The sequence below is a fragment of the Carcharodon carcharias genome, chromosome 6 (assembly GCF_017639515.1).
Source record: "Carcharodon carcharias isolate sCarCar2 chromosome 6, sCarCar2.pri, whole genome shotgun sequence".
NCBI lineage: Eukaryota > Metazoa > Chordata > Chondrichthyes > Lamniformes > Lamnidae > Carcharodon > Carcharodon carcharias.
The window spans coordinates 155913448-156193762 of record NC_054472.1 but is presented as its reverse complement, the minus strand read 5'-3'; the positions used below and the strand labels follow the sequence as shown (position 1 = coordinate 156193762).

The 280315-nt window shown below is 44.8% G+C and overlaps 1 protein-coding gene across 7 annotated transcripts; it reads left to right on the top strand.

Moving 5' to 3' along the window:
• Positions 1-68425: 68425 nt before the first annotated feature.
• LOC121278994 (zinc finger protein ZFAT-like) lies at positions 68426-269138 on the top strand. 7 transcript variants are annotated; one of them, XM_041189686.1, is made up of 18 exons: positions 68426-68572; positions 82361-82531; positions 90102-90173; positions 94683-94946; positions 98650-98814; positions 103351-103504; positions 108395-109773; positions 167275-167507; positions 188290-188377; positions 197231-197380; positions 208921-209094; positions 217244-217332; positions 221455-221593; positions 227627-227734; positions 229866-229987; positions 245958-246087; positions 249270-249397; positions 268037-269138. In XM_041189686.1, the coding sequence occupies exons 1-18, from the start codon at positions 68554-68556 to the stop codon at positions 268280-268282; spliced, it is 3831 nt and encodes a 1276-aa protein (XP_041045620.1). In that variant the 5' UTR covers positions 68426-68553; the 3' UTR covers positions 268283-269138. The 7 variants fall into 7 exon arrangements, 6 of the variants coding, with proteins under 6 accessions (XP_041045620.1, XP_041045622.1, XP_041045624.1 ...); XM_041189688.1 differs by lacking the exon at positions 90102-90173; XM_041189690.1 differs by lacking the exon at positions 227627-227734 and having other exon boundaries at positions 245961-246087.
• Positions 269139-280315: the final 11177 nt, after the last annotated feature.

Below are 280315 nucleotides of genomic sequence, written 5' to 3'. Positions count from 1 at the left end.
TGCCACAGAAGGCTGTGGAGGCCAAGTCATTGACTGTATTTAAGACCGAGATAAATAGGTTCTTGATTGGTAAGGAGATCAAAGGTTATGGGGAGAAGGCGGGAGAATGGGGTTGATAAACTTATCGGCCATGATTGAAAGGTGGAGCAGACTCGATGGGCCGAATGGCCTAATTTTCCTCCTATGACTTATGGTCAATTTAAGATTGTCGGTCAGGCTTACAATGTGGTGCATTTGCAGGTACTGAAGCTACATATTAATACACATTGCCCTGTTTTTTGCTTCAGAAAGAACATGTACATATATTGTGCCTGTTCAGCTAAACAAAATAAGTGAGAGCCACTTGTTGACTTATTCCTCAGGGCAATGCCTTGACCAGTTGGGAGTCAAGCTGCCTGGTTTAAATTTCAAACAATGCCTGGCATTTAACTGTCAGTCACCATTAGTTGTGTATTCTCCATGGCAATGCCACTTGCCAACCAATTAGCACTCTCTTCACATACAGTATAAATTGGTGTTTTACCCCTTATGTTAGTATTCTTGTGATTGATGGGTGCAAGACGAAAAACTTGGGCACATCTCTTTTTTCAGCAATACTCAAGTTCTATACTACCAAATAACTATTAGAATCCATTGTGGCCTGAACCACATGTCCATGTCATTCATACGTACCCTTAAATGACTTGCCAATCTTGTCAAAAGTAGATTTGGAAAATGCCAAATAAGATAAGACCTGGTACAAATAATTTAAAATACTTTATTTTATAGTTAAACATACAGAATAATAATTGATTGAGTTTGCTAACTCAACTCTGTTCTAAAATAAAACAGCTATGCTGCCCTGATGGGATTTCATATCAGACTTTAAAAAATACCCCACTAGCCCTCCTGTTCACTAAACCTCTGAGCTTGGAGAAAGCTTGCTCTCACTACTTCCTATTCAAAAATGTAACTAACTGCACAGCCTTTTCTGAACTTGACTGTGTGTATTCCTGTCCTAGGCCTCAATAATGCACAAGTGAGGGTGGAACTGCACCTGCCATTCTTATCTGCCCAATCAAAACCTGATAGTACAGAGAATTCAAGAAAATGCTGGCTTGGTGCTTGAAAACTTGTCCATTTGACAGCCATCTTTAGCTGCTTCATCAATGAGCTGCCCTCCAGCATAAGATCAGAAGTGGAATTGTTCACTGATGATTGCAGTTGCGGCATGATGCATACAACAAGGCCAGGACAATATTCAGGCTGGGACTGCTAAGTAGCAAGTAACATTTGTGCCACACAAGTGCCAGACAATGACCGTCTCTCCTTGACATTCAATGCCATTAGCATCACTACATTCCCATCATCAGCATCCATTAACCAGGAACTTAACTGGAGCAACCACCTGAGGCTGCAAGAGCAGGTCAGAGGCTTGGAATTCTGCAGTGAGTAACTTAACGCCCTAAAGCCCATCCACCATCTACAAGCCTCAAATCAGGAGTATGATGGAATGCTCCCTCCTTGCCTAGTTGAGTGCAGCACCAGCAACTATCAAGAAGCTCAATACCATTCAGAATTTGGAAACCTGCTTGATTGGCACCTGATCCTCCATCTTGAACATTCACACCCGCCACCAGAAGCACACAGTGACCAGGATTTTCTGGCCCCGTTGCGGGCAGGACCTGCTGCAGGTGAGGCAGTGCCCCAGCCAGAGGTCCATTGACTTGTGGCGGGACCAGAAGATCCTGGCGGCGGGCAGGTGTGGAAAATCTCACCCAGTGACAGTAGTGCCAAAATACACTGCAGCAAATTGCCACAGCTCCTTCAACAGCACCTTCCAAATCCACAATTTCTACACCTAGAAGATGATCAGCAGGTAAAAGGGAATGCCACAACCTTCAAGTTCCCCTCCAGGTCAACATGCCATCCTGACTTGCAAATATATCGCCTTTCCCTCACTGTAGCTGGGTCAAAGTTCTGGAACTCCTTCCCTCACAGCACTGTAGGTGTACTTGCGTTACAAGGACTTAAGTAGTTTAAGAAAACGGATAACCACCAGAATTTCAAGGGCAGTTAGGTGATTGACAATAAATGCTAGCCTTGCCATTTTTGCCCACATCCCATGAACAAATAAAAAATTACTGCAGCATTGAAGTGAGAATCATTGACTTTTTTTGACAAAAACTAAAGGTTAAACAATAATACAGTTGTATGAAAGAAGTAATGAGAATTGGTGATTCATTTATTGCCTAGTATTTTATTAAAATGTGCAAGATTTCTGCAAAGCATGCTACCTGGACTATAGAAAAGCAGTCCAATTCATTTGGATAGCCATTTGGGAAAAAAAAAACCTTTGCTTTCAAATATGGATTGTGTTTGGAGGAATTTTGAGCTCATTAATGTAGTGGGTTACTGCTGTTTAGTGTAGGGACAACTTGATCTGATAAATTAATGCTACCTTTATATTGAATTTAATTCTATCAGCTCTTATTGCATGGGTCTTATGCATCCAGAATCTGGAATGGCTGGCACCAATGCCAACTCCATTATTAGAAAATTAGTTTCCAAGCAACTGCCTGAACAAATCTGTTAAGCTATCTTTACAGTTGCCTTTACAGTGCAAGACTTGATACTAAAGCACTGTAAAAGCAGCATGAATGTCACAAGAAACAGATTTGCTCATGTGAATCAAATTTTTGTACCAATATGTTAAAGTAGCCAAACCTGTAACATAGAAATGTTTCAAATGAATTTAAGATCTTGCATCTTCCTGTGCCCCATTTCAATAATATGTGTACTAATCTTAAATTACTATCCCAATATTTTTTCAATACAGTCTTTGGGAGCGTTTGATGTTTGCAATGTTTTCTGTAGCCCAGTGGCATCCTCGTGAGAGTTAACTTTACCTAAGTGTACAAATTTGCATCCCCCGCCACCACCCCCCCCCCCCCGCCCCCATCCCTGCCCACCTTGCAGTAGCACAAATGTTGAGAGCTAACTTCCTAAAGACGATGGTACCAAAATCTGTATTAAAACAGCAACACAACAGCAACTTAACAATAATATTTTAAGCCCCTCCAGTGTTTCAGCTAAATAACTGGTAGGCAATGAACAACTGAGACCAGGTTTAACATATTTTTGTGTTGAGCTGATCTCAGCTAGAATCAGTAAGGGTGCTATAGTCATCAGTGTCCCATGATTAGGAAAAGGAAAATTGGCCAGGGCTCCTGATCCTAGTCTACCCAGCAACCTCCGCTAACCTTTGAAGTTGGTGGGGATGGAAACAGAATCAGGCTCAGTTGTGATTGTGTTTACCCATAAATAATATCCATGTGGTACCAGACGTGTTGCTAGTAATTATACTCTGACATTGAGTTAATGCCTGTCAGCCTTCCCCAAACTTGTCTGCAGCTCCTGTAGGGCTGTCAAATTGCCCCACCCCTACCTTTAAAAAATAATATATGTTTGGACACACATACGGACATAATTACCATATGATAAATTTTAATAAACAAGTAGTGCCCCTTAAAAGTTTATTTCTTATTCAATCATTGATTTGCTATCATAAAAGACCATTTTAAACTGAACTTGAAGCTATAATGAAGGGAGAGCTTGCTATATTTGAGATGAGCAGTAGCCTATTAGCAGAAAACAAATAATTCCAATTGACTGTCGTTAAGTTTAAATCATTTGAAATAAAATACTATTTTCTCCCGATGAAAGACAACCAGTTTAAGATGTTTTGTTCAGTATTAATATAACATGCACTGTTAATCTCAAATTTTGGTTTGGTGGTACCGCCAGAGCTCTCCCATTCGTTGCCATAACTTTGGTAGAAGAGCTGTGGAAACCCTGAAAAAGTTTGAGGACAAGCAGAGGAATCCCTCTTGATATTTACAGCCTCCTGCCCCCACCCCCTTCTCCCCACCAGAAATCTTTCAGTTCATCGCAGGAAGACTGGTGGTGCGTTTCTACTTAGAGGGAGTGAAAACTCTTGATGGACACTGAATTTCTGTTAAATGTGCAAGGTCAGAATATGTAACTGCTATCAACTTTTCTGCTTTGAAAAAAAAAGCTTTGAGACCAGCTAAGTCCCTGAAACAAAAAAGTTATTGAAACTATTATAAGATGCAAAGGAAATGAGTGGTGGGGAGGATGTAAAAAGGCTTCAAGGTGATTTAGACAAGTTGAGTGAGTGAACATGGCAGATGATGTATAACTTTCCTACCACATTGGTAGGAAAAACAGGATGGCAGAATATTATTTAAATGGTGATGGATTGGGAAACGTTGGGCAGAATCATCTCAGATTTGCACTAAGTGCGGTAACAGGATGGGAAATGACGTATTACCCACCAGCCCAAATGGTGGCTTCTCACGACATATTATCCCAAACCCGCCACATTAATTAGGCATTCCAAGGAAATATGCCATTTTGATGGTGGGCGGGTTGTCATTCGCCTTTGCCTCACCACTTCATCATGCCGGGTGCCATATTTAAAGCGCAGCCACGTGTACACCTCTCAGTTCTTCCAGCCCAGGACTGCTGTAGGGAAGTCACGTCCCCGAAAGGCAACAAGACTGTAGCCTCCAGGTTTAACAATGCATCCCTCGAGCGCCTTTTGAACACTGTGGAGGCCACTGTGGTGTCCTGTACCACCCCCTCCCCTCTGGCTGCAAGATGGACAGCTACATCACCAATCTGGCTTGGAAGGCAGTGATAGGTGTAATGCCATGTAAAAGGGGACAGCCATTCAGTGCCACAAGAATGAATGATCTCCCTTCTGCCAAGGTAAGTCAATCTTCTCATCACTCTCAACTCACACACTCACAAACCCATCACACATCCACAGGACCCTCACTCACTGCCAGCTCAAGGAACATCACCATTTGCTCTCTCACTCACACCTTCATGGTCCTCATCCCACCCATGGAACCACTCACCGCCCACACGTTACAGGCATACTTATCATCTGGCCCGGCTGGCGTCCTGCTTACACTTTCCATCTCTATTCATGCAGGACAAGCTGGTACATAGTAAGAGGGAGAAGTGGCAGACTGGTAGAGGAATCCCTGAAATCAAGGTCCTCACGGACTTTGAAAACAGAGCCATCCACCTGGCTGGTGAGGTTCTGGACCATTCCTGTGCTGATGGTGAGGTCAACGGTGCTCTATCAAGTGAGGATCCAGCAGTGCAACATCCATCGGACTACTATGCTGTAAGTGATGTGTCCTCTTTCACAGGCCACTGCAATGCACTAATTATCTCCATTTGCTTTCGCAGGGACATCTGCCAAACAGCTGATGGAGTCAACAACCCAGGGCTTCCAATCAAGCCCCGAACAAACCCCTGAAGAGGAATCTGAAGGCACCCTCCTTGAAGTCCCATTACAGCACTCACTTACGCCCTCCACCAGCACAAAGATATGCACTTCGGTGGCTCCTATCTTTAGAGTAGCCTTGGGATCACAATCTGGTGAGCACATCACACTTTCTGATCCACAGCAGGCAGCGGCAAGGACTTCCAAAGTCCCCAGCACTTGGAGGACTGCTGTAGGTCACATATTTGCTGAGTCAGGTGACGAGCCTTTGGACTCAGTCATGTCACAGTTGCTAGAGCTGCAAAGGAAAGCTCAGGAACGTCGAGAAAGGATGTCCGTTGCACTCCTCAGATTGCAAGGCACAATGGAGGAGTCCATCTGCCTTCAGGCTGAAGTGATAGACCTCGGTGTGTTGGCATGCTGGCGCAACACTGGTAGAATGGTGGCTGCCTTGGAGACCTTAGCCCAGGATGTCGCTCCTGCACTGTTGTGTGGGTTGAACTCCATCGCTGGTGCCATAGTTGGCCTCCAGCAGTGTGTATGCAAGAGGGGTGCGGGGCAGCTCGATCTCATTCCAGCTTCCCTTTCTCCACATGGAGTCAGCCAAGGGCTCTTGGGCACCCATAGGGAGGAAAATCAGCAGATGCACACCCCAGGGCCATCCACCTAGGTGACTCAGCAGAATCCCCTCTTTCTGTGACTCCAGCAGTTCCAGCTCCACAGGCCGAGTAGGGTGCCACTGCCACAGCAAGTCACAGCAAGATTCCGAAAGCAGGGGTCCTGGCCCTCCAGAGGACGTCCGCCAAGTTCATCACAGACATCAGGCTGCCTCCACCTCCACAGTGGATGTCCAGGGAGCAAAACGTAGCAGCAGGGATAGGAAGATTAAAAAGATGTAGTTGCACAGCCTGGGCACAGGTGTTAATCACTTGTACATAATGTTCACTATTGTAAATAAACTCCCAACAATGTCTCTCTGCCTATGCCTCCTTGTTCTGATGAGCAGTATTCATGTCACTCAGATGTGAAACCTTTCTGCAAAGATGAAGGCAGGCCAATAAACCAGAAGAAATTTGGTGGTAAGAAGTTTGCCATTCAAGGAATGAAAAGATGGTGAAACTTGAAAACAAGCTGATGCCTTCTAGTTATAAAATAATAGTGCTTTCCACAACCTCATGATTTCCCAAGGTACTTCACAATGCAGTACACATCAACTTCAGTATCAATATCAAAGACAAAAGTTGTACAATTAAGTTTGATTTTTTTCTCCTTGGAACATGTTGCTCATGCTTCTGACTCCTTCCTCTGTTCCACAACATCACTATGTTTATCTAATTGCTAATAGTCCACCAATTCTTATCATTATGGTTCACATATAAATTAAGAAGATATTCAAGGGTATGAACTCCACCCTAGCAAAGATGCACCATCTTTAGAAGTGGAAAAAATTAACAAGTGATAAACTTCACCCAAACAGCTATTATTCATTTACAAGTTGACAGTGAACACCAGTAGGTTATCACAGCCAAGTCCACTGCTGTCACAGAATGTCTACAGTGCAGAAGGAGGCCATTCAGCCCTTCAAGTCTGCACTGGCTCGCTGAAAGAGCAATCTACCTAATCCCAAACCCCTGCCTTATCCCCGTAACCTTGCACAATCTTTCTTTTCAGATAGAAATCCAATTCCCTTTTGAATACCTCGATCAAACCTGCCTCCATCACCCTTTCAGGAAGTTCATTCCAGATTCCAACCACGCTCTGCGTGAAAAAAATTTTCTTCACATCACATTTACTCCTTTTGGCCATTATTTTGAATCTATACCTTCTACTTCTTGATGTACTCTTGAGAGGGAACCATTTCTCGCTACTTACCCTATCCATACCCCTCAGGATCATGAATACCTCTATCAAGTCTCCCCTCAGCCTTCTATTCTCCAAGGAAAACAGACCCAACCTCTCCAATCTATCCTCATAGTTACAGTTGTTTATCTCTAGAATCATTCTTGTGAATCTTGTATGTATTCCCTTCAATGTCTTCATATCCTTCCTCAAGTATGACGCCCAGAACTGGACACAGTACTCCAGATGAGACCTAACTAGTGTCTTTTACAAGTTTAACATGACCTCCTTACTCTTGTACTCAATGCCTCTATTAATAAAACCTAGGATACCATATGCTTTATTAACTGCTCTCTCAACATTCCTTGTCACCTTCAATGACTTATCTACGTATACACTGAGGTCCCTTTGTTCCTATACCTCCTTTAGAGTTTCTCCCTTTATTTTATACTGTCTCTCCACATTCTTCCTGCCAAAATGAATCACCTCACCACTTCTCTGCATTGAACTTCATCTGCCATTTGTCTGCCCAGTCCACCAATATGCCTATGGCCTTTTGAAGTTCAAAACTATCCTCATCACAGTTGATAATGTTTCCAATCTTTGTATCATCTGCAAATTTTGAAATCGTGCCCTGCACACCACAGTCTAGGTAATTCATAAATATCAAGGAGATCAAGGGTCCCAACACTGACCCCTGGGGAACTCCACTACAGACCTTCCTCTAATTCAAAAAACAACCATTTATCACTACTCTCTGTTTGCTGTCACTCAGCCAATTTCTTATCCAAGTGCCTACTTTCCCCTTTTACCCCATAAGCTAGAATTTTGCTCACAAGTCTGTTGTGTGGCACTGTATCAAATGCCTTTTGAAAATCTATATACACCACAACAACAGCATTGACCTTATCAACCTTCCCTGTAACCACCTCGAAAAACTCCAGCAAGTTAATTAAACATGATTTTCCCTTGATGAATCCATGCTGGCTTTCCTTAATTATCCTGCACCGATCTAAGTGACTATTGATTTTGTCCCAAACTATAGTTTCCAAAAGCTTCCCTACCACTCAAATCAATCTGACTGGTCTGTGGTTGCTGACGTTATCCTTGCACCCCTTTTTGAACAAGGGTGTTACAATCACAATTCTCCAGTCCCCTACCATCCCCCCTGTGTCCAAGGAAGACTGGAAGATTATCACCAGTGGCTCTGAAACTCCCACTCTCACCTCCCTCCGTATCCTTGGATGTATCTCATCCGGTCTTAGTACCTTATCAATTTTAAGTAAAGATAGCCTTTCTAACACCTCCTCCCCCTCAATTGTAAATTCCTCGAGTGTACCAGGTACCTCCTCTCTCACCTCGGCTTGGGTAAAGACAGATGTGAAGTACTCATTTAATATCTCTGCTATTTCTCTTGCCTCTACATGCAAGTCTCTCTTTTAATCCCCAATCGGCCCTTCCCTTTCTTTTACTGCCCTTTTATTATTTACATGCTTATAAGAGACCTTGGGATTCCCTTTTATGCCCTCAAATGTTTATGCATTCATGTTTTTCAAAAGGAATCACTGGGTACTGAGCAGGAACATTATTCAATTTCCCTTTTCTCCTTCAGTATGCTGAGGTCATTTGTAGGTTCCTTTCCACTGCCCCAGGTGAGAATAGTTAAATCACAGGCTAGGTATGAAACCTGGTGCTTTCATAGTCTGAGCTGGATTTAAACTTTGCATGGAAAAAACGCATCATTGCTTTTTACTTCAGTGCCAAAAATAAATTTGAATGTGGCTAATTTAATGAGTTGGAACATTAATATTCCCAACATAGCATTGTTGGCATTCCATCGCCTTCTCTGGAAATCACAAGAATAACCTGTTCTTTTCTAATGTAGATATGCAACTTGTGTACTAGTAATAGTTTTAATCTTTTAATGCTATGTGACTTTTCTACTTTCTAGACCAATAAAAGTAATGATACTTTTATTACTTAAAGAGCAGTTACATGTCCAAACCATTGATTATTACATTTTTCTCTCTTTCTCTGAACTTTCTTCCTATTCTTAAAAATATACACACTCCTCAGATGCATAAGCCATCAATGTGACCTACCAAATACTTTCAATTATGTTCCTTTTTGTACAAAATAGCACAATGGAGGACATGGAAGTTCATTAGAAAAAGCTCATTTGAATACTGACTAGAAAATACATCCTAGCTTAATTTTTCCACTTTTGATGTCATTTATGCTGGAATAACTGTTAGTGTGATACAGAATAAGGACTGTAGTTAGCTCATTAGCAGAGCCACAGGTGCAGATTTTGATGGGATTGGAAATTACATTGTAGTGAAACTTAAAGGAGTAAGGACAATTAAACAGGCATGACAAAAAAAACATAAAACATTTGAAGAGTCCAAAAGGCATCTCAGCCCATGGTCAGCTAGAGTTGAAGAAGTAAGAGTCAAAAGTAGAGGGAAAGGAAACCCAAGAACCATGAGTCTGCAAGCAAGTGATAGAGCAGTCCTGCACTGCCTTCCTGTTTGATGGCTACTGAAGTGCTGCGTTAGTAACTTGTGCCACACCACGGTATCATCCCCTTAAATAATTGCTGCATACCCGCAAGGAAATGGAGCCAGGTTTCAGGCCACAGCTTACCACTATTATCACTGACTTTACCAACCTATCTGTTGTGGCAGCTGCAGGTAGCTTTGGAGCAGATGGTACATCTCTACATCTGCCTCTTTGCTGACCAAGATCCTGAGAAAAATGTTCCCTATGATCATTGTAAGTCTTTCAGGCCCAGAAAAGATGATAGGTGGTATCTTGAAGCATCTAATCAATCAGACTATGTCTATAATTGGTCACCTTGGCATGTATTTTTCTTATAGAGTCATTATGGCACAGAAGGAGGCCATTCAACCCATTGAGTCCATACCAGCTTTCTGTAAAGAAATCCAGTCACTCTAGGGTTGCCAACCCTCCAGGATTGGCCTGGAGTCTCCGGGCGTTGAAGATCAATCTCCAGGACACTGCTGTGTGCAATCCTGGAGAAAAAAAAATCATCGGGTCATTAGAACAGATTAAGTTTTTTTGTTATTTTCTTTGAAAATTTCTCTTTACCAACTATAAAATTATTGAAAATGGGAAATAAAGGCTGTTTGACTGACAGTCAAGCATCGGCCAATTGAGTAATGTGTCTTTTTCCTTTCAATTGGTGTGAGAGGGCAATATGTCACAAGGATGGATGGATGTGTTGGCCAACTAATAGCTGGAGCATGGGGGCAAGTCATGTGATGAAACCTCCAGGAATACATTTATTCACAGTTGGCAACCCTAAGTCAGTCCCATTCCCTACGCTATCCCTATGGCCCTGAAAATTTAGTTCCCTCAAGTGCTTATTGAGTTTCCATTTGAAATCATTGGTTCTCTCCACTTCCACTACCGTCATAGATAGTGAGTTCCAAATCATTACCACTCACCGTGGCGAAAAAAGTTCTTCCTCAAATCCCCCTTGCACCTTTTGCTCAAAACCTTAAATCTCTGTCCCCTAGTCTGTGTACCGTCAGCTAATGGGAACAGCTTTTATTTATTATGTATATCTGTCATGGTCATGTACACTGCTTTTCTTGTGCACCTCATGCCAGCGGGAAAGAAATAGTTGTTTAAGAAATAAGACCATAGAGGTATACAGTGCTGTGGGAGGCCATTTGGACCATTGTGTCACCCTCTGCTCCAAATATTTAACTTGTAATAAATGCAAATGGTTTCGCTCTTAACTCCCTGTGGCAAAGAATTGCATGCTTCATCAAGACTTTGTGTAAAGAAATTCAACTAATCTCTCCTCATTCTCAGTGACAATCTTAAATTAATGACCCTTTGTTAGAGGAAATAGTTTTTTTCCCCTTCCAAAACCTTTTATAATCTTAAAAATCTCTGATAAATCTCTTAGCCATCTTTGCTCCAGTAGATATGGCTAAAATGCACTTACTTTAATATTACTCTGTCCTTTCAGTAACCTCTATGTACTTAACACTGCCTAGCAACCCTGATCATCCATTTCTCGTGGGCGTGATTAAAATCTGAACTCTTGCATGCACCCAAATTAATGTATAAAAAATGAAGCACTCATGCATCTGAGGCATTTCTGATGCAGTGACTGAAAACTATTCTGAGGCATAAAGTGAACAAAGTTCTCTGATGGCAAAAAATTACTTTGCTCCTAGTCACTCATTTTACACCACTATAACAAGCAACCAAGAACAGAACATTTTGGTTTTTTATGACTTCTTAATTTTTGCCACAAAATAGCTTTAAATTCAAATGTATGCTCAAGAATTTATGGTTTAGTTAGTAAGCAAAATGAATGTTGTGAAGTTTCCAGGCTCGACCCTTACTCTGCTAAATTAACTTATCTCAGTTCTGTTGAAGGGTCATGAGGACTCGAAACGTCAACTCTTTTCTTCTCCGCCGATGCTGCCAGACCTGCTGAGTTTTTCCAGGTAATTCTGTTTTTGTTTTGGATTTCCAGCATCCGCAGTTTTTTGTTTTTATCTCAGAGGTGCTGATCTTAACTCATTTGGACAAGTAAAAGGAAAATGACTCTGGTTTCCTAATTGTGCTGGCTATCCTGAGATCCCTGCTGGTAATACTTCAGTGTAGACATACAATAAGGGCAAGATTGTGAGCTCTGCTGTGATGGCCTTCATAATCAAACAGCTTGCCAGCACTCATTGCTTGAAGGATGGCCACTTTGATGAGTTACTTGAGTGCCGCTGTCAGCCGCAGGGCATTATCCTAACTCATGTCAATACCCTTTGAGACCTGTAATGTTTGGGCAATAAATCACTGTTCCATTTATTGGACCTAGTTTCAGTATTAAGCATTCCCGGGACTGGTACTGCATTGATTAGACGTTCGGGAAAAACACCCTCTACTCAATCAATTAGTTAACTTTGATTGAATATTGTCCATTGATCAATCGTAGTTGCTAAATGAAAGCTAGGTTAGTAGAATTTCCCCTTTCCCAATATGCTTTTGAAAGGAAAACAGCTATTAAGAATTCAAACAAACCCAACGGGCAGAGCATAGCCTTTGAGCATATGGGTTATCCAAAGTAGAAAAAGCACCTGGTTTGGTCCTAGATCTGTACTGGGTTAGTTAAACTCAGTGTATATGGAAGTACGGGTACAACAATCACCTCCTTACCCCCTGCATAGAGAGTAGAGATCAGCCAAAGTTTCCTCTTCTGGCTGCTGGCCTGTGACCACAATTGGTAGTTCGTGAGTAACTGTTCAGTACAAAATAAGTCTTGGTTGTAACGTCTAGCATGATGGAATTGCTTAGCTGACACTCATTGTCCAGTTTCCCTTACGAGTAATGGCTGCTTGGGTGAAGTACCAGAAGGTGATGTGGAACCATTCTTTAGAAAGGAGCCAATCACTTTAGGAGAAGAAAAAGAAGATTCTTTAAAAAAACTTTCACATTCAGCTTTTTTTCTTGTGCCCATGTAAGGAGTTTTAGGTGGATGTTCTCATGGAGCTATGGTACAAGATAATTATGAAATAATGTTTATGTTTCCACTTGAAGGTTGGGTTTAAAACTCACTTTGGGGACTACATATAGTATATAGCTCCTGATAACAGTACATTCTGTCTTCTAACATGTGAACTTATGGACTTTAGCCATAATAGTTACAAGCATACTGTATTAACCAAAAGGTTGAATTGTGTGCAGTCGCATCCTCCCCTGGGAGCGTGAGAGAAATGTTAATGTTTCTTTTTCTCACAGAAAGTGTACCCAGAAGCAATACTGAATAAAAGAAGATAGATTAAGAAAAATATCGAGAGGATCGATGCTGAATTTTGCAATTGGGCTCCGAACGTCAGAATTTGTGCTTTTTTAATCTCTGTCAATAAATTTTGTTCCTATTTGTCACTTGCATGTTCACCGTACAAAGCTTAGCTCACCCATTCCCAAGTCTGATGATGACCATCGCCGATTATCGTAAAAATCCATCTGGTTCACTGATGTCCTTTTAGGGAAGGAAATCTGCTGTGCTTAACTGTCTGGCCTACATGTGATTCCAGACCCACAGCAATATGGTTGACTCTTAAATGCCCTCTGAACAAGGGCAATGGGGGATGCACAATAAATGCCGGCTTAACCAGCGATGCTCACATCCCATGAATATATATATATGTGTATATTCAACATGGCTAATTCCTAAAATTTTTAAAACTGGACAAAGACTTTAAAAAGGCTGAAGCTATTTCTGACTGTAACCCTGAACAAAAGGAACTTTATGGCAATATCCGAGAAGCTGTTACCTCGTTACCTCTGAAGAGATGCTAACTACTGTGATTGCAGAGATCAAATTCAAAAGGAATTTTACAAAGGCCATCTATGTTTCCTAAGCCAGGCCTAGCCAATGGAGACTACCAGTCTGCTAAGACAAAGGGCCTTGCAACCTCCTTTGAAATTCTTAATGTTTGGGACATTAAGAATCTCAAGAATCAAGACGAAGTAATATTCTTCCTTTTTCAAAGCCAAAGTGGACAGATGGGAGTAATGTGACATGACCCCCTAGTGGACGAACTTGTAACACTGTCTTGCTCTACTGCCAATAAGTATGCCATTTTCTATGTAGCAAGCAGCTGCTCAGAATATGGGCTGTGTTCAAGTATTTCTACTGGAACTTCTGAACTTCTGTATCAGTACCCACAAGACTAATTCATCTCCACATGCCTATCCCATTGTTGAAGTAAATTCTACTGGAAAAGAGAATGATCCAGCATCAGTCTTAAGCCTGCCAACCTCTGTGAAAGAATACACCACTGGACTTTGATTCTAGACTCTGGACTCATGTGAAACAATAATTCTTTATTCTGTGGTCTTTGCTCTGTAAACCTTCCTTTCTCTAATTCCCCTCTTTTATTGCGTGAGTGAAAAAGGAGGCTATGTTGCAACCCTCCTCTCGTGTTTGAGTGTTTGCAAATAAACCACCCCTCTGAGTTTACCTTATCTCAAATGTGCTGTGGGGTTATTAATAAAAATTGGATCACACCAAAACTGAGGGGTTGGGAAATACACCACCAGCTTTAAAGGGGGATATCAAAATCTAAACACTTTTCTGTTTATGGATGGTTGGTGAGAAGAGAAATCAGGGCTGTTTAAATTAAAACCCCTCCTGTCCATAACAGCAGACGTAATGGATTTTAACCATAATGCTTATAGCCTACTCTATCAACCAGAAGGCTGAATTCTGCAGAGTTACTCCTTAATTCACTGTAATATGGAGCTATTCAGACTAGTGAACTCAACTAGTTCTGTCCTCTTCAGCAACAACAGAGATATATAGCTGGACTGGAAGCTTCTACAATTGTTTCTGGTACATAAATAAGATGTACTATTTTTTCATTGTTTTTCTTCCTAAGTGTGTTAACTGATTGCTTAGGGATTTGGTTCAATTTGCATCAGTTACTATCCAATTGTTTCCCAAGTATACTCTGTTCGTGTGTGAGCTTTGACAGAAAATGCTAACAGATTATTCAACCATATGAGTCACCACGGCCTGATCTTGTGCTTGTTTAACACTCACATGCATTCTTCCATGCCTGGAACCTTTATCTCTTTATCCTGCAGTTTAGTGGTTTAGCTTAGTGTTAATCTTTTCTATTCAGCATCCCCCTGCATTGCCTTAGTGACTAGAACTAAATACAATACTCCAAGGTGCCGCCTCAGTTTCAACCTGAGGACCTCAGATTTTTGGCAATACTGTTAACTCTATGGACTGCTGTTGCGTGATGACCAGACATCCTGGGGGTGAAATTGGTCCAAATGGGCTTCAGCTATTTCTCTGCAAAAAGTAATCAGTTGAGGTATATGTATACTGACTCACTGTCACCTGCCTTGTATTATCAATTACACCTCCCAGACCTCTTTTGTCCTCTCCCTGCCAAGTTTGCCACTATTCATTGAGTCAATACGTCTCTCGTTCTTGCTCATATCCATATTAAATTATGAATTTTTTTGGGAGCATTAACTTACAAGAATACAAGCTGAGCCAGTAGTACTGTATCAACTTAACATTTATACACTATTATCAAAGCTTCATTCAATTCCTCTGCCAGTGAAATGCTCTGCTTGGCATTGTTGCCTGGAAATCCATAATTTTTATTCAAAAGATTAAATGTAGAATTAAAATGAAAAGAAAGAGCTTGAACGTCTGTTATGCCTTATCACACCTCCCAGGATGCTCCAAAGCACTTCATGAACAATGGATTGCTTTGAAATACTGTTGCTGCTGTATGGTTCGCAGTTGAACCAGAATTGCTGGAGCTTTCAATTGCAATAGCCTGTGTGAAACCTGTAACTTCTTTTGGTGCCTAACACAATTTCTTCTAATCTTTTACGTGTCACTAGAGAAAGATTTGTGAAATGCCTGATGTTGTTACTTTTGAGCAACACAAAGAGACAAAAGAAACCTAGGGGCCTATTACTGTGCCTTAATCCATTTCTTACATGATTATTTCCCTGTTTAGGCAGTGTAGCACTTTAAATTCCCACAACAGTTCTCATTGTGGCCTCTAAATTGAAACCAATTTATGGACGATTCTATGCTGGTTGATGTCAGCCGAAACACCTATTGCTTGGGACCCTCACATCCAAGTCTTATGGGTGAAAGAGTATACTCTAATCCACTGAATGCCTCCATGCCATAATGGCATCTGCCCAACTCATTTCACACACGAGCCTTTCAAGATACAGGTAGAGAAGACTCTGTGAGCTGGATTTGAACCCATTAAGAGACACTTGTGGCCATCGGTGTCCCAATCAAAATAGTTGCAAAATATCAACAAGGATTTTTTCATTTTGAATTAAGATTCTTAATAAGAATGGATGACTCTTCGGTTGAAATAATTGTTTCACAATCATTAATCCAAGATAAAAGCAAAAAACTGCAGATGCTGGAAATCCAAAACAAAAACAAAAATACCTAGAAAAACTCTGCAGGTCTGGCAGCATCTGCAGAGAGGAACACAGTGAACATTTCGAGTCCAAATGACCCTTCAACAGAACTAAGTAAAAATAGAAGAGAGGTGAAATATAAGCTGGTTCAAGTTGGGGGGGGGGGGTGGTGGGACAAGTAGAGCTGGATAGAGGGCCAGTGATAGGTGGAGATAACCAAAAGATGTCACAGACAAAAGGACAAAGAGCTGTTGAAGGTGGTGATATTATCTAAGGAATGTGCTAATTAAGGGTAGAAAGCAGGACAAGCAAGGTACAGATAGATTTAGTGGGGGTGGGGTGGGGGGAAGGGATTGAAATCGGCTAAAAGGTAGAGATAAAACAATGGATGGAAATACATTTAAAAATAATGGAAATATGTGGAAAAAGAAAAACTATATAAATTATTGGAAAAAAAGGGGGGGTCGGAAAGGGGGTGGGGATGGAGGAGAGAGTTCATGATCTAAAATTGTTGAACTCAATATTCATTCCGGAAGGCTGTAAAGTGCCTAGTCGGTTTCCTCCACATTGGAGAGACCAAATGCAGACTGGGTGACCACTTTGCAGAACACTTTCGGTCTGTCCGCAAGCATTACCCAGACCTCCCTGTGAATTGCCATTTCAACACTCCACCCTGCTCTCATGCCCACATGTCCGTCCTTGGCCTGCTGCATTGTTCCAGTGAAGCTCAACGCAAACTGAAGGAACAGCACCTCATCTTCCAACTGGGTAATTTACAGCCTTCCGGACTGAATAATCCGAAAACTTTTTGCAAGCCCATGCGACTGCCAGGGCCTCCTTTTCAATGACAATATACCTCTGCTCTGAATCTGCCAGTGTCCTGGAGGCATGATATACCAGTCTGCAAGAGTCATCTCACTGAATTTGGAACAATACAGCCCCTAGGCCAATGGATGATGCGTTAGCCATGACTATGGTGGGTAGGCCTGAGTGGTAATGGGCCAGTGTTTCTGTGGACATGAGCATATGTCTCTGATTGTATAAAATTCCCTCTGCTGGTGTTCATCCCAGTTCTAGGCCTCATCTCATGAGTTATCATAACAATTCATTGATGGTTGCAAGATTGGGCAGGAACTTACCTCTCTGATTAACCATGCCCAAAGAATGTTGAAGTTCTGTAATGTTAAGGCATGGTGGGAAATTCCTGCTGGTTTCGGTTTACTGAAGGTCTGCTTGGATGCCAGGTGTGTGAAAATTATGACCCAAAAAGTTCATTGTGGATCTAGAGAACTCGCATTCATGATTCAGTGTAAGGCCCGTGGCTGTAAGCGTTGTAACCACTGTTTGCACCCTGGCATTGTGCATTATGCACCAAACTGGTGGATCCAAGAATAAGAATATCGTCCATATGACAGATGACTCCATCCAACCCTTCCAAAATACCAGTGATAAAGCATTGAAAGCTCTCAGGCACTGAAGCAAGTCTGAATGGTAGTTGGTTAAAACAGTACCGGCTGAAGGGTGTGATAAACGTGGTTAACAATTTTGACTGCCTGTCTAATGGGAGCTGGCAGGAGCTGCTATTGGCATCAGGTTTAGTGAAAACCGAGCTCCTCAGAAGCTTCACCAAGCTTTCGTCGACAGAAGCCATGGGGTAGACCTCTCTTCCTACAAATGAATGAGGTCCACACAAATGCAAAGTGAGCTGTTAGGCTTAGATACAGGTACCATGCTGGAGCACCATGAAATGGGTTGTGTTATCGATGATATCACTCACTAGTGTCGCATGGAGTCAATCTCTTGCCTCACCTTTTCCAAGAGAGGGTGAGGGACCTTTTGTGGGGTAAACAAACACATCGGCTTGGCATCTGGCTTTTAAGTGATATAATAAGCTGTTTGGAGATTCCCCAGATGTCTGAATAGTTTTGGAATAGTTTCTTGAGCTTATCCTGCTTTTCCTGGTTGTTCAGCTCTTTCATCTTGTAAATAAGTTGCAATCTGAGCCGGCTCGCTGGCTCAGTAATGAGCATTCCTGTTTTGGGATAACATAAAGAATTTCTGTAATTTCTCTCCCCTTAAGATGAAGTGTGACAGTCAACTGCCCTTGCAACTTAAGTAGAATATCCCCTGGACCGTGGAGTCAAATGGTGGATGGTTGGAGAAACTCGGGCTTCAGCCACTGTACTGTCTGAGAAAGAATAGACAATCCTGCCCCATGTCTAATTTAAAATTGGTTTTATGACCATTGACTTTGATATCTGCGCTCAAAAATGTCGTCTTGAATTTTGCAACTTCACCCAAGAAAGGCATTTTGTGTTCCTCTGTATCTTCTATTTACTGGATACTGCTTGAACTGATTGGTCTCCCTTGAAATTTTGGAGTAGGAGGCTTTCTGTTGCTGCATACTGCTTTAAAATGGCCCTGCCCCCTGCAGGAATGACACTCTGCATGTATCTTCACACTTATGGGATTTTTTTCGTGTCATAATGGGAGCACTGGATAATTGCTGCGCTTTGGGTCTGCTTTTTAGTGGGTGTGCTGGTCCTTCTCTGTTGCTCATAAACTGGACTGAGCCAGTAGTTTGACTCCACAAAGATTCAGAGAGCTGCGGCGGTTGGCTTATTGAATATATTCAAGGCTAATTTAAATAGATTCTTGATTAAAAAGGAAGTCAAGGGTTATGGGGGACAGGCAGGAAAGTGGAGCTGAGGCCACAATCAGATCAGCCATGATCTGATCGAATGGCAGGCTTGAGGGGCCAAATGGCCTACTCCTGCTCCTAATTCTTGTGTTCTTGTAGCTGAAGTTTGCTGAACAAGGGTCCTCCTCCATCCCCACCCCCTTTCTGTTTCTTCCCCCTTCCTTTTGTTTATTCCAATAAATTATATAGATTTTTCTTTTCCCACCTATTTCCATTATTTTTAAATATTTTTAAATCTTTTATGCCCTCCCACCCCCACTAGAGCTATACCTTGAGTGCCCTACCATCCATTCTTAATTAGCACATTCGTTTAGATAATATCACCAACTTTAACACCTATGTGTTCTTTTGTTCTGTTGTCTGTGACATCTTTTGATGATCTGCTTCTATCACTGCTTGTTTGTCCCTACAACCATACCAACCCCCTCCACTTCTCTCCCCCCCCCCCAAACCACGCCCCCGCGCAAACCCCCCACCACCCCGCCCCACCCCCCCCCCCCACCCCCCCCCCACCCCCCCTCCCCCCCGCCACACACACACCTTAAGCCAGCTTATATTTCATCTCTTTCTTGGATTCACTCAGTTCGGTCGAAGGGTCATGAGGACTCGAAACGTCAACTCTTTTCTTCTCCGCCGAAGCTGCCAGACCTATTGAGTTTTTCCAGGTAATTCTGTTTTTGTTTTGGATTTCCAGCATTCGCAGTTTTTTTGTTTTCATCTCTGGAACTTTTAGTTGGGAGATGGAGAAAACTGGAGGAAGGTGAAAATATATAATTGCACTATTGTGATGAATTACTAATACCAATAGCAAAATTAGCCATCGCTGAAGGAAAGTCAAAGAAAGTTAGAACCTTTGTAACCTCCGGAATGTCATTCTTACTGCTTTCAAAACATTAAAAACATGTTATGGAAGTTTCCATGTTTAAAATCCTTTTTTATGAGCCCTATAAAATGTTTCACAAGGTACAGTTTACGTACATGTACACGTTGTAAATCAAGACATAGGGTGGAATTTTATAGGCCTTCACAATGGGTGCGAGGCCGTAAAATGTGGCAAACCATTTAAAAGTCCATTGACTTTGGCAGGACCGTAAAATCCAGCCAGCGTAAAATTCCACCCTTACATACATTTGGTGGTAACTTGTTCACACACCTGTCACATATGAACAGAATGTACCTTGTACAGTTCTTTGGGAAATAAAGGCATTTGGCCACACTTTCAGTCTATCTGAGTGTCGAGCAAGGAGAACCGCCAGAGTTTTTTCTTTCTTAAATAATATGGGGGTGAAATTCGACTCAGGTGGTGATGAAAACTGATTGCTGTCTCATTTGCCATCCAATATTCAGTTTCCAATTTTGCTTGTACTGAATATTAGATGGAGAAAATAATAAGCAACGGAGATAATATCACGTTTTGAATCACCAACCAAGAAGAATTCCACCAGCTAAGGATATCCTTCAGGAAATGAAGAAACCAAGAGAGCTGAATTGGACTTGAGGGGCCTGAAGTTTTCTTTTGGTTCCTGAGGTTTATTTCTTTAGTGAATTGTAAATGCTCATAAAGATGAGGTAGAATTATAAGTTCCTGTTTTAAACCAGCCACCCAAGTGGTTAACATGGTAAGTTTATGGTAGGTTTGCACCCAGTGCATTATTGCCCAATGAAATTTTAGCTCATTAAAAATATTATTCAGGAGGCCAGCCCATCCCAGGCAGCTGAGGGTTTAATGTTTAAAAGTCACAACCTGACAATGTCATCAGCACCGAGAGTGAATTTAGCTAAAACATTTGGGAGGTTTGCAAGGCAACAAAGCCAGGAGGAGGCTTTGTGACCAGAAGAGGCCATGGTAAGTTAATATTTCTGTGAGAATTCCTTTATGGAATATGAATAACAGTGAAGTTACTCTGGCTCCTGCAAGGAACCCTTGAATCTTCCTAGCCAGGGGCTTTGTTCCTCCTTGTAATGTCATCTGTCTGATAAATCCCCTTCCCCAGCACCAACTTTACTCCAAGTGACCCCTTCCTTGGGTCCCCAGCTCCCTACAAATGCTCACCTTGTCGTCGTTCCCATCAGCTTTGTGCAGAAAACAGTTCAGAACAATTCAAATGGCTCAACTCTCCAAGACTGCTTTCTGCCCATCCCGAGTTAAAATCAGGCCAATTGAATTTTACATCACTGTAGTAGGCCATGCAGCCTTTCACAGTTGTGTGGGGGTAGATTTTTAACCTGCTATTGTGGATTGGCCATCCACTAGGGGCTTGTGGCATATTTTTTCTTTTATTCTTTCATGTGTGTCACAGGCAAGGCCAGCATTTGTTGCACATCCCTAATTGCCCTTGAATTGAGTGGCTTGCTCTGCCATTTCAGTCAACCACATTGCTGTGGCCCTGGAGTAACATGTAGGCCAGGCCAGTTAAGAATGGCAGATTTCCTTCCCTAGAGGGTATTAGTGAGCCAGATGGCTTTTTACAATGATAGTTTCATGGTCACCATTATTGTGACTAGCATTATATTCTGGGGCTGTATTTTGCCCTCGTCGGGCGGGCTTGGTGGGGGCGAGCAGGAGCGGTAGGGAGCCAACCGCGATTTCACGCTGGCGGGCCAATGAAGGCCCACAGAGTGTGAACGCTGGCTGCTGAATGTCCAAGAAGGGGCAGGCGGGGGTGGGGCCTGTTGTTTGCCGGGTTCAAAAACGGCGCAGGCAGCCCCAGGGCTGCAAGCGAAGATGCAGAGACCAGGCAGGAGGTGAGGTCGGCTTGGCACTCGGTCCCCTGTTTTTCCGATGAGTGCCTTGCAGCCCTCCTGGAGGAGATGGCTGCCAGAAAGGACATCCTTGTTCCCAGAGATAGGAGGAGGAGGCCACCACGTCTCACAAAGAGGGCATGGGAAGAGGTGGTAGCCTGGGTGAGCAGCCACGATGTAGTGCGGTGCACCTGGGTGCAGTGCCAGAAGCGCTTCAATGACTTGCTGCGCTCGGGAAGGGTGAGTACCATGTTGGCATGGGTCAGTGTATTAAATTGTTTTAATACACTGTGGAGCTCAAGAATATTAGAGTCTGAGTGCCAACTGTCAGTCACACCAGAGCTGGCCAAGGGGCTGAGCCCTGGCTGCTTTGACTGAGTGCCTTGCATCTCGAGGGCCACAACTCGGATCGGCCCTGCAAGGTACTCCTCAGCTGGGGTTGGCCAGGCTGCAATAGCTCTGCAGCTGGAGAGTGGACTAATCAATGCTCCTCTGCCCCTTCAGGAGAAGACATCCCATGACAATATTGAGACTGGCGGAGGACCCCCCCACCTCCACATCTTTTCCTGGTATGAGCAGGAGACCGTGGATCTCGAGAGGCGTAATGCACCTCGATTAACCGGCTGCGTTGAAGTTGGGGTGTCAGATGAAGGTAAGAGTGCAGTACATTGAGATGAGAGTTTCAGATACTGCAAATAATCTTGTGCAGTCTCATCATTGATGAGAGCCTCCAGACTGGATTCCTAATTGATCATTGAAAGATGACGGCACCATGATGCCGATCTTCATTGTCTCACCAGTGTGCCTGGCATGCACAGTGACAATGTGATGACTTAAACTAATGACATGCCCTACTTCTCCCTTAGATCTGCCGCCAAGTAGACAAGCGCAGAACCTCCAGGAGCTATCCCTGACACCGAAGAACCACCAAACTTCCCAAGCACCTGTGTCACACCCACTATCTGAACCAGGCACCAGAACAGATACTAGCATCTCGATGGCATTAGTTCGGTGGCTAGTATCTCAATGCATATTGGTGACGGCACTTCACATTTTTTTGAGGTGCAGGCAGAGGCAGAGAGTGCCCACGGCACCGACAGCTGGAGGACTGCTGGAGACCAGGACAATGCTCAGTCGAAGGCTGATGATGGGCCCTGGAGTAGTCCATTAGGCAGCAGATGCTGGATGTCCAGTAGGGCATGCGGGAGGATCTGGCGGATATACATGAGGGTATGCATGCCATGGTCTCCATTTTGAAGGAGTCCCTGCAGAGAGTGAGCACTGTGTTGACCCTCATGGCTAAGCACAATACCTCCTGCATGGAGAGATTGGCGACTCTTATGGAGAGGCTGCTCCTGGAATAGAATCAGGAGTTCCTGGGGATGTGGTCGGACCTGCAAGCCCTCACACAGGCAACGACCAGAGCTGGTTAGTGTCAGTGTGGGAGATGGATGGGACACCCAGTATCCCAGCTAGGTGCCTGTCCATCAGGGAGGTCCACAGCGACCTCATGTTGGCACACGAGCTGCTTGTCGTCTCTGCGGGCTCTTCTCAAGGGGCTCTGGATGATGGCAGCAGCTCCTTCGCCCCTCTGCCAGTGACCTTAACATCTGATGAGGCTGCAGCGACCGGGGAGATGCCAGCCGTGGCACTCCCAGGTGTGGTTAATGCAGGCTCCACTGCCCATAGGACTACTGCTAAGATCATCAAGGCCAACAAGACAGCAAAGTCAGCACACTGTCTCCAATGATGGTGCCAGCGAGGAGGGAGCACCTAGACATAGCACCAGTAAACGTAAGTTTAAAGCACCTTAAGCACAGGAGGGACTGGTCACGGGTGATCTTTTATTTCCCCATTTTGTTCTTCTTCTTTTAATTATGTGACCACCACATCAGATATTGTACTGTTCAATAATATGAGTCCCAACATTAAATTGCATTTGATTTTGTGTTATTGGCCTGAGTATGCTTCATTTGTTTTGTAGGTGCAGGATAGGCCAGTATGTAATGCTGGACATGAGCCGCTCGAACTTTATTGCACAGGCAATGAGTGTATCTTGGGGGCCAAGGAAAGGGTTATTTCTGTGATCCGCGAAGGAGACGGCAGCCCTGGCATTAGGTGGTAGCTCTTGTTTGGTAGTCTAGCTCAAGGATCGTTTGATCAAGGCATCCCTGGTGTTCCTGCCTCCCTGGAGGTTACTGAGGTCTCCCAGCGCTCTCCTCACCGTGTTCCTCTTCTGAAACAATACTGGACTCATCATCTGGGGCCTGTGCAGCTCCATCAACATCCTCTTCCTCCAATGGCTCCCTCCTTGCCATTGCCAGATTGTTGAAAGCGCAGCATGCAACCAAAATCAGTGATACCTGCTCTGGGGGGTATTGTGGTGCCCCCCACCCCCCACCCGAACCGTGCAGGCATCAGAAGCGCATCTTCAGAAGACCTATGGTTCTCTCTACCACCGCCCTTGTGGAGTGATGGCTCCTTTTGTACCACTGCTCTGCCTCTGTTCTTGGGTGGTGGAGAGCTGCTGCCCACCTTTTCAAAGGATTTCCCTTGTCACCCAGCAGCCATCCATCTGGTCAGGCTGGAGTACTGAAGAGCCTCAGCACCTGGGAGTGTCTCAGGATGTACGCGTCATGGGAGTTGCCTAGGTACCTTGCACAGACTTGCAGAATCAGCATCCTGTGATCATACACTATCTACACGTTCATGGAGTAGAATCCCTTCCTGTTAACAAAGGCACCCGGCTGACCCGCTGGCGCCTTGATGGCCACATGTGAGCAGTCGATTACACCTTGGATGTGGGGGAATCCAGCAATGACTGCAAAGCCTCTGGCTCGCTCAAGCTGATTGGCCTCGTCCGTACGGTAAAGAATGAAAGTCATTACCCACCTGAACAGAGTTTCTGTCACCAGCTTGATGCAACTGTGGAGACTCCAGACAGATTCCCCACTGACCAATAGAAAGAGCCAGAGGTATGGAAGTGTTGGACCACTGTGACCTTCAGCCCCACTGGCATGGGGTGTCCACCTACACTGTCAGAGCTGATCTTAGGCCCGATCACCTGACAAATGGAGGCCACAGCCTCTCTAGAGAGACGGAGCCTCCTTCGGCATTGCACGCTGGACATATTGAAGTAGCTGCATTGCCGCCTGTAAACCCTGGCAGCAGGATAGTGGGTTCTTCTGCGGCCCCTTCTGCCTTGGACTTCCTGCTGGCACCGCACCCCTTATGTCTGCGTCTATCCTCCCACAGGTCCCCCCAACCCCCCTCCGCCACACCCCACCCCCGGAAGCTGCATTGGGACATGTGGCCTCCTCTCCCTTCTGTCCCTCTCTTCCTCCTCAGAGGAGGTGCCTCTAGCAGAGACCACAAGCCCCATTACCAAGGTAAGGGAAGGCTACCTGATACCTGGAAGGGTCCACACAGCCCGAATCCTCAGGGGGCCTGGAAGACACCAATGAGTCCTGAAATGATACGTGGACATGCTAAGAATGAAGCCCCAATCAGAGATTAAGCTGGCAAGTACCAATAAGCAACCAGCAGAAAATTATCTCCAAAATTCCTCAATACTCACATTGACGATGCTGCTGACTCTTTTTATCCTGCCCGTGGATGAGGTTTTGCAAATTGTGGGCTGCCCGCCTGCCCAGCGAAAAATTACACAAGAACATTAAATCGCCATCACTTAGGTTGTCAAGGGCCTTAACTGGCCCCTTCATTAATGGCAGATGCCAGCCAACCAAAATATCACACAAGTGCACAATGACATTGGGACACTCGTCCAACATCATCATGCCTCGTTTTACATTTGTTCCAGTCAGACACATGCCTGCTCGACAATTAGAAAATTCTGCCCAGATTTATTTATTAAAGGGGGATTTGAACACATGTCTCCAAATTACTAGTCCAGCAATATTACCACTACACCACTGTCTCCCCATAGCATGCTGGGGACACACCTGTTGTATAAGCAGTTCTGGGCACCAAGCCTTACAAAAGACATATTGGCCTTGGAGGGAATGCAGCATAGATTTACTAGAATGATACCTGGACTCTATGGTTTAAGTTGCAAGGATAGGTTACACAAACTAGTTTTGTATTCACGAACTTAGAACGTTACAAGGTAATGTGATCAAAATTTTCAAGATATGGAGGAGAACAGATAGGGTAGATAGTGAGAAACTATTTCATTGGTTGGGTAGTCCTATGAGGACTAACATAGGGTGGAACCGTCCCAGATTTGTACTAAATGCAGTTTTATCCGCTGGCCATGATGGCGGGTTTTCACACCGTATAACCCCAAACCCGCTGCATTAATTATGCATTCTCAGAATATACGCCGTTTCGGGGGTGGGCGGGCTTCAATTCATCTGCCATGCCTTCACCTCACTGCTCCATACACCGTGCACCACAATGAAAGTACATCCGTGCTCAGTGCTTCCAGCCCAGGATTGCAGCAAAGAAAGGCAAGAAGACTGCAGCCCTTGAGCGCATTTTGGACACCATGGAGGCCCGCTGTGATGTCCTCTACCCCTGCTCTGGCCACAGGAGGGGCAGCAACATTAAAATCCTGGCTTGGTAGGCGATGGCAGTGGGGATCAGTGCCAATGCTACACGGAAGAAGTTGGCCATCCAATGCAGATAGAGGATGAATGCAGCCAGGCTATAGCAACCATCTCATTACCCTAAACTTACACACTCAAGCCCATCACACATTCACTGGCTTCTCACTCACTGCTAGCACAAGAGGCATCACACCCATTCTTACACACATATCCTCACATGCCTATCTGGTCTCATCTCTTCTGGAGACTGCATCCTCAGCCCTTACCATCTTGAGGCCACTTGCACAGATCAACATTTGCCCCCAAACAAACCCTGGGATCCGCTTCCTCCACAGTCCAGCCCTCGCCCTGCAGCCTCTTCGCTTGCCTGAGGCCACTTCTCCCCTTTCCCCAAGCAAGCCCTAGCCCTGCAGCCCTTGAAAGGCTACCCACATATGGCTGTTCTGGTAGGTAGAGACCTGCCGTGAGCCCTCCTAAAAGTGATGTGGTGCTGTCTGTGAAGCCTGGTGCTGATGGGTGCGAGTACTGACCAAAGTCCTGAGCAAAGTGCAGCCCACTAACTGCATGCCTTATAAATGCTGTTGTGAAACACGTTTTCCCACTTGCAGGGGCAGGGGGTGAGGGGCGTGGGGAGGCAGGCACAGGGGATGGCCTTATAATGATATGCTGATGTATTACAATGAGGTTCCCGACGTCCAATGGCAGGAAACCCGGCCCGCCATTGACGGGCTGAGCAGATGATTTCAAACTGGTTTCACGACGTTGTGAAGCCGATTTTTGGCCTTCTCACCATGTCCACTCACGCCACTGATCATGCCCGATGCCAGAGGGCATGAAAAATCCCAGCCACAGCCTAAAAATTAGAGTTAGATCTTTCAGGAGTGAAATCAGGAAACACCTCTGCACACAAAGGGCAAAAGAAGTTAGAACTTTCTCCTGCTAACAGCAATTGATTAACTTTAAGAATATGGGAATAGGACGAGGCTATTTAACTCCTCGACCTTATTCCACCATCAGTGAATTGAATTTTAAATCTGAAATTGATAGATTTTTTTGTTAACCAAAGTTATTAAGAGAGGTAGGGCAAAGTAAGGTCACGGGTCTGTCATAATCTCATTGAAATGTGGACAGGCTTGAGGGCCTTAATTGGTTTCTCCTTTTCCTATAGGTATTGTAGAAAAAATTGTGAAAGTTTAGCAGACCCAGCTATTTGCCAATTTCACCTAAATCTAGGATGTCAGGCCAATCAGTTTAGTCTGAATTTATTAACAATTAAAGCACCACTCTGATCATTCCTTCCTATTTGACATTTGCCAGAAACATTTGGAGAATGTGGAGGTTTTTTGTTATTCCCATGCCAGTTTTAATAGTTGCAGTTCTCAGCATTGGGAGCCACTCAGTCTTATGGCCAATTGGGTATCTACAGAATGTCCACTTTTTAAGTGAGCTTTTCTCTTCCTCCTTGTTATTGTACTTAACATCAAATACATCTAAAAGTGGGATTGCTTGTGCAGTTATTTTGAATATTTTGGTTCCCCTAAGTATGAAGATTTTAGATTAAAATATTTCAAATTTTAATGACACTAGCTCTTAGTTGAGTTATGCATTTCAGATATAAATTGCAAACAGTGCTTACTCATCAATTCTACAAAGAGACTGGATCAGTCAGCCTGTGAAGTTGGTGAAAATAACTCAAGGTTTTTTCAGTAAAATGACTGTTTTCAAAATAGAAAATAATTCAAATTCCTCTTCAAAAGTATAAGAGCCAAAATTAGTAGCTTGAATGTAGGGGAAAGGGCACTACAAAGCAAGGGAAAATCTTGGACAACCACAAGCAAAGGGTTTTTTTAAAAAAGTTGAACATACTAACCCAAAGCATATTCCAGCACATATTCCATCACCTTCAATATGGTTAGTAGTGATCTTAGCATTATTCTTAATTGCAAGTTTTATTTCTGATTTTAAACTATCTTAAAGCAAGCAACAGCTCTGCTAAGAAAAGTTTAAAATGATCAAATGTTGCCAACAAACAAGCAAAGAAACTTGCATTTAAAAAGTACCTTTAATTTGACACCAAGCCACATTAAGAGATATTAGGAGAGGTGACCTTATATTGGTCAAAGATGTAGTTTTTAAGAAGTGTCTTAAAGGAGGAGAGAGATGGAGAGGATTAGGGAGAGAATTCCAGAGTCTAGGGCCTAGAAGCTGAAAGCATAGCTAACAATGGTGGAGTGATTTTAACAGGATATGCAAGAGTCCAGAATTGGAGGAGTGCATTGATCTTAGAGCATTGTAAGGAGCTGGAGGTGTGAGAATGGGTGTTTTTTTTTATATTTTGGGGGAATATTGTGCTATTTTGTAAAGAGGTTGGTTGTCTGTGTGTGTGTAATTTAATTAAACTGGGCAATAGTTTGAGAGGAGTCAGGTTGTCTGGGGGTTTAGAAACGCGAAAAGGATAGAAGTTTTAAGTTGAGGTACAAGTAAAAATGTTGGATCTAACAAATGCATTTTTAGATAAGCTGAGAGGTTGTTTGAATATCAAAGGGGAGTCAGAGGTGAAAAGAAAAATGTTTGCAACTTGCAGTTCATAGGTAAGTAAGTAGTGAGAATATGATATTTTATTGACTCAAAAGCGAAGACAAGATGGAAGCATGAAAGATCTTACATCTGGAAAGGTATAAATTTGAAAGAGGTGTGTGAGAAAAGTTCAGTTTCAGAATACGAAAAGAAAGGTTGTGGCTCATAAGCCAACTTTCCCTCTGGGATTTGCTTTGCGCTGCAATTAACACTGGCTGTGGTCATATCAAAGGTTGTGAGATAGCAGAGGGAAAGGACAGGCAGGGGTTTGAAAACAAGGATGCAAATTTTAAAATTGCGGCATTGCCAGATGAGGAGCCAATGTAAGTCAGCGAGCACTGGAGCAATGTGTGAATGGGACTTGGTGCATGATAGAATATGGACAGTAGACTTTTGGATGAGTTCAAGTTCAGGCCAGCCAGGAGAGCATTAGAATAATCAAGTAATAAGAACATGAGTCCATTAGTATAGAGGTAACAAAGGCCTGGATGAGCATTTCAGCTGAGGTGGGGCTTAGACCAGGTAGTTATAGACCAGTCAGAGTCACATCAATAATCTTCCACAATAAGCTTCCACAAGTCATGGGCTAGATTTTATATGGAGGTGGTGGCCCAATCACCAGCTAAAAAATCGGTACGAGCCCCTCTCCGCTGGGCCAGGAAACATGACCAGATTTTATGGCCGTCAGGCACTTAATTGGTTGAGACTGTGGCTTCTGCCCCTATGCGGGAGGATGTCCCACCTCCAAGAGCTCCAAATCAGAGGGCCAGCAGTTCTCCAGTCGCAGTAGCACCACTGGGAGCTGTGGCCACTGCTGGGACTGCATTCAGTCCGCGATTGGGATTGTTTATGGAGGCCGAACTGGAAAATTAGTGGCATGGCCTTGCCAATACCAATCAGGCAGGCCCCAGAGAGAGGATTAGGTGTCTATGATTGAGAGGCTAGGAGAGATTCAAATGGGGGCAACCCTTACCGCTGGGGGGTAGCCTCTGTTGGGCACACAGTGTCAAAACAGGAGGGACACTCTCCTCACCCCAACAAGCCTGCAGCCAGGCTGCTAGGGTTTACCTGGCAACCTTGTCATGTGGCATGGGTAAAACCCCTGCCACACACTGGTTAAATACCAGCAGTTTCAATTGGCCCAAGGATGGATGGGCTGTCCAACAACTTCCCCACCACTGGTAAAATTCCAGTGGAAGAGAGTAGGCACCTCCCTCCACCATCCCACCTGATTTTACGCTCACCCCCATCTGCCAGGCCGTACCCAAGGAGAGTGTAAAATAATTCTGGCCCATAATGCAGGATGGAATTACTATTCACCCAGAAAAGCATTGGCTAATTAAAGACAACTAGCATAGATTTGGAAATAAAATAGTAAATAGTAGATGTTTACTGGACTTTTCATGGAGCATGCTGATAATGGATATGCTGTGGGTTTTTATTGATAAGGCATTTGGTGCCCATTCCTATGTTCCCTTGAGAAGATGGTGCTGAGTCTTGAACTGCTGTCATCAGTGTGGTGAAGGTGTTCCCACCATGCTATTTGGTCAAGTTTGAGGATTTTGAAAGAAGTGGCAAACTCTGAGGTGAAAACTGAGGCAAAAAATTTCATGTATTATCTCTGCCTTTGATTAGACCCTACTCATTCATTAAGAATTTGTTTACTTTTTGTGAGTTTAGAAATTCCTTCACACTGGCTGATCTTCTTTTGTGTTATTTGCTTAAATTTTAAGTCTCATTATAATTTAAATTACTCTACTCAGTCAAATAATTCCAGGGGCAGAATTTTTCGCTCAGTGTGCAGGCGCGCACCAGACACGCTCGAGTGTAAAATAGCACGCGATGACATCGGATGAGCATCCCGATGTCATCGCGCACTCTCGTAATATTTCGGTTGGCGGGCACGCGCAAGAGTCAGCAGTACGCCTGCCAACAATTAACAGGCCTATTAAGGCCATTAACATTGCAATTAGGGGGTATTTTTCGTTGCCTGTCTAACATTACAGTTGGCAGGCGGGCAAATCGGCCAGGTGACCTTTGCCTTTTTGAGGAAACCTCATCTAAGCGTGGGATGAGATTTCCGAGATTAATTTTAAAAAAAGATTAAAATGTTTCGACAGAATTTTCAGCATCCATATGTTTAGGTGGCTCATTCTGATGTGTGAACATTTTTTTCGGCATTTTAAAATCTTTATTTATGGCTTTTGGATTCTTCGGCTCCCTGAGGCACCTCTCTGCCTTCAGGGAGCTTCCTGTGAGTGCTTCCCGCCACCTCACACACCCCCCCCCCACCCCCCACCCCCGCCCCTCCACCCCCGCCACCCACACTGAATTCGTTCCGCCCCCACCCCAGCAGCGCTGAGCATTTCAGTGCTCCTTTCACCCGAGCTGTCCATTAATTGACCAGCCAGCGTAAAATCCCAGCTGTGGGCCGATCGCGGGCAGCGGTCCATTTCTTGGCCATTCCCAGGCCAGCCGAACACACCCGCATGCCAGACTCAAAATCCTGCCCCAGCTTTTTGCTCTGTTCCTTTCAATCCTATTGGGAATATGTTCTGTTTGAATGTTTCCCCTTGTTTGCCATTGTCTTATCTGAACTTTATTTTTCTTTGCAATTTATCTGCTATAGTTCCGTTATTTTCATGTTAGATTTTTTGGCTTTCTTCCAGTCAAGTACCTTTATCCTTAACTGTTCTCTCTCTTTTAATTTTCTGCTTAAACCTACTTGTCTTATGAGTGCGGCTTTCTAGCTGTTTCCAAACTTTTATCTTGCCCCACTTGATTTCTAACATGGAATCATCACATCGAGACCAGCCAAAGGACAGTTAACTGTATATTTCTTTGATTGTTTATTTTCTTCACAACGGTAAAATAACTTTAAGTCTATCCTCTTATTCTACCATCTGTGCTAGCTTGTGTGCGGGGCCCAATGTGTGTGTGTGTGTGTGTGTGTGTGTGTGTTTGTACATGCGTGTGTGTGTGCGTGTGTGTGTGTATGAATGGTGCACACGGTTTACCTAGTTTTTTTAAAGTCGGGAAGTGGCTTCAATAAACTTATCTCATTCTTTGATTTAACCTGTCTGATTAATTACAATCAGAAGGTGTGCATAGTAGGACTTTGGCAGAATGGGGATCTCCACATGTCTGGATGAGTGCAGCTCTAACAGCACTTGAGAAATATATCCATTGTTTAACCCTTTTTTGTTGGAATAAAGGGTGAGATTTTCCGGCCCCGCTCACCGCCGAAAGTCACTGGACTTTTGACTTGGCTGCTGAATTTCCTGCTGCGGGTGCACAACGGCAGGGCCGGAAAATCCCGGCTATGCTGATCTAGAAATGAGTTCTTGTCAGATTTGTGAGCTACAAGAGCTAATTACTTCTACTAGCTTTTTTTTTTCCAAATATTTGAATTTGTTTGACAATACCTCTCTTTCAAGAACTATTCTCAGGTAATTCTTTTTTAGACCCTGAAACACATGCTAACTACCTCCATGACTGACTGAAATAAAAATTTTCACGGGCTAGAAGAACATTCCTGGCATGAGTCATCCAGGACTACAGCAAAATGCAAGGAAATTGGTCCCAGCTCAGAATACTGATGCGATGGAGCCAGATTGGGCTAGAATCTTCATCCACTGTAAACTGGGGAGGTGCTGGTGTTGAGGTATTGTCACTGGACTGGTAATCCAGAAAAGCCAGGGTAATGCCCTGGGGACATGGGTTCAATTCCACAGCAGATAGATTTTGAATTCAATAAAAACCTGGAATTAAAAAGTCTAATGATGACCATGAAACTATTGTCGATTGTTTTAACACCCCATCTGGTTCACTAATGCCCCTTTAGGGAAGGAAAACTGCCATCCTAACCTGGTCTGGCTTACATGTGGCTCCAGATCATGTTAATGGGGTTGTCTCTGAAATGGCCTAGCAAGCCAAAAAGGAATGAAACTGGACAGACCACCTGGCATCAATCTAGGCACCAGAAACGACAACAGCAAACCCAGCCCTGTCAACGCTTAATAACATCTGGGGGGGTTGTGCCCAAATTGGGAGAGCTGTTCACAGACAAGTTAAGTGACAGCCTGACATAGCCATACTCACGGAACCAAAACTTGCAGATCATGTCCCAGACACCACCATCACCATCCCTGGGTCTGTTATGCCAGTGGGACAGGACAGCAGAGGTGGTGCAGTCAGGAGGGAGTTGCCCTGGGAGTCCTCAACATCAACTCCTGCCCCCATGAAATCTCAAGGCATCAGGTCAAACCTGGGCAAGGAAAACTCCTGCTGATTACTGTGTAGCACCACCCCTGCCCCCCGCGCCCCCCCCCCCCCCCCCACCCCCCCCCCCCCCCCCACCTCAGCTGATGAATCAGTGCTCCTCCACGTTGAACATCACTAGGAGGAAGCACTGAGGGTGCAGGGTGGCAAGGGCACAGAATGTAGTCTGGGTGGGAGACTTCAATGTCCATCACCAGGAGTGGCTCGGTAGCACCGCTACTGACCCAGCTGACCAAGTGCTAAAAGGCATAGCTGCTGGACTAGGTCTGTGGGTAGTGGTATGGGAACCAATAAGAGGGAAAAATATACTTGACCGCATCCTTATCAACCTGCCTGCCGCAGATGCATCTGTCCATGATAGTTTTGGTAGGAATGACCACCACACAGTCATAGTGGAGGCGAAGTCCCGTCTTCACATTCAGGATACCCTCCATCATATTGTGTGGCATTACCACTGTGTTAATATTTTGAACAGATCGAGCAGCTCAAGACTGGGCATCCATGAGGCGCCATCAGCAGCAGTAGAATTGTATTAAACCACAATCTGTCACCCCAAGGCCCATCATATCCCTCACTCGACCATTATGACCAAGTCAGGGAATCAACCCTGGTCCAATGAAGAGTGCAGGAGGACATGCCAGTAGCAGCAATAGGCATATCTAAAATGAGGTGTCAACCTAGTGAAGCTAAAACATAGGACTTGCATGCAAAACAGCATAAGCAGCAAATGATAGACAGAGCTAAGGGATTCCACAGCCATTGGATCAGATCAAAGCTCTGCAGTACTGCCACATCGAGTCTTGAATGGTGGTACACAATTAAACAACTCACTGAAGGAGGAGGAGGCTCCACAAATATCCCTATCCTCAATGATGGAGGAGCCTAGCACATCAGTGCAAAAGATAAGCCTAAAGCATTCACAAAAATCTTCAGCCAGAAGTGTCGAGTGGATGACACATCTCGGCCTCCACCGGAGGTCCCCAGCATCACAGATGCCAATCTTCAGCCAATTCGATTCACTCCACGTGATATCAAGAAATGCCTGACAAAGGCTATGGAACCTGACAATATACTGGCAATAGTACTGAAGACTTGTGCTCCAGAACTTGTTGTGCCCCTAGTCAAGCTGTTCCAGTACAGCTACAATACTGGAATCTACACAGCAATGTAGAAAATTGCCCAGCTATGTCCTGTACATGAAAATTAGGACAAATTCAACCTGGCCAATTACCGCCCCAACAGTCTGCTCTCCTTTGTCAGTAAAGTAATGGAAGGGGTCATCAACAGTGCCATCAAGTGGCACTTGCTTAGCAATAACCTGCTCACTGATGCCCAGTTTGGGTTCCGCCAAGGTGAGCTCCTGACTTTATTACAGCCTTGGTTCAAACATGGATAAAAGAGCTGAACTCGCGAGGTGAGGCAGGAGTGACTGCCTTTGACATCAAGGCAGCATTTGACTGAGTGTGGCATCAAGGAGCCCTAGCAAAACTGGAGTCAATGGGAATCAGGGGGAAAACTCTCCGCTGGTTGGAGTCATACTTAGCAAAAAGGAAGATGGTTGTGGTTGTTGGAGGTCAATCATCTCAGCTCCAGGACATCACGGCAGGAGTTCCTCAGGTTAGTGTCCTTGGCCTAACCATCTTCAGCTGCTTCATCAATGATACTCCTTCCATCATAAGGTCAGAAGTGGGGATGTTCGCTGATGATTGCACAATGTTCAGCACCATTCGCAAATCCTCAGATACTGAAGCATCCCATGTCCAAATGCAGCAAGACCTGGGCAATATCCAGGCTTGGGCTAAAAAGTGGCAAGTACCATTCGTGCTACACAAATATCTGGCAATGACCATCTCCAACAAGAGAGAACCTAACGATTGCTGCTTGACATTCAAAGGTATTACCCTCACTGAATCCCCCACTATCAACATCCTGGGAGTTACCAATGACCAGAAACTGAACTGGACTGTCCATATAAATATTGTGGCTACAAGAGCAGGTCAGAGGCGATGAGTAACTCACCTCCTGACTCCCCAAAGCCTGTCCACCATCTACAAGGCACAAGCCAGGAGTGTGATGCAATACTCCCCACTTGCCTGGATGAATGCGGCTTCCACAGCACTCAAGAAGCTTGTTACCGTCCAGGACAAAGCAGCTCGCTTGATTGTCACATCCAGTGTTCAATGCACTTGACGAGAAAAGCAATGAAAGCAACAGTAAGAAGATGATTTTATTTTTATTAAAAGGAAATTGAGTAATGACTTGAGTTTGAAACCACCATTTAAAACTAGTGACACTGAAAGAAGCAGACTGGAGGTTCCACGTTTACATCCCTGTGTGTACTGTGGTAGTTGAGCTCAGCCAAGTTAAGCCTCTGTGTCCCTAAGATAGTGAGGGGAAGAAAATTAGTTCAGATTCCCATTCATGTGACCTCTGGCAGAAATTCATTTTATGTTAAGATGTGATGGGGCTCAGTTGATGAAAACCAGTTAAATAGTGCATGCACAAATGAAGGATAAGGTTAAGGTACTGTAGGGTGTCAGCAGCCGGAAATCTGCATCCAGAGCAGAAATCACCATGTCCCAGAGAGGAAATTGAGGATGTGGGGAGTTGGCCTTCCGATAGTTGTGGGAAAAAAGGGTCAAGAAGAGGTCAGCTGAAACATAAACATCTGTTTAATGTTTTACAATCTGCAGATGATCCTGCATAAAATGAAACTAACACTAATTTACAGCATCTCAGGCACCCAAAGGCTGGTAGCTGAAAACCAAAATTCTTATTTTGGATAAATGGGTTGCAACCTCATCTCTGCGGTTTTTCCCAGAGGAAATAGATTATGATGAACATGGGATCCATTTGATATTTGTTTGAAATCCACAGGAAGCTTGATATGTGTTAAAAATAAACTCAGAGTAGACTGGTATTTCAAAAATTTTGTCTTGGCAGGGTTCTTTAAAAACTTCATGTTTTTAGTGAAGAATCCAAAATCACTTTGGCAGAATGGGCACCAGGGGTCTCCATTTGTCTGGATGAGCGCAGCTCCAACAGCACTCGAGAATCCAGGACAAAACAGCCCGTTTGATTAGCAGCCCAGCCTGTGCCAGAATGGTTGCATTATGACACGAGGCAATGAGTGGGCATCGTGCAACTTGGAATGACAAATGTTATGACCTTGTGAGGATGGGTAAAAATTGACTCATGTAATTTACCACTCCAAGTCTAACTGTAACATGGTTTTGTTGTGAATTTAGTGAGGATATGCTTTGCCAATACTGCAGCAGTCCCACTATGCACACTTTCAGATTATAAAGAATCAATCAGATGGGTTTTCTCAGTTAAATCAAAGGACGGGATAAGTTTATTGAAGCTACTTCCTAACTTTAAAAAAAACTAGGTAAATTACAAGCACGATTCATACACACACACATTCCCTAGGCCCTACCTGCACATTAGTACAGATGGTAGAATAAAATATTAAAGATACTTTACAGTTCGCGAAGAAAATAAACAATCTAAGAAATACACGTTTAAATGTCCTTTGGCTGGTTCGATGTGGTGATTCCATGCTGCAGCCATTTTGTCCAGTTGTCTTTCTGGGTATAGCTATACAGAACAGATTTCCACGTTTTATTCCCAAAAGATCTTGGTATGAAGTAGATCCCTCTTCTTCAGATGGTTACTATGCAATATCCAAGAATAATACTTCCAAGAGATAGAGAGTGGGAGAAAGAGATAGAGAGAGAAACCCCGTGTAGTAACTAGATGTATTTCTCCTCCCTCCTGGCAATCACTCATCGTGTGATGTGATAACGAGTGCTTCAATCAATAAGCTTATTGTGTGGGTAATCCTTTGAGCGGGGCTTCTGACGGAGAGATCACATCTAGTGTGCAAGCACCTCCACATGCCTCCTAAATGAAGTTTAGCCTTTTCTTCACCAAACCGGAAGCCGCATCGAGTTATTACACCCGGCTTTTGCAGCCTTTCAGTATATCCTTCCAAACTCTCTCCTGACTTCGTAAAATCAGAGGAATTTGATTACCATATCTGCTCTTGATGTTGTGCTGTAGTACAGGTAATTACATTTTTGATGTCTCATCTCAGGAACTTTTGAAGAGTAATAGTGTAAAAGTCAACAGGAAGTTGACTTTCACGGTCTCCGGGTGGGGTGGATGTGGAATATGAGAGTCTGTTCCTTTCATCTCACATGGGGGTGGAATGCAAGTTACACATTTGGCTGGTTGACAGTCTTTCCATCGTCTAAGTGGTATTACGGTTTATTAAAAATCCAGCCACAAAAAAAGACATTAGAAATTGTATCTTTTTCTTTAAAAAAACACACTCGTAACATAAAGCAGATGCTAACAGCAACAAAACTTGCACTTATGCCCTATTTTTAATTTAATATAAATGTGCTGGCAATCAGATAGTATACAACTGTTAATGAGTTAGGAAGAAAGCTAGAATCACAATCAGAAAAAGTAGGGGGAGAAATTTCCTTCTGTCGGGGGGGAGGTGGGGGGTGTGTGGGGGGGATTGGGTCCGCGCCGCCAATTTACGTGGGCGGGCCAATTAAGGCATCCCAACGTGCGCCCGGAAGCGCTGAGCGCTCCCTCTGTGGGCTAAGGGGGGAGGTTCTCTGAGTCAGGATATACTCTCTTTCGTGCATGCGCATGAAGGAGCACAGAAATCTCCCTGAGGCACAGAGGTGCCTCAGTGAGATTAATTTAAGTTTTCAAAATTTAAATAAAGAGAAGAAAATATTTTAAGACATATTCCCTCATGTGACAGTGTCTCACATGAACTGGGACATGCCAATGAATGTTTTTAAAAATTTTTATTTAATTTATTAACACTTCATGAAACCTCATCTGGCCTGTGGATGAGGTTCCATGAAAAATGCAAAGGCAGCCTGGGCTCTTTGCCTGCCCGCCAACCTTAAGGGTGGACGGGCAGCTCAGTTTATTGAAAATTCTGGCCCAGGTTTTTGAGCATTCTTTTGAAGGTGGGGAGAGAATTAGCAAGGCATAAGCTTGAGGGAGAGAATTTCAGAGACTCGGTATCAGCTGGCCATTGGCAGAGGGAGGGGTATGTTCAGGAAAGTAGCATCAAAAGGCATGTATTGGAATGCTGATTTATGGAAGGCTTCGAGAGGTGGTGTTAGGTGAGCTCACACAGGGTTAGATAAATTAGAACAAGGATTTTGAGTTCATTATTGGAGGGACTGGGAGCCAATGGAGGACAGAGAGGATGGCTGAGAGACAGAATGCAGTCAGTTAAGCTGGACTTACGTAAGGGGATGCTGGGGAGGCTGGTGCAGGAGGAACTGAAGAAGCTGAATCTGAAGGTCTTGAAAATGAGGTCGAAATGGTTTCCCTTGACTTTCGGCAGAATGGAGGGAGGGGGCTAACTAAAGGTAGACTTAAGTTTTGGAGATTGGAATAATTTGTATTGGTGATGTAATATGGACTGAAAAAGCCTGAAATTATAATGTAATTGCTTAATTTTCAACTCCATGCTATGACTATAGTTATGCCTGTTACACTATAAGATTACACATAAGTTGGATTGGCCACTATTGAATTTGCTAGCTTGATCTTTGTGGAAACACAAGGCTTAGGAGAGCGAAAATATATTAAGGAAAACCTGTTCAATTCACTTCAACTTGGGATATCTTAAAACAGGATACAGGCAACAAAATGACTGAGAACGTGTAATTCTCCTTACGCTTAGGGCTGAATTTTCTGGTTGGCATGGGGGGAGCAGGCGCAGACCCGATTGGGTCCATGCCACCATTTTACACGGGTGGGCCAATTAAGGCCTGCCCAGCATAATGCGCGACTCCCGAGGATAATGGGAGTGGGCGGGTGGCAGCGGGAGTGCACTGTCCACTGGGTCAAATGGCGACCTGGCGTCCTGTTTATATGAAGTGCTTGCTGCCTTTGCAAGGTTGCTCACAATGGCAAGGGGAAGGGCTCACCAGAGGGCTTTTGGTGAACAGGCCAGTCCAGAGGGTAGGGCAGTGGAGCAGGTCAGGCTGGAGGGTAGGGCAGCGGAGCAGGTCAGGCTGGAGGGTAGGGCAGCGGAGCAGGTCAGGCTGGAGGGTAGGGCAGGGGAGCAGGTCAGGCTGGAGAGTAGGGCAGTGGAGCAGGATGGCTGGAGGGTAGGGCAGCAGAGCAGGTCAGGCTGGAGGGTAGAGCAGCGGAGCAGGTCAGGCTGGAGGGTAGAGCAGCGGGACAGGTCAGGCTAGAGGGTAGAGCAGCGGGACAGGTCAGGCTGGAGGGTAGAGCAGCGGGACAGGTCAGGCTGGAGGGTAGAGCAGCGGAGCAGGTCAGGCTGGAGGGTAGGGCAGTAGAGCAGGTCAGGCTGGAGGGTAGGGCAGCGGAGCAGGTCAGGCTGGAGGGTAGGGCAGCGGAGAATGTCAGGCTGGAGGGTAGAGCAGCGGGACGGGACAGGTCAGGCTGGAGGGTAGGGCAGTGGAGCAGGTCAGGCTGGAGGGTAGGGCAGCGGAGCAGGTAAGGCTGGAGGGTAGGGCAGTGGAGCAGGTCAGGCTGGAGGGTAGGGCAGCGGAGCAGGTCAGGCTGGAGGGTAGGGCAGCGGGACGGGACAGGTCAGGCTGGAGGGTAGGGCAGCGGGACGGGACAGGTCAGGCTGGAGGGTTGAGCAGCGGGACAGGTCAGGCTGGAGGGTAGGGGAGCGGAGCATGTCAGGCTGGAGGGTAGGGCAGCGGAGCAGGTCAGGCTGGAGGGTAGGGCAGCGGAGCAGGTCAGGCTGGAGGGTAGGGCAGCGGAGCAGGTCAGGCTGGAGGGTAGGGCAGCGGAGCAGGTCAGGCTGGAGGGTAGGGCAGCGGAGCAGGTCAGGCTGGAGGGTAGGGCAGGGGAGCAGGTCAGGCTGGAGAGTAGGGCAGTGGAGCAGGATGGCTGGAGGGTAGGTCAGCAGAGCAGGTCAGGCTGGAGGGTAGAGCAGTGGAGCAGGTCAGGCTGGAGGGTAGAGCAGCGGGACAGGTCAGGCTAGAGGGTAGAGCAGCGGGACAGGTCAGGCTGGAGGGTAGAGCAGCGGGACAGGTCAGGCTGGAGGGTAGAGCAGCGGAGCAGGTCAGGCTGGAGGGTAGGGCAGTAGAGCAGGTCAGGCTGGAGGGTAGGGCAGCGGAGCAGGTCAGGCTGGAGGGTAGGGCAGCGGAGAATGTCAGGCTGGAGGGTAGGGCAGCGGGACGGGACAGGTCAGGCTGGAGGGTAGGGCAGTGGAGCAGGTCAGGCTGGAGGGTAGGGCAGCGGAGCAGGTAAGGCTGGAGGGTAGGGCAGTGGAGCAGGTCAGGCTGGAGGGTAGGGCAGCGGAGCAGGTCAGGCTGGAGGGTAGGGCAGCGGGACGGGACAGGTCAGGCTGGAGGGTAGGGCAGCGGGACGGGACAGGTCAGGCTGGAGGGTAGGGGAGCGGAGCATGTCAGGCTGGAGGGTAGGGCAGCGGAGCAGGTCAGGCTGGAGGGTAGGGCAGCGGAGCAGGTCAGGCTGGAGGGTAGGGCAGCGGAGCATGTCAGGCTGGAGGGTAGGGCAGGGGAGCAGGTCAGGGTGGAGGGTAGAGCAGCGGAGCAGGTCAGGCTAGAGGGTAGGGCAGCGGAGCAGGTCAGGCTGGAAGGTAGGGCAGCGGGACGGGACAGGTCAGGCTGGAGGGCAGTGCAGCGGAGCAGGTCAGGCTGGAGGGTAGGGCAGCGGAGCAGGTCAGACTGGAGTGTAGGGCAGCGGGACAGGACAGGTCAGGCTGGAGCGTAGAGCAGCGGAGCAGGTCAGGCTGGAGGGTAGGGCAGGGGGACGGGACAGGTCAGGCTGGAGGGTAGAGCAGTGGAGCAGGTCAGTCTGGAGGGTAGTGCAGCAGGACGGGACAGCTCAGTCTGGAGGGTAGGGCAGCGGAGCAGGTCAGGCTGGAGGGTAGGGCAGCGGAGCAGGTCAGGCTGGAGGGTAGGGCAGCAGAGCAGGTCAGGCTGGAGGGTAGGGCAGCGGAGCAGGTCAGGCTGGAGGCTAGGGCAGCGGAGCAGGTCAGGCTGGAGGGTAGGGCAGGGGAGCAGATCAGTCTGGAGGGTAGAGCAGCGGGACGGGACAGGTCAGGCTGGAGGGTAGGGCAGCGGAGCAGTTCAGGCTGGAGGGTGGGGCAGTAGAGCAGGTCTGTCTGGAGGGTAGGGCAGCGGAGAATGTCAGGCTGGAGGGTAGGGCAGCGGGACTGGACAGGTCAGGCTGGAGGGTAGGGCAGTGGAGCAGGTCAGGCTGGAGGGTAGGGCAGCGGAGCAGGTCAGGCTGGAGGGTAGGGCAGCGGGACGGGACAGATCAGGCTGGAGGGTAGAGCAGCGGAGCAGGTCAGGCTGGAGGGTAGAGCAGCGGAGCAGGTCAGGCTGGAGGGTAGGGCAGTGGAGCAGGTCAGTCTGGAAGGTAGAGCAGTGGGATGGGACAGGTCAGGCTGGAGGATAGGGCAGCGGAGCATGTCAGGCTGGAGGGTTGTGCAGTGGAGCAGGTCAGGCTGGAGGGTAGGGCAGCGGAGCATGTCAGGCTGGAGGGTAGGGCAGCGGAGCAGGTCAGGCTGGAGGGTAGGGCAGTGGAGCAGGTCAGGCTGGAGGGTAGGGCAGTGGAGCATGTCAGGCTGGAGGGTAGGGCAGCGGAGCAGGTCAGGCTGGAGGGTAGGGCAGTGGAGCAGGTCAGGCTGGAGGGTAGGGCAGTGGAGCAGGTCAGGCTGGAGGGTAGGGCAGTGGAGCAGGTCAGGCTGGAGGGTAGAGCAGCGGGACGGGACAAGTCAGTCTGGAGGGTAGGGCAGCGGAGCATGTCAGGCTGGAGGGTAGGGCAGCGGAGCAGGTCAGGCTGGAGGGTAGGGCAGTGGAGCAGGTCAGGCTGGAGGGTAGGGCAGCGGAGCAGGTCAGGCTGGAGGGTAGGGCAGTGGAGCAGGTCAGGCTGGAGTGTAGGGCAGCGGGACGGGACAGGTCAGGCTGAAGGGCAGGGCAGCGGAGCAGGTCAGGCTGGAGGGTAGGGCAGTGGAGCAGGTCAGGCTGGAGGGTAGGGCAGTGGAGCAGGTCAGGCTGGAGGGTAGGGCAGCAGAGCAGGTCAGGCTGGAGGGTACAGCAGTGGGACGGGACAGGTCAGGCTGGAGGGTAGAGCAGCGGGATGGGACAGGTCAGGCTGGAGGATAGGGCAGTGGAGCAGGTCAGTCTGGAAGGTAGAGCAGCGGGATGGGACAGGTCAGGCTGGAGGATAGGGCAGCGGAGCATGTCAGGCTGGAGGGTAGGGCAGCGGAGCATGTCAGGCTGGAGGGTAGGGCAGCGGAGCATGTCAGGCTGGAGGGTAGAGCAGCGGAGCAGGTCAGGCTGGAGGGTAGGGCAGTGGGACGGGACAGGTCAGGCTGGAGGGTAGGGCAGTGGAGCAGGTCAGGCTGGAGGGTAGGGCAGCGGGACGGGACAGGTCAGGCTGGAGGGTAGGGCTGTGGAGCAGGTCAGGCTGGAGGGTAGGGCAGCGGAGCAGGTCAGGCTGGAGGGTAGGGCAGCGGAGCAGGTCAGGCTGGAGGGTAGGGCAGCGGAGCATGTCAGGCTGGAGGGTAGGGCAGCGGAGCAGGTCAGGCTGGAGGGTAGGGCAGTGGAGCAGGTCAGGCTGGAGGGTAGGGCAGCCGGGCAGGTCAGGCTGGAGGGTAGGGCAGCGGAGCAGGTCAGGCTGGAGGGTAGGGCAGGGGAGCATGTCAGACTGGAGGATAGGGCAGCGGAGCAGGTCAGGCTGGAGGGTAGGGCAGTGGAGCAGATCAGGCTGGAAGATAGTGCAGCGGAGCAGGTCAGGCTGGAGGGTAGGGCAGCGGGACGGGACAGGTCTGTCTGGAGGGTAGGGCAGCGGAGCAGGTCAGGCTGGAGGGTAGGGCAGCGGAGCGGGTCAGGCTGGAGGGTAGGGCAGTGGAGCAGGTCAGGCTGGACGGTAGAGCAGCGGAGCAGGTCAGGCTGGAGGGTAGAGCAGCGGGACGGGACAGGTCAGGCTGGAGGGTAGGGCAGGGGAGCAGGTCAGGCTGGAGGGTAGGGCAGTGGAGCAGATCAGGCTGGAAGATAGGGCAGCGGAGCAGGTCAGGCTGGAGGGTAGGGCAGCGGGACGGGACATGTCTGTCTGGAGGGTAGGGCAGCGGAGCAGGTCAGGCTGGAGGGTAGGGCACCGGAGCAGGTCAGGCTGGAGCGTAGGGCAGTGGAGCAGGTCAGGCTGGAGGGTAGGGCAGGGGAGCATGTCAAGCTGGAGGGTAGGGCAGCGGAGCAGGTCAGGCTGGAGGGTAGGGCAGCGGAGCAGGTCAGGCTGGACGCTAGGGCAGCGGGACGGGACAGGTCAGGCTAGAGGGTAGGCCAGTGGGACGGGACAGGTCAGTCTGGAGGGTAGGGCAGCGGAGCAGGTCAGGCTGGAGGGTAGGTCAGTGGAGCATGTCAGTCTGGAGGGTAGAGCAGCGGGACGGGACAGGTCAGGCTGGAGGGTAGGGCAGTGGAGCATGTCAGGCTGGAGGGTAGGGCATTGGAGCAGATCAGGCTGGAAGTTAGGGCAGCGGAGCAGGTCAGGCTGGAGGGTAGGGCAGCGGGACGGGACAGGTCAGGCTGGAGGGTAGGGCAGGGGAGCAGGTCAGGCTGGAGGGTAGGGCAGCGGAGCAGGTCAGGCTGGAGGGCAGGGCAGTGGAGCAGGTCAGGCTGGAGGGTAGGGCAGGGGAGCATGTCAGGCTGGAGGGTAGGGCAGCGGAGCAGGTCAGGCTGGAGGGTAGGGCAGCGGGACGGGACTGGTCAGTCTGGAGGGTAGGGCAGCGGAGCAGGTCAGGCTGGAGGGTACGGCAGTGGAGCAGGTCAGTCTGGAGGGTAGGGCAGCGGAGCAGGTCAGGCTGGAGGGTAGGGCAGCGGAGCGGGTCAGGCTGGAGGGTAGGGCAGTGGAGCAGGTCAGGCTGGAGGGTAGAGCAGCGGGACGGGACAGGTCAGGCTGGAGGGTAGGGCAGGGGAGCAGGTCAGGCTGGAGGGTAGGGCAGTGGAGCAGATCAGGCTGGAAGTTAGGGCAGCGGAGCAGGTCAGGCTGGAGGGTAGGGCAGCGGGACGGGACAGGTCTGTCTGGAGGGTAGGGCAGCGGAGCAGGTCAGGCTGGAGGGTAGGGCAGTGGAGCAGGTCAGGCTGGAGGGTAGGGCAGGGGAGCATGTCAAGCTGGAGGGTAGGGCAGCGGAGCAGGTCAGGCTGGAGGGTAGGGCAGCGGAGCAGGTCAGGCTGGACGCTAGGGCAGCGGGACGGGACAGGTCAGGCTAGAGGGTAGGGCAGTGGGACGGGACAGGTCAGTCTGGAGGGTAGGGCAGCGGAGCAGGTCAGGCTGGAGGGTAAGGCAGTGGAGCATGTCAGTCTGGAGGGTAGAGCAGCGGGACGGGACAGGTCAGGCTGGAGGGTAGGGCAGTGGAGCATGTCAGGCTGGAGGGTAGGGCATTGGAGCAGATCAGGCTGGAAGTTAGGGCAGCGGAGCAGGTCAGGCTGGAGGGTAGGGCAGCGGGACGGGACAGGTCAGGCTGGAGGGTAGGGCAGGGGAGCAGGTCAGGCTGGAGGGTAGGGCAGCGGAGCAGGTCAGGCTGGAGGGCAGGGCAGTGGAGCAGGTCAGGCTGGAGGGTAGGGCAGTGGAGCAGGTCAGGCTGGAGGGTAGGGCAGCGGGACGGGACAGGTCAGGCTGCAGGGCAGGGCAGCCGAGCAGGTCAGGCTGGAGGGTAGGGCAGCGGAGCAGGTCAGGCTGGAGGGTAGGGCAGCGGGACGGGACAGGTCAGGCTGGAGCTTAGAGCAGCGGAGCAGGTCAGTCTGGAGGGTAGGGCAGCGGAGCAGGTCAGGCTGGAGGGTAGGGCAGTGGAGCAGGTCAGGCTGGAGGGTAGAGCAGGGGAGCAGGTCTGTCTGGAGGGTAGGGCAGCGGATCATGTCAGGCTGGAGGGTAGGGCAGCGGAGCAGGTCAGGCTGGAGGGTAGGGCAGTGGAGCAGGTCAGGCTGGAGGGTAGGGCAGCGGAGCAGGTCAGGCTGGAGGGTAGGGCAGCGGAGCATGTCAGACTGGAGGGTAGGGCAGGGGAGCAGGTCAGGCTGGAGGGTAGAGCAGCGGGACGGGACAGGTCAGGCTGGAGGGTAGGGCAGGGGAGCAGGTCAGGCTGGAGGGTAGGGCAGTGGAGCAGATCAGGCTGGAAGATAGGGCAGCGGAGCAGGTCAGGCTGGAGGGTAGGGCAGCGGGACGGGACAGGTCCGTCTGGAGGGTAGGGCAGCGGAGCAGGTCAGGCTGGAGGGTAGGGCAGTGGAGCAGGTCAGGCTGGAGGGTAGGGCAGGGGAGCATGTCAAGCTGGAGGGTAGGGCAGCGGAGCAGGTCAGGCTGGAGGATAGGGCAGCGGAGCAGGTCAGGCTGGACGCTAGGGCAGCGGGACGGGACAGGTCAGGCTAGAGGGTAGGGCAGTGGGACGGGACAGGTCAGTCTGGAGGGTAGGGCAGCGGAGCAGGTCAGGCTGGAGGGTAGGGCAGTGGAGCATGTCAGTCTGGAGGGTAGAGCAGCGGGACGGGACAGGTCAGGCTGGAGGGTAGGGCAGTGGAGCATGTCAGGCTGGAGGGTAGGGCATTGGAGCAGATCAGGCTGGAAGTTAGGGCAGCGGAGCAGGTCAGGCTGGAGGGTAGGGCAGCGGGACGGGACAGGTCAGGCTGGAGGGTAGGGCAGGGGAGCAGGTCAGGCTGGAGGGTAGGGCAGCGGAGCAGGTCAGGCTGGAGGGCAGGACAGTGGAGCAGGTCAGGCTGGAGGGTAGGGCAGGGGAGCATGTCAGGCTGGAGGGTAGGGCAGCGGAGCAGGTCAGGCTGGAGGGTAGGGCAGCGGGACGGGACTGGTCAGTCTGGAGGGTAGGGCAGCGGAGCAGGTCAGGCTGGAGGGTACGGCAGTGGAGCAGGTCAGTCTGGAGGGTAGGGCAGCGGAGCAGGTCAGGCTGGAGGGTAGGGCAGCGGAGCAGGTCACGCTGGAGGGTAGGGCAGTGGAGCAGGTCAGGCTGGAGGGTAGGGCAGCGGGACGGGACAGGTCAGGCTGCAGGGCAGGGCAGCCGAGCAGGTCAGGCTGGAGGGTAGGGCAGCGGAGCAGGTCAGGCTGGAGGGTAGGGCAGCAGGACGGGACAGGTCAGGCTGGAGCTTAGAGCTGCGGAGCAGGTCAGTCTGGAGGGTAGGGCAGCGGAGCAGGTCAGGCTGGAGGGTAGGGCAGTGGAGCAGGTCAGGCTGGAGGGTAGAGCAGGGGAGCAGGTCTGTCTGGAGGGTAGGGCAGCGGATCATGTCAGGCTGGAGGGTAGGGCAGCGGAGCATGTCAGTCTGGAGGGTAGAGCAGCGGGACGGGACAGGTCAGGCTGGAGGGTAGGGCAGTGGAGCATGTCAGGCTGGAGGGTAGGGCATTGGAGCAGATCAGGCTGGAAGTTAGGGCAGCGGAGCAGGTCAGGCTGGAGGGTAGGGCAGCGGGACGGGACAGGTCAGGCTGGAGGGTAGGGCAGGGGAGCAGGTCAGGCTGGAGGGTAGGGCAGCGGAGCAGGTCAGGCTGGAGGGCAGGACAGTGGAGCAGGTCAGGCTGGAGGGTAGGGCAGGGGAGCATGTCAGGCTGGAGGGTAGGGCAGCGGAGCAGGTCAGGCTGGAGGGTAGGGCAGCGGGACGGGACTGGTCAGTCTGGAGGGTAGGGCAGCGGAGCAGGTCAGGCTGGAGGGTACGGCAGTGGAGCAGGTCAGTCTGGAGGGTAGGGCAGCGGAGCAGGTCAGGCTGGAGGGTAGGGCAGCGGAGCAGGTCACGCTGGAGGGTAGGGCAGTGGAGCAGGTCAGGCTGGAGGGTAGGGCAGCGGGACGGGACAGGTCAGGCTGCAGGGCAGGGCAGCCGAGCAGGTCAGGCTGGAGGGTAGGGCAGCGGAGCAGGTCAGGCTGGAGGGTAGGGCAGCAGGACGGGACAGGTCAGGCTGGAGCTTAGAGCTGCGGAGCAGGTCAGTCTGGAGGGTAGGGCAGCGGAGCAGGTCAGGCTGGAGGGTAGGGCAGTGGAGCAGGTCAGGCTGGAGGGTAGAGCAGGGGAGCAGGTCTGTCTGGAGGGTAGGGCAGCGGATCATGTCAGGCTGGAGGGTAGGGCAGCGGAGCAGGTCAGGCTGGAGGGTAGGGCAGTGGAGCAGGTCAGGCTGGAGGGTAGAGCAGCGGGACGGGACAAGTCAGTCTGGAGGGTAGGGCAGCGGAGCAGGTCAGGCTGGAGGGTAGGGCAGTGGAGCAGGTCAGTCTGGAGGGTAGGGCAACGGAACAGGTCAGGCTGGAGGGTAGGGCAACAGAACAGGTCAGGCTGGAGGGTAGAGCAGCGGAGCAGGTCAGTCTGGAGGGTAGGGCAGCAGGACGGGACAGGTCAGGCTGGAGGGTAGGGCAGTGGAGCAGGTCAGGCTGGAGGGTAGAGCTGCGGGACAGGACAGGTCAGGCTGGAGGGTAGGGCAGCGGAGCATGTCAGACTGGAGGGTAGGGCAGCAGAGCAGGTCAGGCTGGAGGGTAGGGCAGCGGGACCGGACAGGTCAGGCTGGAGGGTAGGGCAGCGGAGCAGGTCAGGCTGGATGGTAAATCAGCGGGATGGGACAGGTCAGGCTGGAGGGTAGGGCAGCAGAGCAGGTCAGTCTGGAAGGTAGGGCAGCGGGACGGGACAGACCAGACTGGAGGGTAGGGCTGGGGGCCAGTTTGCCCCTCATTTTTTGGATGACTGCCTTGCTGCCCTCTTCGAGGAAGTGGCAGCACGGCGGGAGGCACTGGTTCCCCAGTTAGGGCGGAGCAGGTCCCCCCCACATGACAAAGCGTGCCTGGGAGGAGGTGGCGGAGGTGGTGAGCCAGGTGAGTACCATGTTGCCATTGGGCATTTAACCCAGCAAGTCGGCTTACCCCACTGCTGCCCCCCCTCTCCGCCCCAAGTCCGAGTGCAGTGACTGCACTGAATCATTGAAGGCATTTGAGCTTTGCTGGGTGGGCCAGCAGATACTGCTCATGCTGAGGTCAGCCTGAGAGGGTGATGAAGAGATGTGTTTTGCCCCCGCAGCATGTGTTACTCTAAGTCCCACATGACTGGTTTGGGGGCAACCTGGAGGAGCTGCATCTAGGCACTGTGTTTGAACTCCAGGGCATGTCCAAGTCAGGGTGATGACATGCTGAAAGGGGAGTTTCAAGGTGGCATGGCAATGAACCATCTGCTGTGCTCTGCATTCCACATGCTTACACCTCCTTGCTATGGAAGGATATTCTGTATGATGCCTAATGTGATGTAGGCAGCATATGTCCAAGGGAGGGTGGGGAGGTGGGGAGCAGGCCTAGCATCTTTGTGTAAGTATTCAGCAGCAGCGGGGTGAGAGGGCACTAGAGCCCTGATACATACCACTCTGGTTGGGGTGGGCCGTGCGTGAAGAGAGTCCTTGTGCAATTTGCACTAATCAATACTCGTTTCTCATTTTCAGGAGAAGAATGCTATAATGCAGCATAGCGTCTGAGGACTGGCAGCAGCCAGGCACAGATCGCCATTCTTAGCCGCTTTGAGCAGGAGGCCCTGCATCTGGAGAGACGCCATGTGCCCAGGTCCACTGCTGTTGGTGAGGCTAGGGTGCCATGGGCAGGTATGTATGCCCAACAGTGAGGTCAGCGTTGTTCTTCCAACAGCCATGGCAGTGCTAAATGTTAATTGATTTAATTTTGCAACATGGCTTGACCATTGGTGATGGAAGGATGAGCTCATAATAATCCAGAGGACGGGGATGCATATTGACATTGTCTCCACTTTAACTGATCCACTGTTCTTGTTCTTCCTTTCAGCATCATTGCAGCAGGGCCAGGAGGAGGAGCAGCAGAGGCCCCCTCTCATACCTGAGGGCCTTGAAGTCTCTCCAGTGTCACACCATTTCTGTGACGCAGGCACCAGCGCTGATACTAGCACCGCGGTGGGAATTAGAACATCGGCTTGTGTCCCAGGGCATGGCAGTGAGGGCACTTCATACTCGCCAGAGGAGCTGGCAGAGACAGAGAGTGCTCATGGCGCCAGCAGCCGGAGGACTGCAGGGGACCAGGCACATGCTCAGTCGGTGCCTGATGATGTGCCTCTGGAGTCATCTGCAATGCAGCAAGCACATGAAATATGGCTGTATGTGTGGGAGCATCTGGGGGAGATACAAGAGGCTATGCTTGTCTTGGTGTCTGTGGTGGAGGAGTCTACGCAGACAATCACCAAAGCAATGAGCCACATGTCAGAGTGCCATGCATCCTCCATGGAGAGAGTGATGACTCTTGTGGAGAGGCTGCTCCAGGAGACCCGTCAGGGCTTCCTGGGGATGCGCTCGGACCAGCAAGCCTTCACATCGGCATTGACCTCAGCTAGTCAGTGCCAATGTGGGAGATGGTTTGGGCACCAACTTTCCCAGCTCGGTGCCCATCCAACCACGGTGAGCAGAGAGGTCCGAAGCAACCTCACGTCGGTGCAGCAGCTGTCTGGCGCGTCAGCAGGCTCCTCTCAAGGCACTTCGGATAAGGGCAGCAGCTCCTTCGCCCCTCTCCCAGTGATGGTAGCATCCGGTGAAGCTACAACGACTAGAGAGATGCCAGCTGTGGAACTGGCAGCTCCCTCCCAGGCGGGGCCAGAGCTGGCTCCATGGGACAGAGGACGCCCGCCAAGGTCATCAAGCCCAACAGGACAGCAGAGCCAGCAGGCTGTCTCAGATGCCACTCCGAGCGATGTGGCAGCACCAAGACATAGCACCCGGAAACGAAAACATAAGGCATCTTAGGCACACCACAGGTTTTTTACTGGTACTTTTGTGTTCACCTGAGATGAGGTCCTTATGATTTGTTTTGATTTGTAACACCATTGTCTTTTTTTTTGGAATGAGTTTGTTTGCTTGACATATTAAATTCATATATGTCACCATGGCTGAGGGTGCCTCTTTTCTTCTGCATGTGTATGGTTTCCAAAACTATAATGAGTGCTTTGTTGGACATTCAGTTTTATTAACAAGGCCCTTAATTACTGTTCCTAACCTGGCAGATTTTGCACTTAGGTGTCAAGTATCGAGCCTATAGCCCAGGCTTGTCCTGGTGGTCCATCTGTGGCATGCTAGCTGAAGGTTCGTTGGATCAAAGCCTCCCAGCTGTCCCTGACTCCCTGGAGTATGCCTGGGTCAGCGTCTACCCCCTCAGCATTTCTCTGTGCGTGATCATCCTCGGACTCACTGCTGGACTCATCGTTTGCAGCAGCAGCTATTGTGTCGACGTCTTCATCGTCCACTGCATCCCCCCTTTCCAGCACAAGATTGTGGGGAGCGCAGCATGCAACCACTATCACTGAGACACGACCTGGGGGGGGGGGTACTGGAGTGCGTCCCCTGAGAGGTCCAGGCATCGGAAACGCATTTTGAGAAGACTGATGGTTCTCTCCACCACAGCCCTTGTAGAAGCATGACTCCTATTATATCGCTGCTCAGCTTCTGTTCTTGGATGGCGTAGAGGCGTCATGAACTACCTTCTGAGGGGATAGCCCTTGTCACCCAGCAGTCATCCATCCAACCAGGCTGGAGCACTGAAGAGTCCCGGCACCTGGCAGTGTCTGAGGATGTAGGCGCTGTGGGAGTTGCCTGGGTACCTTGCACAGACTTGAAAAATCAACATCCTGTGATCACACACTATCTGCACTTTCATGGAGTGGAAGCCCTTCCTGTTGACGAAGGCACCGGGCTCACCTACTGGCGCCTTGGCCACATGTGTGCAGTCTATAGCAACCTGGACGCGGGGGAAGCCAGCAATGGCTGCAAAGCCTCTGGCTCACTCTGTCTGGCTTGCCTGGTCCCAACGGTAGTGGATGAAGGTCAATGCGCGTCTGAACAGAGCATCTTTAACCTGCTTAACACAAGTGTGGACAGCTGATTGGGAGACACAGCAAAGATCACCCACCGGCCCCTGGAAGGAGCCAGAGGCATAGAAGTTGAGGGCAGATGTGACCACTGGCATGGGGTGTCCACTCATACAGTTAGTGGAGATCTCAGGGCCTATCATCTGACAGATATAGTTGACTGTCTCCCTTGAGAGACGGAGCCTCCTTCGGCACTACACCTCAGACATATTGAGGTAGCTGCTTCGCTGCCTGTATACCCTGGCAGCAGGATAGTGGCATCTTCTGCGGCCCCTTCTGCCTTGGACTACCTCTTGGCCCTGCGCCCCTTGTGCCTGTGCCTGTCCTCCCAAAAATGGCCCCCCTGGAGGCTGAATGTCACTCCTGGCCTCCTCCCTCTTCAAGCCCTGCCTTCCTCCTCAGAGAAGCTGCCTCCAGTGGACAGTTCAGCTCCCATTTCCAGGCTAAGAGAAGGCTTCCAGAAATCTGCAGGCCCAGAAAAGATTCTTCACTGCAGAGTGCTGACCTGAGGGTTAAGAGTCCAGACAAAACAGCTGGTATGCATTTTGAAGTATTGCAGATCACACGGGCATGTTTCAAAAACTTTGAAAAATCAATACTTGAGAGAGCACAGTTGTGACCCCAGTAAGCCCTCTTATCTTGCCCGTGGATGAGGTTAAGACAAATGTGTCCCACCTGCCTCCCTGCTGCGCCCGTGTGCCGACCCGAAGATTGCACGGATGTCAAAAAACCTGTGTCGAATGATGAGTCAAGAGCTTTAAGTGGCCCGTTAATTAGTGGCGGTCGCACGTCAGATGTCATTGTGTGCCCGCCCAGCGAAATATCGCGATGGTGCAGAGTGCTTGCCCAATGTCACTGCGTGTCATTTTACACGTGGATGTGCGGGTCCTGCCCCCACAGACCAACAGGAAAATTCTGCCCTTAGAATTAGTTCCTCCTGTCCTGTCCAGGACAATGGACAGCAAGACTCCACCACCAGCCCTGGCCCATTGGAATTTCTTTTGCTCCAGTCCAGATGGTTTCCCAATTTTGAAGGTCCTCTGTACTTCACAAGGTTTTTTTGACTGGCCTCATCTTCTTTTTCCATCTGGTTGTGTCCATTCCACTGCCACTCTTGTGGAGTGTACTTCCAGGAGCTGAAATATGATATTATAAGGGGTCAGGAAACATTCCAATAGTACCAATGCCTACGATTATCAAGACATTAACAGGATGGATCTGATTAATGAAATTTTGAAACTTCTTCTGATTTCATGGGGTTATCATTGTGGTCAAGGGAGCCCTGGAAAGGTGTAAGGAACATACCTTTGTGATGCTCATCAACTATGTGCTTATGCTAGGCCTTTTTGGGGGTCTTGTAACAGTCACAAAGGGCATTTTGAAATAGGCCTTAGGGATTCTGTCCATGAGAAGTAACATCACCCTTTGACTATGCAGGGAGTAACAAATCCCTGATCACCACAGGTTTTGAACACATGTGCAGAGGGGTATAAGAAAGGTCTACCTTTCCTTTGATTTTGCTGTAGAGCTGGGTGTAGGCCAATGCATCAGAAGTGACATCTTTTCCCCTGGACATCTGACTAGTGCTTCAGATGTGAACAGGGACTAGGGTATCGTGTGTACCATTCAGAGAATATGTAACCCTTTAGTCTCCTTTTTTTAAATTTATTCATGAGATGTGGGCATCACTATGCCCATCCCTAATTGCCCTTAAGAAGGTGGTGGAGTGCTGCTTTCTTGAACCACTGCAGTCTAAGTGGTGTAGGTACACTCAGAGTGCTGTTTGGAAGGGAGTTCCAGGATTCCAGTTGAATTAAAGACAGAAGCCCTGGATGAAAGAGACTGGTAGTTTTTCTGTGGGTTAAAGTAATGGGGTTGGGGAACAAAGCTGGGGCCTGTGTGAAAGATTCAGCTTTGTGGATATCATTCAGACAACTAGATGTGTAAACCTTTGATCTCATAATTTAAAGTTAGAGAGGGAGGTGGCTGAAAGAGGTCTGTTGTCCTGTTATCTAAAAAGTAAAACACAAACTGGATTAGGAATATTCAGTTTCTCTGGGGTGTTTATAAAATGAGGACACAACTGAATTGAAATAATTAAGTTTGCAAGTTTTATTTATCATTAATGGGTCCTGTATTATGTTATTTGTCCATTAGCTATCAGTGTGCTATTAATAGCCTTGTGATTTTGAAACACAGTTCAATAAAATTAGTTTAAGAATTTTATAATCCTATACCTTTGCCAGCATCATTTTTTATTCTATTCAAATCTGAACCCTCATAACAGTTCAAGTGTTACAGTGATTAATAGAGGGTGAGGTTGGATATTCAGCTTGGGATCAAATGACCAACAAGGTTGCATTCCTGATTCAGGTTTAGTGAGCCAGGGAGTGGTTGGAGTTGAAGGCAAGGATGCTGAGTTTTTTTAGCAAGCACCTAATAAGGTACTGTCTGTCTACCTGAAGAAACTCCTAGCTCATTCAAACTTAATGTTGGACAAGCAAATCTAACAAGAGGTGGAATTGGGGATAATAGTTTAGCGATAAAAATATGTTCCTTCAGCATATACATAAAACTGATTCCATGCCTGTAGACTACAGCACCAAAAGGAGACACAAATAGAACCTGGAGGTATTCTAAAAGTGATAAGGCTGGGTGGGTTGATAAAGTATTGCTGGACGACACACAGTTTATCCCAAGAATGGAGATAAAATGTTAAACAAATAATGATGTGGCAGACCATGGGACACAGGCACAGAAATGTGTTGGACCCAGACCTAAACTATAGGACAATATTGGACTCTAAACCCCTCCCAAAGGGTGGGATGTATTGTGGGACCAGTATAGGCCTCTGCAGAAATCCAACCAACATCTTTCCTTGGGTGCGCAGTGGTTATTTATTTTTTTATTTATTAGTTCGCCCACATCCCATGGATGAATTAAAAAACAAGTTCATGGGACATGGGTGTCGCTGGCTAGCCCAGCATTTATTGCCAATCACTAGTTGCCCTTGAGAAGCTGCGTGGTGGTGAGCTGCCTTCATGAACCGCTGCAGTCTATTGTTACCAAACCTAATAATCCAGAGGCCGAACATAATAATCTGGGGGAACCTAGTATTTGAATTTAAATGCAATTTATACAAAAATCTGACAGTGTAGAATAAAAAAAGCTGGTATCAGCAAAAGTGAAAATTAAGCTGTCAGATTACCATAAAAACTTAACTGGTTCACTCATATCCTTTACAGAGGAAAGCCTGTCCTGACCTGATCTGGCCTATACTTCACTCCAGCCCCACATCAATGTGGTTAACTTTTAACTGCCCTCTTAAATGGCCCAGCTGTTCACTCAGTTGTATCAAACTGCTACAAAAGGAACGATTGGATGGTGGACTCTAACCTACAAAATGACCATGTGATAAATCTGTTTCATGGTTGGCACATTTCCTGCTGTAACTGTGCTGTAATGTGCTTTACTGGTCTTGCAAAAAGTCACTGTTGAAGCTGAAATGTTGGCAGTGCAAATTAACTATTAATAAGTGAAGCATTTTATATACATAGATGAGAGTGCAGTGTTCCTTCTGAACATTAAAGTTTATTTTGAATATTATTTAATAGGGCACTAAAAACTATTTGCTACAAATGATTTGTGTCACATGTTAAATTAATGCTCAAGAATTAATTAAGCAGACTAGATTATAGCATACTTGTAGCATCAGTCATTAACTCGGTCTGGGATTTTTAGTGTGCCATTATATTGTGATTCTTGGGTCAATAACACAAAAATAGTTACATAGCTTAAGGCTGGGATCCTGATGGAACTCTCAACAGCACAAAAGCCAAGTGGTACGAGACTGCTCTGCACTAGGCCGCTTCACACCAGTAGGCTCACCACCACCTTCTCAAGGGCAAATAGGGAAGGGCAATAAAGGCTGGCCTAGCCAGCAACGCACACATCTCGCAAAAGAATAATTTTAAAAAAGTTTGAGTTGACACCGGGTGCCAAAAACGTCCCTTTTAACTTAAAACTGCAGATGCTGGGAAACTCAATTCAAAACAGAAAATGCTGAAAATCTTGCCAGGACAGGCATCATCTTCGGAGAGAGAAACAGAATTAACAAGTCGGGGGAATATGGGCGAGTGCTTAGGACAGGGAAAAGGGGCATGGAAAGAAGATTAGGGAGGTTAAACCCTTGGAAAAATGGCTACTGAGAACATTAAGTAAAATTAAGATTTATGAATCACAATTATTCACAAGGTCCAGCTGGTGGGACTCAAGATCTCAGGAAATTCTGCCCCTGTGGATCTTACTTTTAAAAGAAAAATCCTCAAGGGAACTTTGGCACATTGTTGGCAGATCTGATATTTTTAGCTTAGCCACATCAGTGCAATCACTGTAAGCAATGAGCATATTGTAGTGTATTCATAGGAACATGAAAGATGGGAGCACAAAACACCATGAATTAGATCATGGCTGATCATCTATTTCAACTGTATCAACTGTGGTTCATACGGTAGCAGACTCACCTCTGAATCACAAAGTTGCCAAGTTCAAGTCCTACTCCAGGGTTTGAGTAGAAAAATTAAACTCACCCTTCTCAAAGAACAGCTAGGGATGGGCAATAAATGCTGGCCCAGCCAGCGAAGCCCACATCTCGTGAATGAATAAAAAAAAAACTTCAGTGCAGTACTTGTCATAATGATAACCAAATGCGTTTGGATACTTGTGTTGTACAGGTGCAGTGTTGCATACTGATAAAGGTCAACCAAGTTCAGATATCATGTGCCTGAAGTTGGCCAACATGGTGGATTAAATGATATGACCCTTGCAGGTTAATCTGTGCCTTTGAATGTTGTTCTTTCAACCTGAGACATGACATTGGTGATGAGGATAAATATGGAAATATTTAGGATTGTGTCATGGCATTTGCTGGAGCTGATAAACCTGGAGTTTAGGGAATTGGGCCATTTGATCTCACGGTTGATGCTAGTACCATCAGCGTGAAATGGAAAGTGTGGCTGGAGGAGTTCAAAGTGTATGCTAACAGTTGCAATCTGTTTTTTGATGGGGATGGTGGTCGCAGAAAGCACAACGATGGGCCTTATCGTTCAATGTGGTGCTTAGGTGAGGGGGACTTTCAGAATATTGCCTGACACAGGAGAAAAAGTGGGCTATGAACCTGCAGTGAAAGAGCTTTGAAGGACCATTATATGGCGATGCCAAATGGCATGTTTTCCATCAGATGAGACAGAAAAAGGGGGAAACAGCAACCCAATTTGTGACCCGTTTGAAGCAGGTGTCGGATGGATGCGATTATGTTGTGATGATGCGAATAACCAGATAATGCACCAGGTGCATTGCAATTCAGATAAGTTGAGGCATAAACTGCTGGAAAGAGGAGGTGGCTTAACGTTGGATGACACTGAAAATAGCAGTTGAATTGGAAGCAATAGATAGACAATTTCACAGCATGAAACTTGGTCCCACATCTGCCACTGGCATGACAAAACTTGAGGTTAACCAAGTGGCACAACAGAATCTAGGTATGTGTAAATGTAAATAGCTAAAGTCTAAGAGACAATGGGCAGAATCATCCCAGATTTGCACTAAGTATGGTAGCGGGCAGATAAAACAATGTTTTACCCAGTGGCCGCGATGGCAGGTTTTTGTGCCATATCGCCCCAAGCCCACCACATTATTTATGCATTCCTGGGAAGCACCCTGTTTCAATGGTGGCTGGGCTCGCATTTGCCCACCCACCGTCACCACACCACTTCATAACTCTGGGTGCCATATTTAAAATGCAGCCGTGCGCGCACATCTCAGTGCTTCCAGGCCATGATTGCTGCAGGGAAGATGTCCACGAAAGGCAAGGATATTGCAGCCCCTGTCCATGGCGCTGCTCACCACAGAAACTTTCCATGCAGTGCCATGTGTCCTGCTCACACGCTCTCCATCTGTCCCCTGCTCACATCAGCAGGGAGAGGCCCCAGACTTGGGGTGGACTGGCCGACAGTAGGCCCCTCACTCACTTTGAGGAGTGTGCCATCATGCTGAGTAGTGAGAATGTGGACCCTACCTGTGGTGATAGTGAGGTCAGTGGCAAACATCCACCTGAGGATCCTGCACATCATCCATCCCTCAACACAACTGTGAGTACTTTCTCTCTCATTCTTTTGACTCTGTTATCATGCACTACTTATCTCTACTTTGGTTCACAGGGAGCTCTGCCAAGGGACCGACACCCTCAGCCAGCCAGTCCCTCAGCTTCATCCATGTCCTCATCTGCAGCCAAGAGGACACCTCCTCAAACAAAGAGGTGGAAATAATCAGCCCGGAAGACTTGTCACCACAGATGGAGCAGCCGGCCCACGAGTGATTCTGGAGGGAAAAGTGTGTGTGTGGGAGGACCTTTCAGAGCCTCATGCAAGCACTCTCCCACACACACAGATCCTTCATGTTTCACACTTATCTCAATATCCTGAGCACTTTGAATGCTGCCTGCTGGGGTTCACTTTCAGTTGTCCATCTGAGCTGACCTGCATCTCCGCTCACCCACTGATCACATTCCCATACAGCACATGATCTCGTCCACCACAACTCTCGTTTCACTTTTGATTTGGACGGCATGGTGCTAATTCAGATTACCTCTCACTCCCTTATCATTTACTCTCCCCCAGTCAGCCATTTCCTTTCCTCTATCACAGTTGACATTGCCCCGGCTTCACATTCCATCTCCCCTCCGTTATCTACCAGTCCCAACCTTTTTCCTTCAGGGATATCCAGGTGCACGTTCCCTTCCTTCCCAAAAATCCCAACCCCATTCCCATTCACCTCCCCAACCTCCTTCTTCCCACCCCCAGGGCCAGTGTCTGCCTTTGGGTCCCCACCACACCCTCGCCATCCCTCCTATCACTACCGTCGAACCCTCACCCTCCCACCCTCTCGCCTCACTCTGCTCTCAATCATTCTCACCCTTCCTTCATACCACACCTATCCTCAGTTTGCTTCCCAGGAGGCAGACATGGACCTATCCGACCCCTCACACGCACATTCACCTGCACATCTCCCTCTCAGCACCCCTTTCACCCTCTGCACACCCTCCCCCATCTGCACCCTTCCCCTTTCCGTGCCCTTCCTCCGTCTGGACACCTTCCTCACTCCGTGCTCCTTCCCTTGCATCTTCCACCCCTCTTTACACCTACCTTCCCAGTTGCCGTCTGCTCCCTCATTACCCCCTCCTCCCCCTGTTCTCCCTCCCCCTTCCCAATCTAACCCCTGACAACTTCATTCCCAACCTCACCCCATCTTGACACCTTCATTCCCCCCATCACAACCTCAACCACCCCCTGATTCCTCTTCAGCTCCCAACCGATCCTAGCCCTTCCTCTCCCACCCCCTTGACCATTATCCATTGTGAGCATCGACGGTGACTTTCCAACTTCCACACGTTGCTTCACAGCAAAGCCACGTCCATGAGAATCCACCCAGCATGCCAAGGATGTTCCTCCATTGCACCATTGGTGTCAGGCTCCAGCATCTTCTGTTCCTTGGATGTCCCGCGATATGATCAAGGCGCCGGCGGGCAAGTCCCGACTTCTGCACTTGTCAAGATGTGTTGTACACCAGCATGTTCTCCCACCAGGGGGCTGGGGGGTGGGCGGAGGGGAGACGATTCTGGTAGACAGGCCTAATAATGGTATGCTCATGTATTACAATGAGGTTCCCGATGTCCAGTGGCAGAGGACACGGCCCGCGGGCTGAGCAGATGATCGCGAACTGGTTTCACACCGTTGTGAAACCAATCGCACCATATTTTTTGCTCATGCCACCAAACACGCCCAGGCTGGCATGCATGGAAAATCCCAGCCAGTGTTTCAGATGTGGCAACTTGGGGCACTGCGGAAATGATGCCTGCTGCCCTGCCAAGGGAGAGATGTGCAAAAAGTGTGGGGGCTGGGGGGGTGGAGGGGGTGGGGCAAAGACCTGCCAAGAAGTTCAGAAACAAAGTTGAACAGAGCAGGAACTGGGCAAACCACATAAAGGAGAGAGAGATGAAAATAGCACAACTGTGAGACGAGTTGAAGAAGATGCAGCATGTGAGGTCACAAATAGGATACGTGTTTTCTGCCAATAGGAGCGACTACGAGAAAGTTTCAATCAGTGTTTGTGTTGTTGAAGTGAGCATTATTGTAGATTCAGGCAGTGACAGTAATGTCATCAACAGAGCACTGTGGGACGAACTGAAGACAAAGAGAATCAGGTGCACATCCTGAAAATGTTTCAAAAAGCTCTATCCTTATACATATAAAACCTGACTTCAAATTGTTCAGTACTTCATTGTGGATGTGAGAGCTGGGGATCAGAATGTAAAGGCAGAGTTTTTAATGATTGCGGAGGATGGTGAGCCTCTTATTAGCAGAGAAACTGCCCAAGCCTTGAGAATGCTACGCATTGGATTGAAAGTGAATTCTTTGAAATCCTGTGTCAAGCTTAGAGAGGGGTTTGGAGCAGTGTTTCAAGGAATTTGGAAGTTACCCAACCTCAGAGTGAGATTAACCATTGACGAGAATGTGAAGCCTGTAGGTCAACCTGTACACAGAATGCTTTTTTGACTGAGAGGGAAAGTTGAGGCAAAAATCAAAGCACTGATCGACCAAGACATCATAGAGCCTGTGGGTGAATCCTACTGTGGTCATGCTTAAAACAGATGGTAACATTAGACTCTGTGTTGATATGCGACATGTGAATGAAGTGGTCATGAGAGAATGTTACCCAATTCCCACTGTGGATGAAGTCTTTCAAGGTAGTTTCCAAATTAAAGTGGGGATATCACCAGCAGGAGTTTCATCCTGATTCAAGGAAAGTGACCACTTTTGTCACTCAGTGTGGATTTTACTGATGCAAGGGATTGCTATTTGGCATCAATGTGGCATCAGAGATTTACCAACAACAAATCCTTAAGGTGATACAAGGGATCCCAGGAACAGCCAATATCTCAGATGACATCATTATGCATGGAGCCAACAGAGAGGGGAACATAACGAAAGGCTGAGATTAGTATTGGCTAGATTGAAGTCAGCAGATTTTATAGTAAATGCAGACAAGTGCTTGCTGGGTATGATGGAACTAATGTTTATGGGGCATAAGCTCACTAGCAGCAGAATAAATCCAGTCAAAGACAAGATAGCAGCAATAGCAGAGGCACATGAGCCACATAATGCCAACGAGGTGAAAAGATTTCTGGGACATGTGAACCATTGAGCGAAATAAATCCCAAACTTCGCTAGCCTGCTGATACATTACGGAAGTTGACCAGAAAGAATGAACAGATCAGATTTGATGAAGAGCAGAATGCTGCCTTCAAAACTTTGAAAATCAGCTTGACACGTGCTTGAACCCTGGGATACTATGATCCAAATGCCCCAACAAAAGTCATAGCAGATGCTAGTCCAGTAGGATCAGAAGCAGTGCTAGTGCAAATGCTTGTTGAAGGCTCATGAATCATTTCTGTGCGAACAGATCTCTGACAGGTGTGGAGAGGAGATATTCTCAGATGGAAAAAAGAGGCCCTGGGATTGGTGTGGGTACAGGAAAGATTCCATGCATACTTGTTCAGCATTGAGTTTGAATTAGTGATGGATCACAAGCCATTAGATATGATTTATTCTTCCAAACCCAAACCATGTGCCAGAATCAAAAGATGAATTTTGAGACTTCAACAGTACAAGTACGTTCATCTTTCCAGTCACATTGCTGGAAAGATGAACATTGCTGACCTGTTGTCACGATTCTGAGGGGGCATCAAACACAAAGATCCTCACTGGAGAAGGAAGCTGAATTGTTCATGTGGTTTGTGGCAGTTCATGCTACACCCAGAGCAATGACAACTAGAGAGATTGAAAGAGAGTCAAACAAATTTGCAGAATTGGATGATATCAGAAAGCAAATCCAAGCTGGAAACTAGGAGAATTTCCCATTCAAGGCATGGGAAATTGATACATGAGAAAAAACTGTGCACAACTTGGAGGTGTGTTCTCAGAGACATCAGACTTGTAGTGCCACAAAAGCTTAGGCCTGGACTGGTGATGGTGGCTCATGAGGATCACTTGGTACTAAGCAAAATTTACAAACCAAAGAATGGTGGCTAGGGATGGAGAAAGGTGTGGAGCAGTTGCTTAAAACATGTCATGGATGTCAACTTGTCAGCAGACCCAATCCATCAGAACCAATACACAGCACACTGTTACCAGCTGGACCATGGGAGGATGTAGCAGTTGACTTCTTAGGCCCACTTCCGTCAGGAGAGTTCATAACAGTGGTGATTGATTACTACAGATGTTACTATGCATATGTTGTGATGAAGTCTACAACAATGGAGAAAACATTGTGTTTGCATTGACTGAATATTTGCCAGGCATTGTCTACCAGTCACTTTGTATTCAGACAACGAGCCAAAATTCATTTCATAGACATTTGCAGATTACACTCAAGTCACAGTCATTCACCAACACAGGGTGACACCTAAATGACTACAGGCAAATCGGGAAGTGGAACAACAAAATCAATCCTTAGAGAAATGGATGAGGATTGCTCAGACTGAGGGCAAAGACTGGAAAGAGGCATTGCTTTCATATGTGGCCATGCATAGAGCAACTCCGCACATTGCAAAAGGGAAGAGCCCAGCTGAGCTGTTATTTGTGTGTAAAATACGCACCAAGATGTCAGAGCTGAACAACATCGCTGTTGATCAGGAGGTTCGAGATCATGATGCTAAGAAGAAAGGTGCTGCAAAGTTTTATGCAGACCACAGCAGGGGAGCTAGACAGTCTGATGTGATGCTAGGTGATGATGTACTGTTGAGGTGGGACAGTCTGAGTTGGATGATACACCCTTTTACCCCAAGTTATACACTGTCATCGGCAAGAAAGAAAACAGTGTGGCTATGCAATTGCCAGGAGGAGGACAGTATGACAGAAATTCTTCATGTGTCAAAAGGTATCATGGTGACAAAGACACAGCAGAGATGAACCAGATGTAGGGCCTGAGGCAACGCTGACATCCAGCATTCCAGAAGTCCAAGTCAGCGATGCTGATGGCAGGCAGGCAGTTTGCCATCCAGAGGGAAAAACATCGGTTCCAGAGGGGACAACGACACGTCCTAACCCTGACATGATGACCAGAGTTCCTGAGACAGCAGGCAGGCCACAGCATGAGAGCAGACCACCAAAGTGGTATGAAGATTTTGTGTGATTTAGTGACAGAACATGAAATTAGAAATCGGTTTTGGAGCAATGATCTGTGATTTAAAACATTGTGATTTTAAGTTGAAAAATAGCAGATCTTGACACAAAGCATGTGCCTAGATGTGAAGTTTTATGTGCTGTGATTACGTTCAAAACAAAACGGTGTACACTGAATGCTGCTCTTATGATTTTGAAGTTCCTATTTGTGATTTTTGTGAGTGCTTGAGAAAGCAATTGGACTGTGATGCACTTAACCTACCTGATTTTTGTAATTAAAGAACTTAGTGAGGTGGGAAGATAATGATTCATTAAGTTTGTTTTCAAAATTTATTGGAGTAAGTTTAATAAAGGATGGAGTCTTAGCTACAAACAGCAAACAGAAAGTGATGAAGGAAAATTTGGCTGACGTAGATATCGCTTAAATTTGGAACGTTGTGAAGGAAGCTTGTCTTCAGTGTTATTGTTGGATTTTGAGAATTCACATCATTGTTTTGAAAGTTGTCATATGGGATAATGACACAAGTTCAGATGAAGGAGGAAAAAAACACAAAACAAGAATGACATGCTTTCAGTTTGGTAAAGCAGGGATGTCATAATGATGACTGAATGTTTTCGGGTTGCACTATATCACATGTTGCTTACTGATGAAGGTCAACCAAGGTCGGATAGCATGTGGTCAGAAGTTAGCCAACTTGGCAGATTAATTGATGTGACTCCTGCAGCTAAATTTGTGACTTAAGAGTGTAGTTCTTTCAGCCTGAGATGTGACAGTACTGAGGGAGAATTGCGCTGTTGGAGGTGCTGTCTGCCGTCTTTCAGGTGAGACATTAAACAGATGCCTTGTATGCCTTGGACTCACTCAACTTCTGTCGAAGGGTCATGAGGACTCGAAACGTCAACTCTTTTCTTCTCCGCTGATGCTGCCAGACCTGCTGAGTTTTTCCAGGTAATTCTGTTTTTGTTTTGGATTTCCAGCATCCGCAGTTTTTTTGTTTTTATATTTTTGCCTTGTATGCCTGCTCAGGTGAATGCAAATGACCCTATGGCACTATTCTGAAGTAGAACAGGGGACTTCTGCTCAGTGTCCCAGCCAACATTTATCCATCAATCAACATCACAAAAAATAGTTTATCGGGTCATTATCACAGTGCTGTTTGTGGGAGTCTGCTGGGTGGAAATTAGCTGCCACGTTTCCTATATTACAACAGTGACTACATGTACGGTACTTCATTAGTTGTAAGGCACTTTGAGACATCTGGTGGTCATGAAGAATGCTACATAAATGCAAGTCTTTCTTTCTTGCAACTCCACTTCCTAACCCCACCCCCCCCATATCCTTCCACTCTCTTAATCAAGATACAGACAGTCGCATTACCCTTCACATTTTGAATTCTTAATCCTCATCATCACTACCTCACCCGACCCTAATTGTGTGACATATGTCCATGTGACAATGGAATATTTGGGTTCAGAAATTAGACGAATGAAATTCTCCATCAGTGCTCCCCTCACAACTAGTTATTCACTGCCACAAAGGCAATACTTTACAAGACTGGGGTTGCGAAGGAGGATGATGAGGAGGAAGAAAAATCAGCAACTTAGATTTATAGAGTGCCTTTACTGAGCATTATATAATCAAGTACGACACAGAGCCATATAGGGAGATATTAGGTCAGATGACCAAAAGCTTGGTCAAAGAAATAGGTTTTAAAGAGTGTTTCAAAGGAAGCAAGTGAGGTAGATGTTCTGCTCAGTATAGGAGACCTAAGCAGTTTCAGGGAAACATTACAGGCAAGAAAAATAGTTTTTTCTTTCTGCATTCCATAGCCCCATGATGCCCCAAAGTATTTTACTGAATTGTATTCATTGTCATAATATAAGAAATGCAGCAGCCATTTGACCACAGCGAACTCCATCAAACAGCAATAAGATAATGGGCTGGGTTTTCACATGGTCAGGGAGTCTCCTCAGACCTTTAAAAATGGTGGCTGAGACCCAATTCCAGGATTACCAGCCCAATTCTCGTCTCCCCCAATTTTCGTTTGTGTGGGATGAGGGTGCAGGCTGGTGTGGATTGCGAGCCTGCACCCTACAATTCTGACCTGGATAGCTCCATTGCAGAGATAGGCATCCCCTAGCTCTCCGCAATGTTCGTGGAGTTGGGCCAACTTATCAATGAGTCCTGGTTCAGCCTCAGATGTCGTGAACCATTGCCTGGATGAGAGAACCTTTGGAAATTTAAGCTCATAAGTTTATACTCATGCTCCCCCTGCTACCCTATGCTCCTCCACACACCCCCAATGGCAACTTCTGCCCTCCATGTCAACTTATGCCCCTTGACACAACCCCAAAGGACCCTCATACACTCCATGCCAAAATATGCCCTTCACCCACCCCCAATGGCCACTCATACCCTCCATACTAACCTATGGCACTTTAATGCCTATTTACCCAATATACACCCTGTAGAGAACCAATGGCCTCTATAGTAACTGTCATGTGTGAAAAAAGCTTTCAAAAAGTAATTAATTCATAACTTTCTTACAAAAAACTCCTTTTACTACACCCCTATACAGGTATCATTTAACCAACCCAAGAAAGAAAGCTGTCAATCAAGTTATGTTTTCTCTTGGGTGCAGCTGTTTCAATGGATGAATGGATGTCTGGGCTCCTAGTCACGAATGCATAACATGACCCCATTTTAATGCTTAAAAATTGGTGCCACCCCAGATCAAGAGTGAGATTGGGGGTGTTGGTGGGGGGGGGGGGGGGTGCGGTGTTGTTGGAAGGGTAGGGAGAGTTGTTGAGCTGGGGTGGGAAGAGTTGTTGAGCAGGTTATGGTTCCTAAGTGGGAAGCGAAGGTTGAGTAGGGAGGGGGAGGGGTTATTAGTGAACAGACTCCAATGGTTTTGTCCACAATCCTTTTGAAGGCTTTGATGGGGCCTCGGAGCTAGTAATCCTGCACACAGATGTAATGACAATCTCAGGGCTATCCCAATGGAGTCTCCACTCAAGTCGCCATTGCTGCCTCAGATCTTGTGATCCCAAATAATCGGCCCATGATCCCTAATGCCATGAACCGTGGTTTGGGAAGCCCTGCCTAATAGGGCAGAACTGGCCTCAGTTTAACATTTGATCTGAAAGAGGTCACCTCTGACAGCACAGTACTCCTGCAATGCTACACAGAAATGTCAACCTAATTTATGTGCTGAAATCTGTGGAGTGGAGTTTGAACCCAAAGCTTTCTGACTCAAAAGTGCTACCACTGAGCCAAGGATGAATCAGAACTGTCAAAATCAGAGAACTCTTGGTAGTGACTATGCTCATGAAAAAAGGGAGCAATCACGTACACAAACAGCCTTTCCAAGCAAGATGCTTCCTCCAAGTGACCAGGAGGAAGTAAGACAACAACTCGCTGGTGCACAGGTGTTACGACTAGGTGAGGAGGGATCGACTGGTTTTCTTCTTCTCCCACTCTTTGTTTGGTTATAGCAGAGGTTTTGACTTTTAAAAAGGATACCATATTGCCAATTCAGTATGTACTTGACTTTGTGAAGTTTGTAAGAATTAAGCTAGAAAGGCATTCTTGAGTTAAAACCCACCCACGTAAACATATTAATAATGCTAAAAATGTACAAATGCATCCTACTTCCCAATAACACATGCAAACACACACTCAAATCCCAAGCATGCTGAAAAATAAAACACAACTTTACAGAGTATCAGATGTTAAACTTGGCCAAGTTAAAATACAGTTTAAAAAAAAGGAAAATCAATAAAGATTCACTGATTGTATCTGGGGGGTTGGTTCTTCAGCTGAGACAGTTTATTTAAAGTTGTGGCTGATATGTCTCTTTGATCCTGAAAACACTGTTGTAGAAATCCAATGTTGAGAGAGTGTCTACTGTAGGAATGTAGACACATTTTTAACTCAGCAAAGCAGGGTTCAAAGCTTAGATGGAATACTGTACAGTGGGGGGCAAAAGACAACCGCCCTATCCAGCAGCTAGAATATCTGTACCAAATCCCAAATTCAACCAGCTCCATAAAGAGATGACTTCTCTCCATAATATAAAAACAAAAAAACTGCCGATGCTGGAAATCCTAAACAAAAACACAATTACCTGGAAAAACTCAGCAGGTCTGGCAGCATCGGGGAAGTTCTGTCGAAGGGTCATGAGGACTCGAAACGTCAACTCTTTTCTTCTCCGCCGATGCTGCCAGACCGGCTGAGTTTTTCCAGGTAATTCTGTTTTTGTTTTTGACTTCTCTCCATGTTGGTTCTATTTTCCAAAAGGAAGTTGATCAGCTCTTGTCTAGCATAGTTTAGCCATTCTGATTGCTGAGGTGCTTAATTTTTAATGTTCCAGCAATTAACTCCTGAATGGTTCATTCTTCCATTTGGATGAGATAAGAAGAAAGCTTCTCACACCTCCAGGGAGGTCATTGCCTGCTGGGGCCTCCATAGACCCTACGTCGCCATGAAATGGACTGTGGCTACGGGATGCAATTTAGCAGCCATTTTAAGTGAGTGTCTATGTTTTTCAGTGAAATGTCCCTTTTAGAAATTTAATATGTGAAACCAGCCAATGAGATAGCCAATTAATGCCATATAGCTCATCTTCGTGACAGAGGTCAAAATTGCAACAAACATACCAAACCCCTGCCTGAATTGCTGGAAGGTCAAATTGTACATGCACAGGATCTAAGCCTGTAAACATAGAACCCAGCAAAAGTTGTTGGTGATGCTGAGACTCCAAGGTCATACATCATTGACACTGAATATGTTAAGCAAATGAGAAGGAACAGAGTCCATATTCGACCTACAGCTGAGCTGAAAAAGCAGAAAAGATCATCAGTGACACAAGCAACATCACTAACCAGGCAGACAACATCAACGGCAGCACGAACAAGCAGTGCAATATCAATGCCACCAGCAAGCGATACAACATTAACAGCATCAAGCACGATTCCTACAACACCAGGAGCAATATGCATAACGTTGCCTGTGCAGTGTGCCAACTGATAACTGAGGGCTTCGAATGTCACATCTACGTGATGTAGGCACAACATCCTACCACCTAAGCAACATCATGAATAATATTTTGAGAAAAGTAAACAAGCTATAACAGATTTTAAAGGTGTTTAGTTTAATCATAAAAGTCAATTGTTAAGACCATAAGACCAGAAGACGTAGGAGCAGAAGTTAGGCCATTCGGCCCATCGAGTCTGCTCCGCCATTCAATCATGGCTGATAAGTTTCTCAACACCATTCTCCCATCTTCTCCCCGTAACCTTTGATCCCCTTACCAGTCAAGAACCTATCTATCTCGGTCTTAAATACACTCAATGACCTGGCCTCCACATCCTTCCGTGGCAATGAATTCCATAGATTCACCACTCTCTGGCTAAAGAAGTTTCTCCTCAACTCTGTTCTAAAAGGTTTTCCCTTTACTCTGAGGCTGTGCCCTCAGGTCCTAGTCTCTCCTACTAATGGAAACATCTTCCCCATGTCCACTCTATCCAGGCCTTTCAGTATTCTGTGAGTTTCAATCAGATCTCCCCTCATCCTTCGAAAATCCATCGAGTATAGACCCAGAGTCCTCAAATGTTTCTCATATGTTAAGCCTTTCATTCCTGGGATCACCTTTTAGATATAATAAAAAAGTTAATGACGGAATATTATATTGATACAAAGGAATTACATTTTTTTAAGAGGGCTATTATATTGTTATTTATAAAGTGCAAGGAACTAATTGTTATGCGGATGTACATCAGGGGTGCCAGCCACATTTACCACTGCACTGAACAATATATCAGTCTAGCAGCCACGTGGAGAGCTGTACGAAATACTCACTCATCCAGCATTTTTAAGTGTGATTATTTTTGAGCTGCTGAGAACCAGAAGACAAACCAAAATGCATGGTTTTCTTCTGCTTTAGGTATCAGAGTTATGTGGTTTAGGACCAGAGGGTGTATTCATGATTGTCATTTTTTTTTGTATTGCTAATTCTAAAAATAAATGGTGTTGGAATGTGGCACAGTCACATCTTCCCCAGTAGTTTCCCCGTTCGTCTCAAGCGTGTTTAAACATATAGAACTGGGATTATTTTTAACCTTTAAATCAAAACGATTACAATTCTGTCCAACACAGCTTCACTTGTCAGACCTTGCATTATATGTAGGTCTGGAAGATCAAGCTGGTCCTCCAGCTCAGCGCAGTGTGGGAGCTGGGAGGACTGGAGGGGTCGAACGTCAGGCGGCACTTCTTGCCACTTCCCGCCCCCCACAGCTCCTCGGCTCCCGTGGTGCACGCCGGGTAAGGGGAGCCGCCATATTTCTTCCGCAGATTCGTCAGAAAGTGAAAAAATATATATATTTTAAATTTTAACACAATGATAACCCTTCGGGTAATATCTAAATATAATTAAAATTATAACCACATGCATTTATATGGGAACTCATGGATCAGCGAACTCCAGGTGAGAATTGGCGACCGAGCCATTTTCCTTTTCGTCTCTTGTTTTTTTGAAAGGTAAAAGTAGCGCGAGGTGCCAGCTGAGGCCAGTTCCAAACAAAAAACTCTTTCTCAGCCGTTTCAAAAAAAAGTTGTTCGTTAATTGTGCAAACTGGCTCGCGATAAATAGAGATAAAAATCGTTAAAAAAAAGTTCGGGCGAATTTTTTTTTCAAAAGTCACAGGTCGCCTGTCAACCGTCGGCCGTGGTTTGATTGGCACCTCAGCCCTAGTGCTGATTGGCTGGAACGACGCTGAGTCCCGCCCTCCCCGTGCCTGCTCCTGGGATTTGTCAATGTTGCTTCATTCAGATTGTGTCCATCTGCAGGAGTGGTGGAGCACTGAGAATGTTAGGAATAAATATCCAAAAATTGAAAGCGAATGCTGGATATCTGAAATTAAAAACAGGAATCTGTAGGAGAATATGATGCCTGGTGACCTACACGCAGCATCATGCATTTACATTGCACCTTTAACATTGCCAAATATCCCCATGCCTTTAGGGGGAATGTATTTTTTTTATTCTTTCATGGGATGTGGGCATAGCCTCCCATCCCTAATTGCCCTTGAGGTGGTGTTGGTGAGCTGTCTTCTTGAACTGCTGTAGGTGCACCCACAGTGCTGTTAGGAAGGGAGTTCCAGGATTTTGACCCAATGACACTGAAGGAACAGCAATATATTTCCAAATCAGGATGGCATGTGACTTGGAGGAAAACTTGCAGGTGGTGGTGTTCCTATGCATCTGCTGCCCTTGTCCTTCTAGGTGGTAGACATTATCGGTCTGGAGGGTGTTGTCAAAGGAGCCTTGGCAAGGTGCTGCAATGCATCTTGTAGATTGTACACACTGCTGCCACTACCCAGTGGTGGAGGGCTTAAACGTTTGTTGTGAATGGGGGCGCCAATCAAGTAGGCTGCTATGTCCTGGATGGTTTTGAGATTCTTCAGTGCTGTTGGAGTTGCATTTAGCCAGGCACACTCCTGACTTGTGTCTTGTAGTTGGTGGACTGGCTTTGCGGAGTTGGGAGGTGAGATAGTTGCCTCAGAGTTCCCAGTCGCTGACCTGCTCTTGTAGCCACAGTATTATATAGTTGCTCCTGTTCAGTTTCTGGTCAGTGGTAACCCCAAGATGTTGATAGTGGGAGAATCAACAATGGTAATTCCATTGAATGTCAATGGAGATAGTTAGCTTCTCTCTTGTTGGAGATGGTCATTTTCTTGCACTTCTTTGGCATGAATATTACTAGCCATTTCTCAGCCCAAGCCTGAATGTTGTGCAGGTCTAGCTGCAGATGGACATGGATTGCATCAGCATCTGAATAGTCACGAATTATACTGAACATTGTAATCTTCAGTGAACATCCCCGCTTCCAACTTTATGATGGAGGAAAGGTGAAGGAACTGGAGGTGGTTGGGTCCAGAACACTACCTGAGGAATTCCTGCAGCAATAATCTGGGACTGAAATGATTGACCTCCAACAACCACAGCCATCTTCCTTTGTGTTAGGTATGACTCCAACCAGTGGAGACTTTTCCCTGATTCCTGTTGACTTCAATTTTTCTATGGCTCCTTGTTTGCCACACTTGGTCAAAAGCTGCCTTGATATCAAGGGCAGTCACTCTCTCCTCATCTCGAGTTCAGCTCTTTGTCCATGTTTGGACCAAGGCTGTCGAGGTCAGGTACTGAGTGGCCCTAGCGGAACTGAAACTGAGAATTAGTGAGCAGGTTATTGTATAATTGCCAATGGATTGCATTGTCGATGATGCCTTTCATCACTTTGCTGAGAGTAGACTAATGGGGTGGTAATTGGTTGGAATTGCCCTGCTTTTTTTGGAGAGGATGTACCAGGGCAGTTTTCTTCATTGTCAGGTAGATGCCAGTATTGTAGCTGTACTGGAACAGCTTGGCTAGGGCGTAGCTATTTCTGGAGCACACGTCTTCAATACCATTGCTGGAATGTTGTTAGGCCCCATACTCTTTGCAGTATCCAGTGCCTTCAGCTCTTTCTTAATGTCACGTGGACTGAATCAGATTGGCTGAAGACCGACATCTTGGGGAGCTGAGATGGATCATCTACTTGGTACTTCTGGCTGCCCTTTTTCTTTTTGCACTGAATTCCTGGGCTCTCCCATCATTGATGATGGGGATATTTGTGGAGCCTCCTGCTCCTGTTAGTTGTTTAATTGTTCACCACCATCCACAACTGGACGTGGCAGGACTGCAGAGCCTAGATTTGATCCATTCATTGTAGGACTCTGTAGCTCTGTCTATCACTTGCTGTTCATGCTGTTTGGCACACAGGTGGTCCTGTTTTGTAGCTTCACCAGGTTGACACCTCATTTTTAGGGATGCCTAGTACTACTTCTGGCAGGATCTCCTGCACTCTTCATTGAACCAGGGTTGATCCCCCGTCTTGATGGTAATGGTAGAGTGGGGGATATTGCGGGTCATGAGGTTACAGATTTGTGGCTGAGGACAATTCTGCTGCTGCTAATGGCCCTCAGGACCCCATGTATTCAGACAAAAAAATAAATGTGACACCCAGCCACATGGGAATTTAAGGCAGGTGTGACCAGAAGCTCATTCAAAGTGGTAAGTTGGAAGGATCCTATTAAAGGAGAACAAAGAAGCAAAGAGGTTTTAGGGAGGGAATTCTCAACTTGTTAGATGTTTTTGAAGGTGGTCAGAATATTTATTGAGGGTCGTCAGAATATTTATTGAGGGTATTTCAGATTCGGGTTTTGAGTTCCTCCATTACAGTAATTGACAGTTCTTCCAGGAGTTTGGAAAGGGCAGAGGAGTTGGCTTGTAGTAGTTAGGATCTGTCATACAAAAACACCCCATGGGAGGTGCGCTGACTATTTCTTGGGCTTTTGTCCCTTTAAAGTCACTTGCACCTCTCCAGCCACATGACCAGGCTGAAAGTCTGTTCTCTGCCTTCCCCATGCCTGGTGTCTCCTGAATATCTCACTGTAACAACCTGGCTGATACTAAGAGTTTGTGAGGAAAGACACTAATTAAAACTGATCTAAGAAATCAAAGTCCCTAATCACTGATATACTTCACTACTACCCTCTCTCCTGGAGGTTTTGATTGTTGTTGTATTCTTACTTCCATTACCTCACCTGAGCGGCCACTATTGTGTGAGGTTTCTCAGCAAGTGTATATGGGCTGATGAGCCATGCGTACATTACAGTCTCTACAAGGGTGCACTTCAGTCTGGGCCTGGCAGACTTGCCATCCCTAACCCAGGGAGGCAGTGGTGTTGTGGTATCCAGTGACCCAGGATAATGGTTTGGGGGCCCGGATTCGAATACCTGGAATCAAAAGTCTCATGATTACCTGCCTCACCTGGTCTGGCCTACATGTGACACCAGATCCACAGTAATATGGTTGACTCTTAAATGCCCCCTGAAATGGCCTATCAAACCATTAAAAGGCCAATAAAAAGGAATGAAACTGGATGGACCACCCGGCATCGACCTAGGCACCGGAAATGACAATGACAAACCTAGCCCTGTCGACCCTGCAAAGTCCTCCTCACTAACTAACTTCTGGGAGCTTGTGCCAAAATTGGGAGAGATGTCTCATAGACGAGTCAAGCAACAGCCTGACATTGTCATACACACGGAATCATACCTTATAGATCATGTCCCAGATGCCACCCCTGGATATGTCCTGTCCCCCCGGCAGGACAGACCCAGCAGAGGTGGCGGCACACTGGTATACAGTCAGGAGGGAGTTGCCCTAGGAATGCTCAACGTCGACTCCAGTGCCCATGAAGCCTCATGGCATCACGTCAAACATGGGTAAGGAAAACTGCTGATTACCTATACCTTCCTCCATCAGCTGATGAATCAGCACTCCTCTATGTTGAACACCAATTGGAGGAAGCACTGAGGGCGACAAGGATGCAGAATGTACCCTGGGTGGCAGACTTCAATGTCCATCACCAGGAGTGGCATGGCAGCACCACCACAGACTGAACTGGCCAAGTCCCAAAGGACATAGCTGCTATACTGGGTCTACCTACCTGTTGTTGATGCATCTATCTATGATATTATCAGTTGGAGTGACCACCGCACAGTCCTTGTGGAGACGTAACCTCATCTTCACACTGAGGATACTCTCCATCATGTTGTATGGCACTACCACCGTGCTAAATGGGCTAGATTCTGAACAGACTTAGCAACTCAAGACTGGACATCCATGAGGCACTGTGGGCCATCAGGAGCAGCAGAATTGTACTGAACCACAATCTGTAACCTCATGGCCCAGAATATTCTCAACTCTACCATTACCACCAAGCCAGAAAATCAACCCTGGTTCAATGAAGAGTGCAGGAGGACATGCCTGGAGGAGCACCAGGCATACCTAAAAATGAGGCGTCAACCTGGTGAAGCTACAACAGAGGACTATTTGCATACCAGACAGCATAAGCACCAAGTGATAGAGCTAAGCCATTCCACAAGCAATGGATCAGATCTAAGCTCTGTAGTTCTGCCACATCCAGTCGTGAATGGTGGTTAACAATTAACTCACTGAAGGAGGAGGCTTCACAAATATCCCTATCCTCAATGATGGAGGAGCCCAGCACATTAGTGCAGTTGCACCAATCTTCAGTCGGAGCAGGCTCAAAGGGCCGAATGACCTACTCTTGTTCCTATTTTCTACGTTTCTATGTTAAAATGCCGAGTGGATGATCCATCTCGGCCTCCTCCGGAGGTGCCCAGCATCACAGATGCCATTCTTCAGCCAATGCGATTCGCTCCATGTGATATCAAGATACATCTGAAGGCACTGGATACTGCATAGGCTATGGGCCCTGACAATATTTCGGCAACTGTGCTGAAGACTTGTGCTCCAGAACTTCACATGCCCCTTGCCAAGTTGTTCCAGTACAGCTATAACACTGGCATCTACCCAGCTATGTGGAAAAATGCTTAGGTACGTCCTGTCCACAAAAAGCAGGACAAAGTCAATCCGACCAATTACCACCCATCAGCCTACTCTTGATCTTCAGTAAAGTGATAGAAGGTGTCATCAACAGTGCTGTCAAGCGGCATTTGTTTAGCAATAACCTGCTCACTGACGCCCAGTTTGGGTTCCGCCAGGGTCACATAGTTTTTGACCTCATTACAGCCTTGGTTGAAATATGGACAAAACAGCTGAACTCACGAGGTGAGGTGAGAGTGACTGCTCTTGACGTCAAGGCAGTATTTTACTGAGTGTGGCATCAAGGAACCCTAGCAAAACTGGAGTCAATGGAATCGGCAGGAGGAAAACTCCACTGCTTGGAGTCATACCTAACACAAAGGAAGATGGTTGTGGTTGTTGGAGGTCAATCATCTCAGTTCCAGGACCTCACTGCAAGAATTCCTCAGGGTATTGTCCTAGGTCCAACCATCTTCAGCTGCTTCGTGAATGACTTTCCTTCCATCATTAGGTCAGAAGTGGGGATGTTTGCTGATGATTGCACAATGTTCAGCACCATTCGCCACTCAGGTACTGAAGCAGTCCATTTCCAAATGCATCAAGACCTGGACAGTATCCAGTCTTGGGCTGAGAAGTGGCAAGTAACATTCGAGCCACACAACTGCCAGGTAATGACCATCTCAACGAGAGAATCTAACCATCGCCCCATGATGTTCAGTGGCATTACCATCACTGAATCCCCCACTATCAACATCCTGGGGGGGTTACCATTGACCAGAAACTGAACTGGACTAGCCACATAAATACTGCGGCTACAAGAGCAGGTCAGAGGGTAGGAATCCTGCGGTGAGTAACTCTATAAAGCCTATTGACCACCTAAAAGGCACAAGCCAGGAGTGTGATCGAATATTCTCTACTGGCCTAGATTAGTGTAGCTCCAACACTCGAAGCAGTGCAAAGCAGCTGGCTTGATTGGCACCTCTTCCACAAACATCCATTCCCTCCACCACCGACGAACAGTGGCAGCAGTGTGTGCCATCTACAGGTTGCACTGCAGAAACTCACCAAGGCTCCTTGTCAGCACCTTCCAAACCCATGACAGCTGCCATCTAGAAGGACAAAGGCAGCAGATACATGGGAACACCACCACCTGGAAGTTCATTTCCAAGCCACTCACCATCCTGACTTGGAACTTTCTTCATAGTCGGTGGGTCAAAATCCTGGAACTCCCTAGCAGCACTGTGGATACCTACACCACAAGGACTGCAGTGGTTCAAGAAGGCAGCTCACCATCACCTTGTCAAGATCAATTAGTGGTGGACGATAAATGCTGGCCTAGCCAGCGATGCCCACATCCCATAAATTAATAAAAAAAAATAAGCTAAGGTCAGGTAACTTGGACGAAGATTTGGATTTTTTTTCTTTACTCTTCCATGGAGTGTGGGCGTCACTTGCAAGGTCAGCATTCGCTTTCCATCCCTAATTATCCTCAAACTGAGTGGCTTGCTAGGCCATTTCAGTGGGCAGCTTAGAGTCAACCACATTGCTGTTGGTCTGGTGTCACATGTAGGCCAGACCAGGTAAGGATGGCAGATTTCCTTTCCTAAAGGGCATTAGTGAACCAGATGAGTTTTTGCAATAATCGATCAAAGTTCTATGCTCTCCATTACTGAAATTAACTTCATATTCTACCAGCTGTCATGGTGGGATTTGAACCTGTGTCCCCAGAGCAATGGCCTGGGCTTCTGGATGACTAGTCCAGTGACATTAGCACTACCTCATCATTTCCCCGTTTTGGGCTGTTTCGCTCATCTGTCTTCTGGCTGCACTATGCAGGGAGCTCCCAGAATTGTTTTTATAATCTACCCATCTAGAGTTAAGGATTACTGTTTCCTGCAATGGTTTGCCTAGTTTCTGCCCTGGTTCAACAGCTTCTGCTTTACTGGGCACTACTTGTGATACGGGTTCAACTCTGAGTACATCTCCAATTTTACTCTGGATCTGAACTTTATTGATGTTCATTCATCTTTGTTAGCTTTAGATTTGACTATTCCAATGCACTCCTGTCTGATCTCCCACATTCTACCCTCTGTAAACTTGAAGTGATCCAAAGCTCTGCCCATGTCTTAACTCTAATCAAATCCCTTTCACACATGATCCCTATGCTTTCTATCCTAGATTGGTTCTCAGTCAAGCAACAACTTGATTTTAAAATTCTCATCCTTGTTTTCACATTCCTCCATAGCCACCCCTCCCTAACTCTGGTAATCTTCTCAAGTCCACAAAATATCCGAGATATCTGTCCTCCTATAATTCTGGCGTTTTGAACATCCCTGATTTTAATCGTTCCACTATTAATGGCTACGCTTTCAGTTATCTTGGCCCCAAGCTCTGGAATTCCTTCTCCATATGTCGTTCTTCTCCTTTAAGACAGTCCTTAAAACCTACCTCTTTAACGAAGCTTTAGGTCATTTGACCTGATATCTCCATATGTGATGGTTTCCTCTACATTGGAGAGACTAAACACAAACCGCTTTGCAGAACACCTTCGGTCTGTCCGCAAGCATGACCCAGACCTGCCTGTCACTTGCCATTTCAACACTCCACACTGCTCTCATGCCCACATGTCCGAACCTTGGCCTGCTGCATTGTTCCAGTGAAGGTCAACGCAAACTGGAGGAACAGCACCTCATCTTCTGACTAGGCACTTTACAGCCTTCCGGACTGAATATCGAGCTCAACAATTTTAAATCATGAACTCTCTCCTCCATCCCCACCCCCTTTCCGATTTCCACCCCCCCTTTTTTTCCAATAATTTATATGGATTTTTCTTTTCTCACCTATTTCCATTATTTTTAAATATATTTCCATCCATTGTTTTATCTCTACCTTTTAGCCTATTTCAATCCCTTCACCCCACCCCACCCCCACTAGGGCTATCTGTACCTTTTTTGTCCTGCTTTCTACCCTTAGCACATTCCTTAGATAATATCACCACCTTCAACACCTCTTTGTCCTTTTGTCTCTGGTGTCTTTTGGCTGTCTCCACTTATCACTAGCCCTCTATCCAGCTCTACCACACCCCCCCCCCCAAACCAGCTTATATTTCACCTCTTTTCTATTTTTACTTACTTCTGTTGAAGAGTCATACAGACTCGAAATGTTAACTGTGTTCCTTTCTGCAGATGCTGCCAGACCTGCTGAGTTTTTCCAGGTATTTTTATTTTTGTTTTGTGACTTCATGTCATATTTTATTTAATGATACTCCCTTGAAGCACCTTGGAACGTGATATTACATTAAGGACACTGTATAAGTTATTGTTGTTGGAATTCCAGAGTTAGGGTCTTGGCAGCTGAAGACACGACTGTCAATGCAGGAGTGATTAAAATTGGGGATGCTCAAGACTCCTGAATTGGAGAAATGTGGATATCTCGGAGGATTGTAGGGCTGGAGAAGGTGACAGAGAAGAGAACTGTAAGACTATGGAGGAATTTGAAAGTGAGAGAGAATAAAAATGATGAATATTAAAATTGAGGTATTGCTTTTCTGGGACCCAAAGTAAGTTGCTGAGCTCAAGAGTGATGGGTGAGTAGGACTTGGTGCAATTAGTATATGGGCAGGAAAGCTTTGGACTACCTCAAGCTTATGGAGAATAGAATATTGGAGGTCAGCTAGGAGAACGTTGGAATAGTTAACACCAAAGGTAACAAACTTGAAGGGTGGAATCATCCCAGATTTGCGCTAAGTGCAGTAGAGGGCGGGTTTTCATTCTGTATCATCCCAAACTGGCCACATTATTTATACAATCCCAAGAAACATGCTATTTCCATGGTGAGGATCTAGAACGGCCCTGTGTTGATGGTGAGATCGGCAGTGCTCTACCAAGTGAGGATCCAGTAGTGCAACATCCATCAGATAACCATGCCAAACAGCCGATGGAGTCCATGACCCAGGGCCTCCAATCAAGCCCTGAAGAAACCTCTAAGGAGGAATCAGGAGGCATCCTACCTGAAGTCCCATCACAGCTCTCACCCACACCCTCCACCAGCACAGAGGCACGTACCTCAGTGGGACCCAGCTTTAGAATAGCCCCGGGATCACAATCTGGTGAGCCCATCGCACCGTCCCATCCACAGCAGGTGGAGGCAGGGACTTCCCAGGTTTCTGGCTTTTGGAGGACTGCTGGAGCTCAGAACTTTACTGAGCCCGAGTCAGATGAGAGCCTCTGGACTCAGTCATGTCAAAGTTGCTGGAGCTGCAAAGGAAGGCTTGGGAACATCAGGAAAGGCTGTTCGCTGCACTCCCCAGATTGCAAGGCACAATGGAAGAGTCAGTCTGCCTTCACTTTGAGGTAACAGCTCTGGCATGCCAACGTGCCGAGGTCAACGCTGGTAGGATGACAGCCGCCATGGAGACCTTGGTCCAGGACTTCGGTCATGCACTGTTGCGTGAGCTGAACTACATTGCTGATGCCACAGTTAGCCTCCACTGTGTATGCGAGAGGGGTAGGGGGAAGCCCGATCTCTCTCCAGCTACCCCTGATTCTCAAGGAGTTGGCCAGGGGCTCCCTGGCACCCATAGGGAGGAGGATCAGTAGGTGAACACTCCAGGCCCATCCATCCAGGTGACTCCGAGAGTGTCATGCCCATCTGACTCCCCTCTTTCTGTGACCTTGGCAGCTCCAGCTTCACAGGCCAAGGAGGATGCCACTGCCACATAGCAGGACCCCAAAAGTAGACCCGGGCCCTCCAGGACTCTACCTTCCATAGGACTCCTGCCAAGGCCATCACAGACAGTGCATTGCAGTCAGCAGGCTGCCTCTACCTCCCCTGTGGATGTCCAGGGAGCACCAAGATGTAGCAGCAGGGTTAGGACCATTAAGGAGAATTAAAATTTTGAACTCTTGATCTTGGGGTTACAAACCCAGTACCATAACCACTTGGCTATTTAGGCCAAGCCCATTAAGGAGAATTAGTTGCACAGCCTGGGGATGGGTGTTAATCACTTGTACACACTGTACACTATTGTCAATAAACTCCCAAGAATTTCACCCTGCCTATGGCTCCTTGTTCTGATGAGTAGTGTTCTTGTTGCTCAGATGTGGAAACCTTTCTGCACAAGATAAAGGCAGGTGCCTCAGTCCAGAGCCTCTTTCCTGTTCTCTGTGCAGCCTTCAGATCACACTGATGGTCCAGCCTGACACTCTCTGGAAACATTACTGATGCCTGCATCTCAATGGTGCTTGTTATTGCTGCCAGAATATAGTGGGCAGGCGCAACAGAGCTCTCTCATTCTCTTGGTGTGCTCTAAGCACCTTTAAGGAGGGTCTGGCCCAGCATCTGTGACCACTGATGCTGTGCTCCAGCTCCTGAAGATGTCAGGCGCTGAAGGCAGAAAAGGGATCAGATGCTTCTAAAATTTCATGGCTGCTTCTCTATGATATGACCCTGGTCACAGAGCGCAAGCGAACTGCCTTCGGCCAGACAGCAGTCAGGCATTCTCAGAGGCTATGTGAAGATTTATGGAGTGTCCTCATTGCATGTTGTCGTTGTCATCATCATCCTCCTGCAATCGAATGACTATTAGTGCCTCCACTGTGTCTCCATGGCAGGAGCAATCTAACAGAGGGTATTTGCGCTACCATAAGCCAAACTGGAGTCAGATGTTCACAGATACGATGTGAGGATCTATCGTGCCTCCTCACTGCATGTCATCATCATCCTCCACAAACCTAGCAGCTATGAGGGCCTCCCAAGTGTGCCTGCCTCGTCTAGCCAGTGAGAGGGCTTCATCCCCGTGATTGCCAGCCCCGAGGACCTCCTCACACTCACGTCGGCAATGTCCTCATTGGAGAAGGTGTGCAGCTCCTCCATCTCCTCCTCGGCCATCTCGTCTCCCTGTTGGAGCCAAACTGGAGTCAGATGTTCACAGATACGATGCAGACAATGATGATGCGTGACACCCTCTGTGAACTGTATTGCAAGTCTCCATCAGACTGTCCAGGCATTGGAACCTCATCTTCAGCATCCTGATGGTCTGCTCCACGAAGTTGCGAGCTGCAGCGTGAGCTATGCTGCGGCCTAAGGCCGCCACATGGGTGTCATCAGCCACGGCCTCTTGTCCCTGAGGAGCTATCCCTGCAGCTTCTGTGGACCCTGGAAGATTTCAGGGATCTGTGACTGACTGAGGATGTAGGCATCGTGCACACTCCCTGGAAACTGTGTGCACACTTGCAGGATGTGTTTGTGGTGGTTGCATACCAGCTGCACATTCAGGGAATGGAACTCCATGTGGTTGATGTAGTCCACCCTGTGTTGTGACGGAGATCTGGGCACCAGATGAGTGCAGCTGATCACACCCTGCATCCGCGGGAAACACGAGATCTGGGCGTATCCAATCAGTCTTGCATCCTGGCTGTCCTGGTCCCTGGCTAGATGCACAAAGTTGTGTGCCCTGGCAAAGATGGCAACTGTGACCTCATGGATGCACTTGTGGTTGGAGACTTCTGAGATCCCACATCTGAAAGGAGCCACTGGCGTAGAAATTGAGCACTGGCAGTGGATGCACTCCATGTTCGCATGGCACCAAATCCTGCAGTAGCTGGCAGATATGAGCAACCAATTCCCTAGATACACCAATCTTTGGCGACACTGGCTCTCGGTCATCTGCAGGAATGAATGGCAGTGTCTATAGACCTTGGGTGTCGTAGGCGCCAGCTTGCGACAGCTCACTGTGGATCTTGGGGCAGTCTGTGCGGGAGCCCCAGCTGCCCCTTTTTGAGGCTGTTGCTCCTGCCTCTGCACAGCCAGGAGTTGCTTCCTCCTCCATCGTCTTTGCACTCTGTAGGCTATCAAGCATATAGCTAGTTTGCCAGGCTCCATGACCCTGATGTACTCTTTCTGCAGGATGAAAGAGAGAGAGATACATGTGGTTAGCCTGGATGTACTAAGAACCTGTCCTGGTTAAGTGTGACAGCCCCTTAACGCTTCCTGGCAAGTGCTGGCCACCACTTAGATGGTCAGAGATTAGTGCGCTGTATGGCTGCCCAGTTAGCTTGAACCATGGGAGAGACTGGTCCAAAGTGGGATGCTGACATTGCAGGGGACTGTGAGTGCCTCCAGCAGTGACTGCTCCATGGTCAGCTTTGACAAAGAGATTGTACAGCATGTACAGTCATCCAACTGTTCTGCAGTCCACTAAAATGTTCACGAATCTGCAGTCTGAGCCGGCGGTGGGTTGGGGGGGTGGTGGGATCTGGAGAACTTGGTGACACCTTGATGCCTCTGCATTGCTTGAGTGGGCAGATAAGCTAGGAGCCCAGCTCCAAGCATATCAATGTGGCTGCGTCTGAATTGCAGAGGAATGGTCACTTTATACAGGTTTCCCTAATGCGTGGCCGCTTCCCTCACCCACCCTACCCAACCCCCCCATTCCCTCCATCTCCCCACTAAATGCTTGTGCGTTTTATTCAACAGCAGGATGGCCCTTAACCCCAACACCACCACCGCCGCCTTCCCCCCCCCCCCCCCCCCCCCCCCCCCATGCCCCTGAAGCTTGAAGTCCAACAGGTGACCTTGGCGAGAGCTGCACAATGTTTGTGTACTCGCCTCCGAGTTCCTCTCAAATTGCAGGCCGCCAAGTGCATGCCTTTTATGTGCTGTTGTCAAATGCGTCAGCGTGCTTTCTGCCTGACATGGATGGACTATCTGGTGGGGGTGGACAGGGAGGAGAATGATTCTGGCGGGCTGGCCTGATAATGATATGTTGGTGTATTACAATAAGGTTCCTGCAAACTGGTTTCCTGCCGTTGTAAAACCGATTGCGCCATATTGTTTGCTCGGGCCACTGATCACACCCGATGCCAGCGGGCACGGAAAATTCCACCCAAAGTGTTCAGTAGCAGATGAGCTGAGGCAAATGTGGACCATGCAACTTTACTGGGGTGGAAGTAAGACAGAGGTATCAAATAATTTATTGATTAGACAAGGTTCAGAGATTCAACCAGCTGTCGGAAACCATTTATTTTTATTTACTAAATAACTTAACCCTTCATGAATTTAAACACCTCTATCAAATCTCTTAGTCTTCCCTGGTCTAATGAAAACAAGTTAATTTCTCCAGTTTGCCCATGTAACTGTGACCCCTTATATATGGAACCATTCTAGCAAACGTCTTCTGTACTCCCTCCAAGCCTTCATGGCCTTCCTAAAGTGGTGATCTGAGCACAATATTCCAACTGAGGCTGAACTGTGTTCCATACAGGCCTAGCATAACTTTCTGGCTTTTTACTTAATGAATTTATTGATAAAGCCCAGGATTCCGTATAGCTTATTAACTGTTTTGTTAACCTCTCCTACTACCTTCAAAGATTTATGCACAAAAATCCCTAGGTTTCTGTTCTTGTATTGCCAAATGCTGCAAATTTAAAGGCTTGTACTGTCTCTCCTCATTCTTCCTACCAAAATGTCTCTGCCTATGTGAACGTTGGGCCTCGTAGAAGTGACAACAGGCAGACAAGTGGGCTCCACTCATGCACTGTCTATTTTGCACCAAATGTTAAAATTGGTTTCTGTGTCCTCAGGAAAGGTGGGGAAAGTTGATCCTGAAACTAATTTTCTTTTCTTTTTTGGCCCTGAAGTTTATGGTCTGCAAGTTCAGAGCGGGAGGTTGGAGTTATGAACTTCAAATTAGGGAATTCCCAGATGTCCATTTTTTAAGTTGACAGTCAGTCAGCCTGGATTTCCAGAGAAAATATTATTTCACTAAAGCTGAGCTTTTCTTCTGTAGTAACCTTTTTCCTTTTGCACACCCCATTAACAGAGCTGGTTTCCATCTTCATGTGCAAACTCTGTAACCTGTTTTCCCCAAGCCGAGATGAACTACTAACTCATGTCTCTGAAAAGCATGCAGAGGAAGGTCTGGCTCCGGATGAACTTATTGTCCCATTACGGCCTCTTCCTGGACCTGAAAAGAGTGAGAGAAATGAAGAAGGTAGGAACCTAAAATAATCCTGACTTGCTGCATCCACTCTTGTCTCTAATCCTGAATAATAATTTTTCTTTCTTTTTGTTGAGGTAGTGAATTGCAGCACTGTTAGATCTTAGAGCCAGTTTGATTCATCCATCAACCCTTTTCAGAGTCCATTGCTGGCTTAAAGAATTAAAGTAGAGTAAAAATTAATATTGAGAATCTGCTACCAGATGCCTCTGGCATGTTTTATAATCAAGGGATAATGAAACATTGTAAATTTTCATATAATGCTGTTCTATAGAAAACCCTGCTCACATATTTGTCTTTTGGAAATTCCTAAAATATTTAGTATTGTGTCAATGCAAGAGCCAAAGTTTGAATTATTTATAGTGAGCTGACTTGTTTGACCATATTTGATCAGTCTTATTGTATCAGACAAGTAGGTCAGCCTTCTTTGGAACAAAAACAAAAATAAAAATACCTGGAAAAACTCAGCAGGTCTGACAGCATCTGTGAAGAGGAATACAGTTAACATTTCGAGTCCATATGACTCTTCAACAGAACTAAGGAAAAATAGAAGAGAGGTGAAATATAAGCTGGTTTAAGTTGGGGGGGGGGGGGGCGGTGGGTGGGGCGGGGGTTGGTGGTGGGGTGTGTGTGTGTGGTGGGACAAGTAGAGCTGGATAGAGGGCCAGTGATAGGTGGAGATTGCCAAAAGTGTCATAGACAAAAGGACAAAGAGGTGTTGACGGTGGTGATATTAACTAAGAAATGTGCTAATAGATGACATTAAGGGTAGAAAGCAGGACGAGCAAGGTACAGATAGCCCTAGTGGGGGTTGGGTGGGGGAAGGGATCAAAATAGGCTAAAAGGCAGAGATAAAACAATGGATGGAAATACATTTAAAAATAATGGAAATAGTTGGGAAAAGAAAAATCTATATAAATTATTGGAAAAAAGGGGGTGTGGATGGAGGAGAGAGTTCATGATCTAAAGTTGTTGAACTCAATATTCAGTCCGGAAGGCTGTAAAGTACCTAGTCGCAAGATGAGTTGCTGTTCCTCCAGTTTGCATTAAGTTACACTGGAACATTACAGCAGGCAAAGGATGGACATGTGGGCATGAGAGCAGGATGGAGTGTTGAAATGGCAAGCGATAGGGAGGTCTGGGTCATGCTTGCGGACAGATGGAAGGTGTTCTGCAAAGCGGTCACCCAGTCTGCGTTTGGTCTCTCCAATGTAGAGGAAACCGCATTGGGAGCAGTGAATGCAGTAGACTAAATTGAGGGAAGTGCAAGTGAAATGCTGCTTCACTTGAAAGGAGTGTTTGGGCCCTTGGATGGTGAGGAGAGGGCAAGTAAAGGGTCAGGTGTTGCACCTTCTGCGATTGCATGGAAAAGTGCTGCGGCAGGGGGTTGAGGTGTAGGCGGTGATGGAGGTGTGGACCAGGGTGTCCCGGAGGGAATGATCCCTGTGGAATGCAGCCGGGGGTGGGGCGGGGGGGTGAAGGGAAGATGTGTTTGGTGGTGGCATCATGCTGGAGTTGGCGGAAATGGCAGAGGATGATCCTTTGAATGCGGAGGCTGGTGGGGTGATAATTGAGGACAGGGGGGACCCAATCATGGGTCTGGGGAGGGAAAGGAAGGTGTGAGGTGAGGGCGGATGCGCGGGAGATGGGCCGGACATGGTTGAGGGCCCTGTCAACCACCATGGGTGGAAAACCTCGGTTAAGGAAGAAGGAGGACATGTCAGAGGGACTGTTTTTGAAAGTGGCATCATCAGAACAGATGCAACGGAAGCGAAGGTACTGAGAGAATGGGATGGAGTCCTTACAGGAAGCGGGGTGTGAGGAGCTGTAGTTGAGGTAGCTGTGGGAGTCAGTAGGCTTGTAATGAATATTGATGGACAGTCTATCACCAGACAGAGAGGTCAAGGAAGGGGAGGGAAGTGTCAGAGATGGACCATGTGAAAATGATGGGGGGTGGAAATTGGAAGCAAAATTAATAAATTTTTCCAGGTCCAGACGAGAGCATGAAGCAGCACCGAAGTAGTCATCGATGTACTAGAGAAAGAGTTGTGGGAGGGGGCCGGAGTAGGACTGGAACAAAGAATGTTCCACATACCCCATAAAGAGGCAGGCATAACTGGGGCCCATGTGGGTACCCATAGTCAAACTTTTTATTTGGAGGAAGAGAGAGGATTTTAAGGAGAAATTATTCAGTGAGAGAACAAGTTCAGCCAGACGGAGGAGAGTAGTGGTGGATGGAGATTGTTTTGGCCTCTGTTCGATGAAGAAGTGGAGAGCCCTCAGACCATCCCAGTGAAGAGGAGGCGGTTGGGGCCAGGGAACTGGAAATTGTTGATATGATGTAGGGTGTCAGAGGAATCACGGGTTTGGGTGGGAAGGGGAGAAAGAATGGAGTTAAGATAGCAAGAAATGAGTTCCGTGGGGCAGGAACAGGCTGACACGATTGGTCTGCTGGGACAGTCCTGTTTGTGGATTTTGGGTAGGAGGTAGAAGCGGGCAGTCCGATGTTGGGAGACTATGAGGTTGGAAGCTGTGGAAGGAAGATCTCCAGAGGAGATGAGGTCAGTGACAGTCCTGGAAACAATGGCTTGATGTTCAGTGGTGGGGTCATGGTCCAGGGGGAGGTAGCAGGCAGTGTCTGTGAGTTGACGCTCAGCCTCTGCGAGGTAGAGGTCAGTGCACCAGACAGCAACAGCACCAACCTTGTCAGCAGGTTTGATGACAATGTCAGAGTTGGACCTGAGAGAATGGAGTGCAGCAAGTTCAGAGAGATTCAGGTTAGAGTGGGTGAGAAGAGCAGAGAAATTGAGACGACTGATGTCACGCTGACAGTTCTCAATGAAAAGATCAAGCGAAGGTAAGAATCCAGAGGGAGGAGTCCAGGTGGAGGGAGAATATTGGAGGCGGGTAAAAGGATCCGTTGAATGGGGAGAGGACTCCTGCCCAAAGAAGTGAGCACGGAGACGAAGGCGGTGGAAGAAGATTTCAGCATTGTACTGAGCCTGAAATTCATTGAGATGAGGGCGTAAGAGTATGAAACTGAGTCCTTTGCTGAGCACTGAACGTTCAGCATCAGAGAGGGGAAGGTCAGGGAGTATGGTGAATACATGGCCAGGACTGGTATTGGAAGACGGGATGGGGACAGAGGGACGGGCAGGGGTGGAGGGTCCTGGATGGGCGTTGGTGTTGATGAGTTGTTGGATCTTGCGTTCCTTTGTACCTGAAAGAAAGAGACAAAGTTTCTTGTTGAGGTGTCGGATGAGACGAAGCCTTCTTTGGAATTGAATATTGCATGCAACCTTTATTTCCAATTGGATTAAACGATTGGGGTGCACTGCATGTCAAGCAGTACATTTCAATGCTGATTGCAATTTTCCAAAACTGGGAATTTTCCAAGGGGGAAAAGAAAGAATTGGATAAATATATACTTGGGATTTAGTTGGTGATCAGAACATTATGTAGGTAAATGCTTACTACAAATTTGATTGAATTTTTTGAGGAGGTGACCAGGTGTGTAGATGAGGGTAGTGTAGTTGATGTAGTTTATATGGATTTCAGCAAAGCCTTTGACAAGGTCCCACATGGGAGACTTATAGAGAAGGCAAATGCACATGGGATGCAAGGTAATTTGGTAAGGTGGATTCAAAATTGGCTTGGTTGTAGGAGACAGAGGATGAAGCTAGTGTCCAGTGGCGTACCACAGGGATCTGTGCTGGGTCCCCCACTATTTGTCATTTATATAAACAACATAGGTGACTATGCGGGGGCTAGGATTAGGAAGTTTGTGGATGGAACAAAGATTGGCCAGGTGGTTAACAGTGAGGTTGAGTGTCTTGGGCGACTGGAAGATATAGACGGGATGGTCAAATGGGCAGATAAGTGGCAGATGGAATTTAACCCTGAAAAATGTGAGATGGTACACTTTGGCAGGAGTGATTTGACAAAGAAGTATTCAATGAACGGCATGACACTAGGAAGTTCTGAGGAACAAAGGGACCTTGGTGTGTGTGTCCATAGATCTCTGAAGGCAGAGGGGCATGTTAGTGGGGTGGTGAAAAAGGCATATGGGACAGTTGCCTTTATTAATCGAGGCATAGATTACAAAACTAGGGAGGTCATGTTGGAGTTGTATAGAACCTTGGTGAAGCCAAAGCTGGAGTAGTGTGTGCAGTTCTGGTTGCCACATTATAGGAAGGATGAGATTGCACTGGAGGGGGTGCAGAGGAGATTCACCAGGATGTTGCCTGGGATGAAACATTTAAGTTATGAAGAGAGGTTGGATAGACTTGGGTTGTTTTTGTTGGAGCAGAGAAGACTGAGGGTGTGACCTGATCAATGTGTACAAGATTATGAGGGGCATGGACAGGGTGGATAGGGAGCAGCTGTTCCCCTTAGTTGAGGGGTCAGTCACATGGGGACATAAGTTCAAGGTGAGGGGCAGGAGGTTTAGGGGGGAAGTGAGGAAAAACTTTTTTACCCAGAGAGTGGTGACGGCCTGGAATGCACTGCCTGGGAGGGTGGTGGAGGCGGGTTGCCTCACATCCTTTAAAAAGTACCTAGATGAGCACTTAGCATGTCAAAACATTCAATGCTATGGGCCAGTGCTGGTAAATGGTAAGTCAAGTGTTTCTCACGTGTCATTGCAGACTCGATGGGCCGAAGGGCCTCTTCTGCACTGTGTGATTCTGTGAGAGAATGCAGAGCTGCTTAGAACATCAAAATGTCATGTGTCCAACAGATAGTGGAGATTAAAAAGTGAAATACCTCCTGCAGTTTCCTTTGACTGCTATTGGGATCTTAGAATATTTATATTGCACTTTCATGCACCATGAATGGTGGAGTCTATGGTAGAGGAGGTTGCATGTAGATCGGGTGGCTCTTCTTATTCTACACTTTACTAGGTCTTTACAAATATTAGACTGGTGTAAGTATTAAGCATTTTCAAATGGATTAACTCTCCCACTATGCCGCACAACAGCTGATGGTCCTTACTTTTCTGCTCAGTGGAGTAAAGGAGGAACTCTCCCATGCTGCCTCCATGGACACTATCATGCTTGAACCTTGAAGGTGATAGAATGCCACAGCTGTGCGGTAGGGCCATCTCCATCAGTTGCCATGAGGTCTGCCAACAGTGCCCTCACCTACAAAGCAAATTTATTAAATTTTCTGCTGGTTTATGCTCTCTTTCATGCATCTCTTTCAAAGCAGATGAAAAGAAAGGTGGGAAGGAGTAATATAAGACTCATTTTCCGAGGTATCTATTTTGACAGCACCTGGAAATGGACTCTTTCTTGAATTTGGATTTTTTAGACAAGAGCCAGAATGCAGAATGAGTTTGGTAGACATTTGTACTGCTGCAGCCAGCAAGTCAGTGGCTGTGCATTTGCTGGGGCGTTTCTGCATTTGAAGGGAAAGTAGGACATGAAAATGAAGTGAACCCAAACCCATGGCTATGGAATTCTGAAAGAAAAGCTGGAGTGAAGGAGGGTGGAAGAAAGCTTGCCTCCCCAGTAGTCATGGTAACGAACAGGTAAGTGTTTAATTTTGGCTGGAATTATATAATCTGGACAGAAATATGTAACATTTCAGTGGCTACTGTGGTTCTTAAATAGCATCTTAAAAATGGATCAACTAGCAGAGAAGGCATTCAATTGCAATCAGTCATTGCTTTGAAGGTGAAGGCACTATTGGCTGATCTCATGGCAGCTGATGGAGATGGCCCTACTGCACAGCTGTGGCATTCTATCACCTTCGAGGTTCAAGCATGATGGTGTCCATGGAGGCAGTAAGGGAGAGTTCCTTCTTTCCTCTACTGAATAGAAAAGTGAGAACCATCGGCTGTTGTGAGGCACAGTGCAATTTGGGAGAGTTAATCCATTTGTTCACTGACCAGACAAGCAAATGCCATCAGATTCCATGAAGCTCAGTAAATGAATGAACTCTTCACATAAGCTGTACAGTATAGAAAAAGCTTGCATTTATATAGCACTAAGCACACTTCAGGACTTCTACAAATTCCCAACAGTCAATTAGATACTTTTTGAAGTGTAATCACTGTTTCAATGCAGGGAAACACAATAGTCAATTTTGCACATGGCTAACCCCCACAAAAACAATGAAAGAAGTGACAGAATCATCCGTTTTAGTCATGTATTGATCTATCCATAGCCATTTTTGTTTCTGGGTGGGATTCCAGAATATTGAACAGTAAGTTGTTCATTTTTATTTTTAATGAGACTGCTTATGTTCTTCATGATTTGCTCAACAAGATAGCAGTAAGAGGAAATTTGTTCATTTACGGTTAATTTCAGCATAGTAATTTTGCCATGCACTGCTGATGAGGACCCTCACTCAAAGGGAACATGGGTTAGAGAATTGGGTTCACTGAGCTTGCTGGATTAACTTGAGCATTTTCTGTGTGTGAAAGGGAACACTGTGGTTGCAAGTGACAACATCTGATTGGCAGCCAAAACTTAGGCAGAAGATCATTTACACATCTCTCTCTGGGGGTTTTGTTGATCTTCCATCAAAGTTATGGTGACTGATCGGACAAGCGCTCAAAAAATAAATGCTTTCATTGACAAGTAACTGCAGTTGGATGTATATTAAAATTAATTCTTGAAATTTTCATTTAAGCCAAGTGAGCTGAAGGTTTTTAGCTTGTATTTGCTGTTAAACGGAGATACATTAGGGAACTTTCGGCCCAAGACTAACCTCAATTAAAACCCCATCCGATCTGCCATTTTTGTTTGACCATCCAGGAAATTTGAAAGCTTTAATAGGTACAAATTGGGTTCGTTGCATTTATATTATAAAGGAAAAAAGATAAATGCAATTAATGTGCTGATTGCAATTTCAAATTTCTGTAAACTTACATGGGTACAGTGTCTTATTTGGGGCCTTGCCAGCGTAATAGCATGCTTATGTGGTTTCCTCCTCTTTTTCTACTGACTTTAAATTTATCTAATAGAAATTTCACAAATTAGGAGATAGGTAATGATGAGCACTCGCGCCTAATAAGCCAGCAGGATCACACTGATGTCATAATCAGTGCCAAATATTTTCTAAAACACTCCATATTTGGGCCTCAAATATGTGCTGTGCTAGTGAGCTAAACCAACATCACAATGGTGTTGACATTGTGAAGGAAGGCCAGCTTGTATTGTAAACTATATAAATATGTAGTGTACCTCAAGGTAGGTACACACCTTGGACCATCAAGCTCAGACACAGCGATGGGTTGCAAGCGAGAGAGAGTGCGAAAGCGCCCAAAATGTAAACGGAAAGCGCGACGTCGCAAGGTCTCCAAAAAGAAAGGTGGCTGCAAATGATAAAATGGTCAAATAGTAACAAGGCCTTGCCAAGAAATATGAACAAGAAACAGAACTGACTGTTATAGTAGGCATCCACTGGCCTGGAAGATAACCTGCCTCATCACTTAAATTTTTACTGTACTCCATCATTGTACAGCAAAATAAAATTCTCAAGGAGCTTGAGTGTTCAACATGAATTCTAATGTGCAGTATCTTCTTCATTTATGCTTATCCTCTTCTCTCCTCCTTAGGCAGTCCCTCGGGATTGAAGATGACTTGCTTCCACTCTGGTTCGATGGGTTCTGAGATGGCTGATAAGTCAGGCAGGTGGCGCTTGAAGGGTTGCATAAACGGGTTGTCTGAAAATTTGTACGCTCCTCCAATGCCTCGACTTCATCTTGGCACATACCCAACAAAATCTCTTGCCTTCTGGCTTTGGAGAATCTTGCATAGGCACCATTGGTGGTACTCCTCCAGTGCTTTGAGTTGCACTGACACCACTGACAGTAACTTGAGGTAGTAGCATTATAAGTTTGAGGTTTCATCATTGAGGAATGCAGAAAGCATATCTCAGGGCAATTTCCCAAGACGACTCCTCATCCGATACGAAGGCCTGGAATTTTTACGGGGTAATGGACACTCCTCATCCTGTCCAAAATGGGCACTGGGATCCTGGATGTCGACGTCGCAGTCCATGTGGTATAGGTGCATCTACATGTTAGGGAGTTTCAGGATTTTGTTGATCTAGCAACAGTGAAGGAGCGGCAATCTTCCATGCCAGGGTGGTTGATGGCTTGAAGGGGAACTTGCAGATGGTGGTATTGACATGCAGCTGCCCTTGTCCTAGTGGTAGAGGTAGTGTATTTGGACGATGCTGTCGAAAACCTTGGTATGTTGCTGCAGTGTATCTTGTAGGTGACGCACACTGCTGCCACTGTGCGTCATTGGTGGGAGGGAGTGAATGTTTAAGGTGGTGGATAGGGTGCCAGTCAAGTGGGAGGCTGTGTCCTGGATGGTATGGAGCTTGTATTGTTGGAGCTGTACTCATCCAGGCAAACAGAGTATTTCTTCACACTCCTGACTTGTGCCTTGTTGATGGTGGACAGAGTCGGGAAGTGAATTACTTTCCGCAGAATTCCCAGTCTCTGATCTGCAATTGTAGCCACAGTACTGGAACATAGGTTGGCATGGAGGGTGTGAGGGATCAATGGGGGTGGGTTTAGGGACATAGATTGGCATGCAGGGTATGAGAGGCTATCAGCTGTCGACATGAGTTGGCATGGATGGTGCAAGGGTAGTGGGTGGGGGATGAGAACGAGAGGGCCTAATATTCAAGAACACAGCTGGGACAAAGGCCCAGAGCACTGAGCTGAGCCTTTTAACCAGCCTGTCTCTCTGGCTACCTTTGAACTGTTTCCGGGGATGGCAGGCCTGATTCCAGTTGGGAAATTTCCCAACTCTGTGCACCTGCCTTGTGAATGAAAATTTGGACAAAGAGTTCATCGAATTCATTCTAAGTCAATTTGATTGCAACATCATTGTAAGGATCCCACTCTGGATCAGAAGGGCACTTTCAATTTCAGAATCACCCCTCCACAACAAATGATCTTCCTCTCTATTCATGATATTCATATCATGAATATTCCAATAAAATGATGGCAAGAGAGGAGGACATGGAGACAGAGTAGCACCTACAAGAGAGGGAAAGAAGAGGACCCAGACAGACAGTTGGACCTGAAAGAGTAAGGGAGAGAAGGACCTGAGAGACAAAGGTTCACCAGACTGATCCTGGGGCTGGTGGGGTTGTCCTATGAGGAGTGAGGAGACTGGGCCTGTATTCTCTAGCATTTAGAAGGAGGGCTGTGGAAGCTCAGCCATTGAGTGTATTCAAGACAGAGGTTGATAGATTTCTAGGTATTAAAGATAGCAAGGGATATGGCAATAGTGAGAGAAAATGGCATTGAAGTAGAAGATCAGCCATTATCTTGCTGAATGGTAAAGCAGGCTCGAGGGACTAAGTGGCCTATTCCTGCTCCTATTTCCTATTTCCTATGTTCCTATTTTGCATTTTTGAACAATCTGATGATGCTATGCATTAATAGCATCCCACGATTTGATGACATACCCACACAAAACATTAAGTGGTGCAGTATTTCTACCATGAAGGTTTTTTCTCTGTCAACCATCCACCTATTCCATTCAGCAAGAACATGATCCTTGAATGGCTTGTTGATGCACACATACAAAAGTTAAACAACAGACATTAGACCCTCTGGTATAACTGCAATGCGGATGTTATTTCCTCGCAGGTGCTTGGTGATCTCATTGGTTATATGGGATCTGAACATGTCCAACACTAATAGGAGACGTTCTTTGTGTAGGTCAGTGGGACAACTATTCCACACATCATCGATCCACAACTTCACTCAATCCTCAGTTATCCAGCCATTGTCATCCACAAAGACTCTTGAAAATTACCATAGGCTTTAATTTTGTTCTGCCAGCCATGCAGGCTAGTACCAGAATGAATCTTTTCATTTCATGTCTTTGGTTTTTGCTAGGAGTATTTTTGAACTTTTTACTCAGTTTGGTTCTTGAGCATATCGAAATGACATAATGGGTACTCAAGTTTTTTCTTCTGTCTTTTCTGTATTTTCTGTTTTCTTGTGTTTTTTTCTGCTGCTGATGAATCACTGGCAACTGATAATTTTGGCATTGAGAAATTTTGGTAGTCCCTGAGTAATCTTGGTGCCTCAAGATCAGGCCAGTGGCTTTTCTCTCCTCATGATGCATTTAGTCCTCGGCATCTTCTTCAGGGTGGATTCCTCCTTTTCCCATTCTCGTACCCAATTCCCTCACTGCAGCACAGTTATTTGGCATGTTGGCTTGAAACTGTAGAGTCATGGAGGTCTACAGCACAGAGTCGGGAAGTGAATTACTTTCCGCAGAATTCCCAGTCTCTGATCTGCAATTGTAGCCACAGTACTGGAACATAGGTTGGCATGGAGGGTGTGAGGGATCAATGGGGGTGGGTTTAGGGACATAGATTGGCATGCAGGGTATGAGAGGCTATCAGCTGTCGACATGAGTTGGCATGGATGGTGCAAGGGTAGTGGGTGGGGGATGAGAACGAGAGGGCCTAAAGAGCCTGTGCTGATCAAACAAGTTCCTAACTATTCTAATCCTATTTTCCAGCACTAGGCCTTGTATGTCACGGCATCACAAGTGTACATCCAAATACTTAAGTGTTATGGGGGTTTCTGCCTCTACCACCCTTTCAGGCAGTGAGTTCCAGATTCCCACCGCCCTCTGGGTAAAAAAAAATCTTCCTCACATCCCCACTAAACACCCTGCCCCTTACCTTAAATATATGCAGCATGGCTATTGATCCCTCCACCAAGGGGAAAAGTTCCTTCCTGTCTACCCTATCTATGCCCCTCATAATTTTATACACCTCAATCATGTCCCCCCTCAATCTCCTCTGCTCCGGGGAAAATAATCCCAGTCTATTCAATCTCTCCTCATAACTAAAACTCTCCAGCCCAGGCAACATCCTGGTAAATCTCCTCTGCACTTTCTCCAGTACAATCACATCCTTCCTATAATGAGGATTCCAGAACTGCACGCAATACTCTAGCTGTGGCCTAAGCAGTGTTTTATATAGTTCCAGCATAACCTCCCTGCTCTTATATTCTATGTCTTGGCTAATGAAGGCAAGTATCCCATATGCTTTCTTAACCACCTTATCTACCTGTTCCGCTACCTTAAGGGACTGGTGGTCATGCACACCAAGGTCCCTCTTACCCTCATGTCAGTATTGTACTTCATAGTTTTTGCTGGAGGATCCATTTCTATTTGTCGTTCACCATGTACGGACTGCACTGTGTGGGCGTGCCTTAAACTCTTGTGCATCTTGGCAAAATGGCCCATAGCCTGCTTGATATCATGCGCCAATTTATAAGGTGAGTAAAACAAGAGTTTCTGAGGTGAAAATTTGAGGCTGGCTTCTATTGCGAATGTAGCATTTCTCAGCAGAAAAGGGCATTGACTTATATGCCAAGTATAGACCTAAATATGAATTTTGATGTCAGAAAAATGGGGTTGACTTACATACTGGGTTGGTTTATAGGCCATAATCTACAATATATTCCTATAAGCCCGAAAGGGTCAATGCATGAAATTCTGTGGATAAATAGACTAAAACTAAACTGAAACTTTAAAGGAAGAGCTAACAATGCTGAAGATAATCATGAGGAATATAGGAAGTGTGAAAAGGGAGGGAATTAGAAGAGTTAAAGCGGAAAATGGAAAAAAAATCTAGCAGATAGAAGAAAATTGAAGGATTTTTACAAGCATTTAGAACATAGTTAAAGAGAGTAGGGAGTCTAATTTAGGAGAATGAAGGTGCCTTGCTTCCATATTTGTAGTGACTAGATTAAAACTGAAAACATGTTGTCATATCAGCAGTTTATACTCCTAAAATATTTTCATTTATAATTTCCCTTCATTCTCAATGGGCTGAATAGCATCCTTTGGTTTTGTACTATTACATTGTGAAGCAGGTAAATAAGGTTCAGTAGACCTAAATTTTGGGTGATGATCAAATATAAGCACATTGTGTTTGCAAATGAGGTATTAGGGGGCCAAATGCTTCCACACCTGCAGTGGCCATTGCCCTCCCAATTTTCACCCTAAGTTGGAATGGGGACTTTTAAGGTTAACTGTGTACCTCTGACGTTTCATCCCTGTTCACTATGGTACAGAAATGCTGGTACATCCATCTAAGTAAATGTGGGCAATTCTGACTGTCTTGTAACTCTATTTTAATTTAGCGACAGTAGCTGTGAAGAGGAAGAGAGGAAGACCCAAAGGTTCAAAGAAAAAATTCTACGCTGAAGCAGAGGAGTCGGGAGATGCTGGCAGTTGCAATCTGAGTGCAGAAAATAAACTTGACCAAGAAGAGGAGGAATTGGAGGAGTTGGATAGCTTGGACTGCAGAAAATGCAGTCGTAAATTCTCGAACAGGAGACAGCTGCAGAAACATCGCTGCTTTGTTGTACTGAAAGACGACGGGGAAGAAGAAGAAGCAGAAGATGGTAATACCTATTTATCACCAAACATCACACTGGGTCTAATACAAAAACAGAATTACCTGGAAAAACTCAGCAGGTCTGGCAGCATCGGCGGAGAATAAAAGAGTTGACGTTTCGAGTCCTCATGACCCTTCAGCAGAATTGAGTTCTGTTGAAGGGTCATGAGGACTCGAAACGTCAACTCTTTTCTTCTCCGCCAATGCTGCCAGACCAGCTGAGTTTTTCTAGGTAATTCTGTTTTTGTTTTGGATTTCCAGCATTCTCAATTTTTTGTTTTTAACACTGGGTCTAAAGTTGTACTTCTAAAGATAGGGATGCAGTTTTATTTTTCGGATTTGATTTTGCACGTTTATGTATAGAGTGTGGAGGGAGGAACAGTATGGGAATCGATTAGCTCAGTTAGCTAGATGGCAAGTATGCAGTGCAGAATGACACGAACAACGTGTGTTCAATCCCTGTACTGGCTGTAATAGTTCATGAGGGCTGCCTCCTTGCCCTGCATATTCTTGATGTTAAGTGGTGCCCCTCAAGCTACATAACCACTTGTCCCTATCTATGGGTAATTACCTTATCTGAAAGGTGGAACAGAAGTCTCCACTATTTCGCATCACCCTTGGATGACATGCATGAGACAGCGGACTAGAATTTTGGACCTCATGGTGCAGTTTACCAGGTATGAAATGGGTGCCACGAGGCCTAATTTCAGAGGGCAGCTTCTTTCCCCCAAGGGAGCTGGCAAGACAAGTCCGACTTGAAATTGTGTCAGGTCATTGTACCACCTAAAAGAGGTGCTAAATTTAAAATATGTAAATCAGGGCCTAATACCAGTTTTGGGTTCTATCAAAGAAATGTGGTTATGATCAGCAAGGCAGGCAGTCGTTGTGATTGCCCCTACATTTTCATATCTTTTTTGAGACATACCTTCGGATTGCTGTTGGCATGGTAAGCTGATATCCGTGCTACTCAAATGGACGAGCTGCCTATGGAGGCTCGACAGGCAGTGGTGGTCACATGAGTGACTATTACTGTGTGAGCTCACAAACTATGTTTGACTGCAGAGGCATCAAAGATAGCCCATTACTATCCCGGCCCCAATACGCAAACAAAAGCACATACAATCATTTTACAACAATGAAAAACATAGCATGAGTCTGGCTGATTTTCTTTTTCTCTCCTTATGGCAGGGGTGCTGGGGTCACTTGTAACATCAATATTTTTGCCTTATCTGAAATTATCTAATTCGGCATCCTCTATAATTGCAACTAAGACATTTATGCACTGAGTGCATTTGTTGTCATATATCAGTGGAGCCCTTGATGGAAATATTTAACTTAGTATGAGAGAGTTCACATCATTTCTAATGTGCTATTGGTTAAAAAATACAACATAAGCAAAGCCATATAGACAGGATGGTAACCAGCTTTGAACAGGTCTCAGTTGAATTAGCTGATTTCTGCTGGGATGAGAATAGGTAATTGACCTGTTTTGAGGCAGGCAAAATTCCACCCTGTTTAAGTAAATTCCCAATGTTCTGAAAGTCCTGGTTTGTGGATATTCAGTGAGAATATGATCAGACTTGGCTGTGGCGCCACCTCTAGTCAAATATTACATAGTTACATTGAATTTACAGCACAGAAACAGGCCATTTGGCCCAACTGGCCAATGCTAGTGTTTATACTCCACGCATGCTTCCTCCCACTCCTGTTCATTGCACCTGATCAGCGTAACTCTCTATTTCTTTCTCTCTTGTATTTGTCTAGCTTTTCCTGAAATGCATCTATGCTATTCGGCTCAACTGCACCCTGTGGTAGTGTGTTCAACATACTAACCACTCTTTAAGTACATGACAGATAATATAATTATTTTTAAAGTGGAAAGTTCAACATAAATTCTAACAGCTTTAAAGAAAGGTGCCAGAAGCATGCTAGCTACGCAAATCAGATATATATCGCACAAAGTTCATTCAGAGTACTGATGTTAGAACAAGGGATATAGGTTAAAACTGGTGAAAGGAAGGTTTAGGAGCAAGGTAAGGAATAACATCTTTACAGGAAGAGGCATTAACAGTTTGAAGGGTTCATTGGGTAGAATAGTGGGGACAAAACTTGGTAATTCAAGGATCGGTTAGATGCAATGGGGGAGTATAGACTTCTGTCTTAGTAGCTGAGCTAAGGTGACTTCAGTGGCTTCCCTCATCTTTATCTATTTTGTGACCTTGTTAGCTATTTTACAGAGCATAGTACTGCAAGTGTGCAGATTATTTGAAACCTGCTGCAGGTGCAAATTACTAACGTGATAACATTCGTAATATGAATAGTAAGCACTTGCTGCAGTTTACCTGCACACAGTGAGTTGGTGCAAAGTGGCATTGACAGCACCAACATAACTGCAGCTTGTACTCACTCTGCCTAAGAGCTGTTCCTGTATCCCACCCATACCAACAGCATAACTGTCTTAACTCAACTCACCTGGGCATCAATTGCTTAGGGTTCTAAAGTCTAAAACTGGTTACTCAGATTATTATCATGTATCTAAATAAATCATTGTATACCGTTTACATTCTTCATGGTGAGAAAACCTATTGAGAGGAGGTATTTAGTGGACTCAAGGTCACACAAGGTGCCAAACATGGTTTGCTTCAAGGACAAAAGATTACAAGGGATAATCCGTCACAAAATGTGTGGACTTTTTTAACTTTAACAGCCTTTTATGGAGGAGCGGGTTGGCATTAATCTAAAGAGCCAGTGGTAAATGAGCTGAGCAAAGGGCCTGAATTACACTGCTGAAATGATAAAATAACTTCTAAATCCAAGGGTACATTTTAAAATGATCAGTAACTCCTCCCAATCGGTTGCTTTCTAGCTTTACATAAGAGCAAAGAGATGTTCAGAAACTCAGTAAGTGGCCAGGACTTTCAGGAGAAGAGTAAAGGAAGTGAGAAAAAAATCACCAAAAAGGGAGAGGAGAAAAAAAATAACCAAGTGAAGAGAACACTCGGTAGAGTGCTTACCTCCACCACGCAGTGTTAATTCAAAGTTATAACAATTAGTCAGCTCTTCCTTGAGGCTTTTCCCTGCCTGGTTGAGGCTGTGTAACTATAAACCTGAAAAAATATGTATATTTATTAGGAGCTTCCATCTTACTGAGAAAGTTTCAGGCCAATCGACATTCAGCAACCTGCTCTGAAAACTCTTCACATTTTAACAGCTGTGACAATCCACCACATTCTAAATAAAACAACCCACACATTCATAAAAAAAAAATCAATTTGCCTTATCTCCAAATGTTAATGGATCCTTTAAAAAAAATTATAGGATCCAAATCTAGATCTGCCAAAAAATAATCTGTTCTTCCTTGGATCATCTGTGTACCAAGTTTGAGATATATTGTTTACAGGCAAACAGAGGTGTAAACATTATGTATGTGGAGGTAAGCTCAAAAACAAAGGCAGGAAGGGAACGGCACAGAGGCAACTAGGAATGCAAAGAGGAACTGTACCTCTGTCTGCTAAGGTAGTAGTGTGAGGGAGCTTCTGATGACATGGCCAAGATTTGGAATTTGATGTGTTGGCTTGTACTCCTCCATGGCACAATATCCTTTTATAGTACTAATTGATTTCTGCAGTCAAAATTAATTGTATTAGGATTGGAACAAGATTAGGATAAATTATGGTAGGTCATGCTTTGAATGATCTCTCTTCCTCTAGACAAAACTGACCCTGAAGTAGAGTTGGATGAAGAAAGAGATAGGGCTGCCAAAAGAGCACGCTTACAAAAGAACGAAAATTTGATTTTTAAGGATGCTGATCAAAATGCAGGAGGGAAGAAGCCAATTATCAGTGTGGTTCTTGCGGCACATGAAGCTATTCCAGGTGAGTAGTAATGAACTTCCTTTTATTTAGCACTTTATCTTATCTCAAAGTACTTGACTTTCAATGAACGAGCTTGAAGTGCAGTCACTATTACCATTTGACAGCGTTTCAGAGCTAACCCATGATATAGCCAAACAAGGAAAGCTTTATTCTACTGGTGGTTGCAGAAATGTTCCATTCCTCCTCCTCTTTTCTCTGTTGAAGGCAAATCTTGTTTAATTACCTTGCGTTTTTAATGAGTTAACAGAGGTAGTTGATGAGGTTAATGCAGGTGATGTGTTATTGATGAATTGCCTCATAATAAAATTAACAACAAAATTGAAATCCATGGAATAAAAGGGACAGTGGCAGCATGGATATGAAATTGACTGAGTGACAAGAAACAGTAGTAGTGGACATTTATTTTTCGGTTTGGGGGTTCTAAGGGATTTGTACTAGGAAAATTGTTTTACTAGATCTATATCAGTGACTTTGATTTAAGTATGCAGGTGACAATTTCAAAATCTGAAGATGGCACAGAACTTGGAAATGTTGTGAACTGAGAAGAGGCTGGTGATAAACTTCAAGAAGACGTAGACAGGCTGGTGAAATGGACAGGCAGATGAAAATGATTGCAGAGTTGTGTGAAGTGATGTATTTTGGTAGGAATCACAAACAGATGCAATATGAAATAAAAGACACAATTCTAAATATGCTGCAGGAACCAAGAGATGTGGGGATATATGTGAAATTATTGAAGGTGACAGGGCAGGTTGGGAAAGAGGCTTGAAGGGCATATGGAATCCTGGGGTTTATAAATAGAGGCATAGAATACAAAAACAAGGAAATATGATTAACTATTATAAAACTCTGATTCACCTTAACTGGAGTATTGTGTCCAATCTGGGCACCGGGCTTCAGGAATAAAATAAAGGCATTAGTAAGGGTTTATATAAGATTTACAAGAATAGTTCCAGGGATGAGGGACTTCAGTTACATGGATAGCTTGGGGAAGCTGATGTTTTTCTCCTTAGAGAAGAGAAGGTTGAGAGGAGATTTGATAGATCTGTTCAAAATCATGAGTGGTCTGGACAGAGCAGATAGAAAGAGACTGTTCCCATCGAGAACCCTAGGACACTGGTTTAAGGTGATTGGTTCCTTTGCCTATGGCGGCATGAGGAAAAACTTATAAGCAGCGAGTGGTTAAGATCTGGAATGCACTGGTCGAGGCAGATACATTTGGGGCTTTCAAAAGGTGATTGGATAAGCACTGAAGAAAATAAACATTTGCAGGGCTGTGAATAAAGAGTAGGGAGTGGCATTAGCTGAGTTGCTCTTGCAGAGAGCTGGCACAGGCACAATGGACATCGTTCTGTATTGTAACCATTCTATAATTCTACCTACAAGATAAATGGGTATGAGAACTGTTTGATAAAGTAGGCTTGAGAAAGCAGAATGAGAGGGGTAGGGTGATGTGGACAGCAGAAAGTAGGTGAATGTACCACTATGCTCACCTTTCCTGACCTGCTTAAGTCATTAAAGTGCTTTCTTCACTGAATCCAGGAGCATGGCAACATGACCCTGCTGCTGACCTCCTCCGCTACTTTCAACCATGCCCTCTTGCTCATGTTGCTGGGGAAGAGCACCTCCCTTCAATTCCTCACAGGCTCAAAGCTGCATACAAGAAAATGTCAATGAAAAGGGATATACCTTTGCCCATCTGAACTCCATTCTGACACTTTCAGTTCCCTTTCGGCCAGTCCCAACTCCTTCAACTTGCATGCTTAAATACTAGAGTTGTATGCCCAAGTCAAGTACTTCCAAATAATGCATGCTGCAGCTGATTGGACAGGAAATCAGGAAGCTGAATGGTAAGGAAGTGGCTGAGTTTTAAAAGATACTGACAGATGCATTGAACTTACCCCCCCTCCCCCCACCATAGATTGGGCAAATCAAATTAGTAACAATACCGTAGAGGAGGAATTCCTGGAGTGTATACAGGATGTTTTTCTGGACGAATACATTGAGGAACCAACTAGAGAATGGGCCATCCAAGAGTGGGTATTGTGTAATGAGAAAGGAATAATTGGCTATCTAGTTGTGCAACACCCCTTGGGGATGAGCGACCCTAATATGATAGAATTTTTCATCAAGATGGAGAATGATGTAGTTGATTCTGAGACTAAGGCCCTGAATCTTAATAAAGGAATCTACGATGGTATGAGGCGCGAGTTGGCTATGATGGATTGGGAAACGTTATTTAAAGGGATGATGGAGGATAGGCAATGGCAAACATTCAAAGAGTGCATGGGTGAACTGCAACAATTGTTTATTCCTGTCTGGCGCAAAAGTAAAACAGGAAAGGTGGCCAAACCATGGCTTGCAAGGGAAATTAGATATAGTATTAGATCCAAGGAAGAGACATACAATTTGGCCAGAAAAAACAACAGACCTGAGGATTGGGAGCAGTTTAGAATTCAGCAAAGGAGGACCAAGGGATTAAGAAGGGGAAAATAGAGTACGAGAGTAAGCTTGCAGGGAACATAAAAACTGACTGTAAAAGTTTCTGTAGGTATGTGAAGAGAACAAGATTGGTGAAGACAAATGTAGGTCCCTTACAGTCTGAAACAGGGGAATTTATAATGGGAACAAAGAAATGGCTGACCAACTAAATACATACTTTGGTTCTGTCTTCACAAAGAAGGACACTTAATAACATACCAGAAATGTTGGGGAACACGGTTTAATGAGAGGGAGGAACTGAAAGAAATCAGTATTAGTAGGGAAATGGTGTTGGGGAAATTAATGGGATTGAAGGCTGATAAATCCCCAGGGCCTGATAATCTACATCCCAGGATACTTAAGGAAGTGGCCCTAGAAATAGTGGGTGCATTGGTGGTCATCTTCCGAGATTCTATAGACTCTGGAACAGTTCCTACAGATTGGAGGGTAGCTAATGTAACCCCACTATTTAAAAAGGGTGGTAGAGAGAAAACAAGGAATTATAGACCAGTCAGCCTGACGTCGGTAGTGGGGAAAGTTCTAGAGTCCATTATAAAAGATTTAATAGCTGAGCATTTGGAAAACAGTGGCAGAATTGGACAGAGTCAGCATAGATTTACGAAATGGTTGACAAATCTACTGGAATTTTTTGAGGATGTAACTAGTAGAGTTGATGAGGGGGAGCCAGTGGATGTGGTTTATTTGGACTTTCAGAAGGTTTTCGACAAAGTCCCACATAAGAGATTAGCGTGTAAAATTAAAGCGCATAGGATTGGGGATAGTGTATTGAGATGGATAGAAAGCTTGTTGGCAGACAGGAAACAAAGAGTAGGAATAAACGGGTCTTTTTCCGAATAGCAGGCAGTGACTAGTGGGGTACCGCAGGGATCGGCGCTGGGACCCCAGTTATTCACAATATATATTAATGATTTAGATGAGGGAACTAAATGTAAGCTCTTCAAATTTGCAGATGACACAAAGCTGGGTGGGAGGGTGAGCTGTGAGGAGGATGCAAAAACGTTTCAGTGTGATTGGTCAAGCTGAGTGAGTGGACAAATGCATGGCAGATGCAGTATAATGTGGATAAATGTGAGGTTATCCATTTTGGTAGCAAAATCAGAAAGGCAGATTATTATCTGAATGGCTATAAATTGAGAGAGGGGAATGTGCAATGAGACCTGGGTGTCCTCGTACACCAGTCGCTAAAGGTAAGCATGCAGGTGCAGCAGGCGGTAAAGAAGGCAAATGGTATGTTGGCCTTCATAGCCAGAGGATTTAAGTATAGGAGCAGGGCTGTCTTGCTGCAATTATACAGGGCCTTGGTGAGACCACACTTGCAATATTGTGTGCAGTTTTGGCCTCCTTATCTGAGGAAGGATATTCTTGCTATAGAGGGAGTGCAGTGAAGGTTTACCAGACTGATTCCTGGGATGGCGGGGCTGACATATGAGGAGAGATTGAGTTGATTAGGATTATATTCGTTGGGGTTCAGAAGAATGAGGGGGATCTCATAGAAACCTATAAAATTCTAACAGGACTAGATAGGGTCGATGCAGGAAGGATGTTCCTGATGGTGGGGGAGTCCAGAACCAGGGGTCACAGTCTGAGGATATGGGGTAGTCCATTTATGACTGAGATGAGGAGAATTTTCTTCACCCAGAGAGTGGTGAGCCTGTGGAATTCACTACCACAGAAAGTAGTTGAGGCCAAAATATTGCATGTTTTCAAGAAGGAGTTAGAGTTAGGGCGAAAGGGATCAAAGGAAATGGGGAGAAAGCGGGAGCAGGTCATTGAGTTGGATGATCAGCCATGATCATGATGAATGGCGGAGCAGGCTTGAAGGGCTGAATGGCCTACTTCTCCTATTTTCTGTGTTTCTATTCTGGCAGCTTCTCAAACTTAAAATCATAACCACTCTCAGACCTGCTTAATTTCAGGTGTTGATCAGTGTGTCTGAAGGAGTGCTACATGTTGAAGTCTAAATAAAATATTATCTTTGTCAAACCTTGAACCTGCTAAGTTGTGCGACCATGTAATGTTCTATTTGTATTCTAGGTGCCACAAAGATTATCCCTGTTGAGGCCTCCCCAGCTGAGGAAACCCCAGCAGCTGAGCCAGAAAGTATTAGCCAAGAATCGGCTTTGCGCAAGGGTTACCAGGAATATGCTATACAGCAGGCACCTTTGGAACTGGCTCAGAATTCTTTCAGGTGTGTTTGCATTTCAGAAAAATTAGCATTAGTTGGCACAGACCCATTTACTTTAACTAACTTCATTCCTTGTTATCTCCACCTGAACGTGGGTGGGGATAATGCTCCATTTTTCATGTATTATCTATGTTGGAGACAGACAAGACAGCTGTATATGCAATCTATAATTGGTTTTCCTGACTCGTTTTTGGCATCTAGGCTTGGGGAAGGATCATTGGGATTCTGCTGATCTCATTTGTGGTTCAGTTGGTAGCATTGTCACTTCTGAGTCGCAGGGTTCTGACTCGAGCAAAAAAATTGAGGCTGACACTCCAGTACAGTACTGAGGAGGGTATGCTGCACTGTTAGAGGGACCTTCCTTTGGATGAGATATTAAACCAAGGCCGCATCTGCTACTCTGCTGCATGAAAAATACCCCATCCCACTATTTTGAAGAAGAGTTAACCCTGGTATCTTGGCCAATATTTATCTCTCAATCATTATGATATTGCTATTTGTGGGAGTTTGCTGTGCACAAGGTTGGCTGCCTTGTTTCTAGAATTATAGAAGTGACTACACTTTAAAACTGACTATATAGCGCTTTGAAATATCTGGTGGTCATGAAAAGCACTACATAGATGCTCTTTCTTTGATTACTTGAAGCTGTAGTCAGCTTAGCAAATAGGTCTCCAAAATAGATTCCCTAAGGTGACAATGGGAACAGTTTGTATTGATGCAAGTTAAATAGGTTTCGTTTAGAAATTAGTCTTTTTATATTTTGAGACATAACATGTGGTAAGTGTAGCATGCTTGTGAGGAACAGGTGACTTTGGACTCATGGTTCCCAAAGCTGTTTTCACTGGGGTTTTCCTCATTTTTCATGTCTGAGCCTGTTGTACACTAATTGCTAAAGATAGATTGCTATGATTAATCAAGAACTCCATTATCAATGTGTAATACAATACTAGGTAGAAGGCATACAGTGCATAGATCTCTAAAGATTCATGACCAATTGATGAAGATGTAGCTAGATCAACTAGGGTGCTAGTGTATGTACAGGACAATAAACAAAGCATGGCATTTTTACCTTGTATTCTTGGTTAAGCCTTTGTTAGAATACAGTATTTAGTTTTGACCTCCTCACAAGGTTGATAATTGATGCTTTGGAAAAGGTGCAAAAGAGCACCGCAAAATTAATTCCCAACTGAAAGCTCTTTAGTCACCCAAATATGTTCAAAGAACTGGGATAAATAGTTTGAGAGACTTGGGGGATGATTTGAGCAAGATTTTATAAGATGAGAAACTCTGCTTTCAGTAAAGGAAGTAGACAAAATATAAGGGAACCTAAAAATAAGTCAATGGGAGGAACCTAGTGGATTTAATAGGAGAAAATGGTAATGTGGAAAATAATAGGACTTTTTAAAAAAAGTTGGAAGATGCACTAGTCATAATTTCCTAAAGTGCTATAGATTTGGGAATTGTATTTTATTGGAAAATTGCAAATGTCACTCCATTAGTTACAAGGGGTGGGGGTTGCAGAGTGGTGGAGAAAGTACAGACCTGTCAGTTATGGGGAAGTTTCTAGGATCTAATAAGGCCAGAGTATTTTGATTAGTGTGTGCTGAACATGGAGAATCATGCATTTATAAAAGATAGGTCATGTCTGACTAATCAAGTTCAATTTTTTGAACTTGTCACTAATATAGTGTACAGAGGAGTGAGTCTGTATATTGACTATATGGACTTCTAGGAAGTTTTTGATCAGGTTATGCATGAAATTGGAGGAATTTTAGATCATCACCATGTATATAACTGAATTGGATGAAGGAATAGAGTTGTATATCCAAGTTTGTATGGGGCACAGTAGGTTGTATAGATAGAAGCAGGAAGTTACAAAGGGGCACAGATAACCTAATGAGCTGGGCAGGAATCCCATGGAGATTCCATGGGGATTCCATGAGAATTGGGTGGAATGCTGATTTTGCACCTCACTCTTTTTTAAAATCCTTTCTGGCAAGGTCATCATTTGTTGTCCATTCCTAATTGCCCTTGATAAGGTGGTGGGGAGTCACCTCCTTGAACTGCTGCAGTCAATGTGGTGTAGGTACATCCAAGGTGCTGTTAGGGAGGGAATTCCATTGCCTTTAAAATGAGTAGGATTGGCAGTGTGTAAAACCAGTGTTCTGAACATCAGTTTCTCATTGGATTAGTTAAAATTGTTCCTATTAATTCAAAACTGTGTTACATGGTGATTACTGAAGAAGGATGAAGTTGTTCACTTTGGAATAAAGTACAAATCTGAACATAGAATAACATTGCACAGAAAGAGGCCAATTGGTCCATCATGTGTGCAGTGCTCTTTAAAGAACTATCCAGTTGGCGCCACTCTCCTGCTCTTTTAATTTTTAACTCTGAAAATTTGCTCTTTTTAAATATATTCTTTCCTGAAGGTTGCATTTGAATCCGAAGGTTGCTTTTGACTCATTCCTCAGGTGTTTCCCTGAGGAACGAGTCAGCGAATGGCTGTCACTTATTTTGTTTAGCTGAAACAGGCACAGTGTATGTACATTTCTTTCTGTCTGCAAAGAACAGGGCCCTGTGTATTAACATGCAAATGTGTCACACTGTGAGACTGACTGACCATCTTACATTGGTTGTCAGTATAATTCTTAGCACATTGAAGATTATTTAGCAAATGTTGTCCAATCGTGGAATCACATCTAATGTTGGACACAGTGTTTTGAGTTTTGCAAGCACGGGCTGGTTGGGTACAGTCTGTACCTTCTCTGTTGCGAACCACAGCTGGGACATGCTGTTTGACATGATACGCCAGTCTTTGGGCTCTACGACCTACATACCCAGCATCACACTGGCACTGAAATTCATATAGTATGTACGTACATTGCGCCAGTTTTAGCTAAACAAAATAAGTGACAATAATTCGCTGACTCATTCTTCAGGGCAATACTTTGACCAATCAGGGTCAAGCTGCCTGGATTAAATTTCAAACAATGCTTGGCAGTTAACTGTCAGTCAACATCACTGGTGCATTCTCCATGGCAGAGCTACTTGCCAACCAATCAGCACATTCTTCACGTACAGTATAAATTGTTGTTTTCCCCTTATATTGATATTCTTTGAGTGCCCTGATGAGTGCAAGACGAAAAGCTTAGACATATTTGTCCTCTTTTCAGCAATACTCAAGTTCTGTACTACTAAACGACAATTTTATGTAGCTGGACTTTGGTAATTCCTACTTTCTGGGGTGGTGAAGAAATAGGCTAATACTAAGGATTATCTCTTGTGGGGTTCAAGATGCTGACTCTAATGGGACTTTCATACTGAAAGTAACTGCCCGCAGCAATCCCTCTTCGTACAGCATTGCTCAATGCTGTAATAATCAAACAATGAGGCATTTAACTCTCCTTCCTTTCTGGGAAGCTGACTGGTCTGTCAGACACTTCTACCAGCTTCCAACAACTCGTCCAAAACTCAAACATCCGAGATATCATGTCCTATTTGCAACAGAACCTTCTGGGCGTAGACTGGTCTTAGCAGGAACCTCCGTACCCACCCGTACCCTATGAAACACCCTAGATGATTAACATGTTCATTTTTGCCTTGAAGGACGAACGAGATCAGTTTCTAATTTAACCTTGAGTTTCCAGCATTTGTTGTTTTTGTTTTACTGCTTGGATTTTTAATTTCTATTCACAACATGATCTCTCAGCTAAAGTGCAATTTGACTAGTGATTTTGAGTCAGTTTTCTTGCTTGTCCAATATCTAGAGTGTTTGCTTAGAAACAGGACAGTAGGACGAATTGTTCGTCCATTTGCTTATAGCTGTTAACTGTAATTAACAATTGTAGTTATTAACAACAATTTACTGTGTGATGGTTCTGTCAACAGACGTAGAAATCATGACCATGTCTGAAACTTTCTGACATCTACCGTATGAACGAAGTCAGAAATTGTAGGCCTAGATTTTCTGATTGAAAATAAATTATTGTTGACATTACAATTGGAAAATATAGGCTGTGCTGTCTAATGTCTGCTGCTAACAGAAATTTGCTGATTAATTTGGTAAGTAGTTTCCATAATTTCTTAACATTGTTCTATATACAAGCAATTTTTTTGTTATCCCATCTGAGAGAATAGTTTATCAAGTATTTATCAGATAGCAACAGTGTTTATAGCAATTTTTAAAATTTTTACATCCATAGTGCATCTAAAAAAGCATTAGTTAAAATCGGAGCATTATGTGCCAATTTGGTTGACTTAATTTGGAGCAGTAACTAGGCATCACTTTTGAGCTTCATGTTCTTGGTTAAGGGAGGGTAATAATTAGCCAGGTTCCTGCTCCAGGATTCTGTGGAAGGAGAGCCATGACATGGATGAGGAGTTCCTTGAGGTGCACATGTGGAGACAGGTTGCTTTACTGTAAAGTACTTTTGAAGTGTAGTCACTGTTGTAATGTAGGAAATGTGACAGCTGATTTGTACGTAGTAAGGTCCCAGACACTGCATTGAGATAATGGCCAGATAGTCTGGATTTGGTATCTATTGAGGGATAAATTTTGGCGAGCATACTGGTGAGGACATCTCTGCTGTACTTTGAATAGTGTCATTCAATCTTTTAAGTCCATCTGAGAAGGTAGACAGGGCCTCAGTTTAATGTCTCATCTGCAACAAGGCAGCACTCTCTCAGCACTGCACTAGAGTATCAACCTAAGATTGTGTGCACAGGTCTCTGGAGTGTGATTTGAATCCACAGACTTCTGGAATTGGACAAAGAAATGACTTTTTAAAAAAACCCAAAGGGAATCATTAACGAGGTTTCTGCTATACATGACAATAGAAAGGTCCTACATATAGGCTGAAAACTTACAAGAGAATCTTTCTGTTCTTTCAGACAAGGGACCACGCAGCTGAAGATTTTTACATGTGAATATTGCAATAAAGTATTTAAATTTAAGCACTCACTTCAAGCTCACCTCAGAATTCATACCAATGAGAAACCTTACAAATGTTCGCAATGTGACTATGCCAGCACAATCAAGGCCAACCTTATCGTCCATATGCGTAAGCACACGGGGGAAAAATTCAGCTGTGACTACTGTGTCTTCACCTGCCTCAGCAAAGGGCATCTGAAAGTGCACATTGAACGTGTGCACAAAAAGATCAAGCAACATTGCCGCTTTTGCAAAAAGAAATACTCAGATGTCAAGAACCTGCTCAAGCACATCCAGGAGAGCCACGACATGGATGAGGAGAAAGTCAAAGAGGTCTACGACGAGCTGCGCCTGCTGACGAGGGAGGGCAAACGGCAGCTGCTGTATGACTGCCATGTGTGCGAACGCAAGTTTAAAAATGAATCAGACCGCGATCGGCACATGCTGGTCCATGGTGATGACCGCCCATTTGCTTGCGAGCTTTGCGATCATGGAGCCACAAAATATCATTCACTAGAGGCGCATGTCCGCAAACATAAATTTATCTACATTTGCTCGGTATGTGCCAAGAAGTTTGTTAGCTCGGTCAAGTTAAAGTGTCACGTCAAGGAGGCTCATAGTGACTTGGGGGAGGATTCAGTATTCAATAACTCCATTAATCAGAGCTTCTACCTTCTAGAGTCGGGAGGGGACATTCAACCGGAGGCCTTGGAGGACTCTGCTGATAGCGCTGGTTTCAATGGCTGTGACCAAGATGCAAATGGGCACCAGGTTCTTGTAGAACTTGACAATGAAGAAGCTAACATTCCCATGCAGAGTCTTACTCAACAAGAGGAGGTTATGCAGGTCCATTCGAAAGACTTGGACAATCCTTCAGATGGTCCTGGGGCCATCCAACATGAAGAAGTATCTTTGGATGAAAGTAACATATCTTCGAAAAATGAGCAACAGTCTATGGATGAGTGTCAGGGTGAAATCTTGCCAGCTCTCCCTGTTAGCAGTGACACTGTGGTAGACTCTGAAAGCACAGGAACAAACCATCAGTCTAGCTGCACTGACCAGGATGGTGCTGATTCCCTCAAGGAGTATGAATCTTGTGTGGCCCAAAATGAAGACTCATTTGAAATGGTTCAGCTTGATGGTGCTAAAGATTTGTGCAATTCAACAGCTTCACACTTGACTTTTGAGAAAATTCCATTGAGAACAGAAGCTCAAAAGGATGGAATGGACCTTGGAGCCTTCCAGCAAGTTCTTGACAGCTTACAGAAAAGACAACTGAATGTCAGTCTTTATGAGAAGATTAGGAAGGTCTATGGTGATCTGGAATGTGGATACTGTGGTAAGAAATAGTCTAAATGACATTGTTAAATTTATGTGTTGAAACTTTACCTTTCGCATGCCAAAATGAATTTAAATCTTTTGATTTTGCAACTGTTGCACAATTTTCCATTTTCTTAGGAAGGAACTGTAACTATCTGGGCTGTGGTGTTCTCTACATCTTTCATCCAATGTACAAGTAGAAACAAAGCTGTCCTATTTTAGTATGGGGTGAACCTTCTGGGGTTCTTTGAGGTTTGAGGGTTTTTTGTACGGTTTTGGACTGAATAACCTTTTTGAGTCCCGAAATTTCTAGCAAGGTAAATGGGCACCAAAAGTCCTCCTTGTCACTTTTTTGGGTTTTGGGCAAGCCCAATTGGAAAAATGCACTGTTTGAATGCCCATAACTGCACGAAAAGGACTGCAGTTGAGGCGCTTGTCTCATTAACATCAGACTGATAACTTGCAGGCCAACGTATTGAGGCCCGTCAACATTGAGCCAAACCAACTGCTTCTCTGGGCCCCTTGAAAATAATTCCAAAGTTACCTTGGCTGATTCCTTCTTCTCCATTGCCTGTGTAACTGGTCAGACTGCTCACAAAGCAGACTGTTCAAAACAGATGGTTGTTTCGAGCATCCAACAAGGTCCCTTTCAAAATGTCACTGACTTTGTCGTCAGTGTTAACAGGGTGGTATCATTACTAACCCTGTTTTGAGGCCATTATAACTACCGTGTTAACATCAGGGGACATGGAAACTGCCCCCTTGTTTTGTCTTCATCCACTTGATGTAGAGATTTTAGTTGTTAAAATTTCCAAATCATCTTCAGTAGCAAAGTAAACATTGGTGCTCAAACCATGATCTTTCCCTGCCACTTGATCCATTTTGAATTTCACAAAAGGCTTCACCCCATCAAGGTGAGATATTTTCAGTGTACCCAGTTTCAGCATCAACCACTCTTGAGTCAGATGTAGCTCAATTTAGGTGCAAACTTCTGATATCCCAGCATGGAACTGCCTTCAAGACTGCTAACAATCCATGATTCTTTTCCAAATTTATTTTCCAGGGGTAATTGTAAATGGAAACTCAGACAACAGTGCTTTACTGAACAGCTGCATACATCCTATAGAGATGCTCTGCATTTGAACACTTGGATTTAACTAATTGGGAACATTTAAAAAATGTAAGCATCAGTCTTGACACAGTATAATGCACAAGGCAGGAATTTGGACAGAAAATAATTGATGCTTAAACTTGATTTGACTCCAATTGTTACAATCTTCCTTTTCCCATACAATCTATACATGCTTGCCATCACCTAATTACAGTTTTTTGGTTTATCTTAACCTTTGGTAGTGTGCTGTATGATGGGCCTTGGACCTTCACCTTGTTTTTATTTAATTTATTTAATTAGACCTTCACCTTGTTTTTATTTAATTTAAAGCAAGTATGCAGACTTGCATTGAAAATATTGCTGAGGAGGCTCACAGATTGTTTTGAATAGCAGTAAGTTTATTAATTACTGAAGGCAGTATCAGCTTACCACATTTGGAAAACATTCTTCATACTTATATTTTAACAGATCCATAAACTTATTAGAAAAATATGGGTTACCACCAGTTAAAAATGCAGCTGGAGTAATCTCACAGCAATATCATCAATGTTAATTCTAGAGTTTAAACTGTTATAAAGATAATTTAAATGCTGTCCTGTGTACTGAAGCTGCTGTACTACTTTGTTGTGCTTGCTAAAGTTGTAAACCTTTCTCTAATGTAGTTGTTGGGTCGTAACTTTATGAACTCAGTCATGCTTTGATACACTGGAAACATTAAAAATGCTTGACTGACAAAATGAATTTCAGTAAGATAAAATATTACTAAGAGCTTATGAAGAAAGACTGACAGATAAGATAGTAGATAAGATTGTGAAAGATGTTATAAACACAAAGTAGTTAAAGAATAGGTAGGATCAATTAGAAATGGCAAAGAAAGTGCAATGGAGGGTGAGGAATGGTGGTTTTCATAAATGGTATGAGCAAAAGAGGAAGAGCTGGGCAATTAGATGAAGATACTTTGGCTGACACTGCTGAAAAAATTGTTGAATTGTTAAAAGTCCTGACAGCATGCAGTGTGGGTAATGTTGTGAGGAATAATGTCCTTCAGTATGTAAGTTGAACAAGTAGAATAGAACATAGCCAACGTAATAGCTCTACTGAAACAAGAAGAAAGGGTGATAACTTGGGCAGCTATAGGTTAGTTACCTAACATCAGAAGTGGATGTGCTTCTAGGGGATAATACAACATAAAATTAATAATTAGTGAAAAAAAATCATGAGTTCATTAAGGACAGGGGCTTTGGTTTGTAAAAATCAAGAATGTCGGCCAAATTTAATTGCACTTTTTGAAGAAAGAGAAATGGGATGAATTTGAATGAGGCATGAAAATGTGGTCCCAGATACGTGTGCTGATGGGAGATGCCCAGGCCACCATCTTAGTAAAGGTTTTTCCTTGCACACACACCAAACAGTTGCTGGCAGCATGCAGAACAGTGAGTTGATGATGTGAATCAATGTGCAGTGCTGATTTGAAGCTACTGCAGCTGACTTTCAGCCCATGCTAAAGCCAATGTCCAGTTTTAACATCATAGAGCTGAGCACAGCATTGAACATAATGAAGGATTCCCCCACCAGTGCTATTTAAAGGGATCATGATGTATCTACAGGTTAGTTGCTGGATTATTTCTATTGGCTGTTGGTGCAGTTGTGCACATTTTGGAAGGTTTCCTATACTCCGCTAAAGTTTGAATAGTCTAAAAGGAGTAGTTTGGTACTGATATATTATTTTGTTCATTTAAAAATGTGTTCAAAGAAATTGATTCTAGACGTGGGTGGTCTGACAGGGTTTCATCTGGAAACCGAACATGAATGGCAGAATGAAGAGGTCACGCAGAGCAGGACAAGCTGATAAAGTGGGAGGAGGGGTCTCAGCAGGAAGCCATATTGGCCAGTGTCTTCAGAATACAATCTTTTACTTGAACTTCAGAACGGGCCAATGCATGAGACAGCTTTGCTTCACAAAGGTAGTTGTGAGTGAAATCTGTCAACTGATGTAGCTATAACTGCAGTCACAAAGCAGAGCAAGGACAACATTGTGGCTTTGAAGGTGAAAGTGGCTGTTAATTTTTATGCTCCTGGCTCTTTTCAGGCTGCTGCTGCAGATATAAGCTGCATTTGGCAGTTTGCAATGAACTGCTGATTGAGGGATGTCACTGAGTCTTGATAGGAAGAGAGAAGCATTCATTCATACCACACAAATGCCAGGCAATTGTCATTTCCAACAAGGGAGAAACTGATTATCTCCCCTTGACTTTCAATGGCATTATCATCAGTGAATCCCATACCATCAGCATCCTGGGGTCTCCATTGCCCAGAAACCTAACTGGACAGCCACATAAACACTGTGGATCAGGTCAGAGGCTCAGAATTTTATAACAAGTAACTCACCCCCTGACTTTTCAAAGACTGTGCAACATCTACAAGGCACAGATCAGCAGTGTGATCGCACATTCTCCATTTACCTGGATGAGTCCTGCTCCAACAACACTCGAGAAGCTCAGCACCATCCAGGCCAAAGCAACCTGCTTAATTAGCACCCGATCCACCAACTTATTTATTCCCTTCACCCTTATTGTATTGTGGCAGCAGTATGTACCTTCTACAGGATGCACTGCTGTATGTCACCAAGGCTCCTTCTATAGCATTTTCCAAATCTATAACATCTACCACCTAGCATGGGAACACCACCTCCATCTGCAAGTTTCCCAGTCACACACCATCCTGACTAGGAAATATATCACATTCTTCCATTGTCGCTGGCTAAAAATTCCACAACTTCTTCCTTTAGAGCACTGTGTGTGTGCCTACACCACATGGATAGCAGCAGTTCAAGAAGGCAGCTCACCACCACATTCTCAAGAGCAATTGGGGATGGGCAATAAATGCTGGCCTAACCAGCACCACCCACATCCAAAGAATGAATAACTTCATTTCGTCTTGCTAGAGACAAGCAAGCAAAGCAAATACAAGGTTTTGGATAGATTGCAAGCTTCTCCATTGCTCAGGATGCCATTGACTTGCCTCGCCTCACCTGAACTCAGCCACAAGGTATTTCACTCCCTCAGCGTATAGCTGGTATGTGTGTGACCACAAATAAGAGGTGGAGTATAACATGATGAGGTTTTCCACTTTGGCAGGAGGGATAGAAAAGCAGAATATTACTTAAATGGAGAAAGCCTGCAGAATGCTGCGGTACAGAGGGATTTGGGTGTCCCCTTGTGCATAAATCACAAACAATTAGCATATAGACATAACAAGTAATTAGGAAGGCAAATGGAATGTTGGTCCTAATTGCAAGGGGGATGGAGTATAAAACTAGGGAAGTCTTGTTATACTGTATAGGGCATTGGTGACACCACACCTGGAGTATGTGTACAGTTTTGGTCACCTTACTTGAGGTATATATTTGTATTGGAAGCTGTTCAGAGAAGATTCACCAGGCTGATTCATGAGATGAAGGGGTTGTCTTATGAGCAAAGGTTGAGCAGGTTGGGCCTATACTCATTGTATTTTAGAAGAATGACAGGTGATCTTACTGAAATATATAAGATTCTGAGTGGGCTTGACAGGGTTAGATGCTGAAAGCAGATTTCACCTTGTGGGGGAATCTTGAAATGGGGGGCATAGTTTCAAATTAAGACAGATGAGGAGAAATTCCTTCTCAGAATGTCATTGCTCTTTGGAATTCTCTTCCACAGAGAACAATGAAGGCTGGGTCAGTGAATATGTTCAAGACTGAGTTAGACAGATTTTTGATCAACAAAGGAGTCAGGATTATTGGGGGCAGGCAGGACAGTGGAATTAAGGCCACATCAGATCAGCCATGATCTTATTGAATGGTGGAGCAGGCTCAAGGGGCAGAATGGCCTACTTCTCTTTGATATGATTGTAAGGGTGTCTTATCCTAGAAGCACCATGTCTCCTTCATTTTGCGGCAGTCCTTTGTTCTACCTGTATTTGAACCACCGCCTCAAGGCAAAGGCTGGCTGCTTGGGTTATTCCCTCATGGCTTAATTCTTTACCCTAGTCAGGAACCTATGCCCAACTTCACAGCCAGCCCAGAATGAGAGACATGCTGCCACAAGAAGCATTATAGAACACATCATCGCCATCCTCAAGACAATGCTACCACTGCTTGGCCTGCTGTGGAGGAGCCCTACACCACTCAACTGATTGGAGATCAAGATTTGTGATGGTATGTTTCATGCTGGACAACCTCGCCATTATGAAGTCACAGCTCTTGCCATCAGGTGAGAAGCTGAGGAACAGGAGCATAAAGAGAAAGGAGTTTACAATGTAAACCAACCCTTTCTGGAAGGACTCTACCATATCAGATTATTCATGTGTGATACCAGCAACCTCAACTACAACTCCAAATTCACCAACAACTCCACATTTCTTACCTTTCCCCTATCACTGACCATCATATAATTTTTTTCTGACAATATAAAAAAGCCCATGGAAAATGTAAATTCAAATTCAGTTTTATAAATTCATTTGTTAAATAATGCATACAAAATTGATCATCATTGAGCATCCTCTTAGAGCCTGACGCCTTTGTGCTTTTGCCTATCTTGGTGCTCCTACAAGATATTTCCCCAGTGGCTACAGCTTGGGTGATAGAAAGCTACTGACGTTCAGTTGAGAAGATTATTGATAGCCTTCGAGGAAAACCTCTAAACAGCCCCAGACTACACCTTCTTGACCTAAGTTACAACAATCTGGGCTAGCTAGCTGGCTGACTGACAGGCAACAGCAAGGACACTAACAAAATAGCAGGGATGGGAACTATCATTCTGACGGATAACAGCCAGGTTATGTTCCACGGATCCACCGCCATTCTCTTGGGGTGGTGCTCAGTAGCCTTACTGATCTGTTAACTGATCGATGTCCTGGAATCCTCTTTGTATAGTGGTATCAGAAACACCATGGCAACCTTCTGAGCTTACAAAGCCATATTCTGAGATTTCATTGCAGCACTCTTTGGAAGCTCTTTGTGCTGCACTGCAAGCCATCAGACTCTGTAGCATGTTATTTTCCACAGATGTGCTGATGGAGGTGACCACCTGTTTCACGTTGGAAAAGATGAACTCCAAGGTCTCTGCAAAGCCTAATACACTTACCTTCATTCCAAGGTCTCTTGGCTGGCAGTGATATCAGCAATAGCCACTGCTCTCAGTGGCACAACTGGAACTGAAGAGCTGCTGGCCCTTTGATTGGCTGGCAACTTTTGGGAGTTGGATTGCTGCCCTTAAAGGAACTGGATGCCAGGCAGTTAACTGCCTGAAGTGCATAGAATTGTGTTGGGGCTTCTGGAAATGGCTGCGGTGGAGTTGTCCCTAGCTTTCCGACCTGCCACTGGCCCTTTGTGTGCAACTTGGTCCTTTGGCGAGATGTCACTTCTTAATATCTTTTCCACTGCCCTGAGTCTGGTTCACTTACATCTAGTGTCTCAACAGTTGCAGATTCCTTTCCTATCCTTGTCTCTATATGCAGTGTCATTCTCTCTCGATGTAAGAACAAGTGATGGTGCCTTTTCATTTTCACTGTCATCCTCCACTTCCTCCTTTGATTGGGAGGATTCTAGTTCTTGAGTATCTGAAATGAAAAAGGGACAAGGTCTCAGTTGTAAAGTGTGAATTGGAGAAGGTAAGATGCCTGTGCTTATGCCATCTGCTCAGCTCCCCATCTTTGAGGATGTGGATATTTGTGGAAACTCCTCCTCCAATTAGTTGTTTAATTGTCCACCACCATTCATGACTGGATGTGGCAGGACTGCAGCTTAGATTTGATCCATTAGTTGTAGGATCATTTAGCTCTGTCTATTGCATACTGCTTACACTGTTTGACATGCAAGTATTTCTGTGATGTAACTCCAGTTTGACACCTCATTCTTAGTTATGCCTGGTGCTGCTCCTGGCATGCCTTCTTGCACTCTTCGTCGAACCAGAGTTCAATGGTTTGATGGTGATGGTAGAGTGGGGGATATGCCGGGACGTGAGGTTACAGATTTTTTATTTTATTCATTCATGGGGTTTGGGTGTTGCTGGCTAGGCCAGCATTTATTGCCCATCCCTAATTGCCATCTGTCACCAGTAGGTGGTGGTGAGCTGCCTTTTTGAATTGCTGCAGCTCATGTGGTGTAAAGGAGGGAGTTCCTGGATTTTGACTCAGTGGCAATGAAGGAACTTGGTATATTTCCAAGTCAGGATGGTAAGCAGCTTGGAGAAGAACCTGCAGGTGGTGGTCTTCCCATCTGTCTGAAGCCCTTGTCCGTCAGATGGTAGCAGTTGTGGGTTTGGAAGGTGCTGTCTAACGAGGTGAGTTCCTGCGGTGCATGTGTGGTTGTATACAGTTCTGCTGCTAATGGCTCATTGTGCTTTGTGGATGCTAGCTTTGAGTTGCTTGATCTGTTTGAAACCTATCCCATTTAGCACGATGGTGGAAATGATCAATGTGAAGACGGGACTTCATCTCCACAAGGCCTGTGATGTTGTCATTCCTACAAATACAGCCATGCACAGATGCACCGGTGGCAGTTAGATTAGTGAGGAAGAGGTCAAGTAATTTTTTTCGCTCTTGTTGGTTCCCTCACTAAAATGGGGTTTGTGTGAACTCAGCACTAAGTTCAGATGGTCCTGCTGAGTTTGGGTTTACCAAGTGTGAGTATATGTCTCCATGCCCGCCCCCCATCCCCCGCCCCGCCTTTCCCTTAATGGCGAAAATGGGATCTGTTGGAATTAGGGACACAACTTTTGGATCGGGGTCCATCTGTCATTTTGGAGTCTCCATGGACTTTCCATACTCTGCAATAGTCTGGGCCTACGTGAACAGCCATTGGACAGTGCGGATGGTGCTAGCTGCATGTAGCAATCAAGTAAAAGAGTAGGAAGGGGCCACGGTGGATTAGTGACAATGTCACTGGATTAGTAATCCAGTAGCCCATGCTAATGCTTGGGGACATGGGTTCAAATCCCACCATGGTAATTTAAATTCAATTAATAAAATCTGTAATTCAAAGCTAGACTTAGTAATGACAACCATGAAGCAATCATCAATTGTTGTAAAAACTCATCTGGTTCATCGATGCCTCTTAAGGAAGGAAATTTGCTGTCCTTACCTGGCCTGGCCTCCATGAGACTCCCGATCCACAGTTATGTGGTTGATTCTCAATTGTCCTCTGAAATGGCTTAGCAAGCCACTTAGTTCAAGGGCAATTAGGGATGGGCAACAAATGTCAGTAATGCCCACATCCCATGAAAGAGTTTAAAAAAAAAACAGGAAGCCTGAATTTAATGTACTTCCTACCATGCAATGCATGAACACAGGTTTATTGCATACTACGATCCTCATACTCATTTTTTGGGGTTAGCCAATTTAACCCCCAGAGTGTGTTAAAAGAAGAATACATTGAACTCTGTGTATATGCCTTTTCACATTAATTTATATGATGCTGCAAAAGAGGCTTTTGATAATATTAAAATGTAGTAATAAAGAGAGTATGGCAGCATGGGTAGGAAAGTTGCTTAAAAAACAGAAAACAGAGCAATGGCTGATTAATGGTGTGTTGGATAGAAAGACTTGTAAACAGCATTGTTCTTTAAGGATCAGTGTTAGGATGACTAGTCTTCCCAATATGTCAATGGCATCCGTCTGTCTTGAGAGACGATGGACTGCACCTGTCTGTGTGTCACTTCTGGATTGAACATCATTTGTTGTGGCTGTGGAAGCTTCTAAATAGAAGCACAATATCAAAGTAAGGAACATGGTTAACTGAAAAGAACTGTGAACAACTTCCAGAAGATATGTTGAGTGAAATTTAATGCAGAAAAATGTAAGTTGATATATTTTAGCGAGGACAAGGGGATGAACCGTTATGTGGTGAAACTTTAAAGGATTGAAGGAACAGAGGGACATATAGTGGTTTAGATTACAGATTTTTAAAAGTGGAAGTAAAAGTTGTTTAAGCTGTTTTATAGAAATATACTTAGGTTTCATAAATTTGGATATAGAGTGCAAGGTAAAGATAAGAAACCTATACAAGTTATTACTTACGCTGAGTATACAACACAGAAACAGGCTATTCAGCCCAGCAAATCCAAGCCAAGGTTTATGATCCACATGAGCCTTCTTCATATAATCCTATTTATCTTTCCCTTAATTCCAGCCTCAGCTACTCCCTGTGGTAATGAGTTTCACATTTTAATCACTCTTTGGGTATAAGAGATTCTCCTACATTCCTTATTGAATTTATTAATGACTACCTTATATTTCTGGCCCTGGTTTTGATCTCCTCCACAAGTTAGATTTCAGTTAGAATATTGCATTTTGTTTTTGGGCACCTAACTTGAGGCAGAATGTCAAAGCCAGGAGAGAGTGCAGAAGAGATTGAGTAACATGATATGAAAACAAAAAAATGCTGGAAATACTCAGCACATCAGGCAACATCTGTAGGGAGAAACAGAGCAGGTCATTTTGACCTAAAACATTAACTCTGTTTCTCTCCACAGAAGCTGCCTGACCTGCTATGGATTTCCAGCACTTTTTGTTTTTATTTCAGATTTCCAGCATTTGCAGTATTTTGCTTTTGTGTTGAGTAAAATGATACTAGGGATCAGAGCATAAGAACATATGAATTAGGAGCAGGAGTAGGCCACTTGACCCTTCAAGCCTGCCCCGCTATTGAATAAGATCATGGCTGATCTGATTGTAACCTCAACCCCACATTCCTGCTTACCCCCAATAACCTTTCACCCCCTTGTTAATCAAGAATCTATCTAGCTCTTCCTTAAAAATATTCAAAGGCTATGGGTAGAATTTTTCAAGCCTTCTGGTGGCGGACATGATAGATGGCGTGTGCGGAAAGTATGGCGGGACCCACTCCACGATGGGGGTAAAAGCAGGTTGGGATCTTCCGCTCAGCCCACTAATGGCAGGCTGCATTTCCCGCCATTGCTTGGCAGGGAGCTAATTGTAATAGATTAGCACATAATTAAAAGACCATCCCACCAGGCTCTTGGAACCTGCCGCATTGTCCGTCAATGTCGGTGGGAAAGCACGCTGACGTGTTTCACAACAGCACGCAGGTGATGTGCAGTCGGCGGTCTTCACTTTGGGGGAACTGAAGTGAATAAGCAGCAGCATTCTCCACAGCTCACCAGTTGTTTACAGGCTTTAGGGGCGCTGGGGGGGGCGGTGCCAGGGGAAACTGATGCCTGGCCCCGCAGGCGACTGCAGAGGAGTTGGGGGTGTCTGGGAGCAAGTGCTGGCTAGCCTCGGAGGTGACTGCCAAGGGTGGGGGAGGTCAAGTGCTGTCCTGCACATGGGCAATCGAGGTGCGGGGCAGGGTAACCGAGGAAATGGCCACGCATTAGGGACATCTGTATAAACTGACCATGCCTCTGCAACTAAGACAGATCAGGCACAGCCACAGTGAAAAGATTGGGGTCAGGCTCCTAGCCTGCCCACCTATGCAAGCATCGTGGAGGCACCAAAGGGCCACTGAATGCTCCATACCTTACCCACCCGCACCCCCCCCCATCCTCCCGGCACAGACTGAGTCCGCCACCACTTTATTGGACCACAGAGCAGTTGGACTTCACACATTGTACAATCTCCTCGCCAACGCTGGCCACGTAGCACTCACTGCTGGAGTCGCTCACAGCCCCTCACAGTCTCAGCATCCTGGTTTGGACCAGTGTCCCCCATGGCGCAGGTTGACAGGACAGCCATGCAGCACACTCATTTCTGGCCATCCAAGGGGTGACCAGTACTCTCTAGGAAGCGTTAAGGAATGGTCACTCAGGGTCAGGAAAGGTGCTAAGGACAGCCTTGATTACCACGTCTCTCTCTCTCTCTTTCCTGTTGCAGGAGGACCACATCAGGACCATGGATCCTGGTGACCTAGCTGTATGCCTGATGGCCTACAGAGACTGTAGAAGACGAAGGAGATAGAGTGACTGAGGCACCTGGCCACGCAAAGGCAGGAGCAGCAACCTCATGAAGAAGGGGCAGCAGGGGCTCCTGCGCGCGCTGCCCTGGAGCCACAGCGAGCCGTGGCTGGTTGGTGCCTAGCGACACCCAGAGTCTGTAGACGCTGCCTGCCATTCCTGCAGATGACTGAGAACCAGTGTTGCCAACGACTGCGCATGTCTAGTGACCTGGTGGCTCACATCTGCCACTTACTGCAGGACTTGGCGCCAAGGGGACATGGAGGGCATCCACTGTCAGTGGCTGTGAAAATGACCGTGGTGCTCAATTTCTGTACCAGTGGCTCCTTTCAGGGCTCCACAGGTGACCTCTGTGGGATTTCACAATCCGCCACCCACAAATGCATCCATGAGGTCACGGATGCCATCTTCTCCATGGCACACACAACTTTGTGCATTTCAGCCGGGACCGGGACAGCCGGGATGCAAGAGCCATTGCATTCTTCCTGATCTTGGGATTCCCACAGGTGCAGGGTGTGATTGACTGCACTCATGTGGCGCTCAGGTCTCCATCGCTACACTCAGTGGACTTCATCAACCGCAAGGGCTTCCACTCACTGAACGTGCAGCTGGTATGCGATCACCAGAAACGCATCCTGCAGGTATGCGCACGGTTTTCAGGGAGTGTGCATGACGCCAACATTCTGAGTCGCTTGCAGATCCTTGCAGTCCTCCAGGGTCCATAGAGGCTGCACGGTTGGCTCCTTGGGGACAAGGGCTACACACAGAGGCTGTGGCTGATGGCACCTGTGCAGCAGCCTCAGGCTGCACCAGAGCAACGCTATAATGAGGCTCATGCTGCAGCTTGCAATTTGATGGAGCAGGCCTTTGGGATGCTAAAGATGCAGCTCCGGTGCCTGGACCAGTCTAATGGAGCCCTGCAATACAGCCCGCAGAGGGTGTCATGCATCGTCGTCGTCTGCTGCGCCTTTTACAACCTGGCCCTGTAATGGTGTGAGGAGCTGGCTGAGGAGGAGATGGAGGAGTGCGTGTCTCCTCCGATGAGGAGGACGCTGACTGAGATGAGGTCCTCGATGGTGACGACACCGGGATTCGGCTCTCACACTGGCTAGATGAGGCAGGCGCACTCAGGAGGCCCTCATAGCTGCCAGATTTGTGGAGGATGATGATGACATGCAGTGAGGTGTCCCCATGGATCCTCGCATTGCAGTTGTGAACGTTTGACTCCAGTCTGGCTTATCTCGGTGCCAATACTCTCTGAGAGAATGCTCATGCCACGGAGATGCAGTGGAGGCCCTAATAGCTGCTTGATTACGGGAGGATGATGACAACATGCAGTGAGGACACTCCATAGATTTTCACATGGCCCCTGAGAGTGTCTGCTTCCTGTCTGGCCAAGGGTATCTTGCTTGCACTCCATGATCAGGGCCAGAGACAGAGCCATGAAACTTTAGATGCACCTGATGCTGCGTCTGCCTTCAGCACCTGAGCCCTTCAGAAGCTGGTGCACAGCATCACTGTTGCAGATGCTGGTGTGATGGGGGCCAGCCTCACCTTAAAGGTGCCGAGAGCACACAGTATGACCGCCACGGTACCCAGCACCCCACGCTCGGTGTGAGTAAGTTGCGGGACCTGGTCGAGTCCTTCGACTTGGGCGTCTGGCGACATCTGCATCCTGACTTCAGGGTTTTCACTTTCTTGCCACCTGGAGTTGGAGCATCCAGACTTGACCGCCTTTACATTTCTAAGACGTACATGTCCTGCATTCCATTGGCTTCTGTGCGGCAGGTGCTGTGTGTGGACCACCGTCTGATGTGGGCGGAGCTCGTTCTGTTCTGCGCTCGGACAGGGTCAGGCACTTTAACAACCTGCTGGAGGATGTGCGGTTCCTGGGCTCGTTCCATCGTTTCTGGACTGGCTGGAGAAGGAAGCAGGGAGGCTTCCTCTCCTCGAGGTTATAGTGGGATGTGGGCAAGGCTCATGTCTGCGTCTTCTGACAGGAGTACGCGAGGGGGTTGACAAAGATGCAGAAATCCAGGGTTGAGCAGTTGGAGAAGGAGGTGCTCGACCTGGAGGCAGGTCTCTGTCAGCCCGATGCGAACCCGGTCCTGCGGCTGGTGTACAATGAGAAGAAGGGTGCACTGGGGGACCTGCAACTCGTCGGGTCCTGGGGCGCATACGTGAGGTCGGGGATCCGGTTCCTCAAGGACCTGGACCTGGACCGTGGCTCCCCTTTCTTCTACTCACTGGAGAAAAGGCATGGGATCCATCAGCAGCTCCTTACGCTGCTGGCCAACGGTAGTGTGTGTGTTTTTCTGGGTGTGTGTGTGTTTCTGGGTGTACTTTTGAGTCTGTGATTCTCGCTGTCTGTGTATGTGTTTGTCTGTGTATGTGTATTTCTGTGTGTGTGTGTGTGTGTTTGTGTGTGTGTGTTTGTGTGTGTGTGTTTGTGTGTGTGTGTTTGTGTGTGTGTCTGTGTGTGTGTTTGTGTGTGTCTGTCTGTGTGTCTGTCTGTGTGTCTGTGTGTGCTATGGGTTAAAAGGAGAGAGGCGGCACCCATCCGGCCGCACTCCAGACCAGCAGATGCTGGATCCGGAGGGCATCAGGGCCATTGCCCATGACTATTACACTGCCCTGTTCTCTCCGGATCTGTCCAGCAAGGATGCTCGCAGAGTTTTACGGGAGGACCTGCTGCAGGTCGGCCCGGAGGAGTCCCCTATAAGTCTGGGGGAGCTGACTGGCGCCCTCGACAGCCTCACCAGGGGCAAGTTCCCGGTTCTGGATGGGCTGACCGTGGAGTTCTTCAGGGCATTCTGGGATGTCCTGGGGAGCGACTACGCGGGGAGTTCTGGGGGAGAGTATCACAACCGGGGAGATGCCCCTTTTGTGGCTCAGGGTGGTTATTGCCCTGCTGCCGAAGAAGGGGGATCCCTGCCTTCTTAAATACTGACGCCCAGTCTTTCTCCTCAGCACTGATTATAAGATCTTTGTTGGGCAATGTCTTCTCGCCTTGGCACCGTGCTGGACCACATGATCCACCCTGACTAGTCCTACACCATCCCAGGCTGAACTATTTATGACAACATCCATCTGGTGTGGACATTATCCATTTTTCCCAGAGGGCTGGTCTGTCGAGCGCCTTCCTGTCTCTTGACCAGAAGAAGGCTTTCGACAGGGTGGATCACAAATATTTATTCAGGACTCTGAAAGCATTTGGGTTTGGGACATATTTCGTTACCCAGATCCGACTTCTGTACGCTGCCGCAGAGTGTCTAGTTAAGGTTAGCGGGTCCCTGACGACGCCCCTTCGCTTTGAGAGAGGAGTGAGTCAGGGCCCTGTCTGCACAGTGTGTCCCCTGTCTGGCCAATTGTATTCCATCTACGTGGAGCCTTTCCTGCGCCCCTTGTGGAGGAGGTTGTCGGGGTTGGTTCTCCGCATTCCAGGCATTGGGGTGGTCCTCTCGGCTTACTCCAATGACGTGCTCCTCATGTTCACTAACCTGGCTGACCTGCGCAGGATGCGCGAGTGCCAGGCGGTCTACTCAGCCGCGTTCTCTGCCAGGATCAACTGGGGCAAATGTTCTGGACTCCTGGTCGGTCAGTGGCAGATGGATCCCCTACCCAAGGAGCTCAGGCCTTCCACCAGGTGCAGGACCAGCCTCCTCTACCTATGGGCCCACCTCTGCCCTGCTGAGGAATCCTAGCTGGCGAACTGGCAGGAGCTGGAGACCAAAGCCACCACTCACCTGTGGCGCTGGACAGGACTGCTCCAAGTGCTATCTTACCGGGGTAGAGTTCTGGTCATAAACCAGTTGATCGCTGCCACGGTACCGGCTGGGCACTTTGACCCTTCCTCCGGACTTTGTCACAAAAATCCAGAGAATGCTCAACGAATTCCTCTGGGACAAAAGGCTGCACTGGGTCGCTGCTGAGGTTCTGAATCTCCCACTTAGGGAGAGCGGTCAGGTGCTGGTGTGCCTATGCACCCAGGTGGCGACTTTCCACCTTCAGGCCCTGCAGCGATATCTTTTACGTCGAGCCTCCTCCAGGATGGTGTACCCTGGTGATGTATTTTTTCCGTCAGGTGCACGGCCTGAGTTATGACATGCAGCTCCTGTTTGTAGACCTGAGCGGCCTTTGTGGCTCCTTGCAGGCGTTGCCCATCTTTTACCAGGACCTGATCAAAGTCTGGAACATGGTCACCTTGCGAGTCAGCTCTCCCCCGTCAGGAGTAGTGGCTATCATCAGAGAGGCGCTGCTCATGAATATGCCCTTCCAACCTTTTCAGTGGCTGGCGGAGAGAAGGGCTGTGGCTGCTGGGGTGACCAGGAACGGGGACGTGCTGGCTGGTGGAGGAGTGGGCTGGATGCTTCCACAGGAGTTGGCGCATCGTGCTTCTGTCTGGCTCGTGGCCAATGTCATTCATGACCTTAGGACAGCCATTCTCGGTCCTGACGTCACACTGGGCCTTGAGGTGGTGCAGGTGCATGATGGTCTTCCGTTTGAGCGTACCCCTGTTCAGACAGAAGTGCACATTGGCCCCAAGCCTTGAACCCTCCCGTGGGAGCCGTTGCCCTGCAACCTGAGTCACCTCGCGGAAATGCCGTCCGTGTCCTTTAGCACGCAGCGGAGGGTTTTCCTGTATGGGCTGCTGCTGCACATCCTTCATTTCCTTGCCCTCACCCGCTGCCTGGACACGCCCTATTGACATCCAGCGGCAGAGATCCCAAGTGGGGGGGTCTCTACGGTGATGTCCTCCCACTTTCCATTGGGGACCTGGGTTGGAGGGTGTTGCACGCAGCAGTCCCATACAACTGTAGGATGTGTCGGTTGATGGACTACCAAAATACCTACATCTTTTGCGGCCTTGTGGAGTCCGTGGACCACATATATATAGGGTGTTGTAGGCTGCACTCCCTTTTCAGTTACTTAAAAAACCTTTTAGTGATGTTTTGTTTGCACTTCGGTCCCATGCTCCTGATTTACGGTACCCGGTACGGTGGGTGGGAGGAGGACCTCCTTGTAAACCTGCTCCTGGACCTGGTCAAGTTGGCCATTAACAGGTCCAGCGGGTAATCGAGGGGGTCATCCGACCTGACTGCCTGCCCCTCTTCCGCAGCTACATTCGTGGCTGGGTGTCCCTGGAGAGGGAGCACGTGGTGTCTGCCGGCACTCTCGAGGCCTTCCATGCTCGGTGGGCACCAAGGGGACTGGAGTGTTTTATTGACCCTCTTAATCACATTTTGGTTTAATGTTTGTAAGTTTCCTTTAAATTTTATCTTTGTTTTTGCAGTCTCCCTAATTTAGGGGCTGCTTTTGTTTGTCCCTCATTTTGTTAATTTAGTCTATTTGGTTGACTCAAAAGAGTTAATTCTCCTGAACTGTCTTAACTCTGTCTGGGGAGCTTGGTGCTCCTTGGACATCCACAGCGGAGGTGAATACAACCTGCTGACTGTGATGCTCTGTCTGTGATGACTTTGGTGGGAGTCCTCTGGAGGGCCTGTGAAACTGGATCTGCGGAGGTCACAGGAAAAGGGGAGTCAGATGGGCCGGTCACTCCCAGAGACACCTGGGTGGATGGCCCAGGAACATGCATCCGCTGATCCTCCTCCCTATGGGTACCCAAGAGCCCCTTGCTGACGCCATGAGCGGAAGGGTAGCTGGAGTGTGATCGAGCTGCGCTGCACCCCTCTCACGTACACAATGTTGGAGGCCAACTATGACATCAGCGATGGAGTTAAGCCGGTGCAACAGTGCAGGAGTGACGTCCTGGACCAAGGTCTCCATGGTTGTAACCATCCTGCCAGTGTTGACCTCAGCGCGTTGCAATGCCGGCGTTATCACCTCAGCCTGAAGATGGATGGACTCCTCCATTATGCCTTGCAATCTGAGGAGTGCAGCGGCCATCCCTTCCTGATGTTCCCGAGCTTGCCTTTGCAGCTTCAGCAACTGTGCCATGATCGAGTCCAAAGGCTCATCATCTGACTTGGACTCAGCAAAGTTCTGGCCTCCAGCAGTCCTCTGAGTGCCGTGGACCTGGGAAGTCCCTGCCTCTGCCTGCAGTAGATCAGAAAGTGCGATGTGCTCACCAGATTGTGGTCCCGAGGCTTCCCTAAAGCTAGGTCCCACCGAGGTGTGTGTCTCTGTGCTGGTGGAGGGTGTGGGTGAGCGCTGTGATGGGACTTCAAGGAGCGTGCCTTCAGATTCCTCTTTGGAGGTTTCTTCGGAGCTTGCTTGGAGGCACTGGGTCATGGACTCCGTCGGCTGCTTCCCAGATGTGCCTGCAAAAGCAAGGAGGGATAATGAGCGCATGACAATGGCCTGTGAAAGAGGATACATCACTCATGGCATGGTTGTATGACGGACGTTGCACTGCTGGATCCTCACTTGGTAGAGCAACGCCGACCTCACCATCTCTTTGGGAGAAAAAAAATTCTTCTCATCTCTGTCTTAAATGAGTGACTCCTTATTTTTGAACAGTGACCCTGAGTTCTAAATTCTCCCACAAGAGGAAACGTTCTCTTCGCATCCACCCTGTCAAAACCCCGCAGGGTCTTTAAGGTTTCAATCAAGTCGTCTCTTACTCTTCTAAATACCGGTGGTTACAACCTAACCTGTCCAACCATTCCTCATAGGACAACTTTAGTTATGAGAAAAGTGGGGCTGATTTTATGAGCCAGGAGAATATTAACAGGTGACCTGTTAGAAGTTTCCAAAATTATGAATGATTTTTGAGAAGATACATGGCGATTACATTTTTCAAGGGTTGGGAGCTGGAATGGAGCGAGCATAAAGTTAAAGTGCTCGCCAAGAAAACAAAGGGAAAGGTTAAGAAAAAAAAATACTCCAAGGGTTGCAGATGAACATAGCAATAAAAATACAAATAAATTATTGTATGAAGTTGAAGGACAGGCCAGCTAGTCCATAAAGTCTGCCCTGTAGATTAATTGTGTGACTTTGCAAACTGTAATCCTGTCCTTTTGCCCTTGTCCTATTCCTGGGAGAGGAAAGGAAAAAATGAAAATGTTAGATTTTTAGAACATTGGAGAATATTCTAGCAGAACCAGGGCTGGAAGCAGAATCATTAAAACTTTCAAAGCAAAGTAGATAAAAATCTATCGAGAACAGCCAAAAGTTTGTTCTTTCAAAGAGCTGGCACAGACTTGGTGGGCTAGATGGCTTCCCTTCTGTAGTAAAATTCCATAATTTCTATGAATTCTATCTTGAATCAAACGTTTTCTTGCTGAGGCACTTGGTGATAGATGGCTACAGGTTTCATTGGATGAGTGGGGATTGGGGTCTTTTACTACAATAAGAAAGGACAGCACAGCTGGTATTTCACTGATTAACATCTTTTGCCAATTCCAGACTTCTGATTCACTGTGGATTTATTTTCCCTGTCATAGGCTTTTCTGTGCTCCCTCTCTCTCTCTCTGTCCCTCCCTCTCATTCCTCTATATCACAGCCTTTCTTGCTCTTTTCATTCCTTCTTCTAGGCTGCATGCTTTGCTGTCTGAATTTCAGCATCTTCTGACTTCAGTTTCTTGGCTTTCCATCTCCAAGGATGGAAATATGAAAACTGCATCAGTCCAAAAGAATTATGACAAATGATGTAACATCACAAGCTTGCCCTAAACACTGTTTCAAAAATTGGCATTGCTGTTAATCATGATGATATTTATGAATATGTTGTAGTCAGATGCTTGATGGTCAGATGTGTCTGACCATATGACCTGCAGCTAGAATATGATCATATTTTGTTATTATGAAATGAAGTCTGCTAATAGTCCAGCTAATTATTTATTTATATACTTAAAAATAATGAGTGCTCATTTTGAGAGCAACGATTCTTGCGTGCCTTATGAATATTAAAGTCATGATTCAAAATTGGTTTTGCTCATTTTCCTGAAAGAGGTTTTCATCAAGTCCTATTTATAAAGGATGAAAAGTAGGCCATTTAGCCCCTCAAGTCCATTCTGAAATTCCGTGTTATCATAATTGTTTTCCAACCTAACTGCACATACCCACCTGTTCCCATATCCCTTACTATCTTTGGCTGACAAAAAATGATCAATCTCAGATTTGGAGTCATAGAGTTATAATGACACGGAAGGAGGCCATTCAACCCATTGAGCCCACCCTGGCTCTCAAAAGAGCAATCCATTAAATCCAGTTTCCCTCATTCTATCCCATAGCCCTGTAAATATATTCCTTGAAGTGGCCATTGTAATGTCCTTTTTCGATCATTCATTGTCTAGACTTCCAGCACCCTCTTGGGCAGTGCACTCAGAATCACTGCGAAATAAAAGTCCTTGTATCTCTTGCCCAAAATCTTAAATCTGTGTCCCCTTGTCCTTGTACCATTAGCTTTTTCCCTTGTTTACCTTATCCAAACCTGTCAAAGTTGAACTGTAGGGGAGATGGTAGCGTAGTATTCATGTCATTGGACTAGTAGTCCAGGGCACCAGGCTAATGCTCTGGGGGCATGAGTTCAATTCCCACTACAGCAGCTGCTGGAATTCAAATTCAATTAGTAAATTTGGAATAGAAAGCTAGCATCAGGAACGGTGACCATGGCGGCTATCATCAATTGTTGGAAAAACCTATCTGGCTCATTAATGTCCTTTAGGGAAGGAATTCTGCCATCCTTACTTGACCTGACCTACAAGTAACTCCCAAACCACAGCAATTAGCTGAGTCTGACCTCTGAAATTCAAGGACAATTTGGGATGGGCAACAAATGCTGACCCTGCTAGCAATGTCCACATCCCATCTTGTTTGCTTCAAAGAGAACAACCTCAGCTACTCCAACCTAACCTTGTAGCTAAAATCTGTCATGCCTGGAACTATTCTGGTACATTTGGACACCCCCCTCAAGTATAATCACATTCTTCCTAAAGTGCGGTGACCAAAACTGGATGCAATACTCCAGTTATGGACTAGCCAGAGCTTTATAAATGATCCACCTAATTTCCCTGCTTTTGTACTCAATACCTCTATATATGAAGCCCAACATCCCATATGCTTTGCTAACTGCTTTCTCAATATGTCCTTTCACCTTCAAAGATCTGTTCACGTGAACCCCAGGTCCGTCTGTCCCTGGAAACTCTTTAGAACTGTGCCATCGAGTCTATGTTGCCTCTCCCTACACCTTTTTCCAAAATGCATCACAGCACATTATTCTGTATTAAATTCCAACTACTGCTTGTCTTCCCATTCTGCTAACCTATCCATTATTGCCATTACATCATATTCCCAGGTCATCATGTGTCGCGCATGGTGTGTTGCCTCCCTGGTGCCAGAGTAAAGGACAACATGGAAAGGGTACGGAATATTCTTCAGGGGGAAGGGCGAGCTGTCCAACATGTTGGCACCAACAACATATAGATAGCAGGTGTTGAGGCCCTATGGTCAGACTTTCAGATTTTGGGGAGGGAGTTAAAATGTAGGACCCCAAAGACATGTGCTCACGAGAGTAGAAGTACGAAGATTGGAAGGATCAATGTGTGGTTTGAGGCATAGTGCAGAAGAGAGAGTTTTAGAGTTTTGGGGCAATGGGACCACAACTGAAGCGAGAGACACCTAACCAAAGGCTATTTATGCTTTTAGCTCACCAGTCTTTTCTACATTTTTTGCCAATATGTACATGCATTGTAATCCAGTCTTTCTTTCTAGTAGTCCTTATTCCACTCCTATTTAATATGGTACTACATCTTTCTCTAGTACTGTCCAACAATGTCACTTTATGCATCTCATTTCTCTTTTCTACTTCTATATGCTGGTGCCTGTCCCCCTGCTAATTTGGTTTAAATCCTCCCCCACCACACTTGTGAACCCCATCGCAATGACATTGGTCCCAGACCTATTTTTTTTTTCTACGTGTAACTCCAAAACCACAGCAATTGGCTCAGTCTGACTTCTGAAATTCAAGGACAATTTGGGATGGGCAACAAATGCTGGCCCTGCTAGCAATGCCCACATCCCATCTTGTTTGCTTCAAAGAGAACAACCTTAGCTACTCCAACCTAACCTTGTAGCTAAAATCTGTCATGCCTGGAACTATTCTGGTACATTTGGACACCCCCTCAAGTACCATCACTTCCTTCCTAAAGTGTGGTGACCAAAATTGGATGCAATACTCCCAGTTATGGACTAGCCAGAGCTTTATAAATGATCCACCTAGCTTCCCTGCTTTTGTACTCAATACCTCTATATATGAAGCCCAACATCCCATATGCTTTGCTAACTGCTTTCTCAATATGTCGTTTCACCTTCAAAGAGATGTTCACATGAACCCCAGGTCCCTCTGTCCCTGGAAACTCTTTAGAACTGTGCCATCGAGTCTATGTTGTCTCTCCCTACACCTTTTTCCAAAATGCATAACAGCACATTATTCTGTATTAAATTCCAACTACTGCTTGTCTTCCCATTCTGCTAACCTATTCATTATTGCCATTACACTATATCCCCAGGTCATCATGGTCGCGCATGGGTGTCTCCTGCTCTAGTAGTGGTCCCAATGCCCCAAAAATCTAAAACCCTCTCTTCTGCACCATGCCTCAAGCCACACATTGGAAGGGTCAATCTTCCTACTTCTATTCTCATGAGTACATGTCTACGGGGTCCTACTTTTAACTTCCTCCCTAATGTCTGAATGTCTGACCATAGGATCTCAACACCTGCTATCTATATGTTTTTTTAATCACAGAAAAAACATGTTGGACAATGCGCGCTTTCCCCTGAAGAATATTCCATACCTTTTTCATGTTGTCCTTTACCCTGCACAAGGGAGGCAACACACCACGCGCGACTCATGATGACATTTACGAAATGCCTGTCTGCACCCCTCACTAGGAATCTTCTATAATGATGGTATTTCCACTCTTTGTTGTTCCTTCCTGTGAAGTCCTTGCCCATTGATACCATTTTCTACACCAGAACTGATAAAAGGTCCAAGCACGCCTCACCTGCCTCTGGGGAAAAAGTACTTCAAATGGTGAGATCTTCATTATGGGGGTGTGGATACGGTTGCTTTGCCTGGGCCTGCCATCCCTGAGCAAAGATGGGCACCAGCTACAGGAGATGCCAAATGCTGAGGCAGGCCTTTTAACCAGCCAGCCTTGGTTGTTTGGGACACTGTCCCAGTTGTTTTCTTAAACATTAGGCCCTCTTCTCCTCGCCCCATGTCCATACATGCCAACTCATACCAACCCCTATGGTCCATTATGGACCTTATGCCAACTTAGTGTCAATTCATGCCAACTTATGACCCCCACCCACCACCCTTTGACCTTACACCCTCCATGCGAACTCACCCAGTATCCACCATGGGAAGATCTCAGGAAATATGCTGAGATGAAATAATATAAAATTCGAATAATCTATTACAGTTCACCACACAAAAAACAGTGCCACTCATGAAAATAATACATTTAATTCCCTCAAATACTTAATCTCTGATAAAAGCCATTTAAATAACTTGACAGTTTGACAGTTCTCCAGATCTTAACTGCACTCTTCAAGAACATTTAGGTCGACTCTGAAAATTCATAACTGTTACACTGTGGGATAAGATCCTGTTCCAGCTAAAATGATGAACTCAGCCCTGAGTTTGGGTTTCCTTCACATGGCAACCATGCCCTGCCTCCATCTCCCCATGGCGAAAATGATTTCTGCAGGATATGGGGCTGGACTTCCGGACTCAGGGACTGTCTGCCATTTTGGATACGCTGCAGAGTCTCCATGACTTAATGAAAATCAAGGCCGTCAGCTGTTTCCCTCCACACAAATGCTGCATTTGTAAATGCTCAGTATTTCCAGCATTTTCCTTCTTTATTTCAGATTTACAGCTTATGCAGTATTTTGCTTTTGCTGCATTCTGATTTGAGCCCACAACCTCTAGTTCGCCCAGTGCCATCATGCTACACTGTGACATCATAATAGCACGTTACATCAGGCATGTGGTAACCTCAATATGGTATCAACTAGACAGGATTTGGTGACAGTACAATCTTTACCAAGTTACAGCAAGATCATTTATAGATTAATTATAAAGTTACACTGGCCTGTACAGAAAGGAGAGAGAAAGAATGAGAAAATGTCTGAGACAAAGGGATATAGTGATCACAATAAGAGAGCAGGTGAACCTCGGAGAAATAGAGAGACTTTCAGAAAGCATAGTAGGCAAACTGAAGGAAAGAAATTGGTAATGGAAGAAAAGCAGAAATACAATTACAAGGAAGCAAAAGTTTTTTGTTTACTGTTGTCTGTGGGAGATGAGCTAGTCTCGGTTGACATCTGAAGTGAAAATGCAATGTTTTGGATGGAGATCCTGCATCAAAGTTGGAAGAAGCAGAATGAGAGCACCATAATATTCAGCACTCTTTTACCACTGCTCCCCACCAGGCACCATTGCATGTAGTCTCTCAACCTCATTCTTTATAATCATTGAGTCAACCAACTGCATAAATGCTTGGGGGACTTGATTTCACATTATCTTTGGTCTTATCTGTAGGTTTAGTAAATTACTTATCTCCTTTCTTTCACTTATCTGGTACTGCAAGGCCTGGTGATACTTAGATGCAATTTAATCCTCTTCCACTTTTTTTTGACCCCAGTGTTCTATAGATTTTCCAGTTTTTCTCAGCAACCTCCTCGTTCCGGATCAAATAATCTATCCTTAGCTTCAACTTTGATCCCATCCACATTGGTCTCAAAAATTTCCAGACCTGACATAATGCTGAAGTCTTTCTTTTGTCTCCATGCATTTTTCTTTATGCAAGGCTGTTCATTTCAATTTTGTCTTTCTCACCTTTGTTTCCCTGGGCCTTGATGTAGCCTTAATGTAATGGCATACATTGCAAATACATCTGTGCATTCATGGCACATTAGTCATCATTTTATTCATTTTGTAGTTTTGCATGAGCCAAAGGAGCCAGTGCAGGGCCGTTTAGGGAAAAAAAAAATGCCAGGTACCTCGTCCTCTGGTATGTTGTTTAGAAACCTGAGTTGCTGGATTTTTAACAGTAAACGCATGTCATAGAGAGTCATAGAGTAATTTACATTAGAGATGTAGGCCTTTCAGCTCATGGAGTCCATGCTGTGAACAATCACGTCTAACCAACTCTCTTGCTCAATCCCTGTAGCCCTGCAGGTTTATTTTTTTCAAGTACCCATCCAATTTCCTTTTGAAATCATTGAATGTTTCTGTTTCCACCACCCTCATGGACAGTGAGTTCCTGTCATTGCCAGTCACTCCATAAAAAAAGTTCTTCCTCGCATTCCCCCTGCATCTTTTTCCGAAAATTTCAAACCTGTGTCCCCTAGTTCTTCTATCATTAGCTAATGGAAAGAGTTAATGGGAAAGAAAACCCCTGACCCCTGGAGCCATCCTCTGCACTGTCTCAACGACCTTCACATCTTGCCTAAAGTATGCTGACCAAAACTGAAGTTTGGCCCAACCAGACCTTTATAAAGTCTCAGCATAACTTTCCTGCTTTTGTAATCAATACCCCTATTCAGATGCTGCGGAACCCATATACTTTGTTAACCAGTCCCTCATTATTTCCTGCGATCTTCAAAGATTGACACAAATGTACCCGTGGGTCCCTCTGTTCCAGCACACTCTAGAATTGTGCCATTAAGGCTACATTGCCCCTCCCTAACCTTTCTGCCAAGTGTATTACCTCATACTCTCTATTGAATTCCATCTGCTATTTGACTGCCCATTCTGCTAGCCTATCTATGTCATGTTGCAGGCGATTGACCACAGAATCACAGAATTATTACAGTGCAAAAATAGGCCATTTGGCCAATCACGTCTGCACCGGATCTCTGAGCATTTTAACTTAGTGCCAATCTCCTGCCTTTTTCCTAATATCCTGCACCTTGATTCTATTTAAATAGTCATCCAATGTCCTCTTGAATGCCTCAATTGAACTTGTCTCCACCACATTTGCAGGCAGTACATTCCAAACCCTAACTACTCGCTATGTGAAAAAGTATTTTTTCACCTCGCATTTGCTTCTTTTGCAAAATACTTTAAAACTGTGCCCTGTGGTTCTCGATCCGTTTACGAGCGGGAACAGTTTCTCCCTATCTACTCTGTCCAGACCCCTCATGATTTTGAAAACTTCTATCAACTCTCCTCTTAGCCTTCTCCTCTCCAAGGAAAACAGTCCCAACTTCTCCAATCTTTCCTCATAACTGAAATGTCTTATCTCTGGAACCATTCACGTAAACCTCTTCTGCACCTCTCCAATGCGTTCACATCCTTCCTACAGCGTGGCACCCAGAATTGTACACATTACTCCAGCTGAGGTCTGACCAGTGTCTTATATAAGTCCATCATAACCTCCTTGCCCTTGCACCCTATGCCCCTATTAATGAAGACTAGAACACTGTTTGCTTTAGAAACAGCTCTATCTGTCCTGCCACCTTTAATGACTTATGTACATGTACAGCCAGGTCTCGCTGCTCCTGCACGAGCTTTAGATTGGTATCCTTTATTTTATACTGTCTCTCCATGTTCTTTGTACCAAAGTGTATCACCTCACATTCCTCTGCATTGAAGTTCATCTGCCACCTATCTGCCCACTCCAGCAATGTGTCAATGTCCTTTTGAAGTTCTACACTGTCCTCCTCACAATTTACAATTCTCTCAAGTTTTGTAAAATCCACCAACTTTGAAATTGTCCTCTGCACACCTAACCAAAAGCCTATTTGTGCTTATAGCTCACCAGTCTTTTCCACACTTTATGCCAATATGTACACGCATTGTAATCCTGTCTTTCTTTCTAATAGTCCTTATTCCACTCCTATTTAATATGGTACTACATCTTTCTCTAGTACTGTCCAACAATGTCACTTTATGCATCTCATTTCTCTTTTCTACTTCTATATGCTGGTGCCTGTCCCCCTGCTAATTTGGTTTAAATCCTCCCCAACCACACTTGTGAACCCCATCGCAATGACATTGGTCCCAGTCGTATTGACATGAAACTGCCCCTTTGGTTAGGTATCTCCTGCTCTGGTAGTGGTCCCAATGTCCCAGAAATCTAAAACTCTCTCTTCTGCACCGTGCCTCAAGCCACACCTTGGATGGGTCAATCTTCCTTCTTCTATTCTCATGAGCACATGTCTACGGGGTCCTTTTAACTTCCTCCCTAATGTCTGAAAGTCTGACCATAGGACCTCAGCACCTGCTATCTATATGTTTTTTTATCACAGATAAAACATGTTGGACAATGTACCCTTTCCCCGAAGAATATTCTGTACCTTTTTCATGTTGTCATTTACCCTGCACAAGGGAGACAACACACCACGCGCGACTCACGATGACATTTACGAAATACCTGGCTGCATCCCTAGCTAGGAATCTTCTATGATGATGGTATTTCCACTCTTTGTTGTTCCTTCCTGTGAAGTCCTTGCCCATTGATACCATTTTCTACATCAGAACTGATAAAAGGCACGCCTCACCTACCTCTGGGGAAAAAGTACTTCAAATGGTGAGATCTTCGTTATGGGGGTGTGGATTCGGGAGGCTTTGCCTGGGCCTGCTGTCTCTGAGCAAAAATGGGTGCCAGCCACAGGAGATGCCAAATGCTGAGGTAGGCCTTTTAACCAGCCAGCCTCGATTGTTTGGGACACTGTCCCAGCTGTTTTATTAAACATTAGGCCCTCTTGTCCTTGCCCATCACACCTCCTCACCCTGTGTCCATACATGCCAAATCATACCAACCCCTATGGTCCCTTATGCCAACTTAGTGTCAATTCATGCCAACTCATGACCCCACCCATCACCCTTTGAGTTACACCCTCCATGCCAACTCACCCTGTATCCACCATGGGCAGATCTCAGGAACTATGCTGAGATGAAGTAATATAAAATTCCAAATATCTATTACAGTTCACTATATAAAAAACAGTGCCATTCATGAAAATCATGAAAATAATACATTTAAATTCCCTCAAGTACTTAATCTCTGATAAAAGCCAATTAAATTACTTGACAGTTTGACAGTTCTCCAGATCTTAGCTGCTCTTCAAGAACATTTAGGTCAACTCTGAAAATTCATGACTGTTACACTGTGGGATAAGATCCTGTTCCAGCTAAAATGATGAACTCAGCACTGAGTTTGGGTTTCCTTCACATGGCAACCATGCCCTGCTTCCATCTCCCCATGTCGACAATGATTTCTGCAGGGTATGGGGCCGGACTTCTGGACTCGGACTGTCTGCCATTTTGGATACGCTGCAGAGTCTCCACGACTTAATGATAATCAAGTCCGTCAGCTGTCTCTCTCCACACAAATGCTGCATTTGTAAATGCTCAGTATTTCCAGCATTTCCCTTCTTTACTTCAGATTTACAGCATCCGCAGTATTTTGCTTTTGCTGCATTCTAATTTGAGCCCACAACCTCTAGGTCGCCCAGTGCCATCATGCTACACTGTGACATCATAATAGCACGTTACATCAGGCACGTGGTAACCTGAATATGGTATCAACTAGACAGGGTTTGGTGACAGTACAATCTTTACCAAGTTACAGCAAGATCATTTATAGATTAATTATAAAGTTACACTGGCCTGTACAGAAAGGAGAGAGGAAGAATGAGAAAATGTCTGAGACAAAGGGATACAGTGAGCACAATAAGAGAGCAGTTGAACCTCGGAGAAATAGAGAGACTTTCAGAAAGGATAGTAGGCAAACTGAAAGAAAGAAATAGGTAATGGAAGAAAAGCAGAAATACAATTACAAGGAAGAAATTGTCTGCGGGAGATGAGCTAGTCTCGGTCGACATCTGAAGTGAAAATGCAATGTTTTGGATGGAGACCCTGCATCAAAGTTGGAAGAAGGAGAATGAGAGCACCATAATATTCAGCACTCTTTTACCACTGCTCCCCACCAGGCACCATTGCATGTAACTCTTTCGAGTACAAACACGTTTCCATCTGTTCCTATTCAGATGAAGTTACATTGTTTCATAATTTGCCATTGTGAGATTTGAACTCTTGATCTTGGGGTTACAAGCCCAGTACCATAACCACTTGGCTATTTAGGCCATGCCCCACCATTGCATGTATTCTCTCAACCTCATTCTTTATAATCATTGAGTCAATCAACCGCATAAATGCTTGGGGGACTTCATTTCACATTATCTTTGGTTTATCTGTAGGTTTAGTAAATTACTTATCTCCTTTCTTTCACTTATCTAGTAGTGCAAGGCCAGGTGACTCTTAGATGCAATTTAATCCTCTTCCACTTTTTTTTGACCCCAGTGTTCACTAGATTTTCCAGTTTTTCTCAGCAACCTCCTCGTTCTGGATCAAATAGTCTATCCTTAGCTTCAACTTTGATCCCCTCCACATTGGTCTCAAAAATTTCCAAACTTGACATAATGCTGAAGTCTTTCTTTTGTCTCCATGCATTTTTCTTTATGCAAGGCTGTTCATTTCAATTTTGTCTTTCTCACCTTTGTTTCCCTGGACCTTAATGTAGCCTTAATGTAATGGCATACATTGCAAATACATCTGTGCATTCATGGGACATTAGTCATCACTTTATTCATTTTGTAGTTTTGCATGAGCCAAAGCAGCTAGTGCAGGGCCAATTAGGGAAAAAAAATGCCAGGTACCTCGTCCTCTGGTATGTTGTTTAGAAACCTGAGTTGCTGGATTTGTAGCAGTAAACGCATGTCATAGAGAGTCATAGAGTAATTTACATTAGAGAAGTAGGCCTTTTGGCTTATGGTGTCCATGCTGTGAACAATCACGTCTAACCAACTCCCTTGCTCAATCCCTGTAGCCCTGCAGGTTTATTTTTTTCAAGTACCCATCCAATTTCCTTTTGAAATCATTGATTGTTTCTGTTTCCACCACCCTCATGGACAGTGAGTTCCTGTCATTGCCAGTCACTCCATTAAAAAAGTTCTTCCTCGCATTACCCCTGCATCTTTTCCCCAAAATTTTAAACCTGTGTCCCCTAGTTCTTCTATCATTAGCTAATGGAAAGAGTTAATGGGAAAGAAAACCCCTGACCCCTGGAGCCATCCTCTGCACTGTCTCAACGACCTTCACATCTTGCCTAAAGTATGCTGACCAAAACTGAAGTTTGTCCCAACCAGACCTTTATAAAGTCTCAGCATAACTTTCCTGCTTTTGTAATCATTGGCCCTATTTAGATGCTGCGGAACTCATATACTTTGTTAACCAGTCCCTCATTATTTCCTGCGATCTTCAAAGATTGACGCAAATGTACCCGTGGGTCCCTCTGTTCCTGCACACTCTAGAATTGTGCCATTAAGCCTACATTGCCTCTCCCTAACCTTTCTGCCAAGTGTATTACCTCATACTCTCTCTATTGAATTCCTTCTGCCATTTGACTGCCCATTCTGCTAGCCTATCTATGTCATGTTGCAGGCGATTGACCACAGAATCACAGAATTGTTACAGTGCAAAAGGAGGCCATTTGGCCAATCACGTCTGCACCGGCTCTCTGAGCATTTTAACTTAGTGCCAATCTCCTGTCTTTTCCCCATTATCCTGCACCTTGATTCTATTTAAATTGTCTTCCAACGTCCTCTTGAATGCCTCAATTGAACTTGTCTCCACCACATTTCCAGGCATTACATTCCAAACCCTAACTACTCGCTATGTAAAAAAGTATTTTTTCACTTCGCATTTGCTTCTTTTGCAAAATACTTTAAAACTGTGCCCTCTGGTTCTTGATCCGTTTACGAGCGGGAACAGTTTCTCCCTATTTACTCTGTCCAGACCCCTCCTGATTTTGAAAACTTCTATCAACTCTCCTCTTAACCTTCTCCTCTCCAAGGAAAACAGTCCCAACTTCTCCAATCTTTCCTCATAACTGACATTTCTCATCTCTGGAACCATTCACGTAAACCTCATTTGCACTTCTCCAATGCGTTCACATCCTTCCTATAGTGTGGCACCCAGAATTGTACACAATACTCTAGCTGAGGTCTGACCAGTGTCTTATATAAGTCCATCATAACCTCCCTGCCCTTGTACTCTATGCCCCTATTAATGAAGACTAGAACACTGTTTGCTTTAGAAACAGCTCTCTCTATCTGTCCTGCCACCTTTAATGACTTATGTACATGTACACCCAGGTCTTGCTGCCCCTGCACACCCTTTAGATTGGTATCCTTTATTTTATACTGTCTCTCCATGTTCTTTGTACCAAAGTGTATTACCTCACATATCTGTCACATAAATGCCCACTCCACCAATGTGTCAATGTCCTTTTGAAGTTCAACATGTCCTCCTCACAGTTTACAATTCTCTCAAGTTTTGTGTCATCCACAAGCTTTGAAATTGTCCCCTGTACACCTAAGCAAAAGCCTATTTGTGCTTGTAGCTCACCAGTCTTTTCCACACTTTATGCCAATATGTACATGCATTGTAATCCTGTCTTTCTTTCTAATAGTCCTTATTCCACTCCTATTTAAAATGGTACTACATCTTTCTTTAGTACTGTCCAACAATGTCACTTTATGCATCTCATTTCTCTTTTCTACTTCTATATGCTGGTGCCTGTCCCCCTGCTAATTTGGTTTAAATCCTCCCCAACTACACTTGTGAACCCCATCACAATGACATTGGTCCCAGTCATATTGATATGAAACTGCCCCTTTGGTTAGGTATCTCCTGCTCTGTTAGTGATCCCAATGCCCCAAAAATCTAAAACTCTCTCTTCTGCACCGTGCCTCAAACCACACATTGGAAGTGTCAATCTTTCTTCTTCTATTCTTATGAGCACATGTCTACTGGGTCCTACTTTTAACTTCCTCCCTAATGTCTGAAAGTCTGACCATAGGACCTCAACACCTGCTATCTATATGTTTTTTTTTGTCACAGATAAAACATGTTGGACAATGTGCCCTTTCCCCGAAGAATATTCTGTACCTTTCTCATGTTGCCCTTTACCCTGCACAAGGGAGGCAACACAGCTCAATGACATTTATGAAATGCCTGTCTGCACCTCTAGCTAGGAACATTCTATAATGATGGTATTTCCACTCTTTGTTGTTCCTTCCTGTGAAGTCCTTGCCCATTGATACCATTTTCTACATCAGAACTGATAAAAGGCACGCCTCACCTGCCTCTGGTGAAAAAGTACTTCAAATGGTGAGACCTTCGTTATGGGGGTGTGGATACGGGATGCTTTGCCTGGGCCTGCTGTCCCTGAGCAAAGATGGGCACCAGCCACAGGAGATGCCAAATGCTGAGGTAGGCCTTTTAACCAGCCAGTCTCGATTGTTTGGGACACTGTCCCAGTTGTTTTCTTAAACATTGGCCCTCTTGTCCTCACCCATCACGCCATTTCCATACATGCCAACTTATACCAACCCCTATGGTCCTTATGGACCTTATGCCAGCTTAGCGTCAATTCATGCTAACACATAACCCCCACCTATCATCATTTGACCTTACACCCTCCATACCAACTCACCCTGTATCCACCATGGGCAGATATCAAGAACTATGCTGAGATGAAATAATATAAAATTCCAAATATCTATTACAGTTCACTATATAAAAAACAGTGCCATTCATGAAAATAATACATTTAAATTCCCTCAAGTACTTAATCTCTGATAAAAGCCATTTAAATTACTTGACAGTTTGACAGTTCTCCAGATCTTAGCTGCTCTTCAAGAACATTTAGGTCGACTCTGAAAATTCATAACTGTTACACTGTGGGATAAGATCCTGTTCCAGCTAAAATGATGAACTCAGCCCTGAGTTTGGGTTTCCTTCACATGGCAACCATGCCCTGCCTCCATCACCCCATGGCGAAAATGATTTCTGCAGGATATGGGGCTGGACTTCTGGACTCAGGGACTGTCTGCCATTTTGGATACGTTGCAGAGTCTCCACGACTTAATGAAAATCAAAGCCATCAGCTGTTTCCCTCTACACAAATGCTGCATTTGTAAATGCTCAGTATTTCCAGCATTTTCCTTCTTTATTTCAGATTTACAGCTTATGCAGTATTTGGCTTTTGCTGCATTCTGAATTGAGCCCACAAGGTCGTCCAGTGCCATCATGCTACACTGTGACATCATAATAGCACGTTACATCATAATAGCACGTTACATCAGGCATGTGGTAACATGAATATGGTATCAACTAGACAGGGTTTGGTGACGGTACAATCTTTACCAAGTTACAGCAAGATCATTTATAGATTAATTATAAAGGAACACTGGCCTGTACAGAAAGGAGAGAGAAAGAATGAGAAAATGTCTGAGACAAAGGGATATAGTGATCACAATAAGAGAGCAGTTGAACCTCGGAGAAATAGAGAGACTTTCAGAAAGGATAGTAGGCAAACTGAAAGAAAGAAATAGGTAATGGAAGAAAAGCAGAAATACAATTACAAGGAAGCAAAAGTTTTTTGTTTACTATTGTCTGTGGGAGATGAGCTAATCTCGGTTGACATCTGAAGTGAAAATGCAATGTTTTGGATGGAGATCCTGCATCAAAGTTGGAAGAAGCAGAATGAGAGCACCATAATATTCAGCACTCTTTTACCACTGCTCCCCACCAGGCACCATTGCATGTAGTCTCTCAACCTCATTCTTTATAATCATTGAGTCAATCAACCGCATAAATGCTCAGGGGACTTCATTTCACATCGTCTTTGGTCTTATCTGTAGGTTTAGTAAATTACTTATCTCCTTTCTTTCACTTATCTAGTATTGCAAGGCCAAGTGACTCTTAGATGCAATTTAATCCTCTTCCACTTTCTTTTGACCCCAGTGTTCTATAGATTTTCCAGTTTTTCTCAGCAACCTCCTCGTTCCGGATCAAATAATCTATCCTTAGCTTCAACTTTGATCCCCTCCACATTGTTCTCAAAAATTTCCAGACTTGACATAATGCTGAAGTCTTTCTTTTGTCTCCATGCATTTTTCTTTATGCAAGGCTGTTCATTTCAATTTTGTCTTTCTCACCTTTGTTTCCCTGGACCTTAATGTAGCCTTAATGTAATGGCATACATTGCAAATACATCTGTGCATTCATGGGACATTAGTCATCACTTTATTCATTTTGTAGTTTTGCATGAGCCAAAGCAGCCAGTGCAGGGCCATTTAGGGAAAAAAAAATGCCAGGTACCTCGTCCTCTGGTATGATGTTTAGACTGCCCATTCTGCTAGCCTATCTATGTCATGTTGCAGGCGATTGATCACAGAATCACAGAATTGTTACAGTTGAAAAGGAGGCCATTTGGCCAATCACGTCTGCACCGGCTCTCTGAGCATTTTAACTTAGTGCCAATCTCCTGCCTTTTTCCTAATATCCTGCACCTTGATTCTATTTAAATAGTCATCCAATGTCCTCTTGAATGCCTCAATTGAACTTGTCTCCACCACATTTGCAGGCAGTACATTCCAAACCCTAACTACTCGCTATGTGAAAAAGTATTTTTTCACCTCGCATTTGCTTCTTTTGCAAAATAATTTAAAACTGTGCCCTGTGGTTCTTGATCCGTTTACGAGCGGGAACAGTTTCTCCCTATCTACTCTGTCCAGACCCCTCCTGATTTTGAAAACTTCTATCAACTCTCCTCTTAGCCTTCTCCTCTCCAAGGAAAACAGTCCCAAATTCTCCAATCTTTCCTCATAACTGAAATGTCTCATTTCTGGAACTATTTAAATAAGCCTCTTTTGCACTTCTCCAATGCGTTCACATCCTTCCTATAGTGTGGCACCCAGAATTGTACACAATACTCTAGCTGAGGTCTGACCAATGTCTTATATAAGTACATCATAACCTCCCTGCCCTTGCACTCTATGCCCCTATTAATGAAGACTAGAACACTGTTTGCTTTAGAAACAGCTCTCTCTATCTGTCCTGCCACCTTTAGTGACTTATGTACATGTACACCCAGGTGTCTCTGCTCCTGCACACCCTTTAGAATAGTATCCTTTATTTTGTGCTGTCTCTCCATGTTCTTTGTACCAAAGTGTATCATCTCACACTCCTCTGCATTGAAGTTCATCAGCCACCACCTGCCCACTCCACCAATGTGTCTATGTCCTTTTGAAGTTCAACATGTCCTCCTCACAGTTTACAATTCTCTCAAGTTTTGTGTCATCCACAAGCTTTGAAATTGTCCCCTGCACACCTAACCAAAAGCTTATTTGTGCTTGTAGCTCACCAGTCTTTTCCACACTTTATGCCAATATGTACATGCATTGTAATCCTGTCTTTCTTTCTAATAGTCCTTATTCCATTCCTATTTAATATGGTACTACATCTTTCTCTAGTACTGTCCAACAATGTCACTTTATGCATCTCATTTCTCTTTTCTACTTCTATACGCTGGTGCCTGTCCCCCTGCTAATTTGGTTTAAATCCTCCCCAACTACACTTGTGAACCCCATCACAATGATATTGGTCCCAGTCATATTGACATGAAATTGCCCCTTTGATTAGGTATCTCCTGCTCTGGTAGTGGTCCCAATGTCCCAAAAATCTAAAACTCTCTCTTCTGCACCGTGCCTCAAGACACACATTGGAAGGGTCAATCTTCCTTCTTCTATTCTCATGAGCACATGTCTACAGGGTCCTAATTTTAACTTCCTCCCTAATGTCTGAAGGTCTGACCATAGGACCTCAACCCTAGCTATCTATATGTTTTTTTTATCACAGATAATACATGTTGGACAATGCGTCCTTTCCCCTGAAGAATATTCCATACCTTTCTCATGTTGTCCTTTACCCTGCACAAAGGAGGGAACGCACCACGCGCGACTCACGATGACATTTACGAAATGCCTGTCTGCACCCCTAGCTAGGAATCTTCTAAAATGATGGTATTTCCACTCTTTGTTGTTCCTTCCTGTGAAGTCCTTGCCCATTGATACCATTTTCTACATCAGAACTGATAAAAGGCACGCCTCACCTACCTCTGGGGAAAAAGTACTTCAAATGGTGAGATCTTCGTTATGGGGGTGTGGATACGGGAGGCTTTGCCTGGGCCTGCTGTCTCTGAGCAAAAATGGGTGCCAGCCACAGGAGATGCCAAATGCTGAGGCAGGCCTTTTAACCATCCAGCCTTGGTTGTTTGGGACACTGTCCCAGTTGTTTTCTTAAACATTGGCCCTCTTGTCCTCGCCCATCACACATCCTCATGCCATGTCCATACGTGCCAACTCATACCAACCCCTATGGTCCCTTATGGACCTTATGCCAACTTAGTGTCAATTCATGCCAACTCATGACCTCCACCCACCATCCTTTGACCTTACACCCTCCATGCCAACTCACCCTGTATCCACCATGGGCAGATCTCAGGAGCTATGCTGAGATGCAATAATATATAATTCCAGATATCCATTACAGTTCACTATATAAAAAACAGTGCCATTCATGAAAATCATGAAAATAATACATTTAAATTCCCTCAAGTACTTAATCTCTGATAAAAGCCATTTAAATAACTTGACAGTTCTCCAGATCTTAGCTGCTCTTCAAGAACATTTAGGTCAACTCTGAAACTTCATAACTGTTACACTGTGGGATAAGATCCTGTTCCAGCTAAAATGATGAACTCAGCACTGAGTTTGGGTTTCCTTCACATGGCAACCATGCCCTGCCTCCATCTCCCCACGGCGAAAATGGTTTCTGCAGGATATGGGGCTGGACTTCCGGACTCAGGGACTGTCTGCCATTTTGAATACACTGCAGAGTCTCCACGAATTAATGAAAATCAAGGCCGTCAGCTGTTTCCCTCTACACAAATGCTGCATTTGTAAATGCTCAGTATTTCCAGCAATTTCCTTCTTTATTTCAGATTTACAGCATCCGCAGTATTTTGCTTTTGCTGCATTCTGTTTTGAGCCCACAACCTCTAGGTCGTCCAGTGCCATCATGCTACACTGTGACATCATAATAGCACGTTACATCAGGCATGTGGTATCCTGAATATGATATCAACTAGACAGGGTTTGGTGACAGTACAATCTTTACCAAGTTACAGCAAGATCATTTATAGATTAATTATAAAGGAACACTGGCCTGTACAGAAAGGAGAGAGAAAGAATGAGAGAATATCTGAGATAAGGGATACAGTGATCACAATAAGAGAGCAGGTGAACCTCAGAGAAATGGAGAGACTTTCAGAAAGGATAGTAGGCAAACTGATAGAAAGAAATAGATAATGGAAGAAAAGCAGGAATTCAATTACAAGGAAGAAAAAGTTTTTTGTTTACTATTGTCAGTGGGAGATGAGCTAGTCTCTGAGCTTTGGTCGGTCCACCTCTGAAGTGAAAATGCAATGTTTTGGATGGAGACCCTGCATCAAAGTTGGAAGATGGAGAATGAGAGCACCATAATATTCAGCCCTCTTTTACCACTGCTCCCCACCAGGCACCATTGCATGTATTCTCTCAACCTCATTCTTTATAATCATTGAGTCAACCAACTGCATAAATGCTTGGGGGACTTGATTTCACATTATCTTTGGTCTTATCTGTAGGTTTAGTAAATTACTTATCTCCTTTCTTTCACTTATCTGGTACTGCAAGGCCAGGTGACTCTTAGATGCAATTTAATCCTCTTCCACTTTTTTATTGACCCCAGTGTTCTATAGATTTGCCAGATTTTCTCAGCAACCTCAGACAGGTTCCGGATCAAATAATCTATCCTTTGCTTCAACTTTGCACCCTTACACACTAGTCTCAAAAATTTCCAGACTTGACATAATGCTGAAGTCTTTAGTTTGCCGCCATACATTTTTCTTTATGCAAGGCTGTTCATTTCAATTTTGTCTTTCTCACCTTTGTTTCCCTGGACCTTAATGTAGCCTTAATGTAATGGCATACATTGCAAATACATCTGTGCATTCATGGGACATTAGTCATCACTTTATTCATTTTGTAGTTTTGCATAAGCCAAAGGAGCCAGTGCAGGGCCATTTAAGGAAAAAAAATGCCAGGTACCTCATCCTCTGGTATGTTGTTTAGAAACCTGAGTTGCTGGATTTGTAGCAGTAAACTTATGTCATAGAGAGTCATAGGTTAATTTACATTAGATAAGTAGGCCTTTCGGCTCATGGAGTCCATGCTGTGAACAATCACGTCTAACCAACTCCCTTGCTCAATCCCTGTAGCCCTGCAGGTTTAGTTTTTTCACGTCCCCATCCAATTTCCTTTTGAAATCATTGATTGTTTCTGTTTCCACCACCCTCATGGACAGTGAGTTCCTGTCATTGCCAGTCACTCCATAAAAAAAGTTCTTCCTCGCATTCCCCCTGCATCTTTTTCCCAAAATTTTAAACCTGTGTCCCCTAGTTCTTCTATCATTAGCTAATGGAAAGAGTTAATGGGAAAGAAAACCCCTGACCCCTGGAGCCATCCTCTGCACTGTCTCAATGACCTTCACATCTTGCCTAAAGTATGCTGACCAAAACTGAAGTTTGTCCCAACCAGACCTTTATAAAGTCTCAGCATAACTTTCCTGCTTTTGTAATCAATACCCCTTTTCAGATGCTGCGGAATCCATATACTTTGTTAACCAGTCCCTCATTATTTCCTGCGATCTTCAAAGATTGACGCAAATGTACCCGTGGGTCCCTCTGTTCCAGCACACTCTAGAATTGTGCCATTAAGCCTACATTGCCCCTCCCTAACCTTTCTGCCAAGTGTATTACCTCATACTCTCTATTGAATTCCATCTGCTATTTGACTGCCCATTCTGCTAGCCTATCTATGTCATGTTGCAGGCGATTGACCACAGAATCACAGAGTTGTTACAGTGCAAAAGGAGGCCATTTGGCCAATCACGTCTGCACCGGCTCTCTGAGCATTTTAACTAAGTGCCAATCTCCCGTCTTTTCCCCATTATCCTGCACCTTGATTCTATTTAAATAGTCATCCAATGTCCTCTTGAATGCCTCAATTGAACTTGTCTCCACCACATTTGTAGGCAGTACATTCCAAACCCGAACTACTCGCTATGTGAAAATGTATTTTTTCACCTCGCATTTGCTTCTTTTGCAAAATACTTTAAAACTGTACCCTGTGGTTCTCGATCCGTATACGAGCGGGAACAGTTTCTCCCTATCTACTCTGTCCAGACCCCTCATGATTTTATAAACTTCTATCAACTCTCCTCTTAACCTTCTCCTCTCCAAGGAAAACAGTCCCAACTTCTCCAATCTTTCCTCATAACTGAAATGTCTCATCTCTGGAACCATTCTCGTAAACCTCTTTTGCACTTCTCCAATGCGTTCACATCCTTCCTATAGTGTGGCAACCAGAATTGTCACAATACTCCAGCTGAGATCTGACCAGTGTCTTATATAAGTCCATCATAACCTCCCTGTCCTGGCACTCTATGCCCCTATTAATGAAGTCTAGAATACTGTTTGATTTAGAAACAGCTTTCTCTATCTGTCCTGCCACCTTTAATGACTTATGTATATGTACACCCAGGTCTCGATGCTCCTGCATTCCCTTTAGAATAGTATCCTTTACTTTATACTGTCTCTCCATGTTCTTTGTACCAAAGTGTATCACCTCACACTCCTCTGCATTGAACTTCATCTGCCACCTATCTGCCCACTCCACCAATGTGTCAATATCCTTTTGAAGTTCTGTACTGTCTCCTCACAGTTTACAATTCTCCCAAGTTTTGTGTCATCCACAAGCTTTGAAATTGTCCCCTGCACACCAAGATCTAGATCCTTTGTATCCATCCGAAAATGCAAGGGTCCCAACACCGACCCCAGGGGGAACTCCACTGCAAACTCTTTCAGCCCGCAAAATGCCCATTAACCATTACTCTCTGTTTCCTATCCCCCAGCCAATTTCGTATGCATGTATTATTCCTTGACCTATAACTTTTCTCACAAATCTGTTGTGTGGCAATGTATTGAATGCTTTTTTGATGTCCATTTACATCACATCAACGGCCTTGCCCTCATGAACCATCTCTGTTACTTCTTCAAAAACTCCAGCAAGTTAGTTACACACGATTTTCCTTTAACAAATCCATGCTGACTCTTCCGGAACAATCCACATTTTTCCATGTGACTATTAATTCTATCCTGAGTAATTGTTTCTAGAAGTTTCCTTCCAGCGAAGTTTAACTGATTGGTTTGTAATTGCAGGGCAATTCTTTACAACCTCTTTTGAGTAAGGGCGCAATATTTGCAATTCTCTAGTCCTCTGGCACATCTCCCGAATCCAGGGAACATTGAAAGGTTATTGCCAGTGCTCTGCAATTTCCACTCTCACTTCCTTCAATATTCTTGGATGCATCTCATCCAGTCCTGGTGCCTTATCAACTTTAAGTACCAACAGCTTTTCCAATACCACCTCCTCATCAATTTTAAACCCTTCTAGCAACTGAGTTTCCTCCTCAATCACCATGGCAAAATATTCATTTAACACCTCAGCCATGCCTCTTACCTCTATGTGTAAATCCCTTTTTGGTCCCTAATCGGCCCTGCTCCTCCTTTTACCACCTTTTACTATTGATGTGCTTATAAAATACTTTGGGATTCCCTGTTATGTTACCTGCCAGTCATTTTTCATAATCCCTCTTTGCTTTTCGTATTTGTTTTCTCACCTCCTTTCTGAACCTCTGTATTCAGCTTGGGTTCTCAATTGTATTTTCTACCTGACACCTGTCGTAAGCACACTTTTTGTTCTTTAACTTAATTTCTATCTTTAGGGAGCTCTGGATTTGTTTGTCCTACCTTTCCCTTTTGAGGGAACATACCTTGACCATGCCCAAACTGTCTCCTCTTTGAAGGTAGCCCATTGTTAAGCTACTGTATTTCCCGCCAACCTTGTGGTTCCAGTCTCTCCGGCCCAGCTCTGTTCTTGCCCCATCGAAGTTTGCACTCTGCCAGTTGATTATTCTTGCTCTGAATTGACCAATGTCATTTTCCTATTCCATCCTAAGCCTTATGATACAATGTCACTTCATCTACTTGGCCCATCTCATTCCCAAGAACCAGGTCTAGCAGTGCCCCAATTCTTGTTGGACTGGGCACATACTGTTGTAGGAAATTCTCCTGAACACAATCTAGGAACACTTGTCACTCAGTGCCCCTTACACTACCACTATCCCAGTCTATATACAGGTAATTAAAGTTCCTCATTATAGCTACTCGATGATGTTTCCGCCTTTCTGTAATTTCCTTGCAGATTTGTCCCTCTATATTCTCCCCACTAGCTGGTGGTTTATGTATTACACTGAGCGATGCAATTGCACCCTTCTTATTCCTGAGCTCCAGCCAAATTGATTCTGTCCTTGAATCCTCTGACACATTCTCTTTCTCCAAGTAATGCAATAATCTCCTTAATCAAAGTTCCACCACTCCTTTTTTCCCTTTCCTGTCTTTTCTGAATGCTTTGTAACCAGGAATATTTAACACCCAGATCTGCCCTTCCTTAAGCCAGGTCTTCAATATCGCCACAACATCATAATCCCAGAAGGCAATCTGTGTCTGTAACTCCCCAATTTTATTCACTATACTCTGTGCATTCACATACATGCAGTGTAACCCTGATTTAGATTTCATTACTTGCTCCCTTACTCCAACTCCATCTATTAACTTACTATTCTCTATTGTCCTGCTACCTGCCTCTTCCAACATTCCGTGCACCCTGGTATCACTTTCTAGTATTCTCTCCTGGTTCCCACATCTCTGCTGAATTAGTTTAAACCCTCCCCAACAGCACTAGCAAAATGACCCGCAAGGAACTCAGTCCCAGCTCTATTCAGATGCAACCCGTCTGGCTTGTTACAGGTGCCATCTCCCCCAGAGCCAGCCCCAGTGTCCCAGGAATCTAAACCTCTCCCTCCTGCACCATCTTCCCAGCCATGCATTCGTCTGTCTTATCTTCCTCTTCCTGTACTCACTTGCATGTGGCACTGGGAGTAATCCGGAGATTACTACTTTAGAAGTCCTGCTTGCTAATTTTCTACCTAGCTCCCTAAATTCTGATTGCAGGACCTATGTCAATAGTACCAATGTGAACCAAGGCCTCTGGCTGTTCGCCTTGCCCCATAAGAATGTCCTGCAGCCGTTCTGTGACATCCTAGACCCTAGCACCAGGGAGGCAACAAACCATCCTGGAGTCACGTTGACGGCCGCAGAAACGTCTGTCTGCCCCCCTAACTAAAGCATCCCCTATCAGTACTGACCTTCTGCTCCTCCCCTCCTATATAGCTGGGCCACACATTGTGCCACGGGCTTGGCTGTTGCTGCTCTCCTCCAAGGATCCACTGCCCTTACTGATATCCAGAATGGAAAATCGGTTAGCGAGCGGGACCTCTGGGGACTCCTGCACTACTTGCCTGTTTCTCTTGGACTGCCTGCCGGTCATCCATTCCCTATCTGCCTGCTTTCCCCTAACTTACGGTGTGATCACCCCTCTGAATGTGCTATCTACGTAGTTCTCTGCCTCAAGAATGCACCTCAGCCGCTGCTCAAGCTCTGAAACACTTCCTGCACATGGGCTTGTCTGGGTCACGAGCAGTGTGGATGACTCTCCACATGCCACAAGCCAGGCATTCCGCTTGGCTGAGCTGTCCTGCATGCATTAACCTTAAATTTTTAAATCGCTTTTTTTGCTTTAACTTTACTTACTTTTACTTACTTTAGCCTTACTCTTGTACTATTAACTATAAACTAGAGATTAGTAGGAAGTAGAAATTCTTTGCCCTTACTCACAAATCAGCTCCCCCTCCTGTGCCTATAAATTCTTACTTTCCCTGTGCTTGTTTGGAAATTTATGTTTCTGTACTCGTACTGTTTTCAATTCCCAACTTTTTCTCCACTCAGCTGTTTTATCTCCTGAACTCTCGCTGTTTTATCTCCTGAACTCTCGTCTTATCCCCCGAACTCTCACTGCCTTATCCCCCGCACTCTCGCTGTCTTATCCCCCGAACTCTCGCTGTCTTATCCCCCGAACTCTCGCTGTCTTATCCCCCAAACTCTTGCTGTTTTATCCAAATAGAAAATTATTTTAGTTGGCCCTACTGAAATAACCTTACCATAAAGTACATTTCCTACTTTATTTTAAACCTTAGGAATTGAATAAACTTTAAACACTCACTAGATATTCACCAAACAGCTAGATTCTTCTCCAACCAATCAAATTGCTTCTTTCCTGTGAGTTACAATTTGTTTTTTTTCACTCTCCTTTCGAACTCAGCTGATAGGTCTGCCTCTTTGACTGCTCCCTCTGCGGGCCCGTCTCTCCAGCTGCTCTTCCTGAAGGTGTGTGATGTAGGCTACGTTCCCCAGATTGATATTGTCTTTACAGTTTGCCACTCCTCCAAGTTTGATATCATCAGCAAATTTTGAAATTTTACTCTGTATCCAAGTCATTTATATATAGCAAAAAAAAAGGGCTCCTAGCATTGACCCTTGGGAATCACCACTGTCTGCCGCCCTCCAGTTTGAAAAACACCACTGCTGCTTCCTGTCATTAAGCCAACTTTTTTTTATCCAATTTGATACTGACCTCCCTATTCCATAAGTCTCAATTTTGTTCACTAGCCTTTTATATGGTACCGTGTCCAGCACTTTCTTAAAATCCATACAGATAACATCCACTACCCTTTCATCAACCTTCTCTGTTACTTCATCAAAAAAAAAATCAAGCAGATTAGTCAAACTTGATCTGCCTTTTACAAATCCACGTTGGCTCTCCTTGATAAACCCAAATCTCTCCAGGCTGATTTTTTCCCCCCCTGATATGGACTATGTGAAATGGCCTGTAGTTGCTAGGCCTGTTGTTAATACCTTTTTTATTTATAAGGGTGTCACATTTGCCATTTTTCAATCCTCTGGAACCTTCCCCATATCTTGGGATGTTTGAAAGATGGAGGCAAGCCCTTCTGCTATCTCCACCTCCACTGCCTGTAGCAATCTTGGATGCAAGCCATCCAGACCAGTTGACTTGCCTATGCTAAGCATAGCCAGCCTTTTAAAGCATCTCGTCTTTTTCAATTTTCACACTATCCATTGCTTCCATTTTCTTCGCTTCTACCGATATTTTGTCAGATTCCTCTTCATTAGTAAGCTACAATATGAAGAACTCATTAACTATTCTAGCCTTGCTCTGGGCCTCTATGCATACAACAGCCTGTGTCCTTAATAGGACTCACTCCACCTTTTACTGCCTGTTTACTATTTATATACTGGTAAAAGATTTTTGGGTTCCCCTTTTATGTTGACTGCCATTCTATTCCCATACTCTCTCTTTGCCAGCCTTATTTTCCTCTTCAACTTCCATCTCAACCTATTGTATTTAACTTGTTTTTCACTTGAAGAATTCACCTGACATGCACCAGCCGCCCTCTTTTTCTTCTTTCATCATAATTTCTATTTTCCTCATCATCCATGAGCCCTGTTTTTGGTTCCCTTATCTTTTGCCTTTTTTTTGGAATGTACCTAGGCTGAAGTTGAAGGATCTCTTCTTTAAAAATTACCCATTATTTCATTGCAGTTTTTCCTGTAAGTCTCTGGGTCCATTTTATCTTGACTAGATCCTTTCTCATCGCATTGAAATTAGCCCCCTACCAATTCCGAAGTTCTATGTTAGATTGTTCCTTGCTCTTCTCCAATAGTAATTTAACTCTTATGACACAATGATCACTCTTACCCAAATGTTCTCCCACAGATACTTGGTCCATTTAGCCCACTTCCTTTCCAAGCATGAGATCCAGTAATGCCTCCTTTCTAGTTGGGCTGAGAACATATTGATCAAGGAAATTCTCCTGAACGCAGTTCAGAAATACCTCTACAAAAACAGAATTACCTGGAAAAACTCAGCAGGTCTGGCAGCATCGGCGGAGAAGAAAAGAGTTGACGTTTCGAGTCCTCATGACCCTTCGACAGAACTTGCGTTCGAGTCCAAGAAAGAGTTGAAATATAAGCTGGTTTAAGGTGTGTGTGTGGGGGGCGGAGAGATAGAGAGACAAAGAGGTGGGGGGTCGGGGGGGGTGTGGTTGTAGGGACAAACAAGCAGTGATAGAAGCAGATCATCAAAAGATGTCAACGACAATAGTACAATAGAACACATAGGTATTAAAATTAAAGTTGGTGATATTATCTAAACGAATGTGCTAATTAAGAATGGATGGTAGGGCACTCAAGGTATAGCTCTAGTGGGTTTTTTTTTATATAATGGAAATAGGTGGGAAAAGGAAAATCTTTATAACTTATTGGAAAAAAAAGGGAAGAGGGAAACAGAAAGGGGGTGGGGATGGGGGAGGGAGCTTACGACCTAAAGTTGTTGAATTCAATATTCAGTCCGGAAGGCTGTAAAGTCCCTAGTCGGAAGATGAGGTGTTGTTCCTCCAGTTTGCGTTGAGCTTCACTGGAACAATGCAGCAAGCCAAGGACAGACATGTGGGCAAGAGAGCAGGGTGGAGTGTTGAAATGGCAAGCGACGGGGAGGTTTGGGTCATTCTTGCGGACAGACCACAGGTGTTCTGCAAAGCGGTCGCCCAGTTTACGTTTGGTCTCTCCAATGTAGAGGAGACCACATTGGGAGCAACGAATGCAGTAGACTAAGTTGGGGGAAATGCAAGTGAAATGCTGCTTCACTTGAAAGGAGTGTTTGGGTCCTTGGACGGTGAGGAGAGAGGAAGTGAAGGGGCAGGTGTTGCATCTTTTGCGTGGGCATGGGGTGGTGCCATAGGAGGGGGTTGAGGAGTAGGGGGTGATGGAGGAGTGGACCAGGGTGTCCCGGAGGGAGCGATCCCTACGGAATGCCGATAAGGGGGGTGAAGGGAAGATGTGTTTGGTGGTGGCATCATGCTGGAGTTGGCGGAAATGGCGGAGGATGATCCTTTGAATGCGGAGGCTGGTGGGGTGATAAGTGAGGACAAGGGGGACCCTATCATGTTTCTGGGAGGGAGGAGAAGGCGTGAGGGCGGATGCGCGGGAGATGGGCCGGACACGGTTGAGGGCCCTGTCAACGACCGTGGGTGGAAAACCTCGGTTAAGGAAGAAGGAGGACATGTCAGAGGAACTGTTTTTGAATGTAGCATCATCGGAACAGATGCGACGGAGGCGAAGGAACTGAGAAAATGGGATGGAGTCCTTACAGGAAGCGGGGTGTGAGGAGCTGTAGTCGAGATAGCTGTGGGAGTCGGTGGGTTTGTAATGGATATTGGTGGACAGTCTATCACCAGAGATTGAGACAGAGAGGTCAAGGAAGGGAAGGGAAGTGTCAGAGATGGACCACGTGAAAATGATGGAGGGGTGGAGATTGGAAGCAAAATTAATAAATTTTTCCAAGTCCTGACGAGAGCATGAAGCGGCACCGAAGTAATCATCGATGTACCGGAGAAAGAGTTGTGGAAGGGGGCCGGAGTAGGACTGCAACAAGGAATGTTCCACATACCCCATAAAGAGACAGGCATAGCTGGGGCCCATGCGGGTACCCATAGCCACACCTTTTATTTGGAGGAAGTGAGAGGAGTTGAAGGAGAAATTGTTCAGTGTGAGAACAAGTTCAGCCAGACGGAGGAGAGTAGTGGTGGATGGGGATTGTTCGGGCCTCTGTTCGAGGAAGAAGCTAAGGGCCCTCAGACCATCCTGGTGGGGGATGGAGGTGTAGAGGGATTGGACGTCCATGGTGAAGAGGAAGCGGTTGGGGCCAGGGAACTGGAAATTGTTGATGTGACGTAAGGTGTCAGAGGAATCACGGATGTAGGTGGGAAGGGACTGGACAAGGGGAGAGAGAAGGGAGTCAAGATAACGAGAAATGAGTTCTGTGGGGCAGGAACAAGCTGAGACGATCGGTCTACCGGGGCAGTTCTGTTTGTGGATTTTGGGTAGGAGATAGAAGCGGGCCGTCCGAGGTTGGGAGACTATCAGGTTGGAAGCTGTGGGAGGGAGATCCCCAGAGGAGATGAGGTCAGTGACAGTCCTGGAAACAATGGCTTGATGTTCAGTGGTGGGGTCATGGTCCAGGGAGAGGTAGGAGGAAGTGTCTGCGAGTTGACGCTCAGCCTCCGCGAGGTAGAGGTCAGTGCGCCAGACAACAACAACACCACCCTTGTCAGCGGGTTTGATGACAATGTCAGGGTTGGACCTGAGAGAATGGAGTGCAGTAAGTTCAGAGAGAGACAGGTTAGAATGGGTGAACCCATTGTCTGGCGCACTGACCTCTACCTCGCGGAGGCTGAGCGTCAACTCGCAGACACTTCCTCCTACCTCTCCCTGGACCATGACCCCACCACTGAACATCAAGCCATTGTTTCCAGGACTGTCACTGACCTCATCTCCTCTGGGGATCTCCCTCCCACAGCTTCCAACCTGATAGTCTCCCAACCTCGGACGGCCCGCTTCTATCTCCTACCCAAAATCCACAAACAGAACTGCCCCGGTAGACCGATCGTCTCAGCTTGTTCCTGCCCCACAGAACTCATTTCTCGTTATCTTGACTCCCTTCTCTCTCCCCTTGTCCAGTCCCTTCCCACCTACATCCGTGATTCCTCTGACACCTTAAGTCACATCAACAATTTCCAGTTCCCTGGCCCCAACCGCTTCCTCTTCACCATGGACGTCCAATCCCTCTACACCTCCATCCCCCACCAGGATGGTCTGAGGGCCCTTAGCTTCTTCCTCGAACAGAGGCCCGAACAATCCCCATCCACCACTACTCTCCTCCGTCTGGCTGAACTTGTTCTCACACTGAACAATTTCTCCTTCAACTCCTCTCACTTCCTCCAAATAAAAGGTGTGGCTATGGGTACCCGCATGGGCCCCAGCTATGCCTGTCTCTTTATGGGGTATGTGGAACATTCCTTGTTGCAGTCCTACTCCGGCCCCCTTCCACAACTCTTTCTCCGGTACATCGATGATTACTTCGGTGCCGCTTCATGCTCTCGTCAGGACTTGGAAAAATTTATTAATTTTGCTTCCAATCTCCACCCCTCCATCATTTTCACGTGGTCCATCTCTGACACTTCCCTTCCCTTCCTTGACCTCTCTGTCTCAATCTCTGGTGATAGACTGTCCACCAATATCCATTACAAACCCACCGACTCCCACAGCTATCTCGACTACAGCTCCTCACACCCCGCTTCCTGTAAGGACTCCATCCCATTTTCTCAGTTCCTTCGCCTCCGTCGCATCTGTTCCGATGATGCTACATTCAAAAACAGTTCCTCTGACATGTCCTCCTTCTTCCTTAACCGAGGTTTTCCACCCACGGTCGTTGACAGGGCCCTCAACCGTGTCCGGCCCATCTCCCGCGCATCCGCCCTCACGCCTTCTCCTCCCTCCCAGAAACATGATAGGGTCCCCCTTGTCCTCACTTATCACCCCACCAGCCTCCGCATTCAAAGGATCATCCTCCGCCATTTCCGCCAACTCCAGCATGATGCCACCACCAAACACATCTTCCCTTCACCCCCCTTATCGGCATTCCGTAGGGATCGCTCCCTCCGGGACACCCTGGTCCACTCCTCCATCACCCCCTACTCCTCAACCCCCTCCTATGGCACCACCCCATGCCCACGCAAAAGATGCAACACCTGCCCCTTCACTTCCTCTCTCCTCACCGTCCAAGGACCCAAACACTCCTTTCAAGTGAAGCAGCATTTCACTTGCATTTCCCCCAACTTAGTCTACTGCATTCGTTGCTCCCAATGTGGTCTCCTCTACATTGGAGAGACCAAACGTAAACTGGGCGACCGCTTTGCAGAACACCTGCGGTCTGTCCGCAAGAATGACCCAAACCTCCCCGTCGCTTGCCATTTCAACACTCCACCCTGCTCTCTTGCCCACATGTCTGTCCTTGGCTTGCTGCATTGTTCCAGTGAAGCTCAACGCAAACTGGAGGAACAACACCTCATCTTCCGACTAGGGACTTTACAGCCTTCCGGACTGAATATTGAATTCAACAACTTTAGGTCGTAAGCTCCCTCCCCCATCCCCACCCCCTTTCTGTTTCCCCCTTCCCTTTTTTTTCCAATAAGTTATAAAGATTTTCCTTTTCCCACCTATTTCCATTATATAAAAAAAAAACCCACTAGAGCTATACCTTGAGTGCCCTACCATCCATTCTTAATTAGCACATTCGTTTAGATAATATCACCAACTTTAATTTTAACACCTATGTGTTCCATTGTACTATTGTCGTTGACATCTTTTGATGATCTGCTTCTATCACTGCTTGTTTGTCCCTACAACCACACCCCCCCCCCCCCACCTCTTTGTCTCTCTATCTCTCCGCCCCCCACACACACACCTTAAACCAGCTTATATTTCAACTCTTTCTTGGACTCGAACGCAAGTTCTGTCGAAGGGTCATGAGGACTCGAAACGTCAACTCTTTTCTTCTCCGCCGATGCTGCCAGACCTGCTGAGTTTTTCCAGGTAATTCTGTTTTTGTTTTGGATTTCCAGCATCCGCAGTTTTTTTGTTTTTATCAGAAATACCTCTGCCTCCTTATCCTTCACTCTAACATTATCCCAATTGATAACTCGGTGAGTAATTCACTTCCTGACTCCCCGAAGTGTTTCACCATCTACAAGGCACAAGGCAGGATCATGATGGAATACTCTCCGCTTGCCTGGATAAATACAGCTCCAACAACACTCAAGAAGCTTGACACCATCCAGGACAAATCAGTCCGCTTGACTGCACTCCATGCACCACCTTCAATATTCACTCCCTCCACCACCGATGCATAATAGCAGCAGTGTGTACCACCTACAAGGTGCACTGCAGCTACTCACCAAGGCTGTTTTGATAGCACCTTCCAAACCCATGATCTCTGCCACCTAGAAGGACAAGGGCAGCATTTGCATGGAACACTACCACCTGCAAGTTCTCCTCAAAGCCGCACATCATCCTGACTTGGAACTACATTATCATTCCTTCACTGTCCGCTGGATCAAAATCCTGGAATGCCTTCCTAACAGCACTGTGGGTGTACCTACACCATGTGGACTGCACCATATCGATTGGGATAATGTTAGAGTGAAGGATAAGGAGGGAGAGGTATTTCTGAACTGTGTTCAGGAGAATTTCCTTGATCAATATGTTCTCGACCCAACTAAAAAGGAGGCATTACTGGATCTCATGCTTGGAAAGGAAATGGACTAAATGGACCAAGTGTCTGTGGGAGAGCATTTGATTCAACAAGGTGGCTCACCAGCAGCTTCTTCAAGGATAATTACCAATGAGCAATAAATGCTGGCCTAGCCAGAAATACCCACATCCCATGAAAGAATAAAGAAGTATTTGGGTAATTAAAATCCCCCAGAATCATCGCTCTATAGTTCTTGCATATCTCTAGATTTCCCTCCAGATTTGTTCCTCTATCTCTCTCTTGCTATTTGGAGGCTACAGATCATGATCTGTACCATGACTTTATCTTCTTTGCTTCTTAACTCTAATCAAATGGACATTTTCCTTGCCCTTTCAAACACGTCCCCTCTTTCGAGCACTGCAGTGTCTTCCCTAATTATTACTGCCATCCTATGTCCTTTTTCTTCTCCATCATTTCTGAACACTTCATACCCTTGTTTATTAAGCACCCAGTACTCACTATTTTTAAGCCACGTTTCCATTATTACCACAACATAATAATCCCACATAGCGATTTGTGCTTGTAGGTCACCAACTTTCACCACGCTTTGTGCCTTTATGTATGTGATGTAATCCTGCATTTGCACATCTCTTATGTTCACTATGGGGAGATTACTCATTTTTCTGATTCTGCTTCATATGCACCTGCTTTTCGCTGTTTGCTGTGGAAATATGCGGTTTTGTTTCTCCCAAATTCAGTTGTGTATAAAGTACAGTAACAAATCTGCAACGCCATCAGTTACCTCCTTGTCAGCTGATCCAGCAAAATGTGCAACCACCTTTCATTTCTGACAAAATTAAGTAAAATATGCAAACACCTTTCGTTTCTGCTGAAATTAATTCCATTAGCAAATACACACCTCAAACAGAAAGAAAAAGGAAATCGCTTACATTTATAGCCTTTGATGGCTTCGGAATTTCCCGAAGTGCTTTGCAACCAATAACTTTAGAAATGTAGGGACAGATGTAATGTAGGAAATGTGACAATGAGCAAGGTCTCAGAAACAGCAATGTGATAATGGCCGCATAATCTGCTTGCGGTGTTGACTGAGGAATAAATATTGACCAGGACACCAAGAATAACTCCTCTGTTATTCTTCAAAATAGTGACATTTATATGCACCTGAGCAGGCAAATGGGCCTTGATTTAACTGTTCATCCAAAAGATAGCACCTCCAACAGTGCAGCATTCCTTCAATACTGCACTAAAGTAGTCAGCCTAGATTTTGTGTTCCGGTCTCTGGAAAAGGACTTCAACCCATAACCTTGACTAGATTTTATGGGGCACTGGAGTCCCTGTGCCACCCCCGCCCCCATCCCGCCTGTTTAAAAGGTCAGTGGGAGGAGCCCACCCACAATCCCAGGAGTTGGGAGCTGAGTTACTTTCATTAAGGCAAGACTTCTGCCCCTTTCTCAGGAGGAAGTCCAGTCTTAGAGAGCTGCCAGCCAATTGGATTGCCTGGCAGTTCTATAGTCCCAGCAGTTCCACCAGCAACCACTCCTGGGACTACAGCAGCCCCCAATGATGAGGATCCTGGGCTGACAGGTAATTTCGGGGTTGAATATTGTTATGAGGAGGGGTGACTGGACTTAGGAGGGCCTGGTTCAGGAGGCCAAGGGGGAGGGTTAAAGGAAGGGGTGCCCACCACACCACACCCGCGCCCCCCCCCCCCCCCCCCCCCCCCCCCCCCCCCCCCCGCCCTTGCCCGACACTGTGCAGCTAAAGCTTCCGGGCTTCCTGCATGGCGCGCAATTCTCCCCGCTGTGGGTAAAATACTGGGGGGCTCTTGATGAGGCCCTTATGGGCCATGAATTGGCCATGTTAGGGCCTCAATAAGTCTGATCCTGTAAACTTTCAGACAAATTGGGGGTAGGTGATGGGAAGGCCACCCATTGGATTTTCCATGATCCCCTGCCATCAAAGCCACTGGCGGGGGAGCATAAAATCCAACCCCATGAATCAGAGGCAGGAGCGCAACCAATTCAAAAATTTTATTTAACCTATTTTAAATGCCTAAAACCAGTGCCTGTGAGAGTGGTGGAAATGGATACAGTCAACGATTTCAAAAGGAAATTGAATAGGCACTTGCAGGGCTACCGGGAGCAGGGGAATGGGACTGACTGGATTTCTCTACAAAGAACGGGCATGGGACTTATAGGTCAAATGGCCTTCTGTGCTATAATAACTGTAACACTAATCACTGCTTTCAGTTCCTCTCAGCAAATTCTCTGTCACTATTTAACTACATCAGGATACCACGCATCTGATGTTATGATCGAAGAGGAAATTATTGAGAGGGTGGCTATGTCCAATAATGCTGTTTAGACAGCGAGAAATTGGTTGGAAATAAGTTTGAGAAACAAAAATGCTTTAAATGCTCAGCAGGTCAGGCAGCGATTGTGGAGCGAGAAACAGTTAGCTATTTAGCTTGATGACCTTTCATCAGAACAAGATGTAATGATTGTGAACTCTGCTGAAGTTTAAATAAATAACATGAATCAAGATCCTCCACAAAGTTTGTTAGCTCTTCAAAGAGCTCTAAAGTATTTGTCAGGTACCCATAAGGCCATACTGGCTCCCTCTGTTGTTCTGCATTTCATCATTCATTACTTCTCAATATTCTCCAACACTTCCCTGCACCAGAGTAAGAGAGGTTGGCTTCAGAACAATAGTGGAGAACTGTGCTGGGAGGTATTGGGATTGGAGAATTGAGGTGACAATGTTGTTACCTCTAATTTTGATTGGCCTTGTTGTAAACATACAGCTGTCTGTTGAGATTATCCGTACAATGATTGAACTCTGTAAAAGGGATTGGCTTGTTGGATGAAGCAACTTTTATTTCATTTCTAAAAGTTTCAATACCGGTCTAGCATTTTGCAGTGAACCAATGCTTTAAATGTATAACTTATCCTGTGATTTCAAGGTTCAGTGAGACACGAAGGGGCAGAATCTATCCAGATCGGTAGAATCAGTTTTGGCCAGAACAAGAAGGACTAGAAAACTGCTAATGTTGTACCGTTTTTTAAAAAGATAAAAAGGGATAGACCAAGTAAATTACAGACTAATCAGTTTAAATTCAGTAGCAGACAAATTATTAGAAAATCTTCTGAGGAACAGTATAAATTGTCACTTAGACAGCCACAGTTTAATGAAGGACAGTCGGCATGGATTTGTTAACAGAAGGTTGCGCCTGACTAAAATGATTGAATGTTTTGAGCCTCTAGCAAAGGGGGTCAATGAGACTAGCATATATGATATGATATACATGGATTTTAGCAAGGTTTTGGACAAAGTCTCAAATGACATACTGGTCAGAAAAGTATAAGCCCAGGAGATGCAAGAGTAAGTGGCAAGTTGGATCCAAAATTGGCTCGGTGGCAGAAAACAAAGAGTAATGGTTGATGGAAATTTTTGAGACTGGAATCTGCATCCAGTGAAGTTCTGCAGGGCTAGTACTAGGTTTCTTGCTTTTGTTGGTATACATCAATGATTTAGACTTAAATGTTAGAGGAATGATTAAGAAGTTTGCAGTTGAGACAAAAAATTGTCATTACATAGTGAGGAGAATGGTCTTCCTGCAGCGTACAGCCTATGAACAGTCAATTGGGAAGAAAAGTAGCAGAATGGAATTCAGTCTGGAGAATTGTGAGGGATGGGGTTGGGGTGCAAACAAGGCAAAGAAATACACAATAAATGGTAGGAAAATGAGAAGTGAAGGGGAACTGAAGAATCCCGGAGGACATGCTCACAGATCCCTGAAGGTAACAGGGCAGGTTGGAGAGGTGATTAAGAAAGCTTGCAGAATTATTTATTAGCCAAGACATAAAATATAAGAGTAGGGAGATTACAATACAACTGTATAAAAAACTATTTAGGCTATGGCTATAGTATTGTGTTTAGCTCTGGTCACCACATTACAGGAAGGATGTGAGAGTACTAGAGAGGGTATAGAGAAAGTTGCCAGGACTAGAGGATTTTAGCTATGAGGAAATATTGGATAGGCTGGGATTGTTTTCTTTGGAGCATTGCAAGCTTGGGGGAGATTTAATTGAGGTGTACAAGGTTATGATGGGTCTAGATATTGCAGATAGGAAGCACCTATTTCCCTTAGCAAAGAGATCAATAACTAGAGACAATTGATAAGGGATTAGAGGGGAGTTGAGAATTTTTTTTCACCAGGAGGACAGTGGGGTCTGGAACTTACTGCCTGAAATGGAGAGGCAGTGGTAAAGGCAGAAACCCTCAACACATTTAAAAATTACTTAGGTATGCACTTGAAGTGCAATAAACGACATGGATACAGACAGAGAGCTGGAAAGTGGGATTAGGCTATTGGCTAATCCAGCAAAAACCTTAGAAATACAGAAACAAAGAAAATAGGAGCAGGAGTAGTCATTCGACCCTTTGAGCCTGCTCTGCCATTCAATATGATCATGGCTGATCCGCTATCTCAACATTGCATTCTTGCGCTCTTCCCATACCGTTTGATGCCTTTAGAGTCCAGAAATCTATTAATTTCCTTCTTAAATATATTCAGTGACTTGGCCTCCACAGCCTTCTATGGTAGAGAATTCCATAGGTTCACCACCCTCTGAGTGAAGAAGTTTCTGCTCATCTCAGTCCTAAATGGCCTACCCCATATCCTGAGACTGTGACCCCTTGTTCTAGACCCCCAGCCAGAGGAACTAGCATCCCTGCATCCAGTCTGTCCGTCCCTGCCAGAATTTTATATTTTTCAATGCGATTCCCTCTTATTCTTCTAAACTCCAGTGAATACAGGCTGGTCAGCCCAATCTCTCCTCATATGACAATCCTGCTATCCCACGAATCAGTCTGGTGAACCTTCGCTGCCCTCCCTCTATGGCAAGTATATCCTTTCTTAGGTAAGGAGACCAAAACTGCACAAAATACTCCAGGGGCAGAATATTGCCCTTGGCGGGGGTGCTCGGCGAGGGTGGTCGGGAAGCCGCCCGTGATCGACACCTCAATGCAACTTTACACAGGCGGGCCAATTAAGGCCTGCCCAATGTGGAACGCAAGTGGCAGCGCTCAATGCTGCCTGTGTGGGCGGAGGGAGGGCGAGCAGGCCTAGCATGAACTTCATGCTTGTGTGCGAAAGAGTGCTTCAGTCTCCCTGAGGCACGGAGCTACCTCAGGGAGATGAAGCACTGTTTAAAAAATGAAGAGAATAAAAATGTCATAAAACATTTCCCCTCATGTGACTCTGTCACATGTTTTTAAGTCAAGTGTGAAATTTTTATTTTATTTTTATTTGCTTTATCTTGCCCGTGGATGAGGTTTCCAAAAAAGTGCAAAGGCCACTTGGCGTTTTTGCCTGCCTGCTAACTGGAAGGTTGGACGGGCAGTGTAAATTTGTAATTGATTACCTTTTTAATGGCCTTAATAGGCCTTTTAATTGTTGGCAGGCGTGCTGCTGACTCCGGTGCGTGCCCGCCGAACAAAATATCGCCGGACTATGGGATGACATTGGTACGCCCGCTTGACGTCATCGTGCATCATTTTACGCTCAGCCAGGTCATGTGCACACCCGCCCGCTGAGCTCAATAATCTGCCCCAGGTGTGGTCTCAGCTGCAGTAAGACATCCTTGTCCCTGTACTCAGGTCCTCTCACAATGAAGGCCAACATATCATTTGCCTTCTTAACTGCTTGCTGCCCCTGCATGCTTGCTTTCAGTGATTGGTGTACAAGGACACCCAGGTCCCTTTGTACATCAACATTCCTCAATCTATCACCGTTTAAGTAATGCTCTGCCATTCTGTTTTTCCTTCCAGAGTGGAAAACTTCACACATCCATGTTATACTGCATCTGCCATGAATTTGCCCATTCACTCAACCTGTCTAAATTGCCTTGAAGCCTCTTAACATCCTCCTCATTGCTCACATTCCCACCAAGTTTTGTACCATCAGCAAACTTGGAAATATTACATTTGGTTCTCTCACCCAAATCATTGATATATATTGTGAATAGCTGGGGCCCAAGCACAGATCCCTGCAGTACCCCACTAGTCACTGCCTGCCATTCTGAGAAAAACCCATTTATTCCTGCTCTGTTTCCTGTCTGCTAACCAATTCTCAATCCATGCCAATATATTACCCCCAATCCCATGTGCTTTAATTTTACACACTAACCTCTTAAGTGGGACTTTATCAAAAGTTTTCTGGTAATCCAAATACACCACATCCCTTATCTTTTCTACTTGTTACGCCCTCAGAAATCTCCAGTAGGTTTGTCAGACATGATTTCCCTTTCATAAATCCATGTTGAGCTTGTCTAAACCCATTGATATTTTCTAAATGTCCTATTATCGCACCCTTTATAATGTACTCTAGCATTTTCCCTGCTACTGAAATTAGGCTAACTGGTTTGTAATTTGCTGTTTTCTACTTGCCTCCTTTTTTAAATGGTGGGATTACATTTGCCATTCTCCAATCTACTGGGACTGTTCCAGAATCTACAGAATTTTGAAGATGACAACCAACGCAACCACTATTTCCATGGCCACCACCTTTAATACCATGTTGATGTTTACTCCCGATTTCATAAAATCAGTTAGCATTGGAGGAGGTATTTGGCTCATTACTTCCATACTGGCTCCCAACAGAGCACTCCATTCAGTTCTACTCCCCTGCTTAATCCCCATAGCCTTCAAGTGTGCCCATCCAATTTCCTTTTGAAATCATTGATTGTTTCCATTTCCACCACTCCCATGGGCAGCGAGTTCTGGATCATAATCATTCACTGGGTAATAATGATCTTTATCACATTCCCCCTGCATCTCTTGCCCTTAAATCTGAGTCCCCTCATCCTAATGAGACTAATTTTCCTTGCCTATCCTATCTAAACCTGTCATAATCTTGCACACCTTTATCAAACCTCCCCTCAATCTCCTTTTCTCCAAGGAGAACAACCCAGTCTTTCAAACCTACCATTGTAACTAAACCTCCAATCTCTGTAACCATTCTGGTAAATCTCCTCAGCACCCTTTCAAGGACCTTTACATCTTTCCTAAAGTGTGAGCAAACAGCCAAATCATATGTACCCTTCTTTTCCTTCATACATCTATCCAATCTAACCTTGAAGATCACTAACTCTAGAAACAAATCATTATGCAACACAAGTAATACTTTACTTAAATTTGATTCAATTAAAAATGCAGTTGCTCTACCAACTTTTTTTCACTGAAATTTCTTGAAATATTAATTTCCTGCCATCCTCCCTATCCCAAGAAATTCATGGAAAATGCATAAACCGTTTGCTCACCGAGACTTTTTTTCGTAGAAACAGGCGGAGGCTACTCAGCTGCTCCATCCTGCTGCACTGTTAAGTTAAATCATGGCGGATCTGTGCCACTGTCTCATTTACTTGCTTTAATGGATTAAAGGCTGTGTCAAAAGAAAGGAGAAAGTAATTTGGTATGAGTGTGTTTTGTGTTTGCAATAATAACCTAACCAACTGTCATTTCATTGCATTAGCAGGGATAAGCAAGTAAAAAAAAGCACTGCCCTCTCTATCATTATTACCTGCCAAAAATATTTTGCTGGTAATTTTTAAATATTTTTCTGTGTCAGCTGTGGCTCAGTCAGTAGCACATTTGCATCTGGGACAAATGATTGTGGATTCAAGTCCCAGTCAAGAAACTGAAATGCAACCTTTAGGATGACACTATCAGTTGCTGTCCTTCGTATGAGATGGGGAATTGAGACCCTCTCAGGTGGACCAAAAAAATCCCATGTCACTATTTTGAAGAAGAGGAGGGGAATTCTCCTGATGAGCTGGCCAATATTTATCTCTCAACCAATGTCACTAAAGACGGATCATTTGGTTATATTATTGCTGTTTGTGGGACCATGCCATGAGCAAGTCAACTAGTACATTTCTTACAATAGTCCAAAAGTAATTAATTGATGTAAAACTCTTCGGGGTTGTGAAAGCAAAATATTTATTTATATTTTTGACAAGTAAAAATAAACCAGTACAAATTTCACTGTGTATTGAGCTCTCTTGTGTTGACTTGGTTACCATAGCTTTTAAGCATATATTTGGAAAGCTAGCAGTGAAATACATATATTGATTAATGATATGAATGACTGAAAAATTTGAGCACTTTAAACTGATGCTTTTGAAATTATTACATGCTTGTCCTTTGCAATCTCCCATTTTACAACCAGGTTGCTTTGGCCATGATGCAGGTTCCCTCACACATAAGAAAATTGGCCAGTATTTTCATCCTAATTATATTTTACGGTGCTTTTTCCTCCCCAACCCTCCTCTCCCCGCTTCCTTTTTTCCCCCTCTTCCCATCCCGCTCCTTATTAAAGGAAAATTATACTGGTACCAAGTCCACTATGACATGCACATTCGGACGCACACCCGGGAGCACCTGTATTACTGCTCTCAGTGCAGCTACTCCTCCATCACCAAGAACTGTTTAAAACGCCACGTCGTGCAGAAACACAGCAACATCCAGCTGAGGTGCCCATCTGAGGGATGCAGTTACACCACTGCGGACAAGTACAAGCTGCAGGCGCACCAGAGAAACCATGGTGAACTGGTAAGTTCTTCACCCCCAATACAATTCTCTGTGCCAACAAGTGACACAGCCAAGGAGAGCTGCTTCCAAAATAATATTGGTTCCAGGCAGCCAGTCTTATCAACTCTTGAGTGGGCTATCTGGAAATTTTTATGTTTAAACCAGCCATTAAATAAAACCTGTTTTTCCTCAACCTCGCTTACGTATGTGCCTCACAATCTGGAGGCAATAAGCTTTAAAAATGTGTCAACAACTTGGTTTAGTTGCAGCAGCTCTGTTGTCTCTCAGGTAGAAAGTTGTGGGTTCAAGCTCCATTCTAGGACTTGAGCACATAATTTAGGCTGACAAGTCAGTAGAATAACCGAGTTAGTGCTGAACTATCAGAGGTCTAGCCTAGAACAAGACTTTTTCCAGCTGTTGAGGTAGATGTAAACGTTTCCACAGCACTATTTGAAGAAGAGTACTTCCCAGTGTCATGGCTAATATATATCCCTAACAAATATCACTAAAACTCGATTAATTGTTACATCTTATCGATGTTAACAGTGTGAAAATTTGGTTGCTGCATTTGTCTATGTAACAATAGTGACTTTGCTTCATTGATTGTGCAACACTTTAGAATGTCTTGAGTATGTAAAAGGCAACAAATAAATGCAAGTTTTTTTTCTTCACTGGCTCTTCATCACCAGGAAAGTAATGCTCAGAATGCAATCATCTTATCACCATTCCAATCACCTATGAAGTGTTGGACTTCAGGAAAAAGGAGGGATTGAGCAATCAGGCTAGATGGCCTAATGATCTTTGCGCTGGGAAATGCCTTCTTTGTTTTTAATACCTAGAATTATCTTCTGTGACTTCATTGATCAAATAATATTTTTTTAACCACTGATTAGAATTGCACACAATATTTTGAACTTTTGGAGTAAAAATACAATCATAGCTAAATCATGTAGTGCTCTAACTTAGGGAATGATTTCCACTCCATTTGAAAGCATGACTGATAATATAACTACCTGTAATTCGCCAGACTGCTTGTCCAACTCCAGTACTTGAGCAGAAATTTTCTCCAACTAGATGGGAGTACTGATGCAGTTGTTTTCATCTTCAGCATAAATTCTAATTCCTTAGCCACAGACTCCATCCCTTTCCCTGGGAATTGACGGCGGCTAAATCAGACTGCACACAACCTTGGTGTATTTGACTCTTGAAATAAGCTTCCAATCGCGTATCTGCTTTATCAGCAAGACTTCCTACTTCCACACCTGTAAAATCGTCCGCCTCTGCCCTTGTTTCATGTCACCTATACTGAAGGCCTGATCCTTGCTTTAGTTACCTCTAGATTTGACTATTCCAACATCCTCTTGGTGGCCTTCTGTTTTCCACCCCTCCGTAAACTTGAGTTCATCCAAAATATACTCTCCAGATCCTAACTTGCAACAAGTTCTGTTTATTTCATTACTTCTGTCCTAGCTGATCTATACTGGTAATGCCTCAATTTTAAAATTTTCATTTTTTCAAATCCCTCCCCTGACTTGCTGCATCCTAACCTACTCCATCTCATTAGCCTGTGCTGCTTCAGTTCTGGCCTCCTGCAAGAACCCTATTTCAATCAATCTACCATTGATGGCTGTGTTTCAGTTGCCTAGGCATTAAGCTCTGGACGTTGGAATAGTTGATGACTCGGTGTTAAATTTTTATTTGAAAATGCTGCTGTGAAGTGCCTTGGATTGTTTTGCTCTGTTAAAAATGCTATATAAATGCAAATTATTGTTGTTATAATTCTGGATTCAGCTACTGATCCTATGCTTAGGAATGCCCAGTTCACTCTTCTTGGGCTACAGTGATGTTTAACAATACTCAAAGGGTTCACTGAAAGCTGAGTTTAAAAAAAATTGAAAAGCAGATATTCCCACCTGCACAATGGAAAATGTTGAACATTCCAACCACCAATGGAGCTCTTTCTTAGGCACAAATGTCACCAATTCACAACCCTTGGTATAAGTATGGTGCCACAATATGGGAGTTGTTCACTACAGCTATTTCTGTCAGACTACTAATACACTATAAATGGAGAATTAATTATTGGCAACTACACTGACACTTTTATGATGTTGATAATTTATATGTAGCAGGTAAGTGTTCAAAGGCATTGATTAGATGAGCTGGTAGGTGAGATTGGTTGGTGAGTTTTAAGACTTTATCCCTCTAAATATGGGTACTAGTTTAAACCAGCACTGGGGAAATATAAGCATTGCATTAAATTTATAGCTTAATTGGTCAAATTACTTAATATAACTACAGATGATAGTTGATGATATTTCTAAACTTGAAGCCTTGAAGTAGTTAAATAATTAAGTAAAGATGGCAGGGCAGGTGATATGTTGCAGCTCACACATATGGAGCTGGTGCACACACCGATGTGATCCACGGCAACCACATCTGTAGTAAGTATCTGCAAGTCAAGGAACTTGGGCTCAGAGTTGAAGAACTGGAGTCTGACCTTTGGACATTGCAATGAATTAGGGAGGGGGTAGCTTGCCTTGACACTTTGCTGCAGGAGGCAGTCACATCCCTTAGCCTAGCTACTTCTGATTTGGTGCGTGGTCAGGGACAAGGTGGGTGTAACTGCAAGTGAGGCACATATGGAAACCCAGAAGATAGAAGTGGAGGAGCCTCAGCCCCTGCCATTGCCCAACAAGTTTGGGGTTCTTGCAGCTTCTGTGGACAAGAACTGAAGACTGCAGGGTGGATGAGAAAATTGACCACAACACTATGAAAATTGGAGCCATTCAAGTTGGGGAAGTGAAAAGAAATGTAGTTATAGAAGAGGACAGAATAGTTAGTGGGTTAGATAATGTTTCCTCCAATGAAGGCTGCGTTGCCTGTCCAGTCGTAGGGTTAAGGACATCTCCTCTGGGCTGGAGAGGAACTTGGAGTGGGAGCGGAAGTATCTAGTTGTCGTGGTATACGTGGGTGCCAAGGACATAGGCAGGACTAAGGAAGTTGTTCTGTTGAGAGAGTATGAGCATAGGGATTAAATTAAAAACACAGAACCACACGGGCAATAATCTCTAGATTATTACTTAAGCCATGAGTGAATGGGCACAGAATGAATAAAATCAGAGAGTTGGATGCATGGCTCCAAGATTGGTGTGGGAGAAATGGGTTTCAATTCATGGCAGAGTACACAAGATTTTGAAAAGACAGGCAGAGTGGAAGAGGAGGAGGAGTAGCCCTTAGGGTAGGATGTAAGACCATAAGACATAGGAGCAGAAGTAGGCCATTTGGCCCATCTAGTCTCCTCTGCCAGTCAATAAGATCCTGGCCGATCTGATAATCCTCAACTCCACTTTCTTGCCTTTTCCCCATAACCCTTGATTCCTTTACTGATTAAAAATCTGACTATCTCAGCCTTGACTATACTTAATGACCCAGCCCTCTGCAGTAAAGAATTCCACAGATTTGCTACCCTCAGAGAGAAGAAATTCCTCCTCTGTCTTAAATGGATGATCCTGTATTCTGAGATTATGCCCTATGGTGCTAGACTGTCCCACATGGGGAAACAACCTCTCAGCATCTATCCTGTCAAGCCTCCTAAGAACCTTATATCTTTCAATAAGGTCACTTCTCATTCTTCTAAACAAAAATGACAGGCCCAACCTATTCGACCTCTCCTCATAAGAAAATCCCTCCATACCTGGGATCAACCTAGTGAACCTTCTCTCGACTGCCTCCAATGCCAGTGTATCTCCCATTAGATAAGGGGACCAAAACTTGGGAAAATGTTGGTGTCTATTATAAAGGATGTAATAGCAGAGCATTTAGAAATACATAATCTAATCAAGCAGAGTCAGCATGGCTTCATGGAGGGGAAATCGTGCTTAACAAATTTATTAGAATTCTTTGAGGAGGCAACAAACAGGATAGATAAAGGGGAACCAGTAGATGTAATATATTTGGATTTTCAAAAGGCGTTCAACAAGGTGCCGCACATAAGGCTACTTAATAAGATAAGAGCCCATGGTATTGGGGATAGTATATTAGCATGGATAGAAGATTGGCTAACTAATAGAAGACAGAGACTTGGGATAAGGGGGTCGCAACCTGTAACTAATGGAAAGCCACAGGGATCAGTGCTGGGGCCTCAATTATTTACAATATATTAATGACTTAGATGAGGAAAGTGAATTTACTATCGCCAAGTTTGCGGATGACACAAAAATAGATGGGAAGGCAAGTGGTGAGGATGACACAAAGAATTCACAGAGGGATATACACAGGTTGAATGAGTGGGCAAGAACTTGGCAGATGGAATATAGGATGGAAATTTCCCAGAATTGAGCTAACTGTGGTAGTGGGTGGGTAAAATGGATTCCAACCTGCTGATGAAAATGGCGGGTTTTCATGCCGTATCATCCCGAGCCTACCTCATTATTTACTCACTCCCGAGAAACACGCCGTTTCCATGGCAGTTGGGCTCTCATTCGCCCACCTGCCATGATCCCACTGTTGCATCATGTTGGCTGCCGTCTTTAAAAGGCTGCTGCCAGCAAAGCACTCATCACCACCAGCTCACCACTGCTGCCCAGGAGACATGGTTAGCAAAGGAGAAAAGACTTCAGCCCCTCCCGCTTTAATGATGGATCCCTCAAGCAACCGCTGGATCCCATGGCAGCCTGCTGGGATGTGCTCTACCCCCGCTTTGCCCATAGAATGGGCATCAAAATCACCAACCTGGCTTGGGAGGCAGTGGTCAGCGCAAATGCCTTGCAGAGGAAGTTGACAGACACCCATTGCCAGAAAAGGATGCATGATCTGTTCTGTTCCACCGGGTAAGTCATTCTTTTCATCACTCCCAACTCACACACTCACAAACCCATCACACATCCACTGGCCCTTGCTCACTCCCAGTGCAAGGGACATCACATTCATCCTTTCACACATTCCGTCATTGTCCTTATCCTGTCCAAGGGACCACTCACCACACACACAGGCCAGGCATACTTATCATTTGGCCTGGCTGGCATCTTGATACACTCTCCCCATCTCTATCCACGCAGGACAAATTGGCACACAACAGGATGGAAAGGCCGCAGATGGGTGGAGGGGTGCTGGAGATCAAAGTTCTGACAGAATTCGAAAACAGAGCCATCCAGCTGGCCGGTGATGCCTGGGACCAGTCCTGAGCTGACTGAGGTCGGCCCTGCTCTACCAAGTGAGGATCCAGCAGTGCAACATCCATCAGACAACCATGCTGTGAGTGATGTGTCCTCTTTCACGGGCCACTGCCATGCACTAATTATCGCCCCTTGCTTTCGCAGCACATCCGCCAAACAGCCGACAAAGTCCACGACCCAGGACCTCTAATCAAACCCTGAAGACACGTCTGAAGAGGAATCTGGAGGCATCATCCCTGAAGTCCCATCACAGTGTTCACCCACAATCTCCGCCAGTGCAGAGACACACACCTCAGTGGGACCTAGCTTTAGAGTAGCCCTGGGATCACAATCTGGTGAGCACTTCACACTTTCTGATCCACAGCAGGCGGAGGCGAGGACTTTCCACATCCCCAGCATTCGGGGGACTGCTGGAGGCCAGAACCGTACTGAGTCTGAGTTAGTTGACGAGCCTCTGGACTCGGTCATGTCACAGTTGCTGGAGCTGCAAAGGCAAGCTAGGGAACATCAGGAAGGGATGTCCGCTGCACTCTTCAGATTGCAAGGCACGATGGCGGAGTCTGTCAGTCTTCAGGCTGAGGTGATAGCTCAGGCATTGCAACGCACCAAGGTCATCACTGGCAGGATGGTGACTGTCATGGAGACCTTGGTCCAGGACATCACTCCTGCACTGCTGCGTGGGCTTAACTCCATTGTTGATGCCATAGTTGACCTCCAACAATGTGTATGTGAGCGGAGTGCTGAGCAGCTTGATCTCACTCCAGCAACCTCTTCCATTCACGGAGTCAACCAGGAGCCCTCGGGCACCCATGGGGAGGAGGATCAGCAGGTACACCTTCCGGGGCCATCCACTCAGGTGACTCTAGGAGTGACCGACCCATCCGAATCCCCTCTCCTCTGACCTCCACAGCTCCAGCTTTACAGGCCGAGGAGGGTGCCACTGCCGTACAGCAGGACCCCAAAAGCAGGCCAGGACCCAACAAGTCTTGGCCCTCCAGAGGACGCCCTCCATAGTCATCACAGACAGGGTGTCACAGTCAGCAGACTGGCTCCATCTCTGATGTGGATGTCTGGGGAGCACCAAGATGTAGTGATAGGTCAGGAAAATTAAGAAGATGTAACTCTTGTAGAGTTAAAACAATTAAACTAAATTAACAAAATTAGGGATAAATCAGGCACAGCCCCTAATTTAGGTCAGCTGTAAAACCAAGAACAAAGTTTAAAGGAAACGTACAACTTTAAACCAAAATATGATTAAAGGGGTCAACAAAACACTCCAGTCCCCGCGGTGCCCACTGGGCATGGAATTAAGAAGATGTAACTCTTTCGAGTACAAACACGTTTCCATCTGTTTCAGATGAAGTTACGTTGTTTCATTGTTTGCCATTGTGAGATTTGAACTCTTGATCTTGGGGTTCCAAACCCAGTACCATAACCACTTGGCTATTTAGGCCAAGCGTTAATAAGAAGTAGTTGCACAGCCTGGGCACAGGAGTTAATCACCTGTACACACTACTCACTATTGTCAATAAACTCCCAACAAAGCGTCCCTGCCTATGGCTCCTTGTTCTGATGAGCAGTGTTCTTGTCACTCAGATGTGAAACCTTTCTGCACAAGATAAAGGCAGGTGTCTCAGACCAGGACGTCTTCCCTGTGGTCTGTGCAGCCTTCAGACCACAGTGATGGTCCAGCCTGTCACTGGAAACATTACTGATGCCTGCACCTCGGCGGTGCTGGTCATTGCTACCAGAATGACGTGAGCAGGCACCACAGAATTCTCTCATTTTTACTGTGTACTCTCAGCACCTTTAAGGTGAGGCTGGCCCCCGTCACACCAGCATCTGTAACCAGTGAGGCTGTGCACCAGCTCCTGAAGGGCTAAAGGCGGACACAGTGTCAGATGTATCTAAAGTTTCATGTCTGCGTCTCTGAGATGGCCCTGATCATGGAGCGCAAGCGAGCTGCCCTCGGCCAGACAGGAGCCAGACATACTTAGAGGCTATATGAAGATTCATGGAGTGTCCTCCCTGCGTGTTGTCATCATCCTCCCACAATCGAGTGACTCTTAGGGCCTCCACTGCATCTGCATGACAGGAGCATTTTCACAGAGGGTATTGGTGCTGCGATAAGCAAGACTGGAGTCAAACCTTCACAACTGTGATGTGAGGATCTACGGGAACACCTCATTGCATGTCGTCATCATCCTCCACAAATCGGGCAACTATGAGGGCCTACCGAGCACACCTGCCTCGTCTAACCAGTGCGAGATCCTCATCCCCATCATCGTCATCACCGAGGACTCCCTCCCCCTCATCCCCATCGGCGTTCTCCTCATCAGAGGAGACCTCCAGCTCCTCCATGTCCTCGGCCATCTCATTTTTCCATTGGAGTGCCAGGTTGTAAAGAGCGCAACAGACGACAACGATGCATGACACCCTCTGCGGACTATATTGCAGGACCAGAACTGCACCTTTAGTATCACAATGGTCTGCTCCACCAGTCGCGTGCTGCTGCATGAGCCTCATTATAGTGTCACTCTGCTGCAGTCTGAGGCCGCCGAATGGGTATCATCAGCCACGGCGTCTGTTGGTAGCCATTGTCCCCAAGGAGCCAACCCTGCAGCCTCTGTGGACCCTGGAAAACATTAGGGATCTGTGAGCGGTTCAAAATGTAGGTGTCGTGCACACTGCCTGGAAACCATGCTCACACCTGCAGGATGCATTTCTGGTGGTCGCATGCTAGCTGCAATGAGTGGAAGCCCTTGCAGTTGTTGAAGTCCACTGAGTGTAGCGATGGAGACCTGAGCACCACATGAGTGTAGTCAATCGCACCCTGCACCTATGAGTATCCTGAAATCAGGGTGAATCCAATGGCCCTTTCATCCTGGCTGTCCCGGTCCTGGACGAAATGCAAAAGATTGTTGTCATGGAGAAGATGGCATCCGTGACCTCATGGATACATTTGTGGATGGCGGATTGTGAAATCCTACAGAGGTCACCTGTAGATTCCTGAAAGGAGCCACAGGCATAGAAATTGCGCACCGCACCGCGGTCACTTTCACAGCCGCTGGCAGTGGATGTTCTCCATGTCCCCTTGGCGCCAAGTCCTGCAGTAAGTGGCAGATGTGAGCCACAAGGTCCCTGGACATGTGCAGTCGTCGGCGACACTGGTTCTCAGTCATCTGCAGGAATGGCAGGCGGTGTCTATAGACCTGAGTGTTGCTAGGCGCTGACCAGCCACGGCTCGCTGGTCCATACCAGGATGCTGAGATTGGAAGGCACTGTGAGCGCCTCCAGCAGTGATTGCTACATGGCCAACATTAGCGAGGAGATTGTACAATGTGTGCAGTCCAACTGCTCCACGGTCCAATAAAGTGGTGGTGGACTCGAGGCCTGTGCCGGGGAGGTGGGGGTAGTCGCGAGGGTAAGGTATGGAGGCTTGGTGGCCCTTTGGTGCCACCGCATTGCTTGCATGGGAGGGTAGCATAGGAGCCCAACCCCAATCATATCACTGTGGCTGCTCCTGATCTGTCTCAGCTACGGAGGCGTGGTCAGTTTATACAGGTGTCCCTAAAGTATGGCCACTTCCCTTGCTTACCATGACCCGTACCTCGATTGCCTGTGCGCAGGATGCAGCGCCAGGGCAGCACTTGACCCCTCCCCCCAGCCGACAACGGATGCCTCCAAGGCCGGCCAGCACTTGCCCCTGAACACCCCCCTGTCCCTCCTCAGCAGTCGCCTCCGAGGCTGGCCAGCACTTTCCCCCGGACACCCCTGCTCCCTCAGCAGTCACCTCCAGGGCCAGGCATCAGTTGCCCCTGGTGCTCGTGAGGCCTGTAAACAACAGATGAGCTATGGAGAACGCTGCTGCTCAATCATCTCAGTTCCCCCAAAGTGAAGGCCGGCAAGTGTACATCACCTGCATGCTGCTGTGAGCACGCCAGCGTGCTTTCCCACCGATGCAGACGGACGATATGGCAGGGTTCCAAGAGCCTGGTGGGATGGCCTTTGAATTATATACTGATGTATTATAATTAGCTCCCCGCCGACTGATGGTGGGAAATGCAACCCGCCATTGGTGGGCTGAGCAGATGATTGCGACCTGCCTTCACGCTGTTGTGAAGCAAGTTGTGTCATATTTTCCATGCATGCCACCTATCTTGCACACCGCCAGCGGGCTCAGAAAGTTCTGTGCATAATGTGGGAAAATGTGAGGTTTTGCACTTTGGCAGTAAGAATAGAGGAGCTGAATATGAATTAAATGGGGGAAGACTGTAGAAGGCAGCAGCACAGTGGGATTTGGGAGTCCTTGTGCATAAATTCCAAAAAGCTAACATGCATATTCAGCAGGCAATAGGGAAGGCAGATGGAATGCTGGCCTTTATTTCAAAGGGATAAAAATAGGGAAGTCTTGCAAAAACTATATAAGGCACTAGTTAGACCACACCTAGAATACTGTGAACAATTTTGGTCCCCTTATCTAAGGAAAGATATACTGGCATTGGAGGCAGTCCAAAGAAGGTTCACTAGGTTGATCCTGGTTTATGAAGAGATTTTCTTATGATGAGAGGCTAAGTTGGTTGGGCCTGTACTCATTGGAGTTTAGACCAATGAGAGGCAATCTTGAAACATGTAAGACTCTTAGGGGCTTGACAGGGTAGACGCTGAGAGGTTCTTTTCCCTTGAGCGAGAGTCTAGGACCAGAGGACCCCCAAATCCCTGTGTGCTGCTGCTTTCTGCAGCCTTTCTCCACTTAAATCATATTCAGCTCCTCTATTCTTCCTGCCAAAGAGCATAACCTCACATTTTCCCACATTATATTCCATCTGCCAAGTTTTTGCCCACTCACTTAACCTATCTGTAATCTCTTTGCGTTATCCTCACCTATTTTCCCACCTATTTTTGTGCCATCCGCAAACTTGGCGAAATTACATTCACTTCCCTCATCCAAGTCATTAATACATATTGTAAATAATTGTGGCCCCAGCACTGATCCCTGTGGCACTCTACGATTTACAGGTTGCCATCCCGAAAATGGGCTCCTTGTCCCAACTCTCTGTCTTCTATCACTTAGCTAAAACTCTCAATGCTAATATACTACCTCCAACACCATGGGCTCTTATATTATTAAGTAGCCTTATTTGTGGTACCTTATCGAATGCCTTTTGTAAATCCAAATATATTACATCTACTGGATCCCCGTTTTCTATCCAGCATGTTACCTCCTCAAAGAATTCTAATAAACTTGTGCGGCATGATTTCCCCTTCACGAAGACATGCTGACTCTGCTTGATTGGGAAAATCAAATTGGCAGAGGTAGCCACGAGCAAGAAATCATAGAGCATATTCAGGACAATTTCCTAAAACTGTATGTTGTGGATCCAACCAGGGATCAGACTATTTTGGATCTGGAAAGTCTAATGAAGCAGGTTTAATAAATCATCTCAGAGTAAAAGATCACTTAGGAAACAGTGACCATAACATGGTAGAATTTAACATTCAGTTTCAGAGTGAGAAACTTGGGTCAGAAACAACTGTGTTAAACTTAAATAAGGGTAATTACAAAGGAATGAGGGCAGGGTTGGCTGAATTGGACTTGGAAAGGAGTTTAGCAGAAAAGATAGCTGATGAACAATGGTAGACGTTTAAGAAAATAGTTAATGGCTCACAGCAAAAATCTGTCACTGTGAGGAAAAAGGATTCTAAGAAGGGAATAAACCAACCAAGGATAACAAAGGAAGTTGAGGATTTTATCAAGTTGAAAAAAAAACATACAATGTGGCAAAGACTTGTGGTAAGCCAAAGGATTGGGAAAGTTTTAAAAAGCAAGACAAGATGACCAAAAAATAATAGAGGGAGAAAATAAACTTTGAGGGTAAACTAGCAAGTAATATAAAAAAATGATAGTAAGAGTTTCTTTAAATATGTAAACAGGAAGAGAGAGGCCAAAGTGAACATAGGCCCCTCAGAGAACAAGGCTGGGTAAATAATAATGGGGAAACATGCTCTGCTATTACATCCTTTATAATAGACTCCAATATTTTCCCAATGACAGATGTTAAGCTACCTGGCCTATAGTTACCCATTATTTGTCTCCCTCCCTTTTTGAATAAGGGTGTTACATTGGCAGTTTTCCAATCCTATGGGACTTTCCAAGAATCTAATAATTCTTGGTAGATTACTACCAGTGCATCCACTATCTCTATAACTACTTCCTTTAATATCCTAGGATGCAATACATTAAGTCTGGGGGACTTATTGGCCTTTAGCCCCATTAGTTTCCTTAGTACTCTATCTATGATTGTTATTATATTTATTTCCTCCCCCGCTTTTGCCCCTTTATTATTTAGTAATTTTGGAATGCTATTTGTGTCTTTTACCATGAAGACTGATGCAAAGTATTTATTCAACTCCTCTGCCATCTCCTGTTTCCCCATTATTATTTACCCAGCCTTGTTCTCTAAGGGGCCTATGTTCATTTTGGCCTCTCTCTTCCTGTTTACATATTTAAAGAAACTCTTACTATCATTTTTTTATATTACTTGCTAGTTTACACTCAAAGTTTATTTTCTCCCTCTATTATTTTTTGGTCATCTTGTCTTGCTTTTTAAAACTTTCCCAATCCTTTGGCTTACCACAAGTCTTTGCCACATTGTATGTTTTTTTTTTCAACTTGATAATATCCTCAACTTCCTTTGTTATCCATGGTTGGTTTATTCCCTTCTTAGAATCCTTTTTCCTCACAGTGACAGATTTTTGCTGTGAGCCATTAACTATTTTCTTAAACGTCTACCATTGTTCATCAGCTATCTTTTTTGCTAAACTCCTTTCCAAGTCCACTCCAGCCAACTCTGCCCTCATTCCTTTGTAATTACCCTTATTTAAGTTTAACACAGTTGTTTCTGACCCAAGTTTCTCACTCTGAAACTGAATGTTAAATTCTACCATTTTATGGTCACTGTTTCCTAAGGGATCTTTTACTCTGAGATGATTTATTAAACCTGCTTCATTAGACTTTCCAGATCCAAAATAGCCTGATCCCTGGTTGGATCCACAACATACAGTTTTAGGAAATTGTCCTGAATATGCTCTATGATTTCTTGCTCGTGGCTACCTCTGCCAATTTGATTTTCCCAATCAACATGAAGAATAAAGTCATCCATGATCAATGTCCTGCCTTTTTTACATGCTTTCATTATCCCTGATTTTTGTTTTTACTCGTTCATGGGATGTGGGCTTCGCTGGATGGGCCAGTATTTATTGCTCATCCCTAATTGACCTTGAGAATGTGATGGTGAGTTACCTTCTTGAACTGCTGCAGTCCATGTGGTGTAGGTACAATATCACTGTCCTACAGTATAGCTACTATTAGAGGGCCTATAGACTGCTCCCACCAGAGTCATCTTCTCCTTGTTAATTCTTATTCCACATCTACATGGATTCTACATCTTTCGATCCAAGATCATTTCTTGCAATTGTACTTATTCTAACAACTAACAAAGCTACCCTGCCATCCATTCTTTCCTGCCTGTCCTTTCAAAAAGTCATATAGCCTGAATAATTAGTTCCCAACTTTGATCTCCTTGTAACCATATTTCCGTAATGCCTATAGGATCATACCCATTAACCTCTATTTGTGCTGTTAATTCATTTATTTTGTTACGCATACTACATGCATTCAAGTAAAGAGCCATTAATTTTGCCTTTTTACCATTTTTACTCCCTTTGACCCTATTTGCTGCTCTTTATTACGTTTGTACACTCTGTCCCTTCCTGTCACACCCTGGGTATCATTACCTAAATAGCTGCCCAGCAATGCTGCCATATCCTTTTGATTTGTAAGCCTATGTATCTCCTTTCCAGAGCCAGCCCCCCATCTCCCCGCCCCCCCAACTCTATTTAGTTTAAAGCCTTCTCTATAGATTCGATTCGCCAGGACACTGGTCCCAGCACGGTTCAAGTGAAGCCTGTCCCTCGGGAACAGCTCCCTTCTACCCCAGTACTAGTGCCAGTGCCCCATGAACTGAAACCCATTCCTCCCACACCAATCTTTGTTCCACACATTTATCTCCTTGACTTATTTGCCCTATGCCAGTTTGCCCGTGGTATTGGTAGTAATCCTGAGATTATTACCTTGGAGGTTCTGCTTTTTAATTTAGTTCCTAACTGTTCAAATTCTTTCAGCACAACCTCCTTTCTAGTCCTACCAATGTCGTTGGTACAAACATGAACAACGACAACTGGATCCCTCCCCTCCCACACCAAGTTCCTCTCCAGTCCTGAGGTGATGTCCTTAATCCTGGCACCGGACAGGCAACTTAGCCTTCCAGACTATTGCTCACGGCTGCAGAGAACAGTAACTACCCCCCTTAATTATACTGTTCCCTACCACGACTATTTCCTCCCCCCACTTGAATGGCTCCCTGTACCACAGTGCAGTGGTCAGTTCACTCATCCCCCCTGCAGTCCCCACTCTTGTCCACAGAGCTTGCAAGAACCTCATAACTGTTGGGCAATTGCAGGGGCCAAGGCTCCTTGAACGCTACTCCCCTGTGCCCCCATACCTGCCTCACCTGCAGTCACACCCTCATATCCCTGATCACAGACCAAAATTAAATTGCCTCATCTGAGGTGACCGCTTCCTGGAGCAAAGTGTCCAGGTAACTCCCCCCCCCCCCCCCCCCCCCCCGCCCCCGCCAATGTGGCACAATGTCTGCAGCTCAGACTCCAGCTCCTCAACTCAGATCCAAAGTTCCTCAAGCAAACACTTACTATAGATGTGTTGGCTCTGGATCACCTTGGTGTCCAGCAGAACCCACATACTGCAGCAGCAACACATCACCCATCCTGCCATCACTTTCATATTTTATTTAATTGATTAATTAATTACTCTAGTATCCCTGCTCTTTAAACTTGAAGAATCCCCTGACTTTTACACTTTATTATAATTTATTTCTTTACATCCCAGTGTTGATCTTATACTAAACAAGATATGTTTAAAAAGGAGAGTGAAAAAAATACTTGAGACCTAAACAAACTCTGCCCTCTTTTTTAAATGAAATCTCCCCATTCCCCTCATTTTTTTTAAATCAAGTCTCCCTGCTCTTTTTAAATGAAGTCTCCCTGCTCTTTTTAAATGACTTCTCCTCGCTCTCTACGCTTTTTAAAGGATGACATAAGGATAACAGTAAAAAAAATCTTGGTCCAGAAGATTAGGAATTAGAATGAGTGGAGATTAGGAATAAAAAGGATCAGATATAGTTTATAGAAACATAGAAACTAGGAGCAGGAGTAGGCCATTCAGCCCTTCGAGCCTGCTCCGCCATTCATTACGATCATGGCTGATTATCCAACTCAATAGCTTGCTCCCGCTTTCTCCCCATACCCTTTTGATCCCTTCCACCCCAAGAGCTATATCTAACTCCTTCTTGAAAGCATACAATGTTTCAGTCTCAACTACTTTCTGTGCTAACAAATTCCACAGATTCACCACTCTCTGGGTGAAGAAATTTCTCCTCATCTCAGTCCTAAATGGTCTCCCCCATATCCTCAGACTGTGACCCCTGGTTCTCGACTCCCCCACCATCGGGAGCATCCTTCCTGCATCTACGCTGTCTAGTCTTGTTAGAATTTTATAGGTTTCTATGAGATCCTCCCTCATTCTTCTGAATTCCAGCGAATATAATCCTAATCGATTCAATCTCTCCTCATATGTCAGTCCCGCCATCCCAGGAATCAGTCAGATAAACATTCGCTGCACTTCCTCTACAGCAAGTACATCCTTCCTCAGATAAGGAGACCAAAACTACACACAATATTCCAGGTGTGGTCTCACCAAGGCTCTGTATAATTGAAGCGAGGCATCCCTGTTCCTGTACTCGAATCCTCTCGCTATGAAGGCCAACATACCATTTGCCTTCTTTATCGCCTGCTGCACCTGCATGCTTACCTTCAGCGACTGGTGTACAAGGCCACCCAGGTCTCGTTGCACATTCCCCTCTCTCAATTTATAGCCATTCAGATAATAATCTGCCTTCCTGTTTTTGCTACCACATTTATCCACATTATACTGCCTCTGCCATGCATTTGCCCACTCACTCAGCTTATCCAAATCACACTGAAGCATCTCTGCATCCTCCTCACAGCTCACCCTCCCACCCAGCTTTGTGGCATCTGCAAATTTGGAGATATTACATTTAATTCCTTCATCTAAATCATTAATATATATTGTGAATAAATGGGGACCCAGCACCAATCCCTGCGGTACCCCACTAGTCACTGCATGCCATTCGGAAAAGGACCCATTTATTCCTACTCTTTGTTTCCTGTCTGCCAACCAGTTTTCTATCCATCTCAATACACTACCCCCAATCCCATGCACTTTAATTTTACACGCCAGTCTCTTATGTGGGACTTTGTCAAAAGCCTTCTGAAAGTCCAAATAAACCACATCCACTGGCTCCCCCTCATCGACCCTACTAGTTACATCCTGGAAAGATTCCAGTAGATTTGCCAAGCATGATTTCCCTTTCATAAATCCATGCTGACTCTGTCCAGTTCTGCCACTGTATAAGTACAAGAATAAAGAAGTATTACTGAAAACACAGACATGCTGTCAAAGCTTTTCATCTTGCACTCATCAAGACAGACGTAAGAATGCCAAATTTCAAAGTGAGCAACAATTTATACTGTATCCTTTTCTTAAAATCCTAACATTCCATTAGCCTTTTTTAATGTACCTGACTACTATGTTTTAATGATCAATGTACGTGGATCCCTAAATCTTTTTGTCCTGCTCTGTTCCTAGCTTTTTACCATTGAAATAACATTCAGATCTATTCCTTCTCCCAGTAATTTTATACTTCCATCTGCAGTACTTACCACCAATTCTTTATGTCATCAGCAAACTTGGATATGTGGCCTGCTGTGTTTTTCCAGCATTTTGTTTTTTATCTCAGTCTCTTAAGTGGAACATTATCGAATGCCTCCTGGAAGTCCAGATAAACTACGTTCATAGACAATCCCCCGTTGACTACTTTAAATATTTCTTCAAAAAATGCAGTCAGGTTTATTGGACATGACTTGCCCTCTAAAAATCTGTGTTTGCTGTCTTTCATCAGCTCAAATTTCTTTGACCTTAATTAGAGATTCCAATAATCATCTTTCAGATGAGATGTTAAACCAAAGCCGCATTTGCTTCCTTGAGTGGATAAAAGATCCCATGCCACTATTTGAAGAATAGCAGGGTAGTGTCCCGACTAGTGTTTATCCCTCAATCAACAACACAAAAAACAGGTTATCTGGTCATTATAACATTGCTGTTTGTGGGAATTTTCTGAGCAATAATTGGTTGCCCCATTTGCTACATTACAACAGTGAATATACCTCAAAAAGTCCTTCATTTTCTGTAAAGTACGTTGAGATGTCTGGTGGTCATGAAAAGCGCTATATAAATGCAAATCTTTCTTTCTTTTTAACTGTCCTGCAGCTAACGTTAGATTTATATCAGAATAGGAATCCTATGTATCTGAATAAAGAACATCTTCATCAAACACACTTATAACCTGCTTTAACAGGGGCCTTGTTATTACATGTATTCCAAGAGTCTGCCATTCATGTGTGAGTTGCCACCATTGTGGGAATACTGTACTGACAGGGATTGGAGCAGTTCAAGAAGAAGGCCTACCACTACTGTCTCTAAAGAAACTGTGGATAGGCAATAAATGTAAGCTTTGCCAGTAATATCGGTATCCAGCAAATGAATAATAATTTTTAAATCAGGCTAATAGAGCAGCAGAGCGTTACAGTCCTCTTCTGCACCAACACCCAAAGCTGATTTTTGTCTCCCCCTGGGATAAGGGAGGTGTTGTTATTCAAAAGTGTGTTTGCGTGCAATCCCATGCCATGAGATAAATTGAACAAAAGCAATATAAAGAAGCTGGCCGCTGGATTCGGGGCTAGCGTTAGCAAATGATTATGTGTTCCAAATGAAACAATTGAATTAGAGTTTAATCCCTCACCTTGGAAAGTGGGTGAAAGATAAACAGCTGTGAAAAGTGTGTAAGAGATTCGTTTCATTCTGGCAATGAAGTGGAGCATGTCTGTGTCCCTTCTGCTTTCAGAAATTACACATTGCTTTTCCATAACATTGCAAAATCATTTTTGTCCAGAATTCTTTTACATTAGGACATTCAGTGGGAAGATGGACAAGAGTGCAGCAAAGTTGGAGTACTACCTTTGTCCACTGGACAGTTGGCAGGGAATATTACGATTTAGGTTGGACGTCCCAGATACCTTGGTGGCAGCACACTCACCTCTGAGTTAGAACGTCATGGGTTTAAGCCTCCGACCTTCGAGCACTTAAACTAGCTGCCACTTCATTGTCACTGAGGGATTGCAGCACTGCCAGAAATGCTGTTATTTTAGATGTGACATTAAAGCAAGGCCAGATCTATCCTTTTAAGTGGCAGAAAAAGATCTCACATCTTGCAAAAGTGTGGGAGAGTTTACCTGATGTATTGGCAAACATTTTTCTCTCAATCACCAGCACCATAAAATAGACTATCTGTTCAGTTATCGCATTATTTGCAGGGCCTTCCTGTGGTGTGTTTCTTTCATTACAGCTGTGCCTATATTCAAAAGTACTTCACTGTAAAGTGCTTTGGGACGTCTTGACTTCGTGAAAGAAGCTATATGAAAGTCCTTTCTTTTCATACCAAGATTGTTTCAAAAAATGAGCTTCCAGTTGCAGCTGGAACTTTATATACACCCCTAGTGGTCCTCCCTGGTAATTTGGTTCACAACTCTTTCGTTTTGACTGAAAACATTCTACCTAACTCTCCTCCTTACTCCCAATTTCCACGTTTTTAACATGAGCTTCACTGGGGTGCACAATTTGGCTGGATAATTAGTCAATTCCCTTCTTAATCTTCAAAATATTTAAATCATCTCTAAACATAATCCCATGAGGATATGGTGAACCTGTTGCACCAGATAGTAACATTTCTGTTAAAAGCTGCCCTTACCACACCTTTCTCAGCAACTCAGTCGACCCTTTACTAAATAATTTCCAGGATCTTCTTGGAACTCAAATTAATATCCCCCCAGAGAAAAAAAAAATAATTGATGAGGAGAGAACTCGGAAAATGCTATTGTATAATGTCACATCTTTAGCTCGGCCTAGGACTGGAAAATACCAACAGATTGGATTTTACAGCTAGAATGTGTACAGTGATGTCTTTCTGTGAACATACAAAGTTACTGTGAGAAATTTAACAATGGCAGGGTCTCTTTGATCCCAACAGGGCATGTTATAGTGAAATGTGGTGAAATCTTGCCTTTCTGTGCCATGTTCTGCTTTGAGGCTTGGCTCATCAAAGTCGCTAAGGTCCCTTCTGCCTATGGAGAGGCCAAGGCATCCTCTGTTTCTGGAAGCGGTCATTAACACTAAATGAGAATACAACAGAGTAGTTATTCAGAATGAATGAATGCAGTCAGATAAAGAACCTTTTTCATCTGATGCTGTCCAATAATATTTCAAACATTTTATATGTCTGTTAATAGTTGGGAACGAACATGGACTTATTTTGTTTAAATGACATCATCAGTTGCAGTACAAGGTTTAAGTGGTGAATATATAATCTGACATTAAATTACAGCCTTATACTCACTGTTTTCCAACTAATAATTTTTTAGTCAATGATTCAATACATAATCATTCAGTTAGCTGGGCCCAATTAGATGCTGATAGAGATATATATAAAATGTCAGAGGCAACTTAGCGATTTGTAGTTTCTGGTTTGTATGGAGTATGGTAGCATTGTGATTATGTTACTGGACTAGTAATCCAGAGGCGTTGGCTAACGATCCCAGGTTATGAGTCCAATCTCACCTTGGCAGCTGAGGAATTTAGATTTGGTCAATTAAATCTCGAATTAAAAGATAAGCTTATATCAGCAATGGCTGTCATGAAACTACTGAATTGTCGTAAAACCCCATCTGCTTCATTAACATCCTTTAGCGGAAGAAATCTGATCTTACTTGGTCGGACTCTAGCCCCACAGCAATGTGGTTGACTCTTAACTGCCTTCTAAAATGGCTGGCAGTTATATTGGGATGTGCAATAAATGTTCACCTTACCAGGAACATTCATACCCCATGAATGAATAAAAGAACAACTTGTGCTGGAAGGTAGACTTGATTTGTAATGTTGCTATTCATCCTCCACATCCCATATTTTACATGATGGCCTGGATTTTCACTCCCAAGTCAAGTAGTAGGAGTTGGGAAATTTCCCGACTCACCTCACCCGCCTTGGGAAAACGTGCCCCAAATGGTGATAGCATTGTTCCAGGGGTGTGGGTATAGGATGGAGTCATCCACAGACGGAAATTGGAGGTGGCCGCAGGGGCTGCCGAGTGCTCAAGCGGGCTGTTTAAAAGGCCTGTTTTGGCTCTCTGGGACTTCTTCCTAGTTGTTTTCTTAAACATTAGGCCCGCTAGCCCTCAACGTCCCCTACCCTCTCCCATACTCACTCATGCTAACCGAAGCCCTCCCACCCACCGCCATGGCCCCTTGTAGTCCCCATGTTAGCTTAGTGCCAACTCATGACCCCTTCCACCCTTTGCCCTTACGCAGTCCATGCCAAATCACTCAGCATTCAACATGAGCAGAACTCAGAAGACGTGCTGAAATGAAATGAAATAGTTCTAAATATTGATTATAGACTTCACTGTATAAAAAAAATTACTCTTATTCATGAACACCCATTCAAAACATTTTAAATCATCTCAGGTACTTCATCCGTTTTGAAAACAAGCAGAGTTGTATTCATAATCCCACCTCAAAGACAGCAAGTCCTTTAATAACCTGTTTGAGCTGTCAATCAAACTGTGAATTTACAACCCCCTCCCCTCTGTGATAATTGTATGTTGTGGAAAGCAACCAGCTATCAATAATGCTGTAATCATAACTCCAAGACTGCGGGACAAGTCTCTTGCTGCAATGAAAATGGGTCCAGTTGAAATCAGCACTGAATTCAAATGGCCTAGCTAAATTTGAGTTTCCCACAAGTGGGAGTCATATCCCTCCCACCCACCCATTCCCCCTGGCAAAAATGGTGTCTAACGGATATGGGGTGGGGCTTCCGGATCCAGGACCCGTCCACCATTTTGGATGCACCACGGCGTTTCCACACCTCCGCAAAAATCAAGGTCGATGGTTTTATTATTTATTCTCAAGATGTGGGCATTGCTAGCAAGGCTGTCTGGCATTTGTTGGTAATCCCTAGTTTCCCTTAAGAAGGTGATGGTGGACCTTCTCCTTGAACTGTTGCAGTTTTTTTTTCGAAGGTGCTCACACAATGCTGTTAGGAAGTTCCAGAATTGTGACCTTGTGATGAAGAAGCAACAGTGATATATTTCCAAGTTAGGATGGTTTATGGTTTTCCATACTGATGGCATGAGAGATATCAGAGTCATGTAGTTGACAAAGATGAAACGGATCAACAGGACACAAAATATAGGCACAATTCTTTATACAGATGGTTATATGTATATATGTACATGCAAAATAAAATTCTTGTGCTGAGAATTTCTGATTCTTTATTTCACAATGTTTCCATTCAGGATAAGAAGACTTATACTTGCCCTGTCTGTGAAAAATCTTTTTCTGATGATCGTCTGATCAAGTCTCACATCACAACATATCATCCAGGTAAGTTATCAGACCTGCACCACCAATAAGTCTTGTTACTTAAGTGATGATTAAAGGTAGTCCCTGAACTGAAATGGGTTACACTGTTTTGTCTGATATTTCGCACTTTTAAGTTCAGGTTAATAACTCGAGAAAAGTCTTGTATTTTGATTTAAATATGTATAAGTCCAAGACTGAAAGCTGAGTAACAGTTGCTAAGTTCAGAGATCCATTGTTCATCAGTAACTGTCAGGTTCTTCATGGAACACTATCATAGTTCATTAATGTCATTGGTAAAGCCCATAAACCATAATTGTTATTTAAAGAGGAAATATCCTTGCTTTGTCATGAGTTAACTAATTATCTTATCTAATGCAACAGTTAAGATGCTGGATTTATCTTCAGTATTCATAAGCTAAAGAAGGAAAATAATTCAAGCTTACTATACCTGATTGCCATATGATAACATCTGCTGGTATGTGTGGGTATTGTGAGGAAAAACCAGGTTTGTCTGTAAAGTCAAATAATTGGGTTCCCTCACGAAGGATGGCCACTTGAGGTGGCAGCGGATTGCTAGCACCTTCAAACTGTACCGCTACATGGGGCATATTCTTCAAGAGATTGTGGGGGTACAAATGTTCCAGTGACTCAAGGACCTGGACAATAGCCAGCCAAAGAAAATTACACTAACTATGTTAATTAATCGAAGTTACTTCTAATGAGTTAACATTGCATACAGTGCTACAACAGAGTACACAAGCAAAAAGACAGTTTCAAACAATACAGATGACATTTAACCAAGGAATCTGTGTCATGGGAGCAGAGTTATCAGTGCTCATGTGACCCTTGATTATTTTTCTATTGGGATATCCTCTTGGTGGAGTTTGTTTTTGGCTGCCTTCAATTTCAGTGCCTGATCTGTTACAATATCCTATTTTAATATGTTTCTTGCTATGTGGGATTTGAGTAAAAGTTTGTGAAAGCCCCATTTGTTTGATTGGATCTGATCCATTGGTTGTGAAATTGCTTAGCTCTGTCTATCACTTGGTGCTTATGCTCTTTGGCACACAAGTAGGAGTCCTGTGTTATAGTTTCACCAGGTTGACATTTCAGTTTTAGATATGTCTGGTGCTGCACCTGGCATGCCCTCCTGCACTCTTCATTGAACCAGGGTTGACCCCCTGGTTTGGGGGTAATGGTAGACTGAGGTATATGCTGGGCTTACAGATTGTGGTTGAGTACAATTCTGTTGTTGCTGATGACCCACATCACCTCATGGTTGCCCAGCCCTGAGTTGTAGATCTGTTCGAAAGCTATCCCATTTAGCACGGTGGTAGTATCACACAACACAATGGAGGATATCCTCAATGTGAGGACGTTACCTTGCCTCCACATGGACTGTGGTGGTCCTATCGATTAATGTCATGGACAAATGCATCTGCGACAAGCAGGTTGGTAAAGGTGAGAGCAAATATATTTTTCCCTCTTGCTGGTTCCCTCACTACCTTCTGCAGACCCGGTCTAGCAGCTAATGAATCAGTACTCCGCCATGTTGAGCAAGGTGCAGAACGTACACTGGGTGGGAGACTTCAGGGTGGTGGGAGCTGGTAGTATGTAGTAATCAGCAGGAGGTTTCATTGCCTGTGTTTGACCTGATGTCATGAGACTTCATGTGGTCCAGAGTCGATGTGGAGGACTCCCAGGCCAACTCCCTCCGGACTGTTCCACCACCTCTCCTGGGCCTGTCCTTAGGTGGGATGGTGATGGTGGTGTCTGGGACATTGTCTGGAAGGTATGATTTCATGAGTATGACTGTGTCAGGCTGTTGCTTAATTATTCTGTGAGACAGCTCTCCCAATTTTGGCACTAGCCCCCAGATGTTATTAAGGAGCTCTTTGCAGGGTCGACATGGCTTAGTTTGTCATTGTCATTTCAGCTGCTGAGGTTGGTGCCGGGTGGTCCGTTCAGTTCCATTCCTTTCAGACTTTATTTTAGTGGTTTAATTCAATTGAGTGGCTTGCTAGGCCATTTCAGTGGGCTTTAAGAGTCAACCACATTGCTGTGTATCTGGAGTCATATGTAGGTCGGACCAAGTAAGGATGGCAGATTTCCTTTCTTGAAGGACATTAATGGACCAGATGGATTTTTATGATAATTGGCAATAGTTTCATGGTCATCATCAGACTTATAATTCCAGATATTTATTGAATTCAAATTTCACCATCTGCTGTGTGGCATTCCTTGTCCCTGGGGCATTACCCTGGGTCTCTGGATTACTCGTCCAGTGACAATACCACGCCGCCAGCGCCTCCCCCGAAAGGTACTTCTCAAAGGTGTTTCAATGATTTCTGCATATTGCTGTCGTTTTGTTTCAAGTTCACAATGTACATGTTTGTTAAATATCTTCCCTTCAAAAGGATAGAAAATGGCAAAAGTGTGGGGGAAAATCGCAAACGATGAAAGAATGGCAGGTGCTCTACCTCACTTTTCACAAAATACAGCATAGAAATGGCATACTTCAAATAAAATGATCAATAGCATCCATTTAAAAGATGAACTCATGCTCTCTGATTCAACAGTGCCAAAGTATTGACAGGGAAAATTAAACTTTCCCAAACTTGTGGCCATTCTTTGGGGAAGGAGAGGATGAATATGAATTCAATTCTCATCTTTGTCCATGAAGTATCTCCCAAGCAAAAAAAGTGAACCCAGATGCAACATTTCCAAGTTTGTTGACAGTACAAAACTGGGCGGGGTTGTGAGGAGGATGCAAGGAAGTTTCAGGGCAACTTAGATAAGTTGCATGTGTGTGGGCAAACGCATGGCAGATGCAGTATAACGTGGCTAAATGTGAGGTTATACACTACGGTGTGAAAAACAGAAAGGCAGATTATTATTTAAATGGTGATATATTGGGAAATGTGGATATACAAAGGGATCTGGGTGTCCTTGTACACCAGTCAGTGAAAGTAAACAGGCAGGTGCAGCAAGCAATTAGGAAGGCAAATGGCATGTTGGCCTTCATTGCAAGAGGATTTGAGTTGAGAAGTAGGGATGTCTTACTGACGCTATACAGGACCTTCGTGAGACCACGCCTGGAGTATTGCGTGCAGTTATGGTCTCCCTACATACTTGCCTTAGAGGGAGTGCAGTGAAGGTTCACTAGACTGATACTGGGGTTGGCAGGACTGTGGTATGAGGAGAGATTGGTTTCACTGGGCCTGTATTCACTAGAGTTTAGAAGAATGAGAGGGGATTTGATTGAAACATATAAAATTCTAATAGGGCTAGACAGACTAGACGCAGGGAAGATGTTTCCCCTGGCTGGGGAGTCTAGAACCAGGGGCCACAGCCTCAGGACACAGGACAGGCCATTTAGGACTGAGATGAGGAAAAACTTCTTCACTCAGAGGGTGGTCAACCTGTGGAATTCTCTGCCACAGAAGGGTGTGGAGGTCAGGTCACTGAGTATGCGGAGTGGCTCTGGACTATGTGCAATACTTCCCTTATCTCAGAGGCCACCTTTTCCAAGTGGCTCCCATCGATAAGGAAGTCCAACACTGAGTCAACTGTGCCAGTGCTGCCTTCTTCAAGCTGCACCAACATGTCTTTGGCAACAGGGACCTTTGCAAGTCAACAAAGGTTCTGGTTTATAAGGCCGTTGTTTCGACCACCCTCCTGTACTGAAGCAAAACATGGACTGCCTACGGACGCCACATTAAGATCCTTGAGAACTCCAATCAGCGCTGCTTGCGTCGAATCCAGGGGATTAAATGGGAGGACCGCTGGACTAATACGAACGTTCTCCATGAAGGTGCGATGAAGCTCTGCTCCTGCGGAACCAACTCCGATGGATGGGCCATTGCATCCGGATGCCCAAAAACTGCCTCCTTTGGCATGTTCTCTTCTCACACCTCTCCATTGGTCAACGCTCAAAGGGCGGCCAAAGAGAAAGGTATAAGGATATGCTCAAATGTCGCCCTAAAGCATGGAGCATTAACACCACTGACTGGGAGGAGAATGTTGCCAGTTGCTCAGCATGGCACCACCTAGTCCATCAAGGCGCAAGCTACTTTGAGGCTCAGCGACTTGACAGTGACATGGAACGGCAGTGGCAAAGGAAAGAGAAGGAAGCCAACCTAGGGCTGTGATTTCCACTCCCCTGTGCAACAACATGCCTTCACTGCGGAAGAACATGTGGATTCAAAATTAGGCTTCTCAGTGATCTGAAGTCTCACCAAGCCTGATGGTTGTCAGTTCGATTCTAAGGGACCACCAATGATCCATCAAACATCCATGCTGTGAGTAACGTGTCCTGTTTTACAGGCCATTGCCATGCACTAATTATCCTTCCTTGCTTTCACAGACACATCTGCCAAACAGCCGACCCAGGGCCTCCAATCAAGCCCTGAAGAAAGCTCTGAAGAGGAATCTGAAGCATCCTCCTTGAAGTTCCACCACAGTGCTCACTCACACCCTCTACCTGCGCAGAGACACACCTTGCTGGCACCTAGCCTTAGAGTAGCCTCGCGATCACAATCTCGTGAGCACATTGCACTTTCTGATCCACAGTAGGCAGCAGCAGGGACTCCCCAGGTTTATAGCTTTGTGGACCACTGGAGGCCAGAAATTTGCTGAGCCCGAGTTAGATGATGAGTCTCTGGACACGGTCATATCACAGTTGGTGGAGTTGCAAAGGCAAGCTCAGGAACATCAGGAAGGGTTGTCCGTTGCATGCCTCAGATTGCAAGGCACGATGGAGGAGTCAGTCCACCTTCAGGTTGAGGTAAAAGCACTGGCATGCCAGCACACCAAGGTCAACACTGGTAGGATAGCAGCCTCCATGGAAGCCTTGGTCCAGGACGTCAATCCTGCACTGCTGTGTGGGTTGAACTCCATCACTAACACAACAGCATGTACATGAGAGTCGTGCGGAGCAGCTCTATCTCACTCCAGCTACCCCTTCTCTGAAGGAGTCAGCCAGGGGCCCTTAAGCACCCATACTGAGGAGGATCAACAGGTGCACACCCTGGGGACATCCACCAAGGTGACTCTGGGAGTGTCCACCCATTCGAATCCTGATTACCAAGCAGTTGCTCTCCGCGCTCTTTTCCCTCTCGCGCTCTTTAATGGTCTCTCATCTCTCTCTTTCCGCCGCCTTTAATGGCCTCTTGCCTCTCTTCGTGCTCCTTAATGAACTCTTATCTCTCTCTGTGCTCCTTAATTGCCTCTCATCTCTCCCGCCGCACTCTTTAATGGCCTCTAGTGTCTCCCTCTGCGCACTTTAATGGTCTCTCACCTCTCTCTCCAGCCTGTTCATGGTCTCCCTCCTCTCTCTCCATGCTCTTTAATGGCTTGTCGCCTCACTCTCGCCACGCTCCTTAATGGCCTTTCGCCTCTCTCTCTCCGCACTCTTTAGAGGTCTCTCATCTCTCTCTCTCTCTTGCCACGTTCTTTAGAGGGTGGCGTTCCTCCCTCTATACAGCCAGGCACCTCAGTTGCTCTCTTCTTCGTTGTCTTTGCTCTCTGCACGCCTCGAAACATATATCTAGTTCACCAGGCTCTGTGATCCTGATGTACTCCTGCATGGGTGTAATGCTCTCTTGGTTAAATCTGAGGGCCTCTTAATGCACCCTGGAGTGAGCCGGCCACCACTTGGATGGCCAGAGATTAATGTACTGCATGGCTGCCCGAAACCTCACCTTCCTCTGCCCCACTCCACCTGACCGATTGGCAGCAGCTTTGCCCACTGAACTGCATGCTGTGCTCTTAGATCTGGTGCAGGCATTCTCCTAACCTGCACTGCAAAGCTGCACTGTTAGTTTGAACCATAGGGGAGACTAATCCAAACTGGGATGATGACATGGCAAGGGGCTGTGAGCGCCTCCACCAGTGACTGCTCCATGGCCACCTTTAGCAAGCAGATTGTACAAATGCCCAGTTGTCCAACTGTTCTGCAGTCCACTAAAATGCTCATTAATTTGTTGTCTGTGCCTGAGGGGTGGAAAGCTCTGGAACACTTGGTGGCATCTTCATGCCTCTGCATTGCTGAGTGGGCAGATAAGCTAGAGACCCTACTCCAGTCATATAAATGTGGTTGTGCCTGAATTGTCTGAGCTGCAGAGGAATGGTCACTTTATACAAGGTGCCTCTAACGCATGGCCGCTTCCCTCACCCACCCACCTCACCCCTATGTGCTTGTGTGCTACCTTCAACCACAGGGCAGCCTTTGCCAACCCCAACAAAGATGCCTCAACCGCAGGGCAGTCGTTGCCTCCCTCCACTGCATCTCAATCTTGAAGCCCAACAGGTGCCCATTGCACCTCGTGAGCCCTTTGCAACATTACTGTGCACTCACCTCCGAGTTCCCCTCAAAGTGCAGTCGCCAAGTGCACGCCTTTTATATGCTGTCGTGAAACATGTCAACGTGCAATCACGCCGATGTGGGCAGATGATCCAGTGGGGGGGATGTTGAGTCCTGCAGGCTAGCCTTATAATGATATGCTGATGTATTACAATGAGGTTCCCAGCATCCGATGGCAGGAACCACGGCCCACCATCGAAGGGCTGAGCGGATGATCGCAAACTGGTTTCTGGACTTCGTGAAACTGATTTTTGACCTTCTTGTTATACTGGCTGCTTACACCACCAAACACGCCTGATGCCAGTGGGCACGGACAATTCCGCCCAATATAAAATAAAGGGTACAAATCTAAAAGGGGTGCAGAAGCAGAGAAACCTGGGTGTATATGTTGAAAAGTGATTGAAGGTGGCAGGACAGGTTGAGAACAGGTTAACAAAGCATACGGTACCCTAGGCTTTATTAATCGTGGCATAGACTACAAGAGCAAGGAGGCTATGTTGAACTTGTTTACGACGTTAGATGGCCTCAGCTTGAGCATTGCATCCAGTTCTGGCCACCACACTTTATGAAAGATATGAAAGCATTAGAGAGAGTGCAGAAAAGATTTATGAGAATGGTTCCAGGGATGAAGAACTTCAGTTTTGAAGATAGATTGCAGAAGTTGGAACTGTATTCCTTGGAGAAGAGAAGGCTAAGCGAGAGGAGATTTGATAGAGATATTCAAAGAGCAGAATTTTGTCTTCGTTGGGCAGGCTCGGCCGCTGCCCATGATTGGGGCCCGACCGTGATTTCACACTAGTGGGCCAGTTAAGGCACACCCAGCGTGAAATGCGTGCTGCAGCGCTCGGCGCTGCCTGTGTGTGGGGAGGAGGGTGAGCGCATAAGTTCATGGATGCTCATGAGCTGCCTCAGAGAGATGAAGATTTTGAACAATGAATATAAAGAGTTTAAAAACGTTTATAACATGTCCTCTCATGTGACTCTGTCACATGAACAGAGGCATGTTAGAAATTAGTTTGAAAATTTTTAATTTTTTTTGAAAATCACTGAATGAAACCTCATCCCGCCCGTGGATGAGGTTTTGCAAAAAATCCAAAGGCCGCTTGGCCTTTTTGCCTGCCCGCTAATCATAAGGTTGGACGGGCAGCGAAAAATATAATTCAGTTCGAGCTTTAACGGCCTTAATAGGCCTGTTAATTGTCGGCGGGCATGCTGCTGACTCCCATGCATGCCTGCTGACTGAAATATCATGCGAGTGCACAATGACGTCGGGATGCTCACCTGACATTATCGCGCGTAATTTTGCGTTCGTTCAGGTTGGTCATGTGCCCGCCCAACAAGCGAAATACTCTGGCCAAAATCATGAGGGGCCTGGACAGAGTAGATAGGGAGGAACTCGTGAAAAGATCGACAACGAGAAGATGCAGATTTAAAGTAATTAATAAAAGAAGCAAAAGTGACATGAGGAAAAACTTTTTCACGCAGTGAGTGATTAAGGTCTGGAAAGCACTGCCTGAGAGTGTGGTGGAGGTAGTTTCATTTGAACAATTCAAAAGGGGATTCAGACTGTTATGTGAAAAGGAAGAATGTGCAGGGTTACAGGGAGAAGGTGGGGAAATGGCATGAGGTGAATTGCTCATTAGGACAGTCGGTGAAGACATAATAGACCAAATGGCCTCCTTCTGCACCGTAACAGTTTTGTGTGATACAAAAATTACTGCCCTGCATTTTTAATTTTCAAATGCTGGAGTGCTTTGTTTACCACTTTCACAGCAAAATATGATCACCACTGGCAGGAAGGCCCGCATACGTGTGAATGTGGAGCATGGAGACGAATGTAGCCCACTCACCCTCACTACCCTGCCCGTTGGCCCTGCCTCTTGCCAGCCACCAATCGCTCCAACCCAGGCACTATCACCCCAGGCCAGCCACTGCTTTCCATGGCCCAGCCACTAATTTTTTCCTACGCCTTCCCCGTCGACCTAGCTACCAATCTCTCCCCTTTACCAGAAATTCCAGTCCCATCCCACCACTAATACCAAGGATGCCTCAGGCATTTAGGTGCAGAGATTATACCTTCATACCGTGTACCTGAATTTCTAAGCCCTAGTGTTACAAGGTCAGCTACAAGAGTTCCAATGGTCTGCATAGTATTTTAAATTCTAACAGCCTTTATCTTTAAAATACGTTTATGTGAAATAAAAGATATCTATTTGGTACATTTTCATTTTAAATCTAATTTGCTAACAACTTCTGAGTATTTGTTTGGATAAAATACACTTTTTAAAAAATCCTCTGCCAATTTAGAATATTCTGCTTCATCCCATTTGAAACCTTTCCTGACTGAGAGCAGTCACCCACCATAAATATTCAACAATTCTCCATTAAATGTATTTCTCATTTTGTACGCATCTGCCCCTTGTCATATAGCATTTTAGTTTGAAGGGTTGCTGTTACCCAACATGCCACAAAGTCACTCTCATTTAAATCTCCTTAACTTCTATTTACAGAGGTCCCTATGAGCACTATCTCAGAGATTCTGGGGAAACGAGTACAGCTAAAAGGGTTGATTGGAAAACGAGCGGTGAAATGCCCTTACTGTGACTGCTATTTCCGGAAGAATGGTACCGATCTGCAGCGTCATATCTGGGCACATGAAGGTATGAATGCACTGGCACACTGAGCATATTTCTTACTTTGTTTACTCTTTCTCCCAAAACCAAATGTGCTGCTGGTATACATTGCCACAAGTTCTGACACGGCTCCCCTATCTCACCAAGTAGGGTTAGACAGTGAACAACACCAAACTATGGAGGGGTGTTGGATAATGATTAAAATATAATAACCACACAAAATTATATAAATATTGCTAAAAAAAATGCGGTTGAAGCTTTTCGTCTTGCACTCATCAGGACAGATACAAGAAATACCAAATTTTAAAGAGAGCAGCAATTTATACTGCATGAGAAAAAGGTGCTGATTGGTTTGCAAGTGGGCTTTGATTGGTTGAGGCATTGTCATGGAGATTAACCAGGAAACAGTTATGCCCCATCCATAAGAGACTCAATGCCTGAACATGTTATTTCTGTTTGCAGAGGACAGGGCTCCAAATATAAATATACGTAGTTTTTAGCAAACGTAAGTGAGCCACATTGCAAGCCCAGCTGATCATCTTAATTTGGTTGTTTGTTTAATTCCTAGCACACTTGGGATTGTTCAGTAAGTGATGTCCAATCTCGGCATCACGCCTCATATTGGACACCATGTTCTGAGCCCTGCAAGCACAGGCTGGTTGAGTATGGTCAATACTCTGCCTATTGTGAACATTTGAAGGGACATAGGGTTTGATACATTTCATCAACTATTGGGATGTAAAGCCTACATACCTGGCATCACACCAGCACTGAAATTTATATACCAGATTGCTTATTTCTATGGTAGGCAAAAAATTTTCTTGGCTTGATGGCAGCATCCTGTTAATGGAGAATACCACTTGTGTTGCGATTGCATAGTAACAGCATGAAATGGCTAGCTTCATCTGTTGCTCAAATTTTTGAGACACCTTACCTTTCCAGGATAATTTGAGGTAGACTGGATAACACCTCGACCAATCACGTCCATTTGCCAACCAATCAGCACCCTTTTCTCATGCAATAAAAATTGTTCCTTTGAAATTTGGTATTTTTGGGTCTCTGCTGATGAGTGAAAGACAAAAAGCTTTGACAGCATGTCTTTTTTTTCAGCAATAGCATCAGGTAGGAAATTCCAGGAATTTGCCCAACAACATTGAAGGAATGGTGGTATAAGTCCAAGTCAGGATTCTGCGCTTTTTAAATTCGTTTTTGGGATCTGAGCGTCTCTGGCAAGGCCTGCATTTATTGCTCAATCCTAATTGCCCTTGAGACTGAGTCACTTCAATCCATATGGTGAAGGTACACCCACAGTGCTTGTTTTGTAGGGTTTAGTATAACTGAGTGGCTTGCTGCATCACTTCAGAAGGCAGTTAAGAGTTAACCACATTTCTGTGGATCTGGAGTCACCTGTAGGCAGCAGTTAGTCCTGGATAACAAATCCTCAGCACTACAGATGGGATGTTATGGCCCATAGCCTTTGTTGTCTGCAGTGCACTCAGCTGTTATGTGACATTACATGGAGTGAATTGAACTGGCTGAAGACTGACACCTGTGATAGAAACATAGAAACTAGGAGCAGAAGTAGGTCGCTCGGCCTTTCAACTTGCTGTGCCATTCATTATGATCATGACTGATCATCCAACTCAATAGCCTGCCACTGCTTTCCCTCTATACCCTTTGATCCCTTTTGCCCCAGGAGCTATATCTAATTCCTTCTTGAAAGCATACAATGTTTTGGTCTCAACTACTTTCTGTGGTAACGAACTCCGCAGGCTCACCACTTTCTGGGTGAAGAAATTTCTCCTCATCTCAGTCCTAAATGGTCGACCCCATATTTTCAGACTGTGACCCCTGGTTCTGGACTGCCCCACCATTGGGAACATCCTTCCTGCATCTACCCTGTCTAGTCCTGTTAGAATTTTATAGGTTTCTATGAGATCCCCCCTTATTCTTCTGCACTCCAGCGAATTTAATCCTAATCGATTCAATCTCTCCTCATATGTCAGTCCTGCCATCCCAGGAATCAGTCTGGTAAACCTTCACTGCACTCCCTCTATAGCAAGTACATCCTTCCTCAGATAAGGAGACCAAAACTGCACACAATATTCCAGATGTGGTCTCACCAAGGCCCTATACAATTGCAGCAAGACATCCCTATTCCTGTATTCGGATCCCTTGGCTATGAAGGCCAACATACCATTTGCTTTCTTTACCGCCTTCTGCACCTGCATGCTTACCTTCAGCGACTGGTGTACAAGGATACCCCAGGTCTCATTGCACATTCCCCTCTCTCAATTTATAGCCATTCAGATAATAATCTGCCTTACTGTTTTTGCTACCAAAATGGATAACCTCACATTTATCCACATTATACTGCATCTGCCATGCATTTGCCCACTCACTCAGCTTATCCAAATCACACTGAAGCATCTCTGCATCCTCCTCACAGCTCACCCTCCCACCCAGCTTTGTGTCATCTGCAAATTTGGAGATATTACATTTAATTCTCTCATTTAAATCATTAATATATATTGTGAATAACTGGGATCCCAACACCGATCCCTGTGGTACCCCACTAGTCACTGCCTGCCGTTCGGAAAAAGACCCATTTATTCCTACTCTTTGTTTCCTGTCAGCCAACCAGTTTTCTATCCATCTCAATACACTACCCCCAATCCCATGCACTTTAATTTTACACGCCAGTCTCTTATGTGGGACTTTGTCGAAAGCCTTCTGAAAGTCCAAATAAACCACATCCACTGGCTCCTCCTCATCAACTCTACTAGTTACATCCTGGAAAAATTCCAGTAGATTGATCAAGCATGATTTCCATTTCATAAATCCATGCTGACTCTGTCCGATTCTGCCACTGTTTTCCATGTGCTCGGCTGTTAAATTTTTTATAATGGACTTTAGAATTTTCCCTACTACTGATGTCAGGCTGACTGCCTCCCTTTTTAAATAGTGGGGTTATATTAGCTACCCTTCAACCTGTTGGAACTATTCCAGAGTCTATAGAATCTCGGAAGATGACCACCAATGCATCTACTATTTCTAGGACCACTTCCTTCAGTACCCTGGGATGTAGATTATCAGTCTCTGGGGATTTATCGGCCTTCAATCCTATCAATTTCCCTACTAATACTGATTTCTTTCAGTTCCTCCCTCTCACTAAACCCTGTGTTCCACAACATTTCTGGTATGTTATTAGTGTCCTCCTTTGTGAAGACAGAACCAAAGTATGTATTTAGTTGGTCAGCCATTTCTTTTTTCCCCATTATAAATTCCCCTGTTTCAGACTGTAAGGGACCCACATTTGTCTTCACCAATCTTTTTCGCTTCACATACCTATTGAAACTTTTACAGTCAGTTTTTATGCTCCCTGCAAGTTTACTCTCGTACTCTATTTTCCCCTTCTTAATCAATCCCTTGGCCCTCCTTTGCTGAATTCTAAACTTCTCCCAATCCTCAGGTCTGTTGTTTTTTCTGGCCAATTTGTATGCCTCTTCCTTGCATCTAATACTGTCATCGCTAATTTCCCTGTAAGCCATGGTTTGGCCACCTTTCCTGTTTTACTTTTGCGCCAGACAGGAATAAACAATTGTTGCAGTTCACCCATGCGGTCTTTGAATGTTTGCCATTGCCTATCCACTGTCATCCGTTTAAGTAACGTTTCCCAATCCATCATAGCCAACTCACGCCTCATACCATCGTAATTTCCTTTATTAAGATTCAGGACCCAAGTCTCAGAATCAACTTTGTCACTCTCCATCTTGATGAAGAATTCTATCATATTATCCCCAAGGGGCCTCGCACAACTAGATTGCCAATTATTCCTTTCTCATTACACAATACCCAGTCGAGGATGGCCTGTTCTCTCGTTGGTTCCTCAATGTATTGGTCCAGAAAAACATCCTGTATACACTCCAGGAATTCCTCCTCTAGGGTATTGTTATTAATTTGATTTGCCCAATCGATATGCATATTAAAGTCACCCATAATTACAGATATTCCTTTATTACATGCATCTCTAATTTCCTGTTTAATGCCATTCTCAACATCACCACTACAATTTGGGGGTCTATATACAACCCTCACTAACGTTTTTTGCCCCTTAGTGTTTCTCAGCTCTACCCATACAGATTCCACATCATCGGAGCTAATATCTTTCCTCACTATTGCATTAATTTCCTATTTAATCAGCAATGCAACTCCACCGCCTTTTCCTTTTTGTTTGTCCTTCCTAAATACTGAATACCCCTGAATGTTCAGTTCCCATCCCTGGTCACCCTGCAGCCATGTCTCCGTAATCACGACAATATCATACCTGTTTGTATCTATTTGCGTGGTTAATTCATCCACTTTATTGTGAATGCTCCTCGCGTTAAGGCACAAAACCTTAAGGCTTGTCTTTTTAACATTACTTTTCCTGTTCCTACTATTTTTCACTGAGGCCCTGTTTGATTCTTACCCTTGATTTGTCAGGCTATAACTTTTCTTATTCCACTTCCTGTTTTTTGTTCTTGTCTTTGATTCCCCTTCCTCTGACTCCTTGCATAGGTTCCTATCCCCCTGCCATTTTAGTTTAAACCCTCCCCAACCACTTTAACAAACGTTCCCCCTCGGACATCAGTCCCGGTCCTGCCCAGGTGTAACCCGTCCAGTTTGTACTTGTCTCACCTTCCCCCAGAACCGTTCCCAATGCCCCAGGAAGCTGAAACCCTCCCCTTCACACCGTCTCTTCAGCCACGTATGCTTTGAACCTCAGTAAGAGTCTGAGATGGAGCATTCAATTGCCACCCTCATTTACGACTTGATATTGCAGCACTACAGTGCTTTGATTCAGCCCCTTGGTTGTCAGATTGCTTAGCTTCATATGCTTCTGCTTCTGCTGTTCACAATGATTGTAGTCCTGTGTTGTAGCTTCACCAGCTAGGTACCTCATTTTTAGGTATGCCTGGTGCTGCTTTTGGCATGCTCCCTTGGACTCCTCATTGAACCAGGGTTGGTCCCTTGACTTGATGGTAATGGTGGAGTAAGGGATATGCTGGGCCATGAAATTACTGATTGTTGAGGAGCACAATTCTGCTGCTGATGATGTGTTCAGATCTTACCTAGCTTAGTCAGTAGTTATGCTACCAAACTACTCTTGGTGTTGGACATTGAAGTCTCCAGACAGACTACATTCTGTGCTATTATTACCTTCATTGCCTCTTCCAAGTGGTATTCAACATGGAAGAGTACGATTCATCACTTGAGGGAGGCTGACAGATGGTAACGAGCAAGAGGTTTCCTGGCCTATGTTTGACCTGATGCCATGAGACTTGAATTATCTGAAAAGAAAAGATTTGCAGGGCTATGAGGAAAAGATGGGGATGTGTGACGAGCTGAGTTGCTCTGCTAAAGAGCCGACAGGGGCTGAATGGCCTTCTTTTGTGCTGTAACCATTTTATGATACTTCATAGAATCCAGAGTCAAGGTCAATGTTGAGGACTTCCATGGCCACTCCCTCCAGACTGCAAATCACCCTGTTGCCAGCTCTGGTCATTAAGTCATGCCAGTGGGATGGGACATACCCAGGGATGAGGATGGAGGAGTCTGTGATTTTGGCTGCAAGGTAACAGGCTCTTGCTTGCAAGTGACATTCTTGCCACACAAGTGTCAAGCAATGACCATATCCAGCAAAAGACAATCTAATCATCTCTCATTGACATTCATTGTCATTACCATTGCTGAATCTCACCCATGATCAACATCCTGGGACTACCATTGACCAGAAACTGAAATGGACCCAGTCATATAAAAACTGTGGCCGAAATTTTCCAGTCCCATTGGCGTTGGGCATCATGGCGGGCAGTGGGGGGCAATATGGCAAGAAGGCCAAAAATTGGTTTATGCTGTCGTGAAACCAGTTTGCTATCGTCTGCTCCTGCCGTCAATGGCGGGCCGTGTTTCCCGCTGCCGCACGTCATGAATGTCATTTTAATATATTTGCATCCTGCTTATCGAAATCACCCCCCCATGTCAAATTTACTGCCCATGTCGGCATGACTTCAAAACGGTGTGCTTCACGACTGCCTCTAAAAAGTGTGGACCTGGCAATCTGAACTTCGAGGGGAACTCATGAGTGAATGCACACAACCTTGCGCAGTGCCTGTGAGCATCGCCTGTCGGACATCAAGAAAGAGACGCTGCGCATTCACGGGGTGCACAGGCAAGTCACTTTTTCCCGCTAGCTTTCAATGCGGTGCCAGGGCAAGGGCTACAGTATGGGTCAACCCAGGGTGGGGTGTGGGAGTGGCGGGGGGCGGGGGGTGCGGGGGTGGCAAGGCAGCACAGACCGAAGGAAATGGGGAGGCGGTGGCGTAGTGGTATTGACACTGGACTGGTAATCCAGAGGCCCTGGGGACCTGGATTCAAATCCCACCATGGCAGATGGTGGAATTTGAACTCAACAAAACTAGAATTAAAAGTCCAATGATGACCATGACCATCGTTGATTGTCATAAAACCCATCTGGTTCATTAATATCCTTCAGGGAAGGAAATTTGCCATCCTCAACTGGTCTGGCCCCCATGTGACTCCAGATCTGCAATAATGTGGTTGATTTTTAGATAGCTAGCAAGCCACTCAGTAGTGTCAAACTGCTAAAAAGTAAATAAAAAGGAATGAAACTGGAAGGACCACCAGGCATCGACCTAGGCATTGGAAACGGCAGCTGCAAACCCAGCCCTGCTGACCCTGCCAAGTCCTCCTTACCAACATCTGGGGGCTAGTGCCAAAATTGGGAGAGCTGTCTCACAGACTAGTCAAGCAACAACCCGACATAGTCATACTCACAGAATCATACCTTACAGGCACCACCATCACCATCCCTCGGTATGTTCTGCCCCATCGTTCTCTTCTTCTTTGTAGACAAATAGGTGCCTGGTTAGCAAAGGTTACTAAGAACCTCTTTTGGTTCAGTCTGAAGGCCCCTTCCACAAGCAGAAGAGCGCTGGCCACAACATGGGTGGCCAGTGTGTAATGGCTGAAAGAAACTCCATTTACCTCCGCCCCACTCCACTTGACTGATTTGTGGCAGTTTCAGTCACTTGACTGCATGCTGTGCTCTCAGCTCAGGCTCTGGCATTCTCCTAACCCACATTGCAAGGCTATGCTGTTAGCTTGAAGCATAATGGATACTGGTCCAAACTTTAATTTAACCAGCATGTGCTTGCATATTTCCTTCAGTGTGTGTTTCCTTGCCTCCCCACCCATCCAGCATGTACCTGACTATTTTTTAAAAATTAGTTTCAGGAATGTGGGCTTCGTTGGCTAGGCTGGCATTTATTGCCCATCCCTAAGTGCTCTTGCGAAGGTAGTGGTGAACTGCCTTCTTGAACTGCTGTAGTCCATGTGGTGTAGATACACCTAAAGTGCTGTTACGGAGGGAGTTCCAGGATTTTTACCCAGCGACAGTGAAGGAACGGCCATATATTTACAAGGCAAGATGGTGAGTGACTTAGAGGGGATGTCCAGGTGGTGGTATTCCCATGTATCTGCTGCCCTTGTCCTTCCAGATGGTAGCGGTCATAGGTTTGGAAGGTGCTGCCTAAGGAGGCTTGATGAGTTTCTGCAGTGCATCTTGTAGATGGGTATACACTGTTCCCAATGTTTGTCAGTGGTCGAGGGTGTGAATGTATGTGGAAGGGGTGTCAATCAAATGGGCTGCTTTGTCCTGGATGGTATCAAGCTTCTTGAATATTGTTGGAGCTGACATCCTCTCCTTGCATCTGTGAATGTTTGACTCCTGTGTGGCTGATGGCAGCGCACATACCCTCAGTGCTCAGGTTCATGTCATGGAGATGCAGCAGAGGCCCTAATAATCACTAAATTCCAGGATGATGATGACGACATGCAGTGAGGACACGCAATAGACCTTTGTATTGGCTCTGTGAATGTCTGACACCTGCCTGGTTGAGGGCAGCTTGCTTGAGCACTGTGATCAGGGTCATATCATGGAAACACAGCCGTGAAACTTTAAATGTCAGCATTCAGCATCAGCAGTTACAGATGCTGAAGATATGGAGGGCCAGCCCCACATCAAAGGTGCTGAGAGCACACAGAGGAACTCGGTGTTCACAGCATTCTGATAGCAATAATAAGCACTACTGAGGTGAGGCATCACTAATGTGCCCATTGGGTGTGAAGCTGGAGCATCACTTTGATCTGAAAGTTACACATTGCACAGGGAAGAGGCCCTGGACTGAGACACCTGACCTTATCTTGTGCAGGAACTAAGGTTTCACATCTGAGTGACATGAGCATTGCTTATTATAACAAGGAGCCATAGGCAAAGACTCATTCTTGGGAGTTTATTTACAATGGTGAACATTGTGTACAAGTGATTAACACTGTGACTAGTCTGCACAAGTAACAAAAGAGTTACATCTTCTTAACCTTCCTAACCCTGCCACTAAGGCTTGGTGCTCCCTGGGCATCCACAGCGGAGGTGGAGGCAGCCTGCTGACTGCTACGCCCTGCCTGTGATGACCTTGGCGGGTGTCCTATGGAGGGCCAAGACCTAAAGGTCCCCAGCCTGCTTTCGAGGCCCTGCTGTGTGGCAATGGCCTGTGGACATGGAGCTGCTGGGGTCACAGGAAGAGGAAATTTGGATGGGCTGGATGTGTGCACCTGCTCAACCTCCTCCTTAAGGTGCCCAAGTGCGCCTGGCTGACTCCTTGAGCAGATAGGGACGTTGGTGTGAGATCGAGCTTCACTGCACCCCTCTTATGTTGACACTGTTGGAGGCCAACTGTGGAGTCACTGATGGAGTTCAGTCTGTGCAGCCGTGCAGGCTAGATGTCCTGAACCAAGGTCTCCATGGCGGCCGCCATCCTACAAGGGTTGATCTTGGTGCGTTGACATGCTGAAGGCAAATGGACTCCTCCATCATGCCTTGCAATCTGAAGAGTGCAGCGGACATCCCTTTCTGATGTTCCCCGAGCTTGCCTTTGCAGCTCCAGCAACTGAGGAATGACCGAGAACAGATGCTCCTCATCTGACTCGGACTCAGCAGATTTCTGGCCTTCAGCAGTCTTCCAAGTGCCGGAAACTTGGGAAGTCCTTGCCTGCACCTACTGTGGATCAGAAAGTGCGATGTGCTCACCAGATTGTGACCCCGACGCTACTGTAGAACTAGGGCCCACCAAGGCGGGTGTATCTGCGCTGGTGGAGGCTGTGGGGAACGCTGTGATGGGTCTTCAATTAGGGTGCCATCAGAATCTTCTTCTGATGTGTATTTGGGACTTGTGTCGAGGACCTGGCTCGTGGACCCCTCGGCTGCTTCACAGAAGATGCGAAAGCAAGGAAAGATAATTAGTGCATGGCAGGGGACTGCGGAACAGAGGAACTCACTCACAGCATGGTTGTCTGATGGATGTTGCAGTTCTGCATCCCCACTTGGCTGAGCACCGCTGACCTTGCCGTCAGCTCAGGAATGGTCCAGTTCATTGCCAGCCAGCTGGATGATTCTATTTTCAAAGTCTTTGAGGACATTGATTGCAGGCATTCCTCCACCAGCCTGCAACCTCACTGTTTTGTTGTGTGCCAGCTTGCCCTGCATGAATACAGATGGAGACAGTGTAAGCAGGACGTTGACAGGCCAGATGAGAAGAATGCCTGGCCTGTGTAGATGGTGAATGATGCCATGGATGGGATGAGGACACAATCAGGCAGGTGAAGGTGTGTGAGAGAGTGAATGGTGATGTCCCTTGAACTGGCAGTGAGTAAGATCCCTGTGGATGTGTGATGGGTTTGTGAGTGTATGGGTTGAGAATGATGAGAAGAGGAACCCACGCTGGCGGAACAGAGATCATTCATCCTCTTTCGGCACTGGGTGGCTGACCTCTTTTGTAGGCACTGACCACCACTGCCACAGCCCCCCATGCTGGATTGGTGACCTTGCTTGCTTCCTCGCCCACTGCGGGGGTAGAGGACTTCATGGCGGGCCTCCACTGCATCCAGTAGGCACCTGATGGAGGCATGGCTGAATTTTGCAGGCAGAACATTTCCTCCTTTTGGCAGCCATGAGTTTGCAGCAGCTTCCAATCCCTTAAAGAGTGCTAACTCTGTGCAGGGGCGCCCTTTAAATATGGCGGCCGAATTACTGAAGGCCTGAGATGATGGCGGAGCAGGCGAATCAAAGGCCGACCCACCAGCAATCCAGCGTGTTTCCTGGGAATGCATTATTAATGAGACTGGATGCGCCGGCAATACTGCGTGAAAACCCGCCATTGCGGCGGTGGGTAAAACGTCCTTTTTCCTGCCCGCTACCGCACTTTGTACAAATCTGGGACCATTCTGCCCTGTGGCTACACAGCTGATCAGAGCCTGGAAATTCTGTGATGGTAACTCGCCGCCTGACTCTGCAAAGTCTGTCCAGCATTTACAAGGTGTAACTCAGGAGTGTGATGGATTACTCCTTACTTACCTGGATGAGTACAGCTCCAACACTCAAGAAGTTCGACATCATCCAAGGCAAAGCAGCCTGCTTGATCGGCACAATGTCCACCACTTTAAACATTCACTGCCTCCACCAATGTTGTACTGTGGCAACAGTGTGCACCATCTCCAAGATGCACTGCAGTAATTCACCAGGGCTCCTTTGACAACATTAACAGTGTTGAGGTCCTGAAACACTCTACCTAACTGCACTGTGGGTATACTTACACCTCAAGGACTGCAATGGTTCAAGAAGGTGAGAAGGTGGCTACCACCACCACCTCATTGGCAATTAAGGGATGAGCAATAAATATTAGCCTTGCCAGTGATGGAGGCGTTCCAAGAAAGAATGGGAAAAAAAGACATAAGAACACACCCTCACAGAATTCTTTTGTCCATTGAAATTGGAAGGAAATAGTGATTTTGCTGCAGAAAGCATGGTTCTTATTACAGTTAGCCCCCGCTTAGTGTCGACTCACTTAACATTCACATTAATAAATAGTGACAGTGTATCCATTTGCCATTGCCAGTTTCACTTTAACGTCGTTCACCACAGATTTTCTCTTCTGTGCACTATCTGCTCACATGACTTTTCCTGCAGTGCTTCCGCCCTTGCCCTCAGTCCCTCTTCCTCCCGTTCCCCTTACCGACTCTCAGCCTTGCCGACTCCTGCACCCACCAACTTCTGCCAATAGGTGGAGCCTGGTCAATCTGAAAGTACTGCACTAAGGTGAGTACTATAATTTTTTAAAAGACTTTAATTGTATTTCTTTTATATTTAGTGATGTAATTTAGTTTGCAAGTTATTTCAGTTAGAAATGCACAGTGCTGCATACAAATGGTACAGCATTTCAACTTGTACATTGGTTTTTCTGGGTGAGAAGTGTCCGAAGGAACCTAATCCTGGTTTTAACATTGATTCCTCTGGGAACCTGTGATTCACTTAAAGTCACAATTTTCAGGAACCCAACCACAACTTTAAGTGAGGGTTTACTGTGGTAATGTGGTGTGCACGTGAATAAATATAGAAAATCTGAATTATATATTTCTCTTTGCGTGGCAAATGTTCCTCTTGTTTCCAGGAGTAAAGCCGTTCAAGTGTTCAGTTTGTGAGTATGCCACACGCAGCAAGAGCAACCTTAGAGCCCACATGAATCGTCACAGCACTGAGAAGACACACCTCTGTGACTTGTGTGGAAAGAAGTTCAAATCGAAAGGCAGCCTCAAGAGTCATAAGCTGTTGCACACCGCTGATGGTAAGTAATGTCATACAGTAGAATCCGATATTCTCTATCTTTCTCCAATTCAGCAATGACCCTTCCAAGTTGTCTTGAGTGCTCAAACGCAACATTGTTCGGCAACCAAAAGTTCCTTGATTTGGATATTATGCCCTCCAATGAACCGAGAGGCCAGGGGAGAGATGGAAATTGGTCTTTTGGCTTGGTTAGTATACTTAATGTGAGTTGCCAGCGATGGTTGTGCCAGCACAGGCAGCTCCTCCAAGCTAAGACATCAATGTTGGACTTCAAAACTGGCCCTCAGTATGACCAAAGAGGAGGGATTTTTGTTTTTAAACTCACCTGGAGTTGAGACCCATGGGTCTGCTGACGAATCCTTATGCCTGCTCCTCTTACCAGCGACTAATTTCTCATTGAGATCCTTCAACAGGTGTTAGGCCCTTAATTTAAATGTAAACAGTTTACTGCATGTTTTAGGCATCCAACCAGGATGATTGAAAAAAATCACTGGGGAAGATTAGACACAAGCCATCAACACTGCTAGATTGGCAGTCTACACCTTTTAAAGAGTGAATGATGGGTTCAGTGCATATCAATTTCTAACCCTACTACTTGTGCCTCATGCATGTGTTCTTGAAACTGAAAAGTGTTCTTCAGCACCTCTGTTGAATAGGCGGACATAGGTTGCTTCCCCTGGCTAGGGAATCTAAAACACATAGTCTCAGGATAAAGGGTCAAGTACTTAGGACTGAGATGAGGAGAAACTCTTCACTCAAAGGGTTATGAATCTGGAATTGTCTGCCCCAAGGTTGTGGATGCCCCATCATTGAATATATTTAGAACTTAGTGAGAGAGATATTTTGTCTCTTGGGAAATCAAGGGATATGGGCAGTAGATGGGAAATTGGCGCTGAAGCAGGAGATCAGCCATGATTACATTGAATGACTGAGCTATTGAGGAGCTGTATGGTCCCCTCCTGTTCCTATTTCTTATGTTGTTAGATGACTTCACAGTAGAAGACACAAGAAACACCCCAGAAATACTTAGGAACCAAGCGTGGACTTCAACAGAATAAATACAGACAACCTATTTCCTCTGGTGGGGGCTGAATGGTCTACTTGTGTTCCTAACGTTTATAAAGTACACTCGCTAGCTTCATTTCTGGATCTTTTTTAGACTAAATGATAAAGATTAATTGCTGTTATTAGTCAGCAACTTCATTGTCATTGTACCTCACAACTACCAGAATGATAGAAGGTGAACTGGAATCTTCAGAATCTTGAATGCTTCAATGAGATCACGTCTCATCCTTCTAAACTCCAGAGATTATAGGCTCAATTTGCTCAGCCTCTCATTATAGGACAATCCTCTCATTCCAGGAACCAATCTAGTGAACCTTCATTGTACTGTTTCCAAATAGTACATCCTACCTTAGATATGAATACCAATACTGCATACAGTAGTCTTGATATGATCTCACCAAAGTCCTGTGCAATTGTAGCAAGATTTCCTTATCATTGTACTTCCATCCCTTGTAATAAAGGCCAACATGTCATTTGCTGCCTTAATTACTTGCTGCACCTGCACGCTAGTTTTCTGCGTTCCTTGTAAGAATGCACCCAAGTCTCTCTGAACAGCAACATTTAGAAGTTTCGCACCTTTTAAAAAATGCTCTGCTTTTCTGCTCTGAAGAAGTCATACAGACTCGAAACGTTAACTCTGTTTCTCTCTCCACAGATGCTATCAGACCTGCTGAGTGTTCCAGCATTTTCTGTTTTTAGCTATGCTTTTCTGCTCTTACTACCAAAGTGAATAACCTCACATTTCTTCACATTATACTCTACCTTTCACTTTGTTGCTCACTCTCTTAATTTGTCTGTATCTCTTCAGCCTCTTTGTGTTCTCCTCACAGCTTAATTCCACTTGAGTTTGTATCACTAACAAGCTTGAATATATTACTCTCAGTCTCTTCATCTAAGTCATATCTGTTTAACACCACTGCCATTTCCTTATTCCTCATTGTAATTTCTTTATCATATCCTCTAAGGGACCCGTATTTATTTTCAAAAGCTCTTACATAATTTTTAAATTGCTTGCTGTCATGGTTTTTCATTATTGGTTAGTTTGTTCTTTTTTTTAGTAGAATATATTTCTTTTCAAATATTTCCCAGAGCTCTATTTCTTTAATATTTTTTGTGGTTAGTCTTCCCTAGTCCCTGGTTCCACCCTGATTCCCTCAAAATTATTTTTTTTTTTTGCCGATCCATTGCCAGTCTATTGCTTTGGTCTTTCCTGAACCATTATTTTAAACCTTATTATGTTGTGCTCACTAGATGGTTTCCTAAGCTCATTTCTCTTATCTGTTCTAGTTCATTTCCCATTACTAGATCTGACAGTGATTACTCCTTTACTGGACTTCTTTCTTACTGGGTAAGAAAGAAGTCCAGGATGTAATGTAAAATCGCCATTCCCTTTTCCCCTTTACACACCTCTTCTTACCAGTTTTCTTAGGGGTAGTTGAAATCTCCCGTAATTATTATTCATAGATTTGGTTACATATTTATTCCTTCACTTCAATTCCACCATTAGGTAGTATGTAGAATATCCTGATTAACCTAATCAATCTCTTCTTAGTCTTTACTCAATCCATATAATTGCTTCAGATTCCTAAATATGTTTCTATTTTGCAACTTAGTGGGAGTGCAGGATGTGGGCGTAAAACTGGGCTCTAAGAGCAACTTGTCTGTCAGTGGCTTTTTAACTCAGCCACCTCATCATCGTTTTACTTCCTGATTTTCCAGTTCAATAAACAGCAGCGGTCATGATGTAGACCCACGTGACACAATCTCAGCTCTGGTGTTTGAAAGGACACTCCAAGCATACAAACTAAAGGAGTTTGGAATTGGGAGAAAAATAAAATGAAGTGGCTGAATAAATTCCAAAGTCTGTGCCATGTTTAGGTGATGCCACTCTGGATGTGCTGCTGGGAGCTTAGAGAAATCAGAAATGGGTACTATTCCCAATCTTCATGAGGAAGAACCCCACCGCTGACACAAAGAAGATGTAGTTGGAGGTAGCAGAGGAGGGCAACAGCAGGATTGTGGTGCCACACTCCTAGATTCAGTGCAGAAAGCACAATGAAAACAGGGATTTGAGTAGCCTTCCTCTTATCTCTGCTGAAGTCACACAGGTTGCACCATGTAGGATAGCAGAATAAAAAGGACTAAGGGTTAGTAGTTGCGCAAGGGTGTGTACATGGATGGCTGAGAAAATGCTGTGTTGTTAAGTTTTTGTTCTTTATTTAGCTCAGGCAAATATTATTCTTTTGCATAACTTTTCTCTCTTGCCTTGGAAACCAACAACTTTTAAAAATAAATAAGAAATTCCCAGCGACCAACGGAAAGAATCGCGCAACAGGATTCCACGATTAAGACTTGCTGTAACAAACAAACTAAAACCAACATTGACTAAACATTACTTAGTAGGCAAATACTACACTAAAATACAAAAAAAATGTCTCCCATTAACACAACCAAAAAATATTTTACGCCACATTTATACATTAAGCCGATCTCTAAGCAGATATTTAGGCTTGCAGATAAATGTCCAAACTACTCCTGGCTAATCAACAGTCTCTCTTCCCCCTGCCATACCAGTGTCCCTTTTAAAGTTCCTTTACTCAGTATCATCAGCAGCAAGGCACCTCCTGACAACTCCTTGGTCTTCAAATCTCTACAAGTTCCATCTCTTCAAACAGAGAATCCATTCTCACCATTCTGTTTGGTGACTAACACAAAAAAATCCCGTCATAGTGCTTCTTACTTTCTGGATTCAACGATTTTTTTTGTTCCTCTTTAAAGTCAGACACTATAGCGTTGTCAGGGTTTCACTTTTTAAAACAGACTCTGAATGACTCTGTTCAGGTTTTAATTCTTGATTTTCCTTTTCGTACATGTCTGCATGTTTTTGAATATCAAAATCTATAAAGGAAGTCTCAACCAGCCACAGATCCAAATGATGATGCAGGACAATTGAATTCACCTCATCCTGTTTGAATTCACTTTTATCTTGAAATTTGTTCTCATGATTTAATCCTTCATTGTTCTTTTCCAGGAGATTTCCTTTTGGGGAAACAGTTTTTTTTTGTCAAGTAAAATTCTCTTTAGCTGCTTTAAGAACTTGTTAAAGTTATGTCAATCATCAGCCAAAAAGGTTTCATACTCCTTTCTAGCTAGTTCACAAAATCTTTTAATTTCTTTTTGCTTTCATCTTCTCATTCAGTTCAAGCTTTGTCTAGTTCTTTTCTAGCAAGAAGAACTATTTCATCATTTTGTAGTTTTAATTTACATTCAAGAACACGTATCTTTCTCAAAGCTCTATGGTGTTGTCATGGGATGCAACTGAGCCATTCTATTTCAAAGCATTTCTCTTCTTTGTTTCATCATTAGCTTTGAGTATTGCTATTAGATGTTCTGTAACACCTTGTTCACATTTGGTCTGCATGTTTAATTCAGACAGCTCTATCTTGGGCGGATTCTTGTGGAGATGACAGGGGTCTCGGCCGCCATCTGGAGAGCCAGCGAGACTCTCGTGCTGACTCTTCTCAGGAAGGCACACCACATCTTGTGCCACTCAGACACTTGACAGGCCAGATGTGCACCTTTCCCTGGGATTAAGGGGGTGGAAATTCCATCTATTGAGAACTGCTACCAATTAGCACCTGCACTTAGCAGGGCCACCAGGGTGGCAATGGCTGTAGGTGGTACAACATCCATTCAATTGGATTGAGGAGGGACCCAGGCACAGGTGAGTGATGGGGAGGAGGGAGGAAGTGGCTTTCAGCAAGCCCCCTTTATCAATGCCAAGTCCCGCGATTAAGCCTGTCACTGGTATGTCCAGCATTGTTGCCCATCCCTAATTGCCCTTGAATTGAGTGGCTTGCAAGGCCATTTCAAAGGGCAGTTAAGAGTGAACCATATTGCTGTGTGTCTGGAGTCACATGTAGGCCGGAGGAGGTAAGGATGGCAGATTACTTATGCTAAAGAGCGTTAGACTGGGCCTCTGGATTACTAGCCCAGTGACATTACCTTTACAGCACCATGTCACTATTGAGTGCCTTTGAAGGATGGACCACCTTGGGAGTCTGTAAGCAAATAAGCTATCCCAGCCTTGTGAGCCTCCCCATCCTCCACTGGGTTAATACCAGCGGTGGAAGAATGAAGCCCTTAAGTAGGCATTAATTACACACTTAAGGGCCTCAATTAGTGGCAGGGTGGAAAGGCCATCCTCAAGCCTTCCCACCACGGACTTAATCGGGGTGGAGACGGGAAGACGGCAGTTTCTCCAACCCATTAACCGCGCCTCTTCCAACAAACTCGCCACAGAGGAGGGCAAAGATTCCGCCCCTGGACTCCGACTGCATTAACTCTTTGTTTTCATTCTAATGCTCCACTGTCTTTTCAACATTAGCAGTTTGGGTTTCTGATCCTTTAGACACAGCTTTAGTTGAAACAGTAATTTTCCAGCAGGTTTAGAGGAGACAATTGATTCTTTTATTCGATTTCCCTGCACAGCTTCAGTTTCCACAGCTTCAACAGAATATGCCAAAACCACTGGAAATGGCAATCCTTTATCCCTGGCTAGTTAGTTTCGTAATAAAAAAAAATTATACTATCAAAGGTAACTTACAGGACTGAAAAGTAAACCACACTTGAAACTAACATACAAAGGAACTGGTTAAGCAACTTCCATCAATACCCTATATTAATATATTTTTCTTACGACCACGTGAGGAGGGGTGAAGTAACTCACCTATTCTGCCACTCCAGGCCTGACCATAACAGGATTATTTTCTGAATTTATAAGGATGAAGGTATTGATTCAATGTCTGTGTTTAACCGTTTATGTGCTGATTGTAAAGAAACCAGCCTGACAGGCGTTCTTGAGTTAGTTTTATTTTCTTGAGCTGCCAAGTCACCCAAGTAAAGATGTAAAGATATTTAAAAAGATAAACCCACATCCCAACCTTTGCAACGTGTGCACATGCATGCAGAATAACAAGTTATACAATAGGAGATTACTTTTTAGCCAAACTAAAATTCAATGATAAAAAGCAAAAATAGAGAATTCGCTGTTTGAACCCTTTGCTGGTATATGTGGCTGTGGCAGAATATTTCCACAATGATCTTGAAATTTCAGTAGAGTTGAAGCCAATATAAACTTCAATTTCTGGAAACAGTCTCTTTTTTAAAAAATTGATGACTTTTGCCTCTGATGTTCCTTTCATTTGAAAATTCCCTATCTCTGTGCTGGATTTCAAACTGTAATAGAGATAGGGTCTTGAACTTGAGAGGGAGAAGGGAGAGAGAAATGGTTAATGCTCCATTGGCAGATTTCTTCCAGACTCCTCCTTAGTGGCTTGGATGTTGTAATAAAGGATGTTACAAAATGGTTATTCTAGTCACATGATCTCTTCCCATAATGATTTCAGAAGGTAATTGATTAGCTTGTGCCTGGATAGACCGTGGCTATTATTTTATGGCCTAGGTGACTAGATTCTGTAATGTCCCAGCTATTAACTCCTGAATGATCCATCCTTCATCTTGATGATATAGCAAGGACACCTTCCCTATAGCTATTGTCGCAGTAGGCTTCCTGTCTCTGCCTGAAAAGTAGCTTTATAGATGCAAATGGTAAGAGCCCTACAGTTTCAGTTCATCTTTTGAAGCAGTTCTTGACATCAGCAGATATGAAATTCCCTAGGAGGATGCCTTGGCATGCCTTAATTGTAACTCACGTTGGAAATTTCCAGAAACTGGCCAATTCGGAATACCAGGTGATCTGTAGCAGCCATCTTATGTCAGTGCCTGTACTTGCTTTTAAAAGTTCTTTTAAAGCAGTTCAATATATATTTGATCAGCTGATGAAATTAGAGATTAATATCACATATGCACACACCACATCATTGTGACAATTTAGTGAATTTACTGCAGGGAAAGTCCCGTCACCTGCCAACGTCAGTGATTGTGCTGACTTCTGTGTCTCTAAGAATAATAACTTGCCCACCTGTCTCACCAGACAAGCATGAGGACACTTCACCTTTAAACAGAAATCTTCCATAATTTCCTGCACCCTGCCTCCCCTAGTGGTGAATACAGGAAAAGCTATAGGTTTGCAATCAGCCTTGCCCACTGGAACAGTAACTTCTGGAGGAATACTTTGCAATCTTACAAATGCTACAGTCTTAACTTTTCATTTCCAGCATTCCACCTTTAGGTGACTTCTTTATGACAAAAATAAGATGTCAGTACCCTTGAATCAACCTTAGTCTCCAGACTGTCTCTGTTATTATTCTGAGGAGAGTCTGTTTACTCCCTCAGAGCATTCTTTTCACTTTGATTCAATCTCTTATCCCTCCACATTCCGTGAAATAATTCAAAATAGGTTGAACAAGATTTTGAAAACTTCAGAGAGTTGATGGTATCAGAAGAATTTAAAAATAATGTCCTTTTGAGAGTAAGGTCCACCTGGAAGACCGTAAAGATTTTAAGGTAAGAGAAGCTGCTGTAATGGCTGATGACAATGAGCTGACTTATAAGCATGTTAGCAACAGCTCGTAGTTTGTGAACTCCCACAGAAACTGGAGAGATAAGAGAGAGAGAATCCAAATGAACCTACCAATGATTAGGGCTTTCCAGGCAACAATGTGAGCAGCTGGGGATTCATTTCCCTCATTATCACTCTCTCCTTTTTCCTCTTCCTTCTTCAAATCGTTGGAGGAGGACCTGAGCTCTTTGCCTTGTTCCTCCTTCAGGTCCAAGCATCGCTTTTGTTATTGCAGTTATGCAGAACCAACAACCCACGACCATTGTGGAGAAGTTGACTGGTGCACACTGAAGAGCACTTTCAGATCTGTCAAAGCATCTAAATGTCAATGGCCTGTTATATGGCATTTATTGTAGTGCTGTTAAGCTTCATTGTTGGGGCGTCTGATGGGTTTCAGTAACCAAGTTTGTAGTGGCCTAGAAGCCACCCCTCAAATTGCTTTCATTTCATTGATGAGAAAATGAGCATCAATTACAAGAAATTTTACAAGAGGCACCTTCACTACATAAATTATTGATGATATTATTTCCTTCCTCACACAAGTTGTTTTCTTGTCCTGCAGGTAAACAATATAAATGTACAGTGTGTGACTACACCGCCGCGCAAAAGCCAAACCTCCTTCGGCATATGGAGCAGCATGCTGCATTCAAGGCAAGAATTATTTGCCTGGAATAAAATCTCATAAGACACTTATATAAACATTGATGGTTTGGCATTACTTCCAGTGAAGGCTGTTATCAGGAATCTAACTAAGGTTATCAGTCAGGTTGTAGAATCATGACTCTTATGCCCAGTGGTTAATGGGCAGCATTATTGGTGACTGATAAGGAAATTGTGAAAGAAGTTATATCATGATTTTAAGTTGGGAAATCTCACTTGTTATGAAGTGTTGACTGAGCTGAACTGGGATTGGGTGTTCCGCTCTCTGAAAAAGAATGCTTTTCAGTTTCCAAGAAGCAAGTCGAGGAGGGCTAAATGGTCCTGTTAGTGTGCTTTCTCTTCTCATGGGGAAGCCCATGAGTCCTCAGCAACAACTCACTATAGCATGATTAAAATCAGGAGCTTGCTATGCCACAGACCTCTGTTCAATTGCTCCTCAGAACAGTGTCATTCCTGACAATAGCGCTGAAGCAAGATATTGGTTTATGGCCCTCAACTAAAGGGGAGTGACACTAGGATGTGGGGCATACCTCCTATGAAGATGACACAGTACAGTCTATAATGTTGCACTTGTTGCTGCAACCCTTGATGTAATGATTGCTGTTACAGTTAGCAGAAATGAGGGCTGGAATTTTACCATCTCAAATCGGGAAGGAACGGAGGCAGGACTGCAAAAAAAATTGGCACAGGCCACATGCCAATCTGCTACCTCCGTTCCCAACTGATTTTTCTGAGGACGGCGTGAGGGGAGAGCAGGGGGACCAGGCAAGAAAGTGAAGTCACCTGCCTTGTTAATTGGGTGGCTTGAGATCATTAGAGAGCTCATTGGGAGATCATCTTCTGACTGCAAGGTCATTAGCCAAAGAAGCCTGATTGGATATAATGTCTGAACTCTGCCCTGTGTTGGACCAGCATTGCATTGTAACTCTTTTGAGTACAAACCCGTTTCCATCTGTTTCAGATGAAGTTACATTGTTTCATAGTTTGCCAGTGTGAGATTTGAACTCTTGATAGTTTTGCCATTGTGAGATATGAACTCTTGATCTTAGGGTTACAAACCCAGTACCATAACCACTTGGCTATTTAGGCCAAGCCAGCATTGCATTGTATATGAATTAATAAAATTTCAGATTAAGCAAAGCCATTATTAAGACTAAAAAATATATTTATATTCGTGGTGGTGGCCATCCCCTAGGATTTCTCTGAAGCTGTCCAGCTGCAACAGGTGTGAACAGGGGCAGCAGCACTGAAACCGTTTCATTTAATGCAAAAGCTGATGATTTGATCAAAAAAGTACTGAGCAGTAATGAAATCTTAGTAATCAACCTTTCCCTATCCTATCCTGGGTCCCAGCTCTCCATTTGCCCTGACCACTGAAGATCTTCTCATTTGTTTATCGCCACACACAAACAGCATGCACAGCAATGGCTACTGATTCAGCCAGAACATGGCCCACTTCCCTGGTGTCCTGCCTCCATTCCCACCATGCAGGCCACTAATTGTGTAGCACACCATCTCTGGGATCAAAAAGACCCTGACCTGATAAAATCCCACCTCCTGACAGGATAGCAGCAGCTGCGGGAACGTGACGTGGATCACTTCTGGTGGGAAAACACAGCCCCAGGCAATCAAGTCTCATAATGCAAGAAACACTAAAGGTTGAAAAGAGTAAGAGACAAAATATGATAAATCAGGAAGCAATAGTTCGGTGATGCCATACCTCAGTTAAAATAGAACCAAAGGATAACGGAGAGATTGAAGGTTGTAAGGACTTTAATGATTTTGCACTTTTAGGAAAATATGAATTAGAATAGAGGATAGAAATTGTACATTAGTACAAGTGTAAATTGGAATGCAACAAAACCCAATTTTGGAACCACTTATCTGAGGGTCATTGTTGATGAGACAAGTGAACCAAAATATGCTTTGTGAGATGAGCGAGTTAGCCTGTGGAGAAAAAACTGGCACCAGCAGCACAACAAACTTATTGCACTGAGACCTGAGGCACAATTTTGAGCCAGACTCATGCTTCCCCCTTGAGGTTACCCCACCTGTGCAGCACCAGTTCTTGGCCCAGATGGTCTTTTACATTTTGATGTCAAACAGCAAGATTCTAGGAAGAGGAACAGCTTGTAGCATGCCATAATTGGAATGTAAAAGGAACAAAGTTCAGCAGAGTGCCACTATTAATAAAATAGTGTTTCAATTGGGAGGGAGGGAGATGCAGAGAATTAGAACAGGCCAGATATTTATAGAGTCGGGAAGACTCTGCAGGCCTTTAAAAATGGTGTGTGGGATCCGGATGCAGAAGTCTTGCCCCCATTTCTGACAGATCTAATTTTTGCTGGCAGGGGAAAGGGCATAATTCACACAGGAAGGAAACTTGAACTCATCAGGGCCATTTGAACTCTGCAAAGTTCAAGCAGACCCCATTTTCGCTGTTGCAAGTGTCTTAACCCACAGTTTAGGAGTCATTAATTGATGGAATAAACTTAAACAATCTTGAAGGGCAGATAAGATATGTATGACTGTCATGATCTGAAGTTTTTTTAAATAACCTGCTCTTTAAACTTAAAGAAAAACATACTGCAGCTGTCAATGAGATTTTATAAAACCCTCTGCTGGAATGCTTTGATTGACAGGCATAGGTTAGAAAAAAATCATTAGGTTTACTCGTGCACTTTCAACAGAGCTCTTCATTGACATTTCCAAAGGGCTATTATTACATAATTATAAATGCTTGGCTGAATTTCAAAAGCTACAATCAACTCAACAGGAAATTCTGAGTTAAGTTTGATTGGCAGATTAAAGATTAAGGATTACTTGCCTTTGATGTGGGGTCTGAATAGAAGTTTGTTTTTATAAGATATTAACCACTTGAAATTTAAAAGCTTTGAATGGGTTTTGTGAATGTTTTTTTTTGGCTATCAAATGTGTAGGAGTGAGACCTGTATTAAATTGTTAAAAAAAAAATTTCATTTCCACATGGCTACTGAGATCTGCCCATGGTGGATACTGGGAGAGTGGAGGTGGCATGAAGTGTATGAGGAGCTGGATGGGAGGTCTGATTTGGCATGAAGGGTTTGAGGGGCCTTGAGGGTTGGGTGGGGGGGGGGGGGTGGTGTGAGTTGGCATTGAGTTAGTTTTGAGGATATGAGGCGTCATGGGAGGTAGGTGAGGGACGAGGCTAGAATGTCTTAACAACTTCTAAAACAACTAGGATAAAGTCACAGATAACCGAGGCAGGCTTCCTAACCAGCCTGCCTTGGCACTCGCCCATCCCCCTTGGTTGCCTAGACTCTGTTTCCAGGGTCTGCAGGCCTGACACTATCCACAGCTTTTCCTACCCACATCCCCAATGCAAATCACGTTTTAGGGCGCTTTTTACCGAGGCAGGTCCAGTGAGTCAGAAAACTTTCCCAACCTACCTCAGTAGCCAAAATCCAGCCCAGTGAGTGAGTTTGAAGACTAGGGGCCTGATTTTCTTCCCTCTGCTGTATCCAGGCAATGGATAGATGCAGTATTAAGTATGCTACATTAAGCTACAGAGTACCCATATTTGGTAGACTAGGCCATTTACCTTATTGCTTGATGCTGTTGCTGATTTGGCCACCATTGGTCTGGTTAGATTGCAGTATTGTTTAGTTGCTGTTAGTGTTTTGTTTTCTAGCCTGATAGTTTTCTCCATCAAATTTTTTGATGATTTCTTGGTTCCTGTTGGACATGGATGGGTGGCTGTTTCTGTTGTGGATACTACTTGATTATCATGGTTGCTAGTTGTTGTGGTTAGCTTGTGATTGCTTTCTGATTGTTGCAACCTTTGGGATTCCTGATGCAGTTTTTGTTTTTTTGCGGTTGCTACTGCCATCACTGCTATTGTTGTGTATGTTGCTGCTAGTCCTATTGTTGGTGTAGCTGTTGCTATCCGTATTGTCAGCGTAGATGTTGCTGCTATCCCTGTTCTTGGTGCAGATCTTACTAATATCTCTATTGTTGGTGTAGATGTTGCTGCTATCCTTGTTGTTGATTTGGATGCTGCTGCTATCCTATTTGTTGTTTCTGTGTTATTGGTCTGGTTGCTGTTACTAGTTATATTCTCCTTATTCACTTCAGCCTTTCCGATGTGCGCTGTGCCACTATTCCTGTAACATGGCTGGATCACTGAAGAGACATTACCACAAGAAACACCCCAATGATGAATATGTCAATGCTGGGACTGGTGTGCTAGCTCAGGAAAGTGTGACGCAACAAGGTATTAAGAGCTTTGCTTTGAAATACTGCATGCAGTTTACAGTAAAGTTGATTACTGAATCACCTTTCTTAGTAAAATTGAAGTTCCACATAGAGTGCCAATTCGTCCTCACTTTCATTTCTCTATTAAGTCCTGGCTGCGCTAACATCCAAGGATTTTTCAGCTTCTGTTTGGTTCTTCTAGCCATTCTGGTCATTTTCCATTTTCTTATGGTCTCTATTTGCATTTCCTAGTCTCTATATTTCTCCATCTGATAGTATCCTTCAATATTGATGGAGAAATTTGGCTTGCCTGGTAGCATTAAGAAGGTGGAGTCATTTCAACTCAATATCAATTGAATGTATAACAGCAAGATGTATTTTTGCCATTGTCTCTTCATGATCTATTGCTTGGGTCTTTGCGCTGGCATCAGTTTTTAGCTTTGCTACCTCTGAGTTGGATGATTGTGGACTCCATTTTCTTTCTCTCACTCTCTTGATTTAGTGTCCTTGGTTGTCCAAGAGTTGCTAATCAAAGCTCGCCACACATCTCCTGTGATCTCTCTGAATGAACTCAGCTAGTACAGGGATTGAACCAACACTGGCAGTGTTATGAAGCACCACACTCTTAACCAACTAAGCCAGCCTGCTCTACAGACTCCATTATTTGGACTAATACACCAGTACAGTATTGAAGGATTGCTGGATTGGTCAGCATGCTGTCCTTTAATTGAGATGTTAAACCAAAGCCTCAGTTTGGGCAGGTATTAAATTCTTTACTAATTTTTCAGCAACAGGGAATTCTCCTGGTATTCCAGCCATGTTTCTCCCTCAACCAGCATAATCAAAAACGTTGATCTCATTGCTATTGATGGCATCTTGCTATGTTGAAAAACAGCTGCCACATTTACACTCCAGAAATAATTTACTATCTGAAACATTTCTGTGGTGCCTTAGCAGTTTTCTCAGATGCACATTGCTATTTAGAAGGTTCAGCTGACTAGCATGATACACATTGTATTTTCATAAAAGAATAAAAAAACTACAGATGCTGGAAATCCAAATCTAAATAGAAAATGCTAGAAATGCTCAGCAGGTCAGTCATTTTCTGTGGAGAAAGTAGACATGTAATTATTTTATATATGGAACCTGCATCAAAATACTTCCACCTGACAAATTATCCCTACCTCAAATATTATTTTGTCTGCAATCTCCATCCCTGGAAAGTTGACTTCATCCACACTTTAAAGTCCCTTGACAGCTTCCCCTATGCACTCTTCATTCCTCTGACATCAGGCTTCCCTCACTCCCTCTTGCTCTACCGTCGACAGCCACATACTCCTTGTAATTCCCTGCTCAGTTCTTTCCTCTTTTTATCAGCATCATCAGGACCCCTCATTTCACTTGTATTTAATGTTTCTCTTTTCCTGGTCTTCTCAGCATTCACAGCTTTGCCCTCCTAATGTTAAATGCACATGTAAAGAGCCATGCAAATGTAAACTGTTACTGTAGATGGGACTGTGGGGAAGGTGGCAATAGATGCCAGATGTATCACTCCGCCATTTGTTTCTACCTGTCCATTGCCTCAGCATTGTCTGATTGATTCTCTGGCGTTCAATCTTGGATGAACTACAGTTTTCTCCAGCTAAACATTGGTAAGACCAAAGCCATCATCTTTAGCCCATGCCATGAACTCAGCACCCTTCATTCTAACCCCGTCCTCTACTAGTGACTCAGGATGAACATTGGTGTCACACTTGTGTTCAAAATGAGCTTCTGACCTCACATTCGTGCCATCACCAAGTCCACCTATTTCCCCTCAGTAATATTGACCGACTTTGCCCCGGTTTTCGCTTATCTGCTGTTGAAGCCCAGATTCATATCTCTGTTACCTCTAGACTTGATTATTCCAATGCATTCCAAGCTGGTCGCCCACGTTCTACCCTTTGTAAACTTGAGGTCATCCAAAATTCTGCTGCTTATGTCTTAATTCAAACCAAGTCCATTCCACACTCACCACTATGCTCGTTGACCTGTATAGGCTTCCAATCAAGCAACATCTTGATTTTAAAATTCTCATATTTGTTTTCAAATCCCTTTGGCCTTAACCCATCCTACTTATGTAATCTCTTCCTCACCCATAACCCTCTGAGATATCTACATTCCTCTTATTCTGACCTCTTGTGCATTCCTGATTTTAATCACTCCATCATTGGTGACCAAGCCTTCAGTTAAGCAGGCTAAGCTCTGGAATACCTTCCCTACACTCCCGGCCTCTCTACCTTGCTTTCCTCCTTTACAACGCTCATTAAGACCTATCTCTTGGACCAATTTTTAGTCACCTGACATAATACCTCTTTAGGTGGCTCAGAGTCATAATTTTATAACATTCCTGTGAAGGACCTTGGGATATTTTATTATGTTAAAGGCACTAAACAAATATATGCTGTTGATGTTGTTGAATGAAACCATTCACAATTGTGACATTCTGTTCCATGCTGAGCTGACTTTCTGACCTATATCCTCTCAACTGAAGAGATTGTTATGTCCACCTTTGTAACATCACCCGTGTCCAACTTGCCGGACCTCATCCACTGTTTGAACTCGCATCCATGCTTTTGTCACTTCCAGACTCAACTATTTCAGTGCTTACCTGGACTCTGGTCTCCCATCCTCCACTCTCCATAAACTTGAACTCATCGAAAACTCTATTGCCCTTATTCCGTCCCACACCAAGGCCTAAATCTTCACTCCCAGGTCAGGAGCACAGATTTGGGACAATTCCCAACTCCGCAAACCCAACCTGTGGAAAACTGCCTTGGATGGTAGGGTTTTTTTTCCAGGGATGGGGCGGGGTGAAATGGGAATTGGGCTCAATGCCCCTTGGAAACATTTCAGAGGCAGCACAGGGGCTGCCATGTACAGAAAAAGCTCAGTGCTCCAGCATTGTGGGGGGAAAAATCAAAGGAAGCCCTCCAGCCCTTGCCCTTCACCCCTCATCCCCCCTACTCTCCCTGCCACATCCATGACAACCCATGCCACCTCATGCCCCTCACCCACTCCCATGACCCATCACACCCTTCAGGTCAACCTATGCCCCTCTGTCCATCCCCATTGCCCTTTATAGCCCCTATGTCAACTTGGTGTCAACCCATACTGACCTATACCCCCATCTACCCAACCTTCTCCCTTACACCTACCATACCAATTCACCTAATATCCACCATAGCAGGCCTCAGGACCCATGCTGAGATTAAAATGTTCTTAAATGTCTATTGAAACAACTATTTAAAAAAAACCTGCATTGATAAAAAACCTATTTGCTACATCTAACTCCTTTAATCTCTTATAAAAACAAGCATTTGTACTCATAATCCCACTTCAAAGATTTTATAAGCACTTAGAGTTTGCATCAAACTGTGAACTGACATGAACCCCACTGTGAGAATGATAGGTTGTGAAATCAGTCATGCGGCACTAATCCTGTAATGGCTATTTGGTAGTACAGAACTCGAGTATTGTTGAGAAAAGAAACATGTCTAAGCTTTTCATCTTGCACTCTTCAGGATACTCACAAGAATACCAATATAAGGGGGGGAAACAACAATTTATACTGTATGTGAAGTGAGTGGCGATTGGTTGGCAAGTGGCATTGCCATGGAAAATGCACCCCTGATGGTGACTGACAATTAACTGCCAAGCATTGTTTGTTTGAATTTAGACCAGGTAGCTTGACCCTGATTGGTCAAGGCTTTGCCCTGAGGAATGAGTCAGTGAATGGCTGTCACTTATTTTGTTTAGCTCCAACATGTCTCTTTTTTCAGTAATCCTATAATGGGGGCCCTCAGGCTTATGTCAACAGACAGTGAAATATCAAGCAGTGACTTTTTTTAACACTGCGGACAGTTTTTTATTCAAATACTTAAAGGGCAGGAGATTTAAATTCCTTGACAGCTGCCTTTGACAGTTCCCTTTAACAGCTCTCTTTGACATTTGCAATAAGCTTGACAGTTATGAGTTTAAGCACTTTTTACCACATTCATGTCTGATTTTAACAATTCCAAAGAGCACCTTACCTCTCCCAAAGGGCACCTGACCTGACTAAAGGCGTCCCTGACTATATCTAAAAGAATATCTTACCTCTCCAAAAGGGTAGCCTACCACTGTAAAGAATTCTGGTAAGTTTAGACCTCCTGCTGGGTCTAAAGTGCACAAATCATGTTTTAGACACCCCGCTAATGAAAATCAGATTCCCCTAAAGGCAGCTGCCTCCATGAAGCATGGATGTGCAAATCACAACCCGCCTCTGTTCCCCCCACTGTCCCTTGGGAAAATAGTGAATACCAAGTTCATGGGCGGGGCTTCCGGATTCAGGCCTGCGGCCTCATTTTTGCTACAGTAGAGAGCTTCTCAGCCTGCGCCAAAATTTCCACTGAATTCTCAATCATTACAACAATCTACATTGGTCCACAATCCCTCCAGTGTCTTTAAAATTCCCTATTATGACCGCCCCTCCTGATTTTTTGGACCTCTTTCAATCCTATATCCCTCCAGAACTCTCTGTTCCTCTGACTCTGGCTTCTTATACTGTTTCCCCACCATTGGTTAATATGCCATCCTAACTTCTCTCCCTTTCCTCCTGCTCGTCCCCTTTCTGCTTCTTGAGGAGCTTCCTTAATCCAGCTCCTTGATCAAGGGTTTAGTTACCCTTCCAATATTGCTTTCTTAGACTATGCCTGTCATGGACAGGACCTACTGCGGACGAGGCGGTGCCCCAGCCAGAAACCCGTTGACTTGCAGTGGGACGAGAAGATGCGGAAAATCCCGCCCTATGTGTGTGAAGCTTCTTTTTCTATATTTAAGGCACTGTTTCCAATTAATATCGAATCAAGTGCCATCTGGTCAAGGCAGGATCAGACACAGCTGGAATACCTTCCACCTACAAGTGGTCTAATAGCCTACAAACATTCATTACCTAAGCTCACACATGAATAACAACCACTTGGCATGGAAAACTGCTAGAAATACCAGCAAAAGCTGCTGTAGTGCTTGGATCTGCTGAGCTCTGGAGAAAGGGTTCTATCTGGAGTGCTAATGGTTTCTCTTGATCAGACTGTTTTGCTGTGCATTTGAAATACTAATAAGTTTCTTTTTAAAATATGAGCCCCTGCAGTACTTTTCTGTCCATTTGTTTTTATTCAGATTTGCAGCATTTGCTGTTGCTGCCACAGACACAATGGACTACCTCCCTCCTCTTGTACTGTATACGTCTCTCTGCCTCTTTTACAGTAAGAAGTGATAGATAAAAACTTCATTAAATCTCCCATTATAAAACATATTTTACAAATTAGAAGAGGTGAATTGTCTATTAATACTATTAGTGCTCATCTGGAATGCTGTCATACTACCCTGTGAAAGATTTTATTACTTTTCAGTGGTTGCAACATAGGGATAATGCCAGAAATCCAGGTTGAGGCATATTTAAGGAAGTTAGGATATTCCTCTTGGTACTGAGGACACTCAGAGATCCTAGAACAAGAATGATGGGAACAGCTGCATGGCTCAATATCACACAGGGTAGACCATTTATCCACTGAAATTTCATAGAAGCTTTTATAATGGATTTAGAAAGTTTGCTTTGATATTTAAAAATGATTTAAAAAAAAATAATGTTCAGCTTGTTCAATTATAAGTACGACTCACAAAGATGTTTCTCCAATAACCTCCTTCCATTGAAACATTGGGAATTTGGAGGCTTCACAAAAGTCAGTCCACGGAGCTCCTAATGTTTCAACAGGTTTATCAAGTGAATAGTGAAGCCATACAGCCTAGAAAGATCCCAGGTTTGATTCCCTGATCTGTATAGAATTTGAATTCAGTTAAAAACTTGGTAAAGGAAAAGCTGGTATCAGTAGAAGTGACTGTAAAGCTATTGGATTGCCATAAAAGCCCAACTGGTCCTTCAAAATAGGAAAAATAGCACCCTTACTAGGCCTGGCCTATGTGTGACTCCAGACCCATACCAATGTCTTTGACTCTTAACTTTTCCCTGAAGTAGCCCAGCAACCCATTCAGTTTCAAGTCTGGCTTTTCATGGCAACTGAAGATGGACAACAAATGGCGGCCATGCCTTCTCTGAATGTCTACTCAACCTCATTCTTTTGTGAGTTATCTTGGAACATAAAAACACTGAATAGGGAATAAAACATGAGGCTGTGCTGCCATGAATAAACTTACTAGATGTGAACACTGAGCACAAGATCAGGGTTTTTACTCCTGAAGTCAGCAGGTGATCTCAGACTGAAACTGTTGATAATCAAACAGTTCATCAGTTGGAAAATAAATAGACCACTGTAAACGCCAATGAAGTAGCATGCTAGTTGACAATAGAGACTGTTGTAAGGAGGACGTGTGAGGGAAAATCCCATGAGCTTGGTAAAGATGTTTTATTTTCCTTTCTATCTTAATAATTCTACCCAATGGTAATTGTGGGAAATCAACAGTGAAATAGATTGTTATGAATAATAAAGCATATAGACCATTTTACGGACTCAAAGGTGGCTCAATTCTCAGTAGTTCTGAGCAGGAATATCGAAAGTAATGGGAAATGAACATTGAGTTCAGGATAGAAAAAACTGATGAATGCCATTTTACGGTACCACCAGTATCATCATTATATAATCAAAAAGCCATAAGAGGATTTCAGATAAGGTTATTACCATATTTTCTTATAAAAGGTATGTTATGTTCCTTTTTGCTGAAAAAAAGAGACATGTTTTTCATCTTACACTCATCAGGACAAATGCAAGAATATCAAATTTCAAAGGGAACAATAATTTATTTTGCGTGAGTAAAGGTGTGCTAATTGGTTGGCAAAATGGCTTTGATTGGTCGAGACGTTGTCATGGTGAATGCACCATGGAGCTATTGTCCCCCGTGTTTTTGTTTATTCAAAAAAAGGTGCAATGTCTGGACATATTCCTTTTGTCTACAGAGGAAGGTTAATTGTGTATGAATATATGTAGCTTCTAACAAGCGTGCGTGAGCTACATTGCAAGCCTGAATTAAAATTTTTAATTGGTTGTTGCTGCAATTCCTCGCACACTCGTGATTGTTTCCGCAAATGCTGCCCAATCACGGCATCACATCTAACATTAGACATACTCTGAGTTTTGCAAGCATAGGTTGGTTGAGTACAGTCAGTACTCTGCCAATTGTGAACTGCTAAAGGGACGTACTATTTGATATGATTCACTAGTCGTTGGGACGTGTGACCTATATACTTAGCATCGCACTGGCACTGAAATTCATATACCACATTACTCATTTGTGTGGTAGTTATTTATCGTGCATACCCACAAATGGGCCAAAGCCTACAATCTACAGCCTAAAAAGTGCCTAGTCTTCTCAAATTACCATGGAAGGGTAAAGTATCACCTGTTTGAGCTGTTTCATGCTGCTGTTATGCAGTGGCAACACAACTGATGTTTTCCACTAACAGAATGCTGACATCAAGCCAAAAAGATGTTCTGCCTATCAAATAAATGAGTAATATGGTTTTTGAATTTCAGTTTTGGTGCGATACCAGGTGTGTAGGCTGCACGTTCCAATAACTGGCACTGGCGGATCGTATCAGACAGCTTGTCCTTGTCCACAGTTGGCAGAATATTCGCTATACTCAACATGAGTATAACCTGAGCTCTAAAGAAGGATCATACGGACTCGAAACATTAACTCTGTTTCTCTCTCCACAGATGCTGCTAGACCTGCTGAGTTTTTCCAGCATTTTATGTTTTTGCACTCAACCAGCCTGTGCCTGCAAAACTCAGAACGTAATGTCTAACGTTAGATGTAATTTTGCGATTGAGCAGCACTTGCTGAACAATCCCAAGTACGCTAAGAACGACACCAACAACTAATTTAAGATTATCAATCAGGCTCGTAATGTAGCTCACATACGCTTCCTTGAAGCTACATATATTCATTTGCAGGGACCTGTCGTCTGCAGGCAAAAGGAATATTTCTAAACATTGCACCTTCTTGAATAAACAAAAGCATGTGGGACAATAGCTCTCTGACGCACTCGCCAAGGAAATGTCTTGACCAATCAGGGCTGATTTGCCTACCAATCAGCACCCCTTTTCACATGCAGTATTAAGTTTTGCTGCCTTTGAAATTTTGCATTCTTGCATCTCTCCTGATGAGTGCAAGATGAAAAGCTTCAACAACATTTATTTTTTTAGCAATTCTGAAGTCTGTACAACCAAGCGACTATTTTCTTTTTTATTTTAAAGGTGGTGTAAAATGTCCAGTGTGCAGTTTTGTATACGGTACTAAGTGGGAACTGAACAGACACTTGAAAAACAAGCATGGACTGAAGATTGTGGGCAGCATAGAAGGGGAAGCCATAGAGCAGGTACTTATTTCTTCTTCTAAAGGTAATCAATCTTACAAGGTTGCAGTTCTGGGAGATTCCAGCTGAACTCTGCATCTAAATCCAACTAACTCAGCAGCAATTTTCCTCACAACTTTGTGAATAGCCTTGAGACAATTTTAATGTTAAAGGCACTATATAAATGCAAGTTGTTGTTCCGTGATCAGCTCACTAATCTTCTATTCATGTAATCTCAAAAGAGTAGCTTGCATTCCTTTCTAAAGACAAGGTGTGCTGACACAATTTTAGTGCAACTATGATTTAATCAAAAAAATATTGGTCCGAAAAACTTTGTGGGTGTACTCCTGCTGTAACTTCATCTGACCACTTTCTGATCAGGAATAGTGGCCACTGCTGAGGCAGGCAGGGGCCTTGCAGCCTACAGCCGGTAAGATAAAAAAAAATTAAAATTTCAGAGATCAAGTGCTGAAGAGGAAACTCTTCAGGGGATAATTTGGGGCCACAGGTGCTGCCTTCCCTGCCTGCCATCCCTTTTTGATAAAACTATCCGCCCCTCCAACCAGTTAGCTGACGGCCTCCCCACATGGTGGGGTGGTGGGGGTGGGGTGGGGGGGGGGGGGGTGGCGGGGGGGGGGGTGGGGGCCGTTGATCCATCTTCGGCAAAATGCTGATGGCTTGATAAAGTGGCCCGTAATAGGGCCTTTACATACTTAAGTTGACCGCCCACCTCTTCCTGGCCCCACCATCAGTAAAATTCTCTATGGGTGGGACATGGTCAGAGACCAGTTCCCCATCACTTTACCCTCCCCTTCCTCCATTCCCGCCTTCTCAGGGCTGGTAAAATTCTTCCCCTTATCTCTGAAGTATCAGTCCAGGCTTCTGGATTACTAGTTCAGTAGCATTACTGCTATTCTACTGTTCCTCAACTTGTTCAAATGACATGGACTAGTAGGACCGAGTGGGCTGTTTACATATTGCAAATACATGTGTCTATCCTTTTCCTATTTTGACTCTTTTTAAATAAAATACGTAAGCTGAACTTTGCAAGAATACAAATCATAACTGAGGAAGTGGATAGGAGGGGAAGATATAAGTGGAGCAGTATCAGAAGGAAACAGGCTGAGGGTTGGGCAGCTATTAAATCAAACCACTTACCCTCAGGAGAGTGATTATGGGTGAGGAAAAGTGGATTGTGTGTTAACAATGAGGAGTTCTAAAGAGGAGAGGAAGGGGTCACAGTGGGAGTCAGGAATGAAAAGAAGGTGAAAGGACAGTGGAAAGATAAAACAATAAGATATGTGCTGGGAGTGAAGGAGTGGGAAAGCACAAGTATTGAGGGAGGGGATAGAAAAAGGCTACCAACAACAACAGGTGAGCAAAATAGAAGAGAAAGATAACAACAGAAGCTGAAGAACATAGGAATAAGAGTAGGTTATTTGGCCCCTCAAGCATATTCCACCATTCAACATGGTCATGGCCCATTTAACTGATTTTGATCAATACTCTTTGATGTCCTTACCAACAAAAAATATCAATTTTACTTTTAAATATTAAATATTTAAATTAACTCAGTAATCCAGCTTTATCAGGGAGCAATTTCTAGATTTCCACTGCCCTTCATGTGAAAAAGTGCTTCCAATTTTTGTCCTAAATGGCCTAGCTCTATATTTAAGATAATGTCCCCTTGTCCTGAATTCTCCCACCAGAGGGAATAGTTCTGCATTTACCCTATTGACACCCTTTATCATTTTTGGACCTTTATGATCAACCTTCAACCTTCTAAACTCAAGGAACCACAACATAAATTCATGCAATCTGTTCTCACACTTAACTCATTTTTATTAGCTGAGGCATAGAATATAAGAGCAAAGAGGTTATGCTGGAACTGTATAAAATGCTGGTTAGACGACAGCTAGAGTATTGCGTGCAGTTCTGGAATCCGCATTATAGGAAAGATGTGATTGCACTAGAGAGAGTGCAGAGGAGATTTACCAGGATGTTGCCTGGGCTGGAAGTTATAGTTATGAGGAGAGATTGGATAGAATGGGGTTATTTTCCCTGGAGCAGAGGAGATTGAGGGGGGACATGAGGTGTATAAAATTATGAGGGGCATCCATAGGGTAAACAGGAAGGAAATTTTCCCCTTGGTGGAAGGATCAATAACCAGGGGGCATAGATTTAAGGTAAGGGGCAGGAGGTTTAGAGGGGATGTGAGGAAGAATTTTTTCACTCAGAGTGTGGTGGGAACCTAGAACTCACTGCCTGAAAGGGTGGTAGAGGCAGAAACCCTCATAACATTTAAGAAGTATTTGGATGTGCACTTTCAATGCCATGGCATACAAGGCTATGGGCCTAGCACTGGAAAATGGGATTAGAATAGTTAGGCACTTGTTTGACCGGTGCAGACTCGATGGGCTGAAGGGCCTTTTCTGCGCTATAGACCTCTATGTCTCTATGACTCTAAACCTGTGGCTCTTCATATGTATTTTAACAGCAAGAGACATTAGGTGGTAAATAGTAGTCATCAAAAATCAACGTCCAGTTTTCCTCACCTAACATCCACAAACATGTTCAATCCTTTGGGGGTCACCAGATAGCAATCAACAGAGAGCACTTGTAGCCATTTGCAGCACTTCTACTATTGATCTTGGTGAAATTAAATAATTTAGTGCTGATTGGGGACCAAACATGGTAAGCATAACTCAGTACCACGCCATCCATATAACAATTGAACCATTACATGTGCAGCAGGTGCTCCTTTAATGGGACTTATTGTAAGACACCTATGTTATCTATATTGGATTTAGAATTGTCAGTTTTTTTCTCAATGAAGTTGCTACAATTATACCATGTATTGCAAGAAATTCTGTGTAAATTATCTTTCACATCAAAGATATACACAGCACAGATCACCAGTTTTCTTTTCCATTAGGAGTTGAATACTGACATTTCTTTGTACTTTCCCTTCTGTAAAAAAATGCTTTGACTCTAGCTTATCCATTCACTGTTAACTAAATCTGTTAAAGAAAAACTTGCATACCTAGCACTTTTCAAGACCACTGGTTGTCTCAAAGTGCTATACAACCAATTATGTATTTTTGAAATGTCACTGTTGTAATGTAGGATGCAGAGTAGCCGATTTTGCATACAGTAAGCACTCATGAACTGCCGTGTGATAACAACCTGTTTTTGTGATATTGATTGAGGAATAAATATTGGCCAGAAGTGGTAAATTGAAATATAGTGACCAGCGTTTTCTGTTCAGCCATGAGGTCCCTACATATTACTTACATATTCACTAGGTAAAGGCAAGGATGTGCTCTGAATGGTCTGAGACACTGAACATGAGAAGAGTATCTGAAATTAAAACCTTGAAGCATAGCACATATTTACAAAGCCAAGTGGGTCACAGCTTTTCATTTCAACATTGACGTAACGATAACAAAATAATTGAAATAATGCAAAGCTGGAGTAAAAAATAGTATATAACTCTTATAGGGTTTGTCTACCTGATTCAAACACTGGCCCTTACCTGTGTCCAAAGGGTTGGTGTGAACTCTGGACATTAACTTTAGAAAAACACTACATGAACAAATAGTTTTAAGGTTAAACAGCTTTATTTAAATAGTTGTCACACTTTCATATAAAATTTCTAAAGTAGAGAGTGGTCTTTGGAGTTCTAATGGGTGACCACACTCAAGGTTGTCACAACTTCCAAGTTGTTCAACTCCTTCAAGCAAGTGCCTGTTGTCCTAACTGTAGTGCTTTTCCCTTCCTCTGATATGTTCTTCTCAGTTGAAGTGTGAGTACCAGTTGTTAGGCCTCAATGCTTAGTAGTTCATGCTTCGATGATGTGTTTGCCTTAAATGTCAGGAAAGTCAGTTGAGGCCAGGTGGATTGATCTCATGTTGGGAATTTGGTTCAGGTGGTAAGTTCTGGTAAGCTTTTCTTAAGTTTGAATTTAGATTAAGAGTTAGATTCTTACGTTTAAACATTGTTAGTTTAATAGCCTAGTTAAACAGGAAGCTGCCTGAGGTGGCAGTTATCTGTCAATCAGCTGAAAGTAATTTCACCAATAGGTGATAATCACTGTAGCAGAAAGCTGAGCTAGCTAATGAGTTATCAGAGGCTCTATATGTACATATATATATATATATATATATATATATATATATAGTAGAGAGGTTTTAACCCACATGGAGAAAGGGGCCTGCGGACATGAGATTACACTGAGTGAGACGTAGATTGAATGAGGAAAATTTGTTTCAGGTGGGAATTCAGTGCGCAGGGGAAAGAACTGCTCCATCTTGTACCTTTTTTTTATCAGTCTCCAGTAGTTGGTGAGTTTCCTTCCTTGTCTCCAAGCTAGGTGAATGCATTATTCTATTACTTTATCTACATAAATTATTACTTAACTGACCAATTAAATAAATAAATTTATTGGGGTATATTAGTATTAATAAGGTGTATTACTATTGGTAGGTTTTTTAGAAGTAGCAGGGCTAACTAGTAAACAAGTGGTGGGGCTACTCCAATCTCGAGAATGCAATGATTGAACTCCAGGACGCTTCTCGTTTCGTGGATAACCATTTGTGCAGCAAGTGATATCAGTTGCAGCAGCTAGAGCTCCCTGTTTCAGAACCTGAGCAGCAGCTGGCATCACTACAGTGTACCCGTGAGGCTGAGAGCTTCATGGTTAGCATGTTTATCAATGCCATCACTCCGCAGATTAAGAGTATGCAAGGAGAGAGGGAATGAGTGACCACCAGGCAGTCAAAAATGTCCAGTCCCCTGAGTGCATCCCACTCCCCAACAAGTATTCAGTTCTGTATCATGATGAAAGTGATGGTTCATCTGGGGAGTGCAGCCTGAGCCAAGTCCATGGCATCAAGGGTGGCTCAGCTACTCAGGGGGGTACAAGGAAGACTGGAACAGCCATAGTGGTAGATAATTCGATAGTTAGGGAAGCAGAAAGGTGTTTCTGTGGCTGCAAATGTGATTCCAGGATAGTGTGTTACCTCTCTGTTGCCAGGGTCAAGGATCTCACTGAGTGACTACAGAGCATCATGAGGAGAGAGAGTGAACAGCTAGAAGCCGTGGTCCACATTGGAATCAATGACAGAGATAGAAAGAGGGATGTGACGCTGCAGTCTGAATTCAGGGAGCTAGGTAGAAAATTAGCAAGCAGGACCTCCAAAGTAGTAATCTCTGGTTGTATGGTGTATGTACAGGTGAGTACAGGAATAGGAGGATAAGAGAGATGAAGGCGTGGCTAGAAAGTTGGTGCAGGAGTTGGGGGACTTTCGATTCTTGGACCATTGGGACTGACTCTGAGGTTGATCTGATCTGTACAGGCAGGATGGGTTGCACCTGAACAGAGCTGTGACTGAGTTCCTTGTGGGATATTTTGCTGGGGCTGTTGGGGAGGGTTTAAACTAGCTAGGCAGGGGCAATGGGGACCCAAGGATAGATTCAGTTGGGACAAAATCAGAAATGAAAATGGAAGGCAGTAAATTAGTGGATGAGCCTGGAAGGCAGAGGAAACTAATGTTAGAAAATAAAGAAGAGAATTTGGTGGTGCTCAAGGCTATCTACTTCAATGCAAGGAATATAGCAAATAAAGGAGATGAGATGAGAGCAGACAGATAGAAACGTGGCAGTACGATATCATAGCTATTACAGAAATGTGTCTTAGGAAGGGACAGGAATGACAGCTCAATGTTCCAACACAACAAGGTTTTCAGATAAGATTAAGACGGTAAAAGCAAAAAAACTGCGGATGCTGGAAATCCAAAACAAAAACAAAAATACCTGGAAAAACTCAGCAGGACTGGCAGCATCTGTGGAGAGGAACACAGTTAACATTTCAACAGAACTAAGGAAAAATTAAAAAGCGGTGAAATATAAGCTGGTTTAAGGGGGGGTGTGGGTGGGACAAGTAGAGCTGGGTAGAGGGCTAGTGATAGGTGGAGATAACCAAAAGATGTTATAGACAAAAGGACAAAGAGGTGTTGAAGTTGGTGATATTATCTAAGGAATGTGATAATAAAGGTACAGATAGCCTTAGCGGGGGTGGGGAGGGGGGAAGGGATCGAAACAGGCTAAAAGGCAAAGATAAAACAATGGATGGAAATACATTTAAAAATAATGGAAATAGGTGGGAAAAGAAAAATCTATATAAATTATTGGAAAAAAAGGGGTTCAGAAAGGGGGTGGGGATGGAGGAGAGAGTTCATGATCTAAAATTGTTGAACTCAATATTCAGTCCAGAAGGCTGTAAAGTGCCTAGTCGGAAGATGAGGTGCTGTTCCTCCAGTTTGCGTTGACTTCACCGGGACAATGCAGCAAGCCAAGGACGGACATGTGGGCATGAGAGCAGGGTGGAGTGTTGAAATGGCAAGCGACAGGGAGGTCTGGGTCATGCTTGCAGACAGACCGAAGGTGTTCTGCAAAGCGGTCACCCAGTCCGCGTTTGGTCTCTCCAATGTAGAGGAAATCACATTGGGAGCAGCGAATGCAGTAGACTAAATTGAAGGAAGTGCAAGTGAAATGCTGCTTCACTTGAAAGGAGTGTTTGAGCCCTTGGACAGTGAGGAGAGGGGAAGTAAAGGGGCAGGTGTTGCATCTTCTGCAATTGCATGGGAAGGTGCTGTGGGAGGGGGTTGAGGTGTAGGGGGTGATGGAGGAGTGGACCAGGGTGTCCTGGAGGGAACAATCCCTGCGGAATGCCGCCGGTGGGGGGGTGGAGGGAAGATGTGTTTGGTGGTGGCATCATGCTGGAGTTGGCGGAAATGGCGGAGGATGATCCTTTGAATGTGGAGGCTGGTGGAGTGATAAATGAGGACAAGGGGGACCCTATCATGGTTCTAGGAGGGAGAGGAAGATGTGGGGGCGGATGCGCGGAAGATGGGCTGGACATGGTTGAGGGCCCTGTCAACCTCTGTGGGTGGAAAACCTCGGTTAAGGAAGAAGGAAGACATGCCAGAGGAACTGTTTTTGAAAGTGGCATCATCAGAACAGATGCAACGGAAGCGAAGAAACTGAGAAAATGGGATGGACTCCTTACAGGAAGCTGGGTGTGAGGAGCTGTAGTTGAGGTAGCTGTGGGAGTCAGTAGGCTTGTAATGAATATTGGTGGACAGTCTATCACCAGAAATTGAGACAGAGTGGTGAAGGAAGGGAAGGGAAATGTCAGAGATGAACCATGTGAAAATGATGGGGGGGTGGAAATTGGAAGCAAAATGAATAAATTTTTCCAGGTCCAGACGAGAGCATGAAGCAGCACCGAAGCAATCATCGATGTACCGGAGAAAGAGTTGTGGGAGGGGGCCGGAGTAGGACTGGAACAAGGAATGTTCCACATACCTCATAAAGAGACAGGCATAACTGGGGCCCATGTGGGTACCCATAGCCACACCTTTTATTTGGAGCAAGTGAGAGGAGTTTAAGGAGAAGTTGTTCAGTGTGAGAACAAGTTCACCCAGACGAAGGAGAGTAGTGGTGGATGGGGATTGTTCGGGCCTCTGTTCGAGGAAGAAGCAGAGAGCGATCAGACCATCCCGGTGGGGGATGGAGGTATAGAGGGATTGTACGTCCATGGTGAAGAGGAGGCGGTTGGGGCCAGGGAACTGGAAATTGTTGATATGATGTAGGGTGTTAGAGGAAACATGGATGTAGGTGGGAAGGGACTGGACAAGGGGAGAGAGAATGGAGTTAAGATAGCAAGAAATTAGTTCCTTAGGGCAGGAACAGGCTAACACGATCGGTCTGCTGGACAGTCCTGTTTGTGGATTTTGGGTAGGAGGTAGAAGCGGGCCGTCCGAGGTTGGGAGACTATGAGGTTGGAAGCTGTGGAAGGAAGATCTCCAGAGGAGATGAGGTCGGTAACAGTCCTGGAAACAATGGCTTGATGTTCAATGGTGGGGTCATGGTCCAGGGGGAGGTTGGAGGAAGTGTCAGCGAGTTGACGTTCAGCCTCTGCGAGGTAGAGGTCAGTGCGCCAAACAACAACAGCACCACCCTTGTCAGCAGGTTTGATGACAATGTCAAGGTTGGACCTGAGAGAACGGAGTCCTGCAAGTTCAGAGAGAGACAGGTTAGAGTTGGTGAGAGGAGCAGAGAAATTGAGACGACTGATGTCACGCTTTCAGTACTCAATGAAAAGATCAAGAGGAGGTAAGAATCCAGAGGGAGGGGTCCAGGTGGAGGGAGAATATTGGAGGCGGGTAAAAGGATCCGTTGAACAGGGAGAGGACTGCTGCCCAAAGAAGTGAGCACGGAGATGAAGGCGGCAGAAGAAGAGTTCAGCATCGTGCCGAGCCCGAAATTCATTGAAATGAGGGTGCAAGGGTATGAAACTAAGTCCTTTGCTGAGCACTGAACGCTCAGCATCAGAGAGGGGAATGTCAGGGGGTATGGTGAATACATGGCCAGGGCTGGGATTGGAAGATGGGATGGGGACAGAGGGACAGGCAGGAGTGGAGGGTCCTGGACGGGTGCTGGTGTTGATGAGTTGTTGGAGCTTGAGTTCCTTTGCACCTGAAAGAAAGAGACAAAGTTTCTTGTTGAGGCATCGGATGAGACGAGGAATAAAATGAAACTGGGGGTAGATTAAGTGGGTGGTGCTTTTGGTCATAGAAGCAATTACAGCTGTGAGAGGGGTGATATTTTAGAAGGATTATCAAATGAGGCCATATGGCAGATGTGGTCAACATGTGGCTCTTTGATATTTAAAGTGCAACTCGCAGAAAAATATTGACTGAGCACCTTTTTGTGTCACAGTTTAATATAAACTGTTCTAAGAAACCCAAACTTGTCTGCTTGTCAGGAATAGAGGTCAGGAACTCCAAGTCCTGATAGTCTTCAGACTTCACACGCAGGTCAGGAATAGGCTGCACATGCGCACTTTGGCAACTTTTTATTTTTCAGGCCCTGGACAGGCCCTCTGCGCCTGCACATAGGGAAGAAAGAAGGGCATGAAAATCCTGGACAGGTGACTAGGTGCGGAGCACCGTAGCCAGCAATTGTACCAGAGAGATGGACAAAGAAAGGGGACAGGGAGAAGTCCCAAGAAGCCCAGAGGCAGGGACAGGAACAGGTCCCAGTTGAGTTAAGTAAACGAGAAACAGTCTCCAATTAAAGAAACTGCTGCAGGGAGCAGTCTTACACTTAGTGGCACTAAAAGAAGCAACTTGTGGTGTTGACATAAAAATGCACTTGGTGGAGCATTGACAAATGCCGATGTACCACTGGATAAACTTGTCAGTGTTGCAATGGATGGAGTACCTGCAATGGTGGTGGAACATGTAGGCCTAATTGCACTCTTGAAGAGAGTGATCCCAGATTTCCAGTGTTTCTCCCTATTTATTGCATCATGTAGCAGCCAGATACTTCAAATATGAAAATGGTCCTTGAAATTGTCAATTTCATCCTCTCAAATGGGAAGACTCATCGACAATTCAGAAACTTTATTGAAGAGCTGGATCTTGAGGACAAGCCTGACAGTGTCTCTTTCTACTGAATTATGAGGTGTCTATCAACCAGCAATGTCTTGAATACGTTTGAGGAATGGTTGGAGCCTATCATTGCTTTTGTTGAAGAAAGGAAAAGATCCTAATCAAAGCTGGAAGATGAGGAACGGCTGCAGGATCTGATGTTTCTTACTGGTATAATGAAACATCTACAAACTGTCAACTTGACACTCCGTGGGAAAGATAAGGTTATCTCTCACCTTACTCAGACAGTTTTCTGTCAGTTTTCAAAGTGACATACTCTCAAGAAACTTCAACCACTTTCCCCATCTCTGAAGGAGGATAAACACATTCCCTGATATTGAAGTACAAGATCACAAACTCGAAGAATACAGGGATAAATTACAAGGTCTGCTTGATAATTTTTGATGACTTGCAGAAGTTGAGATCCTTCTTCGCCTTTCTTGTAAAACTATTTGCGATTGATGTGGCCAACGATGGTTGTCCGATTCATCTGCTGTATAAATGGAACAATTGAACTTCCGGGAAGACCAGGGTCTAAAGGTAATGCATAAATTGCAATCTACAATTGAGTTCTGGAAGCAAGTGTCAGGAACAAAATATCCTCAACTCAACAAAACTATTGTGCGACTCATTTCAATTTTCGGCGCAACATACTGCTGTGAATTGATGTACTCTGAGGTTTGTAAAGTTGGAGCATGATGCAGTCCATATAAATAAACACATGACGGAGCCCCTTTGTACATACTTGACAACATATCAGCTGGATTTTCAAAGACTCAGGGACAGGGTGGAGACCCACAAGACCTCTACTAGCAGTAATTAGCCTGGATAAAGTTTGTTTGTGTCTTGTGGCTCTCAAACATCTGGAGATTATCATATGTGGCTTTTAGGTTCAGTAAGTCTGGCCACCCCTGCCGTATGGATTGAGCTAAGGAACAAAAAAGGGGCAGTCACACTGCTGGGAGTGTACTATAGACTCTCAAATAGTAAGTGGCAGATAGAAGAGGAAATATGTAGGCAAATATCTGAGAAGTGCACAAACAGTAGGGCAGCAATAGTAGGGGATTTTAACTACCCCAATAATAACTGGGATCATTTTAGTGTGAAAGGAATTAAGCAGAATTCTTGAGGTGCATTCAGGAGAACTTTTTTAGCTAGTATGTAGCAAGTCCAACAAGAGAGAGTGCAGTTCTGGACTTAGTTTTAGGAAATGAAGCTGGGCAGGTAGAAGGATACAAAATTGGCTGAAAAGTGGGAAGCAGAGAGTACTGGTCAATGGAGGTTTTTCAGGTTGGAGAAAGGCTTGTAGCGGAGCTCCGCAAGGGTCAGTATTGGGACCCTTGCTTTTCCTGACATATGTTAATGATCTAGATCTTGATGTGCAGGGGATAATTTCAAAATTTGCAGATGATATGAAGCTTTGGAGAGTTGTGAACTGCGAGTAGGAACTTCAAGAGGACATAGACAAGTTGGTGGAGCGTGCAGATAGGTGGCAGTTGAAGTTCAATGCGGAGAAGTGTGCGGTGATGCATTTTGGTAGAAAGAACATGGACAGTCAATATAAAATAAGGGGTGGAATTTTGAAGGGGGTGCAGGAGCAGAAAGACTTGGGTGTTTATGTACATAGATCATTGGCAGGACAGGTGGAGAGAGCAGTTAATAGACCATCTAGTATCCTGGGCTTTATTAATAGGGACATAAAGTACAAGAGCAGGGAGGTTGTGCTGAATTTACATAAGACCCTCGTTAGACCTCAGCTGGAATATTGTGTACAGTTCTGGGCACCATATTATAGGATGGATGTGAACACATTGGAGAGAGTGCAGAAGAGGTTTACAAAAATGGTCCCAGGAATGAGAAACTTTAGCTATGAGGATAGTTTGGAGAAGTTGGGACTGTTTTCCTTGGAGAGGAGAAGGCTGAGAGGAGACTTGATAGAAGTTTTCAAAATCATGAGGGGGCTGGACAGAGTAGATAGAGAGAAGCTGTTCCCACTCGTAAAAGGATTAAGAACTAGAGAGCACAGATTTAAAGTGATTTACAAAAGAAGCAAATGTGACATGAAAAAAGACTTTTTCACATAACAAGTACACTGCCTGGAAGTGTGGTGGGGGCAGGTTCAATCAGGGCATTCAAGATGGCATTAGATAACTATTTGAATAGAAGTGCAGGGGTACGGGGAAAAGGCATCTATGATAGTCTGTGGGGATCTGTTTGAGTGTGCCACAATGCTGGAGAATTCCAGCACAGTCTGCCTCTTACATATTTTATTCTTTAATATACCAACTAACATACCTGGAGCATGAGTATCAAAATAGCCATCCCAGAGAATGTTTTGGATGACATCTTACCAGCTCCAAAATAACCCACCTTGATTTGTTAGCGCATAATATGCACCCTAACTTCTATATCAATTTTTTGGGGAAAAATGTGTACACTATTCAGAAAATTATGATAGCAAGGATTATCCACAAAATGGATCAAGGTAAAGGGAAAGTTTGAGAATCTTTAAAGTCTATAATTTCTTGACAATATGATGCACTGACTCTTTCTCTACAATATACCAAGCTCACAGCTGTCAAGTCAAAGTTGAGTGTGGACCAACAGCAAACTAACCAAAAATACAAAGCTTCGTATGTACCAGGTTTGTGTTCTCAGCACTCTCCTTTACAGTAGCAAGGCATGGACGATTAATGCAAGCCAAGAAAAGCGGTTGAAAATTTTCCACCTCCTCTGCCTCAGACGAATATTGGGTATCTCCTGCCAAGACAGAATACCAAAAATGGAAGTACACCAGCATGCAGGGATCTCAGCATGTTTGCCATCTTGAGTCAACAGTGACTTCATTGGCTTGGTCATGTGAGCCGAATGAATGAAGGCTGCACCTCCAAAGACATGCTCCATTGCGAGCTTGCTATCGGCACGAGACCAGCAGGTTGCCCATTTCTGTGATGTAAGCAAGACTTCAAGTTGACCAAGATCAAAGTCAATGATTGGGAACTCCTCGCTGCTGATCTGAGTGACTGAAGACACTGTGAGGAAGGGCGTGGAAAAAGCATAATACAAAAGGAATGACCAGATGGTGGAAAAGAGAGCGCACCCAAAGGAAAAGACAAAAGTCTACCTCGGGCCAAGCTATTCATCAATGCCAGCTGAGGAAGGAACTGCCACTCATGAATTGGCCTCTACAGCCACAACAGACAATGTTCAGTACAGAAGTAGGGAGCAGTCCATCATCCCCTGAGACAGATGGATGTCAATACATTATGCCCAGGATTTTCCCTTCGGCGATTTGGGGGCAGGGCCCGCTTGCCGAGGGGAAAATGACACGGAAAGACGCCGGGAGGAACCCCCAACATCATCCTAGTCCATTTAAATCTTCAGGAAGGCAGGCGGACAGTGAAATCAGCGGTCCGCCCGCCGACTTGTCAATGGCCAATTAAGGCCATTGACAGGCTAATTAACCTTGTTAAGGACCCTGCCCGTCCAAGCTTAAGGCTGGCGGACAGGTCAGGAGCCCCAGTGGGCTCCAGATTATTCATGTAACTTCATCCACTGGTAGGATGAAGTTTCATGTCCATTTTTTAAAAATTTAATAAATTTTCTGTGTTTGTTATTACCTTGTCCCATCTTGTGTGACATTGTCACATGAGGGGAACATGTTAATAATTTTAATATTTCTCTATTTTTTTACTTTTCATACCTGTCAGTAAATTCCCTGAGACAGCACTTTGCCTTAGGGAGCAGTGCGCTCTTTTGCACGCATGCATGAAAGAGCGTACTCTGACAGTTGGGGAATCCCTCCCCTCCCCTGCACAGGAAGCACATAGCGCTTCCTGTCGGGCAGCCCGCTGGGAGGGCCTTCATTGGCCTGCCCACTGAAAATGGCGGCCGGCCCCGTTTCGGCAGCGGAGTTCTGCTGCCCACCCACCACCACGGTGGGGCCCACCCGCCAGCCATCTGAGGGCAAAATTCTGCCTTATGATTTTCTCTATGTATCATTATGTATTGACCAAAGGAAAGTTAGACTAGTAGTCATGTACTTATTGCTTACATAAGGCCTTACAAAATTAAAGAACAAAATAAAGAATGGGGTCGGCAGAGAGCCCTCCCAACTGTGGATTTCAAAGATAATTATCAAGAAATAAAATAAGATCAACTAAACCATTGAAGCAATACATATATGTCTATACATGTTTACAAAACTTAATGTTAACAAAATGTAAATTTAATGTGATCTGAGATGAGACCAGAAAGAAACTTAAAGGATAAAGGATAAAATTTGACTCACATTGGTTCAACTCAGTTCAAAGAGAGGCAGTCTTAGAATATTGAGTATTCCCAGTTGACTATCTTCCCTTCAGACCTTATCTTATATAGAGCAAGTTAAAATGTCCGTATGACGTGTTAGCTGATCTTATCAATAACAGATTTTGTTTTGGAACGAACTATAAAGAACCAGACGCTTACAGTTAAGAGGAGAGGACAATAACATTCCTGTAAGGCAGTGATAGAGATTGAGGATATTAGTCGTTGGTCGCATGGTGGGATAATAAGATCAGAGGTGTGTAGATTTTGCCCAAAGTAACCTAACAGTATAAAGGTAAAGCCTGTTCTGTCTAAAAGTTAGATTCTTGGGACAGTCATAAGTCTATTTGCCTTAAATGTAATCCACAAAAGACTGATCATTTTGAACTTCGTAGAGGAAGCAGGTTGTATTAATTACTTGTAATTAAATGCAATAATGTTGAAACATTGTATAAGAAAAATACTGTTATGTATATTAAAGCTTGCTGTTTAAAAGCACTCAGGCTGATTCATTTGGAAGTTATTGTTACAGGGTGAACAATCCTTTGTTATAACTGTAACCACAAGATATTAGCTAACAAGATGTAAATATTTTGAATAATCTGCTGAGTAAAGTAATATGGGTGAAAACATTGGGCCATTCAAATCTTGAAACAAGAACAGTTTCACTCACGGTAATGAGTTCTCACTTTAATTGATAACAAACCACACAATAGGGAACAGTGGGATTTATCATTCTACATTCTAAATGATGTCAAGCAAGTAATAGAGATTTTCTCTCAACAGCAAGCTAAGGCACTTCTCACAAGCAGGTTAAGGAGTAGAGAGTCAAGGCATGGAATGCAAAGGCATGACTAAAAGAAAGGATTTTAAGGAGAGAGATCTTTAGAAAGACTGCAGGAAATTAAGTAGAAACTTCAGAGAACAAAAGCATGGAGAATTGATGAATGAACAGGAGACAGGATAGTAGCCAAGCATGAGGAGCAGAGATATAGAAAGGAGATCCTATATTGTTGATGATGTAGGTGACCAAGGAGTAGCATTTTTAATTCATTCACGGTATGTGGTTGTCACTGGTAAGGTCAGCATTTATCTCTAATTGCCTTAAGTGAGTGGCCTGCTAGGCCATTTCAAAGGGCAGTTGAGAGTTAACCACATTACTGACAGTCTGGAGACATATATAGGCCAAACCAGGTAAGGATAGCAGATTTCATTCCCAAAAGGGCATTAGTGAACCAGAGGGTTTTCACAGCAATCTAGTACTTACATGGTCACTAATACTGACGCTAGCTTTTTGTTTCTGCTGCTGTTATTGTTTGAATTTTTGAATTTCCAATTATTATGCTGGGATTGAGGTGATTTCAGTTGTGAGTTGAAATGAGGAGTTGGTTAAAATGTTATTCATTCTCCTGGGACCTGGATTGATATCTGTCACATGTTGATGTGCTAGGCCTCCACTCAACCCAGGCCCTAGTGGATGCAAGAACATTGAACTTTGCACGAGTTTACAGTTTGATATGCACATGAACAATTGGGACTATGAATGGAAGCATCAGATTGAGGAATAAAGCATTATTTTCTGAGTTACATCTTTGTAATAGAGTGAAGGAGGATGTGGCCGTGTGGTACCTGCATTGATAGAAGTTTATGCCAATAACAAGAACTTGCAGAGTGCCCTTCATGGATCCAGTAGATGACATTTTCAGCCTGAAAGTAAAACCAGGACAGGGGTAGAATTGTTTAATACGTTGAAAAGTCTCAATCAGTAGCCAGAGTATCTTCAGTATGCAAGGTTTATTGTGGAGGGAAAAAAAAAGAAGAGTCTTTATCAGCTACTGCCCTTTAGAGTACTTGATGCCAGCACTGAGTAATAAAATGTGCAGAAATGGTTCCTTCACTTTCGGTGAGTCAAAATCCTGGAACTCCCTCCCTAACAGTGTTGTAAGTGTACCTGCACCACATGGACTGCAGCGGTTCAAGGAGGCAGCTTACCAACACCTTCTCAAGGACAATAAGGGATTGGAACAAATGCTGCCGTTGCCAGCAATACTTGCATCTCAGACACGAATAATAGAAAAAAAACACTTGCCTTATTAATCACAAGAAATTCACATTGTTTTTACTTGGGAGGAAAAAGAGCAATACATTTTAAAGTAAGTGATTTTGGATATATTTGTACTTGTGTGCAGCAGGTTCTTGAAGCTTCTCCAGAGCAGACTCAAACACAGTACTTTCACATAACAGAGAGTGAAGAGGACGTCCAGGGTACTCAGGCAGCTGTGGCAGCTCTTCAGGACCTGCGGTACAACACAGAAAATGGTATGTGAAGGAGTCCAACTTCCTGTATTAACTTTTACCCTATTCATATTAGAGAAGCAGAGTGGTGCGTTATTTGTGAATTAGTTTGCTTTGCTTCAATTTTGAACCCACCCAAGCATTAGGATAATGCATAATTAGAAGCATGCTAATAAAGTAATTACATGCTGATGGCTTCAGGACATATTATTAAAGCTGGAGTAACTTAATGGTGATGCCTAGATCTTTTTTATGACTTTATCCTAGCTCGCATGCACATTCAGGGCATTATGTATTTGAGTTCATAAACGTAATTTCCTGGTCAAATTTTTCTGTCTACACTTACCATTGTAACTTGCAATAGTAATATTTCCCATTCAGTTTTGTCATGGTATAATTGTAGATGGCAGCGCGGATTGACTTTCTAAAGTCTTTGTCCAAGATCATCATTGTTAGCAAAAACTGCATTCAACAGGTTTCTGCAAATCCACGAATAGTTTATCAATTTTATGCAATAGCATAAAATGCTAGAAATATACAGCATTTAGAAGCATAAAGTTTTGGTATAGCATTATAACTTCATTACTGAAGTTCGGCTGTATGGGTGCTGGTGTTGTGGTGATTCTGTAAGTAAAATCCTTCCAGTTGCAGTTAAAAGGCATTGATTTAGCCTCCAAGTGTATCATTGAACAGAGGAATCGGCCAAACACCAGAAGTCCCCAAGTTTGATTGCTTATTTCAGCTGTAGGCAGCTGGAATGTTAATTATTGGGCTGAGGCATAGAGACATAGAGGTCTATAGCGCAGAAAAGGCCCTTCGGCCCATCGAGTCTGCGCCAGTCAAACAAGGGCCTAACTATTCTAATCCCATTTTCCAGCGCTAAGCCCATAGCCTTGTATGCCATGGCATTGAAAGTGCACATCCAAATACTTCTTAAATGTTATGAGGGTTTCTGCCTCTACCACCCTTTCAGGCAGTGAATTCTAGGTTCCCACCACACTCTGGGTGAAAAAATTCTTCCTCACGTCCCCTCTAAACCTCCTGCCCCTTACCTTAAATCTATGCCCCCTGGTTATTGATCCTTCCACCAAGGGGAAAATTTCCTTCCTGTCTACCCTATGGATGCCCCTCATAATTTTATACACCTCATGTCCCCCCTCAATCTCCTCTGCTGCAGGGAAAATAACCCCATTCTATCCAATCTCTCCTCATAACTAAAACTCTCCAGCCCAGGCAACATCCTGGTAAATCTCCTCTGCACTCTCTGTAGTGTAATCACATCCTTCCTATAATGCAGATTCCAGAACTGCATGCAATACTCTAGCTGTGGTCTAACCAGCGTTTTATACAGTTTCAGCATAACCTCCTTGCTCTTATATTCTATGCCTCAGCTAATAAAAAAGAATTAAATGTGAGAACAGATTGCATGAATTTATGTTGTGGTTCCTTGAGTTTAGAAAGTTGAAGGTTGATCATAAAGGTCCAAAAATGATAAAGGGTGTCAATAGGGTAAATGCAGAACTATTCCCTCTGGTGGGAGAATTCAGGACAAGGGGGCATTATCTTAAATATAGAGCTAGGCCATTTAGGACAAAAATTGGAAGCACTTTTTCACATGAAGGGCAGTGGAAATCTAGAAATTGTTCCCTGATAAAGCTGGATTACTGAGTTAATTTAAATATTTAATATTTAAAACTAAAATTGATGTTTTTTGTTGGTAAGGACATCAAAGTGTATTGATCAAAATCAGTTAAATGGGCCATGACCATGTTGAATGGTGGAATATGCTTGAGGGGCCAAAAGACCTATTCCTATTCAAAAACAGAAACAGAAATACCTGGAAAAACTCAGCAGGTCTGACAGGTCTTCTGTTGAAGGGTCATGAGGACTTGAAACGTCAACTGTGCTCTTCTCTGCCGATGCTGCCAGACCTGCTGAGTTTTTCCAGCTATTTCTGTTTCTGTTTTTGTTTTGGATTTCCAGCATCCGCAGTTCTTTGCTTTAACCTATTCTTATTACTATGTTTTTCAGCTTCTGTTGTTATCTTTCTCTTCTATTTTGCTCTTCCTAGCTCAACCTGTTGTTGTTGGTAGCCTTTTTCTATCCCCTCCCTCAGTGTGCTTTCCCACACCTTCACTCCCAGCACATATCTTATCTCTTTATCCTTCCACTGTCCTTTCACCTTATTTTCATTCCTGACTCTCACTGTGTCCCCTTTCTTTCCTCTTTAGAACTCCTCATTGTTAACACACAATCCACTTTTCCTCACCCATAATCACTCTCCTGAGAGTAAGTGGTTTGATTTAAGAGCTGCCCAACCCTCAGCCTGTTTCCTTCTGATACTGTGCCACTCATATCTTCCCCTCCTATCCATTTCCGCACTTATGATTTGTATTCTTGCAAAATTCAGCTTACATATTTTATTTAAAAAGAGTCAAAATAGGAAAAGGATAGACACACGTATTTGCAATATGTAAACAACCCACTCGGTCCTACTAGTCCATGTCATTTGAACAAGTTGAGGAACAGTAGAATAGCAGTAATGCTGCTGAACTAGTAATCCAGAAGCCTGGACTGATACTTCAGAAATAAGGGGCAGAATTTTACCAGCCCTGAGAAGGCGGGAATGGAGGAAGGGGAGGACAAAGTGATGGGAACTGTGGCAGATCTGGTCTCTGACCATGTCCCATCCATAGAGAATTTTACTGATGGTGGGACCAGGAAGAGGTGGGCGGTCAACTTAAGTATGTAAAGGCCCTGTTACGGGCCACTTTATCAAGCCATCAGCATTTTGCCGAAGATGGATCAACGCCCCCCACCCCACCCCCACCACCCCACCATGTGGGGAGGCCGTCAGCTAAATAGAGGTAGCCTCCAGCATCAACGTGGTTGTTGTGGGGCAGATAGTTTTATCAAAAGGGAGTGCCATAGAACTAGGGAAGGGAATCAGAGTTCCAGTTTCTGATCACTATCCAAAGCATATATGCACTTATGTCAGTGCATGTGTGTGGATGCTGGATGAGGACAGAGGCAGGCTTAGCTATGATTAAATGCCCCAGGTTGCATTCAGTGTTTGGGTTCACACTTGCAGAATAGTATTGGAACTGTGGAATTGTGAAATAACTCCAAGCTTTCTGGAGTTGAAGGAGAAGAAATTAGGAAAAAAACATATTATTGATTTTATATCTGTTGTTTCTTATTCCTAGGGGATAGAATGGATTCGACAGCTGTAAACATTCTTCAGCAAATCATCGGTTTAGCGCCAGAGCACCATGACGGTGCTGTTGCTTCTGTGGTTACCATGGCACCAGGCACATTAACGGTTGTGGAACAAGTAAGATTTTTGTCCTCTTTTAGCTGGAATTAATTCTTGCAGCTTTTTAATGTCAAATGTAAATTCAAACTCAGAAGAGTACTTCTTACTGCATAAATGTAGCAGTTCTATTCACGCTTATGCTTCTAATCGTTCTTCAGTTAATCTTGTAGATTTATGTCATGGACTTGCACTGACTGGAAACTAAGATGCAATTTTCCAGCTCATTAGCTAACAGAGAGAGAAGAGATTGTCTTTTCATCAGTCTTGACTGGGTTGAAACCCTTGTTCCAGGGGTGACTGTTCTACCTCACTGTACCACCCAGTCATAGGGCTGAATTTTACAGGGTCTTTGGGGATGGGCTCAGAGTCTGGAAGACAGGCAAAATGGCTTGGGAAAGCATTTTGGAGGGATGCCCGTGTCATCTCACTGCTATGCTGTTTTGCCAGTGACAGGAAATGTCACAGATGGCTTGCTCACCTGAAGCCCAATTGAGCCACTTAAGTAGCTAATTAAGGGCTTCTTCCTGCCTCTGCTGACATTTTGCCAGTGGCAGGCAGACCCTTAGCTGCGAAAAGAGATCACCAGTTATCCCGGACGGCCTCCCAGTGGCTTTTGTGGGGATGGGGGTGGCATTCTTTTTGGGCTTCCTTTGGTTTACAAAGGGCCTCCCTGGTGGCTCATTAAATTGTTTTTAGCCAAAGATTCTGGCTTTAATAGCCAGCTGAACTATATTTCTCAAGCTGTGTGGAGTTCGCTGGGGTCACCAAGATGTTTGCATAATAAAGGTTGCTACTTCATTGAACCTGACAAGCTGGGAAGACCTTGATCAATGAAACTGAAGAACAGCAACCAGGTGAGAGACTGCTGTTCACAGCACTCCTTCTCAATGCACACTTTCACTGCTTGACAGGTGATTGCCAACTTCATAGGAGTCGCTTCACCTTTCTTGCACTTCACTCACCTTCAGCTTTCATCACGGCATATGAGCAGCTGAGACAGCTTTACCTTGGAAGGGCAAGTGGAGCATCACCATCTTAAGCTCCAGCTAGAGTAACGTCAGCACCAGCTTCTTCCCCTCAACCACATACCATTCTACAGGACAGAGAGAATAGACACAGTGATTCATTTCCAAGGAAGCAAAACTCTTAACACAGGGTTTGCAGGCAGAGGATCAGCTTTCTCAACATATCTGAGCAGCAGTATCTCAGGAGGCTCAGGTTTTCAGTTTTTTTAAATTCTTTCATAAAATGTGGGCATTGCGGCTAAGCATTTGTTGCCCATTCCTATTTGCGGTGATCCACCTTCTTGAACTACTGCGGTCCGCCTAATGCAGGTACACCTAGAGTGCTGTTACAGAGGGAATTCCAGGATTTTGATGCAGCAACAATGAAAAACTGGCAATATAATCCTAAGTAAGGATGATGTGCAGCTTGGAGGGGAACTTGAAGCTGTTCCCATGCAACTGCTGCCCTTGTCCTCCTAGATGGTAGAGGTCACAGGTTTGGAAGGTACTGTTGAAGGAGAGTCACTGCAGTGCATCTTATATATAGTACACACTGCTGCCACTGTGCATTGATGGCGGAGGGATTTAATGCATAAGGTGGCAGATGGGATGCCATTTCAAGCATGTTGCTTTGTTCTAAATGATATGGAGCTTCTTGAGTGCTGTTGGATCTGCACTCATCCAGTCAAATGGAGAGTATTCCATCACAATCCTGGCTTATACCTTGTAAATGTGTGGACAGGCTTTGGGTAGTCCTTAACCTCAATTCTCTGTTTTCTGTTTTGATGCCAGCTTGGTATCATTCTCCTACCTGACACCTGACTCCACGTGCTCCGACCTTAGTCATATGTCTACCGTGATACCTTATTTATGCTCTTCTGAAAATTCAAATATATTACATCTACTATATTTACTTATTTATTCTTTCTGTAACTTCTGTAACTGTGCAGAGATCAGTGCTGGGACCTTTGCTGTTTGTAGTAAACATAAATGATTTGGAGGAAAATGTAACTGGGCTAATTAGTAAGTTGCAGACGACACTAAGATTGGAGGAGTTGCAGATAGTGAAGAGGATTGTCAAAGGATACAACAGGATATAGATCAATTGGAGACTTGGGCGGAGAAATGGCAGATGGAGTTTAATCTGGACAAATGCGAGGTAATGCATTTTGGAAGGTCTAATACCGGCAGGAATTATACAGTAAATGGCAGAACCCTTAAGTGCATTGATGGGCAGAGGGATCTGGGTGTACAGATCCACAGGTCGCTGAAAGTGGCAACACAGGTGGATAAGGTAGTCAGGAAGGCATATGGCATGCTTTCCTTCATTGGCAGGGGTACTGAGTATGAAAGCTGGGAAGTCATGCTGCAGCTGTATAGAACCTTGGTTAGGCCACATTTGGAATATTGCGTGCAATTCTGGTCGCCACATTACCAGAAGTATATGGAGGCGTTGGAGAGGGTGCAAAGGAGGTTTACCAGGATGCTGCCTGGTCTGGAGGTTATTAGCTATGAAGAGAGATTGGAGAAACTTGGATTGTTCTCACTAGAGCGACGGAGATTGAGGGGCGACTCGATAGAAGTTTACAAAATTATGAGTGGCTTGGACAGAGTAGATAGTCAGAAGCTTTTTCCCAGGGTGGAAGAGTCAATTACCAGGGGACATAGATTTAAGGTGAGAGGATAAAACTATAGAGGAGATGTGCAAGTTTTTTATGCAGAGAGTAGTGAGTGTCTGGAATTCATTGCCAGGGGAGGTGGTGGAAGCAGGTACGATAGAGATGTTTAAGAGGCAGCTTGACAAATATGTGAATAGGATGGGAATAGAGGGATATGAACCCCGGAAGTGCAAAATGTTTCAGTTGACGGGTATTATGATCAACGCAGGCTTGGAGGGTCAAGGGCCTGTTCCTGTGCTGTACTTTTCTTTGTTCATTGTTCTTTGTTCTAACTTCTTCAATGGATTCATCAATATTGGTCCGGCATGCTCTTCCCATTTTCAAATTTGTGGTGACTTCTATTCTTAATATTTTTGGTTTCTAGCTGTTTTTCTATTACATTTTTGAGTAAGGATTCTTTCCCACTACCAATGTTAAGCTAATTGGTCTGTAGTTTCTGAGGCTTGTTCTACCTCCTTTTTAAATCCAGGAATAACATCAGCTGCCCACCAGTCTCCTGGCACTATTTCATTTTCTAAAGAATTGCTACATATTTGTAATAGTCTCTTGTGGTTTCCATTAGATTGTGCTTTTTTGGGGGTCTTAAGTTGAGGAACAGTGGAGAGAAGCTGTTACGTTTTTGGGAGGATTTTTTATGTAGAGCTCCAAACGGTGTGAAGGAGATAAATGAACTGATTTGTTGGCAAATTTCAAAAGCATGTAACAAAAATATAGTAATATTAGTCTTTATTAAACAAATAAAATAGAAAAATCATAGTGCTAAAAGTAAGAAAGGATAAGAATTTCTGATATTTTCATTGGAGAACTGTCTTGATCTTCTGTCCAGCAGGGAAGAAGGCAGTGTTAGACTGCTTCTGCAAAATGAAGCAGGGCAAGTGGAGTCTGTTACAGCAAGAGATCATCTAACTAACAGTGACAGCATAATTCGGTTTAATCCGGAAAAGGACCATATGAATATCAATGGGAAAATTGCTGAACTGGGAAAGAACTAATTTCAGTGATTTAAAAAGGTGTATCACAGGTAGATTGGAAAAACCAACAGTAGAGTAAATTGGTGATGGAGAACACCTAGAGAAGAGATATTTCAGGTGTAAACTAGGCATATTCCTTTGAAGGAAAATGGTAGACTATCTGAAGCTAATGCACTCTAGATGGTAAAATAAATAAAAGTCAAAATTAAAAGAAGGGGCTTATGACAAATTTCAGGAGCAAGATTCAGTTAATAACAAGAAAATTATGAAAATATTGGAGGAAATTGAAAGGGTTAATAACAGCAGCTAGAGCAAGATTGCCAGAGAAGATTAGCAGGCAAAGTTAAATTGTACCAAAAACATTTTACAAACATATAAAATGTAAATGGTTAGCTAGGGAATAGGTTAAGGATCTGAAGGGAAATCTTCATCTAGAGGCAGATGACATGACTAAAATATTAAGTGAGTACTTTGCATCAACCGTCACAAAGGAAGCAGACAATATACAGGTTACACTGGAAGGAAAGGGGGAAACAATGGAAACGATAGAGAAGATGTACTAAATAGATTAGCATTACTGAATGTCGGTATGGCACATGTTGCAAATGGAATGCATCCTATGTTGCTGAAGGAAACAAAGGAAGAAATAGGAGAGATATTGGTCACACTCTTTCAATCTTCATTTGGATACAGGAGTAGTGCTGGAAGACCGGAGGGTTAATAGGGCTACAACACTATTTGAGAAAGGGGAAAGGGATAAACCAGGAGAACTTTAATTAAGATAGTACCATAGTTGTTGAATTTAGAGCCATCGAGTCACAGGGCAAAATTTTTACCTCGGCAGGTGGGTGAACACCCAATGCGCTCGAGCATAAAATGACGCACGTAGATGTTGGGCAAGTATCCCAACATCAATGCGCAGTCATGCAATATTTCGGTTGGCTTGCGCGTGCAGAAACCGGCAGCACGCCCGCCGACCATTAAAAGGCCTGTTAAGGCCATTAAAGTCTCAATTAACTTACATTTCTCGCTGCAAAATGTGAGTGGCCTTTGCACTTTTTAGGAAACTTCATCCACGGGCGGGATGAGCTTTCCAAAAGCTAATAAGAATAAAATAAAAAATTTAAAATTTAATTAATAATATGTCCCAGCTCATGTGACAGTTTCACATGAGGAGATATGTTTTATAACATTTTTCAATTCTTTATTTTTTGTTTTGAAAACTCTTCATCTCCCTGAGGCAGCTCTGTGCCTCAGGGGGATTCTTAAACACACACGCAAAGTTCGTGCTTGCCCTCCTCCCCTGCCCTGACAGGCAGTGCTGAGCCATGCCACTCACGATTCATGCTGACCACCCCTGCCTGCCCCTGCCAAGCCCACCCAACAAGGGCTAAATTCTGCCCAAATGATAGTTACAACCTAGAAGAAGGCCATTCGACCTGTCATATCTGTGCCACCTCTCCATAAGAGCAACTCAGCGAGTCCACTTTTCCTCCTAGTTCTACAAATGTTTTCTCTTCAGATAATTATTCAATTCTCTTTTGAAAATTACGATTGAATCTCTCAGGCAATGCATTCCAGGTCCTAACCACTTACTGCATAAAAAGTGTTTTTCCTCTTGTCGTCTTGATAAAATCAAGTGTTAGACTGGAGTATCAGACTGGATATTTTTTGCTTAACCCACAATCTTCTAACTCAAGAGGTGAGAATGCTACTACTGAGTCATGACTGTCACATGAACTTTCTGAAGGCATTCGACAAAGTGAAAGCCCACCAAATTAAGGGGAAATAGAAAATAGAATAGTATAAATAGAAAATTAGCTTAGCAATAGGAAGCAAAGGATGGTAGGGGATGGATTTTTTTTTCTGACTGCGAGGTGGTTTGCATTGCTTTCCCAAGGATCAGTTTTGAGTCCATTAATCTTTGCAATTTTTTAAGCAAACTTAATGGTGTGGGGAGCAACATTGTAAAGTTTGCAGATGATCCAAAACTTGGGAAAGTAGTAGATAGCAAAGAGTATAGTTATAGACTTCAGATGGTAAGATGGGCAAACTCATGGCAGATGGAGTTCAATGCATACAAGAATGAAGTGGTGCACTTTGGGAGGGCTAATATGGAAAGACAGTATACTATAAGCAGTATAATTTTGAAAAGTGTAGATAAACAGAGACACCTTAGTGTGCAAATACATAAGACCATAAAGGTGCTAGGGCAAGTTTAAAAGGTGGTTAAAAGAACATATGGATTACAAAATAGAATAGAATATCAAAGCAAAGAGATCATGCTAGAACTTTGTAAATCACTAGTTAGGCCTCACCTGGAATATTTTGGACAAATCTAGGCACCACACCAGGAAAGATGTAAAGGCCTTTGAAAGGATGTGGAGTAGGTTTACCAGTTGTTACCAGGAATGATGGACCTCAGTTACGTGAATGGTTGGAAAAATTAGGACGCTTCTGTTTGAAAAAGAGATAGTTAAGTTGTGCCTAAAAGAGGTTTTCAAGATAAAGGGCTTTGATCGAATAGGGTTTTTTATTATTTTTTCATGGGATGTGGCCATCACTGGCAAGGTCAGCATTTATTGCCATTCTTAATAGCCCTTGAACTGAGTGGCTTGCTAGGCCATTTCAGAGGGCGGTTAAAAGTCAACCATGTTGCTGTGGATCTGGATTCGCATGTAGGCCAGACCAGGTAAGAATGGCAGATTTCCTTCCCTAAAGAGCATTGGCGAATCAGATGGATTTTTGCAATAATTGATAGTTTCATGGCCATCATTACTGAGAATAGCTTTTATATTCCAATTTATTAATTGAATTCAAATTCCATCAGCTGCGATTGCGGGATGTGAACCCATGTCCCCAGAGCATTAGCCTGGTCCTCTGGATTACTAACCCGGTGACCTATCCACTACGTCACCATCTACCCTAAAATTATTCTCTCTGTGAGTGGGCCAATAACCAATGTCCATAGACTTAAAAATCATTGACTAAAAATCTACAGGGCAGATGAGATTATTTTCACTTAGACTGTTGGTGGAAGCAAATTCCATACGTAATTTCATAAGGGTGTTGGACAGATATGTGAAGATGAGGAATTTACAAGGTTGTGGATATAATAATGTAATATAATAATCTAAGCGCGAAGGCTCTTAAAAGAGTCAGCATAGGCATGGTGTGCTCAATTGCCTCCTCCTAAATTTCCAATCCTGCAAAGATTAGTAAATGGAGAAGAGAAACAAGTTAAAAATGAACTTTTAAAGAAAGATTACTGACCATAGTTTAAAATTGAGAAGGATAGTGCCCGAACAGAGGGAGCTGTTAAATCAGTTGGTATCAGAAATAGTAGCTGAATAGTAAGGGCTTGGATGTGAAGAAGATTATCAGGTAAAATTAAATTGTAACCAAAAACATTTTACAAACATATATTAAATGAGTACTTTGCATCAACCTTCACAAAGGATGTAGATGATATGCAGGTTACACTGAAAGGAAAGAGGGAAACTATGGACACGATAGGGAAGATATATTAAAAAGAGGGTAGTTTGGAATGGGCAGCCAAGAAAAGGGAGAGAAACTCAGGTTTGCTAGAGACTTGCTGGGATGAGTGAAAGGTTTGGCTGTTGGGGGGAGAAGTGGGAAGTGGAAGCTGATATTTTGTTAGCTAATGTCTTGTGGTTACAGTTATAACAATCTACAATTGTGAAAACTCCAGTTTGTTGGTGACAAATGTCACTTCTTGATTTAGTTTGTTTTAAGAAGATAGCAAAACCCTCCTACACCAGGGGTTAGGATTTTTAGGTTTTATTCCAGCAGACTAAAATGGTAAATGGCCTGGAGATCTGTAGGACTGGGTCCTTGCCAAATTTTTCACCTGCCCAAATTTTTACAGCTAGCACTGGAATGCATGCCCTAAAGTCGTTGGTGTATTCAAACAGGGCAGGTTAGTGCCAGAACTAATTTCTGTCATTATTGCCTTCTTATATAGAGCATCTGTCGCGTACATAAAAAACAAACATCTGGTGTTGTTAGGTGGAAATCTGTTTATAGGGCATTTTTCAAAATTGGCTACTTCACAGCCAATAGATTACATTTAAAGTGTTGTTTTATGTCAGGCAGATATGGTAGTCAATTTATATACAGCAAGGTCCTACACACAGCAGTCCAGGACAGAATTTTCCAAATCCATCTTTAATAGTGCCATGGGATCTATAACATTCATCTCAATAGGCAAGATGGTTTAACATCTCACACAAAAGATGTCAACTTCCATAATGCAGCACTCAGTCAACAATGCACTGAAGTGTCATCCTGAATTACGTGCTTAAGCCTGCAGTGAGACTTGAATCAAGACCTTTTGAGGAATGTGTGCAATTGCTGATGTAACTGGTACTTCAATAGATTTGAAGGGCCCAGCACTTGAGAAATCATAGAAATCTTGTCCTGCAACCAATTTTTATTTTACTTTTGTATTTATATTGACAACTGCTTGGTGCTTTCTGCTGTTGTGCCAATATTACACACCCTCCCCCATTCCAAGAGGCCGCAATAGGGTTTCCATTAAGAATAAAAGCTAAAAACTGCGGGTTCTGGAAATCCAAAACAAAAACAAAAATACCTGGAAAAACTCAGCAGGTCTGGCAGCATCTGCGGAGAGGAGCACAGTTAACGTTTTGAGTCTGAATGACCCTTCAACAGAACTAAGTAAAAATAGAAGAGAGGTGAAATATAAGCTGGTTAAGTTGGGGGGGGGGGTGGTGGACTGGGGGGACAAGAAGACCTGGATAGAAGGCCAGTGATAGGTGGAGATAACCAAAAGATGTCACAGACAAAAGGACAAAGAGGTGTTGAAGGTGGTGATATTATCTAAAGGAATGTGCTAATTAAGGGTAGAAAGCAGGACAAGCAAGGTACAGATAGCCCTAATGGGGGTGGGGTGGGGGGAAGGGATCGAAATAGGCTAAAAGGTAGAGATAAAACAATGGATGGAAATACACTTAAAAATAATGGAAGTAGGTGGGAAAAGAAAAATCTATATAAACTATTGGAAAAAACAAAAAGGAGGGGGAAAATTGGAAAAGCGGTGGCTTTGGAGGAGAGAGTTCATGATCTAAAATTGTTGAACTCAATATTCAGTCCAGAAGGCTGTAAAGTGCCTAGTCGGAAGATGAGGTGCTGTTCCTCCAGTTTGCATTGAGCTTCACTAGAACAATGCAGCAAGCTAAGGATGGACATGTGGGCATGAGAGCAGGGTGGAGTGTTGAAATGGCAAGCGACAGGGAGGTCTGGGTCATGCTTGCAGATAGACCGAAGGTGTTCTGCAAAGCGGTCACCCAGTCCGTGTTTGGTCTCTCCAATGTAGAGGAAACCGCATTGGGAGCAACAAATGTAGTAGACTAAGTTGAGGGAAGTGCAAGTGAAATGCTGCTTCACTTGAAAGGAGTGTTTCGGCCCTTGGACGGTGAGGAGAAGGGAAGTAAAGGGGTAGGTGTTACAGCTTCTACGATTGCATGGGAAGGTGCCATGGGAGGGGGTTGAGGTGTAGGGGGTGATGGAGGAGTGGACCAGGGTGTCCCGGAGGGAACGATCCCTGCGGAATGCTGCCAGAGGGGTTGAAGGGAAGATGTGTTTGGTGGTGGCATCATGCTGGAGTTGGCGGAAATGGCGGAGGATGATCCTTTGAATGCGGAGGCTGGTGGGGTGATAAGTGAGGACAAGGGGGACCCTATCATGTCTCTGGGAGGGAGAAGAAGGTGTGAGTGCGGATGTGCGGGAGATGGGACGGACACAGTTGAGAGCCCTGTCAACCACCGTGGTTGGAAAACCTCGGTTAAAGAAGAGGGAGGACATGTCAGAGGAACTGTTTTTGAAAGTGGCATCATCAGAACAGATGCGACAGAGGCAAAGGAACTAGGAGAAGGGGATGGAGTCCTTACAGGAAGCGGGGTGTGAGGTGCTGTAGTTGAGGTAGCTGTGGGAGTCGGTACGCTTGTAATGAATATTGGTGGACAGTCTATCACCAGAAATTGAGACAGAGAGGTCAAGGAAGGGGAGGGAAGTGTCAGAGATGGACCATGTGAAAATGATGGAGGGGTGGAAATTGGAAGCAAAATTAATAAATCTTTCCAGGTCCAGACGAGAGCATGAAGCAGCGCTGAAGAAATCATCGATGTACCGGAGAAAGAGTTGTGGGAGGGAGCCGGAATAGGACTGGAACAAGGAATGTTCCACATACCCCATAAAGAGACAGGCATAGCTGGAGCCCATGCGGGTAGCCATAGCCATACCTTTTATTTGGAGGAAGTGAGATTCTTCCTTAACCGATGTTTTCCACCCACGGTGGTTGACAGGGCCCTCAACTGTGTCCGGCCCATCTCCCGCGCATCCGCCCCCACACCTTCTTCTCCCTCCCAGAGACATGTTAGGGTCCCCCTTATCCTCACTTATCACCCCACCAGCCTCCGCATTCAAAGGATCATCCTCTGCCATTTCCGCCAACTCCAGCATGATGCCACCACCAAACACATCTTCCCTTCACCCCCCAGGCAGCTTTCCACAGGGATCGTTCCCTCTGGGACACCCTGGTCCACTCCTCCATCACTCCCTACACCTCAAACCCCTCCCACCGCAACTTCCCATGCAACCGCAGAAGCTGCAACACCTGCCCCTTTTCTTCCCCCCTCCTCACCGTCCAAGGGCTCAAACACTCCTTTCAAGTGAAGCAGCATTTCACTTGCACTTTCCTCAACTTAGTCTACTGCATTCGTTGCTCCCAATGCGGTTTCCTCTACATTAGAGAGACCAAATGCAGGTTGGGTGACCGCTTTGCAGAACACCTTTGGTCTGTCCGCAAGCATTACCCAGACCTCCCTGTCGCTTGCCATTTCAACACTCCACCCTGCTCTCATGCCCACATGTCCATCCTTGGCTTGCTGCATTGTTCCAGTGAAGCTCAATGCAAACTGGAGGAACAGCATCTCATCATTCGACTAGGCACTTTACAGCCTTCCGGACTGAATATTGAGTTCAACAATTTTAGATCATGAACTCTCTCCTCCATCCCCACCCCCTTTCCGATTTTCCCCCTCCTTTTTGTTTTTTCCAATAATTTATATAGATTTTTCTTTTCCCACCTACTTCCATTATTTTTAAGTGTACTTCCATCCATTGTTTTATCTCTACCTTTTAGCCTATTTCGATCCCTTCCCCCCACCCCACCCCCACTAGGGCTATCTGTACCTTGCTTGTCCTGCTTTCTACCTTTAATTAGCACATTCCTTTAGATAATTTCACCACCTTCAACACTTCTTTGTCCTTTTGTCTGTGACATCTTTTGGTTATCTCCACCTATCACTGGCTCTCTATCCAGCTCTACTTGTCCCCCCACCCCGCCTTAAACCAGCTTATATTTCACCTCTCCTATTTTTACTTAGTTCTGTTGAAGGATCATTTGGACGCGAAACGTTAACTGTGCTCCTCTCCGCAGATGCTGCTAGACCTGCTGAGTTTTTCCAGGTACTTTTGTTTTTGTTTTCCATTAAGAATGTTTATTTTAAAAAGTCAAAGGCCAGGATTTACCGTGCCCGCTGGCGTCGGGCACGTTAGGTGGCATGAGCAGACAATATGGTGAGAGAGCCAAAAATTGGTTTCACAATGTTGCGAAAGCAGTTTGCAATCGTCCGGTCCGCCTGCCGATAGCGGGCCATGTTTCCCGCCACCGACATCGGGAACCTCTTTGTAATATATCTGCAAATCATTATAAGCCTAGCCCACCAGAATTGTCTCATCCTCCCCCGCTTTATCATCTGCCCACGTCGGTGGGAAAACACACTGACATGTTTCACGTGGTTCAGGAATGGTGGGGGGGCAAGGGCTACTCTGCAATTGAGGCGACTTGGGGGGAGCGGGCAAGGGCTGCCCTGTGGTTCAGGGGTGGTGGGGAGGAGGCAAGGGCTGCCCTGTGGTTCAGGGGTGGTGGGGAGGAGGCAAGGGCTGCCCTGCGGTTCAGGGGTGGTGGGGAGGAGGCAAGGGCTGCCCTGTGGTTCAGGGGTGGTGGGGAGGAGGCAAGGGCTGCCCTGCAGTTGAGGCGATGGGATGGGGGTGGTGCAAGGGCTGCCCTGCAGTTGAGGCGACGGGACGGGGGTGGTGCAAGGGCTGCACTATGGTTGAAGGTAGTGCACAAGCATGAGGTTGTGGCAGGGGCGGCGGTGGACAAGGGAAGTGGACAGACATCGGTGAAACCTTGTAAAAGATGACCATTCCTCTGCAGCTGAGCCGTTCAAGCACTAAAACATTGAAATGATTGGAGTCGGCTCTCTAGCTTCTCTGCTCAAGCAACACAGGGGCATCAAAGTGACACTAAGTGCCACAGAGCTTTTCACCCCTCGGGCACAGACTGCAAAGTAATGAGCGTTTTAGTGGACTGCAGAACAGTTGGACGATTGGGCACGTTGTACAATCTCATTGCTGAAGCTGGCCATGACACAGCTAATAGTGGAGACACTCACAGCCCCTTACATTGTCATCATCCTGGTTTGGACCAGCCTTCCCCATGGTTCAAGCTAACAGTCTAGCCTTACAGCGCAGGTTAGGAGAATGCCTGCACGTAAGCTGAGAGCACAACATGCAGTCCAGTGGGTGGAGTGTGGCGGAGGTGGGCGGGATTTCAGGCAGTCATGCAATGCACTGATCTCTGACCATCCAAATGGTGGTCAGCACTCTCAAGGTTGTGCAAGGGGCCTTCAGACTTAACCAAGACAGGTTCCTAGGACACCCATGTTAATCCACTTCTCTGTCTCTTTCATACTGCAGGAGGAGTTCATCAGGACCATGGAGCCTGGTGACCTAGCTGTATGCCTCGTGGCTTACAGAGAGCAAAGGTGGCGGAGATGTGAGTGAGTGAGGCACCTGGCTGTGCAGAGGGGGGAGCAGTACCCAGTGGAAAGAGGGGCGGCTGGGGCTCCCGCCCACACCACAGAAGAGCTCAGCAAGCCATCATTGGGTGGCGCCTAGTTAAACCCAGGGTCGATAGATGCTGCCTTTCATTCCAGCAGAAGACCGAGAACCAGTGTCGCTAAAGACGCGCATGTCTAGGGAACTGGTCGATCACATCTGCCAACTGCTGCAGGATTTGGCGCAACAAGGACATGGAGGGCATCCGTAGCCATGAAAGTGATACTGGGGCTCAAATTCTACGCCAGTGGCTCCTTTCAGGGCTCCACAGGTGACCTCTGTGAGATATCACAAGCCTCCACCCATGAGATCACAAATGCCATCTTTGTTAGGGCACACAACCTTGTACGTTGCACCCGGGACCAGGAGAGCCAGGATGCAAGGGCAATTGGATTTGCCCAGATCTCGGGTTTCCCGCAGGTGCAGGGTGCCATCAGTTGCACTCATGTTGTGCTCAGATCTCCATCGCAACATGTAGCCAACTATGTCAACTGCAAGAGACTCCATTTGCTGAATGTGCAGCTGATTTGCGACCACCACAAACCCATCCTGCAGGTCTGCACATGGTATGCAGGGAGTGTGCATGCCTCCTACATTCTCAATCTATCACAGATCCCTGAGGTCTTCCAGAGTCCAAGAAACTACAGGGACGATTCCTCAGGGACAAGGGCTACCTGCAGAGGACGTGGGTGATGACACCTGTGCGGCAGCCTCAGACTACAGCAGAGCGAAGGTATAATGAAGCTCATGCTTCAACTCGCAACTTGGTGGAGCAAACTATCGGGATGCTGAAATTGAGGTTCCGGTCCCTGGACCGGTCTGGTGGAGCCCTGCAATATACTCTAGAGAGGGTGCCATACATCGTCGTCTGCTGCATCCTTTACAACCTGGCGCTGCAATGGGGAAAGAAGCTGGCTGAAAAGATGATGGAGGAGCAGGAGGTCTCCTCCAATGAGGAGGAAGCCAATAGGGATGAGGGTGAGGTCCTTGAAGGCAACGATCATTGGGATAAGGCCCTCTGCTGGCAAGATGAGGCAGGAGTCCCTCATAGCTGTTAGATTTGTGAGGATGATGATGACATGCAGTGAGGAGACACCATAGATCCTCACTTTGCACTTATGAAGGTTTGACTCCAGTCTGGCTTATGGCAACACATAATGTGATAATGCTCCTGTCATGGGGACGCAGTGGAGGCCCCAATAGCCACTCGATTGCAGGAGGATGATGACGACACTTCATGGATCTTCACATAGCCTCTGAGAATTTCTGACTCTTGTCTGGCCGAGGGCAGCTTGCTTGCGCTGTGTGATCAGGGTCATAGCATAGAGAGGTAGCCATGAAACTTTAAAAGCATATGAGCCTTTGTCCACCTTCAGCACTGATCCCTTCAGGAGCACAGCATCACTGGTCACAGATGCTAAGGAGATGGGGACCAGCCCCAGCTCAAAGGTGCTGAGAGCACACAGAAAGAATGACGGAACTCTGTGACGCCTGTCCACAACATTCTGGCAGCAATGACAAGCATCGTCGAAGCGCAGGCTTCAGTAATGTGTCCAAAGAGTGAGGCTGGACCATTGATTTGGTTTGAAGGCTGCACAAAGCACAGGGAGGAGGCCCTGGACTAAGACACCTGCCTTTATTTTGTGCAGAAAGGTTTCACATCTGACTGACTGGAACACTGCTCATCAGAACAAGGAGCCATCGTCAAGTAGACATTCTTAGGAGTTTATTGACAATAGTGAACAGTATGTACAAGTGGTTCCCAGGCTGTACAACTACTTAACTTTCATAACCCTGCCTCTATGTTTTGGTGCTCCCCGGATATCCACAGCGGAGATGGAGGCAGCCTGCCGACTGTGACACCCTTGGCGGGTGTCCTCTGGAGGGTCGAGACTTGGAGGGCCCTGGCCTGTTTTGGGGGCCCTATTGTGTGGCAGCGTCACCCTCCTCAGCCTGTGGAACTGGAGCTGCTGAGATTTCAGGAAGTGGGGTTTCAGATGGATGTTCCTGGAGTCACCTGGGTGGATGGCCCTGGTGTATGCATATGCTGATTCTCTTCCATATGGGTTTCTGAGGGCCCCTGGCTAACTCCTTGAGGAGAAGTGGTAGCTGGAGATCAAGCTGCCGCACACCCCTCTCACATACACACCGTTGGAGGCCAACTATGGCGTCAACGATGGTGTTGAACCTGCATAGCAGTGAAGGAGCGATGTCCTGGACCAAGGCCTCCACGGCGGCCGCCATCCTACAAGTGTTGACCTCGGTGCATTGGCATGCTGGCGCTATCATCTCAGTCTGAAGGCAGATGGATTCCTCCATCATGCCTTGCAATCTGAGGAGTGCAGTGGACATCCTTTCCTGATGTTCCTGAGCTTGCCTTTGCATCTCCAGCCGCTGTGACATGACCAAGTCCGGAGGCTCACCATCTGACTTAGACTCAGCAAATATCAGACCTGAGCAGTCCTCCAAGTGCCTGATATTTGCTCACTAGGTTGTGATTCTGAGGCTACTGTAAAGGTAGGTCCCACTGAGGTGTGTGTCTCTGTGCTGGTGGAGCCTGTGGGTGAGCGCTGTGACGGGACTTCAAAGAAGGTGCCTCAAGATTCCTCTTCAGAGGTTTCTTTGGAGCTTGATTGGAGGCCCTGGGTCATGGACTCCGACGGCTGTTTCCCAGATGTGCCTGAGGAAGCAGAAGGAGATAATTAGTGCATGGCGGTGGCCTGTGAAACAGGATACATCAGTCACAGCATGTCTGATGGATGTTACACTGCTGGATCCTCACTTGGTAGAGCACCACCGACCTCACCGTCTGCATGGGAACAGCCCAGACCCTCACCAGCCAGCTGGATGGCTCTGTTTTCAAAGTCCGTGAGGACCTTTATTTCAGGCAATCCTCCACTGGTCTTCGACCACTTCCTCTTATTTTGTGCCAGCTTGTCCTGCATGAATAGAGATGGAGAGAGTGTAAGCAGGACACCTGCCAGGCCCGATGATAAGTATGCCTCGCCTGTGTGGGTGGTGAGTGGTTCCCATGGACAGGATGAGGACAATTAAGGTGTGTGAGAGAGAATGAATAGTGATGTCTTTTGAACTGGCAGTGACTGAGAGTTCTGTGGATGTGTGATGGGTTTGTGAGCGAGTGAGTTGATAGTGATCAGAAGAGTGAATTGCCCTGGCAGAACGGAGGAGATCATTCATCCTCTTGCGGCACAGGGTGGCTTCTTTTGCAGGGCGTTGGCACTGACAACCACTGTCACTGCCTCCCAAACCAGATAAGTGAGGTTGCTGCCCATCCAGTGGCCAGAGGGGGGGTGGTGGAAATCACGATGAATCCCCACTGCATCCAAAAGGCACTCGAGGGATGCGTCATCGAACCTGAGGACCGCTATGTCTTCTTTGCAGCAGTCGTGGGCTGGAAGCTCTGAGATGTGTGTGCACAATTGGGCGTTAAAAATGGTGCCCAGCATGCTGAAGTAGCGAGACAATGGCGTGGTGGTTGAATAAGAGCCCACCTGCCTTGGAAATGGCATGTTTCCCGGGAATGCATAATTAATACAGTGGGTTTGGGATGATACAGTGCAAAAAATGTACTTAGTGCAAACCGCCCATAGGTTGAGTAATTGGCCTTATTTGCTCCTTTAATTATCCATCACCTATATCATTGGGAAAGGACTTCATTCTCTTAATGTCCTACTTATTTTGAACAAAGTGAGTATGGATGCTACAGTGTTAGTCCATGATTTGCACTGTATTAGCCAATGAGTTTAAGGAGGGACAGGATTTACACAAAGTTTATTTACTTAGCAAATGGAGTCTCTTTAAAAAGATCCACAGCAAATTGATTTGTGTCTAAAAGTATTGCTTCTGCTTCTGATAAAATGAGAATTACATTTCCAGCAAAATGCAGTGAATGGAGGATAGCTGCATAATACAAATTATATGTGTACAATCAATATCTTTCATTTAGAGCAGCCTCCAGGCTTAATTAGCAGTGGAATTACCCAATCATATCCACCTGGCGAGAAATAGTGGTGCCACTGTACGCAGTCACAAATTGAAGGACTTGCTGAAAGAGATGCAACAAAGCAGGCTAACCCTGTTTTGGGGCTGATGGTGAGTCTCCAGGAAATATCAAATGTAAGTCTTCTATTCAAGAAAGGAGGGAGACTGAAAGCAAGAAACTACAGACCAGTTAGCCTAATATTTGTCATAGGGAAAATGCTGGAATCTAAGGAGGCTATAGCAGGGTATTTAGAAAATCTCAATGCAATCAGGCAGAGTCGGAGTTTTATGAGTTCTTTTGAGGAAAGAGTAAGCAACATGGATAAAGAGGAACCTGTAGATGAGGCATAGTTGAATTTCCAGAAATCATTTGACAAATGCCACATTAAAGGTTACTACACAACATAAAAGTAAGGTGTAACGTATTAGCATGGATTAGGGATTGATTAGCTAACAGGAAACAGAGAGTAGACATAAATGCATAATTTTTAGGTTGGCAAAATGTAACAGGAGGATTGCCACTGGGATCAGTGCTGGGGCCTCAACTATTTACAATGACTTGGGTGAAGGGACCGAATGTGTGATTGCTAAATTCGCTGATGAAATATAAATAGGAGAATAAGTTGTGAAGAGGACATAAAGAGCCTGAAAAGGGAATTAAATAAATTTACTGAGTAGGTAAAAAATTGGCAGATGGAGTATAGAATGGGAAAATGTGAACTTGTCCACTTTGGCAGGAAGAATGCAAAAGCAGCATGTAATTTAAATTGAGAGAGATTGCAGAACTCTGCAGTACGGAGGGATTGGGGTGTCCTGGTATATGAATCACAACAAGTTAATGTGCAGGTACAGCAATTCATTAGAAAGGCAAATGAAATGTTGTTGCCTATTACAAGGCAAATGGAATATAGAAGTAGGGAAGTTTTGCTACTGTTATACAGAGTGTTGGTGAGACCATATCTGGTGCTGTCTACAGTTTTGGGTCTCCTTATTTAAGAAAGGATATAATTGCATTAGAAACTGTGCAATCATAGTTCACTTGACTGGTTCCTGGGCTGAAGGAACAGAGTGTCTTATGAGGAAGGGCTAGACAGGCTGGGCCTGTACCCATTAGATTTTGGAAGAATGAGAGGTGATCTTATTGAAACATATAAGATCCTGAGAGGACTTGACAGGATGGATGCTGAAAGAATGTTGTGAGAGAGCCTAGAACTAGGGGGACACAGTTTAAAAATAAAGGGTCTCCTATTTAAGATGGAGATTAAGAGAATTTTTTTCTCTGAGGAACGTTAGTCTGTGGAATTCTCATCCCCAGAGAATTCTCCATCTGCCAATTTTTTACCTACTCAGTAAATTTATTTAATTCCCTTTTCAGGCTCTTTATGTGGCAGCATTATGTGGCAGAGTGGCAGCAAGGCCATTGAATATTTTTAAGGCTGAGTTAAATAGATTCTTGACTGACAAAGAAGTCAAATGGTATACGGAATGGACGGGAAAGTAGAGGCCACAATCAGATCAGCCATGCTGTTCGTAAAAGCATGGGGCAAGCTGCATGAAAGGAGGTTGTTGATCAAGTTAATGCAGTCTCCTGGCTCCCATTATACATTGATGCAAATAGGAAAGACATTTGCCACTATCAGGAGGAAGATGAAGACAACATTACCATTTTCCTCACACTTTATTGGGCCTATCAAGGATGGCACAAGCCCAAGTTAAGATTCTCCTCCAGAAGCTACATTTCAAACATTGTGCATAGCCTTTGCAGATGGTGATCCATGACAGTTACATGTAAGGCCACAACAGTACCAGCTGCTATTGGAAAGTTACCCTTCACTGCCTAGGCTCACTAGGAAGAATAGGCACTTGGGTGAAGCGCCCAAGGGATGCTGCTACCTATTGTCTTTATAGTTGTCTGGAAAGAGTCAGCACCTTTAGAAGAGGAAGGAAGATATAAGAAATATAACATTCTGTTGCAAGATATCTCTGGGGTAGGAGATTGTGTAGGCACATTACACTGATCCTTTCCTTTTTGGTTGGTTTTTTTACCTTCAGGCTGAGGATGAAACAGCAGGCAATCACACAGTGATGATCCAGCAGGCCTTGGAGCAAGCTTCAGTGGAGCTTGGAGAGGGGCATCATCTGGTCGAGCAAGTCGTGGTCTCCTCTGATGATGTAGAAGGAATTGAAACAGTTACTGTTTATACTCAGGGCGAAGAGACATCCGAATTCATTGTTTACGTGCAGGAGGCTGTGCAAGCAGAGGAGCAGACGACAGAGCAGCAAGTCGAGGAACTGTAACTGCTGCCATAATTTTTAACCAGGACTTCAACTGGTTGGAACAAAAAAGCACTAGCACCCCTGTTTTTGGTTTGCATAAAATAATGGCAATAGGAATGGAATCAGTGAACCCTGTTCAGGTCAGAGTGGCAGTAAATAACCAAACAGCAATTCTCCAGAAAAAGGAATGGTCGTGAATAGATTTCCTTCTATTACTTTGCTTTTCTAATTTGTAGTTACCTTTTATCCCAGTCTATACACACCCTTTCCCATTCCCTCCATCCCCCACTTCCCTGATCCTCCAACTTATCTTCACAGTCCATGCTTCTCTTCAAAGTGATCAGGAGCATCAAGATGGCTGAATCAAGGGGCAGTGCCATGGATATCACCCAAGGTAGTCCACCCAGGAAAATCTGGTAATCAGTCATAAGGGAGGGGGAAAGGGCTTCATAAATTTCCCTTATGCTACCTCCTGTGTGGATAGTTTGAGGGGGTGCGGCAGGGGAAGGCAAAACCCGGACTGGAGAAACTCAGGAAGCCCAAAGCCATGGACACCTGATGGTTGAGTTTCGTTTCTCTTTCTGATTTTTTTTCTTTTAAACTAAAGTTTCCGCCTAACAACACCATGAAATACAAGTAAATTTGGACTACAGGTAAAAGTAAAATTTGTGTGAAGGGTGAGGAAATTTTTAATTTATTCCATGTTGGTAGTGACTCGGAACTATTTTCAGAACCTCGTACCTCCTGAAAACTGGTCAAGTTATATGGAATGTCATCAGATCACAGGTGGGAGCATGTTAAGCTGATTTTCTTCTGTGCTATAGGCTGTGAATTAAGTATCAGTGTGACAGACACATTGAATAAAGAATCAAAGCAACACATTTTTGTGTAATAACTTCTAATTGTGAATTTTAAGAAGAAGGTGGCTGTATAAGTGCAAAAACTTATAAAAATGCATAAATAAGAAGAGAAATCTTGCAAATGCTGAAATTCTGAAACAAGCATTAACATCCTTAATGTCTCTTGAGTTCACCAATGGTCTGCTCTAATGCATTTTATGTGGCAGCACTTGTGCATGGGTTATTCATTGGAGTCATCAATAATCTGGTCAGCAGATAGCCCTTGTTACTCAGTAGCCGCTTTTTTGGTTTGCTGTAGTGGCTTAAATGTAGTTACCACAGCTGACTGCACAGAAAGATGGCATTGTAACCGTAGCCAGGATATCAGGCTTTGACCTGCATGGTCTACATATGGTCACACACTAGCAAAACATTGAAGGAGTAGAATCCCTTCAGTTGCAATACAGGGCAGGGTTGCCTTGAGACGTTCCCAAGGCGATGGCGTGCAGTCAATGAAACCCTGAACCCCATGGGGAAGTCTGCAACAATAGTGAAGCTGTCTGCTTTCTCTGTTTGACTCTCACAAGAGAGAATGAAATACAGTTAGTTCTCGATAAATTGCATCAGTGGCTCCCCTTTGGGTGGCACACTGAGATGTTGCAAATCTCAATACCTCCAACCTGAAAAGACACACATGCATAAAGGTCAATCACCAAATTCATCCTCATAACCAACTGCAATGTAGTCCTTGCTCTGCTGTGAAGTTGCAGCAGGTGGCAGTTTTCAGTGAGGATGTTCTTTCCAGAGCTCAGATGATGTACATGTGATTTCTCAGGTGGATGAATTGCTCCCTGAACACCCCCTGGATAGATATAGCCTTCTATCCTTCCTTCTTGCTAGGGAAGATGATGCACATGTGATTCTTCAGATAGAATTGCTCCCTGAACACCCTGAGTGGATATGGCCTTCACCTTCTTCCAGCAGCTTGACCTGCTCTGTATGGTCTCTGATCATTCTGTAAGTCCTGTGCCAGTCCAAGTGGAGTGCCTATCAGTGCATCCATGCCTGGTTTGTGTAGAAACCCTGAAGTCAGCAATGAAGATGAACAGGGTGAAAGAGACAAATGGAAATTAGAGAGAAGAGCAGCACTTCTTCAAGGTAGGATTTCCTGGAAGAGAAGTGGCAGTGAATTAAACACTAAGATAAAAGCAAAATACTGTGGATGCTGGAAATCTAAAATAAAAACAGAAAAACTCAGCAGGCCTGGCAGCATCTGTGGAGAGAGAAACAGGGTTAACGTTTTGAGTCCATATGACTCTTCTTCGGAGCTAAAGAGAAATAGAAATGTGATGCATTTTATACTGTTTAAGAGGGAGTGGAGCAGGCAAAGCAAAATAGAAGGTCAGGACTAAGTGGGAGCTCAGGAGAAATTGACAAAGATTCTGTGAAGGTATGAGGGGCAAGTTTGCTATGATGAATTGGGAAAAGACATTAAAAGATTTAAATAAAATATTGCAGATGCTGGAAATCTGAAACAAAAACAGAAAATGCTGGAAAAACTCAGCAGGTCTAACAGCATCTGTGGAGAGATAAACAGAGTTAACGTTTTGAGTCTGTATAACTCTTCTTCAGAGCTAAAGAGAAGTAAAAATGTGATGAAATTTATACTGTTTCAAGGGGGTGGAGCAGGTGAAGCTGGATAGAAGGCCAGCGATAGGTGGAGGCAAAGGAGAGATTGTCCTTTTGTTCATGGCATCTTAGTCAAAGGGGGTGCTAATGGTAGTGGTAAGGGCTAAAGGAGGTGTTGATGGTGGCATTAAGATAAGAAAGCAGAATGTGATAATAGCAGGACAAAGGTAAGCCCTCTGAAAAGAACAATATGAACAAGTGACAGATGGCCCTTGTGGGAGTGGAATGGGGGGAGGGGAGGGTGGTGGGGAAAAGATCGAAAACAGGATAAAAGGCGGGGATAAAACAATGAATAAAAATGAAAATAATTTTTTAAAAATAAAAATAAGTGGATAAAAAATAAAAAGTAAATTACAACAATAAAAATGAATATTGAAAAAAGGGATGAGGATAGAGGAGAGAGTTCATGGTCTGAGGTTGTTGAACTCAATGGTAAGAAGGCTGTAAAGTTCCTAATCGGATGATGAGGTGCTGTTCCTCCTTTGCGTTGAGCTTCACTGGAACATTGCAGTGGGCCAAGGATGGAGAGGTGGGCATGAGAACAGGATGGTGTGTTAAAATGGCGAGCAAAACAGGAAGGCCGAAGGTATTCCGCAAGAGCGGTAACCCAGCCTGCATTTGGTCTCGCCAATGTAGAGGAGACCGCATTGAGAGCAGCGAATGAAGTAGACTAAATTGAAGGAGCCGCAAGTGAAGCGTTGCTTCACCTGACAGGAGTGCTTAGGCCCTTGGACGGTGAAGAGGGAGGAGGTAAAGAGGCAGGTGTTGCACCTTCTGCAATTGCATGGGAAGGTGCCGTGGTAGGGGATGAGGTGTTGCGGTGATGGAGAAGTGGACCAGGGTGTCCTGGAGGAAATGGTCCCTATGGAATGCCGGTTGGGGGGGTGAGGGGAAGATGTGTTTGATCATGGCATCATGCTGGAGTTGGTGGAAATGATGGAGGATGATCCTTTGAATGCGGAGGCTGGTGGGGTGAAAAGTGTGGACAAGGGGGATCCTATCATGGTTCAGGGAGGGAGAGCAAGGTGTGAAAGCAGAGGCACGGGAGATGGGTCAGACTCGGGCCCTGTCAACCAAAGTGGGTGAGAAACCTCAATTAAGGAAGACATGTCAGAAGCGCCATTTTGGAAAGTGGCATCATCGGAACAGATGTGACGGAGGCGAAGGAACTGAGAGAATGAGATGGAATCCTTACAGGAACCAGGGTATGAGGAGCTGTAGTTGAGATAGCTGTGGGAGTCGGTGGGCTTGTAATGAATATTGGCAGTCTATCACCAGAAATTGAGATAGAGAGGTCAAGGAAGGGAAGGGAAGTGTCGGAGATGGACCATGTGAAGATGATAGATGGGTGGAAATTGGAAGCAAAATTGATAAATTTTTCCAGGTCCAGACAAAAAATTGAAGGATTTGTTGGTTGACAGTCAATGGCTAGTATTTAAAGAAGTATTACATGGTCTACTACAAATCTAGTTTCCTTTAAGTCACAAAAGCCCAACAGTAAAGATAAATCAACTGTGGCTAACAAAGAAGTTAAAGATTGCATTAGATCAAAGGAAGTGGCTTATAAGGATGCCAGAAAAAGTGGTAAACCTGAGGATTAGGTGAAATTTAGAACCCAACAAAGGAGGGCCAAGAAACTGATAAATAAAGGGAAAAAAGAGTATGAATGCAAGCTAGTGAGAAACTCCCTCCACCACCGACGCACAGCAGCAACAGTGTGTAGCATCTACTAGATGCACTGCAGGAATTTAGCAAGGCTCCTTCGACATCACCTTCCAAACCCACACCCACTACCATCTAGAAGGACAAGAGCAGCAGATAGATGGGAATATCACCACCTGGAAGTTCCCATCCAAGCCACTCACCATCCTGACTTGGAAATATATCATCGTTCCCTCACTGGTGCTGGATCAAAATCCGGGAACTCCCTTCCTAACAGCACTGTGGGTGTACCTACACCACATGGACTATAGCAGTTCAAGGAGGCAGCTCACCACCACCTTCTCAAGCGCAACTAAGAATGGGAAATAAATGCTGGCCCAGCCAGCGAAGCCCACATCCCATGAATGAATAAAAAAATAAATAAAGGCAGACTAAAAGCTTCCGTAGGTATGTGAAAGGGAAAGAAATAGCAAGGACAGATGTGGGTCCTTTACAGGCAGAGACAGGAGAGTTCATAATGGAGAAAAGGGAATTGGCAGAGAAACTAAACATTTACTTTGTGCCTGTCTCCCAGAAGGTCTCCCAGAGATACGAGGGAACCAAGAGACTAGTGAAAATGAGAAACTGAAAGAAATTAGTATTAATAAAGCAGTAGTGTTCGTAAAAATAGTTGAGTTGAAGGTTGATAAATCCCTCAACCAAATGAGCTACATCCTGGAGTGTTGAAGGAGGTGGCTATAGAGATAGTAGATGCATTGGAGATTATTTTGTAAAATTCCATAGATTCTGAAAAGGTTCCTGAAGACTGGAAAGTAGCAAATTTATCCCCGCTATTTAAGAAAGGAGGAAGAGAGGAAGCAAAGAACTACAGACCCGTTAGTTTGATATTAGTTGTAGCGAAAATGTTAGAATTTATTATAAAGGATGTGATAACCGGGCACTTAAGAAATGGTGATATGACTAGGCAGAGTCAACATAGGTTTATGAAAGGAAAATCATGTTTGACAAAGCTGTTGGAGCTTTTTGAGTATGTTACCTGTAGCATAGTAAAGGAGAACCAGTGGATGTGGTGCATTTGGATTTTCAGAACGCTTTTGATAAGGTCCCACACATGAGGTTAGTAAACAAAATTAGAGCTCATGAGACTGGGGGTAATATACTAGTACAGGTTGAGAATTGGTTAACAGATAGAAAACAGAGAGTAGCAATAAACCGATCATTCTCAGGGTGGCGGGCTGTTACTAGTGGAGTTCCGAAAGGATCAGTGCTGGGGCCATGGCTGTTCACAATCTATATAAATGATTTGGATGCAGGGACCAAATGTAATATTTCCAAATTCGCTGATAACACAAAACTAGGTAGGAATGTAAGTTGTGAGGAGGATGCAAGGAGTCTTCAAGGGGATTTGATTCATGATTCATTCATGAAAGTCCATTCATTACATACTTTCATTCATTACAAAATACATTTAAATCCCCTCAAGTGCTTAATACCTTAAAAAACACATTTGTATTCATAACCCCACACTAAAGACAGCTATTGAGGAGATGCTTTTAATTCTGGCACCAGGCAGGCACACAGCATTTGTAGGTTACAGTCGCAGCTGGTCTATCCCTCTGACTATGCTATCTCCTATCACTACCACATTCCTTTTCACTTCTCCCCACTTGAATGGCATGGTTTTATGCTCAGTTTACCCTTCCATCCTGCAGCCCTTCTTCTCAGCAACACTGGTAGCAAGCACCTTATACCTGTTGGTCAAAGTCAAGAGCCAATGCTCCTTTGTCACACATCCAGGATCCAAATACCTGCCTGACTCACAGGCATGCCCTAATTACCCTGACACATGGAATAATTAAACTATATCTGAATGCAAGTCTGAGACCTAAGCAGCTGATCTCTGTTCCTCATGGGTCTTTTGTGTTAGGACATCTGGTATCGAGTATTTGCTGTCTGCTGTTTCTATGCAGAGCAGCTTTATCAGTTGGGATGAGAGCAGATGCTTCCTGTAAAGCTAGCCTTAACTAAATGACAACCTCTGCACAGAGTTCCCATTCAACATTGTTTCTCAGCAAAGGAGAAAAAGGCGCACGCCACAAAATTCTGTAAAATTCCAACAGTACTCCATCAATCCAAATTATGATTACATTGCTTTAACATATGTTGTTAAGGACCACTCCCAAAAAGCCTTGACCATCATTGCATCAATGACCCTCCCTACCTTGTTTAGAGTTGCTTTTTTAATCAGTGTCATCCCATCACTTTAAGGTAACAATTTTAAATGACTGAATATGTCTTTTAAAAATAATGCAGAACTATTTATTATTATTGGGGTATAGCAGTCAGTTTCTTCATAATTTTTTTTAAGTTACATTCAAAAGCTTTTTAAAACTTCCTGTTAATGCTGTTGTGTTGAAAAGAACTAGCTTAACTTTCAGAGTGCACTCCTTGGCCCACAGTCAAGTGCAATTTAGTCGAACTCCTAAAGGCGATTAATTCACCCTGGGGGCTGAGCCAGTTTTGTGGGCAGGACCAGCCTCTAGCACAATGTTTTTCAAACCAGTACAAAAGATTGTGGGAAACTAATTTATGTTGAACATAATTTGCACTTAAAATTCCACAATCTTTTGCATTGGTTTATGTATGGTGTTTTCAGGCCAATTGCACTGAACGAACTAGTGCAATTGAGTGGAACTCCAGGACATGCTGTAAAGTAATGGAAACAGTAAATTCTGGGAATACTCAGCAGGTTTGGTAACATTTTTGGAGAAAGAAACAGAATTAAGGTTTCAGGTTCAAACCTTCTAAGCATCAGCTCAAAGCTGCTCACTACATGAAAGGTTATTTCTTTTTGTGGAACAAATTCTTTTGAGGTGGAGAGATCAAGATAATTGATAATAATAACAGACATGATTTTTGAGTAAGACTGTGAAAGAAGTGCATACAACATTAGAGTTGGAACACAAATTCAATATTCCATAGAACCTGCAAATGTCAGACTTGGTGTGAATAAGAACAAATAGAATGCTTAAAGCTAAGTCAGTGAGACTGAGATCTTAAAATAGCCCTGATTTTGATGGCAATTAGAGGAACTGAAAATAATGTCTTTTGACTTTTGAAGCCATGATGGGTCATGATAGAGCACCTCTAAAACATCTCAATGCTGTCCCAACAACTGATATATCAAAACAAACTTGCCAGTGAACCCCTCCAGGGAGCTAATCATTGAAAGGCCTTCCCTTTCAGTGAATAACTTTGGTTAATCTCTGTTTAAATTATAATCTGTATGGACAGTTATTTCTTTTTTAGATTGAATGGATGGTCTTCATGTTTCTTGATGCTGTGAGGCAGGAGATTTATCATTTATGTTGTTGTGTTTGAGAATGCAAATATTCTAACAGGTGGCAACTGTGAGACTTAGGAAAAAGAAAGAGAGAGAGAGAGAGACCCAGGAACCAAACACAAAGCTTCAAATCTACTATTACCATAGATCTCTTCAAAATTTACAAACCGTCAGAGCTAAACCTGGGGCGGACTCCTCCTTTGCTATCAGACCCAGCCCCTCCTTTTCCTCTTAACCCTGAAAAGCCTCAGGAATCGCCCCACATTGCATCCCAGTTCTGGTCAAACACCGGCCCTAAAAATTCAATCACCCTCATTTTCATGTGTGGGGGTCACAATATTTGAGTCGTCTGCGCCCAATTCCATTGAAACAGGCAACAAGCAAAAATCCATGCTGCCTCCTCATTTCCATCAGACTTTCATTCTGGCTGGCAGAACACTCAACAAGGAGCCTAGCAGCGTATGTGACTAACGTTACCAGCTAACTTGCACTGCTTCAAGACAGCCTGTCCCAGTTAAAAACAGCCTTTTCTTTAAAACAGTCCATCCCTCATCAAGGGAAGCTGCATTCATTTGAAGGAAGCTGTTCCCTGTAGTGCAAGTGACTTCAAGTAGAAGCTAAACAAATGGAGCACCAGGGTAAGGTAGAGAGCTCCAAGGATCATGAACGTAGTGATGGAGGCCTTAATGTTGGAAGTCGACAGGAAGAGAGACACAATGCTTCCTCAAGCGTCCAGGTGGTGCCCAAGGAGCAACCTCAGAAAGGAATGAGGCCAGAGAGGTCAATTCCCAAAGCCTGGACCTGAGGACCTGACAGCAGTCCCACAGTAAGTTCAATGACCTCATGTGAGTGGCCAATGTTAGTAAATGCATCTGCAAAGCACATCTCATGCCCACATCACCAACCTCTCACATTGTTTTTAACATTCAGATGCTCCAATTCACACACACAGATATCAATAATGCAAGCCTCATCACTTCCTCATCAATGCACCAATGGCAGGCGCTGATTGATTGGTTGCACACATTGATTCCTGAATCACTGTATTGTTCAAGGAAATTTCTGAGAAAGCATTCTGCAAATTCACCTTCCAGACTGTGTTTGCTGATTTGATTTGTTCAGTCCAAATGAAGATCTAAGTTTTCCACAATTATTACAATGCCTTTGTTACCAGCTCAAATTATTTCTTGTTTAAAGCCCTGTGCTACAATATATTTTCTGTTCAGGATGCTATATGTTGTTTGCATAGACTTCCAAAAGGCATTTGATATAGTTCTGCACAACAGAGTTGTGAGCTAAGTTATAACTCATGGAATAGAGGGGACAGTAGTGACATGGATACAAAATTGGCTGAATGACAGGAAACAAAGAGGAATGACAGGAAACAAAATGGATGCTTTTCGCAATGAAGGCAAGTTTGTAGTGGAGTTTCCCAGTGTTAGGTCCCTTTCATCTTCCTAATGTATATTAATGACCTAGGCCTTGGTGTACAGAGCACAATTTCAAAACTTGCGAATGATACAAACTTAAAAGCAATGTGAACAATGAGGAGGATAGTGTAGAACTTCAAAAGGACATAGGTTGGTGGAATGGGCGGACAAGCGGCAGATGAAATTTAATGCAGAGAAGCGTGAAGTGATTCATTTTGGTAGGAAGAATGCAGGGAGGCAATATAAAATAAAGGGTACAATTCTAAAGCAGGTACAAGAACAGAGGAATCTAGAGTTTACATGCATAAGTCTTTGAAAGTGGTAGGACAGATCATGCAGCATCCTAGGCTTTATAAATAGGGGCATAGAGTACAAAAGCAAGGAAGTTATGTAAAACTTGTATAAAACACTGGTTTGGCCTCAACTGCGGTATTGTATCCAATTCTGGGCACCAAAATTAGGAAAGCTGTGAAGGCTTTAGTGTAAGCTGGCCTAGATTTTAGGTTTTATTTTAGCAGGATTATGTGTGCTTGCTTAACTTGGCCATTTTATACTAACATGTGGGCTGAAATGATGCCAAGTTGATGCTGCTAATAATTATACTTTAGAAACTTACCTGGTGTAGCGTTCATCGACTAGCAATAGATGATTGTGTTAGAAGAAAGTGCCTCAATTATCAGGTAATTGAAGGATAAGTAAGTAACAATCAAATAGGTTGAATTTCTGTACTTTTCCATTGACATTTCTATTGAAAGATTGAACGTGCTGTCACAGAATCTGGGAAAGAAAAAGCCTGAAATCTATGGAATCCTATCATACCAGGAACATATTGACCTTAACTGCCAAGGTTCTGATCTTAATGAATGGGTTGCTCGTAAAGACACTAAGCAAAAAAACAGAGCTTAAAAAAGGCCTTGTCTTAAGGCAATTTGCGCAATTATCTAGAAGCAATTAAATTAACCCTTACATCATTATTGGCTAATTAACTATTTCAGATAACATTGGTTAAAGTGGGGTTACTAAAGTGGGGTTACAACACCTCTTGGGCTTGGCTTAAATAGCCAAGTGGTTATGATACTGGGTTTGTAACCTCAAGATTAAGAGTTCAAATCTCATAATGGCAAACTATGAAACAATGTAACTTCATCTGAAACAGATGGAAACAGGTTTGTACTCAAAAGAGTTACAACACCTCTTGGATGTAAAAAACATCTTACAGGAACCATCTCGTTGTGTGCACCAAGCGAAGTGAAACCGGTTTGATCTTCAGGGACGTGAGCAAATGTCCATATCAGCATGGAGATCGTGTTTGTCATGCTGGTCCTGGGCAGTTGAGAGTTACCCTGCCAGTGTGGATCTCAAGGAAGGTGTAGTGCTCTTCGGAGGCAGTTGAGAGTTACCCTGTTGGCGTGAAGAGTCAAGGTTGTTATCCACTTCGTTTGGATTAATCGCCCATTTGAAAGCGTGAAATCTGTAGAGTTTTATTGATATGTGGACTTTACCTTTACTTTCCCTAATTAATTAGATGGTAAGTTCTAGTTCGTTAAGTTGATTGATTAGTTTGTAGTTGACTGATGAGTCTTTGAGTGATCCTTATGTTCTACCTCCCCATTCAAAGGATCATCCCCCACCATTTTTGGCATTTCCAGCATGATGCCACCGCCAAACACATCTTCCCTTCCCTTGTCAGCATTCTAAAGGGACTGTTCCCTCCATGACACCCTGGCCCGCTCCCCTATCACCCCCAACACCTCATACCCTTCCCACGGCACCTTCCCTTGCAATTGCAGGTGGTGTAACATCTGCCCCTTTAGCTTCTCTCTCCTCACTGACCAAGGCCCCAAACATTCCTTCCAAGTGTAGCAGCAATTTGCTTGTACTTCTTTCAACTTAGTCACTGTTTTCACTGCTCACAATACGGTCTCCTTTCACAGGGGAGTTCAAGCACAGACTGGATGATCACTTTATGGAGCACCTCCATTCAGTCAGCAAGCATAACCCTGATCTTCTGATTGCTTGCCATTTCAATTCATCATCTTGCTCTCATGCGCACATTTCTGTCCTTGGCCTGCTGCAATGCTCCAGTGAAGTCCAACGTAAGCTCAAAGAACAGCATTTCCTCTACTAATTAGGCACTTTGCAACATTGAGTTCAACAACTTGAGTTCATGAACCTTGTCCTCCATTTTGATTTTTCCCCCCCCAAGTGCCTGTCTGTATCTTGTTCTCATGTTTTTGCTTTCAAACAGAGCTGACCTGTAACCTGTCATTAATCTGGACTAATGCTTTGTTGCTTTACTACCACTATTACCACTCCCTTTGCTTTTTGTTCCATGACATCTTTAGTATTTAATCTCCCCCACTCTGTAACCTATCTCTGACCTTCCTTTTACTTCCACCTTTTTCAACAGCATAAAGCCCATCACATTTCTACCTCTCTTCAGTTCCAAACAAGAATCATATTGGACTCGAAACCTTAACTCTGTTTCTCTCTGCACAGATGCTGCTAGACCCGCTGAGATTTCCAGCTCTTTCTGTTTTTGACCAGGATTTTCCAGCCCAGCCTTGGCAGAACCCACCACGGGAGATTCAGCGAAACAGCCAAAGGCCCATTAACTTTCGCTGGGTTCAGACGATCCCGGCAGGGGTGTGGGGTCAGAAAATCCTGCTTTTTATTTCAGGTATCGAGCATCCGCAGTACTTTGCTTTTATTTTACTGCATTTATTGATGCTGCGACTCTAAGGGGTGCACTTCCTGCACATGTGCAAATGCCATCAATGACATCACAGTCAGCAATGTCTTACCTGGCTCGATTAGATAATTGGTTCCCGAAATCTTTAAAGATATAATAAAAATTGCGGCACCATTGGAAAAAATGTGTGTGGTGTAATTATATATAAAAGTAAATAATGAAGTAAGAAAGCTATTTAAAAATCAATAACAAATAAATCTTCGAATAAATCTTGAAGCTGGCACTGGCATCTCAAGCTTTCAATTTATAATCTTCTAATGAGTTGGTAAAAATTGATAAAAGTGTACTTTGAATGAAATATTCTTAAAGGAAAAAATATTGCCTATTGTTGACCTGGGG

What these genes read in the sequence shown, in the direction of transcription:
- LOC121278994 (XM_041189686.1), top strand. An exon ending in GAGTGAGAGAAATGAAGAAG is followed by an intron (nt 82,532 to 90,101) that starts GTAGGAACCTAA and finishes TCTCCTCCTTAG; the next exon opens with GCAGTCCCTCGGGATTGAAG. An exon ending in TCATATCTGGGCACATGAAG is followed by an intron (nt 197,381 to 208,920) that starts GTATGAATGCAC and finishes TCTTGTTTCCAG; the next exon opens with GAGTAAAGCCGTTCAAGTGT.